The sequence below is a fragment of the Choloepus didactylus genome, chromosome X, assembly GCF_015220235.1.
Source record: "Choloepus didactylus isolate mChoDid1 chromosome X, mChoDid1.pri, whole genome shotgun sequence".
NCBI lineage: Eukaryota > Metazoa > Chordata > Mammalia > Pilosa > Megalonychidae > Choloepus > Choloepus didactylus.
This window is the reverse complement of record NC_051334.1, coordinates 112,336,556-112,586,353: the sequence shown is the minus strand read 5'-3', so window position 1 is coordinate 112,586,353 and position 249,798 is coordinate 112,336,556. Positions and strand designations below refer to the sequence as shown.

Sequence of the window (249,798 nt, the reverse complement as noted above, 5' to 3'; positions counted from 1 at the left end):
AGAGTCTTTGATTTCTGGAAGGGCTTTTGGAAGCACACTCAGCTTCTCAGTATATGCACCCTGAACAGAGCCTCAGTCCCAGCCCTGGTAGCTTGTGGGGTTTATCAACACCATTCAGACAAAGGGCCCCAGAAGTCTCTTACAACCAACTTGGAATGACATGGAGGGGGGAGTTGGCTTAAAGAAATACTGGAGGGAACACTGAGAAATTGTTTGGGCTGGCACAGACGCCAGAAATACTGCGACAGACACACACCAAACACATAGGAACCTGGCTCACTGCTCACCCCTGGCACCAGCTCACCAGCATACCCCAGAAAACCATAGTCCAGGTCTAGGAAAAGGAGGAAAGAGAATGAGTGGGACGATACACTTGCTCCCTGCGAGTTGGACTTGTCCAAATCACAAGCAGCACTTGGAATAATCCTTTACTTTTCTTTTTCTGCCTCAAAAGAAAATATTCAGGCTGCAGATACAGAAATAGAGTGCCCGCCTCCCTGAAAATAAACCCGCAGTTTTGTTTTTTGTTTTTTTTTGGGGGGGGGGGTGGGCAAAAGACTTCCTCTACTCAAAAATATCTCTCTCACAGGCCCTATCTTGGTAGGAAAAAACCTCTTCCCCTTTTTCCTTTGGTTAAGGCACTAAGGGCCCTTATGAAAATGCAAATGTTATCTGTGAGAGAGAATACATTAAGCCATTTTCAGCTAGCAATGCCTTGGATTTACTTAGGATATTAGATTATAATAATGACAACAATAATGGCTAACATTATTGAGCGTTTGCTACAGACTAGGTACTGTTTGAAGTGCTTTGCACACAAATTAGCTCATCTCATCCTCACAGCCACCTTGCTATAGGTTCTGTTACAACCCCAATTTTCCCATAAGGGAAAATAGCACAGTGAGATTAACTGACATGCCCAAGGTGTCACTGCAAAGAAGTTGCAAAGCTAAGACTAAAACCTAGATCTCTCTGTGCAATACCTACATGATTAACCACTATACTGCTTCCCTTCATCTAGCAAAGGCCTGATGAGATGTCAGGCTTAGGTAGATCATGGAGACAAATGTAGCCAGAGTGGAAGAATTCCCTGGATATCTATCCTGTGTGCCTTTTCTCAAGATAGTTCCTCCATTCAAAATGTCTCCTTTCCCTTTGGAATGTCAGAGACACAAGAGACCCTTAGAGGTCAGACTTCTTTCTCTGAGAAGGAGTCCCAAGTGAACAGACCCCACAAAAAAATTTGATTATGGCTATGAATGGAGTATGAAAGGAAAAGACAAATGATCTTTAGTTGAGGTGGAGCTCTCCTGTTTGCCACAGTCCCCACACAGCCCACTGCCCTCTTCTATTCATCTATACATACCTGCTTAGCCCCTGTGAGCTTTTGAGTATATGCCATCTCACAGACGAGTGTAGATTCATTCCTTACTGTTGTTGTTCTTTTGGGATATTTGGGGGAGGGTGGATTGTTTTTGTCTACTGGCGGTGGTGGGATGGATGAGTCATGTTTCGGGAAAGATAACTTCTTTTCTCACTATCATGCCTGGATAGAAAAGTCTACTCTATGTCCATAGAAAGTGCATAGGTTAGCCTCAACTATTTCTCTGAGGATGGTAAAAAAAGATAAGAGTAAGTCAGGTCTACCAAGGGGTGTAAATCCCCCTGGCAACATGGAATATGACTCCCAGGGAGGACTCTAGACCTGGCATCATGGAATGGAGAACATCTTCTTGACCAAAAGGGGGATGTGAAAGGAAATGAAATAAGTTCCAGTGACTGAGAGATTCCAAAAGGAACCGAGAGGTCACTCTGGTGGGCACTCTTACGCACAATTTAGTCAACCCTTTTTAGGTCCTAATGAATTGGAATAGCTAGCAGTAAATATCTGAAACTATCAAACTACAACCCAGAGCCCATGAATCTTGAAGACGATTATATAAAAATGTAGCTTATGAGGGGTGACAATGGGATTGGGAAAGCCATATGGACCATACTCTCCTTTGTCTAGTTTATGGATGGATGAGTAGAAAAATAGGGCAAGGAAACAAACAAACAAACAGACAAAGGCACCCAAGTGTTCTTTTTTACTTTAATTGCTCTTTTTCACTTTAATTATTATTCTTGTTATTTTTGTGTGTGTGGTAATGAAGGTGTCAGGGATTGATTTTGGTGATAAATGCACAGCTATGTAATGGTACTGTGAACAATCGAATGTATGCTTTGTTTTATATGACTGCATGGTATGTGAATATATCTCAATAAAATTGAATTAGTAAAAAGAAAAAGGTAACTATATTTAAACCTGAAAAACAAAACAAAACAAAACAAACAAACAAAAAAGAGTAAGTCGGGTCACAAGATTTGACTTTAGATCTACCTTAGTAACATCCAGAAGGATGTTCCTCCTCCCTGAGAGATCCACCCTGGTATCATTGAGCAGGACTTTGCTAGGTGGACAAGGATAGGTAGGGTATTTCAGAGTGGAGAGAAAATCATGTGTAAAGGCACAAAGGTCAGCAACATGGCTTGCTAAGGAACTGCAAGCACTAGTTAAGTAAGGCTAAGTTAACATAGGACTAAGGGTGGGAAAGGGGAGGAAGTGGCAGAAGATGAAGCTACAGAAACACACAAAGATCAGACCATATCAGACCATAGAGGCACTGGAATACCATGTGAAAGACTGTTTAAGCAGGCAAGTGACATAACCAGATTTGTGTTTTAGAAATATCACTCCAGGGACTTTCATTCAAAGAATAATTATTGAGTGCCTACTACATGCTAGGCACTATGCTAGACCCCAGGGGCACAGAGAAGACTCAGAAACTGCCTTCAAGTTGCTCATGTTCTAAAAAGCAAAAGAGCTAATGAAACATAAATACAATAGAGTAAGTGCAATGAAAGATGAATCGGAGGGGAGAAAGTTTGGACGCTTAGATGCCTGGTAGGAGGCAGTTGCAGTAATCATCTGATGAGGGCCCAAAGTAGTAGGGCAGTTGGTAGTGAGGGTGGAACAGTAGACACTTGGTTCTATCTTGGAAGAGTAGGCCTGGTCCCTCAATGGGTCATTCTCATATTATCCCTTCCATTTATCGTTTCTTCCTAGCCTTACTGCTTGCTGAGTTGCTAAAGGAGAAATAAACTATGAACAGCAGATAGGGAAACCACCAGGTCTTTGGAGCAATGGAAATAATAATCTCTTACATTATACAGCACTTTATAATTTCAATATACTTTCATATCCATTATCCTGTTTGAGTCTTAACCTAATCAAATAACTAGGGCAGATATTATCCCCTTTCCAGTGAAGAAAAAAAAAACTAGGCTCAAAAAAGGTTAACAACAATTTAGAAGCAGAATTGGGATTAGAACCTTTGCCTACTGACTATTAATCCAGTGTTCTTTCCACTGTACCACTTTAACTGTAGCTTGAATGGTTTTGATCTAAATGGAATATATTTGAAAACATAAATAGAACATAATATTTGGTTCTATAACATTCTGGCTGCTGGCTCTGCTTTACCAGAAGCTTGGAGAACAGTAGGAGAGGATGGGAGGTAACCAACTGTGTAAAATGAGTGTCACATTTTGAGATGCTCAACAAAAGCAACAGAGGGTACTCAGAGCATTGACTGAGATAACACTTCTTACAACCTGTAGCCTGTCATGGCTTTGCATTACTGATTATCAACTCCAGTGACAAAATTCAGCATGTTCAAAACTGTGCCTCCTACATTCCTAACCTGTTCCTCCAATTTTTCTCACAAGCTCCTGCTTCCTTCGCCTATGTCATGCACATTTGGTAAAAACCCCTCTCTCTTACTATCTGACCCATTCTCACATCCCAATTAATATTAATCTTGGCTCTCCTGAAGCATTTTACCTCTGCCCCTCTACTAACCTTTTGAGTTTTAGCTGATGGAAGCCCTATCCATTGGAAGCAATCTTTGCTACGTAAATAAAATAATGTGACAGAAAACAGTGTGTAAGTAATAACTGACAAAGGTTTATTATTACCCTCTTCATTTTCTTAGTGTTACTCTTTACATCCTAGCCTTACCTGAAACCAGGGCATTCTTTCCCCTGACGATGTTGCTTCCCTCCAAACTTTCTCCAGCTTTTCAGCGAAACAGTCTTGACCTGTGTGTGTGTGCCGAGGGTGTGGGGTGGGGGTGGGAGGGGGCTTTCTTTAGTGGTAAACACTCTTCCCACTTTCCTTCTCACAGGAATCTGCAAACTTCTTGCTCCTCACATGTTTTTAGACAGCAGCAAAAAAAAGTCATAGGGAAGGAAAAAAATTGACTATAAAAGCAGAGAAAAATAATATAAAAGCAGAGAAAAATGTATAGAGAAGATCCCAGAGGAGATAGGAAGAGGGTGGTGTGAGATCACCTTAAGGAGGGAAAAATGATTTTTTTCTGGAGATAATGAAAGGTGACAGTTGGAACAAATTCTGAGGTAGAGAAGAGGTTTCCATGGATAGCTTCCACCTTCTAGTAAAGCAAGAATGGAGGCTATTTGCTGTGGTAAATGGATTGCAGTTGGGTGTTTGGGAAGAATGAAAATGACTTAAGTAGTACTTCCGATAAATGTGGTCAGGGAGCCAATGAATAAAGTTGTGAAACAGCAAAACAACAATGGGAATTACCTACACCATCTCTCCCATCCACCCCACCCCTAAAAGACCCCCAAAGAACCAGAGTAGATTATAGCAGCTAAGAAAGCAGTGCTAGGAAAGTAATTAGCTCCCTGCTTCTAAGATAGATGAAATGCTATAGCTCTTTAAGTAGACATACCAACAAGGCAGTCCAAACTTTCATTTCACCATCCTTCACATTATCAATTCTCCCATCCTCCTTCCAGCCCCGACTGCTACACATGTGTACATACACTAGCAACCTTCACATATGAGCTTCTAGGATAAGATACACAGCTCAGTGAGAACTACTGGTTTTCTACGGTAAAGAGAACAGCCACTGAGTTGTACTTCCATTAGGTTTAGGTTCTGAGAAAAGTTAGGCACTACTTGCTTAGAACTTGCATTGAGAGGGGGAAAGGAGCTAACATTTTTCTGAGATTGTACTCTGAGCTAAATACAGTGTAAGGCACTTCACATCTGTTACCTCCAAATGCTCACAACAACTCAGTGAAGTAAGAATTATTATTCCCTCCTCTGCAGACAAGGAGACTGTCAGTGATGTCTCCATAAAGTCTTCAGACAAGGAAACTGCTCAGAGATGTTAAGTAACTTGTCCGATTTCATAAAGCTGATAAGTAATAGAAGCTGGGATTCAATCACAAGTCCATGTGATCCAAAAGCTGATGCTCTTCCCACTTCTCTCTTACTTCCAGGCAGAGCCTCAATATTAAAAGTAAGACACATCCTAGAACTTAACACTTTGTAATTCTTGGCACACTAGAAAGTATATACTGGCCTAAAATCTGGCAACTTCCCTAGCCAACAACTGGTAGAGGCCCCTTTCAGGGATGAATTTAAAAGCAAAAGTTGTTTTGGAATCTAAAGCAAGTTGGGCTTAAAAGACAAGAGCTGTCCATCTTTTACATCTACTAGTGAGCTCTATATTTCTCATGAAAAAAAGGCAAGATATTTGCCTGGCAGAGGCAAAGCAACAATTTCAAGTTGAGAAACTGTCAGTGATAAAAGGATGCTTCATACATTGTTGCCTGGCCAATAACGAATCAAACTCAGAGCTACCACACTGGCTCATGGAGGGCCCCTCCTTAGAGTACCCTGTTCTTAAATTCAACCTACTTGGTAGCATTTGAAGAGGAGTGACATACTGTCACTAGTCAAAATGACTTCCCTCACTAGCCCTGCCATGGTGCCTGCAATTCCCCCATTAATCATTTCCTTCAGGTTAAGGCATCTGTCAAAATGTAAGTGCTATCTTCAGTTATTATGCATTATTCTTATTAGTTTATCACTTTCATTCTAATCATCAAACAGGTATGGGACACAGGCAAATGATTTTGACAGGGAAGGCAAAGAGGGAAAGAGTCAATGTGATGTACGATATGGGCAGTTGAGGTCCAGCATTTAGAAACCTTGAGCATCAATGAGATAGTGGCACAAACCCTAACCTTCCACATATAATTCAAGAGAAAATTAATGCTAACCTATAAAATAAGCATAAGATAGTTTGACAAAATCTGATTTTTCCCACAATTACTATTTCAATCCTTTTTTAAAATTGAGATATTCTCATACCATACAACTCACATTTCTAAAGTACGCAATTCAAGGGATTTTAATATATCCACAAAGTTGTGCTACCATCACCCCATCACCACTATCTGATTCTAGAACATTTTCATCACCCTGAAAAGAAACCCAGTTCCCATGAACAGTGAATCCCCATTTTCTCCCTCCCTCCAGCCCCTGGCAACCACTAATCTATTTTCTGTCTCTATGGATTTGCCTATTCTGGACATTTCCTACAAATGGAATCATACAATATGTGGTCTTTCATGATTGACTTCTCTCAGTCAGCATAATGTTTTCAAGGCTGTTCCATATTGTAGCATCTATCAGTACTTCTTTCCTTTATATGGCTGAACAATACTCTCATTGCACAGAAACTGCACATTTTATTCATTCATTCATTAGTTGAAGAACATTGGGTTGTTTCCACTTTTGAGCTATTATAAATGATACTGCTAGGAACAATTGTGTACAAGATTTTTTTGTGTACATATGTTTTCAATTCTCTTGGGTATATATTTAGGAATGGAATTGTTGGGTCATGTGGTAACTCTGTTTTTAGCACTTTATGGAAAACTGCCTGTTTTCCACAGCAGCTTCACCATTTAAAAATTCCATCAGCAATGCATGAGGGTTCCAATTGCTCCATATCCTCGCCAATCTTGTTATTGTCTGGCTCTTATTATTATTATTATTCTTATCATAGCCATCCTAGAGTATATGAAGTGGTATCTAATTGTGTCTAGGCTTTTTTTTTAATATCAAATACCCAAGTCTTTAAAAAAGATATTTAATGCCCCTACTTTGCTGGTTTCTTAAGCATGTGCTTGATTGGTCTATTATTAGGCAATCCAGGACTGGGACTAGCTTGAATCAATTAGTTGCCCGTGATTAGAGAGCACATAAGGGAGTGTCTACAGTGTGTAAACCATTTCCATACACCAAACCAAGATTCAGAAATGACTAAGTCACAGATCCCTGCCTTCAGGAAGCTTACTGTCTAGTAGGAGAGGCAGACACCTACTCAAATAACTACAAGGCAAAATAGAACAAGAGAAGTGCTGTACTAAAGCAATGGGATTACAGAAGGATGCTAGGAAAAACCAGATGCAGTTCTCTCAAAGTTCAGTGCTAAGTAGCACCAAATGTTGTCAAAGCAGCCCAGCTCTCTACCCCTACCCAGCTCCAGCATTAAGCCATAGTCTTCTTAGAAACAGCTATAAGAGCAGGGAAAAAGGCTCTTAGAAATATACTGTACTGTGTCTGAGAGGTATATTTGTCATTTTCCCATTTCAATTACTATTCATACTTGCAACCCACTGGCTAACTCTTTCAGGCCTGGCCTCATTACTTTTAGTCTTATGTCAATTTGTAGAATTGTGTTAAGAATGGTTGTAAAGTGCTTTGTAATTCTAAAGTGCATTATAAATAACCTCTCGTTGCAATTTTCTTATCAACAAGCAAATCCTACTCCAGCTCCTTCTCTAATCTCCTATTTTACCTGAACCATGCCCATTACAACTCTTTGCATCAGGATACCCCAACTTCTGGAGAGTAATGCTTATAATCAGCTAAGCCTTCAGAGAGCCTTTGCAGTCATAGGATCACTTTGATTCAGTATTTTGCTTTGGAAATAGAAAGCAAGTCAGGGAGAGATTTCCAACTTTATAAATGTGACTGAGGCATACAGAGATTAAGTAGACCCTACAATTCTAAAAGAAATCAACTTTATCAGACTGAAGTTCTGTGTGCCTTCCCTGTCTTGTCCCCATCCCTAACATGAGAAAATAGCAGCTATTAAAATTGTGGGTTTTGATTACCTTCTCCCCAGGAACCAAGCCTTTCCCCTAAGAGTAAGCAGGCTGCCTGAGCAATCTAGCTCATATTCAACAGACCAGAGAAGGTAATTTCACTTTTGAACTGCTGTTTACTTTCCTGAAGTGGGACTCAATTGTGCTTGAAAATGTCAAGCACAACCTAATTGCCCTCAACCATCTGTCTAAATCCTACTCGGAGAAATGGGGCAGGGCGCTGTAAAAGCATGTGGATTCTGCCTGAGGAAGACCTTGGGGGAAGCCCTTTGGAAATTAGAGCCCTATAATCATTTATTTATTCAAATATTTATTGAGCACTTACTAATGCTAATGCTTCAGAGAAGCATAGTTAACAGCATGAGTTCTGAAGGCCCACTACCTGGTCTGAAATCCTGACTCTAATGTCTGTTAATTGACTTTAGTTTCCTTCTTGGTAAACTGAGAAGAGTAAAATTAATCATGCCATGAGTGAGGACAAAATGAGATACATATGTGAAGTGCTCAGAACATTGCCTGGCACATGGTAAGCATTCAATAAATGTTAACTATTATTGTTACTCATGCTGAATCATGCCAACCCTGTCAGGGATGAATGAATAGGAGTAAACTTTCACAGTCCTTCAGTCAATTTCGTGGGTCCATTGGTGAAACTGCTCTGGGAGGAAGAAGAGTGTGCTGAGAAGAGTGGTGGAAAAGGAGCCATGATTTGAGGAAGTAAAGTGTGACACTTGGATACCAGGAAACCATTTGTTGCACCACTGAAGTTTCAGAAGAATATAAACACCAGAGAGGAAATAATTGCAGGTCAATACTCTCTATCCTAGGGTAAATGATTCCTGCTGATACAGCCCAGCCCCTACCAGCCATTTTCCATCACATGACAAAGACCACAATGCAGACTCAGGACAGTGATTTCTTAGATACAATGCCCAGAACCTAACAAATTATTCCAAATTTCTCCCAGCATCACCTTTCTTGGAATGAGTTCTGTGGGTTGGAGCACCTCAATTGACCACACACAAAAAAAGCAGAATAGTGGCAGAGAGAAAATCCAATTGATGAACTTACTGAGGAGATGATTGGATGTAAGACTACCTTGAGGGGTTAAGAGACCTCCTGCTGTGGTAAGATTCAAAAGGAATGTGGAGTTTTTGTAATGGATGTTGGTGATGGTAGCACAATATTTTGAATGTAATTAACAGCACTGAATAATATATTTGAATGTGGTTATATGGGGAAATTTTAGGTTGCATATTCGTTACTAGAATAAATTTTTTTAAAAAAATCCCCATGGGATTGTACAACACAGACAGTGAATCCTAAGGTAAACCATGGACTATAGTTAATAGTACAATTATAAACATGTGCTATCCTCAAATGTAACAAATGTATCACACCAATGCAAGGTGTTAATAATAGGGTAGTATATGTGAATCCTGTATTTTCTGCATGATTGTTCTGTAAACCACAACTTCTCTAATACAAAAAAGGAATGTGAGGATGGTAGGGAGTGACAATGAGAATTCTGTTTTGATCATACAGATGGCTGTCAATCAGGAATCTTTACTCCATTTCTGGCTTTCATGTTTATCAAATGTCTACTTTCTGTGCAGTAATACTAAGCATGACAAGGGATACAAAAGAAGCAACAAATTAGTTTCCTGCCTCCAAACTGTAATTAAAACTAAAGTGGGAAAAATAGTATTACAGTATTTTCTGCCTGTAACTTAATTCCACATTGGAGAATACAATGGTAACAGCTGCACTAATTGCTTTTATTTTACATATAGCAGTTAGAGTTAGGACCTCTTGAACTCAATTGACAAACTGACATAAAACCATGCATGGACACTTCTGTTTGTTATAGGATTGCAGCCAGAACTGTATAAAATTCTATGTTTATGTTCTCTGCTGCACTGGTCTTTCATTGGACTGGAATTCCATAGTCTTTAAACAACAACCCAACCCAATGAATATCTCTGGTCCTCCCAGAAAAGGGCATAAACACAGCATCACACATTCCTGTGCCAGCTCTGCTGTTTTCTCTCAAGTCCATTTGCCATTTGAAGGCCCTGTTTTTGTTTTCCACTCCTGATGGACTGGACCTCAGAAACAGTGTGCTGGTAAACAGCTATTTGTGAGCAAACTAATTGTGAGGGGAAAACCAGCGCAATGGCAGATTGAGCAAAATGAACCCTAAGCACTATCAAGCTACCAACCCATGCCCACTTGGGGTGAGACGGCTCACAGTGAGGGGGAGGTACCAGGCAGAGGCAAGTAAATTTATGTGATTATTTTTCTCTTCTACAAGACATTTGCAAAATGTTCTCCTTTGCTAATCTGAGGTGGGATAGGTGTAGTTCTGCCTGAAAGTAAAGAGAAGGCGTCTTTCAGCCATGTGAATTTCTGGCAACACTTCCTGAATCCCACTGAGGTAAGCCCGGTTTAGCCACTATGCTTTTCACTCTTCTGCTTCTGCTCAAACCTACCAGGGCCTAAACTATCCAAGAGAGCTATACTTATTAAAAAGCTTGCTGCTACTGCTATTACTGCCACTATTATCATCTTTTCTTCCTCTTGGGGAAGCGCAGCCTAAAAGCACAGGGTCTGAGAAATTTATTCTGACCTCAAGGAGAGAGAGTTCTTGAGGCTTCCAAGAGGGGATGATATTTAAACTGGTCACTAGGCAGAGAAGGGCATTCTAGGCTGAGAGAACAGCATGAGTGGTGTGCAAGTTCACCGCATGTTCAAGAAGGTGAATAGTGTAGTAGGGCTACTTTGGAGGGTTCAGAGCAGTAAGAGTGAGTCCAAAGAGACTGGAACAAGGTAGGGAGGGGCAGATTGTAAAGAGCATTGAATACAATGTTAAGGAGGTTGGACCTACATCTCAGGCAATGGGGCATAATAAGCAGATAAAACACAATCCAATCCATATTTAGGAAAAGAACTCTGACGGGAGTATGGAGGCCTGATTGGCAGACGTAAGGAGAGCATTTAGGAGACACTAGCAAAGGTCTAGGAAAGAAATGAGAGCCATATCTAGGATAGTAGCAGTGGGAACTGAAAGGTGGAAGGTTTTAAAAACATGAAGAAGCAGTGGTTTGCTGGTAAACAACCAGCTCTCCAAAAAGGTGGGGGAAAGCCCTGATTTAGAGTGTTTACTGATTTCTATGGTGTAAGTGCTCCCCTGTGCCAGTTTGAATGTATTATGTCCCCCAAAACGCCATTATCTTTGATGCAATCTTGTGTGGGCAGACTTATTAGTGTTGATTAGATTGTAACTCTTTGATTGAGTGTTTCCATAGAGATGTGACCCACCCAACTGTAGGTAATAACTCTGATTAGATAGTTTCCATGGAGGCATGGCCCCATCCATTCAGCGTGGGCCTTGAATAGTTCACTGGAGCCCTATAAAAACTCAGACAGAAGGCGTGAGCTTGCTACAGCCAAGAGGGATGCTTTGAAGAATGCACAGAAGCTGAGAGAGTAGCTGTAGCTGAGACAGACATTTTGAAGATGGCCGTTGGAAGCTGATGCAGACATTTTGGAGAACGCCATTTTGAAATGCAACCTGGGAGCAAGCAGACACCAGCCATGTACCTTCCCAGCTAACAGAGGTTTTCCAGATGCCGGTGGCCATCCTCCAGTGAAGGTACCAATTGTTGATGTGTTACCTTGGACACTTTATGGCCTTAAGACCGTAACTGTGTAACCAAATAAACCCCCTTTTATAAAAGCCAATCCATTTCTGGTGTTATGCATTCTGGCAGCATTAGCAAACCAGAACACCCCCATGGATGATTTCAAGCTACCAACTGGAGGTCACTTTATGTGGAGTTGGGAAAAGATGTGGTCAATCCACTATCTCAAGCTGGTGTAAGACAGCTGCCACACAGAAGAGAGAGAAAAATCAAAGATGATGGATGTTTATAATCTGGATGAATCTTTAGATGTTAAGTTAGTGGAAAGAGGGAACCCAAGAGGAAAGAGAGGTTTATTTCTTTGTTTGGGGAGGTAGAGGATTAAGATGAAAGAGGCATAGCAGGAAGGAATTATGAGTTGTGGTTTTGGACATGCTAGCTCTGGAATTCAATTTTCAGTGAGGTTCTAACGCCTTGTAACAATAACTGACATTAATTGAATATGCACTCATATTGTACTAAGTACATCACGTATTTTTATGTCATTTCAGCTTCACAACAACCTATGGTCCTGGCAGAATAGATGACATATAGTAGGTGCTCAACCAATACTTATTAAATGCATGAATGAAATAGGTGTTTGCTGTCTTCATTTTATGGATAAGACAAATGAGCACAAATTGGTTAAATAATTTGCACAGGGTCACACAGCTGGGACTAAAGTCAGGCCTGTCTGATTTCAAAACCACTCTGCCATACTATATATGTGTGCTATGGAGAAAAACCAGGCAGGGACCTTTCCTTATTTGACTTTCTAATCCTAGTCTATCACTGTGCCTATACATAGTACAGGATCATCAAATATTTGTTGAATAAATGAGCACTGATCCAAACATTTGTATTGGAATATCTAGAGATATTTTCAGAGACCAGACCTAGTAGGACATAAGGAAGAAATAGGAGTAAAAAGTGGCTCCACATGAGAGTTCTTTGGTGGTAGATTTTTCTCTGAAGGAAACTTTTCTCAGTGGGACTAAGTGAGGGGTTTCTTGCCAGGGTTTACAACAATATCACTAGCCAAGCCTCAGAAATATATTTTCCTGACAATCATCATATTCTGCTTCCTTCGTTCTCGATTTACTTATGACATTACAAATGTGATGGGAGGGTTAGAAAAGTATGTATTAATTCAACAAATATGTATTGAATACCTACTGTGCTATTCAATATGTCCATTATCGTAATCATTTTTTTTTACCACAAGCCTTGGAGGTAGTTCATATTACCTCCATTTTGCAAATGAGGAAATTGAGGCTGGTAGAGGCTAAGTGGATTTGCTCAAGGTTGTTTTATAATTCATATTCATGTCTGACTTTTTTTATCTTCTCTGTTTCCTTCCCCCTACCAACCAGCAGAGTGCGTCCTCTGCTCAATAGATCTTTTCTCTACTTAGCATCTGCTTATTTCCATGTGGAGGTACAATGCTGATTGCTCTATTTGAATTCTCTTATTTCATTCTCACAACAATCTTAGGCATCTAGTACAGTATCTGGCACATAGGAAGTACTCAATAATACTTTTGGAAAGGATGACCAGGAGATTATAGTAGCTAACATGTAAATATGTACTGGGTGCCTACTATGTGTCAGCATCCATTCTAAACACTTTACATGCATTAACTCGATTTCCACAATGCAATGCTGTAGCAACTATTTTTATCTGCATTTTAAATATGTCTACTGGTTATAACTTTTTGGGCATTTTTACAGACATCTCAAACTCAATGTGCTTAAAATTGAGTACCTCTTCCCATAGCTCCCGTCCACACTATCCTTCCACCCCAACCCTGCCCATTTCCATTCTGTTCCCCTGACCAGACATATCTGTCTGCCTAGGATCCCCTTGACTTTGCTTCTGCTTCTGGAAAAAGCATGTGTCATTCTTTGGGGAAACTCGCCCTCCTCCATTACATTGGTTCTTGTGGAACTATCAATCACAGTACCTCCACGTCCCTCACCACAGGAGTGGGTATGGACCCAAACAAAGTCAGATTCTCTCTCTTAGAAATCTGAATCTCAAGTGCATATGAAGATAGAAGGTGGCTAGAGCTCGGTTATCAAGTGACAGCACCCTAATGAGACATTCACAATTTCCTGCTGCTGAGAAACCCATAACTGCTCTTGTTCTTAACCTTTCTAGCATCCAGTAGCTCAGCTTTTCCTTCAGTTGTGACCTATCCCATATCCTTTCTTTTGTTTGTTTCTTTGTTTAAGTCAGTTAGAGTCTTTTTTCCTGATGCTTGCAATCAAAGAACTCTGATTAAATTCTCCCTAAATTAGTGGATGGTACCACTTTTTTTTTTTACCCAGTAGCTTAGGTTAGAAACCTAAGAATACCGGGCTGATAACGTACTCCTACATCATCAGTCACAAAGTCCAGTACTGATTCTACCTCTTAAATTTTCTAATCCATCTCTCTATTCTTATTGCTACTGCCTTGATTCAGGCCCTTGCTTTGCCTTAATTACGACAAAACCTCCACTCTAGTCCTTTCGAATACACTCGCTACTTATGCTAATGTATGCTTTCTGAAAACCCAAATCTGATCAAACTCTAATACCTTTCAGTGGTTCAGCATAACATTTAAGATGAGTTTGAATTCCTTAACTTAGCAAAAAAGGAAAATTATGACTAAGCACCTGCCCACAATTCTCCCTCTTGAATTAAAAGATTGTCAGGCCACATAGGGTACTGGTGGTTTGATGGGCTGAGCCCTCTACCACAGGACTTGCCTTTGGGAAGACTGTTGCTGCAAAGGAGAGGCTAGGCCTCCCTATAATTGTGCCTAAGAGCCTCCTCCCGAATGCCTCTTTGTTGCTCAGATGTGGCCCTCTCTCTCTAGCTAGGCCAACTTGAAAGGTGAAATCACTGCCCTCCCCCCTACGTGGGATCAGACACCCAGGGGTGTAAATCTCCCTGGCAACGTGGAATATGACTCCCGGGGAGGAATCTAGACCTGGCATCGTGGGATGGAGAACATCTTCTTGACCAAAAGGGGGAAATGAAAGGAAACGAAATAAGCTTCAGTGGCAGAGAGATTCCAAAAGGAGCCGAGAGGTCACTCTGGTGGGCACTCTTACGCACAATATAGACAACCCTTTTTAGGTTCTAATGAATTGGGGTAGCTGGTGGTGGATACCTGAAACTATCAAACTACAACCCAGAACCCATGAATCTCGAAGACAATTATATAAAAATGTAGCTTATGAGGGGTGACAATGGGATTGGGAAAGCCATAAGGACCACACTCCACTTTGTCTAGTTTATGGATGGATGAGTAGAAAAATAGGGGAAGGAAACAAACAGACAAGTTACCCAGTGTTCTTTTTTACTTCAATTGCTCTTTTTCACTTTAATTATTATTCTTGTTATTTTTGTGTGTGTGCTAATGAAGGTGTCAGGGATTGATTTAGGTGATGAATGTACAACTATGTAATGGTGCTGTGAACAATCAAATGTACGATTTGTTTTGTATGACTGCCTGGTATGTGAATATATCTCAATAAAAATGAATTTAAAAAAAGATTGTCAGGCCACTCTTTTTATGTTAACATTCAATTCCCCTCCCCCACCCTTTCTACAGTACAAACCAATTGGCAGAAGATATTTTCAAAATATTCCCCAAAAGATATTAACTCCTGGAAAAGGCAGACCATGTTTTATTGAGCTTTGTAATTGCAGAGTGTACTCATAGTAGATGCTTGATACTCAACTCCCTTTACTCTCTTTCCCATACTGGATATTTCCCCAAAAATTCCTCAATGGCATTATTTTATCATATTTCTTTGTTGCATTGGCTCTTCTGTACAAGCTAAACTGTACTTATTATCCTTTCTTCTTATTGTAGCTAATTTCCAAAGATGGTCTCCCAATGAGCTGTATCTCCCCATATTCATACCCTATATGACCTACACCATATTCTTTATGTCCCCTTGAATCTTGGCTGGGTCTGTGACTTTCTTTTTTTTTTTTTTTTTACTATGTATTATTTTTTGTTTGTTTGTTTGCTTTTTAATTTTATTTTGAAATAAATTCAAAGTTATAGGAACAGTTGCAAAAACAATACAAACCCCATACACAGAACTCCAGCATACCCTGACCCCCCTCCCCCAATACCCCGATCCACCAACTTGAACATGCTGTCACACTGCCATTTCTCTTTCCCTCCCTGGCTATCATCCATCATCTATTGCTCTGTCCTCTGAACATATGAGAGCAAGCTGCACATATCTTTGAACAAACAATATAATTCACATATACCTTTCCCATTGACATGAATATTCTTGTATGCAATCCCATTAAGCACGGCTAAGAAGTTCAAGAAATTCAACATTGATACAAAGCTTGCATTCTATATTTCCTTTTTTTTTCCTTATGTCTCAACTGTGTCCCTTTGAGCCTCCTCTCCTCCACCCTCAGATCCCATCCAGGATCATCCTTGGCATTCAATTATCATCTATTTAGACTGTCTTTTTTTTTTTTAGTGTGGAAACATATATACAGCCTAAATCTTCCCATTCCACCCCCTCCCTAGTATTCCATTAGTGGGATTAATCACATTTAGAATGTTGTAATGCTATCACTTTCCCACCTTCCATTACTAGAAATTTCCCTTCACCTCAAACAGCAACCCTACACTCATTTCTTCACTCCCCATTGCCCCTTCCCCCACTTCTTGTAACCCATACTCTACTTTTCCTCTCTATGGTCATATTCTCTGATAATTTCTTTGTGTTTACTGTGGGGCTTAAATTTAACCTCTTAAATCCATAACAATCTTGTTTTTCTTTGATACCAACTTAACTTCAACAGGACACATAAACTATGTTCCTATATTCCTCCATTCCCCCACCTTTATGTAGTTCTTGTCAAAAAATACATATTTTACATTGAGTCCAAAACCACTGATTTGTCATTAGAGTTTGTGTATTTTATATCCTGTAGAAAGTAAACAGTGGAGTTACAAATAAAAAATTATTGACTTCTATTTGTTTTCCATTGTGGTCAGAGAATGTGCTTTGAATATATTCAATTTTTTTTTAATTTATTGAGGCTTGTTTTATGTCCCAGCATATGGTCTATTTGGGAGAAAGATCTGTGATCACTAGAGAAAAATGAGTGTCCTGGTGATTTGGGATGTAAGGTTCTATATATGTCTGTTAAATTTCTCTATCTCTCTCTCCTTTCTTTGTTTCTCTGTTGGTAGGGCTCCCTTTAGTATCTGAAGTAGAGCAGGTCTTTTACTGGCAAAATCTCTCAGCATTTGTTTGTCTGTGAAAAATTTAAGCTCTCCCTCACATTTGAAGGAGAGCTTTGCTGGATAAAGTATTCTTGGTTGGAAATTTTTCTCTCTCAGAATTTTAAATATGTCATGCCACTGCCTTCTCACCTCCATGGTGGCCGCTGAGTAGTCACTACTTAGTCTTACGTTGTTTCCTTTGTATGTGGTGAATTGCTTTTCTCTTGCTGCTTTCAAAACTTGCTCCTTCTCTTCAGTATTTGACAGTCTGATCAGAATATGTCTTGGGGTGGGTTTATTTGGATTTATTCTATTTGGAGTTCGCTGGGCATTTATGCTTTGTGTATTTATATTGTGTAGAAGGTTTGGGAAGTTTTCCCCAACAATTTCTTTGAATACTCTTTCTGGACCTTTACCCTTCTCTTCCCCTTCTGGGACACCAATGAGTCTTAAATTTGGATGTTTTATTTTATCTATCGTATCCCTGAGATCCATTTCGATTTTTTTTATTTTTTTCTCCATTCTTTCTTTTGTTCTTTCATTTTCTGTTCTGTGGACTTCTAGGACACTGAGACGTTGTTCAGCTTCCTCTAATCTTGTATTGTGAGTATCCAGAGTCTTCTTAATTTGGCCAACAGTTTCTTTTATTTCCACAAGATCTTCTATTTTTTTATTTACTCTTGCAATGTCTTCTTTATGCTCTTCTAGGGTCTTCTTTATGTCCTTTATATCCTGTGCCATGTTCTTCTTCATGTCCTTTATATCCTGTGTCATGCTCTCATTCTTTGATTGTAGTCCTTTGATTAATTGCACCAAGTACTGTGTCTCTTCTGATATTTTTATTTGGGTGTTTGGGATTGGGTTCTCCATATTGTCTGGTTTTATCATATGCTTTAAGATTTTTTGTTGTTTTTTGGCCTCTTGGCATTTGCTTTGCTTGATAGGGTTCTTTCAAGTTGTAAAAAATACTAATCTAATTTTTCAGATCTACAACTTGGTGGCGTACACTTTAACTAACCAGCAGATGGCTTCTGTGAGTCACCTATTCCCCTCAAGTCAGTTCTCCTCAACTTTGTCTTTGTGGTGTGTGGGGAAATGATTCTTGTTGGGGTTCAATTGGTGAGCTCAGTTTGGGTGTGTTGTTGGTGCTGTCCGCCCTGAATATGGGGCATGTGTCTGGGTGGTTAGGGAGGCAGAGCAGCTTTAATAATCAAACCTCCCAGGTGTTCCCAGAGATTCAAGGCTGTTGCAAGAGTCTAAGCCTTCATTTCAGTTTTGCCCCAGATTTTCTCTGCCGCTGACCCACAAGTCCCCAGCATTGACGTAGCATCCCTGGGTTTTCTGAGCGGGCCCCCCTTCTCAGCTGTGATCTTCCAGGACCTCTGCTGAGGGAAGGCTGTGTTACATCACAAGTGCACGCCATCCCTCAAGGGAAGCCCCGGGCCGCTGGGCCATGCAGGGGCGCTCCCAGCCTGATGCAAAGATGGCTGAATGGGGCATCTCAACGCCCCCCCCCTTTTCACACAGCTCCACCTTCTCAGTTCCGGGACAACTAGCTGTGTATGCACCAAGGCCACTGTCCACGGCCGATATTGTGGCGTGTGCGTGGTGCCATGGGATATACTCCCCGTCACACTGGGTTTCCTGGCGTGGCTCTGGGCTATGGGTACGGCCCCAGGCAGGAGTGTCTCCAGCCCGCTGGGGAGCCGGCTGCAAGTGGCATGGTTTCTTTCTCCTTTTGGCTCTCCCCTCTGCCCCCCTGGCCCTGACGGAGTCAGCAGCGGTCTATCCTCCATGCCAGACACCGAGAGGTTGGCCCAGCCCGCTCCTGCCGTGCTTCACTTCGTGGTTCTCACCGTTGTAACTGCAGCCGCTCCTGGGTTTTTGTTTTTGTTTTTTTAAAGAACTAGTCCATCTCAAAATGCCAACCCCTGGTTTCCGCACACTGCAGCATGGCTGCGGGACTTTCAGCCAGCTTACTGACTCGTTTCAGAATGCAGACTCCCGGTTTCACCAAGTGCATGGTCCCTGTGGTTTTAGCAGACCTTGTCCAGCTGGTGCATCGCTGAAACTGGTGCTCTGGGTCACTTTCCGGTTTTTATCTAGTATTTTTCATGGAGGTGTTTTTTCGCCCTGTCTCACCTAGCTGCCATCTTAGGTTCTCCTTCTGTGACTTTCTTTTGACCAATAGATAGAAGTGATACTGTGTGAATTCAGAGCTAGGTGAGAAGAAGCTTTATCACTTCCACCTGGGCTTCTGGACCACCTCCTCTCAGAATCTAGCCATTATGCTCTGATATATCCAGGTCATGTGGAGCGGGCACATGTAGTTGTTCCATTTAACAGCCCAGCTTAGTTTAAGCCCATAGCCAGCATCAGCCATCAGTGATGTGAATGAGCCATCTTGAACATCCAGCCCAATAGATTCTTTATATATCTCCAACCCCAGCCAAAAGTTGCTCAGCAGAGTTTCTTCAACTAACAAATGTGTGAGAGACAATAATAGATTTGGGGTGTTTGTTACACAACAATAGATAATGAGGACACTTTCCTCATTATGTCCTGAATCTTTAGAAAACCTCACAGGTAAACTAGCTGATGTTGTAGGATTGAACTTTTTTTCCTGTCTTCTCATCTAACAAGTTTTTCCTCCTAGGATAAGTATTCAGAGAAACTAACCAGAATGATTCAGCCTTCATCTACAGATTCTACAGTTACGGGTTTCTCTTTAAAAGATCAAACATATTCATTTATATTTTTTAAAAAATTAGGAATTGTACTGATTACATGATTTCAGTAATTCCAGGCTTGTGACAAAGTGTTCTGAAATTCATCCTAAGGAAGGGCCAGATACTTTTTCTTTCAAATCTAAATGTCTGTCCTAGCACTCTCCTATTGTTAGACCTAGAACCACAGACACCTTTATCCCTACACTTGGTCTCCAAGAGCAAATCCTTCTTCTGTTTGCAATAGAAAGGTACTTCACAACAGTGTATCACTGATATGCCCTTCCCATTTCTTTCACAAACTTTCCCTTTCCTTTGTTTCTTAGTGGCTCATCTCTTGTCAGTTTTTTTCTGATATTATATATTATTATATTATATCTAGTTTTACATTTTTCTAACAATATACATCTATGACAATCATTAACAAGAACTGTTTTCTCCATCTCACAACTCTTCCCTGAAAATCCTCAGCATCTTCTTGACTAAAGGTTCTCACTTCAAAGGAGAATTGCTAGGTAAAGAATCCTGAGTTCATCAACTACTGTCATTTTAAGCAAAATGTTCCCTTGAGAACCAATTGGATGTAGGAAAAATGAAATATTATCACCTTCTCCATATTAGTAGTTAATGATGGTGGTAACTTGGGTGAAGAAGTAATAATAATGGCTAACATCAATCAAGTGATCATTATATATTAAGCATTGTTCTAAATGCTTTACATGTATTAATTAATATAATCCCTGTAACATTCCTGAGAGGGAAGTTCTATTATTACCACTATTTTACAGATAAGGAAACTGAGACTCAAAGAAATTAAATAACTTTCTCAAGGCCACACACCTAGAGAGTTGCAGAGCCTGAATTCTAACCTAGAAAATCTAGCTGCAGAGTTCCCTCTCATAACCATGAGACTATTAAGTCAGAGTATTGTTGGAAGCTTCCAGACACTCAAACTTTAAACAATGGATTAGAGAAAGCAGAATTACCCAGCATCTTTTTTGCTTCTGTCTTCTCTGTGTTGGAAATGATCATACATTGGTTTGGAAAGGGTAGACAAATTATTGGTTTTGAGTACTATATCCAAAGATGAGTTAAGAGGCAGAGCAAGATGGCAGCATAGAGAAGTGTGGAATTTAGTTAGTCCCCTACAGCAAATAGCAAATAGCCAGGAATAAGTAGTAAATAATCTGGAACAACTGTCTGGGAGACATCCGTGACCAGACACACATCGTACACCAGTCTGGAATGGGGGGAAAGGCTGAGATCACAACATAGAACAATAAGTAAAACCCCCAAACTGCAGAGTTGGCACCCCTTCCCCACTGGCATGGCAGGCTGAGTTGGAACACTTCCCTGTGGGAATAAGAAGCAGTCTCAGCTGGGAACAAGGGAAGGTAGTTCAACCAAGCTCCAATCACAGTTTTTCAAAATGAAATTTTATTGATTTATATTCACATACCAGACAGTCATCCAAAGGGTAGAATCAATTGTTCACAGTATCCTCACATAGCCGTGCATTCATATCACAATCAATTTTTTGAAAACTTTCATTACTCCAAAAAAGAAGAATAAAAGTAAAAATAAAGGTAAAAAAGAACACCCAAAACATCCCATACTCCTTTTTTCCCCCTATTATTCACCCATTTTTTGTCTCTCGTTTATCTACTCATTTATCCAAACACTGGATAAAGGGAGCATGAGCCACAAGGTTTTCACAATCACACGGTCACACCATATAAGCTATATAGTTATATGATCATCTTCAAGAATCAAGGATACTGAATTGCAGTTCAACAGTTTCAGATGTTTCCTTCCAGCTATTCTAATAAACTAAAAACTGAAAAGGGATATGTATATAACACATTAGAATAACCTCCAAAATGACCTCTTGACTCCATTTGAAATCTCTCAGCCACTGTAATTTTACTTTGTTTAATTTCTCTTCCCCCTTTTGGTCAGGAAGGCTTTCTCAATCCCATGATGCCAGGTCCAGGCTCATCCCCAGGAGTCATGTCCCACATTGCCAGAGAGATTTACACTCCTGGGAATCATGTCCTATGGAGTGGGGAGAGCAGTGAGTTCACGTGCTGAGAGGGCTTAGAGAGAGAGGCCACAACTGAGCAACAAAAGAGGTTCTCTTGAGGTAAATCTTAGGCACAATGTTAAGTAGGCTTAGCCTCTCCTTTGCAGCAACAAGCTTCATAAGGGCAAGCCCCAAGATCAAGGACTTGGCCTACTACAATGGTAGTCCCCAATGTTTGTGAGAATATTAGGCATTCCCCAGGTAGGGAAGTTCAAAGTTTCCACATTTTCCTCAGGCTCTCAAGGGGGGCTTTGCAAATGCTTTCTATTCTCTGCCCAAATTACTCTGGGATGTATCAGGGTTTCACGCTAACGCATACAAACCAACCAGATCTCACCCCCTATTCAAGGTTCCATGTAATCATGGTGTTTGAATAAACTGGACATACAAGTTAGACCATATAATGTGCTACAGAAAGCATAGATCCTGCAGCAAATAAATATGTCTTCCCTTGGTCTCACACAGAAGTTGAGGTTTTAAAACACAGTCAATATCATCCTTTACTCTTTAGTCTGGCTTACCTTCATTCTAATCAAGTTCATTTCTTTCATATCTCTAATTGAAGACTGATCTCTATTTCAGCTTTTTTTTGAACATTTGCTATATGGGGTAATGCTGACATTCATTGCTGCTGAACTCTGGCTCTGAGTCTCAGGTGTCACACAGATATCTGAAGTTACAGGGACTAACAGGTTATACACAAACAGCTCAGCATCTTGGAATTTAGAGACAACAATTACAACTCATGAAAAGATGTGACTGCTGTAAGAAACTACAATCTAGGAAACTGTACCATAAGCCTTTTCCTGATTACCTATGACTATTCAATGGACACCATGGAGGTGAGAAGGCAGTCGTATGACATATTTAAAATTCTGAAAGAGAAAAAATTGCCAACTAAGAATTCTTTATCCAGCAAAACTGTCCTTCAAATTTGAGGGACAGCTTAAATTTTTCACAGACAAACAAATGCTGAGAGAATTTGCTAACAAGAGACCTGCCCTACTTGAGATACTAAAGGGATCCCTACCAACAGAGAAACAAAGAAAGGAGAGAGAGGTATGGAGAAAGGCTCAGAACTAAAGCAATTTAGTAAGAGTATGTAAAAGGAAATTAAGAGAGAGAGGGGAAAATATATCTGACAAACATAAACCAAAGGATAGGATGGCTGGTTCAAGAAATGCCTTCACAGTAATAACATTGAATGTAAATGGATTAAACTCCCCAATTAAAAGATATAGATTGGCAGAATGCATTAAAAAATATGAACCATCAATATGTTGCTTACAAGAGACTCATCTTAGACACAGGGACACAAAGAAATTGAAAGTGAAAGGATGGAAAAAAATATTTCATGCAAGCTACAGCCAAAAGAAAGCAGGATATAAATATTAATCTCCAACAAAATAGACTTTAAATGCAAGGATGTTATGAGAGACAAAGAAGGCCACTATATACTAATAAAAGGGACATTCAACAAGAAGAAATAACAACCATAAATGTTTATGCACACAATCAAGGTGCCACAAAATACATGAGACAAACATTAGCAATACTAAAGGAAGCAATAGATGTTTCCACAATAATTGTGGAGGACTTCAATACATCACTCTCTCCTATAGATAGATCAATCAGACAGAGGACCAATAAGGAAATTGAAACCTAAACAAACTGAGAAATGAATTTGAATTGACAGACATATAAAGAATGTGACATCCCAAATCACCAGGATACAGATTCTTCTCTAGTGCTTATGGAACTTTCTCCAGAATAGATCATATGCTGGGACATAAAACAAGCCTCAATAAATTTAAAATATTGAAATTATTCAAAGCACATGCTCTGATCACAATGAAAAACAATTAGAAGTCAATAACCATCAGAGACTTAGAAAATTCACAAATACCTGGAGGTTAAACAACACATTCCTAAACAACCAGTAGGTTAAAGAAGAAATAGCAAGAGAAATTGCTAAATATAGAGAGACAAATGAAAATAAGAACACAACATATCAAAACCTATGGCATGGAGCAAAAGTGGTACTGAGGGGGAAATTTATAGCTCTAAATGCATACATTAAAAAGGAAGAAAGAGCTAAAATTGAAGAACTAGTGGAGCAACTGAAGAAGCTAGAATATCAACAGCAAACCAATCCTAAACCAAGTAGAAGAAAAGAAACAACAAGGATTAAAGCAGAAATAAATGACATAGAAAAAACAAACAAACAAAAAACCAATAGCACTGTTCTAGTTTGCTAATGCTGCAGAATGCAAAACACCAGAGATGAATAAGCTTTTATAAAACGGGGGTTTATTTCACTACACAATTACAGTCTTAAGGCCACAAAGCGTCCAAGGTAACACATCAGCAATCGGGTACCCTCACCGGAGGATGGCCAATGGCCTCTGGAAAACCTCTGTTAGCTAGGAAGGCAGCTGGCATCTGCTCCAAAGCTCCGGCCTCAAAACGGCTTTCTCCCAGGACGTTCCTCTCTAGCAAGCTTGCTCCTCTTCAAAACATCACTCCCAGCTGCACTCTCTTTCCTCTTTGAGTCAGCTCATTTATATAGCTCCACCGATCAAGGCCCACCCCGAATGGGTGGGGCCACGCCTCCATGGGAACATCTCATCAAAATTATCACCGACAGCTGGGTGGGGCACACTCCAAGCAAATCCAACCAGCACCAAAACTTCTGCCCCACACAAGACCACAAAGATAATGGCATTTGGGGGACACAATACACTCAAACCGGCACAAGCACCAAAAGTTGATTCTTTGAGAAGATCAACAAGATTGACAAGCTCCTAGCTAGACTGACAAAACTAAAAAGAGAGAAGACCCAATTAAAAAAAATAATAAAATAATGAATGAGAGAGGCAACATTACTGCGGATCATGAAGAAATCTAAAAAAAAATTATAAGAGGATACTATGAACAACTGTATGAACAACCCAGACTGACCTAGAAGAAATAGAAGACCTCAACCAACCAATCACAAACAAAGAGATCCAATCAGTTGTCAAAAAGCTTCCCACAAATAAATGCCAAGGGCCAGATGGCTTCACAGGGGAATTCTACCAAACTTTCCAAAAAGAACTAACACCAGTCTTACTTAAACTCTTTCAAAACATTGAAGAAAATGGAACACTACCTAACTCATTTTATGAAGCTAACATCACTCTAATACCATAACCAGGTAAAGATGCTACAAAAAAGGAAAACTACAGGCCAATCTCCCTGATGAATATACAAGCAAAAATGCTCAACAAAATACTTGCAAATCGAATCCAAAGACACATTAAAAAAATCATACAGCATGACCAAGTGGGGTTCATCCCAGGCATGCAAGGATAGTTCAACATAAGAAAATCAATGAATGTATTACAACACATTAACAAATCAAAAGGGAAAAATCAAATGATCATCTCAATAGATGCTGAAAAAGCAGTTGACAAAATCAAACACCCTTTTTTGATAAAAACACTTCAAAAGGTAGGAATCGAAGGAAACTTCCTCAATATGATAAAGAGCATATATGAAAAACCCAAAGCCAGCATAGTACTCAATGGTGAGAGACTGAAAGCCTTCCCTCTAAGATCAGGAACAAGACAAGGATGCCCACTGTCACCATTGTTATTCAACATTGTGCTGGAAGTGCTAGCCAGGGCAATCCAGCAAGACAAAGAAATAAAAGGCATCCAAATTGGAAAGGAAGAAGTAAAACTGCCATTGCTTGCAGATGATATGATCTTGTATTTGGAAAACTCCTGAGAAATTGATGACAAGGCTACTAGAGCTCATAAACAAATATAAGAAAGTAGTGGGATACAAGATTAATGCACATAAGTCAGTAATGTTTCTATACATGAGAGATCACCAAACTGAAGAGACACTCAATGCTCTAGTTTGCTAATGCTGCTGCAATGCAAAACAGCAGAAATGGATTGGCTTTTATAAAAGGGGGTTTATTTGGTTACACAGTTACAGCCTTAAGGCCATAAAGTGTCCAAGGTAACACATCAGCAATCGGGTACCTTCATTGGAGGACGGCCAATGGTGTCTGGAAAACCTCTGTTAGCTGGGAAGGCATGTGGCTGGTGTCTGCTCCAAAATTCTGGTTTCAAAAATGGCTTTCTCCCAGTACGTTCCTCTCTAGGCTGCAGTTCCTGAAAAATGTCACTCTTAGTTGCACTTGGGTGTTTGTCCTCTCTTAGCTTCTCCAGGGCAAGCATCTGCTTTCAACGGCCGTCTTCAAGCTGTCTCTCATCTGCAGCTACTCTCAGCTTCTGTGCATTCTTCAAAGTGCCCCTCTTGGCTGTAGCAAGCTCGCTCCTTCTGTCTGAGCTTATATAGTGCTCCAGTAATTTAATTCAGACCCACCCTGAATGAATGGGCCAACACCTCCATGGAAATTATCCAATCAGAGTTATCACCCACAGTTGGGTGGGGCACATTCCATGGAAACACTCAAAGAATTACAATCTAATTAACACTGACAGGTCTGCCCACACAAGATTACATCAAAGATAATGGCATTTGGGGGGACACAACACATCCAAACTGGCATACTCAAGAAAAAGATTCCTTTCAATAGCAACTAAAAAAATCAAGTATGTAGGAATAAACTTAACCAAAGATGTAAAAGACCTATACAAAGAAAACTACATAACTTTACTAAAAGAAATAGAAAGGGACCTAAAAATATGGAAAAATATTCCATGTTCATGGATAGGAAGGCTAAATGTCATTAAGATGTCAATTCTACCCAAACTCATCTACAGATTCAATGCAATCTCTATCAAAATGTCAACAACCTACTTTGCAGACTTGGAAAAGCTAATAATCAAATTTATTTGGAAAGGGAAGATGCCTTGAATTGCTAAAAACATTCCAAAAAAGAAAAATGAAGTGGGAGGACTTACTCTCCCTGACTTTGAAACTTATTATAAAGCCACAGTAGTCAAAACAGCATGGTACTGGCACAAAGATAGACATATTGATCAATGAAATCGAATTGAGAATTCAGAGATAGACCCCCAGATCTATGGTCGACTGATCTTTGAGAAGGCCCCCAGAGCCACTGAACTGGGACATAGCAGTCTTTTCAATAAATTGGGCTGGGAGAGTTGGATATCCATATCCAAAAGAATGAAAGAGGATTCCTACCTCACACCCTACACAAAAATTAACTCAAAATGGGTTAAAAACCTCAACATAAGAGACAGTACCATAAAACTCCCAGAAGATAATGTAGGGAAACATCTCAAGTACTTGTATTATGCAGTCACTTCCTAGACCTTACACCCAAAGCACAAACAACAAAGGAAAAAAGTAGATAAATGGGAACTCCTCAAGCTTAGAAGTTTCTGTACCTCAAAGGAATTTGTCAAAAAGGTGAAGAGGCAGCCAACTCAACTGGAAAAATATATTTGGAAACCATGCATCTGACAAAAGACTGATATCTTGCATATATAAAGAAATCCTACAACTCAAAGACAATAGTACAGACAGTCCAATTATAAAATGGGCAAAAGATATGAAAAGACAGTTCTCTGAAGAGGAAATACAAATGGCCAAAAAATACATGAAAAAAATGTTTAGCTTCAGTAGCTATTAGGGAGATGCAAATTAAGACCACAACGAGATACCATCTCACACCAATTAAATGGCTGCCATTAAAAAAAACAAGTAACTACAAATTTTGGAGATGATGTGGAGAAATTGGAACTCTTATTCATTGTTGGTGGGACTGTATAATGGTTCAGCCACTCTGGAAGTCAGTCTGGCAGTTCCTTAGAAAACTAGATATAGAGTTACCATTCGATCCAGTGATTGCACTTCTCGGTATATACCCGGAAGATCGGAAAGCAGTGACACGAACAGATATCTGCACACCAATGTTTATAGCAGCAATATTCACAATTGCCAAGAGATGGAAACAACCCAAATGTCCTTCAACAGATGAGCGGATAAACAAAATGTGGTATACACACACGATGGAATACACGCGGCAGTAAGAAGGAACAATGTCGTGAAACATATGACAACATGGATGAACTTGAAGACATAATGCTGAGCGAAATAAGCCATGCACAAAAAGAGAAATATTATGTTACCACTAATGTGAACACTGAAAAATGTAAAATAAATGGTTTGTAATGTAGAATGCAGGGGACCTAGTGATAGAGAGCAAATAGTGATGGGGGAATGATAATCTAATGAGAACAGATATGTTATCGTGGGTAAATTTAACATTCTGGGAACGCTCAGGAATGACTATGGTTTATTAATTTCTGATGGGTATGTTAGGAACAAGTTCACAGAAATGTAGTTATCTTAGGTTATCTGTTTTTCTTATTCCTTTGCTGGGTTATAGTCTGTATATTTTCTTGGGGTAGAGTAGGAACATGTTGGAAGTAATGTAGTTATTTTAGGTTATTTGTTTTTTCTTATTCTTTTGTTTTGGTTTTGTTTGAAATGTTTTTTATTGTCTTCTTAAAAATTTTTTTGATAAAGTTAATTTAAAAAAAAAACAATGAAAAAAAATATGCAGAGCCCCCCTGAGGAGCTGGGGAAAAAATGCAGAGGTGTTGGACTTCCTCACCCGGATTGTTGCTGATGTTCTCACAAACACTGGGGACTGCGGGCTTGATGTGCTGAGCCCTCTGTCTTGGGGCTGGCCCCTGTGAAGCTTGTTGCTGCAAGGAGAGGCTAAACCTGTTAATAATTGTGCCTAAGAGCCTCCTGCTGAATGCCTTTGTTGCTCAGATATGGCCCTCTCTCTCTAGCTAAGCCAACTAGGCAGGTGAAATCACTGCCCTCCCCCCTACATGGGACCTGACTCCCGGGGATGTAAATCTCCCTGGCAACGCAGGATATGACTCCTGGGGATGAATCTGTACCCAGCATCGTGGGATGGAGAACATCTTCTTGACCAAAAGGGGGATGTGAAATGAAATGAAATAAAGTTTCGGTGGCTGAGAGATTCCAAATGGAGTCGAGAAGTCACTCTGGTGGGCACTCTTATGCACTATACAGCTACTCTTTTTAGGTTTTAATGAATTGGAATAGCTAGTAGTAAATACCCAAACTACCAAACTACAAGCCTTGAAGCTTTAAGACAATTGTATAACAATTTAGCTTACAAGGGGTGATAATGTGATTGTGAAAGCCTTGTGGATCACACTTCCCTTTACCCAGTGTATGGATGGATAAGTAGAAAAATGGGGGCAAAAAACTAAAGGAAAAATAGGATGAGGGGGGGCTATTTGCGTGTTCTCTTTTTACTCTTATTTTTTTATTCTTATTTTCATTTTTTCTGGTACAAGGAAAATGTTCAAAAAATAGATCAGGGTGATGAACAACTACATGATGGTAATGTGAACAATTGATTGTATACTTTGGATGATTGTATGGTGTGTGAATAAATCTTAACAAAAAATGAAAGAGAAATCTCTAATTGAGAAAAGTTATTCCTTGGGGAAACTATCACAGTTACTTCAAAGCTGCTAAAGTTCCTTCTTTCCAGGTATATAAGCAACATTCCATACCATTAAACCCTCTCCTTTTTTAAAAATTCATTTTATTGAGATATATTTACATACCATGCAGTCATACAAAACAAAGCGTACATTCGATTGTTCACAGTACCATTACCTAGTTGTGCATTCATCACCAAAATCAATCCCTGACACCTTCATTACCACACACACAAAAATAACAAGAATAATAATTAAAGTGAAAAAGAGCAATTAAAGCAAAAAGGAACATTGGGTGCCTTTGTTTGTTTTAAACACTCTCCTTTTTGAAATATTCTTCACTTCACTTCTAGCACACCAGTCTTTTCTCCTAACTCATTAGTGGGTCCTTCTCAATCTTTTACTGGTTCCTCCTCTTCTCTTCCACCTTTTAATGTTGGCATACCCCAGGGCTCAGTCCTTTGCCATCTTCTTTTCTCTAGGTGTACTAGGTGATTTCACCCAATATCATGGTTATTCACCCAATATCATGACTCCCAACTAGTAACCTGAACTCGACTTGGATACCCAACTGCCTACTCGGCATCTACAACTTAACATGGTCAAAATAGAACCGCTGATTCCACATTCCTCCAAACCTATTCCTTCTCCAGGATGTCTTACCTTTACGTCTCAGGTCTTACCTTTACATCTCAGAATTCACCTGGTCGCTCAGGTCAAAAACCTGGGAGTCATTCTTGACTCCTCTTTCCCCCTCCTCATATCCAAACTATCAACAGGTCTTTCAAAACAGAGACGGAATCCAACCTGTAACCACTTCGAATCACCTACCATCTAATCCAAGACCCTTGCTTGGAACACCTAATGACCTAACTGGTCTCTCCACTTTTACCTTTCTTCCCTCTTCAGACTAATCTTCACACTGCTGCTCCATACTTCATACAGGTAAGTCAAACTATGTCACTCCTGTACCCTCAACCCTTCTAATAGTTTCCTGTTACATATCCATACCAGGTTATAAGGATCTTGATGAACTAGTAGTCTCCTTCTCTCCTATTTTATTTCTTCCCACTCTCCTCCCTTATTACTATATTCTAAACTCACTAGCCTATTTGCTGTCCTTGAATATACCAAGTAAGTTAACATTGTAGGACCTTTTCATTTGCTTTTACCTCTGCCCAGAATACTCTTTCTCCAGATAGCCATATGGCTCACTCTTACTTCATTAGGGCCTCTGCACATGCCATTTACTCAGACAGGCTTTTGCTAACCACTTTACTTCATTCTATCTGTATTCTCAGCTTTTTCTGTTTTAACTTTGTATTTTGGAATACTTTCAAACTGAGAGGACAGCTACAAAAATAATAGAAACCCCATACAGATAACTCCAAAATACCAACCCCTCCACCCGCAGATGTCCAAACCCACCAATTTTAACATTTTGCCACACTTGCCGAATCTCTCTCTCTCTCTATCCATCGATTTTCTGAACACTTGAGTGTAGGTTGTGTACATCATGTTCCTTGAACACTTAATATTGCCAAGAACAAGGATATTCACTTATGTAACAAACTTAAGTGCAGTTGTCAAGTTCAAGAAATTTAACAAAGACATAAAGCTTAGATTAGTCTATATTCAAATTTTTTCATATGTCCCAATAATGCCCCTTGGAGCATTTTCTCCTTACTAGATCCCATTCAGGATCGTGTATTGTATTTAACTGTCATTATCTCTTTAGTTGCTCTTCTTTTCCTTTTAATTGTGGGCACATTTATACAAAAGAAACTCTCTCAACTCAACCACATCCAAGCATACCATTCAATGGCATTAATCACATTCACGATAGGGTGGTGCCCTCACCACTTACCATTACTAAAACTTTCCCCATCTCCCCAAACAGAAACCCTACACCATTAGGCATTAATTCCCCATTTCCCCTGCACCCAGCCCTTAGCAACCTGTACTCTAACTTCTGTCTCTATGACCTGCATATTCTCTGATATTTTCTTTGTAGTTACCACAGGGTTTAAATTTAACGTCCTAAATCTGTAACAATCTCGTTGACTTTAATACCAACTTAACTTCAATAGTATATACAAACTATGTTCCTATACCCCTCTGTTCCCCACCTTTATGTAGTTATTGTCACAAATTAAATATTTATACATGATGAGTCCCAAACCATTGATTCCTCATTACATTTTACTCCGTTGTCTTTTAGATCCTGTAGGAAGTAAAAAGTGAAGTTACAAACCAAAATACAATAGTACTGGCATTTATATTTACCCATGTTTTCACCTGTCAGTGGATACCTTTTTTCCTTCATGTGGTTTTGATCTATTGTCTAGTGTCCTTTCCTTTCAACCTGCAGAACTCTTTAGCATCTCTTGGAGGGCTGGTTTATTGGTGACAACCCCCCTTGGCTTTTGTTTACCTGGGAGTGTCTTAATCTCTCCCTCATTTTGGAAAGACGGTTTTGTCACACACAAATTCTTGGTTGGCAATATGCCATCCCACTGCCTTCTTGCATCTATGGCTTTTGATGAGAAATTGGCACTTAACTTATTGAGGCTCCCCTGAATGTTACATGTTGCTTCTCTCTTGCAGCATTTGGAATTCCCTCTTTATCTTTGACATTCAGCAGTTTGATTATAATATGCTGCTGTGTGGGTCTATTTAGGTTTATTCTGCATGGAGTTTAAGCATCTTGGACATGTATATTCATGCATTTTGTTAAATTTTGGAATTTTTCAGCAATTATTTCTTTGAATATTTTCTTAGCCCCTTTCTGTCTCTTCTTATTCTGGGACTCCTACAATGCATATATTGGTACACTTGACAGTGTCCTAAAGGTTCTTCAGGCTCTGTTCATTTTTTTCATTCTTTTTTCCTTCTGCTCCTCAGACTGCTTTCACTCACCTTATCTTCAGGTTCAGTGATTTTTTCTTCTGCCAGTTCCAATCTTCTGTTAAACCTCTCAAGGGAATTTTTTTATTTTTGTTACTGTGGACTTCACTTGTTTGGTTCCTTTTCATAATCCTTTAAAGTATTTCTCTAGTATGTCCCTTCCCAAGTCTGATCCTCCTCACTGATGGTTTCTAAGGCTTTCATCTTCTCATTTGCCTGGGCCATTGCTTCCTATATCTTTGTATGTTGTGTAATCTTTTGTGGAAACCTCGACATTTTGATATTTTAATGTGTTACTACTGGAATTTAGACTCTGATTCATCTGTTCCTTAAGCTTGTATCCAACTCATGTTATGACAGAGCTTTCCTTCATTGCCAGGAACTAACCAAAAACAAAAAAAAAAGGAAAAAAAGAAAACACCTTTCCCAGTCTTTGCAGATTGACCTGTGTAAGTGTTCTCTCTGGGTTTATCCATACAATGAGTCTAGAGAACAACTTCAGGTCAAAGTGAAGGGGCCTCCCTGATCCTTTCTGCACATGTGTCTTGCCTTAGACATGCATATGTGGCCCTGGGAATTCCCCTGTTTACATAGATATGAATGCCCCCTCTTCCCTAGGAAAGTTTCCTCACAGTCCCAAGCACTGCACTGAATGGATGTCCTACACCCAGCAATCCCTTGCCCCAGGCAACAATGACTTGACTGTTTTCCAACAGCATTCTGTAGGAGAGTTCCATGAGCTGTCTTTTCCATGCAGGGCAAGCTCTGGAATGGCAAGTCCCTGAGGCCACCACCAGAGTTTGGGCCAGATATATATGATTCTAGTATACGCATAAAGTTCACTCTGCTCCCTACAGAAGCTGAGCAGGGATCTGCACTGGGAGCATGGGCTGGCTCCACACCGAGCCAGTGAAGGGTGGGGGGTTGGTCAGCTAGGGGGCTACAAGATCCTACCACTTTTAAGTGGGATTATTCTTGATTCAGCACTGCCTTGTTACTGCAGTACCTTAACTCTTTTCTGGAGGCTTGAGAAAGACAATTTGTTGGTTATTCAAAGCTTCTGTGGGAGGACAGAGCCCTGAAGTGTCTCACTATGCCATCTTGATCAGGACAGGGCCCTCCCTCCTTTTTTTCTTAACATCTAATATTATATATTTGTTTACATTTTGATTGTCTTTTCCACTGAAACAAAAGCTCCACAAAAGCAGATACATTGTATTGTTCACAGCTGTATTTCTAGCACACAGAATACCTGGCTGTTGCTAGGAGTTTAAGAAATATTTATTGAATGAATGAATGGTATTTCTATTCTGAACACTATCCAATCTAGTTTTGGGTTTTGTTATGCTTTAAACAAACAAAAAAGAACCATAAAAATGTGCCCCTAAAGACAGAAATACAGTCAGCTGATTTTTCTCAAATGGCATGAATTTTATTAAAGAGGGGAGAGTTAATCAGTAGCACTGAAGCAATTACAGCACATTTTCAACACGATATCCTAACTGTTGTGAAATAAAAGAAAAGCTTCAGAATTAACCCTGAAAGTAAAGTTGCAATTAGTTTATTTGGGCCCCAAAATTTAAAAACTGGATATATATATATATATATATATATATATATACACACACACACACACACATATATACAAACAAAATACAGCAGTTTCATGGAATCAGTCAGGTATAAGCAGGAATGTCTCAATTACCCCACAATCCTCTTCCCTTCCTTCTCTTATTAAATTGTTACCAGTGAAGGCCCAGGCATCTACTACCTACTTAGAGCCAGCTTTTAGTCATACATGTTATATCTTGTAATCCAGTGCTGGTATTGTTTTTCACAGTAAGGAAAATGGCAACAGAGAAGTTTCACTGATGTAGAGTACTTTGCAGGTGTATCTATGTGAATTAACTGCCACTGTACATTACCTGCTCTATTCCATCAACATAGCTAATAGTACACAAAAATGTGAAAAATCCTACAATATAACAAATGTGTATCTTTATGCATAATTTGGTGGAAGGCAGAGCCTAATGATATAGAAGTCATCTTTTATTAGTGAGCTAAGGAATCTAAATCCTGAGAACTAAAGTAGCCAAACCTGGGCCATGGATAGAAGGCCAGTCCAAGTTCTCCTTGAGGGTGGCATACTGTTGGCAAAACAAATACGGAAACTCAAGTTGAGCCATTTGGCCTCTCTAGCAACCAGGAAGGAATTTAGTTCAGACTGCTCAGTTTATATCAACTTTCATTTGATGTTGACCATTGCGCTTTATGCTGTCTGATCAGGGAACAGAAGAACGATGAATACTACTTCTTATGAAAAGTTTCAGGCCTTGTAACTCCTCTGAAAATAAATAGTCCAAATACCAGTTCCATTTCTTTCCCTGCAGGCACAGACAGAGGAAAATTACTTAGCAAATATTTTACTCGGCTTATTCTCTACTTCCTCTTTACTTAGGAAAAGTTAACAGTATTCTGGATGTACATACAAAGGGTCAGCTTAGAGGGGCCAAGTTCATAATCAGAACTCAGTCCCTAAATAACATTCAGCCAGAAAAGTACCCAAGGTCCAAGGGCTAAACATTCTTTTTACTATATTGGCAAACAAATTTAGCTGTTCAACTGAACAAAGTACTGTGAAATCAAAATAGGTCATCATTCCTACATTCTAGGAATTTAACATCTAAAACAAATTACACAGGAGCAGACATTATTACGTTATTTCCTATATTAAATATGTACCAACAGGAGTTACTATAATAATGAGACAATTGTATATGGTTTTTTAAACTAGTCTCATTATAGTCTTAGATCGTATGCATGCAACTAGAATATAAAATGAGATGATTCATGACCACAATAGCAAGAGTCAAACTATGAATAGTTATATCCTAGCGAAGACTGTAGAGGGTATGTACCAATAAATTCACATAAAAGTCACTGGAATGAACTCAGAAGGCAGACACTTCACTTTGACACTGTGGAAGCAGAAGACTTAAGATTTGGGAAAAAAGGTAAAAGTGTAAATTCTCTTGATGAAATTATGTATGCTTTATGAAATTGCTGAACATGATGAAAGTAAATTTATTTACCCGAATAGAGCTCAAGTTTACTGTCCTTTCTTCTGGCCATTCCTTAAAAAACAAAAACAAACAAAAAGTGGGGAAATATTTGGTTAGCAAATATCACCAGAAAATTAAGAAGGCGCTTCCTGTTTAATTCATTTGCTAAGTTCTATTCCTACCATCACTCATTTGGATTCCTTTTGAATAGATACTTATTATAACCCTCCAGATTTCTTTCTCCAAGAAGCCCAAAGAGAGGGGAAATAAAACAACAATGGATAAAGTGATCATCATTTTGTTAATCTATGGTTTCACTTTTTTTTTTTTTTTAATTCTATACTTAGCCACTGGGGTGGGGATGGAAGAATTCAGTGAAGAGTTTTTATGAGGAATATGATACTTGAATTGAGTCCTGAGGGATGAAGAGGATGTCTGGGTGAGGCAGACTTTGTATACATAGTTGTTTCCTTGAAACTGTAATTCTTTATCAAAACTAAGGCCTAGATGATTGATCTATTCCCTGGCTTTATCATCCTACTGAATTTCACTAAATCTAAGAACCACCAATTCCAAGAAATAACATTTTTTTCTACATCACTAAGGGAAAACTGCCAATTAAACTATATATAACACAGTGCCTTTTTTTTTGTTTGTTTGTTTGTTTTTTTTTGTTTTTTTTTTTTTTCATTTTTAAATAGTTTTTTTTTTTATTGTGGTAAAATATACAGAACATAAAATTTCCCATTTTAACAATGTTAAGTGTACAATTCAGTGGCTTTTATTACATTTACAGTGTTGTGTGACCATCACCACCATCCATTACCAAAACTTTTTCATCACTCAAACAGAAACTCTGTACCCCTTAAGCAATAACTTCCCATTCAGCCCTGCCTCCCACACTGGTCCCTGGTAACCTCTAATCTGCTTTCTTTCTGGATGAATTTGTCTATGCTAGGTATTTTATGTGACTCAAATCATACAATACTTGTCTTTTGTGTCTGGCTTATTTCACTTAGCATAATGTTTTCAAGGTTCATCTACATTGTAGCATATATGAAAATTATGTTTTTCTACCGCCAATTAATATTCCATTGTATGGACATACACATGAACAATGAATTATATCCATCGTATGAATATACCACATTTTGTTTATTCATTCTTCTGTTGATGAACATGGGTTGTTTCTACCCTTTGGCTATTGAGAATATTGCTACTATCAACATTAGCATACAAATATCTGATTGAGTCCCTGTTTTCAATAATTTGGGGTAGATATAGTACCTAGGAGTGGAACTGCTGGGTCATGTATTAACTATATGTTTAGCTTTTTGGGGAAATGGCACCATTTTACATTCCCACCAGCAATGCCCGAGAATTCCAATTGGAAGTGGGTATTTTTTTTTTTTTTCCCCATTATATATATTTTTTTTATCTTCATTTTATTGAGATATATTCACATACCACGCAGTCATACAAAACAAATCGTACTTTCGATTGTTTACAGTACCATTACATAGTGGTACATTCATCACCCAAATCAATCCTTGACACCTTCATTAGCACACACACAAAAATAACAAGAATAATAATTAGAGTGAAAAAGAGCAATTGAAGTAAAAAAGAACACTGGGTACCTTTGTCTGTTTGTTTCCTTCCCCTATTTTTCTACTCAACCATCCATAAACTAGACAAAGTGGAGTGTGGTCCTTATGGCTTTCCCAATCCCATTGTCACCCCTCATAAGCTACATTTTTATACAACTGTCTTCGAGATTCATGGGTTCTGGGTTGTAGTTTGATAGTTTCAGGTATCCACCACCAGCTACCCCAATTCTTTAGAACCTAAAAAGGGTTGTCTAAAGTGTGCATAAGAGTGCCCACCAGAGTGACCTCTTGGCTCCTTTTGGAATCTCTCTGCCACTGAAGCTCATTTCATTTCCTTTCACATCCCCCTTTTGGTCAAGAAGATGTTCTCCGTCCCACGATGCCAGGTCTACATTCCTCCACGGGAGTCATATTCCACGTTGCCAGGGAGATTCACTCCCCTGGGTGTCTGATCCCACGAAGGGGGGAGGGCAGTGATTTCACCTTTCAAGTTGGCTTAGCTAGAGAGACAGGGCCACATCTGAGCAACAAAGAGGCATTCGGGAGGAGGCTCTTAGGCACAACCATAGGGAGGCCTAGCCTCTCCTTTGCAGCAACCGTCTTCCCAAGGGTAAAACCTGTGGTAGAGGGCTCAACCCATCAAACCACCAGTCCCCTATGTCTGTGGTCATGTTAGCAACCATGGAGGTGGGGTAGGCGAATACCCCTGCATTCTCCACAGGCTCCTCAAGGGGGCACTACATCTTTTATTTTTCCTTGTTTTTTTTTTTTTTTTAACTTTCCCTTCTTTTTTAAATCAACTGTATGAAAAAAAAGTTAAAAAGAAAACAAACATACAATAAAAGAACATTTCAAAGAGACCATAACAAGGGAGTAAGAAAAAGACAACTAACCTAAGATAACTGCTTAACTTCCAACATGTTCCTACTTTACCCCAAGAAAGTTACCTAATATAGCAACATTTCTGTGAACTTGCTCCTACTATATCCATCAGAAATTAACAGACCGTAGTCATTCCTGGGCATCCCCAGAACGTTAAATAGCTTATCTGTTCTTCTTGGATTATTGTTCCCCCTTCCTTAATTGCTCTCTATTGCTAGTTCCCCTACATTCTACATTATAAACCATTTGTTTTACATTTTTCAAAGTTCACATTAGTGGTAGCATATAATATTTCTCTTTTTGTGCCTGGCTTATTTCGCTCAGCATTATGTCTTCAAGGTTCATCCATGTTGTCATATGTTTCACGAGATCGTTCCTTCTTACTGCCGCGTAGTATTCCATCGTGTGTATATACCACATTTTATTTATCCACTCATCTGCTGAAGGACATTTGGGTTGTTTCCATCTCTTGGCAATTGTGAATAATGCTGCTATGAACATTGGCGTGCAGGTATCTGTTCGTGTCACTGCTTTCCGATCTTCCGGGTATATACCGAGAAGTGCAATCGCTGGATCGAATGGTAACTCTATATCTAGTTTTCTAAGGAACAGCCAGACTGACTTCCAGAGTGGCTGAACCATTATACAGTCCCACCAACAATGAATAAGAGTTCCAATTTCTCCACATCCCCTCCAACATTTGTAGTTTCCTGTTTGATTAATGGCAGCCATTCTAACCGGTGTTAGATGGTATCTCATTGTGGTCTTAATTTGCATCTCTCTAATAGCTAGTGAAGCTGAACATTTTTTCATGTGTTTCTTGGCCATTTGGATTTCCTCTTCAGAGAACTGTCTTTTCATATCTTTTGCCCATTTTATAATTGGGCCGACTGTACTATTGTCATTGAGTTGTACGATTTCTTTATATATGCAAGATATCAGTCTTTTGTCAGATACATGGTTTCCAAAAATTTTTTCCCATTGAGTTGGCTGCCTCTTTACCTTTTTGAGAAATTCCTTTGAGGTGCAAAAACTTCTAAGCTTGAGGAGTTCCCATTTATCTATTTTCTCTTTTGTTGCTTGTGCTTTGGGTGTAAAGTCTAGGAAGTGGCCGCCTAATACAAGGTCTTGAAGATGTTTTCCTACATTATCTTCTAGGAGTTTTATGGTACTTTCTTTTATATTGAGATCTTTGGTCCATTTTGAGTTAATTTTTGTGTAGGGGGTGAGGTAGGGGCCCTCTTTCATTCTTTTGGATATGGATATCCAACTCTCCCAGCCCCATTTGTTGAAAAGACCATCATGACTCAGTTCAGTGACTTTGGGGGCCTTATCAAAGATCAGTCGGCCATAGATCTGAGGGTCTATCTCCGAATTCTCAATTCGATTCCATTGATCTATATGTCTATCTTTGTGCCAGTACCATGCTGTTTTGGCAACTGTGGCTTTATAATAAGCTTCAAAGTCAGGGAGTGTAAGTCCTCCCACTTCGTTTTTCTTTTTTAGAGTGTCTTTAGCAATTCGAGGCATCTTCCCTTTCCAAATAAATTTGATAACTAGCTTTTCCAAGTCTGCAAAGTAGGTTGTTGGAATTTTGATTGGGATTGCATTGAATCTGTAGATGAGTTTGGGTAGAATTGACATCTTAATGACATTTAGCCTTCCTATCCATGAACATGGAATATTTTTCCATCTTTTAAGGTCCCCTTCTATTTCTTTTAGTAGAGTTATGTAGTTTTCTTTGTATAGTTCTTTTACATCTTTGGTTAAGTTTATTCCTAGGTACTTGATTTTTTTAGTTGCTATTGAAAATGGTATCTTTTTCTTGAGTGTCTCTTCAGTTTGTTCATTTCTAGCATATAGAAACATTACTGACTTATGTGCATTAACCTTGTATCCCGCTACTTTGCTAAATTTGTTTATTAGCTCTAGTAGCTGTATCGTCGATTTCTCAGGGTTTTCTAGATATAAGATCATATCATCTGCAAACAATGACAGTTTTACCTCTTCTTTTCCAATTTGGATGCCTTTTATTTCTTTGTCTTGCCGGATTGCCCTGGCTAGCACTTCCAGCACAATGTTGAATAACAGTGGTGACAGCGGGCATCCTTGTCTTGTTCCTGATCTTAGAGGGAAGGCTTTCAGTCTCTCACCATTGAGTACTATGCTGGCTGTGGGTTTTTCATATATGCTCTTTATCATGTTGAGGAAGTTTCCTTCAATTCCTCCCTTTTGAAGTGTTTTTATCAAAAACGGATGTTGGATTTTGTCAAATGCTTTTTCAGCATCTATTGAGATGATCAATTGATTTTTCCCTTTTGACTTGTTAATGTGTTGTAATACATTGATTGATTTTCTTATGTTGAACCATCCTTGCATGCCTGGAATAAACCCCACTTGGTCATGGTGTATGATTTTTTTAATGTGTCTTTGGATTCGATTTGCAAGTATTTTGTTGAGGATTTTTGCATCTATATTCATTAGGGAGATTGGCCGGTAGTTTTCCTTTTTTGTAGCATCTTTGCCTGGTTTTGGTATTAGATTGATGTTAGCTTCATAAAATGAGTTAGGTAGTGTTCCATTTTCTTCAATGTTTTGAAAGAGTTTGAGTAAGATTGGTGTCAGTTCTTTCTGGAAAGTTTGGTAGAATTCCCCTGTGAAGCCATCTGGCCCTGGGCATTTATTTGTGGGAAGATTTTTGATGACTGATTGGATCTCTTTGCTTGTGATGGGTTGGTTGAGGTCTTCTATTTCTTCTCTGGTCAGTCTAGGTTGTTCATATGTTTCCAGGAAATTGTCCATTTCCTCTACATTATCCAGTTTGTTGCCATACAGTTGTTCATAGTATCCTCTTATAATTTTTTTAATTTCTTCAGGATCTGCAGTTATGTCACCTTTTTCATTCATTATTTTGTTTATATGGGTCTTCTCTCTTTTTGATTTTGTCAGTCTAGCTAGGGGCTTGTCAATCTTGTTGATCTTCTCAAAGAACCAACTTTTGGTGATATTTATACTCTCTATTGTTTTTTTGTTCTCTATGTCATTTATTTCTGCTTTAATCCTTGTTATTTCTTTTCTTCTACTTGGTTTAGGATTGGTTTGCTGTTCATTTTCTAGCGTCTTCAGTTGATCCATTAGTTCTTTGATTTTGGCTCTTTCTTCCTTTTTAATATATGCGTTTAGTGCTATAAATTTCCCCCTTAGCACTGCTTTTGCTGCATCCCATAGGTTTTGGTATGTTGTGTTCTCATTTTCATTCGTCTCTATATATTTAGCAATTTCTCTTGCTATTTCTTCTTTAACCCACTGATTGTTTAGGAGTGTGTTGTTTAACCTCCAGGTATTTGTGAATTTTCTAAGTCTCTGATGGTTATTGACTTCTAATTGTATTCCATTGTGGTCAGAGAATGTGCTTTGAATAATTTCAATCTTTTTAAATTTATTGAGGCTTGTTTTATGTCCCAGCATATGATCTATTCTGGAGAAAGTTCCGTGAGCACTAGAAAAGTATGTGTATCCTGGTGATTTGGGATGTAATGTCCTGTATATGTCTGTTAAATCTAATTCATTTATCAGATTGTTTAGGTTTTCAATTTCCTTATTGGTCTTCTGTCTGGTTGATCTATCTATAGGAGAGAGTGATGTGTTGAAGTCTCCCACAATTATTGCGGAAACATCAATTGCTTCCTTATTTTTGCCAGTGTTTCTCTCATGTATTTTGTGGCACCTTGATTGGGTGCATAGACATTTACGATTGTTATTTCTTCTTGCTGAATTACCCCTTTGATTAGTATGTAGTGGCCTTCTTTGTCTCTCAAAACATCCCTGCATTTGAAGTCTATTTTATCTGAGATTAATATTGCTACACCTGCTTTCTTTTGGCTGTAGCTTGCATGAAATATTTTTTTCCATCCTTTCACTTTCAGTTTCTTTGTGTCCCTGTGTCTAAGATGAGTCTCTTGTATGCAACATATTGATGGTTCATTTTTTTTGATCCATTCTGCGAATCTATATCTTTTAATTGGGGAGTTTAATTCATTTACATTCAACGTTATAACCGTGAAGGCATTTCTTGAATCAGCCATCTTATCCTTTGGTTTATGTTTGTCATATTTTTCCCCTCTGTCTATTAATATCCTTTATTGTACCCATACCGAATCTCTTTAGTACTGAACCTTTCTCCAAGTCTCTCTGTCCTTTCTTTGTTTCTCTGTCTGTAGGGCTCCCTTTAGTATCTCCAGTAGGGCAGGTCTCTTGTTAGCAAATTCTCTCAGCATTTGTTTGTCTGTGAAAAATTTAAGCTCTCCCTCAAATTTGAAGGAGAGCTTTGCTGGATAAAGTATTCTTGGCTGGAAATTTTTCTCACTCAGAATTTTAAATATATCGTGCCACTGCCTTCTCACCTCCATGGTGGCTGCTGAGTAGTCACTACTTGGTCTTATGCTGTTTCCTTTGTATGTGGTGAATTGCTTTTCTCTTGCTGCTTTCAGAACTTGCTTCTTCTCTTCTGTGTTTGACAGTGTGATCAGTAGATGTCTCGGAGTGGGTTTATTTGGATTTATTCTATTTGGGGTTCGCTGAGCATTTATGATTTGTGTATTTATGTTGTTTAGAAGATTTGGGAAGTTTTCCCCAACAATTTCTTTGAATACTCTTCCTAGACCTTTACCCTTTTCTTCCCCTTCTGGGACACCAATGAGTCTTATATTCGGACGTTTCATATTATCTATCATATTCCTGAGGTCCATTTCGATTTTTTCAATTTTTTCCCCATTCTTTCTTTTATGCTTTCATTTTCCATTCTGTCATCTTCCAGGTCACTGATTCGTTGTTCAACTTCCTCTAGTCTTGTACTGTGAGTGTCCAGAATCTTTTTAATTTGGTCAACAGTTTCTTTAATTTCCATAAGATCATCCATTTTTTTATTTAGTCTTGCAATGTCTTCTTTATGCTCTTCTAGGGTCTTCTTGATTTCCTTTGTCTCCCTTACTATGGTCTCATTGTTCATCTTTAGTTCTTTGAGTAGCTGCTCTAGGTTCTGTGTCTCTTCTGATCTTTTGATTTGGGTGCTTGGGCTTGGGTTATCCATATCGTCTGGTTTTTTCATATGCTTTATAATTTTCTGTTGTTTTTGGCCTCGTGGCATTTGCTGAACTTGATAGGGTTCTTTTAGGATTTGTAGACCAATTGAAGTCCTTATCTCTAATTTATCAGATCTACAGCTTCGTGGAGTACACTTTCTCTAACTAACCAGCAGGTGGCGTCCACGAGCCACCTGTTCTCCACAAGCCAGTTCTCCCCTGCTTAGCCTTTTTGGTGAGTGGGGGAGTGAGTCTTGTGGGGTCCAATTGGTGTACCAAGGTTGCGTGTGTAGTTGGTGTTGCCTGCCCTGTATATGGGGCGTGTTTCTGGGCAGTCAGGGAGGGGGGGGGTGGCTCTAACAATCAAATCTCCCTGGTGATCCTAGAGTTTTAAAGCTGCTGCAATAGTCTAATCCTTCAGTTCAGTCCTGCCACAGTTTGTCTCTGCCACTGACCCACAAGTCCTTGGTATTGGCGTATGGCTCCTGAGACTTGCAAGTGGGCCCCTCTTCCAGGCCGTGCACCCCGGGTCCTCTGTTGAGGGATGACTGTGCTATGTCACAGGTGAGTGCCGTCCCCCCAGGGCAGTTCTGGGCTGCTGGGCTGTGTAGGGAGGCTCCCAGTCTGCTGAAATGATGGCTGAATGGGGCTTTGTTAATTCACACTGCTCTACCTTCCCAACTCTGGGACAATCAGCTGAGGTTGCAGGGAAGGCTAATGTCCACGCCCAGTTTTGTGGTGTGTGCCTGTTATTTGAAGCACTTCCGTCACACTGGGTTGTCTGGGGCAGTTCTGGGCTATGGGGCTGGCGATGGGCAGGAGTGTTTCCTGTCCACCAGCATGATGGCTGTGAGCGGACACCCCCCTTTTCTTGGGAAGTTGTGGTGTTTAGTGAATTTTCTCAGCCACTGGATTATTGCGTTTTGTCTCAGAGCTCTCCTAGTTCTGCTCTTGACTTGACCTGCCCAAATTGCAAGTCTTTGAAGCTTTCTGTATTGGGCTTCTTAGAGTAATTGTTTTAGAAAAAGAAAAAAGAATTTAAAAAAAAAAAAAAAAAAAAAAAGGGCCCTCCTCAGAGATCTAATGGGTTATTGAAATGCTAAGAGACAAAGCAACCAGGGCCATTAAGGAAAGGTCCACAGGGCAGAGAGATCAGCTTTTCTTCGGGATTTGCATATGCGCCTCAGGGCCTGAGCTCTGCCCTTCCCCTTTCTATGTTCACCAGAACTCCAAAAATCCTCCGCTTTTATTTTGGAGTTTTTCGTGTTGTTTTTTTTCTATGCCTGCCTCCTCTCTGCTGGGCTGCCTGCTCTCAGATTCTCTGGTGTCTGGTCTCAGTCTATCTATGGTTGGAGTTTGGATCAGCAGAATGAGTTTCCGATACGGGCTGCCACTGCAGTTCTCCCTTCTCCTTCCCGGAGCTGACAGCCCCTCCTCCGACGGGACTGAGCCTGGCAGGGAGGGGCGCGGGTCCCCTGGCCGCAAAAACTTACAGATTTCGCTGATCTCAGCAGTTCCACGTTTTCATGAGTGTTGTATGAAGTATGCCCAAAGTCAGATTGCTCTGTGGTGTCCAGTCCACGCAGTTCCTGGCTTTCTACCTACTTTCCTGGAGGAGTAACTAAAACATACAGCTCACCAGTCTGCCATCTTGCTCCGCCTCCCCCGGAAGTCCACAGTGCGTTTTTAACACTTAGGATTTTTATTTTACAATGACTGAATTGTTTTATATATAGGGAGAGTTTATATCATATTATATTTATACAAAATAAAACGGAATGGGATGGTATATGGAAAAATACACAATACAAACTAAGCTCTATATTTAACAGTGACATTGTAATATTCTTACATTAATTGCAAGAAAGGCAATATATCAAAGCTAAATGTCAATAAGAAGAGGATATAAGGGAGGGTTATGGGATTTTTTTCTTCTTTCTTTTTGGAAGAAATGGTAATGTTCTCATATAGATTGTGGTGGTGAAAGCATAACTATGTGATTATACCAGGAGCCACGGATTGTACACAAAGGATGGATTGTATGGTGTGTGAATACACTGTTTAAAAAAATAAACAGAAAACTACAAGTGCTAGAGAAGATATGGAGAAAGAGGTATACCTATTCATTATTGGTAGGGAAGTAGAACTGTGCAGCCCCTCTGGAGGGCAATGTGGTAGTTCCTCAGGAAGCTAAGTATGAAATTGCCATATAATCCAGCAATCCTGTTACTAGGCATACTCAGAAGAACTGAAAGCAGGGACACGAATAGACATTTGCACACCGATGTTTAAGGTGGCACTATTCATGACTGCCAATGGATGGAGGCAGCCAAGGGTCCATTGACTCATGAGTGGAAGGGCAAACTGTAGTATATATCTAGGATGGAATACTGTGTGGCTGCAGAAAGGAATGAAGTTGTGAGGCATGCAATGATGTGAATGAACCTTGAGGACATTATATTGAGCAAAATAAACCAGAATCAAAAGGACAAATATTGTATGGTCTCACTAATATAAACTAACTATAATTTGCAAACTCTGAGAGTTAAACTCGAGAGCACAGGTTATCAAGAGACAGAAAGAGGGCAGAGATTGGTCAATAGATGATTAAGGAGTATAGAATGTTCAATAAGGTTGGTTGTAAAGGTTCGGAAATGGATAGCACAATACTGTGTGCTGGCAGCACAATACTGAAAGTGTAATTAACAAAGCTGAGTGTGAGCATGGTTGAAAGAGGAAGGCTAGAGTTGTGTATGTCACCAAAAGGAAAGCTAGAGGATAAAAACTGGGACTGCACAACTTAGCGAAACCTAGAGTGGACAATGGTGGTGCTTAATCATACGAATATAAGGAACTTCTTACATGAACTAGAACAAACGTATTACAAGGTGTTAATAATAGGATGTTAAACGGGAAAAAATACAACGAATGTAAACTAAGTTCCACAGTTAACAGTAACAATGTAATATTCTTTCATTAATTGTAACAAAGGACTGTCCTTGCCCCTCCTCCCTTCTCCCTCGGCCTCAAAGATAAGAGCTCTTCAAGGCTGCAATAAAAAATGGCCTCCAATAAAACTACATCGCAAAAAAATGTGAAACAGAATGGAAAGAGTAAAAAAGTTGCAGAGGCAGAGACCAAAGAATTTCTGGTGGAAAAAGTACTGGATCGACTTGTAGTGAATGAGAAGGTGGAGCATTTCCTGAAGTGGAAGGGATTTACAGATGCTGACAATATTTGGGAGCGTGAAGAAAATTTAGATGCCCAGAGTTAATTGAAGCATTTCTTAATTCTCAAAAAGCTGGTAAAGAAAAAGATGGTACAAAAAGAAAATCTTCATCTGACAGTGAATCTGATGACAGCAAATCAAAGAAGAAAAGAGATGCTGCTGACAAACCAAGAGGCTTTGCTAGAGGTCTTGATCTTGAATGCATAATTGGTGCCACAGACAACAGTGGAGAATTAATGTTTCTCGTGAAATGGAAAAATTCAGACTTGGTGCTGGCAAAAGAGGCACATATGAAGTGTCCTCAAATTGTAATTGCTTTTTATGAAGAGAGATTAATCATAACAAAGGTACTATACTAAAGCTAAATGTCAATAACTGGGGGATATAAGGGGTTTGGGATTCTTTTCTTCGCAAGAAATGAGAATGTTCTCATATTGACTACAGTGGTGAATGCATAACTATGTGATTATACTAAGAGCCATTGATTATACACTTAGGATGGATTGTATGGTATGTGCACAAAACTGCTAAAATAAATAAATAAAGTAAATAATTAAATAAATAAAGAAAAATAAACAAAATGGCAAAAACATAAAGCCAGAAGCTGAAAACAACAAAACCTGGGAGAGAAGGGAGAGACCAGCAGATGTCACCATGTACTTGGCCATGTGACAGAGGAGCTGAGGATCGCCGGTAGCTGGTCTTTGGGGACAAACCATCGCCTGTTGACGCCTTGATTTGGACATTTTCCCAGCCTAAGAACTGTAAGTTTGTAAATTAATAAATCCACATTGTAAAAACCAACCCATTTCTGGTATATTGCATTTCAGCAACTTCAGCAAACTAAAACATAAAGTAAATTGGTAAAGGTATTTCTAAAACTTCCCATTCAGTGTCCAACTCCACTGAATTATTTTTCTACTCAAGAATCATGGATGTCTGTTTTGCAACACAGTATCATCCTCAGTGCCATAAAGAGTGTGGCTGAGAGGATTATGGGAAGATGGCAGAGTAGTAAGCTCCATGAATCAGCCCTTCCACCAAAATAACTATGGAACTGGCAGGAACCATCCAAATCAACTATTTTGAAACTTGGGAGTCTAGTCGAACACTATGCAACATCCAAGGAGGAGCAGGAGGAAAAGACTGGGAAATTGCTGAGATGCCGGAGAGTTTCATCTTTCCTGCAGTGGCTACTATCACCCACCCCTCAGTTTTGTGGTGGGCAGCAGTGGGGACTGCAGATCTAACTCAAAGCACAGCTTGCTGGTACAGGATGATACTTGAAGACCTAGTCCTCCAAACTCTGGGTGGGGGTAGGGTGCTCCGACAGCTGATCACAGCTTTTGAATGCGCTACACCAGATGGCTGGGGGCCAGCCATCATTCCAACCCCCCTCGGGCAAATGCAGTAGAGGAATCTTAAGGGTAGTAATCTTCCTCAAAACAAGCGTTATGTCAACATGGTGACATAATACATTCCCTGGAAAAGTCTCCCTTCAGAATCAACTAATAAAAGGACAAAAATCAACTGTTTGGGGAGTAGGATGAGGCCCAGGGCTGCAGCTCCAGCTTCGGTGGGGCAGCAGCTGAGACAGCAGTTGAGACAGCCACTGCGGCTGTGCCCCCACCTCCCGACCCAGATTAGGTCCAGCAGCTCTGTGGCTGCCATGGCCCCGCGGGGGGGGGGGGCGGGGGGAGCGGAGTACCTTGTCTCTCCCCACCCCATCACTGCCTTGCAGGAGGCACCGCGACCCTAGTGGAGCCCACAGCACAGGCTCGAGTCCCCCACTCCCAGCTACTGGCATAAGCGGCCCCTTGACTGAGCCGGGGGTGGGGGGATGGGGTGGGGGAGTCGCCACCGTCTAAATCCCCGCCTGCCACTGGACCCCACCTCGCCGACCCAGGCTGACCACGGAGTGTGCGAACGACCCAGCCACAACTTTCTTCCTCCCCCCACAGCCCCGGAAGATGGGGAACTGCCTCAAATCCCCCACCTCAGATAACATCTCTCTGCTGCACAAGTCTCAGTCTGACCAGGCTAGCTTTGGCGAGGGGACGGAGCCGGATCAGGAGCCGCCAGCGTCATATCAGGAACATGTTCCAGTTCCACTCTATCATCCAACACCTAGCCAGACTTGATTCGCAACACAGCTGACTGACAAGGAACAAATTAGGATAACTCAAAGAATAGGCCTTACACAGCATCTGCCTAAAGGACTTTATGACCCTGGAAGACATGGATAAGAAAAAAGGATTCGGGAGTGTGTGATGTATATGATGGACTTTGTTTATGGGGACCCAATTAGATTTCTGCCGTGCATGCACATCTATCACCTGGACTGTATAGATGACTGGTTGATGAGTTCCTTCACGTGCTCCTTCTGCATGGAGCCAGTTGATGCAGCACTGCTTTTGTACTATAAGACTGGGCCAGGGTCTCTCCTCTGACACTTCAGTGAACCATCATTTTTGGTGGTTTTGAGCTTTTGTCACTGAGCCCAAAGAGCCAGGGATTAGGAATTAAGAGCATGCACAAAAGTTTCTTAAGAATGGTATTTTTATGTAAAGCCTTGACCCGGTGTTTAAAATATATAATTGTATTTAGATCTCATTACTGCTCCAGTACATAGGAATTGTGTAAAGTGTTACAGCATCTGTATATGTTGAAATTGTGTGTGTGGAAGATTTAATTAGGAAAAAGACACTGATTATTTTTTCTAAATGAAATAATTCTTCTTCCCTTCCTCCTATCCCCCCCCCCCCCCCAACACTAATTCTTTTATGAAGTTGCTGGCTTTTGGGTCAAGGTTTTATTAAAAGCTACATTTTATAACACTGGCACAAAAAAGTAGTTTTACGCTTGTGTGCACAGTTCTTTTTTTCCATTGGAAATGGAATCCATTGCCTTAGGTCTTTTTAAATAATGTATTATTGTTGAGGCTGGCTCTATGCTTGAAAACCAGTTTATAACCTGTTTAAAGTGCTATATTCTGTTTGCAGTTAGGAAATGCAGAATTCAAAGTGATCTCCTAGCTTCTAAGCAAATTGAGATGCATTATCCCTTTTCTATGAAAAATTAGTTAATGGTTAAGAAACCAATTGTAGTAAAGTAGGGTTTAATAGTACCCTTTCCTTTGTGTTTTATGTAATTATTTTGGTTGTTAATATGGTGATTAACTTTATTTACTTTTAATAAATTTACTTTTAATTAAAGTCAAGGTAAATTTTAAATGTTAAGATTTCTGATTTATGAGCTCGAATTACGCCACCATGCTAATGTAAAAATTAAAGTGGCATGGGGTGAAACTTAGAGAAAAAAATGTTCCTCAGTGGTAACAATTTTGATTTATTCTTTTCCCTGTGCCCTTCCTCCCTGTTGTCTTGAACCATAGCAAAAGGATACTGCATCTCTCATTACTGTAGTACTGAAGATATATAAAGTTATATAAAATGCATCTTAGTCTGTTTCTTGGAAACGTATCTGTTAAGTCCTGCTAGCTCACTGACAGACAAATGTCATACATAGGCAGAGAGAATTAAGATCAATATATTTCATGTTTTGTAAACAAATGCACAGTTTGTATAACTATAGACTTCATAGTTGTGATCTCAAAAAAGGAATTCCACCTTTATCTTTTCTTGGAGTTAATGTAAGAATACTCAATCTCTAAGCTTTCGAAGCATTTTCAATAGAGATGGTCTAGTAAAGATGTAGTAGTAATGTTTTATCCATTTAGCATGCATTTATTTTTCCTTATGTACTCTCAAAGGTGATTTATTTGTTCAGCTCAGTGATATTACAGCTGAAAAAAACCACTCATTAGCAAAAGGAGAAGCAGTTTCAACCTAACAAAGAAATCAGAAATTTACCTTATTACTTTATATTGAGTTGAATATTTGACTCTTAATACTTTTCTACATACAAAAACAAGTATCTTGAAGGTTCTTCATAATTGCATTATAGAGGAATTCAGTATGTCGTAAGTACTTTCTAAAGATTTGACATTTGACTGCAGTATCATATGTTGGTTAATTTCTTTTGAGGCCCATGATGGAATGACTTAAAGACAAAATTGAGAAAAGTTGAAAGGCATTAGAATATCAGGTTCTGTTAAATTGTTATACGTATCTTGCTTCTTAAGTTTTTGTTCATTAATTTATACCTACCCAATTACATAGAGCAAATTTAGATGAAAAAAAATCAATTGCTTGGAACTCTGAAGGACAATAGAGACTGGAGAAGGACTCCTCCACAAATGCTGAATTGACGAAAAAGAAAGACAAAACACCAATAAAAGAACATGAGATCTACAACCTATACATGCAATCCAGACACCTCACCCTCACTCAGTCCCGTGCAGCTTAAGAGTCATACAATGGCGGCATGGACCAGGTACCTCCTGTCATGGACGCAGACCAGAGTTACAACAGCAGCAAGCAAAGACCCCACACATAACCAGGCACAGGAGACCAAGGCTGCAGAGACCAAGGGTAGAAACCAAGTAGCTGGAGAGCACATGCTTACAAAAGGGCCCAAGGAAATTAAAAAGACCACAGCAGAACTATGGGCAAGACGTGCACGCACCCAGCCTGGTCTGTGATTGTTGGAGCAACTAAACAACAACAAAAAGGCATTTTTAAACATTCACACCATCAGGCACTCCAGGACAGGATACACTTGGGAAGTTACTGGAGGGAGAAAAGACTCACAGGAAAAAGAAAGAGCAAACTGAACTGCTCTAAGGCAATCTGGGTCCCAGGACAGAAAAAGTATAATGAAAAGGGGGCTCTGAGCATGGGAGAGCAGTTAAACTAATCATAGGTACTAGGGAAAAAATTCTGCACAAAAACTGAGCAAATCAGGATTCCCAGAGAATGACCAGAGGAAAGGAAGCTTTCTCCTGTAGGCATAACAATCACAAAAAAGTGCAATCTTAAAAGTTGGACCACATATCTAGGGCAAGAAACAGATAAGGAAAACGTGAAAAAATCTGAACAGTTAAACGCAGGCTACTCTAAAGGTTCAATATAAGCTGCACTAAGTGTCAAAAATGAGCTTAACACATAGCCAATCCACAATAAAACACTAGGCAAGAGGGAGAAACTGACCTTCGGGATTACGACATCAAACTAATCAGGTGCCCAGATATCAGCAAAAAACTAAAGGCCATACTAAGACACAGGAATATATGGCCCAGTCAGGGGAACAAATTAAAACTTCAGAGGAGACAAAGAATTTGGAACAACTAATCAAAGAAGTTCAAACAAATTTCCTAAATCAATTAAAAGAGATGAAGGAAAACATGGATAGAAATAAACTAAATATGGGTAGGGAAGGAGGTGGGGCAAGATGGCAGCATAGGGACATGTGGAATTTAGTTATTCCTCTAGAGCAACTAGTAAATAGCCAGGAACAACTAGTAAATAGTCTAGAACAACTGTTTGGGGACACCTGTGACCAGACACACATCGTACACCAGTCTGGAATAGGTGGAACGGCTAAGATCGCAGCATAGAGCTGTAAGCAAAGCTCCCCCACTGGCATGGCAGGCTGAGTTGTAACACTTCCATGTGGAAGAAAGAAGCAGTCTACTACATGCAAGGGAAAGCAACTCAACCAAGCTCCAATTGTGGTTATAATTAACAAATCTGGACTACTGAATATAAGCTACAGGCACAGATAAATCCAGAGCAAGCAGGAAAGGAACCCTGAGGTCTCTCCTGGCAGAGAGGAGGAAGGACTGATGGAAAAATAAAGAGGCTTCTGGAGAGGGGTGAACTCAGAATACTGGAAAATGGATGTGACCCCAAAAAAGGCACACATAGAACCGGGAACCAACTCCAGTAGACCATCAAAACTGTGGGTGGGGGCTGGGGACTGACTCTGAAAAAGGGAGTTCCTTCTTTTTCTTTTTTTCCCTCATTCTAAATAGCTCATTAGAGGAAACTTCAATCATTTTCAATTGTCAGCATTGACCCAGGCAAGGGTGGAGTTAAGAGAGTCAGAGAGACAAAGGAAGAACTCGAGTGTACGAGACAATTCCCTAAAGGGTGTATCTTCCATAAGAAAAGGAGGGGTGGGTCCCAGTTCAACTGGCTGCCCTCCCTCAGAGAATTCAGACCCCTCGGCCTCGGGGAAAAAGAAAACCCAGAAACAACTTAAGCTTGGCTTCTGACACCTTCCGCCTCTGGCTGGGTCAGGGTCTGCTGAGAATTAAAGGCACCAAACCTCTTTATGTTGGTGGGGAGCTGTGGGCTGACAAGTGCCACCTGCTGGGAAGGATAGGAAAAGCAGAGTCTAGAGACCTCACAGGAAAATAGGCCTCATCCTCAGGGAAACATGATACTGATTACACCCTCTTCCTGAGACCTGGGCCTGTCTGGTCTGAGAAAATCTGATTGGGGTAATCAAGGAAGCCAAATACTTAGACAACAAAAATTTATGAGTCACACTAGGAAAAACAAATATATGGCCCAAAGGAACAAAGTTACACTTCAAATGAGGTAGGAGTTGAAAAAACTAATCAAAAATGTTCAAACAACTATGCTAAATCAAATCAATGAGCTGAAGGAAAATGTGGCAAAAGAGATGACATATATAAAGAAGACACTGTTTGATGATAAAGAAAAACTCATGAGCTTGAAAAAACAAATGGCAGAACTTATGGGAACGAAAGGCACAATAGAAGAGATGAAAAAACACAATGGAGACATAAAACAGCAAAGAAGAAGAAAGGGTTCATGAACTAGAGGGCATAACACCTGAAATCCTACACATAAAATAACATATAGGGAAAAGAATTGAAAAATATGAGCAGCAGCTAAAGGAACTGAAAGACAACATGAAGTGCACAAATATATGTGTCATGGGTATCCAAGAAGGAGAATAGAAAAGGGGCAGAAATAATAATAGAGGAAATAATCAACGAAAATTTCCCATCTCTTATGAAAGACATAAATTACAGATACAAGAAGTGCAGCATACCCCAAACAGAATAGATTCAAATAGACCTACTCCAAGACATTTAATATTCAAATAGACCTACTCCAAGACATTTAATAATCAGATTATCAAATGTCAAAGACAGAGAGAGAATTCTGAAAGCAGCAAGAAGAGAAAAGTGATCCATCACATACAAGGGACGCTCGAAAAGACTGTGCAGATTTCTCAGTAGAAACCATGGAGGCAAGAAGGCAGTGGTATGATATTTTTAAGATACTAAAAGAGAAAAATTGCAAACCAAAAATTCTATATCCAGCAAAAATGTCCTTCAAAAACGAGGGAGAGAGGAGACGGGGAAGATGGCGGCATAGAGAGAGTGGAAGCTAAGTAGTCCCCCTGGAACAACTAAAAAAAACCAGAAACAACTAGTAAATAATCCAGAATAACTGCGGGGTGCCAAACGAGACTGTCCACTCATCATACACCAACCTGAATTGGGAGGAATGCCTGACAACACAGCATAAAATCTGTAAGTAAAACCTGCGGATCCAAGTCGTGAGGCCCCCTCCCCCATAGCCCGAGCTGCAAAGCCTCGAGGTGCCAGAGAGAGGCTCTCTCCCAGCAAGCAAATATAGCTCAGCTGAGCTCCAACTGGGGTTTTAAGAAGTGAGTGTGAACTGCTCACTACAGGTACGAATCCCCAAAAAACAGACGGAAGCTTTGGGTGACAACTGACCTTGGAGAGCTGGAGGGTCACCTTGGACTAGGTCAGAAGGAGACTATCTGTTTCTTTTTTGGCTCAGTGGAGAAAGCCCCAGCCATTACAGTTCCCAGTGCTGTGACTCAAAGAAGGGTGGAGATAGCACAAGCAGAGAGAGAGAGACCATTGAAATGCTAATGACCTCCCCCTAGGGGGTCTATCTTCTCTAAGAGGAAAGGGGTGGGGCCCTTTCCATTCAGAACCAGACCCCAGAGCCTGGGAGAACACGGCCATACCTCCTCACACCAATCAAGAATTATAGGCTAACAGGAGCCACCTGCTGGGCAGAAAAGCACAGTGACCTGAGGCATCACAGGAACCAGTTTTCTAAGACACATCCTCAGGGAAACCAGATACTGAATATTTCTTCCCTCTGGGACCTGAGCCTGTTCTGGTCTGGGAAAACCTGATTTGGATAACCAAGGAAACCATGCCTAGACAACAGAAAATTACAACCTACACTAAGAAAAACAAAGTTATGGCCCAGTCAAAGAACAAACATACACTTCAACTGAGATACAGGAATTTAAACAACTAATGCTAAATCAATTCAAAAAGTTTAGAGAAGATATCGCAAAAGAGATAGAGGCTGTAAAGAGAACACTGGGCATACATAAGGCAGAAATCAAAAGTTCAAAAAAACAACTAGTAGAATCTATGGAAATGAAAGGCACAACACAAGAGACGAAAGACACAATGGAAACATACAACAGCAGATCTCAAGAGGCAGAAGAAAACACTCAGGGAATGGAGAACAAAACACCTGAAAGCCTACATGCAAAGGAGCAGATGGAGAAAAGAATGAAAAAATATGAGCAATGTCTCCAGGAACTTAAAGATGAAACAAAGTACAAGAATGTACGTATCATTGGTGTCCCAGAAGGAGAAGAGAAGGGAAAAGGGGCAGAGGCAATAATAGTGGAAATAATCAATGAAAATTTCCCATCTCTTATGAAAGACGTAAAATTACAGATCCAAGAAGCGCAGCATACTCCAAACAGAATAGATCTGAATAGGCCTACGCCAAGACACTTAATAATCAGATTATCAAATGTCAAAGACAAAGAGAGAATCCTGAAAGCAGCAAGAGAAAAGCGATCCATCACATACAAAGAAAGTTTAATAAGACTATGTGCGGATCTCTCAGCAGAAACCACGGAGGCAAGAAGGAAGTGCTGTGATATATTTAAGATACTGAAAGAGGAAAACCGCCAACCAAGAATCCTATATCCAGCAAAACTGTCCTTCAAATATGAGGGAGAGCTCAAAATATTTTCTGACAAACAGACAATGAGAGACTTTGTGAACAAGACACCTGCCCTACAGGAAATACTAAAGGGAGCACTACAGAGTGATAGGAGAAGACAAGAGTACGTGGTTTGGAACACAATTTTGGGAGATGGTAACACAGCAATGTAAGTACACTGAACAAAGATAACTATGAATATGGTTGAGAGAGGAAGGTTGGGAGCATGTGAGACACCAGAAGAAAGGAGGAAAGACAAAGACTGGGACTGTATAACTTGGTGAAATCTAGAGTGTTCAACAATTGTGATAAAATGTACAAATATGTTCTTTTACAAGGGAGAACAAGCAAATGTCAACCTTGCAAGGTGTTAGAAATGGGGAGGCACTGGGGAAGGGATGCAATCAACATAAACTAGAGACTGTAACTAACAGAATCATTGCATTATGCTTCCTTTAATGTAACAAAGGCAATAAACCAAGGTAAAGGCAGATAAGAGGGGGGGATAGGGGAGGCATGTTAGACACTTGACATTGGTGGTATTGTCTGACTCGTTACTCTGCTTTGATATAAGGTTATTTTTCCTTTTGCTCCTTCCTAGCTGTCATTTTTCTTCCTCTTTCTTTTGCCTCTCTACCTTCTTTGACTCTCCCTCCTGCCTTGTGGAAGAAATGGAGATGCCCTTATATAGATAGTGGTAAAGGTGGTGAACACATAAATATATGACCATACAGAGAATCATCGATTATTTACTTAGGATGGAATGTACAGTGTGTGAAAAAAACCATATTAAAAAAAAACAGGCTGATGACAAAACCTCGAGGGCAATATACTGAGTGAAATAAGCCAGACACATAAGGACAAATATTGCAGGGTCTCACTGATAGGAACTAATTATAATATGTAAACTCATAGACATGAAATATAAGGTACCAACATATAGGATGAGGCTTAAGAATGGGGAGTGGTTGCTTAGTATGAGCAGAATGTTCAATTAGGATGAACTTAAATGTTTGGAAATGAACAGGGGTGTTGGTAGCAAGATGTGAGAATAACTAACAGCGCTGAATGGTGCGTGAATGAGGTGGAAAGGGGAAGCTCAGAGTCATATATGTCACCAGAAGGAAAGGTGGAGATCAAAAGATGGGAATGCATAAAACTGAATCCTATGGTGGGCAATGTCCATGATTAACTGTACAAATATTAGAAATCTCTTCCATGAACCAGAACAAAGGTATGACAATACAATTAGAAGTTAATAATAGAGGAGCATATAGGGAAGAAATATATACCTATTACAAACTATATACTACAGTTAGTAGTATTTCAACATTTTTTCATAAACAGTAACAAATGTACTATACCAACACTACGAGTCAACAATTGAGGGGGGTTGGTTAGGGATATGGGAGGATTCGAGTTTCCTTTTCTTTTCTTCTTTTTTCATCTTTTACTTTATTTCTTGTCTGGAGTAATGAAAACCTTCTAAAAATTGAAGAAAAATTAAGTGTGGCTATGGATGCAGAGCTGTATGAGGATACCAGGGGCAACTGATTATACACTTTGGATCTTTGGATAATTGTATGGTATCTGAACAATCCCAATAAAAATAAAAAAAAAAAAAAACCTACTTACAAAGAAAAAAAAATGAGAGAGAGTTTAAACTATTTTCAGACAAACAGACACTAAGAGAGTTTGTGAACAAGATACCTGCTCTACAAGAAATACTGAAGGGAGTACTACAGGCAGGCAGGAAAAGACAAGAGAGAGGTTTGGAGAAGAGTGTAGAAATGAAGACTATATCAGTAAGGGTAAAAAGAGAGAGAAAAAATGAAAATAAGATATGACATATAAAATCTAAAACAAAATATTAGATAGTAAACATTATGTCGAATGAAATTAGCCAGAAACAAAAGGACAAATACTGTATGGTCTCACTAACATGAACTAACATTAACAGCGAACCTTAAAAGTTAAAGCTGAGAACACAACTTATCAGGAGATAGAAAGATGGTAGAGACCAGGCAGCTGATGCTGAAGGAGTACAGAATGTTGAACAGAATTGATTGTATAGCTCCAGAAATATATAGCACAATACTGTTTAATGATAGCACAATACTGTAAGTACTCTGAAAAAAGATGAGTGTGAGTATGGGTGAAAGAGGAAGGCTAAGGGCATGTATGCTACCAGAAAGAAAGATAGAGGATAAAGTCTGGGACTGTATAACTTAGTGAAACCTAGAGTGGTCAATCATGGTGATTAAGTGTACTAATGTAAGAATGTTTTTACATGAGGGAGAACAAATGAATGTCAACATTGCAAGGTGTTGAAAACTGGATGGCATGGGGAAAAAATACAATCAATGCAAACTAGAGTCTACAGTTTACAGTAAGACTGTAATATGCTTCCATTAATTGTAACAAAAGCAATATACCAAAACTAAATGTCTACAAGAGGGGGATATAAGGGAGGGGTATGGGATTCTTGGTGCTATTGCTGTTTTATGACCTTTTCATTGTATTTTATTTTTTTTCTTCTATCTTTTTCTTTATTCTTCATTTTTTTTCCCTCCTCTTCCCCTTTCATTGCGGAAGAAATGGAAATGTCCTAATAGAGATTGTGGTGGCAAATGCATAGCTAGGTGATTATACCAGGAATCATTGATTGTTTACTTAGGATGGATTACATGGTGTGTGAATAAAACTGTTTGAAAAATAAACAAAGGGATACAAGTGTTGGATAAAATGTGGAGAGAGGGATGTACCTATTCACTGTTGGTGGGGAACTAGAATGGTGCAGCCCATGTGGAGGGCAGTGTGGTGGTTCCACAGGAAACTAAGTATGGGGCTGCCATATGGTACTGCAACCCTGTTATTGGTTGTATACTTAGAGGAATGAGGGCAGGGACACGAGTGGACATTTGCACGCTGCTGTTTGTGGCAGCAGTGTTCACGATTTGCAATGGATGGAGATGGCCTAAGGGCACATCGACTGATAAACCGAACAGTGAACTGTGGTGTACACATACAATGGAATATTGAGCAGCAGCAAGGAATGAAGTTGGTATGCAACTAGGTGCATGGATCTTGAGGACAGTAAGTAGGTAGAGTGAAATAAGCCAGAAATGAAAAGACAAACATTATAACGCCTCACTAATATGGACTAAAAATAATGTGCAGACTCTGAGAATTGAATCTGAGAGCATGGGTTATCAGGGGAAGGTTTATGTAAAGGTTCCTAGATTGTAAGCTCTTACAGCAGTCACATCTATTTACGAGTTGTAACAGTCATTTCTAAATTCTGAGATGATGAGCAGTTTGTATGTGACCTGGTTGGTGCGGCTTTGGTGCCTGTGTGGCACCTGGGACTCAGAGCCAGAGTTCGGCAGCTGTGAGTATTGGCATTGTCCCATGTGGCAACTGTTAAAGAGGCTGAGATTAGACTTCGATTACAGATATAAACGAAATAGACTTGGTTGAGATTGGGGTAGATCAGACTAAAGTATAGAGGAGGATATTAACCGTGTTTTAAAACTTTGACTTCTTTGTGGGACCAAAGGAAGAGATGTTTATTTGGTGCAAAATCTATATTTTTCTGTAGCATACTATATAACTTAACTTGTATGGTCAGTTCACTCAAACACCATAATTACTTGGAACCTTGAATAGGGAGTGAAATCTGCTTGGTTTGTACAGGTTAGCATGAAGCTCTGACACATCCCTGAGTAATCTGGGCAGAGAACAAAAAGTATTCGCAAAGCCTCCTTGAGGACTGGGGAAAATTTGGTAATATTAATCATCTTCAGCTGGGGAACCCTGATATTCTTGCAAGCATTGAGAACTACCAGTTTAGTAGGCCAAGCCCTCAATCTTGGGGCTTGCCTTTAAGAAGCCTGTTACTGCAAAGGAGAGGCTAAGCCTATTTATAATTGAGCCTGAGAGTCACCCCTAGAGCACCTCTTTTGTTGCTCAGATGTGGCCTCTCTCTTTAAGCCAACTTGGCAGGTAAACTCACTGCCCTCCCCATACTTGGGACATGACTCCCAGGTATGTAAAATCTCCCTGGCAAAAAAAAAATCTCCCTGGCATCATGGGATGTGACTCCTGGGGATGAGCCTGGACCTGGCATCGTAGAATTGAGAAAGCCTTATGGACCAAAAGGGGGAAGAGAAATGAAACAAAGTTTCAGTGGCTGAGAGATTACAAATGGAGTCGAGAGGTCATTCTGGAAGTTATTCTTATGCATTATATAGATATCCATTTTTAGTTTTTAGTGTATTAGAATAGCTAGAAGGAAATATCTGAAACTGTTGAACTGCAATCCAGTATCCCAGATTCTTGAATACAATCATATAACTATATTGCTTATATGGTGTGATTGTGTGATTGTGAAAACCTTATGGTTCACATTCCCTTTACACAGTGTATGGACAAATGAGTAGAAAAATGGGGAAGAAAAGTAAATAAATAATGGGTGGAGGAGGAGGAGTATGGGATGTTTTGGGTACTCTTTTTTACTTTTTTTTTTTGGAATAATGAAAATGTTCAAAAACTGATTGTGGAGATGAATGTACAGCTGTATGATGATACTGTGACCAATTGATTGTACATTTTGGATGATTGTATGGAATGTGAATATATCTCAATAAAATTGCATTAAAGAAAGAATCCTACTGAAAAGGTTGAAAATTATATATGTATCCTGAAGGATATGTGTGAAGAAAAAGAAGAACAGAAATGATGAGATGAAAAACACAATAATGGAGATTAAAAACACACTACGGGCTGACAACAGCAGATTTGAATGGGCAGAAAAAAGAATCAGAATTAGAAGACAGGAAAATTGAAATTATACAGTCAGAAGAACAAATAGAGAAAAGAATAGAAAAAAATGAGCAGTGAATCAGGGATTTGAGTAATAGCACAAAGTACACAAACATACATGTCATGAGTGTCCCAGAAGGAGAAGAGAAGGGAAAAGGGGCAGAAAGAATATATGAGGAAATAATGACTGGAAATTTCCCAACTCTTATGAAAGACATAAATATACATGTACAAGAATCACAATGTACTCCAAATAGAATAAGTGCTAATAAACCTACCCTGAGACAAATACTAATTATATTGTCAAATGCCAAAGATAGAGGATCCTGAAAGCAGAGAAAGAAAAGCAATCTATCACATACAAGAGATCCTCAATAAGACTAAGTGCTGATTTTTCATCAGAAACTAGGGAGGTGAGAAGACAGTGGTATGACAGATTTAAGGTACTGAAAGAGAAAAACTGCCAGCCAAAAATTTTTATCCAGCAAAACTGTCCTTCAGAAATGAGGGAGACTTTAAAATATCCAAAGATAAACAGAAACTGAGAGACTTTATTACCAAAAGACCTGCCATCTAAGAATTGCTACAGGGAGTTCTTCTGGTTGAAAGGAAAAGACAAGATGGAGTGGTTTGGAGTCATGTGAAGCAGTGAAGATCTTCAGTAAAGGTAACTAAATGGGTGACTGAAAAACCCTATAGTAGTGTATGCTCAATATATAATTCTATTCTTTTTTCCTATAAGAGTTAGAATACAAATGAATAAGACACAGTCATATTTTCTGATAATGGACATGCAAAATATAAAGATGTCATATGGGATAAAAACAACATAAAGAAGGGAAATGGAGGGATATAGGAGCAAAGAGCATGCATGCTATTGAAGTTAAGCTGGTATCTTTTCAAAGTGATATGTTACAGACTTAGGTTGTGTAATACAAACCCCAAGGTAACCAGAAAGAAGGTATTTAAAAATATATACAGAAATGTAAATGAGAAACACATCAATTAAATACATCAGGAAATATGAACTATATGGAAAAAGAGGCTGCAATAGAGACAGAGACAGATAGAGATACATAAACTACAAAGAACAAAATGGCTGAAGTAAGTACTGCCTTTACAGTAATAACAATGAATGGTAATGGATTAAACTCCCCAATCAAAAGACACAGAATGGCAGAATGGATAAAAAAGCATGATCCTGACTCCCAGGGATGTAAATCTCCCTGGCAACGCAGGATATGACTCCAGGAGATGAATTTCTGGACCTGGCATCATGGGATTGAGAACATCTTCTTGATCAAAAGGGGAATGCAAAATGAAACAAAATAAAAGTTTCAGTGACTGAGAGATTCCAGATGGAGTTGAGAGGTCACTCTGGTGGGCACTTTTCACTCCTGTGGGCACTTTTATGCACTATATAGATAACCCTTTTTAGGTTTTAATGTACTGGAATAGCTAGAATAAATACCTGAAACTATCAAACTGCAACCCAGTATCCCTGACTCTTGAAGACAATTGCATAGCTTACAAGGGGTGACAGCGTGATTGTGAAAACCTTGTGGATACACTCCCTTTATCCAGTGTATGGATGGATGAGTAGATAAATGGGGAAAAAAACTAAATGAAAAATGGGGGGGGGGTGATTTGAATGTTCTTTTTTACTTTTATTTTTTATTCTTATTTTTACTTTTTCTGGTATAAGGAAAACGTTCAAAAAATAGATTAGGGTGATAAATGCACAACTAAACAATGGTACTGTGAATGGTTGATTGTACACATGGGTGATTGTATGATATGTGAATATATCTTGATAAAACTGAATTTAAAGAAAAGTAAATAAGAAAAAAAAATGAAAAAAAAAGCATGATCCAACTACAGGTTGTTTACAAAAGACTCATCTTAGACCCAAAGACACAAACAGGTTGGAAGTGAAAGGATGGAAAAAGACAATCTGTGTAAATAGTAACAAAAAGAGAACTGGGGTAGCTATACTAATATCATAAAAATACAAAAAATAAAGAAGGACACTATATGTTAATAAAAGGGTTTATCCACCAAGAAGAAATAACAATTATAAATATTTAAGCCCCTAAACACAGTGTTCCAAAATACATGAAGCAAACACTGGCAAAAATGAAGGGAGAAATAGACAGCTCTAAAATAATAGTTGTAGACTTCAGTACAGCACTTTCATCAATAGACAGAACATCTAAATGGAAGATCAATACGGAAACAGAGAACTTGAATATGATAAATGAACTAGACCTACAAGACATATACAGAACACTGCACCCCAAGATAGCGGCATATACATTACTCTATTATATACACAAGGACTGTTCTCAAGATAGACCACATGATGGATCACAAAACAAGTCTCAATAAATTCAAAACTATTGAAATCATACAGTGTACCTTCTCCAATCAAAACGGAATAAAGCTAGAAATAAATAACGGAGGGAGAAATGGAAAATTAACAAATATGTAGAAATTAAACAATATACTCTTAAACAACCAATGGGTTAAACAGGAAATCACAAGTAAATTAGGAAATATATTCAGGCAAATGAAACTGAAAATACACCATAACAAAACTCATGGGATGCAGCAAAGGGAGTGCTGAGACGGAAATTTATAGCTCTAAAACATTAACATTTAAAAAGAAGAAAAACTTCAAATCAGAGACTTAACTTCAAACATGGAAGAACTGGAAAAAGAAAAGCAAACTAACCCAAAGCAAGCAGAAGGAAGAAAATAACAAAGAGTAGAGAACAGACAAATTAAATAGAGGACAAAAAACAAAACAAAACAATGGAGAGCAATAACAAAAACAGAAGTTGGTTCTTTGAAAAGATCAATAAAATTGATAAACCTTTAACTAGATAGATATAAAAAAAGGGAGAGGATAAAAATGACTAAAATCAGAAATGCAAAGGGGGGTATTAATACCAACACTGCTGAAATAAAAAGGACAATAAGAGGATACTATGAACAATTGTATGTCAATAGATCAGACAACCTAGATGAAATGGCAAAATTGTTAGAAACAAACTACCTACATTGACTCAAGAAGAAACAGAAGATTCCAACAAAACAATTATTATTAAAGAGATTGACTCAGTAATCAAAAATCTCCCAACAAAGAAAAGCCTAGGAATAGATGGCTTCACAGGAGAATATGACCAAACATTGCAAGAGGACGTAACTCCAGTTCTGCTCAAACTCTTCCAAAAAAATGGAGGGAGCACTCCCTAATTCATTCTACAAGGCCGATACTATACTAATATCAAAGCCAGATAAAGATACCACAAAAAAAGAAAACTACAGACCACTATCTCCTATGAATGTAGATGCAAAAATCCCCAACAAAATATGAGCAAACCAAATCCAACAGCATATTAAAACAATTATACACCATGATCAATTGAGAATTATCCCAGGTATGCAAGGGTAGTTCAACATAAGAAAATCAATTAATGTAATACACCACATTACCAGTGAAAAAACTACATGATCGTCTCAACTGACCCAGAAAAGGCATTTGACAAAACCCAGCATCCTTTTGTAATAAAAACATTTAGAAATATAGGAATAGAAGAAAACTTTCTTAACATGATAAAGAGCATATATGAAAACCAAAAGCTGCAACATACTCAATGGTGAAAGAATGAAAGCTTTCACTCTAAGATCTGGAACAAGACAAGTATGCCCACTGCCACCACTTTTAATCAACACTGTACTGAAAGTTCTAGCCAGAGCAGTTAGGCAAGAAAAAGAAATAAAACGAATCCAAATTGGAAAGGAAGAAGTAGAAGTTTCACTATTTGCAGATGGCATGATCCTATATATAAAAAGCCCCCAAAAATCTACAACAAACCTACTATAGCTAATAAGTGAGTTCAGCAAAGTAGCAGGATACAAGATCAATGCGCAAAAATCAGTGGTGTTTCTATACACTAGTAATGAGTAATCTGAGGAGGAAATCAAGAGTAAAATTCCATTTACAATAGCAACTGAAAGAATCAAATATCTAGGAATAAATTTAACCAAGGATATAAAGGACTTGTACACAGAAAACTACAAAACATTGCAAAAAGAAATCAAAGATGACCTAAATAAATGGAAGAACATTCCATGTTCATGAATTGGAAGACCAAATATCTTTAAGATATCAATCCTCCGAAATGATTTAAAGATTCAATGCAATCCCAATCAAAATTCTGACAGCCTATCTTACAGAATTGGAAAAGCCAATAATCGAGTTTATTTGGAAGGGTAAGGGGCTGTTAATAGTCAAAAACATCTTGAAAAAGAAGAATGAGGTTGGCGGACCCACATTTCTTGACTTTAAAGCATATCACAAAGCTACAGTGGTCAAAACAGCATGGTACTGGCATAAAGACCCATGGAATTGAAATGGGAGTTCAGAAATAGAGCCTCACATCTATGGACAACTGATTTTTGATGGGGCTGCCAGGCACGCAATTGGGAAAGAATAGTCTCATCAACAAATGGTGCTAGGAGAACAGGATATCTATGTGTAAATGAATGAAAGGCCCCTATCTCATACCATATACCAAAATGGATTAAAGACCGAGATATAAAAGCCAGGACTAGAAAACTCCTAAAAGAAAATGTAGGGAAGCATCTTCACGATCTTGTGTTAGGCAATGGTTTCTTAGACTTTACATGCAAAGAAAAAGCAACAAAAGAGAAAACAGATAAATGGGACCTCCTCAACATTAAAAACTTTTGCACATCAAAGGACTTTGTCACAAAGGTGAAAAGACAGCCTACTCAATGGGAGAAAATATTTGGAAACCGCATATCCAATAAGCGTTTAATATCCAGAATATATAAAGAAATCCTACAACTCAACAACAAAAAGATAAACAACCCAATTTAAAAATCGGCAAAAGACTTGAGTAGACAGTCTTCCAAAGATATTCAAATGGCTAAAAAAGCACATGGAAAGATGCTCAACATCACTAGTTTTTAGGGAAATGCAAATCCCAAACCACAATGAGATATCATTTCAAACCCACTAGAACAGATACTATTTTAAAAAATACAGAAAATTACAAATGTTGGAGAGAATGTGGAGAAATAGGAACACTCATTCTTTGCTGGTGGTAATGTAAAATGGTGCACCTGCTGTGGAAGACAGTTTGGCAATTCCTCAGGAAGCTAAGTATAGAATTACCATATAACCTGGCAATCCTGCTACTAGGCATATACCCTAAAGAACTGAAAGCAGGGAATCGAACAGATATTTGCACACAGATGTTCATAGCAGCATTATTCACAATTGCCAAAAGATGGAAACCTGTGTCCTTCAACCTGTGAATGGATAAACAAATTGTGGTATATACATACAATGGAATACCATTCAGCTGTAAAAAGGATCAAAGTCCTGATGCATGCGACAACACATGGATGAACCTTAAGGATATTATGGTAAATAAGCATGCAAAAGAACAAATATTATATGATTGCACTGATATGAACTAATCATAGTAAGCAAACTCATAGAGTTAGAATCTAGAATATAGGAAACGAGAGGATGGACTGGGGATAGAGAAAAGGGAGCTGATGTGTAATTTGTACAGAATTTCTATTTGGGTTGATTGTCGAGGTTTAGAAATGGACGGTGGTGATGGCAGCACATTATTCTGAGTGTAATTAACAGTGCTGAATTATTTATGTGAATGTGGTTGAAGGGGGAAGTTTTGGGTCGTGTATGTTTACTAGAATGACATTATAACACAGCAAACCCTGTTGAGGACTATGGACTGGGGTTAATTGTACAAGAATATGTACTATTCATGAATGTTCTTTCAGGAATCATAACAAATATATGACACTAATACACAGTATTAATAATAGGGTGGTATATTGGGAAAAATATACCAATTGTAAATTGTGGACTATAGTTAATAGTGCTATTTTAATATTGTTTCACCAGCTGTAACAAAGGTACCACACTAATGCAAAGTGTCAATAATAGGGGCATATATAGGAACGTGGGTTTTTTACACGATTTTGCTGTAAAAATACAACTTCTGTACATCAAGGGTTGACACCTTTTTGTATGTGTGATTTATTTTACAGTGATGGAGGTGGCTGAAGTTGTGGAGCTCTGACTGTGACGTTCTTTGGGGTTTGCTCTCTCACTGCTTGTTGAGTCGTGTTTTGAGGGCTGTCACTGTTCTGTATGTGTTGGAGTTCATAACGACAAAAAAAAAACAAAAAAATAAAAAGAACATATAAAAAAATACAACTTCTCTAATTAAAATAATAATAATAATAGGACATATTTCACAGATCTGTATATCGAGTGTTTTAAATGAGGTAATCCATGTAAATTGCTTAACACAGTGCCTAGGATATAGAATCTTTCAGTAAGTGCTGGCTGCTACTGTTTAAAAAAAGCACAATTATGAAAAAGTGCTATCATTAATTGAAATAAATGTTCCACACCAATGTAAGGTGTTAGTGGTGGGATGGTGTATGGGAATCCTGTATTTTATACATGTTTATTCTATAAACCCACAACTTCTTTAATAAAATTTTAAAAAATTAAAATTAAAAAAAAAAAGGGTTAGGAATAAATTTAACAAAAGAGGTGCAAAACTTATACTCTGAAAACTACAAAACACTGTTGAAAGAAATTAAGGAAGACTTAAATACATAGAAAGACATTCAAGGTTCCCAGGTTGGAAGATTTAATATTGTTAAGATGGCAATAAGTCCCAAATTCACCTACAGATTCAACATGATCCCTGTTGACATTTCAACGGATTTCTTGGCAAAAATTGACAAGCGAATATTAAAATTCATATGGAAATGCATGGGGCCTAAAAAAGCCAAAACAATCTTGAAAACAGAACAAAGTTGAAGGACTCCCACTTCCCAATTTCAAAGCTTACTACAATGCTACCTTAATCAAGATCGTGTCAGTCACCAAAATGGGGGAGAGAAATGAAACAAAATAAAGTTTCAGTGGCTGAGAAATCTCAAATAGTCAAGAGGTCATTCTGATGTATTATATAGACATCCCTTTTTAGTTTTTAGTGTATTGGAATAGCTAGAAGGAAATACCTGCAACTGTTGAACTGCAACCCAGTAGTCTTTATTCTTTTTTTTTTCCCTTTGGCATTTCCAGGCAAGTTTTTCTATTTTTTTAATTCAGTTTTATTGAGATATATTCAAATATCATACAATCATCTGTAGTGTACAACCAATTGTTCACAGTACCATCATACAGTTGTGCATTCATCACCCTAATCTATTTTTGAACATTTTCCTTACATCAGAAATAATCAGAATAAGAATAAAAAAAAAAAAGTAAAAAAGAACACCTAAATCATCCCCCCATCCCACCCTATTTTTCATTTAGTTTTTGTCCCCATTTTTCTACTCATCCATCCATACACTGGATGAAGGGAGTATGATCCACAAGGTTTTCACAATCACACTGTCACCCCTTGTAAGCTTACATTGTTATACAATCGTCTTCAAGAGTCAAGGCTACTGGGTAGGAGTTTGATACTTTCAGATATTTACTTCTAGCTATTCCAATGCATTAAAACCTAAAAAGGGTTATCTACATAGTACGAGTGCCCACCAGAGTGCCCTCTCAACTCCATTTGGAATCTCTCAGCCACTGAAACTTTATTTTGTTTCATTTCACATCCCCCTTTTGGTCAAGAAGATGTTCTCAATCCCACAATGTCGGGTTCAGATTCATCCTTGGGAGTCATATCCTGCGTTGCCAGGGAGACTTACAACCCTGGGAGTCAGGTCCCACGCAGTGGGGAGGAGTAGCCTTTATTCTTGAAGACGAGTGTGTAACTATATAGCTTACACTGTATGACTGTGTGATTGTGAAAACTTTGTGAATCCCACTCCATTTATCCAGTGTGTGGATAGATGAATAGAAAAAGGAGGACAAAAAGTAAATGAATAAAGGGGAGGGATGGAGAGTATGGGATGTTTTGGGTGTTTTGTTTTACTTTAACTTTTATTCTTATTCTTTTTTGTGTGTGGTAATGAAAAGGTTCAAAAATTGATTGTGGTGATGAATTCACAACTATATAATGGTTCTGTGAACAACTGATTGTACACTGTGGATGACTGTATGGTATGTGAATATATCTCAATAAAATTGAATTTAAAAAACACTGTCATACAGCCAAAAGGATAGACATATGATCAATTTAATAGAATTGAGATTACAGAATTAAACCTTCATTATTACAGTTAATTTTTCACAAGGGTGCTAAGACTGTTTAATGGGGAAAAAAGTCTTTTCAATAAATGGTGCTGAAACAACTGAATATCCACATGAATCAAAATGAATCCAGACCCCTAAATAATACTATATACAAGACAACCCTTTTTAGGTTCTAGTGAATTGGAGTAGCTAGCAGTAAATACCTGAAACCATCAAACTATAACCCAGAACCCATGAATCTTGAAAACAATCGTACAAAAATGTAGCTTATGAGGGGTGACAATGGGATTGGGAAAACCATATGGACCACACTCCCCTTTGTCTAGTTTATGGGTGGATGAGTAGAAAAATGGGGGAAGGAAACAAACAAACAAACAAACAAAGGCACCCAGTGTTCTTTTTTACTTTAATTGCTCTTTTTCACTTTAATTATTATTCTTGTTATTTTTGTGTGTGTGATAATGAAGGTGTCAGGGATTGATTTTGGTGATGAATGCACAACTATGTAATGGTACTGTGAACAATCGAATGTACGCTTTGTTTTGTATGACTGCATGGTATGTGAATATATCTCAATAAAATGAATTAAAAAAATAAATAAACCAAATGTTTGTTTGTGGAAAAAAAAATAATACTATATACAAAAATCAACTCAAAATGTATCAAAAACCTAAATGTAAGGGCTAAAACCATAAAATTCTTAGAAGAAAAGATAGGGGTAAATCTTCATGACCTTGTGCTAGGAAATGATTTCTTAACTATGACAACAAAAGCACAAGCAATAAAAGATAAAGCTCATAAACTGAACATCATTAAAATGACAGTCTTTTGGGCTTCAAAAGACACCATCAAAAAAATGAAAAGGTAACCCAAAGAACAGGAGAAAATTTTTGTAAATCATGTATCTGATAAGGGAGCTATATATATAGAATATAGAAGGAAAGCTTATAGCTCAATAATAAAATGACAAATAGTACAATTTAAAAATGCACAAGGAAGCAAAAAAAGAAGATGGCAGCGTAGAGAGGAGTGGAAGTTAGTTAGTCCCTCTGGAACAAGTAATAAACAACCAGGGACAACTAGTAAATAATCTGAAATAACTGCTGGGGGACAAACGTGACTGTCCACTCATCATACACCAACATGAATTGAGAGGAATGCCCAAGATCACAGCATAAAATCTGTAAGTAAAAACTGCGAACCCACACTGAGAGACCCTCCCCCATGGCAACCCAAACTGCAACACCTCACAGTGATAGAGAGCAGCACTCTCTGAACAAGGGAATATACCTGAGTCCAGCTCCAACTGGGGTTTTGAATTAACAAACGTGGACTGCTCAATACAAGCTACAAATCCCCAACAAGCAGACAGAGGCTTTTAGTGACGACTGACCTTAAAGAGCCGGCAGACTTCTCTGTGCTGGGAGGGGGAGCCCAGAGGACCAGGTGCTATCTCTGGCCAAGGGTGGGGGAGCTGGGGAGACTGTGGACTGGCCCTGAAGTGGGCTTTCTGTCCCTTTTTCTTTCTCTCAACCTGGGTGGCTCGTTGGAGAAAGCCACAGCCATTTTCAGTATGCAGCTCTCTGACCCAGCCAAGGGTGGAGATAGCAGAGTCAGAGAGACAAAGAGTGTATTTAAATGCAAATGAAAATTCCCTAGAGGGTCTATCTTCCCTAAGAGGAAGGAGGTGGTGCCCAGCTCTACTATCGGCTTCCCATTCAGAAGCAGACCCCAGAGCCTGGGGGAAAACAGCCAAAACAGAAACTAAGGACTACAGGGGCCACACCTCCTTACACCAGTCAGGAGCGACAGACTGACAGGCACCACCTGCTGGGTAGGTTAGAAAAAGCACAGCAGCTTGAGGCCTCACAGGGTGCTTCAATCTTCGAAGACACACCCTCAGGGAAACCTGATACTGAATATTGCCCCCTTCTGATATCTGAGCCTGTTCTGGTCTGGGAAAACCTGATTGGGGTAACCAAGGAAACCAGATGCCTAGACAATAGAAAACTACAACCTACACTAAGAAAAACAAAGCTATGGCCCAGTCAAAGGAACAAACTTACACTTCAATTGAGATACAGGAATTGAAACAACTAATGCTAAATCAATTCAAAAAGTTTAGGGAACATATGACAAAAGAGATGAAGTGTATAATGAAAACACTGGGCGAATATAAGGTAGAAATCAAAAGTTTGAAAAAACAACTGGCAGAATCTATGGAAATGAAAGGCACAACACAAAAGACAAAAGACACAATGGAGACATAAACAGCAGATCTCAAGAGGCAGAAGAAAACACTCAGGAACTGGAGAACAAGACACCTGAAAGCCTACACACAAAAGAACAGATGGAGAAAAGAATGGAAAACTATAAGCAACGGCCCTGGGAATTGAATGACAACATGAAATACATGAATGTACATGTCATGGGTGTCCCAGAAGGAGAAGGGAAGGGAAATGGGGCAGAAGCAATAATAGAGGAAATAATCAATGAAAATTTCCCACCTCTTATGAAAGACATAAAATCACAGATCCAAGAAGCACAGCGTATCCCAAACAGAATAGATTTGAATAGACCGACACCAAGACACCTAATAATCAGATTATCAAACGTCAAAGACAAAGAGAGAATCCTGAAAGCAGCAAGAGAAAAGCGACCCATCACATACAAAGGAAGCTTGAAAAGACTATAAGCGGATTTCTCAGTAGAAACCATGGAGGCAAGAAGGAAGTGAGGTGATATATTTAAGATACTGAAAGAGAAAAACCTCCAACCAAGAATCCTATATCCGGCAAAACTGTCCTTCAAATATGAGGGAGAGTTTGAAATATTCTCTGACAAACAATGACAGAGTTTGTGAACAGGATACCTGGGCTACAGGAAATACTAAAGGGAGAACTACAGACAGATAGGAAAAGACAGAAGTGAGAGGTTTGGAACACAATCTTGGGTGATGGTAGCACAGCAATTTAAGTACACTGAACAAAGATGACTGTGAGTATGGTTAAAAGAAGAAGGTTAGGAGCATGTGGGACACCAGAAGGAAAGAGGAAAGATAAAGACTGGGACTGTGTAACTCAGTGAAACCTAGAGTGCTCAACAATTGTGATAAAATGTACAAATATGTTTTTACATGAGGGAGAACAAATGAATGTCAACTTTGCAAGGTGTTAAAAATAGGGTGGTATTGGGGGAAAGATGCAGTCAATGCAAACTGGAAACTATAGTTAACAGAAACATTGCATTATGCTTCCTTTAATGTAACAAAGGCAATACACCAAAGCTAAATGCATATAAGAGAGGGACATAAGGGAGGGGTATGGGACTCTTGGCATTGGTGATGTTGTCTGACTCTTTATTCTACTTTAGTTTATTACTATCTTTCTTTTTTGTTGCTTCCTAGCTCTCATGTGTTTTCTTTTTCTCTTTCGTTTTTCTTTTTCTTTTGTCTCTCTACCTTCTTTGACTCTTCCTCCTTTGTGGAAGAAATGGAGATGTCCTTATATAGATAGTGGTGAGGGTGGTGAATACAGAAACACATGACTATACAGGGCACCATCGATTGTTTACTTAGGATGGAATGTATGGGGTGTGATCAAAACCATCTTAAAAAATGGGTTGTTGAAGAAACCTTGAGGACACTATAATGAGTAAAATAAGTCAGACACATAAGGACAAATATTGCAGGGTCTCATTGATATGAACTAATTATAATATGTAAACTCATAGACATGTAATATAAGTTACCAGGATATAGAAGGAGGAAGAATGGGGAGCGGTTGCTTATTATGAGCAGAATGTTCAACTAGGTTGAACTTAAGTATTTGGAAATGGACAGAGTTGACGGTAGCACGTTGTGAGAATAACTAACAGTGTTGAATGGTGTGTGAATGTGGTGGAAAGGGGAAGCTCAGAGTCACGTATGTCACCAGAAGGAAAATTGAAGGTTAAAAGATGGGAATGTATAAAACAGTGACTCCTGTGGTGGACAATGTCCGTGATTAACTATACAAATATTAGAAATCTCTCTCACGAACTAGAACAAATGTATGACACTATAACTAGAAGTTATTAATAGAGAGGCATATAGGAAAAAAATATATACCTATTGCAAACTATATACTACAGTTAGTAGTATTTTAACATTCTTTCATCAACAGTAACAAATATACTATATCAATACTATGAGTCAATAATGGAAGGGGGATGGTTAGGGGTATTGGAGGATCTAAGTTTCCTCTTTTTTGTCTTTATTTCTTTTCTGGAGTAATGAAAATGTTCTAAAAATTCAAAAAAAATTAATTGTGGTGATGGATGCACAGCTCTATGATGGTACCATGGGCAACTGATTGTACACTTTGAATCTTTGGATAATTGCATGGAATGTGAACTATCTCAATAAAAAAAATGCACAAGGAATCTGAATAGACAATTCCCCAAAGAAGATACACAAATGGCCAATAAGTACACAAAAAATGCTCAGCATCAATAGCCATCAGGGAAATGCAAACTAAAACCCCAATGAGATACCATTTCACACCCTCCAGTATGGCTATAATAAAAAAGTCAGATAATAACAAGTGTTGGAGAGGATGTAGAGGAATTGGAACCCTCATCCACTGCTGGTGGAAATGTGAAATGGTGCAGCCACTCTGGAAAACAGTCTGCCAGTTCCTCAAAAGTTAATTATGATGTTACCATATGACATAGCAATTCCACTCCTAAGTATATACTGAAGAGAAATGAAAGCATATGTCCACATAAAAAGTTGACACAAATGTTCATAGAAGTATTATTCACAATAGCCAAAAGATGGACAATCCAAATATCCATCAACTGGTAAATGGATAAACAAAATGTAGCACATCCATACAATGCATTATTATTTAGCAGTAAAAAGAAATGAGGGACTGATACATGCTATAACGTAGATGATTCTTGAAGAGTATGCTAAATGAAAGAAGCCAGTCACAAAGGACCACATATTGTATGATTCAATTCAAATAAAATGTCCATAATAGGCAAATCTATAAGTACAGAAAAGTGTTTTCCCAGGACTGGAAGAGACAGAGGAATTATGAGTGATGGCTAAGAGTGCAGTTTCTTTCTGGGATAATGAAACTGTTCTAAAATTGAATGTGGTGCCGGGCTCTTTGTGTATAACCTGGTCGTTCCCTGGAACTTCGGTTATCTGTGTGACACCTGAGACTCAGAGCTGGAGTATTGCAGCTATGAAAGTCAGTATTACCCTATACAGCAACTGTTAAATAAGCTGAAAAAGAGATCAGACTTCAATTAGAGATACGAATGAAGCTGATCTGGTTAGGACTAAGGCAAATCAGACTAAAGGGTAAAGGACAATATTGACTGTGTTTTTAAAACTTCACCTTCTGTGTGAGACCAAAGGAAGAGATGTTTATTTGGTACAAAATTTATAATTTCTGTAGCACACTATCCAATTTAACTTGTATGGTCAGTTGATTCAAACACCATAATTACATAGAACCTTGAATAGGGAGTGAGATCTGGTTGGTTTGTACAGGTTAGTGTGATGCTCCAATACAGCCCAGAGTAATTTGGGCAGAGAATGAAAAATTATTTGCAAAGTCCCCTTGTCCGACTGGAGAAATATGCGGAAATATTAAACTTCCCCACCTGGAGAATTCCTGATATTCTCACAAGCATCGGGGACTACCAATTTAACAGGCCAAGCCCTCGATCTTGGGGCTTGCCCTTATTAAGCTTGTTACTGCAAAGGAGAAGCTAAGCCTACTTATAGTGGTGCCTAAAGAGTCACCCTCAGAGAACCTCTTTTGTTGCTCAGATGTGGCCTCTCTCTAAGCCCACTCAGCTGGTAAACTCACTGCCCTCCCCACCATGTGGGACATGACTCCCAGGGGTATAAATCTCCCTGGCAACCTGGGACAGGACTCTTCGGGGATAAGCCTGATCCTGCCATCATGGGATTGAGAATGCCTTCTTGGACCAAAAGGGGGAAGAGAAATGAAACAAAATAGAGTTTCAGTGGCAAAGAGATTTCAAATAGAGTTGAGAGGTCATTCTGGAGGTTTTTCTTTTGTATTATATAGATTCTCCTTTTTAGTTTTTAGTGTATTGGAATAGCTAGAAGGAGATACCTGAAATTGTTAAATTGTAATCCAGTAGCCTTGATTCCTGATAATGATGTATAACTCTATAGCTTTTACAGCGTGTCTTGTAATTGTGAAAACCTTGTGGCTCACACTCCCTTTATCCAGTGTATGGACAAATGAGTAAGAAAACAAAGACAAAAAAAACAAATAAATAATAGTGGGGATAAGGGGTATGGGATATTTTGGGTATTCTTTTTTATTTTTTATTCTGATTTTTATATTTTTGGAGTAATGAAAATGTTCAAAAATTGCGGTGATGAATGTACAACTATATGACAATACCATGAACCACTGATTGTATACTTTGGATGATTATTTGGTATGTGAATGTATCTCAATGAAATTGCATTAAAAAATTAACTGTGGATGCACAACCCTGTGAATATACTAAAAGCCATTAACTGTACACTTTAAATGGGTGAATTATATGGTATTTGAATTACATCTCAGTGAAGCTGTTAAAAAAAGAGAAACTGAAAAAATGTGTCCATATCTTTGAGAGATGTATAGTCAAATATTATAGCTGAAATTATATAACATTTTGCATTTGCTTCAAAATAACTGGGGGATATAAAACTGGGTGGGAGTAGAGATCAAGCTGGGTAATGGGTACATGAGGTTCATTTTACTATTCTCTCTACTTTTGTATGTTTGATATTTTCTCACAAGCTTGTAGTCTGGCTTCCTATGGTTTTGGGGAATCTCAGACATAGAACTTAGTTTAGGGTGGTCCCAGACAAATAGTACCTCTAGATACCTATAGACACAATGAAAATCTTCTACACAGGGAAATATCATTTTAGTCTTCAAATTACTTCTAAAAATAATATTCCAAGTGTCCAGCACATGATCAAAGATAACTAGGCATGCCAAGAAATGAGGAATAAGCAGCAAAAAATGTAGGCAACTGAAACAGACCCACAGAAACTTCAGACATTGGAATTGTCAGGCACAAATTATAAAACAATTATTACTGAGCTTAAAGAAATAAAAAAACAGACTTGAAATGATAAAAAGTAACATAGCAAAACAACAGAGAAAGACCGCTACATATGTAATGATTTGCAGGATGTATTAAAGAGAAAAAAAGCAAGATACAGAACAGTATATTTAGTGTGCCATCTTTTATGTAAAGGTTGATGGGAATGCAAATACATATACATTCTTATTTGTGAAATGAAACACTGGATGGAAAACAACAAACAGTAATAAAAACAGTTACCTATAGGCAGAAGAAGAGAACAGATGGAAGAGGCAAGGATGGAAGTAAGATTTCCATAGTTTGGTATTTGGAATCATGTAAATGTTTTACATACTCAAAGAATAAAATTAAATCATAAAGAAAAACGCAATCCCTGAAACATGAAAACAAATGTACTTAACTACAGGTAAAATACAGTATGTGCACTGTACATTCTTAGTAGGATTTAGTCCTGAGGCATAAAGAACTAAAAGCACTTAAAAATTTTTACCTAGTAGTCTCATTACTAGTAGAAATATTAGTATTATTAATTTGAAACAATTTTTGTATACTGTATGATAAATAAAGCAAGTTATTATAAGGCAAGAAAAGAGAGGAAAAAGAGGAAGGGCAATCAGTAAACCACAAAACTATACTGCCTCTCCAATTTTCTATGTACTTAAATAAACAATTTTTATTTAGATATTAAAATCAATGTTTTTTAAAGCCTACGTATTTTTTTCACCATATGGTTTTTGAATATGTTTTATAACTTCATCTTGTGCCATTCTGTAGTCAAGCCCAGTGCCTCTCAACCCTTGTTGTATATCAGAATTATTATACTAAAAAAGCAAATCCTGGATGTCACCCTAGAGTTATAAAATCGGAATCTCAGAGTGGAAAGCACCCTGGGTAATTTTCCAAGTCAGGGTAGAATCAACTGCTCTGGTTCTACAAATCTACTTCGAGTTCCTCAAACATGGCATGTTCTAACACAGGGGTCAGTAAATCACAGCCTATAGCCGACATACAGCTTAACACCTGATTTTGTAAATAAAGTTTTAATAGCACATACCCATGCTCATTTGTTTAAGCACTGTCTATGGCTGCTTTCGTGTTACATTGGCAAAGTTAAATAGTCTTGACAGAGACCATGTGGCCTGCAAAGCCTAAAATGTTTACTATCTGGCCTTCTACAGAAAAGGTTTGTTGACCCCTGCTCTAACCTATCTTTGCTCTATGCCTTTGCACCTTTGCTCAAACACTCACTGCTCCTGTCTTGGCAAGCTCATGTTTATCCTTTGAAACTCTTGTTAGCATCACTTCTGTGAAGGCTGAACTGGGTTAACAATCACTGTATATTTGTTCATCATCCCCTGTACTTTCCCCTTTACACTGCTCTTCATACTTTATTCTTAGATGCCTGTTTAATGATTGTCTCCCCAACTAGACTGTAGCTCTGTGAGGGTCAAAACCCAGTTTTGTATTGTTCACCACAGTATGTGGTTCATTGCATGCATATACAAAACAAGGATTTAATGAATATTCCCTCTACCCTATACAGTTTTTACCCACATCTTGTTACATTTTTCAATGTTTCAGCCTGTGAAGGAAATTGTGAATCTGGATTCTATCAATGTATTTGTAACCCCACCCCTTTGTGCCATCTACACATTTGATATGCCTACCATTAAAATTCTTCTTCCCCAAGTCAATGATAATACTGGAAAAAACAGGGCTGAGAATAAAGTACTGTGAAGACACCCATACATACACCAATACTGATAACAATTCACTAAATCAGCAGTCTTTGGCTAAGAATCTAACTTTAATTATACTATTTAGCTTACATTTTCCATTATTCTACAAGGATCTTATGAGAGCTTCCACTTCTATGAAGCCTCTTCTTGTCTGGCACCACCTCCACCCAAGCAGAATTGAATTAATCACTCTCCCATTTTCCACACAAAGGCACCTTTTTTCACTTCACCACACTGTATTGTAATAATTTATTTACAAGTCTGTCTCTTCTGCAAGCCCAAGCTCTTCAAGGGTAGTGATTTACTTACCTCTAAATCCCTAGAACCTAGCACAGTATCCAAAATTTAGTTGGAACTCAAAAAAATAAAAAAAATTACTGAATATGTCTTGCAATTCAAACACACTAAATTTATGGCATTATCTATTTCTGCCATCACGATATTCCTACATAAAATTTTAAAAGCCTTTATATACCCTTACCTGCAGAAAGGAAACAGCATAACCCAACAGAGCAGGGTGATGGACTAAATTTAAACTGTTTTTATATTCTGCTATTCCAGCTTTTTCTAGGATTTTTGGGTCAATATGTATTCCTTTATGGTAGAGACCTTTCTGGAAAGGTTTGGATGTCCATAGGCAACCAACCATGGTTGTCAAATAGTGGTTAAATTCTTGATAGGTCTTGCTGTTGAAATTGAACTCTGATTTTGCCTATTGAAAAAGAAAAAAAAACTGTCACTATCTTCTGTTCTCCTTTTCCTTATTTTCCTCAACAGATCATATATATCTATAAACAATTTTTAAACAATGGTAATTGTGCTATGCACCCAAGAAAAAAATCATGTTCTTAATCTGCATTCCTGTGGGTGTGAACCCAGTGAAAGTATGTCTTCTTGAAGATGGTATTTTACTTAAGATGTAGCCCAACTGAATGAGGGTGGGCCTTAATCTGGATTACTGGAGGCTTTATAAAGAGAAGGAGGAGCCAGAAACAGGAAGTCAATGGGAACCCAGAAGAGATAGGAGAGGACATCACCATGGGACCTGAGGCAAAGATGCAAGCTAAGGAACCCCAAGGACTGCACCAAGCCAGCATCAGAACACTATTGAACCCGGGAAGAAGCAAGCCTTCTAGCCTCCAAAACCGTGAGACAATAAATTCTTGTTGTTTAAGCCAACCATTGTGTAGTATTTGTCATAGCAGCATGGCAAACTAAGACAGTGATTTAACAGAGATTTATCCATACCTTTTGCACTAACTCATTTTTCTTTGCAGCAGTCAAATTTTTATGATACCTAATAGGAAGAACAAGTAGAATGAAACTTTTAAAGTTAAATGCCTTTGAAAGCTAAACATAAACAAAAGTGTACATTTTTAATGTAAATATATGCAAATGTGTAGATATGCAAAACTCCAATTATCTCAAGATTTTATCTTTTTTGTGGTACATTCTCCTCAAAGAATAAAAACTTAAAAGATGCTCAATATTGAGTTGTACATTTAAGATGTGCACTTACCTGTACGTAAATTATACCTCTATACAAAAGAAAAAACAATGAAGGAAATACTTTTAATGTTTCACTATTAAAAATTATTGCTTATTGGGTACAGAGTTTCTGTTTGAGATGATGAAAAAGTTTTGATAATGGATGGTGATGTTGGTAGCACAACAGTGGGAATATAATTAATATCACTGAATTGTATACATGAAAGTGGTAAAATGGGAATTTTTGTGTTTTATATATGTCACTACAATAAAAAAAACTAACTCCTCAAAATAAAAATCTAATAGAGGCTGAAAAGCAGTCAGTTGCTGATACAGAACATCTTTTCTTAATTTGAGAAAAAGGGTGTGGCAGAAAGAATGGGAAATTTAGAAATGCAATTTTTTCCTTAACTGAGAACTATAGTTACTTTTTAAACATTTTAACCTTGAGATAGTCATACAAATTATGTCAAAAGGATCTACAGTTTTAGACATCTTTTTAAGATAAGTACTATGATTTCTGAAAAGAGTAATTTTAGTACAAAAGAATTAGGAGATCAGGCAGTTATATGAACTTATCTCCCAGAAAATATCGTCTTTTCACCAGAGAAGCTATGTAGACTTGTATCAGTTGTTAGCAAATAACTAATTCTTCTATAAGACATAGCTATTAGAATCAACAATGCTGAGTGTAGCAATACCACTGGGCAAAAGATCCTTATCTATGAAATTTTTTATTCCATATTGCTCCCGGTGACATTTTAAAAATGACACAACTATCATGGCCTCATATTGGAAGGTCATGTGTAAAAGAAAGGCATCTTTCCTATTTTCATAGGCCCCTGGGAGCAAATAAATAGGGATTTTTGTTGAATTATAGTCAGAAAAAAATGAAGATAGAATTATCATGTACTAATTCATAAAATGGCAAAAAGGCTTTGTACCTGTGCATAATGTAACAGATCTGGTTCAGGATACTGGAATCCAGGCTGAGGAGTGCTGGATAGAAGACCCCAGGAGGAAACACCACCACTAATGGAAGGTCATAATTTATATATATGTCACATACCTTTTGGAAAGAATAATAATATCAGTATACATATATATATATAATTCCCCAGAACCCATCAACCAAGTTCACCTAAAGAATCATCAAGGTAAGATAAACAATAATATAACATTAGATTAAAGACTGCCCAATTCATAAATATAATAGATAGCCATAAGCCTGCTTAAAAATATACCTCACCATACATCAACCTTTATGATAAGGCATTATTTCTAGAAGACCACTATTCAAATCTTTAATATTTTTTCCAGGAAGGGAGCTTAGAGTTGGGGGTGGGGGTAGGGGGAAACAGGGTAAAGGAAAGGAGCATTATTTTCTCCTTAAATCCCATAAACACTTGTTTATGATCTTACATAGCTGTCAACTTGGAAAAGAAAGGGGCATGTTTCCAAGCAAATATAACAGAAGACAGCTATTAGTGAAGGGAGGAAACCAGGAAAATTGAAATTAGAGGGTAATTTCTGTCCTGGTCAAATACCATAAGACAACAGAAGAGGACTAGAATCATAAAAGTATTAGGTACTGGGAGAAATAAGGCAGTTGAAAGGTGGGAGTGGAAAACCGAAGAAACAAGAAGGCATTTTTGGCTTTTGCCAAGGGTTGGGATGGAAAATGGATAAGTAAAAAGTGATGCCAGACACAAATGGGCATTCTTACATACTTCTGGTGGAGAGTAAATTGGCACTTCCTAGAGAGATGGCAATTTGGCAACACCTTTCAAAATTACAAATGCTTAGATCAGTGGTTTTCAAACTTATTTGCACATTGGAATCACCTAGGCAGATTCAAAAACTATTGATGCCTGTTCCAGCCTCCAGAGATTTTGAGTTATGTGGCCTGGGATATAACTAGGGCTTTAGAATTTTTATAAGATCCCAAGTTGATACTAATGGCTTGTATATTCTCTGATGAAATGATTCCACTTCTCCTTAACCTACACACATATTCACACAGGTGATGAATGACCTATGTCATTAATTGTAGCTTTGTTTTGATATCAAAAATTGGAAAAAAAACATACATGTTCACCAAAATGAGACTTGTTAAATAAATAAAGCTGTTATATAAACATTTTCTTAAAAAGTTATGCCAGAGACAAACTTCTGTTTAGGGCCAGCAACATTACAGGTGAAATGTCTATTAAAGTGGTACCCAGAGAAGAAAAGAAGCATGTTCTCCCACTGTGCTTTATGAAAGTCAGTTATCTAGACAAGAATACAAATCATTAACTTCAAAATGTGCAGTTTATTTCAACTATGCTAGTTAAGGTCATAGCCCAAATTAATGGCTGTACATAAAATTTAAATCATAGGCCACTTCAAATGAACAGCCGTTACAACGAACCTAAATAGGGAAAATGAGATGTGTATTACCGTCTCATAGAAATCCAAAATAAAGTGCAGCAAGAAAGTACTGTTGCTCTCCAAGCGCATCGCAGTAGTGGACAACCGCCCTACATAGTGAATCAGTTCAGACACGGAGTTCAAGGATCCACCTAAAGTTGTCTCTCTGTGTTAAGAAACCATGACATTCAGATCCATATTAGCAAAAGTGTTTGCAGTTTCCAAGCTAAAGCTGGATAATATATAGCAAAAAGTTGACAGGCATTTCAGAAAACTCCCCCAATGTATAATTCCCTTTGTTTTTAAGCCACAGTGATTAAACCTAAAACCATACTTATTTAAAATAAATTCATAGAATATCCTCAGCAACCAGGTTGCTGAAAGAAAGGATTAAGCTCCAAATAGACTTTAGATAATGTTACCGATGTCCAGGGATCAGCTATTCAGCATATTATTAGAGTCTGTAATTGATAAGCATTGAACCCTGGAAATCCTTAAGGGATAGATAAATAAAAGTCACCAGAAAATGGGTATGCCATTAAAAGGAAGGGGAAAAAAGAGCTTATGACAAGGTGATACGAAAAATTCAGAATAAAATCTGACAAGGGACAAAATGATAAAATAAACTAGAAAAAATGAGAACCATTTAATCCCAATCAAACCACATAGTGGTTCAAAAGGTAAACATTAAAATGACTGGGGACTTGTTTCCTATGATGTAGTAGCATTGTAGTACACTGACTGAAACAAAATACACACATCAAAACCCAGTTTTGCCTGAATTCCTAAGCTGAAGTGCTGTTAAAAATATGCATTTTCATTCTAATTTGAGTGGAATTCAATTCAAAGCTAAAACTGACTTAGTAAAATTCACAGCATCCTTCACTGTTCTAGTAAAAGCCAGATCTGGATATTTTATATCCTTCCCAAATCAACAATCTGGCCTTCTTTAAACCAGGCACCAGGTTTATTGGTTCAATCCATCTACCTATCACTCTTGTCATCCTTCAAGCCACTGTTAAATGGTTTAGGAAAAGACCTACAGATGTGATTTCATAGCTTTACCTTCCTATCTAGGTAGCCAATCAGTAGTTATACACAAGGAAAAAGGAATACTATATAGTCCTAGCGCTTTAGAGATAATGATGACTCTGCCACTATCCACCACTATGATGGTTCAGTGCCACAGCAAGCAGGAAAGGAGCAGGAAACCATTCAAACCAGTGGCAGCACCATATAGTCAGCTGGCTATTTGCAAAACTATACTTTATGATTTTTAGGAAGACTTAGCAAATATATCTGAAATCATTTAAAATGATGGTGATTTACTCAGAACAGCCCCCTCTGAAGCGCTTCTCCACAGAATGCTATTGGCATTTTGGATGAAACAATTTAACTGTTCAGGACTGCTGCCCATTTAGCATCCACGGCTCCCACCTACTAAATGATGGTAGCACTCTCTTTCTAGTCACTGTGACAATCAAAATTGCCCCCTGAAACACCACTGCTGAAGATATGGCATTACAACTATATTTCCAAAATAGAAGGCATTACTGGAAGCTTAAGAGCTAGCTATACTATATAACACAAGTATTATTATGTCAAAAAAGTTATCTACCTGGACTTTGAGTTGGAGTTCTTTATTGGATAGGACTTCAGGGTCATCTTCCTTGGGGGGGGGGCCAAGAGTTTTTCTATGTACAGGCAGAAGGGTTTGCATTAAGTATGCACATACTTTCCATAAAGTATGATTTTTAAGAAGGATTTTGTTGGATACTTTTTGCCAGGTTTAGGAAAATCCATTCTATTCCTGGATTCCTAGGAAATTTTAACATTAGTGAGTGTGAAATTTTCAAAATGACCTTTCTTTGTTTGAAACAATCTTGTGTGTTTTTTCTTTTAATTTAATAATAAGAATGAATATTTAATACATTTTAATGTTCAACCATTTTCAAATTGTGGAGACAAATCTAACTAGGGCATGATGTATTATTATTTAAAAACACACTACTAGATACATTGTAGAATTTTGTTTTGAATTTTTATATCTTTGTAAGTGAGATTGGTCTGTAATTTTTCTTTCTCACTTGTTCTTGTTTGGTTTGGGTTCTTTTAACCTCATAAAATGAGTTAAGGCATGATAAGGCATTCCGAATGATCTGTTCCTTGAATGCTTTGAAGAAACTGCTTATAAAACCACCAGGGCCGATTTTTTAATGGGTAGATTTTTAAACTCTTGATTATATTTCTTAAGGATTTATTTTTAAAAAGTTATCTATACTTTTGTTCATGTATTTGTTTTAAGAATTTTAGAAAGCAGAATTCCTTTTTAAATGCCCCCCCCCCCCAACACACACACACACACAAATTTATGACACTAATAAAAGAAGGATCCTAGGATTTTTGGAAAGAAACTATAGAAATTTTAAGTGATCTATTTCAGGGGTGTCTAAGACTTAAATTGCAAGTTGGCTGATGATTGCAGGTTGCAAACATACTATTCTTAATAGAATTTAGGTGGAAGAGTTTAAGATTTAAATGGAATTTCTTTACAAAAATGGTTCTCAAACTTTAGTTTACATCAGAATTATGTGAAGCATTTGTTAGAACACAGCTTACTGGACCCCACCTCCAGAGTTTAATTCAGTAGGTGTGGGCTATGGCCTGAGAATGTGCATTTCTAACAAGTTCCCAGGCAATACTGATGCTGCTTGTCCAGGAACCTCACTTTGAGAATTATAGCTTTACAGGATGCATTCACTATCTACAAATTCTCCACTTCCTTCTAGAATTGATCAGACATATATGGAAATTTTTCCAAATTACCCTCAAGAAGCCTCTATTTTCCATTTCCCTACAAAGGTAGGAGATCAACATAGGGATGAGAAAATATGCAAAAACAGGTCTGGGTTAATACTATACCCAAGTTTACCAAAAGCTGTTTGCAATAGAAGCTAAGGGATCCTTATCTTATAATTATACTTATTAAGTAATAAGAACATGGCTAATAATATAGGGCATTTGAACACTGATTAAATATTTGAAGATATTAAGAGCTATTAATCTTTTTAGGTGTCATAATGGTATCATTTTTTACAGTTGAAATGATATCTGAGTTTTGCTTAAAAATAATCCTTTAGGAAGGAGGAGGAAGATGGGGGTGTGTTATAGATGAAAAAAGATTAACCATGAGTTGATAACTCTTGAGGCTGAGTGTTGGGTACATGCAGATAACATTGCACTTTTGATTATGTTATCAATTTTCGATAATATAAAGTTTAAAAAAATAAATGCCAAAAAATAGTCCAGTTGACAACAGAATAGAGGAGAGCCAAAGATTTTAGGTATAAAGAGTCAAAACAACCTGATTATGCAGTTCCCTGACATTCAGTCTTTTACTTTCACTTTGAGGGTAAAGCACATGTTTAACAATTATCAACACAATAGAAATTCAGGGCTCTTTTTTTTTACTTCAAAGTCAAAATAAATTAACACATTTAACCAAAATACATCAGAGGAAACTAAAAAACAAAACTGTACAGCAAAGTTACCTTAGAGATTTTTCTAGCCATCATCAAAATGGGAAGTCAAAGTTGTGAGTTCTAATCTCAGCTCTCCAATGTTTTGCTATATTAACTCCCGCAAGTCACTAGAGGCAAAGGAGTTGTATTTTTATTTATATAATGAGAACTAGGAGAATTAACCTTCCTCACAGGATTGTGGGGAAGAGTGAAAAGTAACAACAAGAAAAAAATAAAAACATCTTTTAGAGAAGTACTACCAAGCATTTCTATGAAACAATTAGGTCTCATGTCTCACTATTAAATTCCATATGCAAGTGTTTTTGTACAAATCATCTCTAGTGGAGGGTTATGAGATAACTCACAGAGGACTGTTAATCACAGGTTTCATGTGGATATCCCGAGAAAGCCACAACAGCCAATTCTGCAGTAGTTCTTTCAAACTCTGAAGAACACTACACTGAGGGGAGCAAAATAAAAAATCATTCATAAAATCATTAGGACGTAACATACTGTTCAAAACAAACAGACTAAACCAGTAGCTTAGAGGTGAAAGGAACCATGGAGATGACCATATCCAACTTAGAGCCCAACAGCTGCTGCTGCAATATATTTATCTCATCTTCTGTGACTGTGGAAAACAAACAATTCTAGCCTTTCCTTTCTCAGGCCTTGCCTTGATTTCCCAGGGCCTCATTCATGTACAAAAGATAGAGTCATGATAAAAATTTACCTGGGTCATTTATGATGATAAAGCCAAATCTATACATTTGAAAAAAATCCATACCATCCCAAAATCTAATAAGGAAAAGCTTTCTCAAACATCTTTAATAAGTAACAGCCTACATACTATTTGAGTATTTCCAGTGATAGGCTGCTCACTGCTACTTCATAGAACAGTTCAATTAATATTTGTTAGAAATCGACACCTCATGTTCAAGTTAGAAATATGTTCAAATTGAAAGCAACCTTAAAGTCATCTAAAACAATTCTCTACTTTGGTGTCAACCAGGGAATTTTATCATTTGAAAAGTTATTCAATATTACAATGTTATATTTTGAAAACAGAAATTCTTAACTCCTCACCCACCTACCCTATCCCACACCACTGACACATTAAAGGAAGGCATGAGATTTTTATGTTTATGAGAAGAGGACATAAGTTTTAAGAAAAAAAAAGGTTGAGAAGTATGGTTCTACTCTATGTGCGAATCTTTTCTACGTAAATATCACCAGTAGAAGGCCATTAAATCTCTGCCTAGCCTACTCCACAGTCAGGAAATACACTCCCTCTTAAGGCTCTGTATTCCATCTTGAGTCTGCTCTACCTGCTTTAAGATACTGTCCTATATCTAACTCTTGTCTCCTGCAGCCACGCAGTTCATTCAAATATTTGAAGAGAACCAGAAAATCATGGTCTTTTGTCCTCCAGGCAAAATATCCCTGGTTCCTTTACAGTCCCCAGCTAGAAATCTCGAAATCACCTTGTATCTTTTGTGCTTTATATCCAGTCACAAAGTCAATTTTTTCCTTCAAAATGTCTAATTTATCCATTTCCTTCCCAATGCCATTATAATGACCCCAGATCAAGCCTTGACACCTCTACTTGAGATTACTTTATCCTACTCTAGCCTCATCTCTCAAACCCCAATTCTTTCTTCATGGCTGCCAGACTCTTGCTTGTTTAAGTACTCCATCCTTATATCCCTCCTCGTTTTAAGAACTTTGCATTGAATCTTTGGCAAAGGAACAGCAGTATGTATCAAGCTAATAAAATTTTTTTAAATCCTCTCCTTTAATTCAGTAATCTCATTCCTGGAAACATATCCCACAAGAATAATTCAACAGAAGAAAAATTTTAGTTCATCTCCACTCTAGTAACCTATCCCTATAGCCACACACTCTACTTTCTCATAATATGAATTGAATCACCACCAAAATCTACTCTAATATTCTTTAACTGTTATAACTTCCTATCCTTCCAGCTTTCTCAGACCCTCAACTTCCACTACAGTTACTCTTTTTCTTCAACTTCAGAGACATTCGATCCCTTAATTCCTTCATTTTTAACCTCCATCATCAGGATTATCAGCCTGCTCCTGGCCAACTTCCTATCTAGACCATACTATAGATCATTCTCAACTCCCTCGTACTCCATTAAACCAGAAAAACCCTGAAGAAAAACACACGACTGTACAGACTGGCACCACTCCAAATTTATGGTCCCCAACTTCACCTGAATCCTTAATGAAGCTCAATAATCTTTTTATTTGTTCTCAATCAAATATCTCTCCATCCCATTTTTTTCCCATGGCTGCCCTAAATACTTTGAAGCCCAGTATTCAATTCTATCTTCTATAAAATCCTTCCTGGTTTGAGAAATTTCACATTTTTAGACACAAAATACTTCAATTTCTTGCCCTTTTCTCCAACTATCTACACATTCACCTGCACATACCTTCCTCCCTCTCTCCCCCAGACTTGGAGGATAAGTAGTGCCCTCCAAACCCTCAGTATCCATTCAAGCAAATCCCTCTGCCTATATTAATACAATAACTTCATATCTTTTCTGGAATCTTGCATTATCAATTATCCCCCATTTTTCCTCCATCTTCAACTTCTCCCTCTCAACTGACTCCTTCTCCTCTATCCATAAACATGCTCGAGTTTCTGTAATTCTGAGCACAAAAAAAGTAAACCTTCCCTTGATTCCAAGTCTCATTATAGATATTTCTCTCCCTACTGCTTCATAATTTGAGCCAAGCTCCTTAAAAGATAGCCTTTAAACTGGGGAAAATGCAGAAATATTAAACTTCCCCACCTGGGAAATTACTGATATTCTCACAAGCATTGAGGACTACCAACTTAGAAGGCTGAGCCCTCAATCTTGGGGCTTGCCCTTATGAAGCTTGTTACTGCAAAGAAGAGGCTAAGCCTATTTAAAATTGTGCCTAAGAGTCTCCCCCAGAGAACTTCTTTTGTTGCTCAGAAGTGGCCTCTCTCTCTCTAAGCCCACTTGGCAGGTAAACTCACCGCTCTACCTCCTACAAGGGACATGACTCCCAGGAATGTAAAGCTCCCTGGCAATGAGGGACACATTATTCCTGGGGATGAGCCTGGACCTAGCATCATGCGATTGAGAAAGTCTTCTTGACCAAAAGGGGGAAGCAAAATGAAACCAAGTTTCAGTGGCTGAGAGATTTCAAATGGAGTTGAGAGGCGATTCTGGATGGTTTTCTTATGTGCTATATAGATATTCCTTTGTAGTTTTTAGTGTATTGGAATAGCTAGAAGGAAATACCTGAAACTGTCAAATTGCAAGCTAGTAGCCCTGATTCTTGAGGATGACTGTATAACTGTCTTACCTGGTATGACTGTGTGATTGTGAAAACTTTGTGGCTTACACTCCCTTTATTAAGTATATAGACAGATGGGTAGAAAAATGGGGACAAAAATTAATTGAAAAATAGGGTGGGATGGGATGTTTCGGGTGTTTTTACTTTTATTTTTTCGTAGTAATGAAAATATTCAAAAATTGATTGTGGTGATGAAGCACAACTACACAATGGTACTGTGAACAACTGACTGTACACTGTGGATGATTGTATGGTATGTGAACAGATCTCAATAAAACTGAATTTCAAAAAATGTTAAAGGGTTAAGAGAAAAGAAAAAAAAAGACAGCCCTTACTCACTGTCTTAACTTCTTCACTTCTCATCATACTTTAAGCCCCACAATCTGGCTTCTACCCCCATACTCCACTGAAGCTGATAACAAAGGTCACCAAAACCCCTGTATTATCAATTCCAAAAGAAACTTTTTTCTCTTTATCTTTCTGGACTGTCCTGTGGCACTTAGCAACATTATTCTTTCACTCCTTCTTGATATCTTCTATTTCCCTTGTTTTCTGGGCACTATTGTTCTCCTGGTTTTCCTATCTCTTGGCATTTCTTTCTTAAGGTTCCTTCATAGAATCTCCTCCTTTTTGGCCTGAGTATTCCCCAGAGTTATGTCCTTGGCCCCTTCCTTCTTTCCTTCTTTCCTCCTCCCTCCCCTCCTCCCAGATATAAATATATACGTATGCGTACAATGTATAAATAACCCATTAGTTGTGTACCATACGAAACTGCCATTTTTGACCTACTTAAAGGCGATTTCATATGTTTCAACCTAATATTTATAGATAGACAGCACTGAATGATTAAAAGATTGGGAGAGAATCACTAAGCACCACAAAATGAAGTCCCGAAAATTTATTATCTGGGGAGAATTAGTGTGTATTATCATGTGAATATTGATATTGGTCAGGTAGTAAAAGTTACAAGTAATATAAATAAACCTCAATACAAGTTAATGTAATAGGGAGCTAATGAAGTGTCATTTGATTATGACAAACACTAACCAGAACATATTTTTCCTGTAAGTGTGGCCAATGTAAGTGATTTAAGGTAAAAAAAGTTATAAAAGAAACATTACTTCTATCATGACTCTTGGAATAAGAAAGTGGCTCTTAAAATTCACTCAGGTAGTAAAATCCTAAAATGCACAGTGGTCCTTTCAGAGAATATCCCCAAACAGTAACACATTTAATTTTAACATATAATGTTGGAAAAGTTTTACTAGCAGAAAATGGCTGTATTATAAGTATATAACATGAATGACACAGGGGGTTTTGTCTTTCGTCACTACTGTATTTCCAGTGCCAAGAACGGTGCCTAACACACAGTGGGTGCTCAAAAAATATTTGTGAAATGATTAAGCAGAGATACTGCAGGCTCGGTTTCTGACCACCTCAATAAGTGAGTATCGCAATAAAGTGAGTCACACGAAATTTTTTGGTTTCCCAGTGCATATAAAAGTTATGCTGACACTATACTGTAGTCTATTAAGTGTGCAACAGCATTATATCTAAAAATGTACATACCTTAATTAAAAATACTTTATTGCTAAAAAATGCTAACCATCATCTGAGCCTTCAGCAAGTTGTAATCTTTTGCCAGTGGAGGGTCTTGCCTTGATGTTGATGGCTGCTAACTGATCAGGGTAGTGGTTCCTGAAGGTTGCGGTGACTGGCAATTTCTTAAAATAAGACAACAATGAAGTTTGCCACATCCATTGACTTTCTTTTATGGAAGATTTCTCTGTAGCTTGCAATGCTGTTTGATAGCATTTTATCCACAGTAGAACTTCTTTCAAAATTGGAGCCAATCCTCTCAAATCTTGCCACTACTTTGTCAATGAAGTTTATGTAATATTCTAAATCATTTGTTGTCATTTCAACACTGTTCACAGCATCTTCACCAAGAGTAGATTCCATCTCAAGAAACTACTTTCTTTGTTCATCCATAAGAAGTAACTTCTCATCCATTCAAGTTTTATCATGAGATTGCAGTAATTCAGTCACATCTTCAGGCTCCACTTCTAATTCTAGTTCTCTTGTTGTTTCTACCACATCTGCAGTTATTTCCTCCACTGAAGTCTGGAACCTCCTAGGATTTTCAGAATGATAATGAGCATTGGCTTTGAATTAAAGTCATCAGCTGCATTGCGTCCCAACAAGAGAGTGAGCCTGTCCTTTGAAGCCTTGAAGCCAGGCATTGATTTCTCTCTAGTTATGAAAATCCTAGATGGCATCTTCTTCCAATAAAAGGATGTTTCTTCTATACCATAAATCTGTTGTTAGAGTCACCACCCTCATCAATTATCTTGGCTAAATCTTCTGTGTAACTTGCTGCAGCTTCTACATCAGCATTTGCTGCTTCACCTTGCACTTTTATATTATGGAGATGGCTTCTTTCCTCAAACCTCATGAACCAACCTTTGCTAGTTTCCAACTTTTCTTCCGCAGCTTTCTCACCTCTCTCAGCCTTCATAGAAATGAAGAAAGTTAGAGCCTTGCTCTGGAGTAGACTTTGGCTTAAAGGAATGTTGCGGCTGGTTGGATCTTCTATCCAGACCACTCAAACTTTCTCCATATCAGTAATAAGGCTGTTTCACTTTCTTATCATTTGTGTGTTCACTGGAGTAGCACTTTTAATTTCCTTCAAGAACTTTCCCTTGCATTCACAACTTGGCTAACTGGCACAAGAGACCTAGCTTCAGCTTATCTCGGCTTTTGACAATGCCTTCCACACTGAGCTTAATCATTTCTGGCTTCGGATTTAAAGTGAGAGATGTGCAACTCTTGTGCGATTCTTTCTTTCAATTGAACACCTAGAGGCCATTGTAGGGTTACTAATTGGCCTAATTTTAATACTGTTGTGTCTCAGGGAATAGGGAGGCCCAAGAAGAGGAAGAGACACGGGGAAAGGTTGGTCGGAGGAGCAGTCAGCGCACACGCAACATTTATCAATTAAGTTCACCATCTTATACAGGCACAATTCACAGCACCCCAAAACAATTAGTAACATCAAAGATAACCTATCACAGATCACCATAACAGATATAATAATAACGAAAAATTTGTAATATTCCGAGAATTACAAAAATGTGACATAGAGAGCTGAAGTGAGCACATGCTATTTGAAAAATGATGCTGATCAACTTGCCATGCACGGGTGCCACAAACCTTCAATTTATAAAAAATGCACTATCTGCAAAGCACAATAAAGCAAAGCGCAATAAAATGAGTTATGCTTACAGTATGGTTAAGTATTTCCAAGGGTGTTTTTATTAATACATGTTTGCCACTTGTTTCATTCACTTTGTCATCGTCTACAAGTGGATACAGTTCAAGAAAATTGTATGAGACCAAACCTGAAATACTGAGAAATTTATGTGCATTAACTTTTGGGGTGCTGGTCAGAAATGGGTGAATTAAAGTCCACTGATTTCTGAGTTGAGTGATGTAACACATCAAAGACCAGGTCCAAGAAAATTCTGTTAGAAGACCACTACTACAACATGGATTTAAAAATCACATACCACTGGCAATAGAATAATACTTCCTATTCAATCCAAGGAAGACAGGTTTTTTTTTTTTTACCTTGAAATAAATGGTTGATGTAAAGAAGAGCTGTGCTAGATGGTCAAAAAGAAGTGGCTTCAACTCTAGGAATTAAAAAAAAAGATTATTCAAAATCTTTTTAATCAATATTGTACTGGATTAAACAACTCCAAATTTTCATGATACATACCAGAGAAGCTACTTAAAGGAATCCAGCTCACAAGTTGAAGGAACTGTGACCTACAACAGAAGCCATCCCAGAGAGGGAGGCTTTTGTACAGGAATGCCTCACAGGAATAAAACCCCTCCTGTAACACAAGTCAATAGTACAACTTTATATGGAACTCTTTCACTCATAATAACTCTCTAAAACAACTGGTTTGTTTTGTGCTATAGTTGTTTCACTCTTAGAGTAATTTTTGTCATCAGTATATTAAAAGCCTTGGGTTAGTTGCCAGACTCCTTCATAAAAGGATGAGATGATTAATATTTGGATACATTAACATCTTTATCAATACAGGTTTCAAAAACCATAAAACTTCATCAGTTGGAGTGAAGGTAAAAAGTCAGAAAAAGTTATGAAATATTTTTAAAGATAAATGAAATGGTATTATTTTGGGATACATACAGTAACTTGAATAGTCAATAAAATGTATACAATGTTATATAATAGGGCTACAATTCCATTAGAGACTGCAGACCAATCCAGACTCTTGACAGCTACATCTGGAGAGCTCCAAGTGTCTAGGTTTCTTATATTTCCACCAAAGTGAAGATCCAGGGCTTTCTTTTTTCTCTTTGTCATCCTGAGCCTTAAATGGTAGTACACATCAGAACGCTATTCTAGACCTTCTTTTCATGTCATGACTTCTCTGGACGATCTCATCCATATCATAGCTAAAACCACCACTTACATCCTGAGGAGTCCTAAATCTCTAGCTCTAGCCCAAATCTCATTCCTGAGCCCTAGACTCATTCATCTAACTGCTTTCTGGATATCACCTCTTAGTCGTTTCACAGGCATCTCAAAATCAACATATTTTAAATCAAACATCTTTCCTTCCAAGTCTGTTCCTCCTATATTCCCCTTCTCAGTGAATGTCTCAATCATCCTCCTCAGCAAGAAACCTAGAAAGTCAACCTAGATCCTTCCCTTTGTCCTCATCACCATCACCCACATCCAACTTCCAATTCAATGGCTTCACACCAAATCCTTAAGATTTATTCAACATTTATTGAGCATCTCTTTTGTGCCAGGTACCAAACTAAACAAACTGAAGATGAAGAAAAGTTAGACATGGTGCCTGCCTTCCAGGAGCTCATAATGTGTGGGGAAAACCGATGCTGAAAATGCCACATCAGAAATAAGCACAGAGAGCTATGGAAGCACATAGGACAAGTATCTAACCCAGAATGGGGTGATGAGTGAAGGCTTCTTGAAGGTCTGATAACTGAACTGAAATTTAAAGTACAACTCAGGATGACCCAGGCTAAACAGTATAGTGGCTAGAACATATTAGACATTCAAAACATGTTTGGCAATTTTAAGAACACAAGTGATGACTCTATGAGATTTATTTTACTGGCTAATTCAATTAATTGAATGCATTCACTTACATCTTCAGTTCATTCTTTTAAATTATAGACCTTTCCCACTTAACAGTACAAAGATAAAGATCAGTCCAACTCAGCTTCACTTATAATGGGTCTTTAAATTGGGCAAAGATTGTTTACAAAAGATGTTACAGCACTAAAGAAAAGGTTTTTGATGAATACCTAAATAACTTTTAGTAAAGAGTGGTGGATTCTTGTAGGAAGTAAGTAGAATCTTACTTGTAAGAAGCACTCTGCATTGATGATAGTGTCCAGGAAGTCGGCAAATTCTTTCCCATATTCACAATTATTCACCTTGTACCAAACACATTCTAGAGCAGAAATATTAAACATAAGTATCTTGCTGCACAACAATGAAAATGACACAAAACATAATTAGTGATACTCTAAAGTGAAAAGTAAATGAAAAATATAAACAAGCCAAAATCTTGTACATACTGGGACAACTTAGACTGTCGATTGTAAAAGGTATGTGGAGGTGACAGTGAGATGCTCCTCAAAAACTTGGTAATACAGGTAAAAGCTTACAGTGAAAAAAATAAGCTGGTAAAATTCACATACAAATAATGCAATTAGCCTTTTGTCATATAATAATCCAAGAGACTATAAATACGTTCATATTTATATTAAAAGTTTGAGAATACCGTAAACTTCAATTAGGGTGAGCTAGGTATAATCTAAGAGTGGTAGGACTAGACAATATTGGAATTTAGTAAGTGGAAACCTAATAAATTGTATCATATTCTATCCAGAGGAGATTGAGTAGAAGGAGAGTTAGCCAAGAACCAAATTAAACTGACTTTAAACACTTTAAAGAGTCAGGAGCTATTTATCAAGGAAAGAGATACTCAATTGGTCAAGAGAAATACTATCTCTAGAGAAAGACAACCCCTAGGAGGAATGGGATGATCAGGCTTTACCATGGCCTAGATAAAAGACTCCTCAGGTGCCCTTTCCTGTAATTCTATAATTTAAAAATCTAATACTAATTTGGCGCCCACATATACTAATAGCAGAGAGAGGATGTTTTCATTGCCAGATATGATCATTTTGGTCACCAGAAAGTTACTTCTACTATAAAATAGTAAGTTGACCTTCTGGCTTATATATTAGTCTCTTCTAAGTTTAGTTAGCATTAATTTGATGGACTCTGGGTGCTTAAAGGCAAATTTCTAGACAAAGATGAAAATAGTTTTGATTGTGATGGTCATCAGAGTAGAGCTACCCACCAAGAATTTGTTGTACCAGCACTATTCTAGAACAACACACCTCCTTTCTTGCTGCCCTTAAAATTATAGCAAAGGAAGCACTCATCCTCTGAATATATGATTACTAGAGAAATAATTACAGGATATGAAGGATCCAACTGTCTAGAATTTGGCACCCTTATGAAAGACATCAATTTGTAAACTACCTTGTTCTTTTCTCATTTGTCCAATGCTTCTAAGTAGTCAATTCTTACCTTCTTGTAATGTTTGACTCAACCAATGATAGAGCCTCAGTAAGACTGACTCATCTCTGACACAGTTAATGTAATGAAGTAGCAGAGAGTTGTTTAGTACTGAGCCCATCTGAGAAGGCAGCTGCAAAGACAGAACAACTGGTCAACTATAAGTATATGAAAAGTAGGTCAGAGCAACAAGAAAATCACCACATAGGAAATATATAAGAAAAATCAAGGCCATGAAGATCAAATGTAAATGTAAATGAACACATGGTCCAGTCACAAACCTCTAAGCAATGGATGTTCTGTAAAAGTTGAGGGAAGCTATGAAGTCTGACTAGTGGAAATGACCCATTTCTGCTGAGGCAATCAGAAAGGCTCATCTCTTTCTTCCCACATTCTTTACTGTGGCTGCTGGGGTTTAGCACTGGTATAATTGAGTGAGAATTCCATTTCTAAAGAAGAAAAACAAAAAACCAATCTATTAATGGACTAAACAGACTTTAAAATATAGATCCAAAAGCAGTTGTTAAGGTGATTCAATTAAGGGAGTGTGAATATGGTCTGTATAGACTCCTGGGTACTTAAAACGTATTTAAATATCTATAATTTCATCTAACATTTAAATGGTTATTATTTAGATTTAATAAAAGAAGGCTATACAAGTCATCTGGGGTTTTAGATACTTACTCTTTTTACAGAACGTACATTAGCTGAACCTAACATCAGCTTCAGAGGAGCTGGAGAAGATCTCTGGTTTCTTTGTCTCACAGCAATCAGAGCTGACTTCCACAGATTCTCTGAATTCTTAAAATAGATCTATAAAGTTGGATGTAAAATACATGAGAAGAGGCGCCCAAAAGTTGGAGCAACATAAAGTCTAAAACTCTTCATTAACTGAAAGTATATTAATTATGAAATATTTTGTACCCATCCAATCCAAAAGTTTTCTTTCTGATCAGTAATCTATTAAACACATCAAATAGAATCAAAATGAAGTGTATCAGTCCCTAAAAAACTTTCCAAAAACAGTGCTGTAATATCAGAACTTAAAATGGAATGCTGCAAACTTTTGCAGTTCAATTCTGTAAATTAATTTTATCAAAAATAACATTTTAATCTTAATGTCTTATCTCCTTCATTTCTTACCTTCTTCCTTACAGGCAAAGATACAGAGATCAAAGCAGGAACAAAGAATTTATACAGTGACAATAAGGCCTGAAGATGAGGCTGCATTCCCTAAAATAAAATAAGAGTTTTCAATTTTCAATTCCGTACCCAATAAGAAACTGGGGAGGAAAATGCCAAGAAGAACAAAACTTTTATGATAAAATATACTGACACCAAATACATATTCAGACCCTAATTTCACTGTGTGATGTGGCTACAGGAAACTGCTCTAGAAAATCAAGGACTGAATAATCTGACATCTAAATCACCCATCATAAAACAACATTCTCCAACCTGTGACCTTCTCTTTTATGACCTTTTTTTACCTATTTTACTTGTCTCTTGGAATTTCTTTCTTCTTTTCTTCCTATTTTATCTTCTCTGCCAGTGCCTTAGGCTTGCCAGTCATACTTGCTAGCATGGCTTTACTCTCACTGGTAGCATACTCAAAGAAAGAGTTTATTCATCCTCAATTTAGATATCAAGAAGGGAGGACAAAAAGGGAAGCCAAGAAAGTAGAGCAAAGGAAATATTATGATTGGCATGCAGTAGTCAAGCAGCTTGATATAAATGACTGAAAGAAGTCTTAATAAAAACAATAATTTCACAATGAAAGAAGTCAATGCTGCTAGATACCTCTATTTGATATATCTGGCTATACAGAGAAATCATACCACTAAAATGAACTCCAAGGAAGTAATCATATTGTTTTATTATATTAAAATGTTGTTGACTCAAATACTGTACAAAATAAGGAAGGCAGCAAACTAGGCTTCAAAATACTAAATATTCCTATTTTATCACAGCGTCCTGAAATTAAACTTATTATAACAAAACCAAAATGACTATGTGTCTCTATGTAAAAACTATCTTCTGACCTCTGCACACTCATTATCAATGACTGTTGGAGTTTATGCTTTGAGTTAGGAGTCTTTTTTGATAGAAAAATATTTAGTACCGCCTTTAATACTTATTGTCTAGTTAACCTATCTTTTCTCAAAAAGTTTAGACCTTTTTTTAAAGGGAGACTTTCAGTTAAAAATGGTATATTGAACATATAACTTTAACTCTGAGTCCTCTCAAAGCTCCACTAAAAAGCTAGTAAAAAAAAATGAAGGAAAAGGGCATAAAGCACAAGCTCAAAGAGAACAAGAGAGGAGACAACAGAAATGAGAGACCTCAACATGATTTTGGAACCTAGAACGAAGATGCGCAAACAGTAACCAACTTAGCAAAACAGAGAAAATGAAACCTAAGGTACAACAGTAAAAGCTTGAAAAGAAGCAGATTCATGCTACCGAACTCCCAGAAAAGCTCAGGAATTTGAGGCACCAGACACCTCTGAAAAGTGAAGGTACAGGAGGGGCAGAAAAGAGGCAGATTGGTTGAAAGCCTATATAAGCAGCTAGAACCCCAAATTCCTTCTCTACACTGACAAAACATTAGAGTTTTTACTCTCTGAAGCTGAAGCTGGGATCAGAGACACCAGGCACAGGTCAGAGAGGGCATCATGACCCTTCCCCACCCCCTTCTACTGCTTAGGTCCCAGAGGGCTGGCAGCCAGGTTTAAACCCTCTGGACTGGAAACAGTAGAATTCCTCTCAGGGGAAAGTAACACAATTATCCGGGGGCTCCCCAATGAAGCATCAGGATTCCACAATGAATATGTCCTGTTTACACACGCAAGATTTGAATTACCATTTTATTGTGCTACTATTAAATATGGACAAAGAAGGTTTACCAAGCATTTGAGAGAAACCTCTATCACAAAAGAGAGACAGAACAAACTAGAGAAAGGAATTCTGAGACAAACCTGTAACAAACACTCTTCAAAAATTTTTTTCATTAGGAGCTGCTGCCACAGCCCATGGTACACACACAGAGGCTTGTGCCTGATGGACGGAGAATCCCAGAAACAATTCTCACAAGCCCTTAGGAAGAGACCTAACTCTTCCTTCCTGTTCAAAGATTGCTTTCAATAGGGCCCAGTGTATGGGAGATAACAATATATCTGCTCCAGTTCCGGCCATTCGTGCTTGCCACCAGAAAGGCAATTTCTGCGTTTTTGTTTCCTTCACAGATACAGAGTTAAGGGGCATGGATAGGTATACATGAGCTGTACCTTTTGTAGGTATCAGAAATTAACAAATCCAATATATCTGCTTACATGTGCTGATAATACCTGTTACCATTATACATGTTCACTTAAATATGAGCATGGCTATGCCTTCTTGGTTTGATATTGTTGAACTCTGTCTAAAATACAGCCAATCAAAACAATGTTATAAATGTATCTTTTTAAATAGTTGCTGATAATGGAATAATTTAGTAATGAACTATACAGAATATTAATAGTGAAGCCATGCATTTAATGTCTGGGTTTAAAATTTTTAGACAATCATTTACTAAATCATTTTTTAACTTGAACATACACTGTTGTTCCAGTTAATACAAATCAGCAAGATCTTATTTATGGCAAGAATTTTCTTATTCCATTGAAATGTTTTGCTGTAACATGTACATCTTTTCCAAAATTTCTATTAATGGGAAATAAAATTTAATTCTGACCAAAACTTATCATTAATATCCTCAGAGGGCTAAGAGAAGAAAGTGTATCCATGGAACCAAAACAGGAGGCTATATAAAACAAGAACAGTGAGAGAACAAGACGGAGTTGTAACTATAGATAGATACAGCTCTAGATAGATGCTTTACAGATAAAGATATAGAAGATAGATACAGCTCTAGATAGATGCTTTATAGATACAGATATAGATTGTAGTATACAATGGAATACTACTTAGTAATAACGTTACTGATACATTCAGCAAGGATAAATCTCAAGAACATTGTTAAGTGAAAGAATTCAGAAACGACAGAGTAATACTGTATGATTCCACTTTAAAGTCCAGGAACAGGCAAGAAATAAAAGACCTAAATGTAAGAGCCAAAACTATAAAACTCTTAGAAGAAAACATAGGCATACATCTTCATGACCTTGAATTAAACAATGCTTTCCTAGATATGACATCAAAAGCACAAGCAACCAAAGAAAAATATAAATTGGACTTCATCAAAATTAAAAACTTTTGTGCTTCAAAGGATATTATTAAGAAAGTAAAAAGACAACCCCCAGAATGGGAATGTAAAATTATGCTGCCTCTGTGCAAACAGTTTAGTACTTACTCAAAAAGTTAAACACAGAATTACATATGACCCAGCAATTCCACTCTTAGGTATATGCTCAAAAGAAATGAAAACACATGTCCACAAAAGAAAAGCTTGTATATGAATGCTCATAGAAGCATTATTCATGACAGCCAAAAAGTAGAAACAACCCAAATGTCCATCAACTAATGAATAAGTAAACAAAATGTAGTATATCCATACAATGGAATATTATTCAGCCATAAAAAGGAATGAAGTAATGATATATACTACAACATGGCTGAACCTTGAAAACATGCTAAGTGAAAGAAATCAGACACAAAGGCTATATATTGTATGGTTCCATTTTTATGAAATGGCCATAAGAGGCAAATCCCTAAGGCAGAAAGTAGATTACTGGATACCAGAGGTTTGGGGAAGGGAGGGGGACAGGGGAGTGACTGCTAATGGGTATGGGGTTCCTTTTTGGGTGATAAAAATATTCTAGAATTAGACAGTGGTGATGGTATCACAACTTTGTAAATTTATTAAGACACTGAGTTTTACACATTAAAAAAGGGTAAATTTTATGGTATGTGAATTATATCAATTTTAAATTTTTGAGATTTATAAAAATTTATTTTTATTTATATAAAATGCACATAAATTTATAATTTATAAAAAAAGAAGTCAACAGGATAACACTTACAATTGAAAAAATTAAAAAGCCGTATAAGCATTTTATTATAAATATGGAAGTAAAACTTCCAGAAGAGTTGAAAGAAGGGCAGGGCAGGGTTATGCTGTTTTTCATTAAGCCTTATAGAACAATCTGATTTTTAAATCTATATACTTGTATTACTTTAATAAAATTTAAATTGCTTTAAATGGAGCACACTTATTTACTTAATAATTATTAAGTACCGATTAATGTGCCATATATTGTGTGACCTCAAAAAAGTTACTTAACCTCTTGACTCCTTAGTTTATCAGTAAAATAGGATACTTATGGTACTTACCTCATAAAGTTGTTAAGAGCATTAAAATGAGAGAATGCATATAAAGCACTTGGTACAATGCTTGCCACATAGAAAGCACTCAAATATTAGCCATTTTTGTTAGGGATATAAAAATAACACAAAGTCTTACCATCAAGATATTTACACATGTATACAAATGAGTACAATAATTATTATAGGTACCATGATAGATATATATAGGGTGCACTGGGGTTCAAAGGAGGGAATGTTAAACAAACCTGAAAGTTAAATAACTGGTGATAAATGCACAACTATATGATGACACTGTGAACAACTGACTGTACACTTTGGATGACTGTACAGTATGTGACTATATCTCAATAAAATTGCAAGGAAAAAATTTTTTTAATTTTTAAAAAGTTAAATAAAGCAATCATAAAAAATATAATTCTTGAATTCAGACTCAGAATGTAAGCAGGAGTTCGCCCAGAAGATAAAGCACAAAAATGTACTGGAGCTCACTCTGACTAGGCAGTCAGCATGAGCAAGGGCAAAGAAATTTCAAACAGCCTGCTATAACTAAGAAACTACAAGTTAGTTCACAGTAAGCCTAGGAGAGTGGTTCTCAAAATGAGGTCCTCAGACCAGCAGAAATCAGCATCGCCTGGGAACTTGTTAAAAAAATGTAAATTATCAGGCTCACCCAGCCCTACTGAATCAGAAACACTGAGGGTGGAGCTCAGCAATCTGTGTTAAAATAGGCCCTCTGGCTGATCTAAGGCATAGCTAAAGTTTGAGAACCAGTGGCCTTAGGAAGGAGAAGGACCAGAGAAAAGGGGAGGCCCCAGAGGCTTATTGTGGAGTGAGATAAAGCTGGAGCAATAGAGACTGTGGAGAGTTTAGTATGCCATACTAAGGTACTTATCTTTAGCATAGGCGTAACATAACCAGATTTGAGGTTTAAAACAAGAACCCTGGCAGCAGTGTGAAGAGACTGGAAGGATGTAAGAACAGCATAGCAGAAAGATCAGTTGGGGTTGGTAGCAGTAATCCAAGTGAGAGGTGATGATGACCCTGGACTAAGGTAGGGGAATGAAGAAAAGGGAATTGATTTTGAGTAATAATTAGGATGCATAATTCACAAGATATGATGATCAATTGATATGAAGAGTGTGGGAGGAAGATGGTAGTGCCATAGAGAAGACTAAGTACAAAATGAGTGCCTAAGCCAAGACTAAGGTAATGGGGAAGGATGAGAGAGGATGAATTTGGGTGATATTTTTTGGAGATGGAACCGAAAAAATTTGAGAACCAATTGGGTGTTGTGGATATGAGAAGGAAGGCGTTGAGAATGACTCCTAGGTTTCCAGCTTATGGGACTCACCAAGATAGGGAAATACAAGAAAAGGCACTGGAATGAGAAGAAAAGATTATAAATTCAGTTTGGGACAGGTAAAGTTTGAAATATCTATGGAATAACCAGGTGAAAATACATGGAAGATCAAGAAAGGGTGTGGCAAAATCTATAGCACTGAGGCATCAGCATACAGGCAGGATAAAAGCTATGGGGGCATCAGCATACAGGCAGGATAAAAGCTATGGGGGTAGAGAGATCACACAAGGACAGCATTTACAAAAAAAGGGCTAAGAGGAAACTTCAAAACAGAGAAGCACGAATGTCTGTGTGTTTGTGTTTTTCATTAAATTTTAATGCCTTTAAGTAGGTCATGTCGGCTTCACCTAGGCATAGGAACTATTACTTCCTATTGTTTTATACCCAGAGTTTCACAGATTTCTGTTACCTGGCAGGTACTATGGAAATAACAGTGAAAGAGAACTCTAAGGACAAGAGGTAATGGTCAGAAAATAGTACCCTGAAATTTAAGTATCCAGAAAAGAATAATGTCTTGAAATGCTTTCCTAGATCACATCAACAAAAAAATAACATTTCTGACCACACCTTAACACTTTCTGCTCAAGCAGTACCAAACCAGTTCCCTAAACAGATTTTACTGTTTGACATCTATATGTCTTTGCATATACTGCTCTCTAGGCCAGAAATGCTGTTCTTTCCCTTCTTTTCCTCGTTAAATTCCATTCATCCTTTATAATTTCTCTCAAGCATCACCTCTCTTCCAGGAAGCATTTCTTGACCCCAAGTCTGATTTTGACTTTATATTTTGTTGACTAAACCACACAGACAGTAAGTCCCTTGAAGATAATGACTCCTTTGATTTTGTATCCTCAAAGCCTAGCTCAGTACTAGTGAATGACATACTGGGCAGTCTTAGGTCTTTTCAGTACTCACCATCTTAGCCTGAAGATCAAGCAGTTTTCTCACACGAAATGGCTTGACTAGAAAAGGTAAAGAGAAAAGGTTCTATGTATTTGGTTGAGAATAAAAAGAAACTGGTTATACCTAACCCCCATGTAGTTCATATAGCTTCTTCTTACAACAGATCAAGACTATAAATACCCTGGTTCAGTTAAGCCATTAAGCAGATGCTCTTAGATAAAAAAAAGTTCTAAAAAGCAATTTCCACAAAACAAGTCCTGTCATGTAAGTAATGTGAATAGTTAACATTATAAACACCAATATAAAAGCTAATTCCTCAGAGAAAACATAATAAAACTGAAAGGAAAATACTCACCATTCTCTTTTTTGGTAATTAAATATAACAAATGGCAGACAAAAGGGCACTGTTAAAATATAAAATTTAAAAAGAAGAATGACAATATGTCTTGAACAGAGAGCAGCAACACATTTTCGTCTAGTGTCAATCTTATACTGATTAAGAAAAAAGGCTTCAGGACTTCACTGAACAAGTTTTACAAAGCTTCTCATTTTCATACGTTACACCAAAGTAAGTAAACAAATGACCAATAAGTTCCTGAAAAGATGCTCAACATTATTAGTCATTAGGGAAATGCAAATCAAAACCACAATAAGATATCATTTCACATCTGCTAGTATGGCCATTACTTTTTTTTTAAATCAGAAAATAAGTGCTGGTGAGGATACAGAGAAATAGCAACCTTTGTACATTGTTGCTGGGAATGTAAAATGATGCAGCTGCTGTGGAAAACAGTTTGGCGGTTCCTCAAAAAGTTAAACACAACTAAATGCAATACATGATCCTGGACTGGATCTAATAATGGAGGAGAAAATACTCAAAAGGACATTATTGGGACATATGAAAAAACTGGAGTGTGGACAGTTATCACTGTTAAATTGTTTGAACTTGGTAACTGTACTTAAGATGGCTCTATAACTGAACATCTTTGTTCTTAGGAAATGTACATGGAAGTATTAGTGTACAAGAAGCATGACGTATATGACCTACTCTCAAAAGTTTAGAAAATAGATGGATGGATAGATGGAAGGATGGAAGGGCAGATGGATGGGAGGATGGAAGGATGGGAGGGAGGGAAAGAAATGACAATGCAGCAAAACTGTAAAAGTTGGTGAATCTGGGTATGGGGGGGGGGTATGCTGGAGTCCTCTGTATGGGGTTTGTATTATTTTTGCAACTGTCCTGTAAATTTGAAATCATTTCAAAATAAAGTTAAAAAAAAGTTAAACACAGAATTACTATATGACCTGACAATCCACTTCTAGGTACACACCCAAAAGAACTGAAAGCAGGGGTTCAGACAGATATCTATATATCAATGTTCATAGAAGCATAATTCACAATAGCCAAAAGGTGGAAACAATCCAAGTGTCCATCAACAAATGAAAGGATAAACAAAATGTGGTATATACATAAAATGGAATATTATTCAACCATAAAAGAATGAAGTTCTGACACATGTTACAACATGGATGAATCCTGAAAATATTATGCTCAGTGAAATCAAGGACCCAAAAGAACAAATATTGTATGATTCCACTTATATGAAATATCCAGAATAAGCAAATTCATAGAGACAAAAAGATTAGAGATTACCAGAGGCTGAGTAGAAGGGGAAATGGGGAGTTATTGCTTAATAGGTACTGAGTTCCTACTTGGGGTGATGAAAAAGTTTTGGTAATAAATACTGGTGATGGATCTTAGCAGTTGACTGGTGAGATAACCCTTCACAGCACTGCAGCTGCCGAGCTAGGGACTGGCCACCAAGCAAGGAGAGAGCATTTTTCTAAGCCCTATCTCTACAGCTGGCTGGGGAGATAACCCTTCACAGCCCCGTGGCTGAGAGCTCTCTTGAGGGAATTCACGATTCGGCGGATTTGTGACAGCATCCACTCTTCTTCCACGGAAGCCCACAGTGGCATAGCCTAGAGGCAAGGGCGCCACACAGAAGTTCCAAGAGCCTTACCCCAATCCCAGGGACTTGTGGGCACATGGCAGACAGGGACTCTGGGGCATTTGAGCTGAAAGGTGAGACGCACAGCTCTGCAGCCCCAGAGTACTCCACCTGCAGCTAGGACCACTGTGTTCTGGAGTGGACTCCCTGACAAACTGCACATAAGAAAATCAATCAGTGTAATACAACACATTAACAAATCAAAAGCAAAAATCAAATGATCATCTCAATAGATGCTGAAAAAGCATTTGACAAAATTCAGCATCCTTTTTTGATGAAAACACTTCATAAGGTAGGAATTGAGGAAACTTCCTCAATATGATAAAGGGGATATATGAAAAATCCACAGCCAGCATAGTACTCAATGGCAAGAGACTGAAGATCCCTCTAAGATCAGGAATGAGGCAAGGATGCCTGCCGTCACCACTATTATTCAACATCGTGCTAGAAGTTCTAGCCAAAGCAATCTGGCAAGGCAAAGAAAAAAGGCATCCAAATTGGAGAGGAAGAAGTAAAATTGTCATTATCTGCAGATGCTATGATCTTATATTTGGAAAATCCTGAGAAATCAACGAAACGTCTACTTGAGCTAATAAACAGATCCAGCAAAATGGCAGGATACAAGATTAATGCACATAAGTCAGTAATGTTCCCATACACTAGAAATGACCTAACTGAAGAGACACTCAAGAAAAAGGTTCCATTCACAAGAAAAAGGTTCCATTCACAATAGCACCTAAAAAATCAAGTACCTAGGAATAATTTTAAACAAGGATATAAAAGACCTAAACATAGAAAATTGCATAACTTTACCAGAAGAAATAGAAGGAGACTTAAAAAGATGGAAAAATATTCCATGTTCACGGATAGGAAGGCTAAATGTCATTAAGATGTCAATACTACCCAAACTCATCTACAGATTCAATGCAATTCCAATCAAAATTCCAACAACCTATTTTGCAGACTTGGGAAAGCTAGTTATCAAATTTATTTGGAAGGGAAAAATGCCTAGAATTGCTAAAAACATTCTAAAAAAGAAAAACAAAACAGGAGGGCTTACACTTCCTGACTTTGAAGCTTATTATAAAGCCACAGTAGTCAAAACAGCATGGTAATGGCACAAAGATAGACATATTGATCAATGGAATCGAATTGGGAATTCGGAGATAGACCTCCAGATCTACGGCTGACTGACCTTTGATAAGGCCCCCAAATCCACTGAACTGGGATATAACAGTCTCTTCAACAAATGGCACTGGATGAGCTGGATATCCATATCCAAAAGAAAGAAAGAGGACCCTTATCTCACACCCTACACAAAAGTTAACTCAAAGTGGATGAAAGACCTCAATATAAGAGACAGTACCATTAAACTCCTAAAAGATAATGTAAGGAAACAAGTTCAAGACCTTGTATTAGGAGGTCGCTTCCTAGACCTTACACCCAAAGCACAAGCAACGAAAGAAAAAATAGATAAATGGGAGCTCCTCAAAATCAAAAGCTTCTGTACCTCAAAGGAATTTGTCAAAAAGATGAAGAGGCAGTCAACACAATGGGAGAAAATATTTAGAAACTGTGTATCTGATAAGAGACTGATATCCTGCATATATAAAGTAATCCTACCACTCTGTAACAGTACAAACAGCCCAATTATAAAATGGGAAAAATTATGAAAAGACATTTCTCCAAAGAGGAAATACAAATGGCTAAAAAAAACACACATGAAAAAATGTTCATCTTCACTAGCTATTAGAGAGATGCAAATCAAGACAACCATGAGATATCACCTCACACCAATAAGAATGGCTGCCATTAAACAAACAGGAAACCATAAATGCTAGAGAGGATGTGGGGAAATTAGAATTATTATTCATTGCTGGTGGGACTGGATAATATGGAAGACAGTTTGGCAGTTCCTCAGAAAACTAGATATCAAGTTACCCCACAATCCAGCAATTTTACTTCTTGGTATATAACCAGAAGATCTGAAAGCAGTGACACAAACAGATATTTGCACACTGATATTCATAGCAGCATTGTTCACAATTGCCAAGAGATGTAAACAATCCAAATGTCCTTTAACAGATGAGTGGATAAACAAAATGTGGTATATACACACAATGGAATACTATGCGGCAGTAAGAAGGAACGAGTTTGTGAAACATAAGACAACATGGATGAACCTTGAGGACATAATGCTCAGTGAAATAAGCCAGACACAAAAGGAGAGACGTTGTATGTTACCACTAATGTGAACTCCATGAGAAATGTAGTATAAGTGTCTTGTAATGCAGACTATAGGGGACCCAGAGATAGAAGATAGGGAAGGGGGAATGACAATCTAATATGTACAGCTATGATAATGAGGGTGAACTTAATGGTATGAGAATGGTCAGGTGTGACTATGGTTTGTTAAGGGGATTATAAGTATCAGTGATGCACTGAAGGTGAACATGTTAGCAAATGGTTGTTTAAAGGCATGTAACCCAAGAGTAGCACCACAAACCTAAATAAGTGTTAGCATGATATAAGGTATGACACTGGTGCAGAGAGCTAACAAGAGTGGTATATGGAAAAACTACCCATTACATATTATAGACTATATTTAATAGGAGTATCTTACCAACACTAACTAATACTAGGGATGAATAATTGGCAGCTGAAGAAAACTCTGGGATGCCTTATGTTATAATTGTTTAGAGTGGAGAGTGATGATGATTGTACAACTAAGTGAAGATAATGTAAGGAACTGACCATTTATCTTGGGATAGAATATATATTAAGTGAAATTAGGAACCCACTACTTAATAAATCAGGCCTTTGACTTGAGGCTTGCTCTTACGAAACTTAGGGCTGTAAATTGGAGGCTGAGCCTTCCTATAATTATGCCTAAGAGGCACCTCCAGGGAACCTCTTTTGTTGCTCAGATGTGGCCTTTCTCTCTCTCAGCCCAACTTGGCAAATAAATTCATTAATGTCCCCCCCACCCATGAGGGACATGACTCCCAGGGGAATGAGTCTCCCTGGCGACATGGGACATGACTCCCAGGAATGAGCCCAGCCCTGGCAGTGAGGGATTGAAAATGCCTACTTGACCAAAAGGGATTAAAAAAAAAAAAAGGGTAACAAGCTTAGATTGCAGTGCTGCGAGATCCCAAATAGAGTCAAAAGGCTATCCTGGAGGTTTGTCTTATGCAAGCTCCAGCTAGACATCCCGAATGGCCACAGTATGTCATGCCCTTACCAAATACCTAGGTCCCTACCTGATATTCTATAAAAGATTCACTCGCTAAGTTTTCTCTTAGAAACTTAAACCCACTAGAATGTTCCTATGCCAGACAAGTCCTAAAACCCAGAGGCAACAGCCTCTTTAAGAAGAACAATCAGACGCAGCCCCCTTACCCATACTGTTAACACCCCCTTTCAATATGAACAAGTTAGGGTGCTCACTGCCTAGATATCCCTGAAGATGGAGAAAGAGATTAAGTGAGAGAAAGGGATAGAAACAAACAAGATAAGATTTAACAAAGGTCTATGAATCCTGAAACTTTATATAAGAAAAAATATATATATATACCTTTTTTAAGATGCTGGGGTATTGGAATAGCCGGGAAGAGGTAAATGACATGATGGAACTGTAGCCTATAACATTCTTTGAAATTTGCTCCATAGTTACATGTTGAATTGTGCTTTGAAAGTCTTCACCTTTCTGTATATACTCTATATTTTATAATAAGGAAAAGAACTGAAACTGTGGAACTGTAACCCACAACAATTTTTGATATAACTACTTGTTGAGCTGTACATCGAAAGTTAACACCTTTCTGTATGTATGTTATATTTTACAATAATGAAAATAGCTGAAGTTGTGGAACTGTGACCCATGATATTTTTTGAAATTTGCTCTCTAACTACTTGTTATATTGTACTTTGAAAGTTATCACTGTTATGTATATATATTAAACTTCACAATAAAAAATGCATTAATAAATGCTTAAGAGAAAAAAAATACTGGTGATTATTGCACCACATTGGGAATGTAATTAAGACAAATAAATCCCATCCCCCTAGCTCAATAGACTGAATTCTTCTAGGCAGGGACTGAGCCTTTTACAACCCCTATACTTAGTGTGCCGGTTTGAGTGTATTGTGTCCCCCAAATGCCATTATCTTTGTGGTCTTGTGTGGGGCAGACGTTTTTGGTGCTGGTTAGATTTGCTTGGAATGTGCCCCACTCAGCTGTGGGTAATGATCATTTTGATGAGATGTTCCCATGGAGGCGGGGCCCCACCCATTCGGGGTGGGCCTTGATCAGTGGAACTATATAAATGAGCTGACTCAGAGAGAGGAAATTCACTGAGTGCAGCTGTGAGTGATGTTTTGGAGAGGAGCAAGCTTGCTAGAGAGGAACGTCCTGGGAGAAAGCCATTTTGAAACCTGAACTTTGGAGCAGATGCCAGCCACGTACCTTCCTAGCTAGCAGAGGTTTTCCGGACGCCATTGGCCATCCTCCGGTGAAGATACCCGATTGCTGGTGTGTTACTTTGGATGCTTTGTGGCCTTAAGACTATAACTGTGTAGCAAAATAAACCCCCGTTTTATAAAAGCCAGTCCATCTCTGGTGTTTTGCATTCTGCAGCATCAGCAAACTAAGACAGATTTTGGTACCAGAGAAGTGGGGTGCTTTTGCTGCTGAGTTTGCAAATGCCAAACATGTTGGAATAGTTTTTTAAATGGATAAGGGGAAGATTCTGGAAGAATTGTGAGGAGCTTGATAGAAAAGGCCAAAACTGCTTTAAAGAGACTGTTTGTGGAAATATGGACTCTAAAGATACTTCTGATGAGGACTTGAACAGAAATGATGAATATGTTGCTGTAAACTGGAAGAAAGGTGATCCTTGTTTTAAAGTGGCAGAGAATTTGGCAAAATTGAGTCCTGGTGTCAGATGGAAGGAAGAATCTGGAAGCAACAACCTGGAATACTTAGCTGAGGAGGTCTCCAGACTACGTGTGGAGGATGTAACCTGGCTTCTCCTTGCAGCTTATAGTAAAATGCGAGTGGAAAGAGATAAACTTAGAACTGAACTCTTGGGTTCAAAGAAACCAGAAGCTGATGGCTTGGAAAATTACAGGCTTCCAGGGGGTGGAATCCCAGAAGCTACAGCCCAGTGTGAGGATATAACCAAACATGGAACCCCGCCGCCATTTCAGTACAAGCCAAGATTGAAAAAGGAGTTAAGCAGAAAGGATTTGTGGAAAGTCCTATTGTCTAATGGCTTTGACCCCTGTGTGCTTCATGCAAAGCCAACAGAATTTTTGCGAGATCTTTATAGACAGAGCCATTGCCGGTCTGGACTGGAGGAGACAGACAAGGAAAAAATTAAAGGAAAAATCTCTTCAAAGACAGAGCCATGGAGGTTGAGGTCTGGAGTCAGGAGGTCTTGGGCTGGGAGAGCGGAGCAGCCCACATGCATGGAAAGGGTGAGTTTGCCCCAGAGGTCGAGGGTGGGCATTCCACCTCGATGCTCCAGAAGAGTTTTGCCACCTCAGGTCCCAAAGAAGGTGGAGCACATTCCCAGGGAATTGGGGAGAGCCTGGCTGCCACCACACTGTTCTGAAGGGGTTGAGCGTGTGCCCCGGAGATGGAAGGGAATCCGGGAGCTGCCCCGATGTTTGAGGAGGGTGGGGCCAAGAAGGTGGTCTCCCCAATGTGTGGATATGTTGGAGCACTCACCCAAGCATTTGGAGAGGAAACAGCTGCCAAAAAGGCCCTCGGGAAGGGTTAGGCTCCCGCTCTCTCAAGCCCCAAGGATGCAACGTTGTTCTGTTAAGGACTCTCAGACTTTGAAATCTAATGGAGTTTGTCCTGCGGATTTTAGGAACTGTTTTGCGCCTGTTAACCCTGTTTTCCTTACTGTTTCTCCTTATGGCAATGGAAATGTTTATCCTATAAATGTCTCTCCTTTGTATATTGGAAGCACATAACTTGTTCTAAGTCCACAGATGCAAAGCTAAAGGAGAATTATGCCTTAGGACCCACCATGCCTGTAATTGATTTTGATGGGATTTTGTACTTAATTTTTGTTACTGAAATGATTTGAGTTTTTGTGGTATTGTGATGGAATGAATGCATTTTGTATTTGGAAAGATAATGTCATTTTGGGGTCCAGGGGGTGGAATGTGCCGGTTTGAGTGTATTGTGTCCCCCAAATGCCATTATCTTTGTGGTCTTGTGTGGGGCAGACCTTTTTGGTGCTGGTTAGATTTGCTTGGAATGTGCCCCACTCAGCTGTGGGTAATGATCATTTTGATGAGATGTTCCCATGGAGGCGGGGCCCCACCCATTCGGGGTGGGCCTTGATCAGTGGAGCTATATAAATGAGCTGACTCAGAGAGAGGAAATTCACTGAGTGCAGCTGTGAGTGATGTTTTGGAGAGGAGCAAGCTTGCTAGAGAGGAACGTCCTGGGAGAAAGCCATTTTGAAACCTGAACTTTGGAGCAGATGCCAGCCACATGCCTTCCTAGCTAGCAGAGGTTTTCCGGACGCCATTGGCCATCCTCCGGTGAAGGTACCCGATTGCTGGTGTGTTACTTTGGATGCTTTGTGGCCTTAAGACTGTAACTGTGTAGCAAAATAAACCCCCGTTTTATAAAAGCCAGTCCATCTCTGGTGTTTTGCATTCTGCAGCATTAGCAAACTAGAACACTTAGTAACATAATTCACTGCACAGGAATGCATTTTGTTCACATGGACATTGAAGTCTTCTGGCATGACTTCAAAATGGGAATTTTTTGGTGTGTGTATGTTACCATCATAAAATTTAAAAACAAAACAAAAACAGAAGAACAATAGTTTTAAATGGCTCACCATTATGTGACTTTTAAGTTGTTTTGCAGCTATAAAAACACTTCTATTTGAAAAACAGAAGAATTGCCATAATCCTTCTACTTAACAAAAATTCATGTATTCTCTTCTAGTACTAGACCATATTTATTAAGAATCAAACTTAAAATTTTTATCCTGATTTTCCACTTAAAAGCATTTTCCCTTATTGCTTGGTCTTCAAAATTATCATGTTCAATGATGTTTAATATTCCAGTGTGTGGCTCTATCATAATTTAATTAACTACTTAGCCTTCAGTTTGGCAAATAAAATGCACTTAATACATTTGTTAAATTGCTATATCATTTCATTTTGCATGCCCATTTGTGGACGTCTTATTCTAGATCAGAGTTGGCAAACTACAGCCCACGTGTTTCAGTAAATAAAGTTTTAGCAGAACGTGGTCATGCCCTTTAATTTATATGTTGTCGATATCTGCTTTCTCACTACAAAGCAGATTTGAGTGGTTTCCACAGAAACTGTATGGCCCACAAAGCCTATAAAATATTTACTACCAGGCCCTTTACGGTACAAGTTTGCCAACACCTTTCTAGAAGAAAACAGGAAAATATCTTCAAGACCATGGAGTGGTAGTTTTTTTCTTTCATAAAGGAAAAAAAATGATATCCACAAAATAAGACATAAAAGAAATAAAGAACAATAAATTAGAGTTCATTAAATTAAGAACATCTTTTCATCAGACAAGGAAATAATTCTCTATAGGAAAAATAGGCAAACTACAATCTGTGGACCAAATCCAGACTACCACTTGTTATTGTAAATAAAGTTTTATTGGAACACAGTCACACCCAACCGTTTATGCTGCTTTTGCATAACAGCAGAATTGAGTAATTGTCACAGAGACAGCATGGCCCTCAAGCCTAAAATATTTACTATTTGGCCCTTCAAGGAAAAATTTGCCAGTGCTTGCTTGAGATGACAGGAAACTGAAAAGCAAATTATTTAATGGGACTAGAGAAAGCAATAAAAGCAAAGACTTTCTTTAAATAAATTTGTATTTTGGTAGTTATGAATCTAAAAGGAAAAGTCTAAAGTACAGCATTCTATATTACCTCTCCTATACTTAGAAATGGGTTCAGAAAGGCTCTGGGCATACTTTTAAAAAAGCATGAATTTAGAGATAGGATCTTTTTTTAAAGGGAAGAATACATAGTACATATTATGATTAAGTCTGCCATATTCTACACAAAATATAGTAACTTTCAGTAGAAATCTCATTACCTCACACCCTAGGATATGAACCATTTAGCAACACTATTCCATCATGTTGAGTATGTAATGAGAGTCACACAATCCCTTGCCTTAGGCTCCAGCATTACAAGAAATCTGACATTCTCCTTTAATCATGGCTAGAAAGGAAAAACATATATGCATCTAATACTTTACAATTGCCTCTCTGGCACACATTTAACTACTACCTCGGAATCACTAAAGAGTCAGGCTCCCCCAAATAATATGAAAATGACTTTTCTGAAGTTCTACTTTTAAAATCAGGCTCCCTACTTCTTGATCTGGGGTGATATTTACATGAATGTGTTCAGTTTATGGAAATTAACTGAGCCTTTCACTTATTATATAGGTAATTTTCTGTATACATATTATACTTCAATAAATATTTATTTTTAAAAATAGAATAAAATGTAGGGCTCCCTCCTCCTGCCAAGCTGAGCAAGAAACTCTAGTCAACATCATGAAGAATACTCAAGTAGATTACTATGCATTTGACAAACATTAATGAGTAGTTCTTATTGATTCATTCAGTCATGAAACAAATACTTTCTGAGCAATGAATAAAACACAAAGTCCTGCCCTCATGAAGTTTACATTCCTGTGCAGTGAATTATGTTACTAAGTATAGGGGTTATAAAAGGCTCAGTTCCTGCCTAGAAGAATTCAGTCTATTGAGCTAGGGGAAAGAAAGGGAAAAGCAGGCCTTCTTGTTTTCCAAGATTTATAAAGTTCATTTGAATTCATTTGTATTGCAATTTGGTCAGCTTATGAACAGAAACAGCACGAGGTTGAGTGATTTCAAAGGTAAGGGATAGTCAATCACATACTACTTATCATTCAACCATGCCTACATACCACAGAGAAAGTAGGAGGGATGCACATGTTTATTTCCTGTTGACAACTTAAGGTCACTACTCTTTCACCCTCCTATAGAAAAATATATCCTTTGATTCTTAGTCCACCCAATCTCACTACCTATACCAAATCAATTCACTTCCTAAAGTTCCTAAAATTCAATGAGGATTTTGGCATCCAACTCAGTCTTTTCCTCTAACCATAATTCCAATGTCATGCCAGAAGACTTCAATGTCCATGTGAACAAAGAACCTTGGCCTTAAAACTTATCAAACTTCTCAATTCCAATGACTTGACTACCATTTCTAGAAACGATGCATATTGGACACCCTGAATGACCCTGCCTGCTTTCTTGCCAGTTCAACTGTTTTTTATATTGTATCCAGTTGCTTAAGTACATTTCTGAGCTGGCATGAAAGCAAATAATTTGCAGTTCACAGAAACAAAACCAAAAAATTCCCCAAAACACTATGACAAAGTTACTTAAGCTAGTAAACAAGTTCAGGAAAGTGTCAGGATACAAGATCAATACTGACAAATCAGTAGGGTTTCTATACACTAACAATGAGCTATATAAGGAGGCAATCAAGAAAAAAATTCCATTTACCATAGCAACTAAAAGAATCAAAAATCTAGGAATAAACTTAACCAAGGGTGTAAAGGACCTGTACACAGAAAACTACAAAACACTGCTAAAAGAATTCAAAGAAGACCTAAATAAATGAAAAGGCATCCCGTGTTCATGGATTGGAAGACTAAGTGTCATTAAGATGTTAAGTCTACCCAAAGTGATCTACAGATTCAATGCAATACCAGCCAAAATTCCGACAGCCTACTTTGCAGAAATGGAAAAGTTAATTATCAAAATTATTTGGAAGGGTAAGGGGCCTCAAATAACTGAAAACATCTTGAAAAAGAAGAATGAACTGGGAGGACTCATGCTTCCTGATTTTAAAGCATAATATAAAGCCACAGTGGCCAAAACACCATGGTACTGGCATAAAGATAAGACATATTGATCAATGGAATCGAACCTAGAGCTCAGAAATAGACCCTAAGATCTATGGTCAACTGATTTTTAACAAGGCTCTCAAATCTACTCAAATGGGACAGAACAGTCTCTTCAATAAAGGGTATTGGGAGACTTGGATATCCATATCCAAAAGAATGAAAGAGGACCCCATCTCACACCCTATACAAAAATTAATTCAAAATGGATGAAAGACCTATATAAGGTCTATAACTATAAGAGCCAGTATCATAAAAACTCCTAGAAAAAAATATAGGGAAACATCTTCAAGATCTAATGATAGGAGGTAGTTTCTTAAACCTTATACTCAAAGCACAAGCAACAAAAGAAAAAAATAGATAAATGGGACTTCCTCAAAACTGAAGACTTCTGTGCTTCAAAAGACTTTGTCAAAAGGGGGAAAGGGCAGCTGACTCAATGGGAGAAAATATTTGGAAACTACATATCTGATAAGGGTTTATTATCCAGAATATATAAAGAAATCCTACAATCAAGAATAAAAAGACAAATAACTCAATTTTTAAAAATGGGCAAAAGACATGAATAGTAGACATTTTTCCAAAGAGGAAATACAAATAGCTAAAAAGCACAGGAAAGATGCTCATCTTCACTAGCTATTTGGGAAATGCAAATCAAAACCACAAAAAAAAAAATCAAAACCACAAAGATATCATTTTATACCTACTAGAATGGCCATCATAAAAGAAAAAAAAGAACAGAAAACTACAAGTGTTGGAGAGGAAGTAGAGAAGTAGGAACACTTATTCACTGCTGGTGGGAATATAAAATGGTACAGCTGCTGTAGAAGACAGTTTCACAGTTCCTCAGAAAGCTAAGTATAGAGATGCCTTATGGTCTGGCAATCCTACTATTTGATATATACCCAGAAGATCAGAAAGTAGTGACACGAACAGACATTTGCACATTGATGTTCATAGCAGCATTATTCACAACTGCCAAAAGATGGAAGTGACCCAAGTGTCCACCAACAGATGAATGGACAAACAAAATGTGGTATATACATACAATGGACTATTATTCACCCATAAAAAGGAATGAGGTCCTGAAGCACACGACCACGTGGATGAACCTTGAGGACATTATGTTGAGTGAAATAAGTCAGACACAAAGGGACAAATATTGTATGATCTCACTAATATGAACTAATTATACTCTGTAAACCCATAGACATAAAATCTAGAATAGAAGTGACAATAGCACAGTATTGTGAGTTTAATTAATAGTGCTGAATTGTGAGTTAATATGTCGAAAGGGGTAGCTTAGAGTCTGGTATGTCACCAGCGGGAAAGCTAGAAGTGAAAACATAGGAATGTATAACACAGTGAATCTTGAGGTGGATGATAAATGTGATTAACAGTACAAATTTTAAAAAGTTCTTCATGAACTAGAACAAATGTACAACACTATTACAAGGAGTTAATAATAGAGTGGTATATGGAGAAAATGTACCTATTGCAAACTATGACTATAATTAATAGTAACATCTTTTTTTATTTTTATTTTTTATCTTCATTTTATTGAGATATATTCACATACCACGCAGTCACACAAAACAAATCGCACTTTCGATTGTTCACAGTACCATTACATAGTTGTACATTCATCACGTAAATCAATCCCTGACATCTTCATTAGCACACACACAAAAATAACAAGAATAATAATTAGAGTGAAAAAGAGCAATTAAAGTAAAAAAGAACACTGGGTACCTTTGTCTGTTTGTTTCCTTCCCCTATTTTTTTACTCATCCATCCATAAACTAGACAAAGGGGAGTGTGGTCCTTATGGCTTTCCCAATCCCATTGTCACCCCTCATAAGCTACATTTTTATACAACTGTCTTCGAGATTCATGGGTTCTGGGTTGTAGTTTGATAGTTTCAGGTATCCACCACCAGCTACCCCAATTCTTTAGAACCTAAAAAGGGTTGTCTAAAGTGTGCGTAAGAGTGCCCACCAGAGTGACCTCTCGGCTCCTTTTGGAATCTCTCTGCCACTGAAGCTTATTTCATTTCCTTTCACATCCCCCTTTTGGTCAAGAAGATGTTCTCCGTCCCACGATGCCAGGTCTACATTCCTCCCCAGGAGTCATATTCCACGTTGCCAGGGACATTCACTCCCCTGGGTGTCTGATCCTACGTAGGGGGGAGGGCAGTGATTTCACCTTTCAAGTTGGCTTAGACTGAGAGAGAGGGCCACATCTGAGCAACAAAGAGGCATTCGGGAGGAGGCTCTTAGGCACAATTATAGGCAGGCCTAGCCTCTCCTTTGCAGCAACCGTCTTCCCAAGGGTAAAACCTATGGTAGAGGGCTCAACCCATCAAACCACCAGTCCCCTATATCTGTGGTCATGTTAGCAACCATCGAGGTGGGGTAGGCAAATACCCCTGCATTCTCCACAGGCTCCTCAAGGGGGCACTACATCTTTTTTTCCTTGTTTTTCATTTTTTTTTTTTTAACTTTCCCTTCTTTTTTAAATCAACTGTATGAAAAAAAAGTTAAAAAGAAAACAAACATACAATAAAAGAACATTTCAAAGAGACCGTAACAAGGGAGTAAGAAAAGACAACTAACCTAAGATAACTGCTTAACTTCCAACATGTTCCTACTTTACCCCAAGAAAGTTACATAATATAGCAACATTTCTGTGAACTTGTTCCTAGTATATCCATCAGAAATTAACAGACCATAGTCATTCCTGGGCATCCCCAGAACGTTAAATAGCTTATCTGTTCTTCTTGGATTATTGTTCCCCCTTCCTTAATTGCTCTCTATTGCTAGTTCCCCTACATTCTACATTATAAACCATTTGTTTTACATTTTTCAAAGTTCACATTAGTGGTAGCATATAATATTTCTCTTTTTGTGCCTGGCTTATTTCGCTCAGCATTATGTCTTCAAGGTTCATCCATGTTGTCATATGTTTCACGAGATCGTTCCTTCTTACTGCCGCGTAGTATTCCATCGTGTGTATATACCACATTTTATTTATCCACTCATCTGCTGAAGGACATTTGGGTTGTTTCCATCTCTTGGCAATTGTGAATAATGCTGCTATGAACATTGGCGTGCAGGTATCTGTTCGTGTCACTGCTTTCCGATCTGCCGGGTATATACCGAGAAGTGCAATCGCTGGATCGAATGGTAACTCTATATCTAGTTTTCTAAGGAACTGCCAGACTGACTTCCAGAGTGGCTGAAACATTATACAGTCCCACCAACAATGAATAAGAGTTCCAATTTCTCCACATCCCCTCCAGCATTTGTAGTTTCCTGTTTGTTTAATGGCAGCCATTCTAACCGGTGTTAGATGGTATCTCATTGTGGTCTTAATTTGCATCTCTCTAATAGCTAGTGAAGCTGAACATTTTTTCATGTGTTTCTTCGCCATTTGTATTTCCTCTTCAGAGAACTGTCTTTTCATATCTTTTGCCCATTTTATAATTGGGCTGTCTGTACGATTGTCATTGAGTTGTAGGATTTCTTTATATATGCAAGATATCAGTCTTTTGTCAGATACATGGTTTCCAAAAATTTTTTCCCATTGTGTTGGCTGCCTCTTTACCTTTTTGAGAAATTCCTTTGAGGTGCAGAAACTTCTAAGCTTGAGGAGTTCCCATTTATCTATTTTTTCTTTTGTTGCTTGTGCTTTGGGTGTAAAGTCTAGGAAGTGGCCGCCTAATACAAGGTCTTGAAGATGTTTTCCTACATTATCTTCTAGGAGTTTTATGGTACTTTCTTTTATATTGAGATCTTTCATCCATTTTGAGTTAATTTTTGTGTAGGGGGTGAGGTAGGGGTCCTCTTTCATTCTTTGGATATGGATATCCAACTCTCCCAGCCCCATTTGTTGAAAGACCATTATGACTCAGTTCAGTGACTTTGGGGGCCTTATCAAAGATCAGTCGGCCATAGATCTGAGGGTCTATCTCTGAATTCTCAATTCGATTCCATTGATCTATATGTCTATCTTTGTGCCAGTACCATGCTGTTTTGGCAACTGTAGCTTTATAATAAGCTTCAAAGTCAGGGAGTGTAAGTCCTCCCACTTCGTTTTTTCTTTTTTAGAGTGTCTTTAGCAATTCGAAGCATCTTCCCTTTCCAAATAAATTTGATAACTAGCTTTTCCAAGTCTGCAAAGTAGGTTGTTGGAATTTTGATTGGGATTGCATTGAATCTGTAGATGAGTTTGATTAGAATTGACATCTTAATGACATTTAGTCTTCCTATCCATGAACATGGAATATTTTTCCATCTTTTAAGGTCCCCTTCTATTTCTTTTAGTAGAGTTATGTAGTTTTCTTTGTATAGGTCTTTTACATCTTTGGTTAAGTTTATTCCTAGGTACTTGATTTTTTTAGTTGCTATTGAAAATGGTATCTTTTTCTTGAGGGTCTCTTCAGTTTGTTCATTTCTAGCATATAGAAACATTACTGACTTATGTGCATTAATCTTGTATCCCGCTACTTTGCTAAATTTGTTTATTAGCTCTAGTAGCTGTATCGTCGATTTCTCAGGGTTTTCTAGACATAAGATCATATCATCTGCAAACAATGACAGTTTTACTTCTTCTTTTCCAATTTGGATGCCTTTTATTTCTTTGTCTTGCCGGATTGCCCTGGCTAGCACTTCCAGCACAATGTTGAATAACAGTGGTGACAGCGGGCATCCTTGTCTTGTTCCTGATCTTAGAGGGAAGGCTTTCAGTCTCTCACCATTGAGTACTATGCTGGCTGTGGGTTTTTCATATATGCTCTTTATCATGTTGAGGAAGTTTCCTTCAATTCCTACCTTTTGAAGTGTTTTTATCAAAAAGGGATGTTGGATTTTGTCAAATGCTTTTTCAGCATCTATTGAGATGATCAATTGATTTTTCCCTTTTGACTTGTTAATGTGTTGTAATACATTGATTGATTTTCTTATGTTGAACCATCCTTGCATGCCTGGAATGAACCCCACTTGGTCATGGTGTATGATTTTTTTAATGTGTCTTTGGATTCGATTTGCAAGTATTTTGTTGAGGATTTTTGCATCTATATTCATTAGGGAGATTGGCCGGTAGTTTTCCTTTTTTGCGGCATCTTTGCCTGGTTTTGGTATTAGATTGATGTTAGCTTCATAAAATGAGTTAGGTAGTGTTCCATTTTCTTCAATGTTTTGAAAGAGTTTGAGTAAGATTGGTGTCAGTTCTTTCTGGAAAGTTTGGTAGAATTCCCCTGTGAAGCCATCTGGCCCTGGGCATTTGTTTGTGGGAAGATTTTTGATGACTGATTGGATCTCTTTGCTTGTGATGGGTTGGTTGAGGTCTTCTATTTCTTCTCTGGTCAGTCTAGGTTGTTCATATGTTTCCAGGAAATTGTCCATGTCCTCTACATTATCCAGTTTGTTGCCATACAGTTGTTCATAGTATCCTCTTATAATTTCCTTAATTTCTTCAGGATCTGCAGTTATGTCACCTTTTTCATTCATTATTTTGTTTATATGGGTCTTCTCTCTTTTTGATTTTGTCAGTCTAGCTAGGGGCTTGTCAATCTTGTTGATCTTCTCAAAGAACCAACTTTTGGTGATATTTATCCTCTCTATTGTTTTTTTGTTCTCTATGTCATTTATTTCTGCTTTAATCCTTGTTATTTCTTTTCTTCTACTTGGTTTAGGATTGGTTTGCTGTTCATTTTCTAGCTTCTTCAGTTGATCCATTAGTTCTTTGATTTTGGCTCTTTCTTCCTTTTTAATATATGCGTTTAGTGCTATAAATTTCCCCCTTAGCACTGCTTTTGCTGCATCCCATAGGTTTTGGTATGTTGTGTTCTCATTTTCATTCGTCTCTATATATTTAGCAATTTCTCTTGCTATTTCTTCTTTAACCCACTGATTGTTTAGGAGTGTGTTGTTTAACCTCCAGGTATTTGTGAATTTTCTAAGTCTCTGATGGTTATTGACTTCTAATTGTATTCCATTGTGGTCAGAGAATGTGCTTTGAATAATTTCAATCTTTTTAAATTTATTGAGGCTAGTTTTATATCCCAGCATATGATCTATTCTGGAGAAAGTTCCATGAGCACTAGAAAAGTATGTGTATCCTGGTGATTTGGGATGTAATGTCCTGTATATGTCTGTTAAATCTAATTCATTTATCAGATTGTTTAGGTTTTCAATTTCTTTATTGGTCTTCTGTCTGGTTGATCTATCTATAGGAGAGAGTGCTGTGTTGAAGTCTCCCACAATTATTGTGGAAACATGAATTGCTTCCTTTAGTTTTGCCAGTGTTTCTCTCATGTATTTTGTGGCACCTTGATTGGGTGCATAGACATTTACGATTGTTATTTCTTCTTGTTGAATTGCCCCTTTTATTAGTATGTAGTGGCCTTCTTTGTCTCTCAAAACATCCCTGCATTTAAAGTCTATTTTATCTGAGATTAATATTGCTACACCTGCTGTCTTTTGGCTGTAGCTTGCATGAAATATTTTTTTCCATCCTTTCACTTTCAGTTTTTTTGTGTCCCTGTGTCTAAGATGAGTCTCTTGTATGCAACATATTGATGGTTCATTTTTTTTGATCCATTCTGTGAATCTATATCTTTTAATTGGGGAGTTTAATCCATTTACATTCAACGTTATAACCGTGAAGGCATTTCTTGAATCAGCCATCTTATCCTTTGGTTTATGTTTGTCATATTTTTCCCCTCTGTCTATTAATATCCTTTATTGTACCCATACCGAATCTCTTTAGTACTGAACCTTTCTCCAAGTCTCTCTGTCCTTTCTTTGTGTCTCTGTCTGTAGGGCTCTCTTTAGTATCTCCAGTAGGGCAGGTCTCTTGTTAGCAAATTCTCTCAGCATTTGTTTGTCTGTGAAAAATTTAAGCTCTCCCTCAAATTTGAAGGAGAGCTTTGCTGGATAAAGTATTCTTGGCTGGAAATTTTTCTCACTCAGAATTTTAAATATATCGTGCCACTGCCTTCTTGCCTCCATGGTGGCTGCTGAGTAGTCACTACTTAGTCTTATGCTGTTCCCTTTGTATGTGGTGAATTGCTTTTCTCTTGCTGCTTTCAGAACTTGCTCCTTCTCTGCTGTGTTTGACAGTGTGATCAGAATATGTCTCGGAGTGGGTTTATTTGGATTTATTCTATTTGGAGTTCGCTGAGCATTTATGATTTGTGTATTTACGTTGTTTAGAAGATTTGGGAAGTTTTCCCCAACAATTTCTTTGAATACTCTTCCTAGACCTTTACCCTTTTCTTCCCCTTCTGGGACGCCAATGAGTCTTATATTCGGACGTTTCATATTATCTATCATATCCCTGAGGTCCATTTCGATTTTTTCAATTTTTTTCCCCATTCTTTCTTTTATGCTTTCATTTTCCATTCTGTCATCTTCCAGGTCACTAATTCGTGGTTCAACTTCCTCTAGTCTTGTACTATGAGTGTCCAGAATCTTTTTAATTTGGTCAACAGTTTCTTTAATTTCCATAAGATCTTCCATGTTTTTTATTTAGTCTTGCAATGTCTTCTTTTTGCTCTTCTAGGGTCTTCTTGATATCCTTTGTATCCCGTATTATGGTCTCATTGTTCATCTTTAGTTCTTTGAGTAGCTGCTCTAGGTGCTGTGTCTCTTCTGATCTTTTGATTTGGGTGCTTGCGCTTGGGTTATCCATATCGTCTGGTTTTTTCATATGCTTTATAATTTTCTGTTGTTTTTGGCCTCTTGGCATTTGCTGAACTTGATAGGGTTCTTTTAGGATTTGTAGACCAATTGAAGTCCTTATCTCTAATTTATCAGATCTACAGCTTCGTGGAGTACACTTTCTCTAACTAACCAGCAGGTGGCGTCCACGAGCCATCTGTTCTCCACAAGCCAGTTCTCCCCTGCTTAGCCTTTTTGGTGAGTGGGGGAGTGAGTCTTGTGGGGTCCAATTGGTGTACCAAGCTTGCGTGTGTAGTTGGTGTTTCCTGCCCTGTATATGGGGCGTGTTTCTGGGCAGTCAGGGAGGGGGGGTGGCTCTAACAATCAAATCTCCCTGGTGATCCTAGAGTTTTAAAGCTGCTGCAATAGTCTAATCCTTCAGTTCAGTCCTGCCACAGTTTGTCTCTGCCACTGACCCACAAGTCCTTGGTATTGGCATATGGGTCCTGAGACTTGCAAGTGGGTCCCTCTTCCAGGCTGTGCACCCCGGGTCCTCTGTTGACGGATGACTGTGCTATGTCACAGGTGAGTGCCGTACCCCCAGGGCAGTTCTGGGCTGCTGGGCTGTGTAGGGAGGCTCCCAGTCTGCTGAAATGATGGCTGAATGGGGCTTTGTTAATTCACACTGCTCCACCTTCCCAACTCTGGGACAATCAGCTGAGGTTGCAGGGAAGGCTAATGTCCACGCCCAGTTTTGTGGTGTGTGCCTGTTATTTGAAGCACTTCCGTCACACTGGGTTGTCTGGGGCAGCTCTGGGCTATGGGGCTGGCGATGGGCAGGAGTGTTTCCTGTCCACCAGGATGATGGCTGTGAGCGGACACCCCCCTTTTCTTGGGAAGTTGTGGTGTTTAGTGAATTTTCTCAGCCACTGGATTATTGCCTTTTGTCTCAGAGGTCTCTTAGTTCTGCTCTTGTCTTGACCTGCCCAAATTGCAAGTCTTTGAAGCTTTCTGTATTGGGCTTCTTAGAGTAATTGTTTTAGAAAAAGAAAAAAGGATTAAAAAAAAAGGCCCTCCTCAGAGATCTAATGGGTTATTGAAATGCTAAGAGACAAAGCAATTAGGGCCATTAAGGAAAGGTCCACAGGGCAGAGGGATCAGCTTTTCTTCGGGATTTACATATGAGCCTCAGGGCCTGAGCTCTGCCCTTCCCCTTTCTATGTTCACCAGAACTCCAAAAATCCTCCGCTTTTATTTTGGAGTTTTTCGTGTTGTTTTTTTCTATGCCTGTCTCCTCTCTGCTGGGCTGGCTGCTCTCAGATTCTCTGGTGTCTGGTCTCAGTCTATCTATGGTTGGAGTTTGGATCAGTAGAATGAGTTTCCGATAAGGGCTGCCACTGCTGTTCTCCCTTCTCCTTCCCGGAGCTGACAGCCCCTCCTCCCACGGGACTGAGCCTGGCAGGGAGGGGTGTGGGTCCCCTGGCCACAAAAACTTACAGATTTCGCTGATCTCAGCAGTTCCACGTTTTCATGAGTGTTGTATGAAGTATGCCCAAAGTCAGATTGCTCTGTGGTGTCCAGTCCACGCAGTTCCTGGCTTTCTACCTACTTTCCTGGAGGAGTAAAAGCATTAGTCACAGAAAAAGTATTAGAGGAATCCAAGTGAACTACGTGGTAATTCAAATGGAATGGCTTCTCGGTGGTATTCTGGTTGGTGTTGTATAACTGCACGGCAAAGCGGAAAGCGCTGTGCTCCTGCACTGTGTTTCTCATGAAAAGTCCACCTATGCTGATGGTGTTGGGGAATCCCAATAGTAATATCTTAATATTCTTTCATCAACAGTAACATGTACCTACCACACGAATACTAGGGGTCATCAATAGGGGTACATAAGGGGCATAGGATGATTTGGGTTTTCTTTTATATTTCTATTTTATCTTACTATTATTATTTTTTTAAGTAATGAAAATGTTCTAAAACTGATTGTAGCAATGATTCCACAACTATGTGATGATACTGGAAGCCACTGATTGTATACTTTGAATGGATTGTATGGTGTGCAGATATATCTCAATAAAATTGCACTGAAATAAAATAAAAAAAACAAAAAAAAACACCATAGGACTGTACAACACAGTGAACCCTAATGTAACCTATGAAATACAGTTAATGTACAAGCATAATAATATTCTTTCATCAACAGTCGCAGAGATGCCACACTAATGCAAGGTGTTAATAATAGGGGGGTATATGGGAACTCTGTATTTTCTGCATAATTTTCCCGTAAGCCTACCACTTCTCTAATAAAAAAATATTAAAAAACAGTACGGTACAGGCATAAGGAAGATATACAATCAACAGACTAAAATTGAGTGTCCAGAAATAAAACCTTACATATATAATCAACTGATTTTTAACAATGGTGCCAAAACCATTCGATGGGCAAAGAATAGTCTTTTCAAGAAATGGTACTGGGAGAACTACAACTACAAAAGAACAGTGCCGGTGCCACATGCGAAAGGATGAAGTTAGACACTTAACTCATACCACATAAAAATATTAACTCAAAATGGATCAAAGAACTAAGTGTATGAGCTGAAACTATAAAACTCTTAGAGAAAATATAGGAATAAATCTTCATGATTTCAGATTTGGCAACAGATTCTTAGACATGACACCTAAAGCAGGGCAACAAAAGAAAGAAAAGATAAACTGGAATTTATCAACATCAAATATTTTTGTGCTTTAAAGGACACTATTAAGAAAGTGAAAATACAGCCCTCAGAATAGAAGAAAAAATCTGCAAATCATGTATCTGATGAGGGACTCATCTAGAATATAGAAAGAACTCTTACAACCCAATAATAAAAAGACAACCCAATTAAAAATGGGCAAAGGATGTGAAAACCATAATTAGATAACACTTCACACCTTCTAGGATGGCTATAATCAAAACATCAGATGTGTTGGCATGGATGTGGAGAAATCATAATCCTCCTACACTGTTGGTAGAAATGTAAAATTGTGCAGCCACTTTGGTAAACAGTCTGGAAGTTCCTCAAAAGGTTAAATATAAAAGTTACCACATGACCCAGAAATTCCACTCCTAGGTATATACTCAAGAGAAATGAAAACATATGCCCACACAATAATTTGCACACGAGTGTTCACTGTAGCATTATTCACAACAGCCAAAAATTGGAAATGATCCAAATGTTCATCAACTGATTAATGGATAAACAAACTGTGGTACAGCCAACCAATGGAATATTATTTAGCCTTAGAAAGAAACAAAGTACTGATACATAGTACAACATTGATGAACCCTGAAAACATTATGCTAAATAAAAGAAGCGAGTCACAGAAGACCACACATTATATGATTTCATTTAAATGAAATGTCCAGACTAGGCAATTTTATAGAAAGAAAACAGATTAGTGGTTGCTTAAGGGTTGGGGAGATGGGGGAAGTGTGGTAGTTGGGGGGGATAGGTCACCTTTTTGAGGTGACGAAAATGTTCTAAAATTGACTGTGGTGATGGTTGCACATATCTGTGAATATATTTATAGCTATTGAATTATATACTTTAAATGGGTGAATTGTATGGTATGTGAAGTGTATCTTAAAGCTGTTTAAAAAAAAGTAGGCAGAGAGAAAAGACAGATTACAATTAGAAGGATGGTTGAGTTCTCAACAACAATGGAAGCAATGAGCCAGTGTAATAACACTGTTGATATCCTGAAACAATTTACCTCTCAACTCTAGAATTCTATATACAGAAAACCCAGTCTCCAAGATCTACAACAAAGTAAAAACATTTTCAAACAAAAACAGTTTACCATCAAAAGTTCCCCACTGAAAGGATATTCTAAAGGATATACTTTGTGCAAAAGGAAAATGATCTCAGATTGAAGGTCTGAAATGTAAAACCAAATGATGAGCAAAGATTGGTAAATATGTGGGCAAATCTAAATAAACATCAACTGTAAAGATGATAATAATGCCTATTTCATGTGTTTGTGGAGGAGGGTGAGGAAGAATGGGCTAGAATGAAAGCTAGACAAAAACAGCACATATAATTCTGTGTGTGATCAGAATTAAAGCATTCTTAGGTCCTTGTATCATTCAAGATGAAGGAAAAGATATTGTTTACCTTTAGACTTTAAGTATATGTTAAAATAACTATGATTAACACCTAAAAGAAGACAGAATGTGTAACTTCCAAACAAGTATAGAGGGAAAAAACAATCAATCCCAAAGAAGCAGGATAGAAGGGAAGAATCAGAAAAAAGCAGGTCACCTTGAAAGCTCAAAATAAAATATTTGAATTTATTTCTACTATATCAGTAGTCACCACTAAGTTACATAATCTAATTCTCCAGGCAAAAACAAAGATCGTCAAACAGGATTAAAAAAATAAAACCCAGTTAAACACTATTTAAGAGAAACATCTAAAACAAAAGAGAAAAGAAAGCTTTTTCTTTAATCAAAAGATGAAAATATACCAAGCAAATATTAACTGATATAAAGCTAGAGTGGCAATATCAGTATCAGACAAAATAGACTAAATCAGAAAGCATTTTTAACAATAAAGGGTTACTACATGGTAAAAGGCTTGATTCACCAACACAATAAGAACCATACTTGTGCATGCACCTAAAGCTTTAAAATATATAAAGCAAAAATTGCAGAACTTTTAACAAAAAGCTGACAAATCTGCCTTCATGGTGGAAGATTTTAAACACACCTCACTCAATCATTGGTCAATAGATGAGAAAAAGCAAAAAAAAAAAAATCCATAAAACAGAAAATTTCAATTCCAATAACTTTTATTCCCTCATTATACTTCAACAACTCATCCTATGACCACTCTGAACCTTGTCATTGTTTTGAATAACGCTCCTGAAGTTTTACTAATTCCAATGCTACAAATCCCTAACACTCCAGTTTTTAATCAAAATATACTTCTTGAATGTCCTCAAGGCATCTCGAACCTCAGCTGCATAGTCTGCCAATCTGCCTTCTGCAGATTCACTTTGTTCACTTTCTCCTTTTCCACCCTAGACCCAATGGGCCATCAGCTCAATTACTCTGTTACCTTCTTATTTTACCCGGAAGAAATCACCCACCCTTGCAGATTAGTAAAATCACAAGTTCATGCGCTCTAACCTCATCTGGCCTTCAAAACTTCTGTCTCTTATCAGCTCTTATTCCCATTTCCCTTGGCAGCTATTTCAAAATTTGCACTCTCCTCAAACATCATATTCTATCTTCCCCACTTCACTCTAAGCAGAAAACTTTGCCTCCTAGTTAAGTGAAAAACTGAAAAAGAACAAAACAAAACAAAATACCAAAACCATCAGGCAGGAATTCCCTCAGCTTTGTCCCCTACTAACTTACAAATTTATACCAGCACTCATTCTTTTTCCTTACTGTCAAGAGAGATGCCTCTCTTTCTGTTGAAGACTAATTACTGCAACTTGTACCCTGAACTCTATCTAGTCTTATTTTGACACCTCTCCTCTATACTCTTATATAATCCTATGAATACTATCATAGGATTTATCACACTGCATTTATCTCCCTCCACTATATTTAAAGATCATTGAGGCTCTGACTCTTGATAGGTTACCTTTGCAACTTTACTTTTCTATGCCTCAGCTGTCTCATGTCTAAACTTGGAATGACAATAGCATTTTCTATGAATCCTGGCTCTAGTAATGTGACCCTGGGTAAATTATTTGACTTCTCTGTGCTTCATAGTCCTCTGCTCTACAATGGGGATAGTAATGGTACATACCTCATAAGGTTGTCATGAGGATTAAGTGGATTAAAACCACATTTATCTGGTGTGTATTTATACTTAGCTCACATTTCAGTTTGGCATAGCCACATTATGTGGCTAGTGGCTATCATACTGGACAGCACAGGTATAAGAGATAATAGGTGCACAGTAAACATTTTTTAAGAATATTGATATAAGAATAAAACAACTTTCAGGCCCTCAGGACAAAAAAAAACAGTTCACATATTCTAACATTTATTTTTTATATTTTAATATCTCTGAAAACAGGACAAATTCTACCATCAATGTCAAGTGACAGTTTATATGGCAGCAGTCTTTCTTAGAGATTCCTAAGATAATGCATATTACAACTGATGGCATCTTAGAATTGATGACATTTCATGTTCATAAAGTACTTAGTGCATGGTGTATAAGCCTCACATAAATTAGCTATTATGTCTTATTCATATTTGCATTCTCAACACTAGTTCAGTGCCTGGCATAGGATGTAGTTAATAAATGTTCACTGAATGAATGTCCATAGGATGCGATTCTGGTTTGAATGTATTATGTCCCCCAAAACGCCATTATCTTTGATGTAATCTTGTGTGGGCAGAAGTATCAGTGTTGATTAGATTGTAATTCTTTGAGTGTTTCCGTGGAGATACGCCCCACCCAACTGTGGGTGATGACTCTGATTGGATAATTTCCATGGGGGTGTTACCCCACCCATTTAGGGTAGGTCTAAATTAAATAACTGGAGCCATATAAATGAGCTGACAAACAGAAGGAACTCAGTGCAGCTGAGAGTGACATTTTGAAGAGGAGCTACAGCCAAGAGGGACACTTTGAAGAAAGCACAGGAGCTGCAGATGAGAGACAGTTTGAAGACGGCCGTTGAAAGCAGACTTTTGCTCCGGAGAAGTTAAAAGAGGACAAACACCCCAAGAGCAACCAAGAGTAACATTTTTGAGGAACTGAAGCCTAGAGAGGAACATCCTGAGAAAGCCATTTTGAAACCAGAACTTTGAAGCAGACGCCAGCCACGTGCCTTCCCAGCTAACAGAGGTTTTCCAGACACCATTGGCCATCCTCCAGTGAAGGTACACGATTGTTTATGACTTACCTTGGACACTTTATGGCCTTAAGACTGTAACTTTGTAACCAAATAAACCCCCTTTATAAAAGCCAATCCATTTCTGGTGTTTTGCCCTTTCATTTTCATTCCCACTGCCACCCTCTAGCACAGTGATTCTCAAACTTTTTGGACTCAGGAACCTTCACGTTCTTAAAAATTAAAGGACCCCAGGAGTTTTTCCTTTTTAATCTAGATTATATTTACTGATATTCACCATAAAAATTAATACAGAAATTTTTAATGTTTATTAATGCATTAAAAAACACTAAACCCATTACATGCTAACATAAATAACATTTTATGAAAAATAACTATATTTGAAAAAAATAGTGAGAAAAGTGGCATTGTTTTACATTTTTACAAATCTCTTTCATGTTTCTAATTTAAATGAAGACAGTTGGATTCTCTGCTTCTCCATTGAATCTGTTACAATATGTTCTTTTGATTAAAACACATGAAGAAAATCCAGCCTCTCAAAGATATGTAGTTGGAAAAGAGAGGAATATTGTAATAGCCTTTTCAGAAAATTGTGGATACCTGTCTTTGATACTACACCCAAACTCGACACGTGGTAGTTTCTTAAAGGTTAAATGTAATGTGGAATCTGAAACCTTATCAATGAACTCTTTGTACACTATATATTAAAATCATTGATAGATCTTGGACATTGAATGGATCTATTACCCATGCATGATTTAGGAACATTAAACTTGTTCAGCTGGAGAATACTGGTTCACTGAGCTATGAACTTTCAAATGTTGACATATTTTATTATACAATATCCAAAAATCATATTCATTATCATTACCAACCTTATCAGAAAAGTGTTTAAGTACTGAGAAGCTGTCAAGCTCACACTGGCAGATACAAGTTTTCCAAGCTTCTAGTTTTTGCTTGAAAACACAAATTTTATTATTGGCAGCAAACACTGCCAGTTGTTTTCTTTGAAATGACAGGCTCACTGTGTTCATTTTTGAGAAAATGTCTGCCAAATATCCGACTGAATAACCAGAGTTTATATGTCATTCTTTCAAGTAAAAATAGTGTTCCATGAAAAAAGCACCTAGTTCACCTTACAACTCAATCACATAAGTGCTTTTCCTCAGGACAACTACTATATTTTAGCATGCAAAAGTTCTTTTTTTCATCACAGAATATTGGAGACATGTCTTGAGGGTCAAGATTTAATAAAATTAAAATTTTTTTTTACTGCTTTGTTCACTACATCCTTAAGTGAAACTAGCATTTTTTCACTACATTGAAGAACACAATGACCACTAGTACAGTCTGGCACCACTGCCTTGATTTGTGCTCAAGTGCCTGCAGTTTTAACCACCACTGCTTTGGCACCACCAGTAAAAACGTCAACACAGTGAAAACAGCAAATAACATCTTGGTACTATTATGAAAATAATTTTGACCTCTCAGACACTGAAAGGTACCAGAGAGCCTCAGGGGACCACAGACCACACTTTTTGAGAATTGCTAGTCTAGGACTTCACCATGTTATACCTGGATTATCATGTTAGTCTCCTAACTAGTCTTCATGCCTCTAGCCTCACTCGCAATTCATATTATTTGGCACTACTTGATACAACTTCCTACAATACTGCTTTCAACATGTTCTTTCTCAAAATTTTCAGTGTTTTCCCCATTGAATGGAGGATAAAGTTCAAATTCCTTAGCATAACATTCAACCTGTCCTCACCCAACTAACTCTTTCAGCCTTACTATCCACCACCACATATGACACTGATTCTAATCAAGACAGGGTGGTCTATTTAAGATCTCTTGAAACAAAATTTACACATTGCTTTCTCACAACTTTGCCTGAAATATTCCTGTGAAATCAATCATTTCCTCACCTCATCAAATCCCAAATCCTACACAACCTTCAAGGCCCAGCTCAATGCCTACATACTTCATGATGCTTTTTCTAATCATTCTAGTTTACAGCTCTCTTCCCTTCCTGGAAATCTCATAGCAATTATTACCCTCATACCATCATACACTGTTCTTTGATTATTTAACTCCTGAATTGTTTAACTTTTTGTGTTTTCCTTAATCCTCTAATTATAAATTCCTGGAATACAGAAACTGTATTAAACTGTGAATCCTGTACAGTGCCTAACACAATGCAACAAACACAGCAGAAACATCAATATTTTTAATGGTATCAATGAATGAATTCCCTTCTTAAAGGCAAAAGGAATTCAGTTAGATGAGCAGTTCACATGATCTGTGAACTACTGATGGTCCTTCAGTCTTCCAGGTGGACAGTAGATTGATTTCTTAGAATTAGTAACGTTTTTAATGGGAATAATTATGCTATTTAATCAAAATCAGTCCATTGGCATCTCATGTAAAGCAATCCTCTCGTTCTCATTAATTCTGATGAGGTTTTTGCAGTATTAATCAAGAATAAATCAAGTAAGTGACCCAAAGGACTTTAGTGAAGTGGTTTAAGAGAGATGCCAATCTCTGCTCTAGATCAGCAAAGAGATTCCACTGCAAAGTCACCTCTATCTTTAACATTTTACTTCCTTAAAAGATGTAAAAGAAATATGGTAAAAAAATTTACGTTAAATCTGAGATAGTTGCAAGGGTGTTTGTTATGTTACTCCTAATACTTTTGTATATGTTTGATATATTTTTAAATAAATAAGGAAAAACACATTGTGTGACCCTTAGGAGCCATAAGGTACATTAATATACAAGCACGTACTATTTTTTACCCGTGCATGATGCTGTCCAATTTTTACTTACCAGTACATCATCTTGCAATGAAGCAAAAAAGAAGCCATAAAGCAAGTTAATTTTCTCCTTGTGATCAATAAAGTCAAACATTGCAACCAGCCAACGAAAAAAAAGTACCTATCAAGACAAAATGCTTATCATTAAGGAAGTATAACTGGTACCCCCCACCCAGGGCTGTTTAGATCACTTAAGTTTTAAAAGCTTCTAGCACAAAGTAGGATAACAGATTTTATTTCTCAGTAAGAATCTGTTTGTACAAAGTTCTTGCATCAGGCTATATTTTTCCAAAACTGCAGGCTTTGCACAAAAGGCCACTGCCATTATTCCATAACTGGCTCTTCCTGGCCAGTCCTTAAGTGGTTCTGAAGGACTTGTCATCAAAGTGTTTAAAAAGATTACCTTGGTGGTACCAGAACACTTGCCAACACAAAGCCAGGAGACGGCCTTAACTACAGAATCTTCTGATATTAGAGTTGTTGGAATCATACACTTCAATATCCGAGTGCTTATGGCATTCCCTGAAAAGTAGACAAACTCTAAATTAAACTACATTTTAGTGTCTCAGTTGTTCTCTTACTGTTACTATTGATTCCTGTTGTAAAAATCTCACTTTATATTGAAGATAATAAAAAACCAATAGTAATATTCAGTATCTCTTATCATTACAAAGCATTTCTCAAAATAAAAAATTACCTTTAACTTCCAATACAAAGTACAAAGCAAATTTTTGACTCTAATATGTCAATTTAATGGGGGGGTGATAAAAAATAAAAAGGGAGGGAAATGGATACAGGGTTTCTTTTAGGAGTGATGAAAATGTTCTAGAATTAGATAGTGGTGATGGTTGCACAACTTTGTAAATATACAAAAACCAGTGAATTGTATCCTTTAAAAGGGTGAATTTTATGGTATATAAATAATACCTCAAAAAAGCCTATCAAAAGAAAATTTCAATGTTATTTTATTTTTCAATGGCATAATAAATTCTGATTTATTTAAAGCTATTGACAGACACCTTGCATGAGCTTTTACATTTAAGAATAAATATACTTGTATTTCTCACCCTTAAGAAAGCGGGGGGGGGGGGGAGGCAACAACAAAACCAGAATAGAACAGATATCCTTGGAATTAGCTGACAGCAATATCATTCTGTTCTAGTCTGATATTTCTATCCTGCTCTCTGGCCTCTACGGCCTCTCCTATCTGGGTAGTAGAAGTGATATTCCCGAGAATGGCTTTGCATACACTCTATGTCAATTTTTGCTTATTAAGGTTTCAAGAATTAAAATATAGTTCTAAATGAATGTCAACAAGTGTTAAAAATAGGGTTGGATTGGGGGGAAAATACAGTCGATGCAAACTAGAGACTATAATTAACAGAAACATTGTATTATGCTTCCTTTAACATAACAAAGGCAATATACCAAAGCTAAATGCATATGGTGGGGGGGTAGGGACACAGGGGAAGGGTATGGGACTCCTGGCATTGGTGATGTTGTCTGACTCTTTATTCTACTTTAGGTTAATGCTCTTTCCTTTTGTTGCTTTCTAGCTGTAATGTTTTTTCTCTCTCTCTTTTTTTTTCTTTTTCTTTTGTCTCTCTACCTTCTTTGACTCTTCCTCCTTCTTTGTGGAAGAAATGGAGATGTCCTTATATAGTTAGTGGCATTGGTGCTGAATACATAAAGATGTAACTATACAGGGAACCAACGACTGTTTACTTAGGATGGCATGTATGGTGTGTGAACAAAACCGTCTTAAGAAAAATGGGTTGATGAAGAAACCTTGAGGGCACTATATTGAGTGAAATAAGTCAGACACATAGGACAAATATTGCATGGTCTTACTGATATGAACTAATTATAATATGTAAATTCATAGACATGAAATATAAGTTACCAGGATATAGAAATGAGGCTAAAGAATGGGGAGCGGTTGCTTATAATGAGCAGAATGTTCAACTAGGATGAACTTAAACGTTTGGAAATGGACAGAGGTGATGGTAGCACATTGTGAGAATAACTAACAGTGCTGAATGGGGTGTGAAGGTGGTGGAAAGGGGAAGCTCAGAGTCACATATGTCACCAAAAGGAAAGTTGGAGGTTAAAAGATGGGAATGTATAAAACAGTGCATCTTGTGGTGGACAATGTCCATGATTAACTGTACAAATATCGGAAATCCCTCTCATGAACTAAAACAAATGTATGACACCAGAACTAGAAGGTAATAATAGAGGGGCATATAGGAAAAAATATATACCTATTGCAAACTATATACTACAGTTAGTAGTATGTTAACATTCTTTCATCAACAGTAACAAATGTACTATACCAAAACTGTGAATCAATAATGGAGGGGGGTGGTGAGGGGTATGGGAGGATTGGAGTTTCCTTTTTTTGTCTTTATTTCTTTCCTGGAGTAATGAAAATGTTCTAAAAATTGAAAAAAAATTAGTTGTGGTGATGGATGCATAGCTATATGATGGTACCATGGGCAATTGATTGTACACTTTGGATCTTTGGATACTTGTGAACAATCTGAATAAAAACTAAAAAAAAATTTTTTTAAATATACTTCATCATCTCACCAGTATCTACCCCATCACCTTATGGAAAGAGAAGGGAAGCAGTGATAACAGGTAATGAATCACAAGAATAAAAATCTCTGCTTCCCACTCTTGTGGTTTCTTTTAATTTCTTTTTCTCCTCCATTCTCATCCTCTAACCCATCTGTGCCAGTTTGGATATAAAATGTCCCCCCAAAAGCCATGTTCTTTAATGCAATCTTGTGGAGGAAGATTTATTAGTCTTTTGATCAGGGTGAAAACTTTCCATGGAGATGTGACTCACCCAACTGTGGGTGATACATTTGATTAGATTATTTCCATGGAGGTGTGGCCCCACCCATTCAGGGTGGGTCTTGATTAGTTCACTGGAGTATTTAAAAGAGAAGCTAAGAGCCGACACAGACCCAGATGCAGGCTGACGCTTGGAGATGCTTGGAGATGCGGACAGAAGGATGCTTGGAGATGCTAAGCTAAGAGATGAAGCCCAGAGTTTTCCCTGAAGAAGCTAACAAGAGGACCCCCAGATGCTTAGAGAGAAATGCCCTGGGAGAAAGAAGCAAGGATGCACAGGAGCTGAGAGAGAGGAGCTGAAACATAACCCAGGACTAGCAGACACCAGCCACGTGACTTTTCAGCTGACAAAGGTGTTCCAAACGCCATCGGCCATCTTTCATTGAAGGTATCATCTTGTTGAGGCCTTGGCCTGGACATTTTTATGGCCTTAGAATTGTAAATTTATAACCAAATAAATCCCCTTTATAAAAGCCAATCCGTTTCTGGTATTTTGCATAATGGCAGCTCTAGCAAACCGGAACACCTTCTAAAGTTTAAAACCATCTCACCCCTAATGCTTTACACATGTACCAATTTCAAATGGGGGCTTCCATATTGACTCTATTCTCACTTCCAAATGACTTTTAGTTTAAACAATTAAAATGTATTTTTGTCATCTAACAAGAATTTTGATGTAAATCATTGGTAACATTGGTTCAAAGATGACAAGGCCCTGAATCAGCATCTCTGTGATTCGTTTGGCCTCGCCTCATGGTCACAAAATGGTTGTGGCACCTCCTCATACCACATTCAAAGGCAGGGGGCAGGTGACAATGTCACACAGCACATTTCTTTCAACTTCTGTCTCTGATATCAAGAAGTAAAATCCTTCCCCAAAGCTCCCAGCTGTGTCTACTTAAATGTTATTAGCCAAATTTGGAACATATGACTGCTCACCCCTAAAGCCATGACTGAGCCCACCTTCCATGAAATCAAAGAATTTCTGACTGGAAAAAAAAAAACATGCGGAGTCTTGTTAGCAACTAACAGTTGCCTCAGCACTGTTCTAAAAATATAGCAGGGGATCAAATGGTAGTTAAAAAACAAAATGAGGAAGGATCTAAGATGGTGGCATAGGGGGGAGTGGAAGCTAAGTAGTCCCCCTGGAACAACGAAAAAAAACAGAAACAACTAGTAAATAATCCGGAATAACTGCAGGGGGACAAACGTGACCGTCCACTCATCATACACCAACCTGAATTGGGAGGAATGCCCGAGATCACAGCATAAAATCTGTAAGTAAAAACTGCAGATCCAAATCGGGAGACCCCTCCCCAACAGCCTGAGCTACAAAGCCTTGTAGTGCCAGAGAGAAGCTTTCTCCCAGCAAGCGAATATAGCTCAGCTGAGCTCCAACTGGGGTTTTAATTAGCGAGTGTGAACTGCTCACGATGAGGTATGAATCCCCAAAAAGCAGACAGAGGTTTTGGGTGACGACTGACCTTGGAGAGCTAGAGGGTTGCCTCGGACTAGCTCTGTTCCTTTTTCGACTCAGTGGAGAAAGCCTAAGCCATTTTCAGTTCCCAGTTCTGTGACCCAGACAAGGGTATAGCACAGGCAGAGAGAGACCATTGAAATGCTAATGACCTCCCCCTAGGGCGTCTATCTTCTCTAAGAGGAAAGGGGTGGGGCCCAGCTCTACTACCTGCCTTTCATTCAGAACTTGGGGAAAAAGAGCCACACCTCCTTACACAGTCAAGAATTATAGGCTAACAGGCACCACCTGCTGGGCAGAAAAGCACAGTGACCTGAGGCATCACAGGGTGTACCAATTTTCTAAGACACACCCTCAGGGAAACCGGATACTGAATATTTCTTCCTTCTGGGACCTTAGCCCATTCTGGTCTAGGAAACCATGCCTAGACAACAGAAAACTACAACCTACACCAAGAAAAATGAGGTCATGGCCTGGTCAGGGGAACAAACTTGCACTTCAACTATGATGCAGGAATTGAAACAACTAATAATAACTGAATTCAAAAAGTTTAGGGAAGATATGGCAAAAGAGATGAACCGTATAATGAAAACACAGGGTGGACATAAGGTAGAAATTAAAAGTTCAAAAAACCAACTGGCAGAATCTATGGAAATGAAAGGCACAACACAAGAGATGAAAGACACAAAGGAAACATACAACAGCACATCTCAAGAGGCAGAAGAAAACACTCAGGAACTGGAGAACAAGGCACCTGAAAGCCTACACACAAAAGAACAGATAGAGAAAAGAATGGAAAAATACGAGCAACGTCTCCAGGAACTTAAAGACAAAACAAAAAGCAAGAATTTACGTGTCATTGGTGTCCCAGAAGGAGAAGAGAAGGGAAAGGGGGCAGAAGCAAAAGAGGAAATAAGCAATGAAAATTTCCCATCTCTTATGAAAGACATAAAATTATGGATCCAAGAAGCGCAGCGTACCCCAAACAGAATAGATCTGAATATGCCTATGCCAAGACACTTAATAATCAGATTATCAAACATCAAAGATAAAGAGAATCCTGAAAGCAGCAAGAGAGAACCGATCTATCACATACAAAGGAAGCTTGATAAGACTATGTGTGGATTTCTCAATAGAAACCATGGAGGCAAGAAGGAAGTGGGGTGATATATTTAAGATACTGAAAGAGAAAAACCACCAACCAAGAATCCTATTTCCGGCAAAACTATCCTTCAGATATGAGGGAAAGCTTAAAATATTCTCTGACAAACAGACAATGACAGAGTTTGTGAACAAGAAACCTGTTCTACAGGAAACACTAAAGGAAGCACTGCAGACAGAAAGGAAAAGACAGGAGTGAGAGGTTTGGAAAACAATTTTGGGAGACAGTAGCACATCAATGTAAGTATACTGAACAAAGATGACTGTGAATATGGTTGAAAGAGAAAGGCTGGGATCATGTGGGACACCAGAACAAAAGACGAACGATAAAGACCGGGACTGTGTAACTCAGGGAAACCTAGGATGCTCAACGACTGTAATAAAAGGTACAAATATGTTTTTACATGAGGTAGAACAAATGAATGTCAACATTGCAAGGTGTTAAAAAATAGGGTGGGAGAGCAGACGAGGAGGGGCAAGATGGCGGCATAGAGAGGAGTGGAACCTAAGTAGTCCCCCTGGAACAACTAGTAAATAATCCAGAATAACTGCGGGGGGACAAACGAGACCATCCACTCATCATACACCAACCTGAATTGGGAGGAATGCCCGAGAACACAGCATAAAATCTGTAAGTAAAACCTGCGGATCCAAGTCGTGAGACCCCCTCCCCCATAGCCCAAGCTGCAAAGCCTCGTGGTGCCAGAGAGAAGCTCTCTCCCAGCAAGTGAATATAGCTCAGCTGAGCTCCAACTGGGGTTTTAAGTAGCGAGTGTGAACTGCTCACTACAGGTACGCATCCCCAAAAAACAGACAGAGGCTATGGGTGACGACTGACCTGGGAGAGCCGGAGGGTCGCCTTGGACTGGGTCTGAAGGGGACTATCTGTTTCTTTTTTGGCTCAGTGGAGAAAGCCCCAGTCATTTTCAGTTTCCAGGGCTGTGAAGCAGAGAAGGGTGGAGACAGCACAAGCAGAGAGGGAGACCATTGAAATGCTAATGACCTCCACCTGGGGGCTCTGTCTTCTCTAGGAGGAAAGGGGTGGGGCCCTTTCCATTCAGAACCAGACCCCAGAGCCTGGGGGAACACGGCCATACCTCCTCACACCAGTCAAGAATTATAGGCTAACAAGCGTCACCTGCTGGGCAGAAAAGCACAGTGACCTGAGGCATCAAAGGGTGGAGCAATTTTCTAAGACACACCCTCAGGGAAACCAGATACTGAATATTTCTTCCCTCTGGGACCTGAGCCTGTTCTGGTCTGGGAAAACCTGATTTGGATAACCAAGGAAACCATGCCTAGACAACAGAAAATTACAACCTACACTAAGAAAAACAAAGTTATGGCCCAGTCAAAGGAACAAATGTATACTTCAACTGAGATACAGGAATTTAAACAACTAATGCTAAATCAATTCAAAAAGTTTAGAGAAGATATTGCAAAAGAGATAGAGGCTGTAAAGGAAGCACTGGACATGTATACGGCAGAAATCAAAAGTTCAAAAAAACAACTAGTAGAATCTATGGAAATGAAAGGCACAACACAAGAGATGAAAGACACAATGGAAACATACAACAGCAGATCTCAAGAGGCAGAAGAAAACACTCAGGAACTGGAGAACAAAACACCTGAAAGCCTACACGCAAAGGAGCAGATGGAGAAAAGAATGAAAAAATATGAGCAACGTCTCTGGGAACTCAAGGATGAAACAAAGTACAATAATGTACTTATCATTGGTGTCCCAGAAGGAGAAGAGAAGGGAAAGGGGGCAGAAGCAATAATAGAGGAAATAATTAATGAAAATTTCCCATCTCTTATGAAAGACATAAAATTACAGATCCAAGAAGCGCAGCGTACTCCAAACAGAAGAGATATGAATAGGCCTACGCCAAGACACTTAATAATCAGATTATCAAATGTCAAAGACAAAGAGAGAATCCTGAAAGCAGCAAGAGAAAAGCAATCCATTACATACAAAGGAAGCTTAATAAGACTATGTGCAGATCTCTCAGCAGAAACCATGGAGGCAAGAAGGAAGTGGTGTGATATATTTAAGATACTGAAAGAGAAAAACCACCAACCAAGAATCCTGTATCCAGCAAAGCTGTCCTTCAAATATGAGGGAGATCTCAAAATATTTTCTGACAAACAGAAAATGAGAGACTTTGTGAACAAGACACCTGTCCTACAGGAAATACTAAAGGGAGCACTACAGGGTGATAGAAGACAGGAGTGTGTGGTTTGGAACACAATTTGGGGAGATGGTAGCACAACAATGTAAGTACACTGAACAAAGGTAACTATGAATACGGTTGAGAGAGGAAGGTGGGGAGCATGTGAGACACCACAAGAAAGGAGGAAAGATAAAGACTGGGACTGTGTAACTTGGTGAAATCTAGAGTATCCAACAATTGTGATAAAATGTACAAGTATGTTGTTTTACGAGGGAGAACAAGCAAATGTCAACCTTGCAAGGTGCTAAAAATGGGGAGGCATTGGGGGAGGGATGCAATCAGCATAAACTAGAGACTGTAACTAATAGAATCATTGTATTATGCTTCCTTTAATGTAACAAAGGTGATATACCAAGGTGAATGCAGATAAGAGGGAGGGATAGGGGAGGCATGTTAGACACTTGACATTGGTGGTATTGTCTGATTCTTTATTCTACTTTGATTTAAGGTTATTTTTCCTTTTGCTGCTTCCTAGCTGTCTTTTTTTTTCCTCTTTCTTTTGCCTCTCTACCTTCTTTGACTCTCCCTCCTGCCTTGTGGAAGAAATGTAGACGCTCTTATATAGATAATGGTGAAGGTGGTGAACACATAAATGTATGACCATGCAGAAAACCATCGATTATTTACTTGGGATGGAATGTATGGTGAGTGAACAAAACCATATTAAAAAAAATGGGTTGATGACAAAACCTCGAGGGCAATATACTGAGTGAAATAAGCCAGACACATTAGGATAATTATTGCAGGGTCTCACTGATAGGAACTAATTATAATATGTAAACTCATAGACATGAAATATAAGGTACCAACATATAGGATGAGGCTTAAGAATGGGGAGTGGTTGCTTAGTATGAGCAGAATGTTCAATTAGGGTGAACTTAAATGTTTGGAAATGAACAGGGGTGTTGGTAGCAAGATGTGAGAATAACTAACAGAGCCGAATGGTGTGTGAATGAGGTGGAAAGGGGAAGCTCAGAGTCATATATGTCACCAGAAGGAAAGTTGGAGGTCAAAAGATGGGAATGTATAAAACTGAATCCTATGGTGGGCAATGTCCATGATCAACCGTACAAATACTAGAAATCGCTTCCATGAACCAGAACAAATGCATGACAATACAATTAGAAGTTAATAATAGAGGGGCATATAGGGAAGAACTATATACCTATTACAAACTATATACTGCAGTTAGTAGTATTTCAACATTTTTTCATAAACAGTAACAAATGTACTATATCAATACTATGAGTCAACAATTGAGGGGGGTTGGTTAGGGATAGGGGAGGATTAGAGTTTCCTTTTCTTTTTTTCTTTTTTCATCTTTCACTTTATTTCTTGTCTGGAGTAATGAAAAGTTTCTAAAAATTGAACAAAAATTAAGTGTGATGGATGCACAGCTGTATGAGGGTACCCAGGGGCAAGTGATTGTACACTTTGGATCTTTGGATAATTGTATGGTATCTGAACAATCTCAATAAAAATGAAAAAAAAAGTAACATGTAAGATTAAAACAAACAAACAAAAAAAAAACCAGAGCAGACAGTCTTTAGTCAGAGCAATGAGGTGACATCTTGATGCAAAACTTTGCTTGGTCAGCAATCTTTATAATTAGTACTTTTAGGATGTGGGATGAATTTAACAATGGTAAGGGGAGGGGGGGAAGGCCAGTATATGATATTTTTAAATGACACACAAAAATAGCTATTAAATATTTGTTACTACAACTACCATACAGACCCAAGAACTGAAAATAAAAACAAAAAAAAAAAAAAAAAAAATAGGGTGGGATTTTGGGGAAAATACAATCAATGCAAACTAGAGGCTAGAATTAACAGAAACATTGTATTATGCTTCCTTTAATGTAACAACAGCAATATACCAAAGCTAAATGCATGGGGGAGGGAGGGGAATAGGGGAAGGGTATGGGACTCCAGGCACTGGTGATGTTGTCTGACTCTATTCTACTTTAGGTTAATGCTATCTTTCCTTTTGTCACCTTCTAGCTATCAAGTTTTTTTATTTGTTTGTTTGTTTTTCTTTCTCTTGCCTTTTTCTTTTGCCTCTCTGCCTTCTTTGACTCTTCCTCCGTCTTTGTGGAAGAAATGTCCTTATATAGAGAGTGGCGATGGTGCTCAATACATAAATATGTGACTATATGGGGAACCAACGATTGTTTACTTAGGATGGAATGTACAGTGTTTGAACAAAACCATCTTAAAAGAAATGGGTTGATGAAGAAACCCTGAGGGCACTATATTAAGTGAAATAAGACAGACACATAAAGGCAAATATTGCAGGGTCTCACTGATATGAACTAATTATAATATGTAAACTCATAGACATGAAATATAAGTTACCAGGATATAGAATGCAGCTAAAGAATGGGGAGCGGTTGCTTATTATGAGCAGAATGTTCAACTAGGGTGAACTTAAATATTTGGAAATGGACAGAGGTGATGGTAGCATGTAATGAGAATAACTAACAGTGCTAAAAGGTGTGTGAAGATGGTGGAAAGGGGAAGCTCAGAGTCACGCATGTCACCAGAAGGAAAGCTGGAGGTTAAAAGATGGGAATGTATAAAACAGTGAATCTTGTGGTGGACAATGTCCGTGATTAACTATACAAATATTAGAAATCTCTCTCACGAACTAGAACAAATGTATGTCACTATAACTAGAGGTTAATAATAGAGAGGCGTATAGGGAAAAATATATACCTATTGCAAACTATATACCACAGTTAGTAGTATTTTAACATTCTTTCATCAACAGTAACAAATGTACTATACCAAAACTATGAATCAATAATGGAAGGGGGGCGTGGTTAGGGGTATGGGAAGATCTGAGTTTCCTTTTTTGTCTTTGTTTCTTTTCTGAAGTAATGAAAATGTTCTAAAAATTGAAAAAAAAAATAATTGTGTTGATGGATGCACAGCTGTATGGTGGTGCCATGGGCAATTGATTGCACACTTTGGATCTTTGGATAATTGTATGGTATGGGAACAATCTCAATAAAAAAAATTTTTTTTTAAATTAAAAAAATGAAACAATACAAAAATACCTCTTCATAAATGTTTTCTCCTATCATGGTAAACTGCACAGTGCAGTTACAGCTTGAAGCAAAACTCTTGAAAAGAGCTGCATTAGCTTTCTATTTCTGCATAACAAACAACCACAGCATTAGCCGCTTATACCAGTACCCATTTATTATTACACAGCTCTGTAGGGCAGGAATCTATGTGAGCTCATCTGTTTTCCCTGCTTATGGTCCCACAAGGCAGAAAGAAACCAAGGTATAGACCAGTTGATCTCTTATTGATTCTTTTGGGCAAGAATTCACTTCCAAGCTCCTTCAAGTTGTTGGAAAAATTCAATTTCTTATGTTGTAGGACCCAGGTCCCTATATCCTCCCTGGCTGTTTGCTGGAGTTTGCTCTCAGCCTCTAAAGAATGCTCTCTCCTTTTGTGTGGACTCTCTGAGTTTCCCTTCTATTATCAGCTGGAGAATATTTCACCTTCAAAACAGAAATGTAGTTAAATTAAGCCTACCCTGATAATCTCCTTATCTTAAGGCCAAGTGATTAATATATTTTTATTTTTTTATTAGAAGTTGTGGCCAAATGACTTTAATTAATTTCTAAAGGTTAAAGTTCCTTTGCACCTAATTATGATATCATTTCTAGCATATCTGCCCCTAAATATGCATTTCAACTTACCCAAACAGCTTCAAGAAAGGAGCCAGTAGTGATAGGGGACATTACAGAAATAACTAAAAGTGAGAAAAGCAATTAAGGCCACATTTTACCTGAGCAAATTCCAGCTTAACAGAAAAATAAAAATTTAGACTACGGAGCCAGAGATTATTTTTAAAATTTTATATAGAAGTTTCTAGAACCTGAGGCATGCATTTTGAAATACCTCCAAACCTGGAAGACAGCATGAAAACCTTCTAGCCATTAATTTCTGAGGTATCAAAAAAGAAAAGAGAAACAAAATAGAAAACACCTGTACAGTCAATACATTTTTTTTCGGGGGAGAAGGGAGTGGTTGAATTGATCTTGATAGACACTTATCAGTTAAACATGGATTCCTGGAAAGATATTAGAACATCCAAACGATCTGAAACCACCTACAAGAACAAAAGCCAATTTTATTAGGTCAAATTTAACTTGATGGGAAAATGCAGAGAGCTAATCAGGTGAAAGGAGAGAAATAAAATACTGAGAAATCATAAGTTTAATTGGACTAGTAATGTTGTCTTGCTGCTTTAAAACACATACACAAAAGAACCTAATGTGCAAGGGCCAGGAAATACTTAGTATATAAAGCATCCAGTTTTGATGGTTTTCTTAATTTTTTAAAAATGTAGAAAACCTGGTAGCAGTGTGATGCAGTATAGACACTAGAATAAAAGTTAGGAGATCTGAGTTCCAGTTCCAGCTCTGACATTAAGGAAGTCTCTTTACCACACTGACCCTCAGTTTCCTCATCTTTAAAATGAGGATGTTCAGGGTCTAGAACACCTTCCAAGTTTGAATTTGGATAAAGATGGTTAAAATGTTCTTTCCAAATAAAAAGAATACTGACCAGGTGTTATTCATTTCTAAGAACCCCTCCCAACAACCCCCCTCCCCAAGGAACTTAGAATAAGGAAGGAAGCATTTGCAAAAAGAAAAAGCATCCTAACTGATACAGTCATAAGACACTGGAATGGAGACAATGTAAACAGAGACTTGTCCTAGATAAGTGAACCTATAGGCAATAAAGTGGACCAAGGGATCACTTAAGGTGCCTTCCAGCAACATTATTTAAATTATTGTCTATGCTTCTTAAGAGAAATGCTAAAAATGGCTTCCGGGCAGACTGGTGAGCTGTATGTTTTAGTTACTCCTCCAGGAAAGTAGGTAGAAAGCCAGGAACTGCGTGGACTGGACACCACAGAGCAATCTGACTTTGGGCATACTTCATACAACACTCATGAAAACGTGGAACTGCTGAGATCAGCGAAATCTGTAAGTTTTTGCGGCCAGGGGACCCGCGCCCCTCCCTGCCAGGCTCAGTCCCGTGGGAGGAGGGGCTGTCAGCTCCGGGAAGGAGAAGGGAGAACTGCAGTGGCAGCCCTTATCGGAAACTCATTCTACTGATCCAAACTCCAACCATAGATAGACTGAGACCAGACACCAGAGAATCTGAGAGCAGCCAGCAGAGCAGAGAGGAGACAGGCATAGAAAAAAAACAACACGAAAAACTCCAAAATAAAAGCGGAGGATTTTTGGAGTTCTGGTGAACATAGAAAGGGGAAGGGCCCTGAGGCGCATATGCAAATCCCGAAGAAAAGCTGATCTCTCTGCCCTGTGGACCTTTCCTTAATGGCCCTGGTTGCTTTGTCTCTTAGCATTTCAATAACCCATTAGATCTCTGAGGAGGGCCCTTTTTTTTTTTTTTTTTTTTTTTTTAATTCTTTTTTCTTTTTCTAAAACAATTACTCTAAGAAGCCCAATACAGAAAGCTTCAAAGACTTACTATTTGGGCAGGTCAAGTCAAGAGCAGAACTAGGAGAGCTCTGAGACAAAACGCAATAATCCAGTGGCTGAGAAAATTCACTAAACACCACAACTTCCCAAGAAAAGGGGGGTGTCCACTCACAGCCATCATCCTGGTGGACAGGAAACACTCCTGCCCATCGCCAGCCCCATAGCCCAGAACTGCCCCAGACAACCCAGTGTGACGGAAGTGCTTCACATAACAGGCACACACCACAAAACTGGGCGTGGACATTAGCCTTCCCTGCAACCTCAGCTGATTGTCCCAGAGTTGGGAAGGTAGAGCAGTGTGAATTAACAAAGCCCCATTCAGCCATCATTTCAGCAGACTGGGAGCCTCCCTACACAGCCCAGCAGCCCAGAACTGCCCTGGGGGGATGGCACTCACCTGTGACATAGCACAGTCATCCCTCAACAGAGGACCCGGGGTGCACGGCCTGGAAGAGGGGCCCACTTGCAAGTCTCTGGAGCCATACGCCAATACCAAGGACTTGTGGGTCAGCGGCAGAGACAAACTGTGGCAGGACTGAACTGAAGGATTAGACTATTGCAGCAGCTTTAAAACTCTAGGATCACCAGGGAGATTTGATTGCTAGAGCCACCCCCCGCTCCCTGACTGCCCAGAAACACGCCCCATACACAGGGCAGGCAACACCAACTACACACGCAAGCTTGGTACACCAATTGGACCCCACAAGACTCACTCCCCCACTGACCAAAAAGGCTAAGCAGGGGAGAACTGGCTTGTGGAGAACAGGTGGCTCGTGGACGCCACCTGCTGGTTAGTTAGAGAAAGTGTACTCCACGAAGCTGTAGACCTGATAAATTAGAGATAAGGACTTCAATTGGTCTACAAATCCTAAAAGAACCCTATCAAGTTCAGCAAATGCCACGAGGCCAAAAACAACAGAAAATTATAAAGCATATGAAAAAACCAGATGATATGGATAACCCAAGCCCAAGCACCCAAATCAAAATACCAGAAGAGACACAGCACCTAGAGCAGCTACTCAAAGAACTAAAGATGAACAATGAGACCATAGTACGGGAGATAAAGGAAATCAAGAAGACCCTAGAAGAGCATAAAGAAGACATTGCAAGACTAAATAAAAAAATGGATGATCTTATGGAAATTAAAGAAACTGTTGACCAAATTAAAAAGATTCTGGACACTCATAGTACAAGACTACAGGAAGCTGAACAACGAATCAGTGAAATGGAAGAGGACAGAATGGAAAATGAAAGCATAAAAGAAAGAATGGGGAAAAAAATTGAAAAAATCGAAATGGACCTCAGGGATATGATAGATAATATGAAACGTCCAAATATAAGACTCATTGGTGTCCCAGAAGGGGAAGAAAAGGGTAAAGGTCTAGGAAGACTATTCAAAGAAATTGTTGGGGAAAACTTCCCAAATCTTCTAAACAACATAAATACACAAATCATAAATGCTCAGCGAACTCCAAATAGAATAAATCCAAATAAACCCACTCCAAGACATATACTGATCACACTATCAAACACAGAAGAGAAGGAGCAAGTTCTGAAAGCAGCAAGAGAAAAGCAATTCTCCATGGTTTCTGATGAGAAATCCACTGTTAATCTTATTGGGGATTCCAAGTCACTTCTCTCTCACTGCCTTCAAAATCCTTTTTTTTTTTGCTTTGTATTTTGACAATTTTACTACAATATGTCCTGGTGTAAATCTCTTAGTCTACCCTGCTTGTAGTCCATTGAACTTTCTGGATGTATATATTCATGTCTTTCACCAGATTTGGGATGTTTGAGGCCATTATCTATTGTTTTGGTTTGCTAGTGCTGCTGGAATGCAAAACACTAGAAACAGATTGGCTTTGATAAAAGGGGGCTTGTTTGGTTACACAGTTACAGTCTTAAGGCCATAAAATGTCCAAAGTAATGCACTGACAATTGGGTACCTTCACTAGAGGCCTCTGGAAAACCTCTGTTAGCTGGGAAGGCATGTGGCTGGCATCTGCTTGCTCCCAGGTTGCGGTTCAAAATGGTGTTCCCAAAAATGTCTGCATCAGTTTCCAATGGCCATCTTCAAAATGTCTGTCTTAGCTCCTGTTACTCTCTAAGCACCTGTGCGTCCTTCAAAGTGACCCTCTTGGCTGTAGCAAGCTTGCTTCTTCTGTTTGAGCTTATATAGTGCTGTAGTAAACTAATCAAGGCTCATTTTGTTGATGCCTTATATTGGACACTTTAAGTCCTTGGGACTGTAGCTTTGTAACCAAATAGACCCCCTTTATAGAAGCTGATCCATTTCTGGTGTTTTGTGAAAAGGTAGCACTAGCAAACTAGAACACATATACAACTTAAAATTAGGCAAAACAATGCCATTTAGTCTTTTTTAAAAATGCAATCGCTTTTTTTTACTTCATTAAAAAAATTTAAAAAATCAAACAAAACAAAACAAAAGATTAAGAGAAACAAATAACCTAAAATAACTGTATTGCTTCCAATATGTCCCTACCATACCCCAAGAAAATTAACAAACCCTAACAAAACAAAGGAATAAAAAAACAACCTAAAAAAAAAAAAAAAAAAAAAAAAGATATAGATTCGCAGAATGGATCAAAAAAAATGAACCATCAATATGTTGCATACAAGAGACTCATCTTAGACACAGGGACACAAAGAAACTGAAAGTGAAAGGGTGGAAAAAAATATTTCATGCAAGCTACAGCCAAAAGAAAGCAGGTGTAGCAATATTAATCTCAGATAAAATAGACTTCAAATGCAGGGATGTTTTGAGAGACAAAGAAGGCCACTACATACTAATAAAAGGGGCAATTCAGCAAGAAGAAATAACAATCGTAAATGTCTATGCACCCAATCAAGGTGCCACAAAATACATGAGAGAAACACTGGCAAAACTAAAGGAAGCAATTGATGTTTCCACAATAATTGTGGGAGACTTCAACACATCACTCTCTCCTATAGATAGATCAACCAGACAGAAGACCAATAAGGAAATTGAAAACCTAAACAATCTGATAAATGAATTAGATTTAACAGACATATACAGGACATTACATCCCAAATCACCAGGATACACATACTTTTCTAGTGCTCATGGAACTTTCTCCAGAATAGATCATATGCTGGGACATAAAACAAGCTTCAATAAATTTAAAAAGATTGAAATTATTCAAAGCACATTCTCTGACCACAATGGAATACAATTAGAAGTCAATAACCATCAGAGACTTAGAAAATTCACAAATACCTGGAGGTTAAACAACACACTCCTAAACAATCAGTGGGTTAAAGAAGAAATAGCAAGAGAAATTGCTAAATATATAGAGACGAATGAAAATGAGAACACAACATACCAAAACCTATGGGATGCAGCAAAAGCAGTGCTAAGGGGGAAATTTATAGCACTAAACGCATATATTAAAAAGGAAGAAAGAGCCAAAATCAAAGAACTAATGGATCAACTGAAGAAGCTAGAAAATGAACAGCAAACCAATCCTAAACCAAATACAAGAAAAGAAATAACAAGGATTAAAGCAGAAATAAATGACATAGAGAACAAAAAAACAATAGAGAGGATAAATATCACCAAAAGTTGGTTCTTTGAGAAGATCAACAAGATTGACAAGCCCCTAGCTAGACTGACAAAATCAAAAAGAGAGAAGACCCATATAAACAAAATAATGAATGAAAAAGGTGACATAACTGCAGATCCTGAAGAAATTAAAAAAATTATAAGAGGATACTATGAACAACTGTATGGCAACAAACTGGATAATGTAGAGGAAATGGACAGTTTCCTGGAAACATATGAACAACCTAGACTGACCAGAGAAGAAATAGAAGACCTCAACCAACCCATCACAAGCAAAGAGATCCAATCAGTCATCAAAAATCTTCCCACAAATAAATGCCCAGGACCAGATGGCTTCACAGGGGAATTCTACCAAACTTTCCAGAAAGAACTGACACCAATCTTACTCAAACTCTTTCAAAACGTTGAAGAAAATGGAACACTACCTAACTCATTTTATGAAGCTAACATCAATCTAATACCAAAACCAGGCAAAGATGTTACAAAAAAGGAAAACTACCGGCCAATCTCCCTAATGAATATAGATGCAAAAATCCTCAACAAAATACTTGCAAATCGAATCCAAAGACACATTAAAAAAATCATACACCATGACCAAGTGGGGTTTATTCCAGGCATGCAAGGATGGTTCAACATAAGAAAATCAATCAATGTATTACAACACATTAACAAGTCAAAAGGGAAAAATCAATTGATCATCTCAATAGATGCTGAAAAAGCATTTGACAAAATCCAACATCCCTTTTTGATAAAAACACTTCAAAAGGTAGGAATTGAAGGAAACTTCCTCAACATGATAAAGAGCATATATGAAAAACCCACAGCCAGCATAGTACTCAATGGTGAGAGACTGAAAGCCTTCCCTCTAAGATCAGGAACAAGACAAGGATGCCTGCTGTCACCACTGTTATTCAACATTGTGCTGGAAGTGCTAGCCAGGGCAATCCGGCAAGACAAAGAAATAAAAGGCATCCAAATTGGAAAAGAAGAAGTAAAACTGTCATTGTTTGCAGATGATATGATCTTATATCTAGAAAACCCTGAGAAATCGACGATACAGCTACTAGAGCTAATAAACAAATTTAGCAAAGTAGCGGGATACAAGGTTAATGCACATAAGTCAGTAATGTTTCTATATGCTAGAAATGAACAAACCGAAGAAACACTCAAGAAAAAGATACCATTTTCAATAGCAACTAAAAAAATCAAGTACCTAGGAATAAACTTAACCAAAGATGTAAAGACCTATACAAAGAAAACTACATAATTCTACTAAAAGAAATAGAAGGGGACCTTAAAAGATGGAAAAATATTCCATGTTCATGGATAGGAAGACTAAATGTCATTAAGATGTCAATTCTACCCAAACTCATCTACAGATTCAATGCAATCCCAATCAAAATTCCAACAACCTACTTTGCAGACTTGGAAAAGCTAGTTATCAAATTTATTTGGAAAGGGAAGATGCCTCGAATTGCTAAAGACACTCTAAAAAGAAAAACGAAGTGGGAGGACTTACACTCCCTGACTTTGAAGCTTATTATAAAGCCACAGTTGCCAAAACAGCATGGTACTGGCACAAAGATAGACATATAGATCAATGGAATCGAATTGAGAATTCGGAGATAGACCCTCAGATCTATGGCCGACTGATCTTTGATAAGGCCCCCAAAGTCACTGAACTGAGTCATAATGGTCTTTTCAACAAATGGGGCTGGGAGAGTTGGATATCCATATCCAAAAGAATGAAAGAGGACCCCTACCTCACCCCCTACACAAAAATTAACTCAAAATGGACCAAAGATCTCAATATAAAACAAAGTACCATAAAACTCCTAGAAGATAATGTAGGAAAACATCTTCAAGACCTTGTATTAGGTGGCCACTTCCTAGACTTTACACCCAAAGCACAAGCAACAAAAGAGAAAATAGACAAATGGGAACTCCTCAAGCTTAGAAGTTTCTGCACCTCAAAGGAATTTCTCAAAAAGGTAAAGAGGCAGCCAACTCAATGGGAAAAAATTTTTGGAAACCATGTATCTGACAAAAGACTGATATCTTGCATATATAAAGAAATCCTACAACTCAATGACAATAGTACAGTCGGCCCAATTATAAAATGGGCAAAAGATATGAAAAGACAGTTCTCTGAAGAGGAAATACAAATGGCCAAGAAACACATGAAAAAAATGTTCAGCTTCACTAGCTATTAGAGACATGCAAATTAAGACCACAATGAGATACCATCTAACACCGGTTAGAATGGCTGCCATTAAACAAACAGGAAACTACAAATGCTGGAGGGGATGTGGAGAAATTGGAACTCTTATTCACTGTTGGTGGGACTGTATAATGGTTCAGCCACTCTGGAAGTCAGTCTGGCAGTTCCTTAGAAAACTAGATATAGAGTTACCATTCGATCCAGCGATTGCACTTCTCGGTATATACCCGGAAGATCGGAAAGCAGTGACACGAACAGATATCTGCATGCCAATGTTCATAGCAGCATTATTCACAATTGCCAAGAGATGGAAACAACCCAAATGTCCTTCAACAGATGAGTGGATAAATAAAATGTGGTATATACACACGATGGAATACTACGCGGCAGTAAGAAGGAACGATCTGGTGAAACATATGACAACATGGATGAACCTTGAAGACATAATGCTGAGCGAAATAAGCCAGGCACAAAAAGAGAAATATTATATGCTACCACTAATGTGAACTTTGAAAAATGTAAAACAAATGGTTTATAATGTAGAATGTAGGGGAACTAGCAGTAGAGAGCAATTAAGGAAGGGGGAACAATAATCCAAGAAGAACAGATAAGCTATTTAACGTTCTGGGGATGCCCAGAAATGACTATGGTCTGTTAATTTCTGATGGATGTAGTAGGAACAAGTTCACTGAAATGTTGCTATATTATGTAACTTTCTTGGGGTAAAGTAGGAACATGTTGGAAGTTAAGCAGTTATCTTAGGTTAGTTGTCTTTTTCTTACTCCCTTGTTATGGTCTCTTTGAAATGTTCTTTTATTGTATGTTTGTTTTCTTTTTAACTTTTTTTTTCATACAGTTGATTTAAAAAAGAAGGGAAAGTTAAAAAAAAAAAAAAAAAAAAAAGAAGACAAACAAGGAAAAAAAAAAAAAAAGATGTAGTGCCCCCTTGAGGAGCCTGTGGAGAATGCAGGGGTATTCGCCTACCCCACCTCCATGGTTGCTAACATGACCACAGACATAGGGGACTGGTGGTTTGATGGGTTGAGCCCTCTACCATAAGTTTTACCCTTGGGAAGACGGTTGCTGCAAAGGAGAGGCTAGGCCTCCCTGTATTTGTGCCTAAGAGTCTCCTCCTGAATGCCTCTTTGTTGCTCAGATGTGGCCCTCTCTCTCTGGCTAAGCCAACTTGAAAGGTGAAATCACTGCCCTCCCCCCTACGTGGAATCAGACACCCAGGGAAGTGAATCTCCCTGGCAACGTGGAATATGACTCCCGGGGAGGAATGTAGACCCGGCATCGTGGGATGGAGAACATCTTCTTGACCAAAAGGGGGATGTGAAAGGAAATGAAATAAGCTTCAGTGGCAGAGAGATTCCAAAACGAGCCAAGAGATCACTCTGGTGGGCACTCTTACGCACACTTTAGACAACCTTTTTTAGGTTCTAAAGAATTGGGGTAGCTGGTGGTGGATACCTGAAACTATCAAACTACAACCCAGAACCCATGAATCTCGAAGACAGTTGTATAAAAATGTAGCTTATGAGGGGTGACAAGGGGATTGGGAAAGCCATAAGGACCACACTCCACTTCGTCTAGTTTATGGATGGATGAGTAGAAAAATAGGGGAAGGAAACAAACAGACAAAGGTACCCAGTGTTCTTTTTTACTTCAATTGCTCCTTTTCACTCTAATTATTATTCTTGTTATTCTTGTGTGTGTGCTAATGAAGGTGTCAGGGATTGATTTGGGTGATGAATGTACAACTATGTAATGGTACTGTGAACAATCGAAAGTACGATTTGTTTTGTATGACTGCGTGGTATATGAATATATCTCAATAAAATGAAGATTAAAAAAAAAAAAAAAGACATAATGCTGAGCAAAATAAGCCAGGCACAAAAAGAGAGATATTGTATGTTACCACTAATGTGAATTCTGTGAAAAATGTACAATGTTTTATACCGTAGAATGTAGGGGACCTAGAGATACCAATTAGTGGAGGGGGAATGATAATCTAATAAGAACAGATAATCTATGGAGGGTAATCTCAATGTTATGGGAATGCTCAGGAATGATTATGGTTTGTAAACTTTCTTGGATATAGTAAGATCATGTTGGAAGCAATAGAGTTATTTTAGGTTTTTTTTTTTTTTCTCTTATTCCTTTGTTTTCTTAGGGGTTGTTAATTTTCTTGGGGTATGGTAGGAACATGTTGGAAGCAATGTAGTTATTTTAGATTATTTGTTTTTCTTACTCCTCTGTTTGGACATGGTTTATTAATTTTCTTGGGGTATGGTAGGAACATATTGGAAGCAAAGTAGTTATTTTAGGTTATTTGTTTTCCTTAATCCATTGCTTTGTTTGAAATGTTGTGGGGTTTTTTTGGTTATTGTTTGCCTGTTTGTTTTTAATTTTTTGATAAACAAAGTTAAAAAATTGAAAAAAAAATCAGTAGAAAAATGGGAGTAAAAACTAAATGACAAATAGGGTGGGATGGGGGGATGGTTTGGGTATTCTCTTTTCACTTTTATTTTTTATTCTTATTCTGATTCTTTCTGATGTAAGGAAAATGTTCAGAAATAGATTGTGGTGATGAACGCATAACTATATGATCATACTGTGAACAGTTGATTGTATACCATGGATGACTGTATGGTTTGTGAATATATTTCAATAAAACTGAATTAAAAAAAAAAATAATAATAAAAAAAAAAATAAATAGGATGTTTGTATTTATATTCATGAAAAAAAAAATGGCTTCCATGTATTTGGGGACAAGAGTCTGCATTTTATTTGTAAAAATATGTGACAATTAGCCATTTTCAGCATATGCACACAGAAATTTGGGGCTCATAAGAACACCACTTCATAACCTTATCATATTGGTCTTATGAAGAGAATAGTAAAAATAGAGAACTATTGAATAATCTAAATCAAAGTCTGGAAGGCAAAACTAATAGCAAACTGATGACAAATGTATCCCGACATACCAAATTTGCCACTGATTGCCACATTTAATAGAACATCAATTCCTTCTGGAGCTAATCCATTCTCCCAAGCCACATTTTCCACGGTTTTCAAGTGTTTTTCCAAGGTTTTATCTTTACTCCGTGAAGTTTTAATGGGACCTGGAAAAAGGAACAATATTAAATAGTGGGACCTTAAAACTCTTTCAGTCCTCAGCCTCGCTATTATAATTTGGGATTCTTTAAAGAAATAAACTTATGTAAAAAATTCCTTCCTAAAAACCATTCAAAGCCTTTAAAACTCCAGAATATTTAACAACAATAACACCTTTACTGAGGAAAACTGAATTTTGCCCCAGCATCACTGCTAAACTAACCCAAAACACTGAACTTAGGCTACAAACTATTTCAAATTAGGGCAGTGATTCCCAACCTTTTGCTACACATTGGAATCCCCTACAGAGTATTTAAAAACTCCTGATGCCCAGGTTGCATCTCATACCAATAAAATAAGAATATGTAGGAGTGGATGTCAGTCATCAGTGCTTTTTAAGGATTCTCAGGTAATCCCAACATGCAGCAAAGTTTGGGAACCACTCTGCTAAGAACATGTCGTATTGTTGCGTCCTTATACCTAGTTAAATAAATGTCTATTAAATAAACAAAAGGATGAATGAGCAAAAATATGCTTTCCTTTATCCTAAAAAAATAATTCTAATTTCCAGAACAGTCTTACAGAAATAAGATTTTCATAAGGAAAACAATCACTCTTACTTTTCTCAAAGTATCTCACTGCTATCTGCAGAGCGTCTCCTGCTTCATCATCAGCATGTTGATAATCTTCCTCTGGACTGTTTTGTCCATGTTTCAAGATGCTCTCTGAGTCACTTGGTTTCTCTTTTATTTTCCAGGCTGAGAGGTTGGTTTGACAACTTTTACTACCTTCTGAAGTCCTCTTTTGCGCCTTGGAGCTCTTAATTCTCTTTTGAGTAGACATTACTGCATGTATTCTACATGGAAAGAAATGTCACATTTTCATTAATTCAGCCAAACATTTCCCTTTTTTTCTCCGCAAAACAGGGACCAGATCTGCCTGTATCCACAGCATGTAATACGGTACCTAGCATACAAGAGGTACATAATAAATTGACAATAATCCAGGCAACAAAACCTACAGGTTAACTTTTTCAGAAAGCCCCTGACCTGTACAGGAATAGAGAAAAAACTCTCCAAGGTAACATGCATCAGCTGAACTTGCCTTCTTGAGGGAAAAAACAGTAAAAGTGTACAGGCAAGATAGCAATTTCACTCTTAAAACAGCTATATCACATAAGTGATTCCAAACATAATCCATCTCACGAACTCAATCTTACATTCTCCACTCATTGCTATTTTTCTCCACCCCTTCTTGATTTTGCTTTTAATCTTTATGCTTCCCACTTTATCAGTACTAAGTTAAAACTGTATAGTTCAAAAGCCAAACTGGTGGCCAGACTAAGGATTCTCAGGACAAAACATTCTCCATTTATTAAATTCACTTATCCAATAAATAATAACTGAACATCAACTACATGCCAAGCACACTTCTAGGTACCAGGGATAAAAAAAAACAAGTCAAAGTCCCTGCTCTCATAAAACAGAGGGGAGAAGGCAGTGGAGTGTGAGTCAATAAATAAGAAAAAGACTAGCAATAAATATAAAACCTGGTGATGTGATAGGAACGGGGTGGAGTGGGGGGATCTACATTGGAATAAATGGTCAGAGAAAACCTTTCTGAGGTACCTTTAACTGAGATTTGAACGCCAAAAAGGAACCGGCCATACAAAGAGCTGCTGGAAGGAAGAGGGAAGAGCAGGCTGCCCTAAGACTGTCAAACAAGAAAGAGCAGCAACACCAGTGTGGCAGTCGTGGTGTGAAAGAGATAAAGGTTTTAGTGGGAGAAGAAGTCAGAAAGGTAGCCAGGCACCAGATCATATTGGAACTTGTAGACCAAAGTAAGGAGTCAGGATTTTAAACGTCATGGGAAACCGTGGTGGGGAGGTTAAAAGAGGGAAGCAATACCATCTGATTTATGTTTTAAGATCATTTGGCTGGTGTGTGAAGAATAGAATATTATGCATCAAGGAATTAAAAAGACCAATTAAAAGGCTCTTGCAGGGGACATGGATAGAGGCGATGGTAGGACATTATTGTGAGTGTAATTAACAGTGCTGAATTGTGTATGAAAGTGGTTAAGAGAAGTTAAGAGTCACATATTTCAACAGAAGGAAAGTAAGAGGTAAAAACATAGGACTATATAACAGTAAATCTTGTGGTGGACGATAACTGTGATTAACAGTACAAATACAAAAAAATTCGTCTTTTAACTAGAACAAACATCCGAAACCATTAAAAGGAGTTAATAATAGAGTGGTATGGTACCTATTACCAACTATGGACTATAGTTAACAGTAATATCTTAATATTCTTTCATCAACAGTAAGAGGTGTACCACAACAATGCTACGCATCAATGATGGGGGGGAGAAGGGGTGTGGGGTGTTTGGGGTTTTCTTTGTCTTTTCTTTTTATTTCCTAGAGTAATGAAAATGTTCTAAAATTGTGGTGATGAATGCACAACTATGTGATGACACTGTGAGTCACTGATTGTATACTTTGGATAGATTATATGGCCTGTGAATATAGCTCAATAAAATTGCATTAAAAAAGTATTTAAGGAGGTGGGGCAAGATGGCGGACTGGTGAGCTGTATGTTTCAGTTACTCCTCCAGGAAAGTAGGTAGAAAGCCAGGAACTGCGTGGACTGGACACCACAGAGCAATCTGACTTTGGGCATACTTCATACAACACTCATGAAAACGTCGAACTGCTGAGATCAGCGAAATCTGTAAGTTTTTGTGGCCAGGGGACCCACACCCCTCCCTGCCAGGCTCAGTCCCGTGGGAGGAGGGGCTGTCAGCTCCGGGAAGGAGAAGGGAGAACTGCACTGGCAGCCCTTATCAGAAACTCATTCTACTGATCCAAACTCCAACCATAGATAGACTGAGACCAGACACCAGAGAACCTGAGAGCAGCCAGCCCAGCAGAGAGGAGACAGGCATAGAAAAAAACAACACGAAAAACTCCAAAATAAAAGCAGAGGATTTTTGGAGTTCTGGTGAACATAGAAAGGGGAAGGGCAGAGCTCAGGCCCTGAGGCTCATATGCAAATCCCGAAGAAAAGCTGATCTCTCTGCCCTGTTGACCTTTCCTTAATGGCCCTAATTGCTTTGTCTCTTAGCACTTCAATAACCCATTAGATCTCTGAGGAGGGCCCTTTTTTTTTTAATCCTTTTTTCTTTTTCTAAAACAATTACTCTAAGAAGCCCAATACAGAAAGCTTCAAAGACTTGCAATTTGGGCAGGTCAAGACAAGAGCAGAACTAAGAGAGCTCTGAGACAAAAGGCAATAATCCAGTGGCTGAGAAAATTCACTAAACACCACAACTTTCCAAGAAAAGGGGGGTGTCCGCTCACAGAAATCATCCTGGTGGACAGGAAACACGCCTGCCCATCGCCAGCCCCATAGCCCAGAGCTGCCCCAGACAACCCAGCGTGACGGAAGCGCTTCAAATAACAGGCACACACCACAAAACTGGGCATGGACATTAGCCTTCCCTGCAACCTCAGCTGATTCTCCCAGAGTTGGGAAGGTGGAGCAGTGTGAATTAACAAAGCCCCATTCAGCCATCATTTCAGCAGACCGGGAGCCTCCCTACACAGCCCAGCAGCCCAGAACTGCCCTGGGGGTACGGCACTCACCTGTGACATAGCACAGTCATCCCTCAACAGAGGACCCGGGGTGCACAGCCTGGAAGAGGGGCCCACTTGCAAGTCTCAGGAGCCATACGCCAATACCAAGGACTTGTGGGTCAGTGGCAGAGACAAACTGTGGCAGGACTGAACTGAAGGATTAGACTATTGCAGCAGCTTTAAAACTCTAGGATCACCAGGGAGATTTCATTGTTAGAGCCACCCCCCCCTCCCTGACTGCCCAGAAACACGCCCCATATACAGGGCAGGCAACACCAACTACACACGCAAGCTTGGTACACCAATTGGACCCCACAAGACTCACTCCCCCACTCACCAAAAAGGCTAAGCAGGGGAGAACTGGCTTGTGGAGAACAGGTGGCTCGTGGACGCCACCTGCTGGTTAGTTAGAGAAAGTGTACTCCACGAAGCTGTAGACCTGATAAATTAGAGATAAGGACTTCAATTGGTCTACAAATCCTAAAAGAACCCTATCAAGTTCAGCAAATGCCACGAGGCCAAAAACAACAGAAAATTATAAAGCATATGAAAAAAACAGAGGATATGTATAACCCAAGCCCAAGCACCCAAATCAAAAGATCAGAAGAGACACAGCACCTAGAGCAGCTACTCAAAGAACTAAAGATGAACAATGAGACCATAGTACGGGATACAAAGGATATCAAGAAGACCCTAGAAGAGCATAAAGAAGACATTGCAAGACTAAATAAAAAAATGGATGATCTTATGGAAATTAAAGAAACTGTTGACCAAATTAAAAAGATTCTGGACACTCATAGTACAAGACTAGAGGAAGTTGAACAACGAATCAGTGACCTGGAAGATGACAGAATGGAAAATGAAAGCATAAAAGAAAGAATGGGGAAAAAAATTGAAAAAATCGAAATGGACCTCAGGGATATGATAGATTATATGAAACGTCCGAATGTAAGACTCATTGGTGTCCCAGAAGGGGAAGAAAAGGGTAAAGGTCTAGGAAGAGTATTCAAAGAAATTGTTGGGGAAAACTTCCCAAATCTTCTAAACAACATAAATATACAAATCATAAATGCTCAGCGAACTCCAAATAGAATAAATCCAAATAAACCCACTCCGAGACATATTCTGATCACACTGTCAAACACAGAAGAGAAGGAGCAAGTTCTGAAAGCAGCAAGAGAAAAGCAATTCACCACATACAAAGGGAACAGCATAAGACTAAGTAGTGACTACTCAGCAGCCACCATGGAGGCAAGAAGGCAGTGGCACGATATATTTAAAATTCTGAGTGAGAAAAATTTCCAGCCAAGAATACTTTATCCAGCAAAGCTCTCCTTCAAATTTGAGGGAGAGCTTAAATATTTCACAGACAAACAAATGCTGAGAGAATTTGCTAACAAGAGACCTGCCCTACTGGAGATACTAAAGGGAGCCCTACAGACAGAGAAACAAAGAAAGGACAGAGAGACTTGGAGAAAGGTTCAGTACGAAAGAGATTCGGTATGGGTACAATAAAGGATATTAATAGAGAGAGGGGAAAAATATGACAAACATAAACCAAAGGATAAGATGGCTGATTCAAGAAATGCCTTCACGGTTATAACATTGAATGTAAATGGATTAAACGCCCCAATTAAAATATATAGATTCGCAGAATGGATCAAAAAAAATGAACCATCAATATGTTGCATACAAGAGACTCATCTTAGACACAGGGACACAAAGAAACTGAAAGTGAAAGGATGGAAAAAAATATTTCATGCAAGCTACAGCCAAAAGAAAGCAGGTGTAGCAATATTAATCTCAGATAAAATAGACTTCAAATGCAGGGATGTTTTGAGAGACAAAGAAGGCCACTACATACTAATAAAAGGGGCAATTCAACAAGAAGAAATAACAATCGTAAATGTCTATGCACCCAATCAAGGTGCCACAAAATACATGAGAGAAACACTGGCAAAACTAAAGGAAGCAATTCATGTTTCCACAATAATTGTGGGAGACTTCAACACATCACTCTCTCCTATAGATAGATCAACCAGACAGAAGACCAATAAGGAAATTGAAAACCTAAACAATCTGATAAATGAATTAGATTTAACAGACATATACAGGACACTACATCCCAAATCACCAGGATACACATACTTTTCTAGTGCTCATGGAACTTTCTCCAGAATAGATCATATGCTGGGACATAAAACAAGCCTCAATAAATTTAAAAAGATTGAAATTATTCAAAGCACATTCTCTGACCACAATGGAATACAATTAGAAGTCAATAACCATGAGAGACTTAGAAAATTCACAAATACCTGGAGGTTAAACAACACACTCCTAAACAATCACTGGGTTAAAGAAGAAATAGCAAGAGAAATGGCTAAATATATAGAAACGAATGAAAATGAGAACACAACATACCAAAACTTATGGGATGCAGCAAAAGCAGTGCTGAGGGGGAAATTTATAGCACTAAACGCATATATTAAAAAGGAAGAAAGAGCCAAAATCAAAGAACTAATGGATCAACTGAAGAAGCTAGAAAATGAACAGCAAACCAATCCTAAACCAAGTAGAAGAAAAGAAATAACAAGGATTAAAGCAGAAATAAATGACATAGAGAACAAAAAAACAATAGAGAGGATAAATATCACCAAAAGTTGGTTCTTTGAGAAGATCAACAAGATTGACAAGCCCCCAGCTAGACAGACAAAATCAAAAAGAGAGAAGACCCATATAAACAAAATAATGAATGAAAAAGGTGACATAACTGCAGATCCTGAAGAAATTAAAAAAATTATAAGAGGATACTATGAACAACTGTATGGCAACAAACTGGATAATGTAGAGGAAATGGACAATTTCCTGGAAACATATGAACAACCTAGACTGACCAGAGAAGAAATAGAAGACCTCAACCAACCCATCACAAGCAAAGAGATCCAATCAGTCATCAAAAATCTTCCCACAAATAAATGCCCAGGGCCAGATGGCTTCACAGGGGAATTCTACCAAACTTTCCAGAAAGAACTGACACCGATCTTACTCAAACTCTTTCAAAACATTGAAGAAAATGGAACACTACCTAACTCATTTTATGAAGCTAACATCAATCTAATACCAAAACAAGGTAAAGATGCTACAAAAAAGGAAAACTACCGGCCAATCTCCCCAATGAATATAGATGCAAAAATCCTCAACAAAATACTTGCAAATCGAATCCAAAGACACATTAAAAAAGTCATACACCATGACCAAGTGGGGTTCATTCCAGGCATGCAATGATGGTTCAACATAAGAAAATCAATCAACGTATTACAACACATTAAAAATTCAAAAGGGAAAAATCAAATGATCATCTCAGTAGATGCTGAAAAAGCATCTGACAAAATCCAACATCCGTTTTTGATAAAAAACACTTCAAAAGGTAGGAATTGAAGGAAACTTCCTCAGCATGATAAAGAGCATATATGAAAAACCCACAGCCAGCATAGTACTCAATGGTGAGAGACTGAAAGCCTTCCCTCTAAGATCAGGAACAAGACAAGGATGCCCGCTGTCACCACTGTTATTCAACATTGTGCTGGAAGTGCTAGCCAGGGCAATCCGGCAAGACAAAGAAATAAAAGGCATCCAAATTGGAAAAGAAGAGGTAAAACTGTCATTGTTTGCAGATGATATGATCTTATACCTAGAAAACCCTGAGAAATCGACGATACAGCTACTAGAGCTAATAAACAAATTTAGCAAAGTAGCGGGATACAAGATTAATGCACATAAGTCAGTAATGTTTCTATATGCTAGAAATGAACAAACTGAAGAGACACTCAAGAAAAAGATACCATTTTCAATAGCAACTAAAAAAATCAAGTACCTAGGAATAAACTTAACCAAAGATGTAAAAGACCTATACAAAGAAAACTACATAACTCTACTAAAAGAAATAGAAGGGGACCTTAAAAGATGGAAAAATATTCCATGTTCATGGATAGGAAGACTAAATGTCATTAAGATGTCAATTCTACCCAAAGTCATCTACAGATTCAATGCAATCCCAATCAAAATTCCAACAACCTACTTTGCAGACTTGGAAAAGCTAGTTATCAAATTTATTTGGAAAGGGAAGATGCCTCGAATTGCTAAAGACACTCTAAAAAAGAAAAACGAAGTGGGAGGACTTACACTCCCTGACTTTGAAGCTTATTATAAAGCCACAGTTGCCAAAACAGCATGGTACTGGCACAAAGATAGACATATAGATCAATGGAATCGAATTGAGAATTCAGAGATAGACCCTCAGATCTATGGCCGACTGATCTTTGATAAGGCCCCCAAAGTCACTGAACTGAGTCATAATGGTCTTTTCAACAAATGGGGCTGGGAGAGTTGGATATCCATATCCAAAAGAATGAAAGAGGACCCCTACCTCACCCCCTACACAAAAATTAACTCAAAATGGACCAAAGATCTCAATATAAAAGAAAGTACCATAAAACTCCTAGAAGATAATGTAGGAAAACATCTTCAAGACCTTGTATTAGGCGGCCACTTCCTAGACTTTACACCCAAAGCACAAGCAACAAAAGAAAAAATAGATAAATGGGAACTCCTCAAGCTTAGAAGTTTCTGCACCTCAAAGGAATTTCTCAAAAAGGTAAAGAGGCAGCCAACTCAATGGGAAAAAATTTTTGGAAACCATGTATCTGACAAAAGACTGATATCTTGCATATATAAAGAAATCGTACAACTCAATGACAATAGTACAGACAGCCCAATTATAAAATGGGCAAATGATATGAAAAGACAGTTCTCTGAAGAGGAAATACAAATGGCCAAGAAACACATGAAAAAATGTTCAGCTTCACTAGCTATTAGAGAGATGCAAATTAAGACCACAATGAGATACCATCTAACACCGGTTAGAATGGCTGCCATTAAAAAAACAGGAAACTACAAATGCTGGAGGGGATGTGGAGAAATTGGAACTCTTATTCATTGTTGGTGGGACTGTATAATGGTTCAGCCACTCTGGAAGTCAGTCTGGCAGTTCCTTAGAAAACTAGATATAGAGTTACCATTCGATCCAGTGATTGCACTTCTCGGTATATACCCGGAAGATCGGAAAGCAGTGACACGAACAGATATCTGCACGCCAATGTTCATAGCAGCATTATTCACAATTGCCAAGAGATGGAAACAACCCAAATGTCCTTCAACAGATGAGTGGATAAATAAAATGTGGTATATACACACGATGGAATACTACACGGCAGTAAGAAGGAACGATCTCGTGAAACATATGACAACATGGATGAACCTTGAAGACATAATGCTGAGCGAAATAAGCCAGGCACAAAAGGAGAAATATTATATGCTACCACTAATGTGAACTTTGAAAAATGTAAAACAAATGGTTTATAATGTAGAATGTAGGGGAACTAGCAATAGACAGCAATTAAGGAAGGGGAAACAATAATCCAAGAAGAACAGATAAGCTATTTAACGTTCTGGGGATGCCCAGGAATGACTATGGTCTGTTAATTTCTGATGGATATAGTAGGAACAAGTTCACAGAAATGTTGCTATATTAGGTAACTTTCTTGGGGTAAAGTAGGAACATGTTGGAAGTTAAGCAGTTATCTTAGGTTAGTTGTCTTTTTCTTACTCCCTTGTTATGGTCTCTTTGAAATGTTCTTTTATTGTATGCTTGTTTTCTTTTTAACTTTTTTTTCATACAGTTGATTTAAAAAAGAAGGGAAAGTTAAAAAAAAAAAAAGAAAAACAAGGAAAAAAAGATGTAGTGCCCCCTTGAGGAGCCTGTGGAGAATGCAGGGGTATTCGCCTACCCCACCTCGATGGTTGCTAACATGACCACAGACATAGGGGACTGGTGGTTTGATGGGTTGAGCCCTCTACCATAGGTTTTACCCTTGGGAAGACGGTTGCTGCAAAGGAGAGGCTAAGCCTCCCTATGGTTGTGCCTAAGAGCCTCCTCCCGAATGCCTCTTTGTTGCTCAGATGTGGCCCTCTCTCTCTGGCTAAGCCAACTTGAAAGGTGAAATCACTGCCCTCCCCCCTACGTGGGATCAGACACCCAGGGGAGTGAATCTCCCTGGCAACGTGGAATATGACTCCCGGGGAGGAATGTAGACCTGGCATCGTGGGATGGAGAACATCTTCTTGACCAAAAGGGGGATGTGAAAGGAAATGAAATAAGCTTCAGTAGCAGAGAGATTCCAAAAGGAGCCGAGAGGTCACTCTGGTGGGCACTCTTACGCACACTTTAGACAACCCTTTTCAGGTTCTAAAGAATTGGGGTAGCTGGTGGTGGATACCTGAAACTATCAAACTACAACCCAGAACCCATGAATCTCGAAGACAGTTGTATAAAAATGTAGCTTATGAGGGGTGACAATGGGATTGGGAAAGCCATAAGGACCACACTCCACTTTGTCTAGTTTATGGATGGATGAGTAGAAAAATAGGGGAAGGAAACAAACAGACAAAGGTACCCAGTGTTCTTTTTTACTTCAATTGCTCTTTTTCACTCTAATTATTATTCTTGTTATTTTTGTGTGTGTGCTAATGAAGGTGTCAGGGATTGATTTAGGTGATGAATGTACAACTATGTAATGGTACTGTGAACAATCGAAAGTACGATTTGTTTTGTATGACTGCGTGGTATGTGAATATATCTCAATAAAATGAAGATAAAAAAAAAAAAAAGGATTTAAAAAATAAAAAGGGCTCTTGCAGAAGTCCAAGAGAGAAATGACTGTAGTCTGAACTAGGCCTATGGTGTAGCGGTGGAAGTGGTGTTAAAATGACTGGATGCATGATATGTTTTGGAGGTAGACTGGGCAGGAAGTGATAAAAGAAATGGATGTGGGGAAAAAGGCAAGAGAGGAACCAGGAACGCCTTCGAAGTTTTTGCAGAATAGGAAAAACTGTGGGAAAGGTAGGAATGAGACTTACCCAATCCCACCTCCTTAGAATAGACGAGGCCAGGGCAGGAAAGCAATATGTATGTACAACGTAGTGGGAAGTTCCAGGCTCCGAATTGTTTCCTAGAGTCCTATGGAAAGAAAGGCGCGCGAGCAGCTTCTGACACCTTCCCGCTCAACTGTACCATCGCTTCCCAAATATCCCTTTTGTAGCCTGCCCCCGCGGGGAGCGAAGTTGGTCGCGACTGACGCACTGAACAGATTCCTGGGCGGAAGAAAAACCGACCCCAACCACACCTATAAGGGTAGTCCCGTCCTCAGAAATCGGGAGATTTCCTTTGCTCTCCGGGACCCCACTTGGCGCAATGTCTAATAATACCTTACCTGACACAGTCTCCCGCCCCACAGCCTCCGAAGTCATGCCGCCGCTTCCCGGATTCAAATAAGCGTACCCCGCCCCGCGCAAGCGCCCCCCTGGATACCCAAGCGGCGGCAAGGCGGGGCGGTGCGCTCTACTGACGCTTGATTGGTTGGGTAACAGCTCCGTGGCGCGAGGTGGTGCGCGCTGACGCTGACGCAGACCCGATTACGGATTTCGGCCTGCCGCACCCACCGGGGCCTGGAGGCTCGCCCGGCGTGGGGCGTTGCTGCTGGAGCCTAGTGATTGGCTGGCGTTTCCAGTGTTCTAATAATATTCGTGTCCGTCATTTTGCGTAAAACGGAGCATTTAGTGCCTTCACTCTTGAAATTAAATGATAAATTATGGTGATCATTTTACCCAGATTGACCCCAAATGTCGGAACGTTGGCTCTGTAGGAAAATATGAAATTGCGAATTTCACAATAAAGGCTGCTTCTCCATGCTAGGCAAGAGACTTACGTAAACGAGTTTGTGACCTCCGAACATGTAAAGATAAGGGGTGGGAGGCAAGAACTGCTCGATCTGCCCTTCTTTTACCGAGGATGGGTACGGGTACCCTCCAAAATTTGGTACAAGCATGTGTCCTGAGTCAGATGTAGCTGGCAGTCAACATACAAAGATTCCCAATCTTAAGGAATCAATTGACATTAAAGAAACTAAAACAGCAACAAGAGCTTACTCTGAGACCTGAACTTAGTTCCTGATATAATCTCTTTGTTAAGAATAGGAATCAGAGAGGGAAGATATACACTTAAGGGCTCCCACTGATTTGTTGAAGCCAAAACATACCTATAAATCGTAGACAAAACTGCAGTCGTCGAGAGAGATGAAGGATCAAAGATTAAGTTGATGTATTTGGGAAAGACTACAGCAGAAATGATTGTTTACCATATCTGATATTTATATGGCTTTCAGAGTACTTTCACAAACTCTTGGTTAATATGTGTGAAAATTGAGAGTGTTGATGGTTCAAATATTTCTAAGATAGCTGCTCTTATCTATTAGACTGAATCTTTCTTGTCATTTTTCATATCTTTAATGATTGCATATTCAAAGATGTAAGTTGGAAGAGATTTTTAAGGCTTCAACCCCCTTCTTTCTTGTTGACAATGTAGCTGGGGCCCTGAAAAAATTTGCCTAATGTGACAGTGCAACTTGTGCCACTTGTGGACACGTGTAGTAAGAGGCAGTGGTTCACTTTTATTTAATATACCTGCAACTTTCTCTGAAATCATTCCTCTACTTTCCTTGGCATCACCTAATGAAACAGAACTCCCCAAACTTGGAAACTGTATTGGGATCCAATTAGACAGGCTTTATGTCTTTTGTGCTGACATCACAGAAGTGTGGGGAACCTGAAGGGGATTGGAGAGTTGGCCATTAGTATATTAAGTGATTGTGCCCCTCTTCTCTTTCTTCTCCTCCCTGCCCCCAGACTCAAAGAAGAGCTTAACTCCCTTAATATGACCCTTTCTTTCCAGATTTTCAGTATTTGTCCAGACAATTTCCTCCAAATTTCAAAAATTTTTATTTGGAAAGAATGAGAGGAATAAGACAGAGAGGTATCAATTACCAAGAACAATGACACTGAAGAAAATACAATCCATATTCTCCCCACACACAACCCCCACCCCCTTCCGCATCCCTGTCATATTAATATTAAATCACCAAAGCACATCTAACAAGGAGAAATAGCAGTATGTAATGAAAAAAGCAAATTTTCATACTGCTCAATCCAACTAACATACCAAATGTCCATCCCCCAGCAAAACTCCACCCACCGGAGTGATAAAGAAGAAACACCCCTGGGGGTGATTTGGAACTCTGCTTATTCTAGCAAAGTTCAGTGAAGAATCAATAGGACTAGTGATCTGGTAGAGAAACACTGGATACAGCTCCTCTGACAAATTTCAGATGACTTAAGAGAACAGCTAGGGTTTGAGATTCATATACTTCTAACAGGACTAATCCCTGCTCCCTCAACTGCAACAGTTGAGCAACTACCAAGTCTTGATTAGCTGCTGAGAATAGTGGAAGTAAGGCAGCTTTTGGCTCAAGAAAATCCAAAAAAGATATCTGGTAACAAATTTACTGCTTCAAGTTTCAAATCGTGAGTAAAGAGTCTTAGTAGGTTGGGTTTGGACAAAGGCAAAGTGAAACTTCCTATTTTATCACTTGAGAAGTTAGACTCTCTATTGACTGCATATACCTCTTGTTTTAATTAAACTCAATATGGAGTATTTAAAATTTAAACAACTGTTGAAGCAGATACTAATTAATTTTACATATAACCCAGTGTCTCAAATTGAAGGAACTTTTTCTTAAAGTGGTGAGTTTAAATTTTCAGCTTAATGTATTACAGGATTCCCCCCCACCATGGGAATACATCATTTATTTTATACCAGAAGTATGTAGGATTCTCTTTGTATGAGGTCTATTTTATCCTGCCTTTGCTGGAATTGATCTATAAAGGGAAGGATGCCTGTGCAGGATTAGTTCAAATTCAGAGCCTTTTCCTCTGCACGTGCGTGTGTGCGAACACACACACGGTAGTTAAATTTTCCCACACAATTTCACAGTCACATGCTTGCTGAAGTCCATCTTACAAATACACTTCAATAGTAGCCGTATACATGTACATGCAGCAAGATGTGAGAGTTGCCCTGAAGTGATTAACGGTGGTGCACATATGTCTAAGTGGGGAGGTCATTTAGGATATAGATGTACACAAGCCAATATGGTCATTACTTTGCAGATTATATTTTTCCCTTTCCCCCAAGATAAATAAATCAGATGAAAAACACACGTTGACATCTTACTGATGTCATGGAGGCAACTGCCTAGAAGGTCCACTTTTTGCACTTCTGCTTTCTTATGACACCTTCACTTTGCCCTGGGGGGCCTTCTCATACAAGGAGGGCTGCTCCTCAGCCTTCCCGGGCAAGGGCTTCTTCTCAGAAGACCGGTCTTCAGGTTTGCGAGCAATCAACAGGCGGCAGGTGAGCAGAATTCCAAACACCAGGGCATGGGCGTAGCGTTTGAGAGGATCGCCGATCAGCTGATGAAAGAAGAGCACAGCCAACACGAGCAAGAGTAGGAAGAAGTTGGCCACATCTTTGGGACGGCCAGGCACAAGGGTCATGATGATGCCGCAGGCCACCTCAAGAGCTCCAATGCTTTTACGTAGGAGAATGGAATTGATTCCCATTTTCTTCAGCAGAGGGAGGGCTCGGACATAGCTCTTGTAAGCACGTTTCTAGAGTGGAAATACCATAAGGAAATCACTGCATTAACTATGATTTTAACATTAGAATGATGAAAACACAAGCAAGTTCCTTCTTCCCCACCATTCTCCTTCCATACCAGACAAGGGTGTTCCCATTGCTTTACTGTGTCCCCTAAACAAAAAGCCTTGTAACTAAGATAAGATCAAAGCAAACAATCTCCTGAGATCTCTGTGGTTTAAACCTCACCGGCAACACCAAATGGAATAAGGCAGATAATTTGGTTTTGTTTTTTTTTTAATCTTCATTTTATTGAGATATATTCACATACCACGCAGTCATACAAAACAAATCGTACATTCGATTGTTCACAGTACCATTACATAGTTGTACGTTCATCGCCTAAACCAATCCCTGACACCTTCATTAGCACACACACAAAAATAACAAGAATATTAATTAAAGTGAAAAAGAGCAAGCAATTAAAGTAAAAAAGAACACTGGGTGCCTTTGTCTGTTTGTTTGTTTCCTTCCCCTATTTTTCTACTCATCCATCCATAAACTAGACAAAGGGGAGTGTGGTCCTTATGGCTTTCCCAATCCCATTGTCACCCCTCATAAGCTACATTTTTATACAATTGTCTTCGAGATTCATGGGTTCTGGGTTGTAGTTTGATAGTTTCAGGTATCTACCACCAGCTACCCCAATTCATTAGAACCTAAAAAGCGTTGTCTAAATTGTGCGTAAGAGTGCCCACCAGAGTGACCTCTCGGCTCCTTTTGGAATCTCTCTACCACTGAAGCTTATTTCATTTCCTTTCACATCCCCCTTTAGGTCAAGAAGATGTTCTCCATCCCACGATGCCGGGTCTACATTCCTCCCCGGGAGTTAATAATTTTTTATGATTATCAATTGTAAACAACCTTAAGAATTTGCAAGAAAATTCACTGGGCCCATAAAAACTGGTATGTGTTAATCACATCCACATTTTCCAAACCCAGATGCATATGAATACCAACCAAAATGAAACAAGGCAAGGCACAGCATGGTAAAGGTTCACTAATTTGGACTTTCCTAATTTGATCATTCAGAAATAGCTGAGCCAAAGTTTACATTTGTGGAATCTAAAAAAAAAATTTTAAGTGTTTGCTAAGCAAATACAAAAATTAAAATGTGTGCAAATGTTAGTCCCTTCTATATTTCTGAAATATGGTAAGACAAAATCATTCTCATGTTCACTGAGGTAAATCCTTAGACCTCTACAAGACACTACTTTAGTTAGCATAGTTAAAATTCATTAATTTTAACTCAACAAATATTTATTGAACACCTACTATGTGTTATGTGTTGGAGATATATAAATGAATAAGAAAGGGTAGAAAGCTCTAGGTCTAGTAGGGGGATACAGATAGAGTAAATAACATTATAAAGCAACATGGTTAATGTTATACAATAGAGGTATGCACAAGGCAGATATCGGAGGACAGAGGGGAGAGTTACTGGATATATTACAAAGTAACAGAATTATATTATCTTAGAGTAATAGATAATTCATATTTTTCTATTTCAGATTGGCCTGATCCTCATTTTGGAGCAAATTGATGAAATTTCATCAAGAGTCTTGTTGGATGGGTTCCCTGCTTTGTTTTCATTAAGTATCCATTTATTTACTCAATATTTAGGAAGTGCCTCTTTCTGCTAGGCACTGTACTAGGTGCTCTAGGTACAGATATCAATCATTCAAAGGCCCTGTCTTCCTGAAGCTTGCAGTTTTTAAGGGGAAGAACAGATAATGTAAATACAGAAGTACAATAAAACATTATGGGTGCTGGATAAAATTATGTAGCGGGGACAGCAGAGGCACACCAAAGGAAGTGGTCAATTCTCCCCAGACGAAGGCTGAAAAAAACTGGAGTGGAATCTTAAAAGATGAGCAGGTGTTTGCAAGATCAGTAAGGAAGGGGAAGGCATTGCAGGCAGAGGAAGCTGCATGAGCAAAGGCCCTGAAGCACAAAATAAACTGGTTTGTTGACAACACTGCCACAGTTCAGCATAGGTGGGGGGAGGGAGGGAAGAGAGGTAAGACATGAGACAGGGGAGATAGACATGAGTCATATCACAGAGAAATATATATGTTGTGCTATGAAACTAGACTTTATCCTATAAGTATGAGGGAACAACATAGTCAATTTGCTTTTTAGGAAGGTCCTTCTGGAAATAATATTGAGAATGGATTTGGAGTGGCATGCCTGGAAGCAAGGTGAAAAACTAGTCACAGTGAGAATAGAGAGAAGAGGACAGATTCAGGGATAATTTGAATGCAAAATCAACAGAACTTGGTATTTTATTGGATGTGGGCACTGAGGGTAAAGGAGGAGTCAAGAAAGATTTTCAGGCTTGGATGCCTAGGTAGATGGGTGTTAACCATTCTCCACGTTTGGGAATGCAGCAGGAGAAACAGGCTGATGGGGGAAGTCAGAGAGCAGGGGGGAACAAGGAATTCAATTTGAGGATGTTTGAGTTGAAGTATCTCTAAGACAGACATCTAAGTGGACATATCTGGTAGGCAGCTCAGTAAGAGTGGTATGAGCTAAAGATACAGAATGGATAATTGTCAGTATATAATATAGAAAGAGATGAGATTGCCCAGGGAGTGTGTACAGTGAGGAAAAGTGTGTGACAGAACATTGAAGGAACAGGAAGAAAAAGAGAGTCCACAATGAAGCACACAGAAGAAAATATGTTCAGAAAAGGAGAAGGAAAGCCAAGATAGATGGGGCCATGGAGGCCAGGAGGAGTTTCAAAAAGAGAATAGTCAAAAGTGCCAGATGGAAGACAAGTATTATAAAAATCAGGCAGAAAGCCAACTTGACCACTTGGAAGCATCTGGCACTTAGAATAGTGTTTCCCACACTCTAGCTTTGGAACAAATGTTGTCATTTCTTCTCACTTCTGGACAAGTGAATCCACCTTTATTTCATGGATTAATCCTCATGAGTGGCATGAGATAATCCTCTCTCAGGACTGTTAAAAGACCGATGGTTAAGTGAAAAAAGCATGGGTTTGGATTCAAACAGACCTGGCTTCAGATTCCAGCTCTGCCACTTTCTAGCTGTATGTCTGTAGGCAAATTATTTGATCTCTCTGAGCCTCAGTTTCCTGAGCAGGACCAGGACTAGGATGAGGTGAGTGAGGCTACTTGCCATGGCTGCAAAACATAAGGAAGCTTCATAAAGCTCAATCAAGGTAAGTAATATCCATGATGAACAAAATTTCAAATTTTAAGTAAAAGCAGGATCTAACCCTGCACTTACACAACTCTGCCTCACTCACCTCTCTCTAATCCCAGCCCATCAGGTCCAGTCTTTATTTACAATTTCACCTTACCCTAGTCTCTACCCTATTCCTGAGAGGATAGAAAAAAAGTGTTAGTTGTTCTTCCTTCCTCTTCCCATTTAAGGTAAAATCATGGATTTTCAGAGTGAAATTTAGAGAGAGGTTGACCAATAGGCAGAGTGAGCTCTGGGATGAACCAAGCCACACCAATGAGGAACAGAGCTAAGCTGAGGGTTAGGGAACCTGGTGGTGGTGAAAAGCCTGCCCCTTTCCTCTCACTATTGACCTAGATAACAACAATGCCTACTTCTTCCCCCTCTGCATTCTGATAGGGGGGCGGGCATTAGGGAAAGAAATCTATACCCCAGGGCCTTCCTCAACACTTTTAAGTAAGGACCATTTCTAATTAACACCACAAATCTTCCCATGAGGCAATTGCTAGATCCAAAGTGTAAGCTTCGTACATGATGAACACAGGAGGCAAGATGAGTTTCTTGCAGTCAGTTATGAGCCATAGGTCCCTGATGTTGGCTGAGTTGCTTCTGGAAATGCTTATTTTTTGGCTAGGGCTAGCCACCCATCATTCAAGAATAGATTCTTATCTACAGTGGTATCTGTAGCCCTTGGGCCCAATTTCCAGTCTTTAAATCAGGTTCCTATGACTTCAGTGATCTTTTTTCTTCTCCATTCGGTATAACTCCATATTACTTTTTCAGTTGCTTAGCTAGCCTCTTACACGGCAGCTATGGATAGTTTTTATGCAGCTGTTGTCTCTTTCCTCCTTTTCTCAAGAGGAAACCACATGTAGATAAGCCATTTCACCAAATCTTTAGTTCAAATCTGAGTAAGTACAGATAACAATCTATTCTCCAGGACTCCAGACAGGGAATATTTAGCTTGTCAGAGATAGGACTAAGCTTAGATGGGTCCTGACATTATAGGAAACCTTTTATTATTTCTCCTGGGGAGTAGGATGGGGATATCAGAAGAATCCTACTACAATTCTAACAGAGGAGGGTCACATATCTTTAGGCTATAGTAACTAGGTCTCTCAAGTCCTTGATTGTACTAACAGGAAGAAGAAAGAGTTGACTGACTCACTCTCCCAAAAGGCTTCACTTTGTTAGTGTGTTTCACTTTGTGAAACTTCACTTTACGTTGTTAGATCTATTTCCTTTCCATTGCAATGGCTCAGACCCTGCAACCAGTTGCCTTATAGGGAAAGAAGCAGGAAAGAGAAAGTTTAGCCAAATGTTCCAAATCTTCTCTTCAATCATAGGCAATCATCCCGCAAAATCCTCAAACTAAATTCCAATCTTAGTTTGCCCATATATTGCTTGAAGAAAGTTACTAAGTATCTTATTACCTCAGTTTCCCTTTTTCTTTAAATTAAAAAAGGATTTTGGAAAATTAGTCAAAGAATCATAAAATCATAGGATCAACCAGGGGCCACACAAGCATTTCATCATTAGCAAACCACACAATTACAAATCCATACATTCACAAGCCACAGTAATTATTTTAATAATAGTGATGAATCAGACAGGTCCATTCTTGTGGTATGAGATATGAGTCAGATGTGAGTCAAATCATAGGGAACCTTTCTTTAGTCATACCTTTTTCTTTTTGTCATGTATTCTTCACAACACCCCAGGCTCCATGACATCAAATTAATGATATTAAACATTAACAGCTCAAAACTGTCTAATAATATTCATCTTCAGTTACAATTAATAACTGACCTGAGCCAGAAGCTAACAGGACAAAATGGGAAGAGAGGGCAAGTGGTTAGGTCTATCAGTTCACATGCAAATTAGGTAAAAGAAAAATAATTTGGATAGAGTTTAGAAACAGACGAAACTAACTTGTGTTGTTAGAAGTCAGAAGAGTAATTAACTTTGAGGGGGTTGGTAATTGGAAACAGTCATGAGGGAGGTTTCTGGGGGGCTAATGATGTTCTGTTTCTTTATATGGGTGCTGGCTACACAGGAGTTCTCTGAAAATTCATTCAACTGTACACTTAATTTATGTGCACATTTTGGAATGTATGTTACACTTCAATAAAATTTACAGGGAAAATTTATATGAAAGCAGAAGATGGCACTGACAAAAATATATTTTGGCTAAAAAGCTCAGCCTGGTTGCTATCTTAGACCGTAAAGCCTACATAAGGGCTGCAAAATTTACTGACTCATGTGTGCTTTTCCTGAATCTCTGTAGGAAATAGAAATGCCACATGTAAATCACAGATCATTTTTTAAATGTAATAAAGTCATCGAATATTTAATTGCCAACTATCCATGTGAATGATAAACACCTTTTAAGTAATTCTACTTTCTATTGGCTGTAATGCACATCTAATGAAGAAGTTGGCAAGCCTAGTCCTACTAACCAAAGTGGATCCCTCCCAGATTGTATCTTAGAGCAGAAGTGTCTCTCTTCTACAGTCAAAGGTCATGCTGAAACAAACAAGCTGTTGGCCATACTGAGAGGCTACCAGCTTCTAAACTCCAATGTATAGTTTAGTTTGTGACAGCTAACTGTGTGAATTAAGCAAAGTCACTTCATATCTCAGGGTCTCAGTTTCCTCTCTGCATGGATAAACACACTGTCTCGCCTAAGAGAGCAGTTCAAAGCATCAGTGAATTGCTATCTTATTACCTAGTTGGAAAGCAATGAATGGCGGTGATTGGAAGCATAAAAGATTACCTACGAGCATTAAATAAACTGCCCAAACATATCAGGAGTCTTTCCCCAGGGTTACACAAACAGGAGGGCATTTAACTACAGGTAAGCAAATCAATCAAATCAGCAGACCTTTACTATGAGGGGATGCAAAGAAGCAGAGACGTGCCCTGTCATCCTCAGGGCCAAAATCCCTTGGCTGCAGGGTGATGGGATTTTGGTGTTCTTAGCATTCCGTATGTGGCCCTCTATTCCATATATGGCCCTCTGTGCTTACAGGATGGAATCCCTGATATAAAGAGTTGAATACCAAATTTAGAGCAAGTCAACCATTCATATGTTCCCAGTCATTTGCAAAGAAAACTGCTCAGATGCCTGGGTAAGTGCTCTCTCCCAATTTCAAGTCAATTAATGACAGCATTTAGCCAAGGGAGTGGTTGATCATGTTGAATTCATGTGGGATTTAGTGTACTCTATAATGACACCTGCCAAATCTGGAGGAGATTTTGATGGGATCCACTGTGCCAATTCCACAGCAGTAAGTGTGGATTTTTCAGTTTTAGCTGACTGCATAAAAGCCTGTTCATCTGGGCACATGAGATTAGCATCTTGCTCTTCTAAATGCCTGATTTCTACTCTTTTAACTGGCCAAATTAGGCAGAGAACCACTACATAAAATAGGATCACTTATCATCACCTCACTGAGAGCATTTCTTGAACACCTACTGTATGCAAACACTGTACCAGACACTTTCATATGTTATCTCTGTTAGCATTCACAACAACCTTCTCAGAAAGATATTATTATCCCCATTTTACAGATGAGGAAACTGAGACTCCAAGAGGGCTAGGACTCAAACCCAAGCCTGTATGACTCCAAAGCCTGTACTCTTTCCACTAACCTTTTCTGGCTTCCCCAATAGAGACAGGAAAGAAGTACATAGTCATTTGCCTGGTTGGTTTTCAGCAGCAATTCTCCATGGAGGGGATCACAATAAGAACAACACTAATGTTTTTAGAACAAGAAAAATACAGTAGGCAAAAAAGTAAAACAAAAAACAAAATCTAAATTTGAAAAATTGGTGTCCAAGTAAAACAAAACCCCCAAAATATGGATTGATTCCATTGAACCAGTACAGAAAAGGAACAGGAATGTGCCATTTATTTTCAACAATCAATTGTAGGATCTACCATACAAGAAAACAGTTATAAGCATTAGAGACCCCTTCATTAGGAATACTGAGTCATGGACTTAGCTTTTAATCTCTGCTCCCAGGTTACCCTATGACTTGGATAGGTCATTAAACTGCTCTACTTAAGTTTATCCATCAGTAAAATAAGAATAGTGAACAAAATGAATATACGTTATAGAGATGTTTTAAAGAACAAATAATCTTAAAACAACAGCACCAATAATGACACTTTGAGACCTTGTTTTAAAAAAAGCCACTGCAGTCAATACATGACTATCCCAATCAATGCAGAGGAATCACTCCTAAGTGGAAAATGGAACTTCCTAGATATTCAACCCAGCTGATTTATGGTTGGGGTTCTGAGGGACTGTGGTCTCCTTCTAAGAAGCAAGAAATAGTTCCTGAACTGCATAATCAAGAGCCAACCAGAGAAATCTGAAAGGTGGTAACCAGCCAAAAGAATACTACAATGGCTCATTTATTCACCCATCCATTCAATAAAAATATATTGAGTACCTTCTTGGTACTAGAACTGAATTTCCCCCCTTTTCTATGGGTTCAAGAATAAAACTGGGCCAAATCCAGGCACTATGAAGTGGGCCCTGTGTCAGAGGTTTATCTCTAGCCTGTGGTTTAATGCTCAGCTCAGGAGGGGACTCTGGAAAAGAGCAGCCTGAAAACCCTTTTCAAGCCTTATACTACTGTGAAGTCTACCTTCCCAGTTAGATACAGTCTTTCCATTCCCTCCAGATACCCCAGAGCACAGAAGGATATACATGTACACACACACACACCCAGAGTTTCTATTCTGCTGTATTAAATTACACCTATTTAAATATGTGCCACTGTATGATATAAAATCTTCAAATGTATTTCTTCTTCTGCCTCTCACTGGATTCCAATAGACAGCTCCACTCCCTAGGAAGAAATCTACTATAAAGCCATTTGTGGCCAGTCTTCCTTGTGAGCTCCTGCCAAGCTGACAGGAAGCTTCTGGGTGACTCCATCTTAGTTGTGTTGCCTACAGAGTCTAACAACTGTCCTTAGGGTGCAGCTTGGGGGGCCTCTAAAGCAGCTGAGCAGGGACTGGGGTGGGGGGCAGAGAGTATACTGAAGAAGAGTGCTATGTCCCTAAGGAAAGAGAAAGCTAAAAAATGCCTAAGGCATGTACACACACAAATATATAAATATATGTATATATGAAAAGTAAAGAAAAGCAAGGGCATATTCATTTATTTATAATCTGTCTGTAACACCCAACTATTACCACAAGACAAAAATACAGTGGCATTTCCCCTCCACCCAGTGCCTCTGCCCCTACCCTCTTCGAGCCCTTTGATGGCTTCTGCTGCTCCCCCCACACCCCTCCCCAACGTAGGCTGCCTTGGATATTCATTTTGACCTGATTTCAATTCCATCTGGCCAACACGCTGGGAGCAGAGGAGGGGAGAAGAAGAAGGACATTAGATCTGCCACTGGGGGTTAGAACTGGGCCCTTGAGTCTCAGCCACCATCCTCCCACTCCAGGGTGATCCTGTGGTGAGGGATACATGAAAAGACTTTGTCTCAGCTCAAATCCTGAGACAGAAGCCACATTTGCCTGCAAACATTTTCTGAGCATTGACCGTTTGCTAGTCTCCATCCATTTGCAGCTCACGTTGAGGGGTTCTGGAAGGCTCTACAGTGGGCTCCAGGACAGCTATCTGTTCCTCTCAATGTGTGAGACTTTTCCTCCCAATGTGTGAGACTTTTCCTCCCTACTTCAGCCCTAACAAGGAGTCCCTCTTGCCTCTTTTCTTTCTTCCCTTCTGTTCCTCCCCTAAGCTCCTTTCCGTTTTGACCTTGAGAGCCCATTAATGGGATTCCCCTATTTACTGGCAGTCTGGCAAAAGCAGTGAGAACAGATTCGCTTCAGCTGGGGTGGGGAAATGAATAGGCAAAGTGACAGGAGGAGAGATGAGAGGCCGAAAGTGCTGGAAACATCCTCTGCCATCTCCTAGTACTCCACAGCATCAGAGCAAGTCCCCATCACGCCCAACTAAGGAAAGCAGCCCAGCCCCCAGGTTGCAGAGGAGATGTTTTGGCCAGTCACCTTCGGTGATTCCAACTCTGCAGAGGGGAAAACCTGCAGAGGTCCTGGCCCTGGGCATCCACAGGAGGCAAGGTGGGGACTACGGACTCATTTCAGGAGAGAAAAAACCAGAGGTTGCAGATTTTGCAGATTAATCTACCAAAAAAAAAAACCCACAAACAAACAAACAAAAAAACCCCACACACACCCAGCTCTCCTTAAGAGAAAGGGAAGAAGCAGGTACTCAGTGACCTTTATTTGGGCCAAGACTGCTTTGGCTCAAGGATAGACCCAGGTGACTAGGGGAATACTATCAGTCTCGGCCTGGGATAAGGAATACCTAGCCAGCCCCTAAATTCTGCTTTTACTGTAGCCCGTTCTCCCCCTAGCCCTTTCCCTCCTTCCCCTTTGTTCTTCCCCAGGGTAAACTCTCCAGCTTGATATAAACTCTTAGCTCCAAGGAAAGGAATCAGACTTGCAGACTGGTTGCCCCGACTTTGGGTGTGGGCTTGTAGGAGGGAAGGGCGCCTGCCAACGACAGGTGTTACACAGGTCTCAGCCTTCCGGTTTACTGGGGTGGGGGTGGGGGTAGGGGTAGGGGTGGGGGTGGGGGGTGGAGGGTTGCTTGCTGGGCAGCCCCTCCCCCAACGGGCATTCGGAGACTCCAGAACAGTTGCTCCCGACGTAGCCCACAAATGAAAACGCTCTAGCCCAGCTGCTCTTACGAGCTGCAAAGTTGTTGGGGAGAAGGGAGGGGTCCAGGCAGGGGTAGGGGTTAAGGGAACAGGAATGGGACCATAGAGTGAGAAGGAAAGAAGGGGTGAGTTATTCGCAATCCCTTGAGGGTGCATTCTTCATCACCCATTTGCTTCACTTACCATCTCATTGTAGGCATCCTTGCTGAGCCTGGGGGTCAACTTGATAGTCCCCATGAAAACAAAGAAGAGTCCCAAGGCCACTGAAAGGGCCACGACAGTTAAGGTTCTGGGGGATGCCATGGCAGGTCCCAACGAATCCTTCTGCTTTGCGCACCCTGTCTAAGGCGCAGGCAGTTAGCACAGAGAGAGCTAGAGAGACGCTGCGGAGGTAGCAAGCAGCTAGAATGACAAAGAGAGAGGAGGGAGCTCGAGAGAAAAATTGAGAGATCGAGATTCAACCTCTCTCACTACAACAATCGCTGGGTCCTAATGCCCTACGCCTGCTCTTCACTGGCCGAAAGCACAGTCCTGAACTTAGACGAAGCCCTAAACTGAGATGGAAACTTCAAGTCTTAAATGGGGAGAAGTAGGTTTTGCTTCAAGTTCAGTCACCGAGCAGCCCCTAGAATAAGGAATTAGGAAAGACTTTCTTTCTATTACTTCCCACAAGGTGCACTTTTCGTCTCTCCCTTCTCCTATCTTCCTCTAGTTACTCATCCCCTTTTTCTACCTTTCCCTTACTTTCCCCTTGTTTTCCTTTTCTTAAAGCAAGCATTGGTCTTCAGAGAGTTATTGGTTTCTGAAATTGGTAGCATTCAAGGATAAAACTGCAAAGTTGTCAGGCTTAACTGCTGCCAAATAAGGCTTTATCTTCCTCTTCTTCAAAAATATTTAATGGCTTCCATTGCCCAGTGGTTAATTCCAGAGTTTTAAATCTGGCATTCAAAGCCCTCCACATTCTGACCCCTGTCCGTCTTTAGAGACATATCTTCCAACACCTCCCACTGTCTCCTGCAGCCCCTCATCTACTATCTACTCATGTCCCCATTCAACCTCATTCTTCCAACTTCCCCACCTTTGGCCATGCCCTTCCTTTATGCCACCACTCTTCATTAACATTCAACCCTTTCGTTAATGTTACCTCCTCCATAAAGCCTTGCTGATCCATTCCCAGCTGTGTATGATTTCTTCCTCCTCTGCTTTTCAATAGTTAATAGCCAATATTTATTGACTGTTTATTAGGTGCCAGACACTGCCCTTTACATGTATTATCTCATTTAAACTTTTTGGCAATGCTGTGAGTTAGGTATGAGTCCCCATTTTTGGATAGGGACATTGAGGCACAGGGTGGTTGAGTAACTTGCCTAAAATCATACAGCTAGTAAATGGAGAGCCAGGAGTCAAACCTCAGTCATTATTTCTAGAACTCAGTCTCTTAATCATTGCTCTCCTGCCTCTCCTATAATATTTTTTCCATTAGTATGACACTTATCTGATACAGCTTAGCACTATTACACACACACACACACACACACACACACACACATAACTTTTTGAGAGGCAGTGTCCATTAGGGGAGAGAGAACAGAGTCAGACCCAGAAGGTCCAGGGTTGAATCTCAGTCCCAGCTCTGCCACAAACTGTGCTACCTTGGATAAATCAATGACTCTGAGCTTCCATTTCCACATTTGTAAACTATGGACAAAAATCCTGCCTCATAGGGTTGTTGTAAGAATCCCACATTCATAAACTATCTAACACAGTATCTCAGAAATAATATGAGCTCAGTGGATGTAGTTCTCTTCTTCCTCCTTCTACCTTCCTGATCTACTCCACAATGAAATTAGATTGTAAGTATTTAAAAGGTAGGAGCCACTTCTACATATTCCCCATAGTACCCAGCACAATATCCTTTGTGAGCCACATCCTTATACATCTTTGTGGCAGGCAGAGGGGAGGATGGATTTAAATGTAAATCCCCCTAAAAGTAGTAACACTTTAAGATTTAGCAATCATTTACATCTTCTGATGAAAGAGTTTCAGACTTTTCTGATTATGATTCAACCTAAAAATTACTGAGTGCCTACAATATGCATACAAGTGAGTTAGGCACCATGGGGAACACACAGACAAATGAGGCATAAACCCTGCTTGCAATGAACTTGTTGTTTAGTAGACTGGGATTTGTTAGAAAGGAGGGAATTTTTTCATATACAAAAAAGAAAGACTGGAAAGAATACACCAAAATGAAGTGTTTATATTTTGTTTTCAAATGTCCTACATTGACCATGGCAGTGAAAGGAGCTTTTAGGGAGGGCCATTCACATAGTTAAGCAACTGATCATTAAAGAAAAAATACATATATACTCAAACACATAAATATATGCATATATATACACCCACATGTATATCTACATACACAACACACACATATAAGAGCTAATATTACCTTACTGAGCAAGGAGTGGAATAATTTCCTGAGTCTGGAGCCCTGAACACAACTAAAATCTGGGTTGCTTCTCAATTTGCTGCAGCTGCTGCTTCTTTAATTCATTTGAAAGATAAGAACATTTAAAAGACTTTTCATACATAGTACCAAATTGCTTTCCAGAAAGGAAATTTATCCTCTGATGAGCAGTATAGGAGACTGTAGGAATCACCACATTCTATCTTCATTGAGAATTTCAGTGTGATTTTCATCTTCAATTTTATACATTTAAAAATTTGTATTTCATTGATTATAAGTGTATTAGAACATTTCTTCATATATTTATTGGTCATATGTATATTTTCTGTTTATGTCCTTTTTCAATTTTTATTTTGAGTACTGGTGTTTTCTAATTAATTCATAAAAACTCTATATTATACTGATAGTAATCATTTATCTGCATACTTGTAAATATTTTTCCGAGTTTGTGTTTGCCAATACATCTGATTGAGTCAAATCTAGCAATACCTTTACAATTTTTCCATTGCTTTATCCTTAGAAAATTTTCTAATTTCAAATTAAACATTTGCCTGTATTTTCTTAATGCTGTTTTATATATTTATTTTACATTTAACAATGTGACTAATTCTGTTCTCATTGATTTGTGATGCTTCCTTTATTGTATATCAGGTTTTTATCTTTTTACTAGGTCAATTTCAAGGCTTTCTGTCCTGTCCCACTGATTTTTTTTGTTGATTCTTATGACAATCGTGCAATGTTTTGCATATTATAATTTATATATACATTTTAATATCTGAGAAGCCAAGTCTCTCCTCATTATTTTTCTTTTTCAAAAAATTCCTTTGCCATTCTCCCCTATTTATTCTTTTATGTGAACTTTAGAATCACTTTATCAAGTTAAAGTTTTGAAGTTTTACTTGGATTGAATTAATTTTTTAAAATTATCTTATAAAACTTAGCTTTCCCATCCAGGAACATGGCATCTGTTTTCATTTATTTAAATCCTAGTTGCTGAGAGATACACCAGTGTCCTTATTTTCTTTGTGTAGATCCTAAGATCCTATGCATTTCTTTTTTGGGTTATTCCTTAGGATTTTGTGCTATATTTTGTCATCATGAACGGATTTCCCCCCCATTATATCTTCTATTGGTTATTGCTGGCTTACAGGAAAACTAATGGTTGATATTCAGCCACTTTGCCGAATCTTTTCTGAACTCTCTTGTTAAATCTATGAGTGTTTCAATTGATTCCCTTGAGTGTTCTCTGGCCAGACAATTGAGTCAACTGCAGATAGTGATGATTTTGTCCCCCATCCATTAGTTATACTCCATTTCTTTTTCACATCTTATTGTAGTAGCTATAGGCCTGCTTCCAACCTTTGTCTGGCCTGGGGCAAAAGTACAAATGGAGGCCCACTTACCACAAGTCAAGGAACCATGAGTTGGAACACAAAGAGAAGCAAGAAAATGGATGCTCCTTACTACTGGGAAGTGATTGTTGTTACGGAAGAATCTGTTGCTATCATGAGAGGAAGGATTTGACAAGTTAATTTGTCTTTTCTCTTACTAAGCATTTCTGCTACTCAAATTCTCCCTGCACTCCCAAACAGCGTCTGACTCCGACATCAGCATCAGCATAACTCACAGCCTTCATGGCATTTGGATGCATTTACCTTTTGTTTCAGGTACAGTGGCAACAGTTATAAATATTCACCTTAAGTTTGATTCCTATTAATCACGAGAGCTGATGTTTAGGGTTATGTGTTGTGCTGTGCCAACATTGTGCACTGGATCCTGAGTGACACAAGTGCCCGTGTGCTCTTTAAAAAATTTATTTTTGTGTATTTGTGATATGAGGGATCCTCTAAAGCATGGGTCCCAGGACAGAGGTTCCCTTGCCCAGGTCTACAGATGGTACTGGTTACTCAGAACACTATCAAACACCTTTAAATGGCAGCAGCCTAGTTTTGTCCTTGACTTTAATGAGAATCCTTTTAGTTAGTAGGGACATCATTTACTGAGGGCTCAGCATGTGTCTACTGCCATTCTAAGTGCTTTACATATATAATCTCATTTATTCCTTACAGCAATTCTAAAAAGTAGGAACTATTATTATTAGGCTTTGATTTAAGTAATGTGATTCAAGGTCACATGTGTTTCAGTTTCTTAGCTGGGATTTCAAATCCAGGTAGGTTTGAAACCAAAATCCAATTTTTTTAAATGCTACAATTTACTAACTTCCATTTTATCATCTATCATAATATTGGCTATTGGCTTGAGACAAATATTCTTTATCTTTATTTGGCTCTGGAATGAAATAGAATACTGGTTTTCACTCTACCTTGAAACAGAACTGGGATCCAATACCTGGGTCCTATAAAGAGGTTGCCCTCTTTATTGTCTCTTAGGGTCTGAGAAATTATTTTCTTGATCCATATCTTTCTTTACATCATAATGCTTGGATTTTTGTAGGTTTTTGCTTCAACTGTAGAGGTTTCTGGGTGACAACTACTCCAGAAGTCACAAACTCACATGCTTACAGGGAATGTAGAGTTAATACAAGTGTGGAAACCCTGTGAGACATTAATGTAATAGGTATCTTTTATTTATTTTATATTGTGATCCCTGAATGCTATGGAAATTCTGGGGTGACTGCTAATGAAGCCACCAGTTTTTAGACCATCATGCCTCCTTTTGGTGGTTCTCAAAGTGTGGTCTGAGAACCCCTAGTGGTCTATCATTCCCTCAACACGCTTTGTGAGCTGGTTGGTCTCATAGAATATGTATTACTTTGTTTCGGGCTTGCTGTTACTTGATATCTTATCCAAAGAAGCATCATTTTCATTTTTCCATTTGTTGTGGCAGAGGTTTGCAGTGACACTTAAAAGGTGGATGTGCTGTAGTCTTTTGCCTTGTCACAGTGGTCCTGATTGAAAGATCTTGAGATCCACACCACAATGGGTACAACACCCACACATCTCATAGGGTCACAGCCTCACAACTTGCTCTGTAGGCTGAAGGGGGATGCCTTATTTTTATTAGCTACCATCCAGGGGGCACTCACACTGTGCTAGGCACTGTATAATTGCAGTATATTAAACATATCAGCCCTTTAGTCCTCATGACAGCCCTGTGAAATAGGTCTGATGGATCCTATTATTATGCCAATTTTTATAGTGGGGAAATTGAAGCTGCGTGACTTACTTGCCCAAGGGCATCTTCTCATAAGTAACAGATCTAGAAATGGATTCTGCATAACAGTAGAGCTATTCTCTTGGCCATTGTTAGTCAGTAGTCTTAACCTGCTGCACGTTAGAATCACCTGGAATTTTGTGTTTTTAAAAAATGTTATAGTTTGAAACAATTTCAAACGTACAGGAAAGTTTAAAAAAATACATATCTTGAAATGGATCTAGAAACAGATCTAGAAATGGATTCTGCATAACAGTAGAGCTATTCTCTTGGCCATTGTTAGTCAGTAGTCTTAACCCGCTGCGCGTTAGAATCACCTGGAATTTTGTGTTTTTAAAAAACGTTATAGTTTGAAATAATTTCAAATGTACAGGAAAGTTTAAAAAAAATACAAAAATAATACAGAAAACTCCAGTATACCCCCTACCCAGACCCAGATTTACCAACACTTAACATTTTGCCACATTTGCTATGTCATTCTATCTATCTACCTATTGATCAACCATTTATCTATCTATCTACCCATCCATTATCTATCTATCTACCTACCTATCAGGAAATTTGTTTTTAATTCATATACCTGGGGCCCACCTGCAGAGATTCTGATTTAACTGGTCTGGGGTGGGGTCCCCGGCATTGGTATTTTTAAAAAGCTTCCAAAGTAACTAATGTGCAGTCAGGGTTGTGAACCCCTGCACTCTATTTTGTTTTCTCAAAACTCAGTGTCCCCAGCTTGTATCTCAGGGAAATGCGAGGTACATGGTAGAAAAAAATGAAGTGAAAAGAGAAACAAAGTTATGAAAGGGTGAGTGTTATGTTCACCTTGTGCCTCTCTCTGTCTCCTGTAGGCAACATATGTTCTTTATAAGGTAGGTGTAAACAACAAGCTCTGAGGGGAGCTTGCACGGTAATGGTTCTTTCCTCCACTTGATAAGATAGTGCTAATCGAGACCCTCCACGGCATCAGGCTACTATGTCAGTTGTATCAAAATTGCAACTGACAGGTAGGTATACTCAGCAAATAATGCTCCTCAATTTTAACTCTTAGAGTTCCTTTCAAAAGAGAACTAAGATCACATTGTACATGCATCAGCTTTTTTTTAAATTTACTTTTTATTTTGATATAATTTCAAACTTACAGGACAGTTGCAAAAATAATACAAAACACACACAGAGAACTCCAACATACTCCCCACCCTGATACCCAGATCTACCAACTTTTAATATTTTACCATATTTGCTACTGTATCATTCTATCTATCTATGTATTCATCCATCCATCATATCCATCCATCATCTAACCATATATCATCTATCTGGTTATCTATCTAATTTGTGAACATTTGAGAGTAGAGTGTATACATTATGCTCCTTGAACACTTATTACTTCCATGGACATTTCCTAAGAACAAGGATATTCACTTATGTAACCACCTTAAGTACAATTATCAAGTTCAAACAATTTAAGATTCATATAAAGCTTATGGTCTATATTCCAGTTTTTTCAGTAATGTTTGTTTGGGGCTTTTCTCCTCCATTATTAGTTCTGGTCTAGGATCATGGATTACATTTAATTGTCATTATCTCTTTAGTCATTCTTTTTTTCCAATTGTGGAAGCATATAAACAACATAGACTTTCCCATCTCAACCATGCCCAAACATACCATTCAGTGTGATTAATCACGTTAATAATGTCGCACTATCCTCACACCGCCATCCATCACCAGAACTTTCCCATCACCCCAAACAGAAACCATATACCCCATTTTTCCCACCCCCCCATAACCAGTACTCTTTCTGTCTCTATGAATTTGCATATTCTAGTTATTTCAGATAAGTGAGATAATACAATATCTGTCCTTTTGTGCCTAGCTTATTTCACTCAACATGATATCTTCATGGTTCATGAATGTTTTAGCATGCATCAGAACTCCATTCCTTTTATGGCTGAATAATATTCATGGTATATATACACTTCATTTTGTTTACCCAATTCATACATTGATGAGACCTGCGCTGCTTTTGCCTTTTGACTATTGTGAATAATGCTGCTACGAACATTGATGAACAGATATCTGTCTGAGCCCCTGCTTTCAATTCTTTTGGGTATGTACCCAGAAGTGGGATTGCTGGGTCATACGGTATTTCTATGTTTAACCTCTTGAGGAACTGCCAAGCTTCCACAGTAGCTGCACCATTTTACATTCCCACCAACAATATTCTGAGGCTCCTTATTTCTTGGCATCATCAACAGCACTTGTTATTTATCTTTTTTATTTTAAATACAAGTCATTCTAGTGGGTGTGAGGTGGTACCTCATTCTAGTTTTGATTTACATTTCCTTAATGACTAATGATGTTGAGCATCTTTTCATGTGCTTATTGCCCTTTCTATATCTTCTTTGGAGAAACTTCCATTTGAGTCCTTTGCCTATTTTTAAATTGGGTTTTTTGTCTTTTCATCGTTGAGTTGTAGCCATTCTTTATATAATCTGTATATTAAAACTTTATTAGATATATGGTTTCCAAATATTTTATCCCATTCTGTTGGCTGTCTTCTCACTTTCTTGGTAATGTCCTTTGATGTGCAAAAGTTTTTTGTTTTGATGAAATCCAATTTATCTATTTTTTCTTTTGTTACTTGTACTTTTGGTGTCAAATCAGAGAATCCATTTCCTAATACAATGTCCTGAAGATATTTCCCTGTTTTCTTCAGGAATATCAGTTTTAGCTGTTATATTTAGGTTGTTGATACATTTTGAGTTAATTTTTGTATATGGTGTGAGGTAATGATCCACTTTTGTTCTTTTGCATATGGACATCCAGTTTTCCCAGCATGCATAAACTTTTTGCAGCTGTCAGGACCACATTAAAAACTGAGCCTAACCCAGGAAATTCCCAACTCTTTTCAGAAATATTATATTCCTCTATGAGAGCAGCATATGCACTGCCTCTCCCAGAGTGGAGTCCCTAGTTGGTCATCTGTTCCTCCTGGAAAGACAGAGGCAGTGACTAAAACTGGCAGGTAAGAACATTCCACAGGAGAATGAGCCATGAGGAGAGAGACCAGACTTCCATGCACATGCTTCTCCGTAGCCTCATTTCAGCTGTAGGGCTCTTTTGCCCTTTACCGGGTGGCTATATAGTACAGAGCGGTGGTTCTACAAGTGTGGTCTTGCTACTAGCAGCTTCAGCTTCACCTGGGAACTTGTTAGAAATGCTAATTCTAGGCCCCATCTCAGACCTACTGAATCAGAAACTCTGGAGGTGTAAGACCCAGTAATCCATGTGTTAACAAGCCCTCCAGGGAATTCTGATGCACACTAAAGTTTAAGAACCACTGGTTAAAAATTAGAAGTTTAAAAGTAGGGACATGGGCAGCACACAGCCAAGTTCAAGTCCTGCTTCCACCACTCACCTTGTGGACTTGGGCAAATTATTTAACCCTCTAAGTCTCAGTTTCCTCTTCTAAAAAATACAGCTGCCAATTTTCTCATCTATAAAAAAGATACCTACATGTGATAATGCACAAAGAGCGAGGCACAAAATAAGGATTCAATAAATGTTGAATACTCATTATTTTATAAGGGCTGTTCTGGGTAATCACTTTCATTTCGAAATGGGTTCCTTTGGAAAAAGTCCTAATTAATAAGTTCAGAACCCAGGTGCACATCTTAACAACTCAATGGAGGATGGGGCAGAACGTATTTCATTTACCAGTTCCTTCAAAGAATCATGGAATACAAAAGTGGGGAAGCACCTTAAAAGCCATTTAGTCCTACCATTCCATTTAACTTAACAATAGCTCGTGAAAGAAATCCAGGTGCATAGAATCAGGAAAGAAAGAGATGGGTGTCTTTATTATTAGGGTATGTGGAGGATGGTGATTTGGAGAGGAATGAAATTATACCCTCAGAGTAGTTGTAGAATTTGTGCACTTGGTGCTGCGCCCCAGGCATGAAGTGGAGGTTCATGTATTGATGACGCTCCAATATGGAACAGGACATGGGATAGGCATCCCCGTGTTATTTCTCTTCATCTAGCCCTGAGGGATAAGCTGCCAGGGATGGAATGCTATTAACATTGCATTGCAAATTTCAGCACTATAAAAAGCGAAGTGTTGGGACCTTATTAAGTGAGAAAATGAACAGCAGCACCAGCCATGTAAATGTTAGGTAGTAAATATCTGTGTTACCCTAGAAACCAGAAGTACAAAGGTAGCTAGGTAGTTTGGTGACAGTTTCCAGGGCAATTCCTCCCACATACAACATAAGAGCTTTCACATTATGTTAACTCTTTCTCCACATGCCCACTGGACCTTCACTTGATGTTCCACTATTACACCTCCCTCTCGCAAAAGACTCCCTCTGTGAATTCCCTATTTTTGTGAGTGGCAGTGCCATTCTCCTAAGTACTATCGTCAAAAACCCTTAATGTTTATCAGTCAACCAAAGGGTCTGCAAAGTAATGTGTATCCCCAAACCTAGGAGATATAGTTTGAAAAACAATTAGACACATAAATCAGGAAATGATAGACTCTTCAACAACAACAAAATATAAGAACAAAAATGGCTCACAGTGGATGAAGCTAGCCATCTGTGACTCTTCCCAGAAGCAACTTCTTGTAAATATAATTTGTAGATATACTGCAGATGAGATTAAGATGCTTCCCAATATCTCACCTGGGAGCTACCAACCTGGAATGTAATTCATGTAAGATGAGCTGTTACCTTGGAAACTGTGACATGTAATGAGGATAGGAGGCAGGTAATATTGTAATGACTGAAGATTCTGGTAACTAGTTAGAGATGGTGAAAAAAGAACATTGGAGAGTCAGTATCCACCACTGTCAAAATAACAAGGACTTTGGTCTGGTAGATGCACTACAAATAACCCATTCATTTTGTACTAGAGTGATAAGAGCTCCCTCAAAACCATTCAACTCCATTTGCTCAAGTTGCAAGCGGCCTTCTGATTAATAGTCTGGTTTCTCAGGTATCTTAATAGCTGTTAGGTACTACCCTGGGTAGTACATAAGAATATTTCTGTCACTAGAAACTATATACCTCAGTGGCATCCGGCTTGTAAGCCAGTCTCCAATAAATCTGCTTAGTGTAAGTTAGTTCTCCAGAGTGTAAACACTTCCAGGTGAACTGACAAAATCTAGTTCTCAGAGTCAGATTCTGGACTATGGGGCTTCACTAAGATTCATCAATTCACTTTTTTTCTCTGATATTTTGATTTATTCCTGATTATCAATGTAATGCATGCCAGTTGTAGAAAAATTAGAAAGTACAGGAATGTGGAAAGAAACTAGCAAATGAATCACCCCCAAACTTGTTATACAGAGACAACCACATAAACATTTGGCACAATTCTGTCCAGTTTTTTTTCCAATGTATTTTTTTACACATTTAAGATCATAGTGAATGCACAATTTTTATCCTGCCTTTTCCACATTTCCATGTCTCTACAAACTTTTCAAAGGCAAAATATTTAGTTATATTTTTGTTGAAGTGTAACATACAAATGGAAAAGTGCATATATCGTAAGAGGATGAAGAAATGGAATATTAGTAGCACCCCAGAAGCCTCCCCTCATTTCCCCCTGCCAGTCACTACCCTTTACCCAAGAATAATGCTGTTCTGACTCTAACATCATAGCATGAGTGTAATTTTTAATGGCTCTGCAAAAGTCTGTGGATATATCATATTTTATGTACCAGTTCCCCATTCCTCTAATGATGGACCTTGAAGATGCTGTTTTGTTTTTTAACCCCTGAGAACTTTTGGGCATATATCTTTGCCCATATTGCTATTTCCTAAGAATAGATTCCTAGAGGTGGAATTTATGAGTCAAATGGTATGAAATTTTTTAAAGGCTCTTGGTTCTTAGTGCCAAATTGCTTTCCAGGAAGTTTGTATCTATTTACAATCCCACCAGCAGTATGTGCAAGTGTCTGTCTCCCTGTCCGTGGTCAACTTTGAGAAATATCAGTTCTTTTTTAATCTTCACCTATTTGATGGGTAAACCAATATCATCTAGTTGATATACTTTGCATGTTCTGTTGTTCTGTAATTACTAGTGAGGTAGAACAAAGCACTTGATTTACTAAATATATTTCTTTTTCTGTGAATTATCTCACTCTGCCCTTTGTCAATGTCTGTATTAGGATAATTGTGTTTTCCTTATCAGTTTATATGTTTTTTATACAATAAAGATAATATCCCTTTGCCGTACATATATATATATATACTGTCTCTAGTTTATGATTTAATTTTGTTAATTATATTTTTGTCATATTGATGTTCTTAAAGTTTATGTAGTAAAAAATCTACCTACATTTTCCTCAGTGATTTTTTATATTGCTTTTAAGCTTAGAAAGTCCTCCCTGGTCCAGATTTCACAGGCATAATCATCTATATTTTATTCTAGGGCTTTTATTATTTAATTTTTTTATCTTCAACTAATTCATCTTTTTAGTTGGTGTGAGGTAGTAGTTCTCAAATTTTAATGGGCATCAGCTAGGGTTCTTGTTACAAACCCAGATATTCCTGAACCTTCTCCTTGAGAGTTGAATTCAGTAGGTTTGCGGTGAGGCTCAGAACTCAGCATTTGTTACAATCATCCCAGCTGATTATGTTAAGAGATGGATCCCTGGCCATATTTTGAGAAATGCTTGCAGTGTGCAATATAGCCTGCATTAGCGCAGAGACTTATCACAACCCATCTGGATGACTGCAACAGTCTCCCTCAGCTTCCAGGTCACTCCATCTTAAAGTCCCTCCTATGCACAGTTATCAAAGTCCTCTTCCAGAAACATCTCTTGAAAAACTCTTTTATTAGCTTCCTATTGTTACAGAATCTAGTTCAAACTTCTCATCCCAGCACTCCAAGCCCTTCGTTATCTTCCCAGACCTATCTGTCTAATCAGCTGATCTCCAATGACTTTTCAGCACCCAGTCGCCCATCAAGCCAGTTCTACCTCCCCCTGACTCTTGTACAGGTTTTACTCATTCCTGTTTTCATGACAAGTCCATTTATTGACTTTCCGGTTGAAGAATTTAACCTTTTCAATAATATGGGATATTTCTTTCCCCTCTTACAAATGTAATGATTTCTCTTTTATAGAAGAACATGCTTTATCAGATTAAATAAATATAAAGGAGTTAATGGCTAAATAGTTACATTATAGCTTCCTTAATCTCTTTTCTTTCTTTTTTTTTTTTTTTTATTTTTAACCTCTGGGGTTGTGCCTCCTCAAAAGACAGGCCTGCTTTTCCTTTCAGTAGACAAGGTGGGATTCAATTCAATTTGTCAAATATTTATTGAGCTCCTAATGGGCTCCCCGTTCTGTGCTAGGCACAACAGAGGATACCAAGATGAGAAATGATAAAGGAGCAGAGGGGCATGGGAGGAGAAGAAAGAGGAAGAGGCAAGGAAAGGCGTTGAGCTGGTTGCCCACATAAGAGGGGACTAAAAGAGGAGAACAGGAAAAGAGTGCCAAATGTTCATTTTCTGACCTGGTCTCACTTGATAGCAGTGCTGTGCATGCCTAGAAACCTGAAGCAGTGGTTTGAACTCAAATTTTGCTTAAGAGCCATAGCAAAATGTGGGGCAGTTAGGAAGGCCACAATTTGAGTCAAGCATTTATCGGCTCAAACCTTTACAGTGGGAAGTAAATGATTTCTTAAAAAATAAAGGTATATGTGCATGTGTGTGTATAAACACACAGTATATAAGATTATTTCTGAATGATAATAGCTAACATTTATGGAGTGCGTGCTCCATAAGCACTTGACACAACTCGTGTTCAATTTACTGCTGTACTCACAAGGGCAAATGCTGTGCCTTGCACATAATAGGCATCTGATGCTTTGAATAAATAAGTAAATGAAAGTGTGACTAAACAGTCTTTCCTACTTAAGCCCAATTACTATTCAGCATACACAAACATTAAATGTCATTAAATGTGGATTCACTTTACCGTAAAATTTTATCTATTAAAGCAATGATTTTTATAGTACACACGTTTGCATCCTTTAACATTTTTCTTACTCATTTAGCAGGGCTCATGACCACTCGAAAAAATTAGAGGAATCCTTGGATACAGTCCAGGAGCAGGTGAATGAACTAGTGGAATTCTGGCTTCCGCCTGATGGTAAATTTTCTCCCTGAGGGTTTAGGGTTTAGTAGCCCTGAGAGGGACCCGCTTAAGAAACCAGGTTTACTTTGTCATAATAGCATAATACTTCTCTGGCGCAATGTAAAATAGAGGGTCCTATTTTAGTACATGTTTGATAATGCTGAGGAAGGGACCTAGATAGACAAGGGCCCTTATGTTGGGGTATGGGGCAAATAGACCACAGTACTGGTGGCAGTCACTAGTGAGAGGACTTACTCACAAAAAAAGTCTAAATGTGGTGGAGACCAGATACTTGCCTTCAAATCCCTCTGCTTCCATGCCTCTTATCTCCCAACCCCTAAATGGGCCTGCAGCTTCCTTCATCCTTTGTACTTCTCTGCCAGCCAGAGGGACGGGGTCCCTCTCCTGGACTAGCACCACTGCTCCCTGTAGTATGGGCCTCCTCATCCCCCAGGGCATTCTTTATTCTTTGTCTCTTGCCTCTTTACTCACTTCCTCTCACTGGATTTTGCTCTTCTCCATATCAAATACTTATATTTCTCTCGCCTTGAACACATGTCTTTCACGGGTCACACGTTTTGGTAGTATTGTTGGGCTGTCCAGAGCAGGCCTTTGCCTTACCACCTTCCAGCAGGCACTAATGCAGAGGGTCAGGAAAGGTTTTTTTTTTCCATCTTCCACAGATGATTAGTTTATTGCTAGAGCTATACAGCCTGAATTTTTTTAAATGCAATTTTATTGAGATATATTCGCACAGCATAGAAACCATCCGAAGTATACAATCACTGATTCACAGTATTGTCACATAGTTGTGCATACAGCCCCATGATCAAATTTAGAATATTTTCATTACTCCAGAAAAAGAAATAAAAAGAAAAAAGAAAACTAATCCTTCCATACTCCTTATCCCCCCCCCCCCCAATATTGACCCATAGTATTGGTATGGTACATTTGTTACTGTTGATGAAAGAGTATTAAAATATTACTGTTAACTATAGTCTATAGTTTGCAATAGGTACATTTTCCCCCATATACCCCTCTATTATTAACTCTTTGTAATAGTGTTGTACATCTGCTCTAGTTCATGAAAGAACTTTTAAATATTTGTACAGTTAATCATGGACATTGTCCACCACCAGATTCACTGTGTTATACATTCCCATGTTTTAGCCTCCAACTTTCCTTCTGGTGACATATGTGACTCTGAGCTTACCCTTTCTACCACCTTCACACACCCTTCAGCACTGTTAGTTATTCTCACAACATGTTACCATTACCCCTGTCCATTTCCAAACATTTAAGTTAACCCTAGTTGAACATTCTGCTCATAATAAGCAACTGCTCCCCATTCTTTAGCCTCGTTCTATACAATAATGTGCTACTGTCACCTCTGTCCATGGGAAAGGTTTTTGTGTGTGGGTTGTTTTTAAAATTTACCATATAAGTATACTTATCTTCACAGCACTTGCCTGCATTATTGTGTCTTTCCAGTTTTGCAGGTTTGGGACATTGAGACACAAAGAAGCCAAGTGACATGCTTTGAATCAGAGGCCAAGGAAGGGCAGTGACACATGTTGAACACCTATAGTACTAGGTACAGCCCTGAGCACTTCATATTTTTGAGGTCATTTGATTCTCACCACAACCCTGAAAGGTATGTATTATGAGTCCTGTTTTTCTAGATGATGACACTGAGAATCCTAGAAGTTGAGTAACTTGCCCAAGATTACATATCTAGTAAGAGGCAGAGTTGGGATTAGAACATGGCTCCGAAGCCCATGTTCTTAGCATTTACAGCGAATTGCCTTTCTTGGGAGTAGGGAATTGGGGTGTTGGTACCATTAATACTTGAACTCTGGGCCGGTTTAAATGTATTCTGTTAGAAATTTGAAATCCCTAAAACTGTTTACATCATGTGACAGTTACTTTCTTTAGTAATTTATAGTCATACAAATGGTATATTGGCTAAATATTACAGCACCCATGTCAGCATCATCTGGGTTACCTATTGATCATGGCATACTAATTCAGTGATATAGAAAGAGTCATGGAGGAATCTTTGTCAACAAATCTATCACATATATCGGACTTTTAAATACATATCCTCTGAATTGAGGTGTGTTCTAGTTTGCTAATGCTGCTGGAATGCAAAACACCAGAAATGGACTGGCTTTTATTAAAGGGGGTTTATTTGGTTACACAGTTACAGTCTTAAGGCCATAAAGTGTCCAAGGTAACACAGCAGCAATTGGGTACATTCACTGGACGATGGCCAATGGTGTCCGGAAAACCTCTGTTAGCTGGAAAGGCACGTGGCTGGTGTCTGCTCCAAAGCTCTGGTTTCAAAATGGCTTTCTCCCAGGACGTTCCTCTCTAGGCTGCAGTTCCTCAAAAATGTCACTCTTAGCTGCACTTGGGATATTTGTCCTCTCTCAGCTTCTCCAGAGCAAGAGTCTGCTTTCAGTGGCTGTCTTCAAACTGTCTCTCATCTGCAGCTCCTGTGCTTTCTTCAAAGTGTCCCTCTTGGGTAGCTCCTCTCCAAAACATCACTCACAGCTGCACTGAGTTCCCTCTGTCCCTCCGCTCATTTATATGGCTCCACTGATCAAGGCCCACCCTAAATGAGTGGGGCCACGCCTCCATGGAAATAGCCAATCAGTCATCACCCACAGCTGGGTGGGGCGCATCTCCAAAGAAGCACTCAAGGAAATCTAATCAAAACTCATAACGTCTGCCCACACAAGATTACATCAAAGATAATGGCTTTTGGGGGACACAATACATTCAAACTGGCACAAGGTGTAAGTTAACATTGGGATGAAATCCAAGATAGAGAACAAGGACAAATGAGGTAATTTCACAGCAGATGAGTAAGTTGTCAGGCAGAGTCCATTCGTGTACAAGGTACTTAAAAGAGATACTTACACAGCGATGGACAGAACAGCAAAAAGTATGTAGGCAAAAAGACAGAGTCCTGTGTTGGAGGAAGAGGGATTCCTTCCTCTTTCCAAAGTGAGGCCCTCTACTTGTGTTCTCAGACTCCTCCATTCTAACTCTTCCAGATTTTGCTGCATAGTTTCTCCCACCATCTCCTTCCCCGCTCCCCTGTGTCTTCAATATTGCCATCCCCACTCAGTTCCATATTGTTTTCCAACAAATCATGACAGCTATTATTAGCACTTATTGAACTTTGCCAGGTGCTGGACACCATGCTAAGAGCTTTACAAATATTATCTCTATTTATTCTTCTGCTAAGTACTTTTTTTTTTTTTTTATCATCATTTTATTGAGATATATTCACATACCACGCAGTCATACAAAACAAATTGTACTTTCGATTGTTTACAGTACCATTACATAGTTGTACATTCATCACCTAAATCAATCCCTGACACCTTCATTAGCACACACACAAAAATAACAAGAATAATAATTAGAGTGAAAAAGAGCAATTGAAGTAAAAAAGAACACTGGGTACCTTTGTCTGTTTGTTTGCTTCCCCTACTTTTCTACACATCCATCCATAAACTAGACAAAGTGGAGTTTGGTCCTTATGGCATTCCCAATCCCACTGTCACCCCTCATAAGCTACATTTTTATACAACTGTCTTCGAGATTCATGGGTTCTGGGTTGTAGTTTAATAGTTTCAGGTATCCACCACCAGCTACCCCAATTCTTTTTTTTTTTTTACTATTTTTTTTTTTTTTTTTAATCATAATTTTATTGAGATTTATTCACATACCACGCAGTCATACAAAACAAATTGTACTTTCGATTGTTTACAGTACCATTACATAGTTGTACATTCATCACCTAAATCAATCCCTGACACCTTCATTAGCACACACACAAAAATAACAATAATAATAATTAGAGTGAAAAAGAGCAATTGAAGTAAAAAAGAACACTAGGTACCTTTGTCTGTTTGTTTGCTTCCCCTACTTTTCTACACATCCATCCATAAACTAGACAAAGTGGACTTTGGTCCTTATGGCATTCCCAATCCCACTGTCACCCCTCATAAGCTACATCTTTACACAACTGTCTTCGAGATTCATGGGTTCTGGGTTGTAGTTTAATAGTTTCAGGTATCCACCACCAGCTACCCCAATTCTTTAGAACCTAAAAAGGGTTGTCTAAAGTGTGCGTAAGAGTGCCCACCAGAGTGATCTCTCGGCTCGTTTTGGAATCTCTCTGCCACTGAAGCTTATTTCATTTCCTTTCACATCCCCCTTTTGGTCAAGAAGATGTTCTCCATCCCACGATGCCGGGTCTACATTCCTCTCCGGGAGTCATATTCCACGTTGCCAGGGAGATTCACTTCCCTGGGTGTCTGATCCCACGTAGGGGGGAGGGCAGTGATTTCACCTTTCAAGTTGGCTTAGCCAGAGAGAGAGGGCCACATCTGAGCAACAAAGAGGCATTCAGGAGGAGACTCCTAGGCACAAATACAGGGAGGCCTAGCCTCTCCCCCGCAGCAACCGTCTTCCCAAGGGCAAAACCCACGGCAGAGGGCTCAACCCATCAAACCACCAGTCCCCCATGTCCGCGGTCATGCCAGCAACCATGGAGGTGGGGTAGGCGAATACCCCCGCATTCTCCACAGGCTCCTCAAGGGGGCACCACATATTTTTTTTTTTTTTTCCTTGTTTGTCTTTTTTTCTTTTTTTTCTTTTTTTTAACTTTCCCTTCTTTTTTAAATCAACGGTATGAAAAAAAAAGTTAAAAAGAAAACAAACATACAATAAAAGAACATTTCAAAGAGACCATAACAAGGGAGTAAGAAAAAGACAACTAACCTAAGATAACTGCTTAACTTCCAACATGTTCCTACTTTACCCCAAGAAAGTTACATAATATAGCAACATTTCAGTGAACTTGTTCCTACTACATCCATCAGAAATTAACAGACCATAGTCATTTCTGGGCATCCCCAGAACGTTAAATAGCTTATCTGTTCTTCTTGGATTATTGTTCCCCCTTCCTTAATTGCTCTCTACTGCTAGTTCCCCTACATTCTACATTATAAACCATTTGTTTTACATTTTCAAAGTTCACATTAGTGGTAGCATATAATATTTCTCTTTTTGTGCCTGGCTTATTTCGCTCAGCATTATGTCTTCAAGGTTCATCCATGTTGTCATATGTTTCACCAGATCGTTCCTTCTTACTGCCGCGTAGTATTCCATCGTGTGTATATACCACATTTTATTTATCCACTCATCTGTTGAAGGACATTTGGGTTGTTTCCATCTCTTGGCAATTGTGAATAATGCTGCTATGAACATTGGCATGCAGATATCTGTTCGTGTCACTGCTTTCCGATCTTCCGGGTATATACCGAGAAGTGCAATCGCTGGATCGAATGGTAGCTCTATATCTAGTTTTCTAAGGAACTGCCAGACTGACTTCCAGAGTGGCTGAACCATTATACAGTCCCACCAACAATGAATAAGAGTTCCAATTTCTCCACATCCCCTCCAGCATTTGTAGTTTCCTGTTTGTTTAATGGCAGCCATTCTAACCGGTGTTAGATGGTATCTCATTGTGGTCTTAATTTGCATCTCTCTAATAGCTAGTGAAGCTGAACATTTTTTCATGTGTTTCTTGGCCATTTGTATTTCCTCTTCAGAGAACTGTCTTTTCATATCTTTTGCCCATTTTATAATTGGGCTGTCTGTACTATTGTCATTGAGTTGTAGGATTTCTTTGTATATGCAAGATATCAGTCTTTTGTCAGATACATGGTTTCCAAAAATTTTTTCCCATTGAGTTGGCTGCCTCTTTACCTTTTTGAGAAATTCCTTTGAGGTGCAGAAACTTCTAATCTTGAGGAGTTCCCATTTATCTATTTTCTCTTTTGTTGCTTGTGCTTTGGGTGTAAAGTCTAGGAAGTGGCCGCCTAATACAAGGTCTTGAAGATGTTTTCCTACATTATCTTCTAGGAGTTTTATGGTACTTTCTTTTATATTGAGATCTTTGGTCCATTTTGAGTTAATTTTTGTGTAGGGGGTGAGGTAGGGGTCCTCTTTCATTCTTTTGGATATGGATATCCAACTCTCCCAGCCCCATTTGTTGAAAAGACCATTATGGCTCAGTTCGGTGACTTTGGGGGCCTTATCAAAGATCAGTCGGCCATAGATCTGAGGGTCTATCTCTGAATTCCTCAATTCGATTCCATTGATCTATATGTCTATCTTTGTGCCAGTACCATGCTGTTTTGGCAACTGTGGCTTTATAATAAGCTTCAAAGTCAGGGAGTGTAAGTCCTCCCACTTCGTTTTTCTTTTTTAGAGTGTCTTTAGCAATTCGAGGCATCTTCCCTTTCCAAATAAATTTGATAACTAGCTTTTCCAAGTCTGCAAAGTAGGTTGTTGGAATTTTGATTGGGATTGCATTGAATCTGTAGATGAGTTTGGGTAGAATTGACATCTTAATGACATTTAGCCTTCCTATCCATGAACATGGAATATTTTTCCATCTTTTAAGGTCCCCTTCTATTTCTTTTAGTAGAGTTATGTAGTTTTCTTTGTATAGGTCTTTTACATCTTTGGTTAAGTTTATTCCTAGGTACTTGATTTTTTTAGTTGCTATTGAAAATGGTATCTTTTTCTTGAGTGTCTCTTCAGTTTGTTCATTTCTAGCATATAGAAACATTACTGACTTATGTGCATTAATCTTGTATCCCGCTACTTTGCTAAATTTGTTATTAGCTCTAGTAGGTGTATCGTTGATTTCTCAGGGTTTTCTAGATATAAGATCATATCATCTGCAAACAATGACAGTTTTACTTCTTCTCTTCCAATTTGGATGCCTTTATTTCTTTGTCTTGCCGGATTGCCCTGGCTAGCACTTCCAGCACAATGTTGAATAACAGTGGTGACAGCGGGCATCCTTGTCTTGTTCCTGATCTTAGAGGGAAGGCTTTCAGTCTCTCACCATTGAGTACTATGCTGGCTGTGGGTTTTTCATATATGCTCTTTATCATGTTGAGGAAGTTTCCTTCAATTCCTACCTTTTGAAGTGTTTTTATCAAAAATGGATGTTGGATTTTGTCAAATGCTTTTTCAGCATCTATTGAGATGATCAATTGATTTTTCCCTTTCGAGTTTTTAATGTGTTGTAATACATTGATTGTTTTTCTTATGTTGAACCATCCTTGCATGCCTGGAATGAACCCCACTTGGTCATGGTGTATGATTTTTTTAATATGTCTTTGGATTCGATTTGCAAGTATTTTGTTGAGGATTTTTGCATCTATATTCATTAGGGACATTGGCCGGTAGTTTTCCTTTTTTGTAGCATCTTTGCCTGGTTTTGGTATTAGATTGATGTTAGCTTCATAAAATGAGTTAGGTAGTGTTCCATTTTCTTCAACGTTTTGAAAGAGTTTGAGTAAGATTGGTGTCAGTTCTTTCTGGAAAGTTTGGTAGAATTCCCCTGTGAAGCCATCTGGCCCTGGGCATTTATTTGTGGGAAGATTTTTGATGACTGATTGGATCTCTTTGCTTGTGATGGGTTGGTTGAGGTCTTCTATTTCTTCTCTGGTCAGTCTAGGTTGTTCATATGTTTCCAGGAAATTGTCCATTTCTTCTACATTATCCAGTTTGTTGCCATACAGTTGTTTCATAATATCCTCTTATAATTTTTTAATTTCTTCAGGATCTGCAGTTATGTCACCTTTTTCATTCATTATTTTGTTTATATGGGTCTTCTCTCTTTTTGATTTTGTCAGTCTAGCTAGGGGCTTGTCAATCTTGTTGATCTTCTCAAAGAACCAACTTTTGGTGATATTTATCCTTTCTATTGTTTTTTTTGTTCTCTATGTCATTTATTTCTGCTTTAATCCTTGTTATTTCTTTTCTTGTACTTGGTTTAGGATTGGTTTGCTGTTCATTTTCTAGCTTCTTCAGTTGATCCATTAGTTCTTGATTTTGGCTCTTTCTTCCTTTTTAATATATGCGTTTAGTGCTATAAATTTCCCCCTTAGCACTGCTTTTGCTGCATCCCATAGGTTTGGTATGTTGTGTTCTCATTTTCATTCGTCTCTATATATTTAGCAATTTCTCTTGCTATTTCTTCTTTAACCCACTGATTGTTTAGGAGTGTGTTGTTTAACCTCCAGGTATTTGTGAATTTTCTAAGTCTCTGATGGTTATTGACTTCTAATTGTATTCCATTGTGGTCAGAGAATGTGCTTTGAATAATTTCAATCTTTTTAAATTTATTGAGGCTTGTTTTATGTCCCAGCATATGATCTATCTGGAGAAAGTTCCGTGAGCACTAGAAAAGTATGTGTATCCTGGTGATTTGGGATGTAATGTCCTGTAGATGTCTGTTAAATCTAATTCATTTATCAGATTGTTTAGGTTTCAATTTCCTTATTGGTCTTCTGTCTGGTTGATCTATCTATAGGAGAGAGTGATGTGTTGAAGTCTCCCACAATTATTGTGGAAACATCAATTGCTTCCTTTAGTTTTGCCAATGTTTCTCTCATGTATTTTGTGGCACCTTGATTGGGTGCATAGACATTTACGATTGTTATTTCTTCTTGCTGAATTGCCCCTTTTATTAGTATGTAGTGGCCTTCTTTGTCTCTCAAAACATCCCTGCATTTGAAGTCTATTTTATCTGAGATTAATATTGCTACACCTGCTTTCTTTTGGCTGTAGCTTGCATGAAATATTTTTTTCCATCCTTTCACTTTCAGTTTCTTTGTGTCCCTGTGTCTAAGATGAGTCTCTTGTATGCAACATATTGATGGTTCATTTTTTTTGATCCATTCTGCGAATCTATATCTTTTAATTGGGGAGTTTAATCCATTTACATTCAACGTTAAAACCGTGAAGGCATTTCTTGAATCGGCCATCTTATCCTTTGGATTATGTTTGCCATATTTTTCCCTCTCTCTATTAATATCCTTTATTGTACCCATACCGAATCTCTTTAGTACTGAACCTTTCTCCAAGTCTCTCTGTCCTGTCTTTGTTTCTCTGTCTGTAGGGCTCCCTTTAGTATCTCCAGTAGGGCAGGTCTCTTGTTAGCAAATTCTCTCAGCATTTCTTTGTCTGTGAAAAATTTAAGCTCTCCCTCAAATTTGAAGGAGAGCTTTGCTGGATAAAGTATTCTTGGCTGGAAATTCCTCTCTCTCAGAATTTTAAATATATTGTGCCATTGCCTTCGCCTCCATGGTGGCTGCTGAGTAGTCACTACTTAGTCTTATGCTGTTTCCTTTGTATGTGGTGAATTGCTTTTCTCTTGCTGCTTTCAGAACTTGCTCCTTCTCTTCTATGTTTGACAGTGTGATCAGTATATGTCTCGGAGTGGGTTTTTTGGATTTATTCTATTGGAGTTCGCTGAGCATTTATGATTTGTGTATTTATGTTGTTTAGAAGATTTGGGAAGTTTTCCCCAACAATTTCTTTGAATACTCTTCCTAGACCTTTACCCTTTTCTTCCCCTTCTGGGACACCAATGAGTCTTATATTCGGACGTTTCATATTATCTATCATATCCCTGAGGTCCATTTCGAGTTTTTCAATTTTTTTCCCCATTCTTTCTTTTATGCTTTCATTTTCCATTCTGTCATCTTCCAGGTCACTGATTCGTTGTTCAACTTCCTCTAGTCTTGTACTATGAGTGTCCAGAATCTTTTTAATTTGGTCAACGGTTTCTTTAATTTCCATAAGATCATCCATTTTTTTATTTAGTCTTGCAATGTCTTCTTTATGCTCTTCTAGGGTCTTCTTGATTTCCTTCATATCCCGTACTATGGTCTCATTGTTCATCTTTAGTTCTTTGAGTAGCTGCTCTAGGTGCTGTGTCTCTTCTGGTCTTTTGATTTGGGTGCTTGGGCTTGGGTTATCCATATCGTCTGGTTTTTTCATATGCTTTATAATTTTCTGTTGTTTTTGGCCTCGTGGCATTTGCTGAACTTGATAGTGTTCTTTTAGGGTTTGTAGACCAGTTGAAGTCCTTATCTCTAATTTATCAGATCTACAGCTTCGTGGAGTAGACTTTCTCTAACTAAGCAGCAGGTGGCGTCCACGAGCCACCTGTTCTCCACAAGCCAGATCTCCCCTGCTTAGCCTTTTTGGTGAGTGGGGGAGTGAGTCTTGTGGGGTCCAATTGGTGTACCAAGCTTGCGTGTGTAGTTGGTGTTGCATGCCCTGTATGTGGGGCGTGTTTCTGGGCAGTCGGGGAGGGGGGGTGGCCCTAACAATCAAATCTCCCTGATGATCCTAGAGTTTTAAAGCTGCTGCAATAGTCTAATCCTTCAGTTCAGTCCTGCCACAGTTTGTCTCTGCCACTGACCCACAAGTCTTTGGTATTGGCGTATGGCTCCTGAGACTTGCAAGTGGGCCCCTCTTCCAGGCTGTGCACCCCGGGTCCTCTGTTGAGGGATGACTGTGCTATGTCACAGGTGAGTGCCGTCCCCCCAGGGCAGTTCTGGGCTGCTGGGCTGTGTTGGGAGGCTCCCAGTCTGCTCAAATGATGGCTGAATGGAGCTCTGTTAATTCACACTGCTCCCCCTTCCCAGCTCTGGGACATTCAGCTGAGGTTGCAGGGAATGCTAATGTCCACGCCCAGTTTTGTGGTGTGTGCCTGTTATTTGAAGCACTTCCGTCACACTGGGTTGTCTGGGGCAGCTCTGGGCTATGGGGCTGGCGATGGGCAGGAGTGTTTCCTGTCCACCAGGATGGTGGCTGTGAGCGGACACCCCCCTTTTCTTGGGAAGTTGTGTTGTTTAGTGAATTTTCTCAGCCACTGGATTATTGCCTTTTGTCTCAGAGCTCTCTTAGTTCTGCTCTTGACTTGACGTGCCCAAATTTCAATTCTTTGAAGCTTTCTGTATTGAGCTTCTTAGAGTAATTGTTTTAGAAAAGCAAAAAGGATTTAAAAAAAAAAAAAAAAAAAAAGGGCCCTCCTCAGAGATCTAATGGGTTATTGAAATGCTAATAGACAAAGCAACCAGGGCCATTAAGGAAAGGTGCACAGGGCAGAGAGATCAGCTTTGCTTCGGGATTTGCATATGCGCCTCAAGGCCTGATCTCCGCCCTTCCCCTTTCTGTGTTCACCAGAACTCCAAAAATCCTCTGCTTTTATTTTGGAGTTTTTCGTGTTGTTTTTTTTCTATGCCTGTCTCCTCTCTGCTGGGCTGGCTGCTCTCAGAGTCTCTGGTGTCTGGTCTCAGTCTATCTATGGTTGGAGTTTGAATCAGTAGAATGAGTTTCCGATAAGAGCAGCCACTGCAATTCTCCCTTCTCCTTCCCGGAGCTGACAGCCCCTCCTCCCCCGGGACTGAGCCTGGCAGGGAGGGGCGCGGGTCCCCTGGCCGCAAAAACTTACAGATTTCGCTGATCTCAGCAGTTCCACGTTTTCATGAGTGTTGTATGAAGTATGCCCAAAGACAGATTGCTCTGTGGTGTCCAGTCCACGCAGTTCCTGGCTTTTTACCTACTTTCCTGGAGGAGTAACTAAAACATACAGCTCACCAGTCTGCCATCTTGTCTGCTAAGTACTTTTTATTAATTATCTTTATTTAATTCTTATAACTACCTTGTGAGGTAGGTACTATTACTCTTTCCATTTTACAGATGAGAAAAGGGAAGGCAGAGAGAATGATTAACTTGCTAAAGGCCACCTAGCCCATAAGTGGTAGAGCCAGTGGACCACCCAGGTCTGTCTGACTCTAGGGTCTGTGCTTCTAAAATCTCAAAATCTTTATTTGTCCCCAGTGCCTAACACTTTCCATTGCCTTAGGTCCCTTCTTTTACCTCAGACTTACTGGATGTGTCAATTCCTTCATGACAGGCATTTCCCTTGGCTCTGTACTCTCCTGGTTCTCTTTCTGTGTCACCAGCAACTCTTCTTGCTCTACAAATCTTGCTTTCCCTCAGGTTTAGTAATTGGCCTTTTGCTCTTCTCTTGACTCAAAGCTCTCTTTTTATCTTACAGTTTGTATTTCTTATGGACACTCGACCAAATCTCTAGCCCTGACTTCTCTCCTGACTTCTAGTACTGGCTTCTCCACTGACTTGTTAGTGTTACCATTTTAAACACAACATGTCTCAAACATTAACTTGCTTTTATTAAACTTCCCTTATTCATCTTCTCTATGTAAAGCCTCCATCAGCTCACTCACAATAAAGTCCATATTCTTTTCAGGGATCAGAGTTCCTCCACATCTCACTTTGACTTAAATTTTCAGCCTTGTTGACTCTATTTCTTAAAATAAATCTGTTATAGGCAGACTGGTTTACCCACTGTCCTCCAAATATCTAATTCACATCTCTGCCATCCTTTAAGACCCAGTGCAAGGCCTACCTTGTCTGAAAAGCCTTTCCTGACCACTCATCAGGAACCCTGCATATCCTGTTATTTACTGCAATCTTTTCCTGTGTCTGCATTTGATCTCCTCAATCAGATTGTAGCCTTTCTGTCCCCTCCAGTATCTTGTGTGGCACAGTGCCTTGAACACAGTAAGTGTTTACTAAATATTAGCTGATTGATTGGCTGTTGGAAGGGAGGATAGAATAGGGGAGAAATTGGCCATAGAAGTATAGCCAGAGAGATGAACTCTTTCCTGGAGAACAAGAACAATGCTTTCCTCATCTTTTTATTTGGGGAGCTTAAAACAGTGCCTAGCACACAGTAATTTGGTTTTATTCCACAAGTCTGCTATTACTGAGTTTCTGCCTCTGTTCCAGGCACTGTGCTAGGTGCTGGGGTTCCGTAAGGGTTTGTAAATGAATGAAAGGGGTTGGGAGTTGTGCCTCCATTTCCCAACTTCTGCATGTTCAATACTTGCATGCAGGTGAATTTCAGTGTGTTTCTTTGTTTGGTAGGTAATGACAGAAGAGTCAGTTTGTGGTCCCAAAGCACAACCTGAGATGCTTCTTCTCTAGGGTAGGTCTCCTCTTCAAACTAGGGCTGCTTTCCTGGTGTGCCAGAAAACCACTGGGTTGATCACAGCTCTTTCTGGGCACAACATGTGAGGGAAATTTCAACCAGGTGGTAGCTAAGAAGTGTTAAAGAGGACAAAAAAAAAGAAAAGAAACCAAGTGAAGATCTTGGACTTTTAGATGGTTCCTGGCAGGAAAGGTAAGGCCCAGGCTGATGTCCATTCCCATGAACAAGTCTGAATCTGTGGGCCTACTGAAATTCTGTATTCCTAATGTAAATAATGCAGCAAGCAAGGATTCATGGGGGGCATCTAAGGTAGCTTACCCAGGGCAAACTTGGGTACATCCAAAGAATGTTCCTGGAATGCTTTGGGATCACAGAAAATGTTCTTCTTGTCTTTAAGTATATTTTTGGTAGAAAGGAGAAACTAAACTGGGACTGTGTCCCTAAAAATGTCCAGGGCAAGTATGCTGATAGCCGGAGACCCAGAGAGATGTTAGATGGATTAGAAATGAATACTCCCATAGCAGCCATGCAAACACAAATATACCTCATTTAATGTAACAAATGTATTTTCTAAATCAAATTATATTTTAAAAGCATTAGGGAGGCGAGCTATTTGAAGGAACCCAACAGTGAAGCCTTTTGTAATGTGATTAATTACCTCCTGATAAAGCTGGATTTTTCTTATATTAGGTGTGCTCATCTGTTCTGCTTTGTTAAGTAGACAGCACCAAAATGGGCTCTTCTCCCAGACTATCTCCCTAGGGGCATGAGAGTCAGATCTTCTGAATGATAAATAAAAGGCTAAAGAAAATGGTGACAGGAACTATTTACACATAGTAGATGTTTAGTACATATTTATATAATGAATGAAGGGCCTGAATTATTTTATTCAAGGTTGGTTGATATTGTGACACTGCTCTGGAGGCTGAGCTATAAAGAACAGCTCAAGGTAGGTGCCCAGCTTAAGTCTTCACCATTCTACCCCAGCAGTGGAATAGTGTTAGACTGATAGGGAGCTTGCCTGGACAGCTCTACCCAGATGCTTCAGTAGGTCCTTAAGCTCAACATACTAATGACTCCCAAATTTTAACTTTAGGCCAGTTATGTCTTCCAAACTCTGGACTCATATCCAAATATATATCCTGTTTCCTTTCCTCCTTGCTTTTTTATTATTCTTATAGCTCTTTGCATGGGGGTACCAGTGCCATTGCTGCTTTTAATTTATTTTTTAATTAGAGAGGTTGTAGGTTTAGAGAAGTCATGTAAAAAATACAGTGTTCCCAGATAACCCCCACTTGTTGACACTTTGCATTAGGATGGTACCTTTGTTACAACTGATGAAAGAATATTAAAATATTACTGTTAACTATAGTCCATAGTTTACATTAGGTGCATTTTCCCCATATACCCTCCTATTATTAACATCTTGTAGTAGTGTTGTAAATTTGTTACAATTCATGAAAGAACATTCTTATATTTGTACTATTAACCACAATCTGTCATCCACAATAAGGTTCTGTGGTTATACAGTCCCATGTTTTATCTTCTAACTTTTCTTCTAGTAACATACATGACATTCAGCATTGTTATTACACTGACAATAATGTGCTACCATCACACTATTCCATTCCAAACCTAAATAGAAATTAACCTAAATAGCAATTCTGCACAAATTAAGCATCAGCTCCCCTTTCTCTACCCTCATTCTATCCCCTGGAAACCTATATTCTAGATTCTAACTCTGTGAGTTTGCTTATTATAATTAGTTTATATCAGTGAGATCATAACTATTTCTCCTTTTGTGTCTGGCTATTTCACTCACATAATGTCCTCAAGGTTCACCATGTTGTTGCATTTATCAGTACTTCAGTCCTTCTTAGAGATGAATAATATTCCATGTATGTATGTACCACAGTTTTTTATCCATTCATTGGTTGGTGGACACTTGGATTGCTTCCGTGTTTTGGCAACTGTGAATAATGCTGCCATGAACATTGGTGTGCAAATGTCTGTTTGACCTGGCTTTCAGTTCTTCTGGGTATATACTTTGCAGTATAATTGCCTGATTATATGGCAGTTCTATACTTAGCTTCCTGAGGAACCACCAAACTGTCTTCCACAGTGGATGCACCAGTTTAAATTCTCACCAGCTGTGAATGAGTGGTCCTATTTCTCCACATCCTCTCAAACACTTGTAGTTTTCTGTTTCTTTAATAGTGGCCATTCATTGTGGTTTTGATTTGCATTTCCCTAATTGCCACATGAAAGCATCTTTTCATGTGCTTTTTAGCTGTTTGTATTTCCTCTTTGGAGAAATGTCTATTCAAGTCTTTTGCCCATTTCTTAATTGGGTTGTTTGTTTTTTTTATTGTTGAGTGTAGGATTTCTTTGCTTATTCCAAATATTTTCTCCCATTGAGTAGGTTGTCTTTTTGTTTTCGTGACAAATTCTTTGATGCACAAAAGTTTTTAATTTGGGGGAGGTTCCATTTCTCTATTTTTTCTTTTGTTGCTGTGTTTAGGTGTAAGGTCTAAGAACCACTGCCTACCACAAGATCCTGAAGAAGCTTCCCTGCATTTTCTTTTTAGGGAGATTTATGGTCCTGGTCTTCTATTTAGGTCTTTGATCCATTTGAGTTAATTTTATATAAGGTATGAGATAAGGGCCCTCTTTATTCTTTTGCATATGGATATCCAGTTCTCCCAGCACCATTTTTAAAAAATTCAGTTTAATGAGATGTATTCACATACCATACAATCATTCCACAGTGTACAATCAATTGTTCATAATACCATCAAATAGTTGGGCATTCATCACCACAGGCAATTGTTGAACATTTTCATTACTCCAAAAAAAATACAAATAAAAGTTAAAAAGAACACCCTAAAAACAACCCATTCCCTCCCATCTCCCCCTATTTTTCATTTAATTTTTGTCCCTATTTTTCTACTCAACGGTCTATACACTGGATAAAGGGAGTGTGAGCTACAAGGTTTTCACAATCACACGGTCACACCATGAAAGCTACATAGTTATACAATTGTCTTCAAGAATCAAGGCTACTGGGTGGCAGTATGACAGTTTTAGATATTTCCTTCTAGCTATTCCAATATACTACAAACTAAAAAGGGATATCTAGCATATAAGAATACCCTTCAGAATTACCACTCAACTCCATTTGAAATCTCTCAGCCACTGAAACTTTACTTTGTTTCATTTCTCTTTTTTTGCAATTTTATTGAGATATATTCACATACCATATGGTCACCCAAAATATACAATCAGTTGTTCACAGTATCATCATATAATTGTGCATTCATCACCACAGTCAATTTTTTTGAACATTTTCATTACTCCAAGTAATAAAAATGAAAATAAGAATAAAAGTACAAAAGAACACCCAAAACACCTCATATTCCTCCCCCCCATTATTCATTTAGTTTCTGTCCTTTTTTCTACTCATCTGTCCATACGCTGGATAGAGGGAGTGTGAGCCACAAGGTTTTCACAATCACACAGTCACACCCATATAAGCTATATAGTTATAGTCATCTCAAGGATCAAGGATACTGGATTGTAGTTCAACAGTTTCAAGTATTTCCTTCTAGCTATTCCAATATACTAAAAACTAAAAAGGGATATCTAGCATATAAGAATACCCTTCAGAATTAAGTACAAAAGAACACCCAAAACACCTCATATTCCTCCCCCATTATTCCATTTAGTTTCTGTCCTTTTTTCTACTCATCTGTCATACACTGGATAGAGGGAGTGTGAGCCACAAGGTTTTCACAATCACGCAGTCACACCATATAAGCTATATAGTTATAGTCATCTTCAAGGATCAAGGATACTGGATTGTAGTTCAACAGTTTCAAGTATTTCCTTCTAGCTATTCCCAATATACTAAAAACTAAAAAGGGATGTCTATAAAATTGCATAAGAATAACCTCCAGAATGACCTCTTGATTCCATTTGAAATCTCTCAGCCACTGGAACATTATATTGTTTAATTCTCATCCTCCTTTTGTCCAGAAGGCTTTCTCAATCCCACAATGCTGGGTCCAGGTTCATCCCTGGGAGTCACATCCCATGTTACCAGGGAGATTTACACCCCTGGAGTCATGTCCCATGTAGGAGGGAAGACAGTGAGTTTACCTGCAGAGTTGGCTTAGAGAGAGAGGCACATCTGAGCAACAAAAGAGGTTCTCTGTGGGTGACTCTTTGGCACAATTGTAAGTAGGCTTAACTTCATAAGGGCAAGCCCCCAAGATTGAGGGCTCAGCCTCCTAAACTGGTAGTCCGCAATGCTTGTGAGAATATCAGGAATTCCCCAGGTGTGGAAGTTTAATATTTCCACATTTTCCCCCCAGTCCCCCAAGGGGCTTTACAAATACTATTATTCTCTGCCCAAATTACTCTTGGAGTATCAGGGCTTCAAGCTAAGCTGTTTAAAAACCACCAGATCTTACTCCCTATCAGGGTTCCATGTAATTATGCTGTTTGAATAAACTGACCATTCTAATTAAATTATATAGTGTGCTACGAAGAAAATATAGATTTTGTACCAAATAAACATCTCTTCCTTTGGTCTCACACAGAATTTGAAGTTTTAAAACACAGTCAGTATCATCCTTTACCCTTTAGTCTGATTTACCTTAGTCCCTAACCAAGTCCATTTCGTTCATATCTCTAATTGAAGGTGAGGTCTCTTTTTTGGCTTATTTAATAGTTTGCTTTATGTGGTAATGCTGACATTCATGGCTGCTGAATTCTGGCTCTGAGTCTCAGGTGTCACAAAGAACCCGAAGTTCTGGGGACCAACCAGGTTATACACAAACAGCTCAGCATCTCAGAATTAGAAATAACCATTACAACTCATGAATAGATTGACTGCTGTAAGAGCTTACAATCTAGGAACCTCTACAATAGCCTTCCCCTGATAACCTATGATCTCAGATTCAATTCTCAGAGTTTGCACATTATAGTTAGTCCATATTATAGTGAGGTATTATAATGTTTGTCTTTTCAATTCTGGTTTTATTTCACTCAACATACTGCCCTCAAGGTCAATTCACCTAGTTGCATACCTCACAACTTCATTCCTTCTTGCTGTTGCTCAGTATTCCATTGTATGTATACACCCACAGTTCCCTTTCTGTTTACCCATCGATGTACCCTTAGGCTACCTCCATCCATTGCAAATTGTGAATACTGCTGCCACAAACACCAGTGTGTAAATGTCCATTCATGTCCCTACTCTCAGTTTTTCCAAGTATATACCCAGTAGCAGGGTTGTAGGACCATATGGGTACCCCATTCTATTACCTTCTTGTGGAACCAATACGCTGCCCTCCAGATGGGCTGCACCATTCTGCTTCCCCACCTACAGGGAATAGGTACATACTTCTCTCCACATTTCTCCAAGCACTTGTATCTTTCTGTTATTTTTTTAAACAGTTTTATTCATACACCATACAGTCCTCCTAAGTAAACCATGATTCCTGGTATACATCACATGGTTATGCATTCACCATCACAATCTATATGAGGACATTTCCATTTTCTTCTGCAAGGAAAGAGGAAGAGGAGAAAAAAATGAAGAATAAAAAAATAAAAGATAGAAGGAAAATAAAAATAAATGAATAAAATACAATGAAAAGGTCAGACATAACAACACCAAGGATCCCATATCACTCCCTTATATCCTCCTCTTATACTTATTTAGCTTTGGTATGTTGCCTTTGTCTCAATTATGGAAGCATCTTACAATGTTACTGTTAACTATAGATTCTAATTTGCATTTATTGAGTTTTTTCTTCTTACCATCCAATTTTCAACATCGCGCATGTTGACCATTCATTTGTTCTCCCTCATGTAAAAACATTCTTATAATTGTACATTTAATCACCATCATTGACCATTCTAGGTTTTGTTAAATTATACAATCCAAGTCTTTATCTTCTATCTTTCCTTCTGGTGTCATACCTGCCCCTAGCCTTCCTCTTTCAGCTGTATTCACACTCATCTTTGTTCGGAATACTTACAATATTGTGCTACCATCACACAGTATTGTGCTATCCATTTCTGGATCTATACAGTCAATCCTGTTGAACTTTTTGTGTTTCTTCAGCATCAAATGCTCGATCTCTAACCTCTATTTTCTGATAACCTGTGTTCTCAACTTTAACTCTCAAAATTCACTCATCAGTGTTAGTTCATATTAGTAAGACCATACAGTATCTGTCCTATTGTTTCTCGCTAATTTCACTCAACATAATGTCACTGTCTACCATTTTGCCTTTGGATTTTATATGCCATATTTTATTTTAGTTTTCTTTCTCTCTCTTTTACCCTTACTGACAGTCTACATTTCTACACTCTTCTCCAAACCTCTCTTTCCTGTTTTTCCTATCTGACTGTAGTGCTCCCTTTAGTATTTCTTGTAGAGCAGGTATCTTGTTCACTATTCTCTCAGTGTCTGTTTGTCTGAAAATGTTTTAAACTCTCCCTCATCTTTGAGGTACAGTTTTGCCTCATATAGAATTCTTGGTTGGCAGTTTTCCTCTTTCAGTATCCTAAATATATTATACCACTGCCTTCTCGCCTCCATGGTTTCTGCTGAGAAATCTGCACATGATAAAGTCTTTTCAAGCTTCCCTTGTATGCGATGGATTGCTTTTCTCTTGCTGCTTTCAGGATTCTCTCTTTATCTTTGACATTGAGAATCTGATTATTAAATGTCTTGGAGTAGGTCCATTCAGATCTATTCTGTTTGGGGTATGCTGCACTTCTTGGATCTATAATTTTATGTCTTTTTCTGAGAGATGGGAAATTTTCAGTGATTATTCCTCTATTATCTTTCTGCCCCTTTTCCCTTTTCTTCTCCTTGGGTACCCCGGGACACATATATTCATGCACTTCATATTGTCATTCATTCCCTAAGACCATGCTCATATTTTTCCATTCTTTTCCCTATCTCTTCTTTTGTGTGTAGGATTTCAGATTTCCTGTCCTCCAGTTCATGAATCCTCTCTCTGTCTCTTCAAATCTGTTGTATGTCTCCACTGTGTTTTTCATTTCTTCTGTTGTGCCTTTTATTCCCATAAGTTCTACCAATTGTTTTTTCACACTTGATTTCTTTTATGTTTTGCCCAATGTCTTCTTTATATACTTCATCTCTTTTTCCATATCTTCTCTCAACTTGTTGATTTGATCTTTGAATTGATTCAGCATATTTGTTTGACATTTTTAATTAGTTGTTTCAACTCCTGTAACTCATTTGAAGTGTAAGTTTTTCCTTTGATTGGGCCATATCTTTGTTTTTCCTAGTGTGACTCTTAATTTTTTTGTTGTCTGGGCATCTGGTTTTCTTGATTTCCCCAATCAAATTTTCCCAGACCAGACAGGCCCAGGTCTCAGGAGGAAGGTGTAATCAGTATGAAGTTTACCTGAGGATGAGACTCAGCTGGTTGTCAGACTTTCCTGTGAGATGTCTAGACTCTGTGCTTTTCCTAACCTGCCTAGAAAGTGGCACTAGTCAGCCCACATCTCCCCACTTGTGTAAAAAGTTATGGTGCCTTTAATTCTCAGTGGAGCCTGTCCCACCAGAGACTGAGGGTGAGTCAGAAGCCAAGTGTAAGCTGTTTCTTTTTTGTTTTTGTTTTCCCAGTCCCTGAGGTCTGAATTCTCTGAGGGAGGGCAGCCACTTGAGCTGGGCTCTGCCCCCTTCCCCTTTTCTTAGGGAAGATAAGCCCTTTAGGGAATGTTCTAGTTTGCTAATGCTATGGAATGCAAAACAGCAGAGATGGATTGGCTTTTATAAAAGGGGGGTTATTGGGTTACACAGTTACAGTCTTAAGGCCATAAAATGTCCAAGGTAACACATCAGCAATCGGGTACCTTCACTGGAGGATGGCCAGTGGTGTCCAGAAAACCTCTGTTAGCTGGGAAGGCACGTGGCTGGCGTCTGCTCCAAAGTTCTGGTTTCAAAATGGCTTTCTCCCAGGGTTCCTCTCTAGCAAGCTTGCTCCTCTTCAAAACATCACTCATAGCTGCACTCACTCACTTCTCTCTGAGTCAGCTCATTTATATGGTTCCACTGATCAAGGCCCACCCCGAATGGGCGGGGCCATGCCTCCATGGGAACATCTCATCAAAATCATCACCGCAGCTGAGTGGGGCACATTCCAAACAAATCTAACCAGCACCAAAACGTCTGCCCCACAGGACCACAAAGATAATGGCATTTGGGGGACACAATACACTCAAACTGGCACAGAGAATTATGTCCTTCACTTGACTTCTTCCTTTGTCTCCTTGACTATCTTAACTCCTCCCTTGCCTAGGTTAGTGCTGACATTGAAAATGCCTGAGCATTCTCTGTTGAGCTACTTAGAATGAGAGGAAAAAAAAAGAGGAAGAAGTCCATTTTCAGAGCCAGTCCCCAGCTCCCCTCCACCCAGTTTTGCCAGTTAAGAGCCAGAGTTGGTACCCAGTTCTGTGTACCCCTTTTCTGGGGACTCAACCCTTTTCTAGTGTTTTGAACTCAATCGACTCCAAAAGCCTCTGTTTATATTTATTTTTTATTTTTTATTCTGTCAGCCTTGCCTCCTCTCTGCCAGGAGAGACCTCAGGGTTCATTTCATGCTTGCTCTGGGTTTATCTGTGCTTGTAGCTTTTATTCAGTAGTCCATATTTGTTAATTAAAGCCTCAGTTGGAGCTTGGTTGAGCTACCTTTCCTTGGTCCCAGCAGAGATCATGTCTTTTTCCCACAGGGAAATGTTCCAACTCAGCCTGGCGTGCCAGTGGGGGAGGGTGCTAGCGCCTCAGTTTGGGGAGCTTACCTTACAGTTCTGTGTTGTGAACTCAGCCATTCCACCCACTCCAGACTGGTGTAGATGTGTGTGCAGTCACAGATGGCCCCCAGATAGTTGTTCCAGACTATTTATTGGTTGTTCCTGGCTACTTACTACTTGCTCTGGAAGAGTAACTAAACTCCACACCCCTTTGCTGCCTTCTTGCCCTGCCTCTGACCTATAGTGTGTTTTGAAAGTGGGAATTTGTTCCAATGGATTGATATTATTAGGGAACAATTTGAGAATAATGTGAATTTATGTTTGCTTAGGAGTCATTTCATCCAGAAGAAACACCAGGTGAAACAAGGAAACTGTACCCTGCTTAAATGAGCTGAATAAGAACACACAGGACTTAACACTTACACATGCCTCAGGCACCTACCATCTCCCTCAGCTCACTGTTTTTTGAGCTATACCTGGATCCATATCTGGTGTTAGGACTTTCTTTCATAATCACTCAAAGCTGCAACCCTTCTGATGCCCACTTCGACAGGCAAACTTCAGGAATTTGACAGAGTAAAGTGTCGTATTTTTGTGGTATTTATATATTTCTTAGCCACTTAACGTACAAAACTGTGCTATGATTTTTATTAGGTTCCTATCCTTTTTGTGTGTTGTAGGTGAAGTTTTTGAATGTTGTGCACCTAAATCCATTTTTCCCGTAATCCCTTGGATTTTTTTTCAACTTTGCGTAGTACAGTGATTTTTAGGAATATATATGTCACATATAGCAATGCTGATGTTTAAGTCAATTAAAATTAATTAAAATTAAAAATTAAGTTTCTCAGTTGCACTAGCCACATTTAAGTGCTTAGTAGCCACATGTTGCTAGTGGTTATTATGTTAGACAGTGCAGGCATAGAACATTTCCACTGTCACAGAAATTTCTACTTGACAGCAGTGATATATAGCTTGACTCTTCAGTCTAAAAGATCAGATAAAATGGTGCTCTTACACAAGAGCTCACTCTTGAATTTTCCCCAATACCTTATTAGGTCTGTTCCTGTTCTATCATTTTAGGTTCTTCTTTTGCTGAGACCATGACCCAAGAATCTGTGGTATGCCCGTCTCTTTTCTGTTTGTTTTCCAGGTGATAGCTGCAAAATTGTTTTGCTACATTGCTTATATATTTTTTTGCAGGTGAAATTTGAAGCTCAGAAGAAAATTTTACAAAGACTAGAGTCTTATCTGAAAACAGTTAATGCAGTCAGTGTGACAATAGCTGCACCCAAATCCCAGGAGCTCTGTTGTCTTCTCTATTGTGTTATACCTTCTGTAAGTCCCCACCTCCCTATTCTTTATCTACTAAGTTTCTTTAATGGTTAATGATATCCACCAATAGTTACTGGGTACTTTCTGGGGACCAGGCCCTGTGCTAAGTAATTAGCATACATCATTGTTTCATTTACTTTTTACAATAACCTTGAAGGATAGGTACTATCATTTTACAGGTGAGGACATTGAGGCTCAGAGAGATTAAGTATGCTGCCTAAGGACACACATTGAAAGTGCCAGGGCTGAGATTTACACTCTGGTCTGTCCAATACAAAGTCTACTTTCTCAACCACTATACTATAGCCTCCTTAGAAAGATTCCAGACTTTAAAAACCTCCTTAATGAGAGGCAGAGCTTCATTTACGGCAGTGCTTGGCAAACTGCCGCCCTTAAGCCAAATCTGTCCTGCCTCTGCTTTTGTAAATAAAGTTTTATTGGAACACAGCCAAGTTCACTTGTTTATATATTGTCTATAGCTGCTTTCACACTATTGTGGCCAAGTTAAGTAGCTGTCACAGGGACCGTATAGCCCACAAAGCCTAAAACATTTGCTATCTGGCCCTTTACAAGAAAAGTTTGCTGATCCCTGCTTTATGGCAACATTGGAACTCCTTTCCTCTTCAGTCTGTGGAATGTGTTGATCTCAGCCATGGATTTTCACATATGCCATACTTCCAAATAGGCATAGTTTGTCCTCATCTGGAGAACATTCCTATTTTCCTTTATTGTCCTTGGATTCATTTGACCTGTTCTTCCTCTCTTGTCCTTCCGCACTCTCTAGCCTGTCATCAGTGGTTACAGAAATAAGTCCACCTTCTTTGCTACAGTATTTGGCAATCCAAATACTGTGGGGTACTATCTGGAAGCTTGGATAGGTCAGTTGAAAGCTGTGTCTAGTAGAAATAACAAACCCAAGACTATGAGGAAAGGGAAGGATATAAATAACAGTGTCAGTGGGAGTGGAGAGGAGTGGGAAAATGGTGGCCTCAAAGGATAAGGTTGAATTGGAAGTCTTCAATACAGATACTGATCAAAATGTTAATTGTGGTTCCTTTTTGGTGGGTAGTCATAACATAGTGATTGAAAATACAGTCTTTGCCTTTTCTTCTCTAAAATTCATATGCCTGATACCCCATAAGCCCTTAGTAAGTGTTAGCATTGCTGCTGCTATTGCATCATCATTGTTGTCATTGTCATCATCATCATTTTATGTTATTTTCCGTACTTGGAGCTATCTCCTCCTCATTCCAGTCACCTTTTCCATTCCACATTCCCCTATCTCTGAAAACAAGAGCTTCCTCTGATAAATCTGCCTTGAAAGAATTTATGGGGAATGTGAATGCTGGCGAGAGAAATCATGGATGGCATGTTTCTAAGACTTCATTCCAGTATCCATTCCCAGAGTCCATTCCTGAGTTTTCCATTTGCCCATTTTCAATAAACCCACTTGAAACATCATCATTTTGTATTAGTCACACTGTTTAAGATCCATATGCCTTAAACTCCAGTTCATTTAGGTAGGCGCTTGGGTGTTTTTTTCCCCCCTCACTGTGTGCTGAATTGAGTATATGATGTCAGTGTTCTCTGTTATTCAGTAATAAAAAAAAACCATTAGATTTTATTTTCCTCTTTAAATCTGAACAGAAAGCAGACATTGTCATATTGCATATTTGTGGCATGAGAGAAAATATCGAGGACTAGTTCCATTAAAAATAAGCTGCCAATGGCTAGACCAAGAAACAGGTTTTCTCTGAAAAATGGCTGTGGACTTGAACAAGGTATTTTGTTTCTTGATATGTGAGTATACCTCATTGAAGAAGGGAATTGGAGGTGCTAGACATTTTCTTCTAAATAATCTTTTAAGAAGAAAACCATTTAAGTCAAATTCTTTTTCTTTCCCTAGACAGGAACATCATTTATGTACAGCCTAACCATCTGAAAAATATCTCCGAGAAACACAATCAAGTGGCACAGGTAAAAAGGAACAAGCGCTAGTTGACAATGACCCAGGGCATTGCAGTCTGTAACAGCAGCGTCCCTGACATTTTAATGATAGAACTGCTTCTAGTGCTAGAGGCGAGGAGGGGCTGTGTACTAAAAGCATACCTCTTTACTTGGAGAGAATATTGCCAGTGTTTCATTGCAGAGAGGGTGGAGGAGAAGGAATGAGAACTGTGTCCGATATTGTAAATGTCAGGCATGCAAAGCATTTAATAGTGCGGAAGTATTAGAAAAGAAGAGTCTTGATGAAAGCAGTACCGATGATGTCTGAAATATTTGGAATGCTAGTCTTTTAGCTAGAACAGAATTGAGAAATACCACTAGAGGTGTAGGAGTGGTGGTAAGGCATCTACATCATGAAGTTGGCCTTGGACATTTTTTTTTAAAAACAGCTTTATTGAGTTTATAATTTACATATAATACAATGTACCCATTTAATGTGTGCAATTCAGTGGTTTTTAGAATATTCACAGAGTTGTGTGACCATCACCACAATCAATTTTAGGTTATTTTCATCACCCCCAAAAGAAACTTGAAACCTGTTTGCAGTCATTCTGTTTCCTTTCCAGCCCAAGACAGCCACTAATCAATCTGCTCTCAGACATTTTTATATCCTTCTGTTTCATGCAACCATTATTTATTGAGTGCCTACCATGCGTCAGGCACTATGCTCCCTGCCCTGATGGAACTTAAAAAGCAAAAAGGCAAAGTCTTACTAGACTGAGGACTGAACAGGACTCTGGCAAAACTGTCTTGTTCACTGTTAATTCTGACTCTCTTAATGTTTCAGGTTTCTGACACCTTGGTGGTACTTCCTTGATAGGACATCTTGACCTCCAAAATTTCCCTGGTAGGATACAGCTCCCTTTCTAGGACTCTTCAGAATTCTTCCTACATGGCGCTCATCAGCCCCTTCTCCCATTCTCTTTAGTGCTTACCTCTCTCCTCAAAATTCCTACCAATCTATCACCTTACCCTTGCTCTTGGCAGATGACCCTGCTTGTTCTTCACTGAAAAATGAAGGCTATCAGACGCCTTTAGCTTCTTTACCCACCATCTACACATGAGCTGAAATTACCCTCCTTCCCTCTTGTCTCAGTGAAAGAGGAGTCATTCCTTCCCCCTCTAAGGTTTATCCTTCCCCTGTTTGGATTCATTCCTACTACTTCCCCAGGATCCTATCTCATTAAATACCCTCTTTTCTCCTGCTTCTTTTCTCCCTCCCCACCTCTATCAGTTCTTTTCTTCCAGATCTTAAACATATTAAATATCTCCCATCTTTAAAAATTTTATTGTTCTTGCTTCTGACCCCAGCATTCCATATAAATTGATCTTCTCAAGGTCATCAGTGATCTCCATTTTGCCAAATCCAGTGGAAACTTTCTGTCGCCAACTTACTCAACTTTCTCTGCCTTTGGTGCCTCTTATTAATCATTCCCCCCACCCTTGAAATACTGTCTTCATTTGGTTTCTGTGATACTGTTCTCTCATAGTTTTTTCTCCTATCTCTCTGGCTACTTCTTAGTCTTTTTCATGAGATCTGTTTCCCTTTCCCTTCCCACTATAAGTGTTTTGTCCTGAGCCATCTTCTCCTCAATATATTCATAGGACACTGGACCCAGCCGTAGCTGATGTTTGAATGACCACCTGGAAGGTGACATGTCCTAAAGTTACATTTGTACTCTGGCTCCCTCTTGAGCTTCTGGAGGTGTCTTTCCAAAAGGCTACTGGACATCCTCACTTAGTTGTCCTACAGAGCTCTTGAGATCACATTGCCCTAGATCAGGGTTTCTCAACCTCAGCACTATTGACGTTTTGGGTTGGATAATCTTTGTTGGGGGAGGATATTCTGTGATTGTAGGATGTTTAGCAGCATTCCTGGCCTCTACCATTTAGATGCCAATTAAATACCCTGGGGGCAAAATTGCCTCTGGTTGAGAACCACTGCCTAATGTAAACTTATCTTCTTTCCCTTCCAAATGTGCTGCTGCTTCTTTTTTTTCCCCTCATCTTAGTAAATGGTACCACTATGTACTGGAAACATCTATCATCCTACATTCCTCCATCTTAGTTCCCCCTTCCTCAGCTAATTTAAATCAGTCTCCAAGTCCTGTCAGCTTTCCTTTTAAAAATATATGGAATCTATCCACTTATCTCTATTTCTGCCATCACCACTCTAGTCCAAGCTACCATCTTCTCTCACCTAGACTACTGCAGTAGCCTCCAAGCTGGTCACTGATTCCAGCTCCCCCCACCTCCAGTGTATTCTCCACATAGCAGCCGAGTGATCCTTAAAATGCAATAAGATAATAGCACTCTGTTGTAAAATTCTGCAGTAGTTGCCCAATAGCTTTTAGAATAAAGGTTGAATTCCTTACCTTTACACATAAGGACCTTCATGATAAGGTCCTTAGCCTATCTTCTGTACTTCTCACATGCTTTCCTCTTTCTATTGGTGTTGAAATATTTAGAGGTACCCTGCCATGGCATATGAATTTTTTCTCTCTTTGTCATCCTTCCCAAACTACCCCTCCTCTCAATATCTCTTTATGGCATAATTTTTGGTTAAATATTTTTTAGTGTTTACATTATTATTACTATGTAGATATTCACTGCTGAGCGAAGTAGATGTACTAAGATTTGTTCCATTGTACATTATATTCTTTCATTTTTTTATTTTATTATAATTATTTTTTTCTTATTCAGCAGTGTTATTGAGATATATTCACATATACAGTACATACAAAGTGTACAATCAGTGGTTTACAGCTTCATCACATAGTTGTACGTTCCTCACCACAATCATTTTCAGAACATTTCATTACTCTAAAACAAAAAAACAACACATCCCATGTCTCTTAACCACTCCTCCCCCAATTATGACCCCCAGCATAGGTGTGGTACATCTGTTACTGTTGATGAAAGAATATTAAACATTACTGTTAGCTATATTCCATAGTTTGCAGTAGGTGCATTTTTTCCCATATATCACTCTGTTGTTAATTCCTTGTAATAGTGACATACTTTGTTCTAGTTCATGAAAGAACATTTTTACATTTGTACTACTAATCACAGTCATTGTCCACAGGATTCATTGTGTTATCAAGTCCTCTGTTTTATCTTCTCACCTTCCTTCTAGTGACATACCCTACTTTAAACCTCTTCTTTCAGCCACAATCACCCACATCATTCAGTGCTGTTAATTACACTCACCATATTGTGCTACCATCACCTCTATCCAATTCCAAACATTTAAATTCAACCTAGTTAAAAATTCTGCACATATTAAGGATCCGCTCCCCTTCTCTACCCATATTCTATTTCTGGTAACTTACGTTCTAGATTTTAATTCTATGAGTTTACTTATTATAATTAGTTCATATTAGGGAAACCATACAGTATTTGATTTGTTTCTGGCTTATTTCATTCAACATAATGTCCTCATCCACGTTTTTGTGTGCATCATGACTTCATTCCCTCTTACAGCTGGAATGTTATATTCCATTGTTTGCATACACCACAATTTGTTTATCCACCCATCAGTTGATGGGCATTTGGACTGCTTCCATCTGTTGGCAATCATGAATGATGCCGCTATAAACATTGGTGTGCAAATGTCTGTTCCTGTCCCTGCTTTCAGTCTTCTGAGTATATACCGAGTAACAGGATTGCTGGACCATTTGACGGTTCTATACTTAGTTCCCGAGGAACCGCCAAACTGCCTTCCAAGCAGCTGCACCATTCTATCCCACCAGCCATGAATAAGTGTTCCTTCTTCTCCACATCATTTCCAACACTTGTAGTTTTCTGTTTTTTTTTTTTTGATAATGGCCATTCTAGTAGAAATGAAATGACATCTCATTGTTGATTTGATTTGCATTCCCCTGTAGCTAGTGATGTTGAGTATCTTTTCACGTTCTTTTAGCCATTATATTTCCTCCTTGGAAAAAATGTATATTCAAGTCTTTTGCCCATTTAAATTGGGTGTTTGTCTTTTATTGTTGAGTTGTAGGATTTCTTTATATAATCTGGATATTAGATCATTATCAGATATGTAGTTTCCAAATATTTTCTCCCATTGAGTAGGATGCCTTTTCACCTTTTTGACAAAGTTCTTTGATGCACAAAAGTATTCCATGTTGAGGAGGTCTCATATATTTTTTTCTTTCATGCTTGTGCTTTGGCTGTCAATTCTAAAAACTCTGTCTACCACAGATCTTGAAGATCTTTCATTTTTTATTATGGAAAGTTCCAAACATAAAAGTAGAAAAAACAGTATAAAGAATCCCATGTACCCATTACCCAGCTTCACAATTGTCAACATATGGCCAATCTTGTTTTATCTGTACTCCCACCCACTCTCTACCCTCCCCTTTTAGATTGTGTGAGGCAAATGCCAGAACTTATATCAAATAAATGTAAATACTTCAGCGTGAGTTCTAAAAAAAGGACTTATTTTTGAACATAATCTCATGCTATTATTACACCCTAAAAACAGTTATCCCATAATGTCATCAAATATCCAGTAAATGTTCAGATTTGATTTTGAGTTATCTCATAAGCGTATTAATTTTTATAGTTGGTTTGTTCAAATCAGGATTTAAGTAAGATTCACACATTGTATTTTACCAGTAATGTCTCTTTTAATTTGTAAGTACCCCACCCTTTTAATTTTTTGTCCTTGCCAATTTATGTTTTGAGAAACTGGTTTGTTTTCCTGGGCCGATTCTCACAATCTGGATTAGCTGACTGCATCCCCATGATGTCATTTAATGTTATTCTTCTGTCTCCTATAGTTGCTGTAAGCTGGTTGATGCTTAACCTTGCATGAGTGTCTTTCACTTTGAACCTATTTGTGTCTTTGGGTCTAAAATGAGTCTCTTGTAAACAGCATATAGGTGGATCCTGCTTTTTATCCATGTCTTTTTATTGGGAGTTTAATCCACTAACATTCAATGATATTACTCTAAAGGCAGTACTTACTTCAGCCATTTTATCCTTTGGTTTTTATATGTCCTATCTTATTATTTCTCTTTTCACACATTTAGTTACCTTTATTGATAATCTTCATTTCTTGACTCTCCTCCAAGCCTCTCTCTCTCCTGATATTTTAAACTCTCCCCTCATTTGAAGGACATTTTTGCTAGATAAAGAATTTTTGGCTGACAGTTTTTCTCTTTCAGTACCTTAAATATATCATACCACTGCTCACTTACCTCCCTGGTTTCTGATGAGAAATCAGCATTTAGTCTTATTGCAGATTCCTTGTATGTGATAAATCACTTTTCTCTTGCTGCTTTCAGTATTCTTTCTTTATCCTTGGCATTTGACATTCTGATTAGTATGTGTCTCAGAGCAGGTTGGTTAGGATTTATTCTGTTGGAGTACATTGTGCTTCTTGGACATGTATATTATGTTCATAAGAGTTAGGAAATTTTCAGTCATTTTTTTCAGATATTCTTCTGCCCTTTTTCCCTTCTCTTTTCCTTCTGGGATACCCATGATGCATATTTTTGCGTGCTTTGTGCTGACATTCAAATTCCCAAGGCACTGCTCAATTTTTTTCCCGTCTTCTCTATCTGTTCTTCTGTCTATAGGATTTTGATTGTGTCTTCTAGTTCACTGATTCTTTCTTCTGCACGTTCACATCTGCTGTTGTATGCCTCTAGTGTATTTTTAATCTCTGCTATTGCCTCTTTCATCCCTATAATTTCTGTTTGTTTTATAGTTTCAAATTCTTCTTTATGTTCACATTTTTTCTTAATGTCCTTGATCACTTTAGCCATATTTTCTTTCATCTCCTTGAGTTGATTTGCTTGAATATCTTTGATAAGTTGTTCCAAATTCTGTGTCTCCTCTGACATTTTAATTTGTTCCCTTGACTGGGCCACATCTCCCTGTTTCTTAGTTGGCTTGTAATTTTTTGCTGACGTCTAGGCTTCTGATATATTGATGAGTTTACTCTGAAGGTCAGTTTTCTTTCTCTTGTTGAGGGTTTTATTTTTGATTGGCTTTGTGTTAAGGCTCTTCTTTGACACATAGTCTGCCTTATTCTAGACCTTTAGAATAGCTCGTATTTAACTGATCAGATTTTTCAGCTCTTCTTCATTTGATTCTTGCCCTGGATATGCAGTACAATTTTTAAGATTGCACTATTTGTGCAATTATTTCACCTCCAGAAGAAACACATCCTTTCCTCTGCCTCTGTTCCTTCTCTGGGAATCTTGATCTGTTCTGTTTGTGTTTTGCCTCCATAGATTTTACACTCCTTTCATTGTCTCTAGCTGTTTTTTCCTGGAGGGCAAATTCTGGGAGGAGGGACACTTCAAGTCAGTATTTCCGAGCCAAAATATGGTCAGGGACCCATGAAGAAGGGACATACTGGCTCCATCGTGCTCTGGAAGGCAATCAGAAAGGGCACAAAAGCCTCTTTGAGGGTCGCCAATCTCTGCTTCCTGACCTGTCCAGGAAATGTATCCCTTTAGCTAACTATTCCCTGCAGCCCTGAGGAGCACTGTATCTTTAAATCTCCACTGTTTCTGCTCCTGTCCAGGGTGGGGTTGAAACAATGCTGCTGCTGCATTTTTTGGGGGAGGGTGAAACACTAGGGCACAGCCAGGATCCAGCAATCCAAATTTGCTAATCAAAATCCATGATCAGTGATCCACCGTGCCTACCCATGTTCTTCGGGACAAGGATTTCTATATCCCTTTTTGTCTTCAGCACAGCTAGACCAGGGACTGGACCCCCAAGTCCCTGGCTATTCCCTGCTGGGGTTGGGGCACCAGCAGCTGCTGCACAGAGAGTGCAACTTACTGTTCATTACTGTACTTTATCAGCCTCTTCCTCCCACTCTTCCCTAGATGCTGTACAGTGTTCTTTCTGGCCTCCAAAGCCCCAGAACAGTTGTTTCAGACAGTTTCTGCCTATTTACTAGCTGTTTTGGTGGAAGGATGGAATCCTGGGCTCTCTATCTGCCATCTTCCCAAGTTCCAGGAAATATTTTTTTTAAGAGAGAAGATTCATGAGTTCATACCAAATCACATTTAGAATTACAGAATTTTACTTAAATTCTTTGATCATACATTCTTGTCTCTTAAAATGAAAATTTTAGCTCTTTACTACATTAACTTAATTCTTAAGTTAATTATTATTAACAAGTGATTACTGAAAAGAGCTCAGGATTTCTTTCCAGTTCTTTTTGTCAGATTATTGTGCCTCTTCCGCCAGAGTTCAAACCCTGGCTCTGTCACTTGTTGCTGTGTTATCTGGAGCCACTCACTTCACCTATCTGGGCCTTGGTTTCCTCATTTACAAAACCAGGGATGATACCAGTACCTGCCTTTTAACGTGGCTGTCAGGGCTGGGACTGAGGTGACACCCTGGGGGCAGAACTTCAAAGGGATGCCAGAAAGCTCAGCCATCAAGATAAATAGTATTTTAATGCAATAATTTTGAAAATCAAAATTAATGGGGGAAAATCATGATGAAACAAAATATCGAGATTGTTTTAAGTAAAGACAGGATGGAACCCTGTCCTTGCACAACTGGGCCTTAGTTCACCCTTAATACCGGCCCTGCTTCCAATAAAACTTTATTTACAAAAGCGGCAGCTGGGCCCTGGCCTGTAGTTTGCCAGATTTGATTTTTTTTTAATAGTAAAACATATTTTTACATGATTAAAATACTTATCTTCAACAGACAAAAAAAAATTATTGTGCCTCTTGAAATAATTTATCTCTTTGTAGTTAAGCTACCAACTTGATACACAGGTTCATTCTTTCCTTCTTTTTTTCATCTTGCTTTCAAATTTTAGGATTGATTTTTTTAGTTTTTCATTTTGATTTCATTTTGTTAAATGTTTACATGATTCCAAATTCAAACTACAAATAAAGGTACATTAAGAGAGGTCTAGCTTTCATTTCTGTCTGCACTACTCAGTTGTCTCCTTCCTTCTATGGGTAAGCATTTTTATTTGTTTTTTTTCCCCTATTTTTAAAAAATGGAGAGAGATATTCATATCCTTTTGTTTCTTACCTAAAAGTAGCTTACTAAGCACACTGTTTGGCCCTTGATTTTCTTCACATAATAATATACCTCATTTTTTATAGCTGTAATAGTTCTATAAAGTGATATATTTTATAACTTTTTGTTTTTTATTGGAATGAATGATGATCTCATTTTTCCATTTGCTTAGTTTTCTGTGAACCTATTGCTAACTTTTCCCCAAATGCCATAAAGGCTCTGTCAAACATTCATCAATATTCTCCATATAGTTGAAAGCTTCAGTTCAAATTTCTCCTGGAAGACATTTTTCCTGGAGTCTTTCATCTTAGGCTCGCTAGGCCTTCTGTATAGCTGTTATCTTGGGATTCTTTTGCTGCTCTCCAATCTTGTATCCTCTGTTTCTTAGATGTCCTGTCTTCTTTTTTCTTGGTTTATATCCTAATTTGGCTAGAAAACAACCTCCATTAACTTTCTGAGAAAGGGTGCTTAGGAGGTAAAGTTTTAGAGTTGTTGCATGTCTACAAATTTCTTTTTCCATCTTGACATATGATTGAGAGTTTTTTGAGATTTAAAATTCTGGGTTTGAAATCATTTACCTTTATGAATTTGAAGACATTGTTTCAAATCATCATCTGGCTGCCAATGTTGTTGTATGGGTCTAAAAACTACTTTAAGACCTAATCCTCCTCTTATTTTTTTGAGAAACTTTTAGGGAACCAATATTTATATCTGATATTTTGAAACTTTGTGATCATATGGGCCTTTTTATTTATTGTAGTGGGCACTTTGTGGGCCTTGTCAATCTGGAAGCTAATACTTTCAGATCTGGGAAATTTTCCTATATTATTTCTTTGATGCACCACCCCCCTTCCATTTTCTATGTTGTCTCTTTCTATACCTCCAGAGGTAGATATATCTGTAACTTGGATTTCATGAATTGATCTTATAATTTTTCACTCAGCCCTCTCCTATTTTGCATCTCTTTGCCTTTTTGTTTTCCTTTCTATTAAATTTTCTTGACCTCAGTGCCAACACTTTTACTTGTTTTTTTTATTTCTACTATCTTAGCTTTAATTTTCAAAACTTTTATCTTGTTTTCAGATTGTTCCTTTTGTACAGCACCCTGTTCTTTTTTTTTTAGTAATGTAATATTTTCTCTTGTATCTCTGAGGATATTAATTATATACATGATTTGTTTTTTGTTTGTTTTTGTTTTTAGATACATTTACAATTTTATTACAAAATTGTTCTATTAGCATTAGTTGGTTACAGTGATAGCAAGATACTGTCAGTGTGGCAGAGAAGCTCTAAAGTAACATGAATTCTCTCCTTACTGAACCTAAATTTAAGTTACCTCATATTCCTTACATTCAAGTTACCTGCATTCCTATCTGCTGCAAATACACCATTTTAGGGAGGAGTTGATGCTAACAGATTAGACTAAATGTTCAAAAGACTGCAAAAGTTCCTTTATGGATTTTCTTTTCCTTTTCCCCTCCAAAATTATTTTACATTAAAAGAATCAAATTACTTAGAGCTCATCTGAAAGAAGCAGAGCCCAACGAGCATTGCATTTAGTTATCGTTAAAAAGCAGTACCTGTATAATGCATGTTTCACTCCAGCACAGGCACAGGGAGTGGTCACTGTAGTTTTAAATTCCTGCATTAGAGTCCCTTAAAAAAATAAAAGTATTGAATCAAGTTCTTCTGCATGGTGTTACTGCTGTGCCTTTGATGATTGGTCACTTTCTCTGCTGTGTTTGCTTTGAAGGGATCTTCCAATGTATCACCAATATTCGTTTCTTATAGTGTCCTTTTCTTTCGCTAGGATTTCACATAACTCTAATGCTTTATTAAGAATGTCCTCCTTATTGTCACATTGGTTTTCTAGCATGTCTTCATAGGTATCCACAAGAAATGCAATTAGATAGGGAGAACTGTGACTTGGTTGTAAATCAAGTAATTGATTTAACGGATTAGGATATTTGGAAAGGCCATGATCCTCCAAAATCCCTTTCAAATAATTCCATGCACTCATTATGTGGTACTAGTTTGATCATTTCCAGAGTGTACTGGACTTCTCTCTCCAATATGGCAGAATCATTGTAGCCAGTGGTGTTAGAAATTACAAAGTATCTTTGGTTCCAGACAGAGTTATTTCTCACATCTTCTATGAGAAGTTGGTTTACATATTGCAGCTCATTATCCCAAAGTTTAAATTCCTGGATAACCCATTGTTGATGCTGCCAGGCATAGTAATTCTTTGCATCTTGGTTAAGAATATCAGCAATCAACTCAATCTCCTGAGATGGATCTTTCAGACATTCCACTAAGACTCTCCTATGATGCCAAACTTGATAGTTTTTGGGCTATTCCTCAATTATTGCAGTGAAGTAGTTCATTTCCTCATGTAGATCCTTTTGAAGTGACTTTACGAGAACTCTCTGAAAATGCCACACTGTATAATTGGCTGCATTTAACTCAATGGCATCCCGGGTTAATTTAAAAGCTTGTTCCCTTCTCTCATCATGCTGCAGAACAGCACGGAAATAATCATAAACATCTCTAAACTTTTCACTATAAATGATCTGGACCACTGGATCTATATCAGCCCATTCTGCTCTGTCCCTGTCTGTAGGTGGGTGAGTCCAGCCTCAGAAACCCATCGTCCATAGGGGATGCCATCGCTTCTCTGGCCTCAACCGCCATCTCTTCTTCCACCTGTTGCTGCTGTTGCTGGGGGGGGGGGGGCGGGGGGGGCAGCTGGGGTGGTAGCTGCTCTGGTTGACCAGGCTCACTGCCCTGGGCAGCTTCCCTGACCTCCTCAGTGGCCACCCTACATGACTTGTTTTATATTTTTCTGTTCTTTGAAACGTCTGTTTCCTTCAGGATTTTTTTTTCTTGTTTATTTGTTTTGAGTATCATCTTTCTTAATGGAGGTTTTAATCAATATATCAAATATCTGGTGATACTTGACTGTTCATATTTAAGAGTGAGGCCTTCAAAAGCTGATTGACAGTTCAATGTGCTTGAGTGGTGTTCCAGTTTGCTAAAGCTGACATTATGCAAAATATCAGAAATGGATTGGCTTTTTTTCCTCCATATTTTTTTTAAATTCAGTTTTATTGAGATATATTCACGTACCATACAATCATCAGTGATGTATAATCAACTGTTCACAGAACCATCATATAGTTGTGCATTCATAACACCAATCTATTTTTTGAATTTTCCTTATACCAGAAAAAGTAAAAATAAGAATAAAAAATAAAAGAAAAGAAGAACACCCAAAACACTCCCCACCCTGTTTTTCATTTAGTTTTTTGTCCCTATTATTCTACTCATCCATCCATACACTGGATAAAGGCAGTGTGAGCCATCAGGCTTTCACAATCACACTGCCACCTCTTGTAAGCTACATTGCTATACAATCATCTTCAATAGTCAAGGCTACTGGGTTGCAGTCTGATAGCTTCAGGTATTTACTTCTAGCTATTCGAATACATTAAAACCTAAGACATGTTATCTATATAGTGCATAAGAATGTCCACCAGAGTGACCTCTCGATTCCATTTGAAATCGCTCAGCCACTGAAACTTTATTTTGTTTCATTTTGCATCCCCCTTTTGGTCAAGAAGATGTTCTCAATCCCACGATGCCGGGTCCAAATTCATCCCTGGGAGTCATATCCTGCGTTGCCAGGGAGATTTACACCCCTGGGAGTCGGGTCCCACGTAGGGGGGAGAGCAGTGAGTTCACCTGTCGAGGTGGCTCAGTTAGAGAGAGAGAGGGCCACATCTGAGCAACAAAGAGGTACTCAGGGGGAGACTCTTGGGCACAATTATATGCAAGTTTAGCCTCTCCTTTGCAGTAACGAGCTTCATAAGGACAAGTCCCATGATCGAGGGCTCAGCACATCAAACCACCAGTCCCAGTGTTTGTGAGAACATCAGCAAGAATCCAGGTGAGGAAGTCGAATACCTCTGCATTCACTCTGAGCTTTTCAGGGGGGCCCCGAGTATATATTTTTATTCTCTGCCCGAATTACTTTAGGATGTGCTACTATTTCATTCTAATCTATACAGACCTACCATAGATCACTTCCTATTCAAAGTTCCATGTAATTGTAGTGTTTGAACAAACTGACTTTAGAAGTTATATTATTTAGAAAATATAGATCCTACACCAAATAAACATCTCTTCCCTTGGTCTCACATGGAAGTTGAAGTTTGAACACAGTCAGTTTCAACCTTTACCCTTTGGCCCAATTTGCTCTAGTCTTAACCAGATCTGCTTTATTCATATCTCTAATTGAAGTCTGGGTTCTATTTCAGCTTTTTTTTTTTTAACAGTTGCTGTATGCATTAATACTGATATTCATATCTGCCAAGCTCTAGCTCTGAGTCTCAGGTGTCACACAGATACCCAATGTTCCAAAGACCAATCAGGTTATACACTAAGGGATCAGCATCTCAGAGTTTGGAGATAGCCATTACAATTCAGGAATAGATTTGACTGCTGTAAGGGCTTACAATCTAGGGACCATTACAATAATCATTTCCCTGTTAGGCTGTGCTCTAAGATTTAATTCTGAGTTTACACTAGTTAGTCCATATTGGTGAGGCATTATAGTGTTTGTCTTGGTTTCTGGTGTACTTCACTCAACATGCTGTCTACAAGATCCATTCACCTCGTTGCGTGTCTCACAGCTTCACTCCTTCTCATAGTTGCTCAGTATTCCTTTGTATGCATACATCACAGTTCACCATTCTGTTCCTCAGTCAGTGTACCCTTAGGCCACCTCCACCCATTGCAAATCATGAATACTGCCTCCATAAACACCAGTGTGCAAATGTCCATTCATGTCTCTGCTCTTGGATCTTCCAAATACATACCCCATAATGAGGTTGTAGGACCTTATGGCCCCACACACTTAGCTTCTTGTGGAGCCACCACAGTGACCTCCCATAAGGCTACACCATTCTGCCTCCTCATCAACAGTAAATAGGTACATCCCTCTCTCCATGTTTTCTCCAGCACTTTTACCTCTATTTATATTTTTTCCTATAATCTTATGGAGATATATTCACGTAACACACAACCATCCACAGTTTACAGTCAGTTGTTCACAACATCATCACATAGTTGTACATTTATCACCACAGTCAGCAAGATTTCGCTGCTTTCAGCTGTTCCACACTTTGTGAGTGTTGTATGAAATTTGTCCAACCTCAAATTCCTCTGCAGTGTACAGTCCATGCAGTTCCTGGCTTTCTACCAACTGCCCCGGAGGAGTAACTACAACCTAGACCTCACCTCTCCACCATCTTCTCCTCCATATTTTTTTATTGTAGAATATAACATATATACATAAAAGTGACTACTTTCCAAGTGCAATTTAGCAAGTAGTTAGCAAATTTCAAAGAATATGATAGATTACAATTCCACAGTTTCAGTTATTTCCTTATTGTGAAATAATATATATACAAAAAGGTAATATCTTTCAAAGTATGATTTAACTAGTAAATATATAGGAAATTTCCAAAGTTATGAGTTATAGTACTGTATTTTCAGTTATTTCCTTATTGTGAAATACAACATACACACAAAAAGGTATAGCTTTCAAATTACCGTTTAACAAGGAGCAATAGAACAAATTTCAAAGGAAGCTATGGGTTACAGTTCCACCATTTCATTTCTTTCCTTCTAACTATTCTAATACCCTAGCAACTAAGAAAAAGAAAATTATATAAATATTCAGTATTCATAATCCTTTGTTAAATTCCATCTTGTCTGTTGCTACCCCTTCCTCTAGTTCACTTTCCCAATCTTCAGTGATGTCTAGGCAGTGACCACCTTAACCTGTTCATGTTGAAAAGGGGTGTCAACTTTATGAGCAAAGGGGACACATCTAGTTGATGTTCTTGAAGAGGCTATTGCCACTAGGTTTTGGGACTTGGCTGGCATAGGAGCACTCTGAAGGATCTAAGTTTCTGATGAATAAACCTAGTGAGTGAAATTAAAGTCTCGGGTAGGGATCTGGGTATTCTTAAAGGTTTTCAGGACTACTGTTGACTTGGACCTATCATATTGTGGTCATTTGGCATATCTAGGTGAGGCTTGCATAGGAATAACCTCCAGGACAACCTCCTGACTCTATTTGAATTCTCTTAGCCAGTAAAATCTTATTTTGTTGCCTTTCTTTTCCCCCTTTTGGTCAAAAAGCATTCTCAATCCCTTGGTGCCGGGGTCAGGCTCATTCCCAGAATCCATGTCCTATGTCACCAGGAAGGCGCATTCATCTTGGGGGTCCTCTCCCATGTCGGGGGGAGGGTGATGAATTTATTTGCAGAGTTTTAGGCTTAGAGAGAAAGTCCACATTTGAGCAGCAAAAGAGGTTCTTTAGAGGTGACCCCTAGGCATAAGTATAGGTAAGCTTAGCCTCCTCTCTAGCCATTAGTTTCACCTGAGCAAGCCTCAATTTCAAGGGCTTGATTTACAAAGTAGAGGGCTCCTAAGTTCACATAGCATATATCTATGATACTCCATCCATATCTCACATTATCATCACTTAGTTGTACAATCCTCATCATTCTCCATTTAAAACAATTCTCAAGACCCAAACATCTTGTAGCTCTGATCAGCCCTTAATTATTTGTCCCTAGTATTTGTGTAATACCAATATGGTATTCCTATTAATTATAGACCCTAGTATGCAATATGTAGATTTTTAACATATACACTTTCATTGTCAACTCTCTGTGCTAGTGTCATACCTTAGAAGTATATCATGCAAGCTCCTGTGTTTATTTGTGGGGCTGATCTGTGGGAAATGTGCCTTTAAACAACCCCTTTCATTCCTATTCACCTTCAATATAGCTTTGATACTTATAATCCCATTAACAAACAATTGTCACCCCTATCCAATACCATACCTTTGAATTCACCATCATTAACATATCTGAACATATTAGATTATCATTCCCCCTCACTAGCTACTGTCTATCACTAGGTCCCCAATATTCTATGGAGTATCGCCTCCAAAATGTCTCTCTAAGCTGCAGCATTGAGCTCCTTCTGTCTGAAACATTTATAGTTGTTATTTCTTCTTGGTTAATTATTCCTTTTATTAACATATAGTGTCTTTCTTTAGCTCTTATGATATCTTTGCATTTAAAGTCTATTTTGTCTGATATTAGTATAGCTACCCCAGCTTTCTTTTAATTTCAGTTTTCACGGAATATGTTTTTCTATCCTTTCACTTTCAGTCTTTTTGTGTCATAGGGTCTAAGATGACTCTCTTGTAAACAGCATATCACTGGGTCATATTTTTAAATCCATTCTACCAGTCTGTGTCTTTTAATTGGAGAATTTAATCCATTCACATTCAAAGTTATTACTGTGAAGGGAGTTCTTGAACCAGCCATCTTATCCTTTGGTTTTTAGTTGTTAGATCTATTTTTTTCCCTCTCTCTTTTTTTCCTTCAAGTTACCCTTACTAATAAGTCTTCAGTTCTGTGCTCCTTTCTAGACCTCTCTGTCCTTTCTTTTTTCTCAGCTGGTAGACCTCCCTTTAGTATTTGTTGCAGGGCATGTCTCTTGTTAACAAATTCTCTCAGTGTCTGTGAAAATTTTTAACTCTCCCTCAATTTTGAAGGAGGGCTTTGCTGGATAAAGAATTCTTGGCTGGCAGTTTTTCTCTTTCACAATCTGAAGTATGCCTGTGCCAATTTGAATGTATTGTGTCCCCCAAAATGCCATTATCTTTGATGCAATCTTGTGTGGGCAGATGTATTAGTGTTGATTAGATTGTAATTCTTTGATTGAGTGTTTCCATGGAGATGGGACCCACCCAACTGTGGGTGATGACTCTGATTGGATAATTTCCGTGTAGGTGTGGCCCTGCTCATTCAGCATGGGCCTTGATTAGTTTACTGGAGCACTATAAAAGCTCAGACAGAAGGAGTGAGCTTGCTACAGCCAAGAGGGACACTTTGAAGAATGCACAGGAGCTGAGAGAGTAGTTTCAGCTGAGAGACACATTTTGAAGACAGCCATTGGAAGCTGACACTGACATTTTGGGGAATACCATTTTGAAATGCAACCTGGGAGCAAGCAGATGCCAGCCATGTGCCTTCCCAGCTAACAGAGGTTTTCTGGACACCATTGGCCATCCTCTACTGAAGGTACCCGATTTTTTATGTGTTACCTTGGACACTTTATGGCCTTAAGACTGTAACTGTGTAACCAAATAAACCCCCTTATATAAAAGCCAATCCGTTTTTGGTGTTTTGCAAAAAGGCAGCATTGGCAAACTAGAACAATGTCATACCACTGCCTTTTCACCTCCATGGTGCCCACTGAGTAGTCAGTACTTAGTCTTATGTTGTTTCCCTTGTATGTGTTGAATTGCTTCTCTCTTCCTGCTTTCAGAACTTGCTCCTTCTCTTCAGCATTTGACAGTTTGATCAGAATATGTCTCAGAGTGTGTTTATTTGGATTTGTTCTGTTTGGAGTTTGTTGGGCATCTATGATTTGCATATTTATGTCATTTAGAAGGGTTGGGAAGTTCTCCCCAACAATGTCTTTGAATACTTTTCCTAGTCCTTTACCCTTCTCTTTCCCTTCTGGAACACCAATGATTCTTACATTTGTGCACTTCATGTTGTCCATCATTTCCCTGAGATCCATTTCAAAATTTTTGATTTTTTTTTCACCATTCATTCTTTGTGCTTTCACTTTCCATCAGCTTATCCTTGAGGTCACTTATTCGTTCCTGTACTTCTTCAAATCTGATGTTTTGTGATTCCAGAATATTTTTAATATGATCAACAGTATTTTTTATTTCTGTAAGATCTGCTGTTTTTTTATTTACTCTTGCAAATTCTTCTTTATGTTCTTCTAGATTCTTCTTCATGTCCTTTATATCCTGAGCCATAATATTGATGTTTTCGTGTACCTCTTTGATTAATTGCTCCAAATTTTGCATCTCTTGTGGTTTTTTAATTTGTTCGTTTGGCTGTCCATGTCTTCTATATCCTTTAAGTGCTTTGTAATTTTCTGCTGGCTTCTGGACATTTGCTTGTATTGATAGGTTTATTTTGGGAAGTGCAGAGTTAACTGAGCAGTTATATATAATTTGGTTTGCTGGAGTGCAGTTTCCCAATTCTACCAGCAGGTGGTGCTCCTGATGTACAGCTTGCTGGAGTGCAGTTTCCCTGAGCTACCAGTAGGTGGAGCTCTCAATTATGTCTTTCCTGAACTTCTGTGTGGTGGGCGGAGTCCAATCCGGGTGGGGAACCAATCAGTGCACTGGCTCTCCTTGTGCCCTGGGAATCCTGGTCCTGGGGCTGCAATGTGGGCCCCAAGCAGGTAGACAGGGAGCCAGATCAAGGGCACCCTGCAGGTGGAGCGTGGGCCCTGCTTGCCAGTTCTCTTCCTGCCTTGTGCCAGTGAGTCTCCAGGGTGTGGGAAGGGCTCCTGATTGCCAGTATGGCACCTGTTCCCTTCCCTGCTTTGTTGCATGACCCCCCGCACCCCCCCCACCCCCCGCCCCGTCTGTGGGGGTAGCACAATCAATGCCTGTCTGACTGTGTAGGATCACCACCCAGCAAACCATCAAGGTAGGTGGATGGGAGTGGAGAGCTGCTACTCACTCCCTTGCCCAGCTGCAGTTTGCTGCTGCCAGTCTGTTGTGGGTGGGGGGTGGGGGGGTGGCTGGGCAGTCTGAACAGGGAATTCACTGTGACCCTCCAGCCACTGTCTCTCTTCGGTTTTTGTCAGTTATCCCTCCCATGTACTGTGGGGGACCCTCTGTGGCTGGTCACACCCTGGAACTGTGGTCCCTTGTATCCTCTGGCCCCTTTCTAGCTACTCTGATGCAGAAAAAGCTGGTTCCACCTCACCTACTCTGCCATCTCGGATTGGCTTTTATAAAGGGGATTTATTAGGCTACGAATTCACAAGGCCATAGAAGTGTCCATACTAGGCCATCAAGAAGAGGATAATTTCACTGAAGAATAGCTGATGGTATCTGGAACACCTCTGTCAGCTGGGAAGGCATGTGGCTGGTGTCTGCTGGTCCTTTGCTCCCAGGTTGTTTCACAATGGCTTTCTCCAAAATGTCTCTGGGTCTTAGTTTCTCTCAGCTCTCTGCTTGGTTCTCTTGGGGTGTTTCTCTCTAAGCATCGGGAGTCCTCTCTTAGCTTCTCCAGGGCAAACTCTGGGTTTCATCTCTTAGCTTAGCATCTCCAAACATCTTTCTGTCTGCATCTCCAAGCATCTCTAAGCATCTCTGCCAGCTCCTTCAGTTTCTCTGTGTCCTGGCTTAGCATATCCTGGGGTATTTTTGTCTCTCTGCTCTCTGAGCTCTCTTTAAAGGACTCCAGTAAACTAATCAAGACCTACACTGAATGGGTGGGGTCAAATTTCTGTGGAAACATTCAATCAAGAGGTCTCAACCTAATCAAAAGACTAATAAGTCTACCCCCTGCAAGACTGCATTAAGAACATGGCTTTTCTGGGGAACATAGTATATGCAAACCAGCACATTCCACCTTCTGGACCCCAGAGAGACATATTGATTCTTGGCTTCATTGCTGGTGATTGGGCAAATAGCTAATTTTTTTTCATTGCGAGGGTCCCCCATGTCTCTGTCTCTATAGATATTTACTCTAAAGACTATTCAGTTTCTTTAAAGAATCATCTTCAAATCTCCTGCCTGGGTGTTGGGGGGGGTGAGGGGGGGCAATAAGCTTGACTGCTGGCCTTCTGGAATTGGTGTCAAGAAAGGGGTAGGGTGTTGGACCATTTAAAAATGTAGATTTACATTTAATCTTCCTATTTCTACCCCTACTACAACTACTACTGTGCCTGGTATCTCCAAATTCAGAGTTTTGGGGGTTTCATCTTTTCCTGTGAAAAAAAAAATCTCCAGTCTTCTGCTAGAGGAAGATGTAAGCTATTGGCAGGATGGGGATGTTTAACAGTTCTGTATTCATACTTTCAACCAAACCCTGTTTTTAGCCATGTATCTTACCTTATCTCTGCTTCTGCAGTACCTTGTACCTTCAACTTTTGAGCCTTTCCAGTGTTGTAGGGGGCAGATATTCCTTAAATCTCATCAGTGTCTCCCTCTGTAGGCACTCCAGATATAACTTCCTAAGTCAGTTGTCACCCCTATCTGCTTTCCATAGTTTAAAGACTTTATTGAGTTTGCTCTTCTGCTGTTGTCTTCTCTCCCATTATCTTTTTTATTTCTTTCATTTATTCACTCAACGATTACTATTGAGCACCTGCAAGTGCCAGACAATATTCTAGGTGCTTAGGATAGAATAATGATCAAAATATCCTTTCTCTTGTGGGAGTTACATTTTAGTGGGGGGAGACAGACTAAAAAAAGAAAAAACAAACCCAAACCCAATAAACATAATAAAAAAGTAAAATATATGGAATGTTAGAAGGTGATAAATGCTATGAAAAAATACAGCAGAATAAGGAGAATAAAGAATTTTTAGGGTTGGAAGGAGTGTGATCTGTAATTTTAAATAGGTGATCAAGATAGACCTCCTTGAGAAGGTGATGTATGACTAAGTCAGTGGTTTTCAACCAAGGGTGATTTTGCCCTCCAGGGGACACTTAGCAGTGTCTGAAAACATTTTTAAAAAATTTTTATTGGGGTAAAATATACATAACATAAAATTTGCCATTTTGAACCATTTTAAGTATATAATTCAGTGGCATTAATTGCTTTTCAACTGTTGTGCAACAATCACCACCTTCGATTTGTAAAATTCTGTCACCACTCAAAACAGAAACTATACCCTTTAACCAATAACTCCCCATTACCTCCACCCCTGATCCCTGGTAATCTCTAACCTACTTTCTGTCTCTGTGACTATGCTTATTCTAGGTATTTCATATCATTGGAATCATATAATACTTTTCCTTTTGTGTCTGGTTGTCATGATTGGGGGAGAAATGCTATTGATGTCTGGTGGGTACAGGCCAGGGATTCAAAATGCACAGGTCAGATCCCCACAACAAATTATGTGACCAAAAATATCAATGGTACTGTAGTTGAGAATCCCTGGAATAAAGACTTAAAGGAGATGAGAGTGTTAGCCATGCAGAAGTCTGAGGGAAGAGCATTCCAGGCAAGAGAACAGCCATTGTAAAGATCCTACCGTGGAAGTGTGACTGACTTTTTGGAGGAACTGAAATTAGGCCCAAAGGAACAAGGGAAAGAATAGTAAGAGATGAGGTAATAGTTAATGGGAGTGAGATCATGTAGTACCTTGGGGGTCATTGTCGGGACGTTGGCTGTTACTCTGAGTGAAATTGAGAGTTATTGGAGATTTTGATCGGGGTGATGACGTGATATGATTTAGGTTCTAACACAATCACTCTAGCTGTTGTAGTGATAATGTGTTTTGGGGTGCAAGACTAGAAGCAGGGAGACGACTTAGGCTGTTGCAATAATCCAGGTGATGACATACATTCAGAATAGTGTGGTTGCAGTGAAGGTATATATCTCTTGAAGATACAATGCCATATACTGATACAATGAATGAGGTATGAGAGAAAGAGAGAAGTAAAAAAATGGTTTCAGGTGTTTGGGTGGAGCAAGTGGAAGGATGGAGTTATCAGTGACTGAGCTGGGGAAGACTGCAGTAGAGCAGATTTTGGAGGGGGGAGAATTAGTAGTTCAGTTTTGAACTTGTTGCATTTGAGATGCCTTTTAGACACTGTTCTAGTTTGCTAATGCTGCCAGATCGCAAAACACCAGAAATGGATCGGCTTTTATAAAGGGGGTTTATTTGGTTACACAGTTACAGTCTTAAGGCCATAAAGTGTCCAACATAAGGCATCAACAATCGGGTACCTTTACTGGAGGATGGCCAGTGGTGTCTGGAAAACCTCTGTTAGCTGGGAAGGCACGTGGCTGGCGTCTGCTCCAGAGTTCTGGTTTCAAAATGGCTTTCTCTCAGGACGTTCCTCTCTGGGCTGCAGTTCCTCAAAAATGTCACTCTTAGTTGCTCTTGGGGTGTTTGTCCTCTCTTAGCTTCTCCGGACCAAGTGTCTGCTTTCAATGGCCATCTTCAAACTGCCTCTCATCTGCAGCTACTCTCTCAGGTTCTGTGCATTCTTCAAAGTGTCCCTCTTGGCTGCAGCAAGGTCGCTCCTTCTGTCTGAGCTTATATAGTGCTCCATAATCAAGGCCCATGCTGAATGGGTGGGGCCACGCCTCCATGGAAATTATCTCATCAGTTATCACCTATAGTTGGGTGGGTCGCATCTCCATGGAAACACTCAAAGGATTCCAGTCCAATCAGCACTAAAACGTCTGCCCCACAAGATTGCATCAAAGAATGTGGCTTTTTCTGGGGGACATAATACATTCAAAACGGCACAGACGCCTAAGTGGATATGTCAAGTACGCAGTTGAATATATTAGGCTGGGGTTCAAGAGATAGGAATTTTGGAGTCATCAACATAGAAATGGATTTTTTAGCCATTGGATTGGACGAGATCACTAAGGGGTTGAGAACAGATAGAAAAGAGAAGAGGAACATGGACTGGGCCCTGGAACACTCTCATTTTAAGAGTTCTTGGAGAAGAGGAGGAGCCAGTAAAGGAGATGGAGAAGGAGCAGCCAGTGAGGCTGGTAAGAAAACAGGAGAGTGTGGTGCCTTGGAAGCCAAGTAAAGAAAGTGAACTGGGAAGGAGGGACTCCTCAGCTGTGCAAAACTCTGCTGATAGGTCAAGTCAGACGAGAACTGAGAATGGACCATTGGACTTTGTAGCAAGGAGGTTTTTCGTGACCCTAATGCGAGCAGTTTTGGTGGAGTGGTGGGGACCTGATTAGAGTGGGTGAATGGGGGGGGCAGTGGATATATACAATCATTTTCAGGAGATTTGCTACAAAGGGGAGCAGAGAAATGGGTCAGTAGCTGGTGGGAAAAGGAGGGACAAGAGAGGGTTCTTTTATTCCTTTTTAAAGATGGGAGAATAAGGACATGCTTGTATGTTGATGGGACTGATCCAGTAGTGAAGGAAGAAAATAGTGCAGGAGAGAAAGAAGGGAGAATTGTTAGAGAAATGAGCTTATGTAAGCTTATACCTTTTTTATTCCTTTATTTTATTTTAGGAGGATTTTTAGGAGGAATATTCTGCCATTTTAATAAGAAGTCCCCTTCAGTCTTTAATGCTTAGTCATTCCCAAATAAGAACAGGCATTTCAGTCTCAATTTTATAAATGAAGAAACCAAGGCCCTGGGTCACACAGTGGAGAAGCTGTATTTAATATTCACTTACCCATTATCTTCAGGTCAAGCTCACTTTTTCAATTCCCATTCTTCCAGGACTTCTATGACACTCGAATCTTGGTTCCAAAAAGTATTCCTTTCCAACCTGCCAGTAAATAGCAGCTGAATCAGTCTTTCTTTAAATCACCAACCTCAAAATTTGAAAACTATGTTCAGGATAATTAAGCATATTTTATATTGCATTTTTAGGAAATTATAGCAAGAGTGATCAAATTCAGACTTAACTGATTTTACCCTCTCAGGCAGCACTGTTTTTTAGTATAACTACTCCTTCCCTGCATAATTTTGGGTTCATTTGAAAATACAGTGTACCCAGAACACTGGATTATGAAAACAAAAGTACCTAGTAAATCAGTGTGTCCTTTTGTGGTAGCAATTAGTTTTTGTTTGAGAAGTTTGACTTTAAGGATTTTTGATGTCCCATCAACTAAATCAGGATTGCATTTGATTTCTATACACCAGAAGGAAATTGAGGATCCAACTAAACTATAGTGTAGTTGACATCTGGTTATATGAAGAAATATAGAAATGATGGGCTTCTACCAGGAAGTTGTAAGTAAGAATGGAATCATAGCAGCCTAGTAGTACACTCGGAATTGCTGCCAGAAGCAGTTCTTAGAAATGGAAGATTATTGTATTCCATACTGTATATAGAGTAAACTGAGATTCTACATATACTTTCTTGCTTATTCACTCATACTTTCTTTCAATAATATTTATTGAGCACCTATGTGCCAGATTAGGGATTCAACTATAAGCCTTCATGGGGCTTACAGTTTGGAATACAATGGATACTATCTCTCTGTAAGGTCGCAGGGTATCCCTACATCACCCAGCATGAATCATCAGCTGTGGAACTTGTTAATTTTGCCTATGTAAAAATACTGTTTTATTCTCAATACTATAACGTATTCATTCAACAATTCCCAGGGGTCCCCTGCCTTCTATTTCATCCAGTGGTTCCTGGAGTGAGCTCACAGCCTGCTCCAATAGCAAAGGGCACAAAATGGCCATCATCCCTTTCCATCCCCAGGACTTAGGTGAGACTCACAGGATGAAAAGGGGCAGCTTCTGTAGCAACCCTTACTATTGGTATGCTGCAGTTGGTTTTTGGAAGTTTCTGGGCAGATAGCAGAAACTACAAATCCACAGAATATTTGTGAGTCAGGCAGAGGGGTACAGGATAAGGTGGAAGAAGTGGCAAGGATGCTGTTTAACCATGCTGCTGGACTAATCAAACCAGGAGAATGTGGCTTGGTTACCAAGTTAGTTATTGCATGACTACTTCTAAGTATTTTCACAAGAATTTTGCCCATGGAAATTATTAAGTGTTCTACTGAATCCCAAACCCAGTTCAATAGAGATTAAGATGTAGTCAGAATTTCATAACCCAAATAATACTTTACATTTGTAATGTACTTAGAATTTTCAAACATTCCCACAATAAAACATTCCTTTATTTATTGGATCATCTCAGCCAACTTGGGAAGCAGGCAGGAGGAGGACATGTATTGTCACCCTCACTTTACAGATGAGGAAATGGAGGCACAGAAGTGCCCAACGTTAAAGAACTAGTACATAGCAAAGCCATAACTTGAATCCAGTTCCTTTGTTTCCTGGTCTTGTGTTTTTTAACTCTCTAACTCCAAAATGGTTTAGTGTGGAATATCTTTGTGTCAAGCTAATGATTAGATTCCCAGTAGTGATGTCAGAATTTTGAAATGTTTTGAACTCAAAGGAAGGATTTAGTTTCCATGTTCATTGTCTTTCTGTGCTCCCTCTTTCCTTTCTCCTAGGACTCAGATCTTCTGAGGTGGTGCTTGGGTGGGTGGTTGGGGTGTTCGAAGTGGAAAAGAATGAATGGTATTGAAAGGTTGTTGCTTCTTTGTGATGGGACAAAAGCTTAGTTTAGTTCTTTGTTTACTACAAGAATAACTTTCACACTTTCTTTAGAGAATTATTAGAGAGGCTGAAACCAGACAAAGTGCCATGTCTATTGTGTAGGATTTGTCAAAAGCAGATAAGCAGTACAGGGCCTCCACTGAGATGTGAAAATAGCTTTTTTGTATGTGTGTTATAGAACACTGCTTTATGTTAAATGTCATTTATAATAGGATTTGAGAAATGTGCCCTCTTGTCTGACTATTGCAGGAACAACTACTTTAGGGCTTGAAGAGAGAATTTGTCAGAGATGAGTCTTTGCCTGACTCTTGATTTTGTGGTCTTGGCAGGAGAAACTGTGTGCTCAGAAGGGGGACTATAAAGGAGTTTTCTACCAAAGGGCCAGGAGATGTCTGTGACTTGGCCTCACTTTACTTCCAGGAAAGGTAAACCCTGGACAGCCAAACAGCAAGTAGGAGGCTGATGGCTTGCCATAGTATGAGTTCGTGGATTGCTGATTTAGGGCTGCTGATAGTGGAGGATCTGGGCTAAGTGGTCCTGGCCCCCCCTACACCAGCCAGGTCTGGGAACCAAGGCCAGGATATAGATAAGAGAGTGTCTGCATGTACCCACATCCCTAAAAGGGAAGCTCCTACAGAGCTGTCAGGGCTATGGCAAGGAGGCATTTTCACTGTTTTGGTTTGCTAAAGCTGACAAAATGAAATATACCAGAAATGGACTGGCTTTTAACAATGGGAATTTATTTGCTTACAAATTTACAGTTGTAAGGTCATGAAAATGTCCCAATTAAGGCATCAACAGGATGATACCTTCTCTGAAGACTGGTTTCTGGAGAGCTTGGATTGCTCTATTAGATAGCATGGCATGTGGTGACATCAGCTGGTCGTTCTCTCCTGGGTTTTTTTTTTACTTCAACTTCTGGTTCTAAACTTTTTTTACTTCAACTTCTGGTTCTAAACTTCTGGAACTTTTTTTACTTCAACTTCTGGTTCTAAACTTCTCTGGGTGTTTCTCTGTGAGCTTCTCTTAATTTTGTCTCTCTTCTCCTGCATGTGTTTTATCCTCTTATAAAGGACTCCAGTAAGAGGATTAAGACCCACCTTGAATGAAGTGGGTCACATCTCAATTGAAAGAACCTGATCAAAAGTTCCACTTACAGTAGGTCTGCACCCACAGGAATGGATTAAAAGAACATGGCCTTTTCTGGGGTACATAACAGCTCCAAACTACCAGTTACCTAGCTGAGATGCTGGGTCCTCCCCCTCCAACTGACCACTAGAGATAGAATGGTCTGCCACCCCAAGGTGCTTTTTTCTTTTATCCTCTTCTAGCACCATGATCTGTTGCAGCCATCAGCAGTCCCTCCTACCAGCTCCTATTTGGGGCACCCCACATCTTTGACGATCTCCTGGGCTTGAAGATCGCATCTTTCCAGGTGCTTTTTTCTCCAGATTAACACTGCTGGTGCAGAAATGCTATATCGGACTGTGGAGGAGCTGAGTGGAGTGAACTCTGACACCATCCTCCTTGACATCTGCTGTGCAACTGGCAAGTGGCAGCCCCAGACAGAATCTGCATGCTGCTTAGCTCCCAAACACCACCCCCTGTAGTACACAAGGCCCTTGCAGTGCAGTGGGGGAGCTGATGGTGGTGGTACAGGCCTAATCTCATTGGTTTAAAATCCTAGAATACTCTTCTTACTTCCCGAGGTGTGATTGGCCGCTCTCTGGCTCAGCGTACATCCCAGGTCCTCAGGATTGAATTGTAGAGCAGGCAGTAGAGGATGCCGAGTGGACACAGCCTTCGATGGTACACTACCTTCAGTCTGGGCAGAATTAAAGTCTCACTTGTTTCCCTGTTTTGGAAAGGGTTGTGTGGGAAAGGGCATCTGCTATATCCCCTACCGGCAGTGAGGAATGGAAGGGATTCTAGAGTGGTGAAAGTTGGGTCCTGATGGTTTTCCGAAAAAAGTCCCAATAACTCTCTAGTCTTTTTTTTTTCTTTCCGTCTAGAAGAGTCAGAGGGAACTAAAGCCTAGCTTATAGGAAGAGAACTTGACAAAACTTTGAACAGTATAGAAGAACCTTCTTGACATTAGACTCATGAGGCATCATAGCATAATACAATAGGTTTCAAACTATTTTTAGCAGCAGAACATTTTCCTCAAGCAAAATCTTATGCCAAACTGTGCCAAAACAGATCCTCTTGTCCCTTTGACCCCACCTCCAGGCATTTCCTGAGACACTTTGGGAAAATCCCTAATAAAGCAAGAAAGAGCATTTGAGTAAAAGTCAGGGTTCTGTTTCTGGCATAGGTACTTACATGCCATGTGAGTCTCTAAGTTGTAAAGTAATACTCTCTGTATTGTAAAATAATACGATCTAGCCTTTCAAGCTGGAAGACTTCCTGAGATAGTCCAAGCAGAAGTGTTTTGGGAAAAAAAAATGAAGCAGGTCTGAAAGCATTTCTTTCATTGTTAGTCAGAGGTGTGCTAGATCCAAAGGGAAAATGGCAGAGCCCTGGCCCCTGTACATTTCTGTAAAACTAAAGAATTCCCCCCTCACAGCTGGGCTTGAGTTATGTCGTATGGTCGCCTCTTCTGCAGGCCTCACCAACTGTGAATTTTACACTGGCCGAGCACAGAAGATTTTGCCATAGCTACTAAAATCAAAGGAAGATGGGAGGTTAACTGTTGCTGTGGTGAACCCAGCTCACGCTGGACTGCGTAAGGATGGATAGCTTCCCTGCTACAGAGCTAGTTGGGTTTTCCACCTTTTGGTCCCTCATTCCCACACCCTGCTATGGTTGCTCCCAATGGACTGGCCATGTATCTGCTTTCCCTGTATTCCTAATTAATCCTATGCAGTGGTGAATTGGGAGTTCGTGATGTCCAGGATCATGATAGTTCTTTTTTTAAATCTTCATTTTATTGAGATGTATTCACATACCACACAGTCATACAAAACAAATCGTACATTCGATTGTTCACAGTACCATTACATAGTTGTGCATTCATCACCAAAATCAATCCCTGACACCTTCATTACCACACACACAAAAATAACAAGAATAATAATTAAAGTGAAAAAGAACAATTAAAGTAAAAAAGAACACTGGGTGCCTTTGTCTGTTTGTTTGCTTGTTTCCTTCCCCTATTTTTCTACTCATCCATCCATAAACTAGACAAAGGGGAGTGTGGTCCTTATGGCTTTCCCAATTCCATTGTCACCCCTCATAAGCTACATTTTTATACAATTGTCTTCAAGATTCATGGGTTCTGGGTTGTAGTTTGATAGTTTCAGGTATCCACCACCAGCTACCCCAATTCATTAGAACCTAAAAAGGGTTGTCTATATTGTGCATAAGAGTGCCCACCAGAGTGACCTCTTGGCTCCTTTTGGAATCTCTCTGCCACTGAAGCTTATTTCATTTCCTTTCACATTCCTCTTTTGGTCAAGAAGATGTTCTCCATCCCACGATGCCAGGTCTACATTCCTCCCCGGGAGTCATATTCCACGTTGCCAGGGAGATTCACTCCCCTGGGTGTCTGATCCCACGTAGTGGGGAGGGCAGTGATCTTACCTGCCAAGTTGGCTTAGCTAGAGAGACAGGGCCACATCTGAGCAACAAAGAGGCATTCGGGAGGAGGCTCTTAGGCACAATTATAGGCAGGCCTAGCCTCTCCTTTGCAGCAAGTCTTCCCAGGGGCAAGTCCTGTGGTAGAGGGCTCAACCCATCAAACCACCAGTCCCCTATGTCTGTGAGCACGTTAGCAACCACATGATAGTTTTATTATATTAATATCAACATGTTTCTTCCTTCAAATTACCTGGTGATTCAAGCCATTTGAAACTGTAGTGCCATCTGCACACTAGTTTTTGTTTTCTGTAAACCCCATGGTGAAACCACAAGGAACATCATTGAGTGAGTCTTGACTTCTTTTTTAACCTTTTTTTCTGATTATCAGAGTAATCCATGCTCATTATGCAGAATTTAGAAGATGCAGAAAAGTGTAAAGAAAAAAAATTACGTATTGTACCACCATCAAGAGTCAATTACAGGGCCAAGACTAGATTGAGACGAGTAAGGCACTTACCTCAGGTGTAAAATTTAAGAGGGAGTCAAAATGACTGAGATTGAGATTGAGATTACTTGATTATCTTAGAAATCAAGATAAATTTGCATGTAACATTTCCAAATATCAAAATTAATTAAAATTTATGATGAAGCAAATATTGAAATTTTAAATAAAGACAGTGTGCTGGTTTGAAACTGTTATGGACCCCTGAAGAGCCATGATCTTTTCATCCAATCTTTCTGGGTGGAACCTTTTAATTGAGTGTTTCCATGGAGACATGACTCACCCATCCATGGGTGAGAACTTTCATTAAATTATTTCCATGGAGATGTGGACCCCACTCATTCAGGGTGCGTCTTGATTAGTTCACTGGAGTACTTAAGAGATCCCATGAGCCTACGCAGACGCTGATGCTTGGAGACGCTTGGAGATGCAGACAGAAAGACATTTGGAGATGCTAAGCTAAGAGATGAAGCCCAGAGTTTGCCTCAGAAAAGCTAAGAGAGGACCCCCAGATGCTTAGAGAGAAAACCCCTGGGAGAAAGAAGCAAGGACACACAGGAGCTAAGAGAGATAAGTGAAAACAGAAGCCCAGAGATATTTTGGAGAAAGCCATTTTGAAACACAACCCAGGAGCAAAGGTCCAGCAGATGCCAGCTACCTGCTTTCCAAGCTGACCAGAGGTGTTCCAGATGCCATTGGCCTTTCTTCAGTGAAGGTATGCTTTTGTTGAAGCCTTAGTTTGGACATTTTTATGACCTTAGAACTATAAATTTGTAACCTAATAAACTCCCTTTTATAAAAGCCAATCCATTTCTGGTATTTTGTATAACGTCAGCTTTAGCAAACCAGAACAGATGGGATCTGTCCCTCTACTTGTTAACCCCTGCCTCACTTGCCCCACTCTAATCCTGACTCTGGTTCCAGTAAAAACTTTATTTACACAAACAGGCAGCTGGCCCGCAGGCTATAGTTTGCCAATTTAAGTTCCTAAAATATTATGTCTTGATTACTGAGGTTTTTGGTTCCTTCTTAAATTTTGCACCGTAGGTGAGTGCCTCTCACTTCACTCTATTCTGGCCCTCATCAATTATGTTAACTTTTGAAATGTTTTCAAACTTTTTGTAATCTCTTTTTCTTTTTAACACAAGTAACATGATTTCTTGGTAACATTCAAACAACATAGACAGTTATGCTTAAAGTGCAGATGATATTCCTGGATAAAACAAGTGAAAATTAAAACTAAGTGAATTGAGCTTTCAAGTCAGTGTCCTAGAAGAACAATAGGCCTAAGGAAAACTGGAGGACAAAGTCAGCAATGATAAAAATAATCCAAAAAAGCTATGGACTTGACAAATAAACAAGTAGGTGTTACTGGAGGAAGAAAATAGATAAATAAACCTAATCAAGAATAAAAAGGGGTAAAACACAAACACAAAATCTTGAATGAGAAAAAGGGCATAACCACAGATAAGGAGGAATTTTTAAAAATGGCAAGAAAGTACTTTGTATAGCTCTCTCCAAATGCATTTGAAAACCTAGATGAAATGTGATTTTTTGGAAAATGTAAATGGCTGCTATTAACTCTGAAGATATAGTAAACCTAAACAGACCAATAGCTAGAGAAAAAAATGGAGAAAGTTGTCAAAGAGCTTCCCCCACCCAAAATTAAAGACCTAGTTTTCTTCAAAGTCTTATTTCTTTGGCTATTCTTGCACATTTACACTAATATTTGGTGTCCTCTTTTATTTTTATTATACTGTTTAAGAATGTTTTTAATTTATGATAAAGGTAGCATCTCAAATCAGTGGGGAAAGGATGGACTAATAAATAAATGGCGTGTGACAAGTGGATAGCCATGGTGAAAAAAATAAAGCCATATCTCACACTGTATACCAGGATAAATTACAAATGGGCCAAAGATTTAAATATTAAAAAGAGAAACTGTAAATATACTCCATGAAATCATAGAATAATTTCTGTGTAACTTTGGAATGATGAAACCCTTTCTAACTGTGAAAATTCAGAAGCCGTATAATAAAAGATTGTTAAATTTGACTATATAAAAATCAGTAACTTCTTTCCTTACACCATTCACAAAAATTAATTTAAAATGATTCATAGACCTAAATGTAAGCGATAAAACCATAAAACTCTTAGAAGGAAACTTAGGAGTAAATCTTCATAACATCAGGTTAGGCAGTGGTTTCCTAGATACAATTATCAAGAGCACAAGCAACAAAAGAAATAATAGATAAGTTGGACATCATCAAAATAAAAAATGTTTATGCTGCAAATGATACCATCAAGAAAGTGAAAACATAACCCGCAGAAGGGGAGAAAATTTTTGCAAATCATTTATCTAATAAGGAACTTGTATCTAGAATATATAAAGAACTGTTACAGCTCAGTAGTAAAAAGGTGATTGAAAAATGAGGGAAGATCTGAATGGGCATTTCTCCAAAGAAGATATACAAATAGCAAAAAGCAAATGAAAAGATGCTCAACATTATTAGCCATCAGGTAAATGCAAATCAAAACCAGGAGATAACCATTTTATACCCTTTAGGATGGCTATACTGTAAAACACAGATGATAAGTTTTTGTGAGGACGTGGAGAATTGGAACCCTCATACTGCTGGTGGAAATTTAAAAAGATGCAGCTGCTTTGGAAAAGAGTCTAGCAGATCCTGGAGTTACTGTATAACCCAGCAATTCCACTGCTAGGTATATACCCAAATGAAATGAAAACATATGTCACAAGGAAACCTGTACACAAATGTTCATAGCAGCACTATTCATAATAGCCAAAAGGTGGAAACAACCCAAATGTTCATCATCTAATGTATACTTTAACTGGGTGAGTTGTATGCTAAGTGAATTATCTCTCAATAAAACTTTAAAACATCAGTAACTTTCACATGATAGAAAGCACCATAAGTAAAGACAGGAGAAAAAGTATAACTGAAAAAAAATTTTGCAGCTCATATCACAGACAAAGACTCATAATATATAGCAAGGTCCTGAAAATCAGTGAGAAAAGGGCCAAGAGTCCAATCGAAAAATAAACAGAGGATATGCAAAGGAAATATTATAAATGTGTTTATGAGCCATGAAAGAAACTCATTTAATAGAAATGCAAACTAAAACTACCCTGAGATACCATTCCTTACATCTCAGATTTGAAAGTGTTCAAAAATTTGATAAAATACTCTATTGGCAATACTATGGGGAAACATGAATTCTGAAAAATTACTGGCACCATTCCCATGAAGGGAACTATAGCTATTTAGATTAGTGTTACAAATGCATATATACCCTTTGGTTCAATAATTCCGTTTCTGAGGCTTTATTCTACACTTATACACATGTGAACTGACATATATACCGTGTTTATTTGCATTCATTTATGGCAACATTATAACAGCAAGAAATGAAATACTCTCAATGCCAATCAGTAGGGAAATGATAAAATTGTGCTATGTCTATTCTATGGAATACCATGCAGCTATAAATAAGAATGAAGATGCCCTCTATGTACTGATAATGGAAAGATTTTTAAGGGATGTTATTTTTTATAACAGCTTTGTTGAGATACAATTCACATACTGTTCAATTACCCATTTAAAGCATGTGATTCAATGGTGTTTGGCATATTCTTACACTTACACAACTATCCCCACTATCTCATTCCAGAACATTTTCATCACCCCAAAAAGAAACCCTTAGCAGTCACTCCCCATTTCTCCTCAATCTCCCTAGCCCTAGGCAACAACCAATCTACTTTCTGACTCTATGGATTTGCCTGTTCTGGATATTTAACGCACCTTGTGATTATCCTGTTGTGTGATAATCTCTCACCTAAAGATTTAGCATTCATTGATTACTGTTTCCTGACTGTAATTTTTTTAATTAAAAATTTTTTTTTCTGACCCAGGTCTTTAACTGGGGGCTGCAAAATGGTGATTTCCTAATTTTGCATATATTAGTTGGCATTCTCTTGTAAAGATGAGCTTTTCCCCCATCTATAGGAGATGAACTAGAGTTCCTCCAAAAAGGGAAAGTAAATGCCTAATTTAATTTTTTCCCTTAAATGCCAATTTTCAGAGCAAGAAGTTGATGTAATAGTTACTTTGAGTGGTGGTAAATTAGTTTTTTTATTTTTTTGAATGTAACTTGATTCAGTGTTTTCCTTTTTTAAAATCAGTGTTTTGCATTCAGTTTCAGTCACCTTTTTGTTTTTTTCCTTGGAACTTTTTGAGATATAGTTACATACCATATAGTCATCCAAAGTGTACAATCATTTGTTTACAGTATCATCATATAGTTGTGCATTCATCACCACAATTTTGAACATTTTCATTACTCCAAAAATAAAGTAAAATAAAAATAAAAGTAAAAAAGGACACCCAAAACAACCCATCCCCCCATTATTCATTTACTTTTTGTCCCCATTTTTGTACTCATCTGTCCATACACTGGATAAGAGGAGGGTGAGCCACAAGGTTTTCACAATCACATGGTCATACCATATAAGCTATATAATTATGTACTCATTTACAAGAATCAAAGCTATTGGGTTTCAGTTCAAGAGTTTCAGGTATTTCCTTCTAGCTATTCTAATACACTAATAACTAAAAAGGGATATCTATATAATGCATAAGAATAACCTCCAGAATGACCCCTCAACTCCATTTGAAATCTCTCAGCCACTGAAACTTTATTTCATTTCTCTTCCCCCTTTTGGTCAAGAAGGCTTTGTCAATCCCATGATTCTGGGTCCAGCTGGGCTCATCCCTGGAGTCATGTCTCACGTTGCCAGGGAGATTTATATCCCCAGGAATCATGTCGCATGCAGGGGGGGAGGACAGTGAGTTTACCTGCAGTGTTGGCTTAGATAGACCACATCTGAGCAAAGAAAGAGGTTCTCTA

At 38.7% G+C, this 249,798-nt stretch overlaps 3 protein-coding genes and 2 pseudogenes across 6 annotated transcripts; 2 read left to right on the top strand and 3 right to left on the bottom strand.

Moving 5' to 3' along the window:
* Positions 1 to 33,598: 33,598 nt before the first annotated feature.
* CENPI (centromere protein I) lies at positions 33,599 to 164,601 on the bottom strand. Of its 4 annotated transcripts, none has more exons than XM_037822318.1 (22): positions 164,474 to 164,500; positions 164,121 to 164,220; positions 154,129 to 154,364; positions 153,379 to 153,516; positions 131,700 to 131,818; positions 131,310 to 131,417; positions 102,299 to 102,347; positions 101,956 to 102,002; positions 95,500 to 95,589; positions 95,041 to 95,169; positions 94,638 to 94,805; positions 94,369 to 94,489; positions 93,126 to 93,217; positions 91,483 to 91,600; positions 91,332 to 91,396; positions 84,711 to 84,805; positions 80,855 to 80,990; positions 79,357 to 79,481; positions 78,173 to 78,221; positions 77,406 to 77,636; positions 35,263 to 35,304; positions 33,599 to 34,554 (listed from the first exon to the last, which is right to left on the bottom strand). In XM_037822318.1, exons 3-22 carry the CDS (start codon positions 154,349 to 154,351, stop codon positions 34,453 to 34,455), a joined length of 2,247 nt encoding a protein of 748 aa, XP_037678246.1. In that variant the 5' UTR covers positions 154,352 to 154,364; positions 164,121 to 164,220; positions 164,474 to 164,500; the 3' UTR covers positions 33,599 to 34,452. The 4 variants fall into 4 exon arrangements, 3 of the variants coding, with proteins under 3 accessions (XP_037678246.1, XP_037678245.1, XP_037678247.1); XR_005214635.1 differs by lacking the exon at positions 164,121 to 164,220 and adding an exon at positions 49,907 to 50,096 and having other exon boundaries at positions 34,477 to 34,554; positions 164,474 to 164,601; XM_037822317.1 differs by lacking the exon at positions 164,121 to 164,220 and having other exon boundaries at positions 164,474 to 164,601.
* On the top strand, positions 47,996 to 48,484 carry LOC119523249 (annotated as a pseudogene).
* Positions 164,602 to 166,119: 1,518 nt separating the features above from the next.
* Positions 166,120 to 178,128, bottom strand: TMEM35A (transmembrane protein 35A). The gene is made up of 2 exons (XM_037821765.1): positions 177,898 to 178,128; positions 166,120 to 167,765 (listed from the first exon to the last, which is right to left on the bottom strand). The coding sequence occupies exons 1-2, from the start codon at positions 178,015 to 178,017 to the stop codon at positions 167,382 to 167,384; spliced, it is 504 nt and encodes a 167-aa protein (XP_037677693.1). The 5' UTR covers positions 178,018 to 178,128; the 3' UTR covers positions 166,120 to 167,381.
* A 26,188-nt stretch (positions 178,129 to 204,316) lies between these two features.
* Positions 204,317 to 244,716, top strand: TRMT2B (tRNA methyltransferase 2 homolog B). The gene is given in 18 exon segments (XM_037820860.1): positions 204,317 to 204,322; positions 204,364 to 204,549; positions 204,551 to 204,609; positions 205,312 to 205,366; positions 214,417 to 214,551; positions 215,333 to 215,426; positions 216,455 to 216,520; positions 239,781 to 239,837; positions 239,840 to 239,926; positions 240,418 to 240,439; positions 241,139 to 241,213; positions 242,120 to 242,150; positions 242,152 to 242,211; positions 242,213 to 242,336; positions 242,498 to 242,551; positions 242,554 to 242,597; positions 243,366 to 243,513; positions 244,613 to 244,716. Coding segments are annotated over 18 exon segments (1,407 nt in total).
* LOC119523204 lies at positions 226,277 to 227,283 on the bottom strand (annotated as a pseudogene).
* Positions 244,717 to 249,798: the final 5,082 nt, after the last annotated feature.

Coding starts and splice junctions, on each gene's coding strand:
- CENPI (XM_037822317.1), bottom strand. CDS start 154,351: ATGTCTACTCAAAAGAGAATTAAGAGCTCCAAGGCGCAAAAGAGGACT. Junction 131,819..153,378: donor GGCAATCAGTGGCAAATTTG/GTATGTCGGGAT, acceptor TCTACTTTTCAG/GGAATGCCATAAGCACTCGG. Junction 95,590..101,955: donor TTGATCTTCAGGCTAAGATG/GTGAGTACTGAA, acceptor ATTTTATTTTAG/GGAATGCAGCCTCATCTTCA.
- TMEM35A (XM_037821765.1), bottom strand. CDS start 178,017: ATGGCATCCCCCAGAACCTTAACTGTCGTGGCCCTTTCAGTGGCCTTG. Junction 167,766..177,897: donor AGGATGCCTACAATGAGATG/GTAAGTGAAGCA, acceptor TTTCCACTCTAG/AAACGTGCTTACAAGAGCTA.